The sequence below is a fragment of the Anguilla rostrata genome, chromosome 1 (genome assembly GCF_018555375.3).
Source record: "Anguilla rostrata isolate EN2019 chromosome 1, ASM1855537v3, whole genome shotgun sequence".
Lineage (NCBI taxonomy): Eukaryota > Metazoa > Chordata > Actinopteri > Anguilliformes > Anguillidae > Anguilla > Anguilla rostrata.
The window spans coordinates 19,061,250-19,325,797 of NC_057933.1; the positions used below are offsets into that span (position 1 = coordinate 19,061,250).

The following is a 264,548-nucleotide window of genomic DNA, read 5'->3' on the forward strand; positions in this document are numbered from 1 at the left end:
TGGCCATGACGAAAACCAGCATACACAGTGGGTCCCCCTCACTTAGCTAGCCTCTTTTTTACCGACTGAAATGTTAACATGACATGGATTTAAAATTAGCTGGCTATCTTTGCTAACAATGTTTCCATGCTTATCAGCTAGGTAGCTAGCTGGCAATGGTTTCCATCATCTCAAATCAATTACATGTTTTCAAGACTGTGTGGGCAACCACAAGCTACAACAGAGAATTTCAAAGCTTATTTTGCATGTGTACCTAATTTTGACCATGCTTTAACTCCACAGAAAGATCACACACTCTACATTCAGATCTCTATGGTGACCTCCGTCAGCTGTAGTGCAGGAACTGTAATAAAGGCTAGAGCATTCAGACTGAAGCCTCAGCCCTACGAGAGATAACATGGTCCACAGAGAGGACCTCTGAGAGTCAGGTTTTATTTAGATTTGTGGGTATTCTGTGTCAGGACAGAGCATTGTGATGTATTGTGGAAGAGAACAGCTTCTGCAGAAGCAATTACACAAATGAGAGGGAACATGACATAGTGTGATACAGTAGGTGGGTGGGTGGGGCAGAAACCCCACTGATTCTCCACTGATGGGTTCCTCTGAGGTGGTCACCCAGCGTGGCTTCACAGTACAGGTCACTGTACAAAAACATGGTTGAAGCTTCCAACAGCAGTAGCTCATAAGCCAGCATAAATCCTATAGGAGCTTCACAGGCCTAAAAGCGGCTCAGAATTGAGGAAAGTTCATTATTCCTCCCATGCTGAAATAACATACGAAGAGGAAACTATGTATGACACAAAACAAATATCAGAACACAATTAAACACAGTACAGTAGCACAGGCAAGGAACACTGCAATAAAATGACTGGGAAAGTGATTCCCTCCTGCAAGTGCGTCATTATTAATTCAAGACAAAATACTGATGTTTGTCTTCCCGCACACGCTGTGGTGAGGATTTGCAGTAAGCGCATGACACACTGCCATTCACTTTCATGGCTGCCAGACCAGTCAATCGCAGAAATATTATACATTTACAAACAAAACAAAAACAGTCGAGAAGATCCCAACAGACAACTGGTGGTTCGCTGACAATAAACTCATTTGCTGTTTCCCAGTGTCCCAGTAAACCTAAACAGACGTGACTGATGAGGTTTACCCAATCGCTGGCACTACTGTCTGCTTTTATGCAATTAAAGAGGAATGCCTGGCAAACGCTCTTCTCTGTCAACACACGCGTGACATGTTATTGGAATGAATAAACAACACACACATTTCATTTGGTTTACATGAGGTGTGCTTGCTCTCTGTTAAAACATTAAGAAAAGCAAATTTGCAGAAAGCATAACATATAATTTCAGCTTCAACATAACAGCTTCATGTCACATGCAGCTACAGCACAGCTGACCCCAATAACAATAAATGTTTTTCTCCAGTTCTCTGCGCTAAAGGAATATATCATGTTTTTCACTTTCCAACCAGCAAGGGCATGGCTACAAAGCCACTTTCTTGGGAAGGGAAATTTATCTAAGAAGAGTTAACACGGCTTTTCCTCTGCAGACAGAATTAGTGCGAGTCTGTAAGAAGTGCAGTCCGTAAGGAGTTGTACTAAAAAATTGGCAGCTACTGCTAACCCATCTTTGCTCCAAACCCCATAATAACCATAACCATGGCCTCCCTTATCATTTCCCAACCTGGTTCCCACATACCAGTTGAAATTACAGCCTGAAGTCCGACTGGCAGCTGAACTCTGACCCCGGCCAAACCTAATTACACTCTTGACCCTGTTTCCAGCTGGGTGATAAATAAAGCTAGAAATACAAGTACGGGCACTCTTCATGTTATTTCAGTCAGAATGAAGTACAGAGACCATGAGATTAATATACAAACTTCAGACAGCAGATCAATCAACTTTATCACAAAATATAACAAACAGTCCACTGGCATTGGCACAATACTTCAGAATGGGCTGTATATAAATTACATGCATGTGTAATACATATTTCATATAGTTTTAAGTATCTGGTAATTTGTATTTTACGAGCTTGGAAAAATCTTAATGGAATTTTTATCACAATACTTCAGAAAGAGATATTTCTGTATTTTCACCTAATAGCCTTGATCATTACACAGGAGAACTACAAAAGGTACAATTTAGCTTTCCTTACCTTGGCAATGAGTCAGGTTCATCCTCTTGTAACCTTTAGGGCACTCGACTTGGCCATTTGCAATCACTGCATAGGCTGTAAAAGAAAATTAGAGAGCTTGAGAACTGATTAGAGGAGGGGAAACATTACATACAAAGCATGTCTGGTTCAACAACCAGTGCATATATGAAGCACACAAACCATTTATTTAACAATAATATAAGTTACAGATGTGAGCTGCTTAACTGGACAGAGGAAAAAAGATGGACCCACAACTGGGCCCTGCGGGACACCAGAGTGGAGAAGGTAGATATGTAAACTGAACTCCAACAATAATTTTTATATGACAGCATTACCATCAAACAAAAGTGAAAACAACCTACATAACTTACTACTATATAGCTAACAACATATTGATCTCACAATAATAACCACAGGCTTTGAACATGAGGCATGCTTGGACACAGGGGTCCTGCTTCACTTGTCGGATAGCAAATGGTCCCATTATCTGCAAGTAAAGCATAACCAATACACATCTCTAGGCACTACTAGTGCTTCCCTCCGGCTTTTCCCCATTGTAACACGAACTCCACAAGGGCAAAATACAGCAAAGCGATTCTGCATTTTCACATATCTTTCAGCAGGACACTTTGGTGCTCAAAAGACTGTGGCCGCAAAGAATTCTGTTTGCCCACAAATGCCCCTGCAGATCACAACAGCTGCTGACAGAGCCCCGAAAGCATGATGTCATTACTCTTCCAGAGCACTGTCCGTCGAACAAAGTTTCTTGATTAATTTTGCGGGGCGGGCGTGCCGTGGAGAGTTGGGTATCGGGTGGACAGGACAGGCCCTTGACTTAGAGATTGACTGCTGCAAGATGGAGTGGGGGTAATTAAGAGTCCACTGCTGAAGAGGAACAGGGCGAGTAGTCATATATTTTACAAGTTTTTAAGAGCGAAACCAGACTCGCAGAGAGAAGGAGCACAGAATAACGAGTGCATGGAGAAGAGATTCAGGTAACAGTCATCCCTTGTAATTTAGAAGTTTTGGACAAGGAATGGGAAATGCATATATTATATATGATATACAGACTTTTTTCCAAAAAAAGAAACCTTAATCTTTTTCCAAACAGTATGAACATAAGAATGCGATAATCCTATGATGTGACTCTGAACTTCTTTAGATGCTCTGCCCAAATGTTATTTCTCTATCTTTATCTTTAGTACTCCAACTTCCTGAAAGTGAAAGCTGGACAAGGGGAGATTTACACATAAAAAAGCATTATGAGTTCACAAACTGATACTATCTGCCTTTCAACTGTGATGGCACTGTGGCAATATCTACGCCTGGCACCCCTGACAACAGCTCCTCTGTTATTTCCCATCATGCAATTCTCTGTGGAAGTTGATACAGGGTGAGGATCCAAATCTCCAGCTGCAGCTCCATCAGACGGTGTGCTGTTGGTCCAGTGCGGTTTGGACTGGGGAATGAAAGAAAGAGGCCTTCGATCATGTCAGCGACTGTCTGGCAGGCAGACGGAAAGTAAACAGGGCCTGAGGAGAACCACTTCCCATCAATCTAGACACCAGCGTAAGCACAAACAGGGTGCCTGTCATGTGCATCACATCTGTGCTCACTTCAATGATTGGATGAAGAATTCCTTCTTCCCCTAATATTTGTTTGGCAAAGTCCAACTTTGTAAGTTTGTTCTTCCTTTATTCACACAGGCAAAAGGCTGATAATGTGAAAAATATACTGTACTAGGAAAGTGGAACCAGACAGAGCTACCAATTTTCTTTCTCATAGTGCTTTGTCCATTTAAAAGAAAGTTTTTCTTGCACTTATATTGGCACAAATTGTCAGTATTGAGGCACTTCTCAAGGTCAATCTTTTGACAAGGACTCCCTGTTTAAAGCAAGAAAAACATTTAAATAATACTAGGATTCACAAAGAGACTACTATCATTGTAGTCAGTATCAATATTTTCATTCTTTTGTTACTATCACATTATGCATGACTGGGAGGAGATAAAACATGAGCGTAGTCTAGCAAAGTCTAGGACATGGCATGAGGTGCAGGACGAGGTAGGCCTATCCTCTGTCTGGTGACCTGAAATTTCATGGGGCAGAACTGGGTCGGGGGGGCGAGGTGCCCCCGGGGCTAGGGATAATCGTGTCAAACACACGCTGACTCCAGCGGGCCCACTCCCCTCTTCCCATCCCAATCGGACCGTGGTAATCCCCCGGAGCTCCCTTGGGTAATGAACTGTTTCGCTGGGCATTGGGCGGGGTCTCCCATAGAGACAGGATCAGGGAGAATCTGAGCTGAGTGACAGCTGGCCGCACATACCAGAGGACCCGGGGGCGTCCTGCGGTTCTCAACAATGCTTATTAGTCCTCTAAGTTAAACTGGGAGGAGCAGAACTCACCACTGGTTGAAGACTTAATTTTACCAGCCAAGCAGAAATCTACTCTGCCTGCCTACTCTATTCTACCTGTCTAATTGCAAAGTAACCCGACTCAATGTCTAAAGTCTTAGTGAAAAAAGGCAGTGTAGGGAAAAAGGTATAATCTGAACCCTAACAGAATGAGTTCAGGAGCTAATGGAACATTGCCCAAAAAGTGTCAGTGTATAGGAAGATTACCATCTACAGGGAAATCTTTGGGGTTCCTGATACAAAATGCTTTACCATGTTTAAGAACTGAAGCACTGCTAGCATGTCAAGAAAGCAAGAAGGGAAAGATTCTTGTTTTCAAAAGAGAGAATACCAAGGTGGGTTTCTCCCAGATTGACAAATGAGTATGTGACTGGTTCATGCCCACTAACAAGAACACATCCTGTTATGAAGCACACGCCTACTGGCTGAAAATTTCACTTTCAACCAATCGTCTGCGAAGACTATAAGACACTGACTAACAATGTACTCAACTGTAAATGCGACCTCCTTGATAGAGGAGTGGTGTCATAGTGGTCACCACGTTCAAGAAAAACAGGAGCATGTTAACCACATAACAGGCCAGCATGCTGGGACTGGGCATGTGACATCAGCATCATGGGAGAAGCACAAGCTCTCCTGTGAATATAGGAATTCTTTGAATGAACAGCTTGTTTCTGAATGCTTGTGATCAACCATGCAATTGACCCTAGTGTAAACACAGAAAACATGCATGGAATGTTCAACTGATGCTCCTGGCTTGACGCCAGCCAGTTACAATATATACATAATACTATCACACCTAGCTTTTATTTTCTTTGGTGAAACCATATCCAATTTAGCACTGGGCTTTAGTTTGAAAGTGCCAGTGATGAGAGAGAGACAAAAAGAGAGAGAGAGGGAGAGAGAAAGGGAGAGAGAGCACCTGCACAGTTAAAAGGGTTCTGTGTGATGGGAATATGGAGCTTTAATTGATAATTTAGTGTCCTCACAGTCCAGACCACCATCTTGGGGGAGGCCCACCATGATACCTCCCTTCATCCGAGGAGCCTGCTCAAGAAATCAGAGCTTGAACATGGGAACAGCAGTTGACTGCTGTAGATTTTGAGAGGGCGAGAGGCTGTGGGCCAGCCTGGGAAGACAGGGAACCTGCCCTCCTTTCCGCTCTATCGAGAGCAGTGGGAGCTGACAGAGCTCACACCCTTTGACCCATGGTGGCAACCACCCGTTTCCTTTTTCCAGAGCAGGTCAGGGGACAAACCGGCGCCACAAAGTAAAACCATGTGAGAGCATAGCCGGATTGCTGACACAGTTTCTGAAGCTCTGCAGCAAGCACGATTAGATAAAAGCTGCTAAACTGGCAGAGGTCTGGTTCTTATAGTTCAGCTGCTGTTTTGACACCCTCAAGTCAGGTTTGAACCAGTTCATTTTCTTGAGCAGGTATCAAGACTGCCATCAATGATTCTGAATCTGATGCTATCACTCTGCTGGACATTAGGTGAGACAAGGTGTTCATTTGTAGGTCACAGGATCACAAATTCAGGTTAAGGCGTTTTACAAAGCAGCGAATAATGCTGTGATAAACATTTCCTGACATTCATGCATCAACATGATTATTTCAAAGCTTCCAACTGAATCAATGGCATTTCAAGCTGTTTCACTATGTGCATTGGTGACCCTTAGAGAGGCAATAATGAAAACGTTCCGACATCCCGACTGCAATGAAGTCACTGATCTCCATTATGTTCTGGCTCATTGACTCCATATTTGAAATTACCTCACCATTAACGCATTTCTTCCAAAATTCCACATAATTAATTGTTCTTATTGCAAGAGGACTTCACAATTTCAACATTTTTTCTAACCCTCTCAGTTGTTTGTGTCAGAGTGGGTGTAATCTTACATCACTGCTAAGATACCCTGCTTGGAATACAACTAGAATTAACTATCCGCTTCCTTTGTGACACACTGGTAGGGAGCACCTATGGAAGGACGAATACGTCTGAACCAGGAATGTTTCTCATAGCTGGAAAAACCCTCTGAGCTCCAAATGGAACCACGGCTATACTGAGATGCCTAAACAAACTGCTCGGACCCACACTGGCTTTCCTACAGACCCGTGAGGTCAACGGGTCTTTATGTTCTTGCTGCCAAGGAAATCACTGTAAGGGGATAAGAGATGGTATCAGAGATTAAATAAATTCTGTTTTATGATGTGCCTTTGCAGGCTTTGATATCAGCTATTAGCAAGTGCTCAGTGCTCGATATCGGCTAATAAAAAAGGTCATAAGCTGGAGGAAGCGAAGATGAAATAGCGGTTAGGGAGCTCTATTTCTGGACACGGTTGGGAGGAATGATCTCATGTGAGAAGATGACGAATTCGGCTCCCTCCACCCTGTTCAAACTTTATTGATCCAAATGCTCATTAAAAACATCCTGGTGCTACTTCAGAGAGGCCGAGTGGAAGGAGGAGGTCTTGGAGGCTGAGATCATGGTGACCTTGCTGGGCCTGGGGGGGAAGTGGCTCCTGTGGGGGGGGGAGGCTGATTTATTTCAGCTCCTGGGACCTCTGATTCCTCTCCCTGGGAAAGGACCCAGCACAGACAGAGTCAATGGGAGAGAATATATGCAGTGAGACTGAGTGATGGATCCAAATGGTATGGAAGGCAGTGTAATGCTCCCTATATCCCAGAGGTCAAACCCTTTTTAGCCTATTAGCCAATGGTCCACCCAACAAGATTCTGACACACAACTGGGGTGTCAACTGGAGTATCAGACATGGTACATCGGCAGATACGCCATTTAAAATGCATCAAAAAGCACACCCAACTATGGATGAGAACATGGCATGCTTTGTGCCTACAGCCAAAAGGCGCGACACATCTGGGCCACCGCTGTAAGTGAAACCACATCATCACCAGCATAACAGTGCTGTCCATGCCAATCAACGTGCTCATTGCTCTGAGAGTAAGCCAGCCCTCATTCCTGGCTACAGCTGCACATGCTTGTAGAACATTCCAGCAGCTTTGAAGCTGTGTTGCAGTGAGGTGGCCACACAGTACAGTTCACTTGCAGACAAGGAGGCACATCTTGCCTGGTGTTCTGGTTTGCATCATGTGGGTGGGGACTCATTCAACGCCTCATTCGCAGAGCTCACACAGAACGGGAGTGGCTCAGCCGAGGAGCGAGCCTTGAACCTCGCGCTCTGCCGTAAGCTTCTTCACAGAAGGCTAGATAGCTCGGCAGTAAAGGCTGCTCGAGTCAGCGCCGACGCAATGGGTCGGCTCCCAAGACAAGCAAAAGCAGCACAGCGAGGGGACATGAATTACTTTGCAAGGAGCCTCTCTGGAGAAAGCGTTCTTCCACATCCCTCTTCTCTGTGCCAAAGAGGTTTCTTGTTAGGTTTCAAAATTATTTCTTTTACAGGGGATTCATTTTTGGCCCTGTTTTTTCAATAATCTGATACTGAAGCACACAACCTTTACCCTTTATCTAAGTGTTGTGGACTAGCTTCAGAGACAAAGTTTGTTTTCATAGAAAGATAATATCCAAGTTATTATTCAGACTCCTCAGTCTGGGCAACTGACATGAGAACAGGGAGAGTTTAAAGCTATTACCTGAAGAGACATTCTTTTAGTTTTTTTTTTTTTCTTAAATTCCTATCGTTCATAAGGTATTAGTATTACTGAAAAGGAAGTGTCACAATATAAGGAATCTCAGAAACTTAAAGGCTATCTAGGGTGATCAAAAAATACTTTTTTTCATTTTCCATATCTACATCTTCCTGGAGTTGAGATGGCCTCTTCAGTGTGATCAAGGCTATGACCATACACACATGTAATTATCTAAATAACACCCCGTGACCAATCACTTCTTAGCACTAGCCTTCCTGAGGCCGTATATTTTACCTGTCAACATATAACCTACAGTATGTTGGATTCTGTGGGGGGGGGAGGGGGGGAGAGAACTTCTTTCTTCTATGCTGTTTCCATTGCTGTTTCTGCAGCCTGTCCAGCGCACACCCTGTGCAAAGCAATCTGCCCAAAATAATATGATGGGCCTGTACTGGGTTCAGAAAGAACAGAACTCTTTCATTGGGTTCTAAAGCACAATCAGGGGAGTGTTTGGTGCATCTAGTCCAGAGGTCTCACAAGGAAAAAACAGGAGAAACGGGATGAATTATACCACATGGAAGTAATCGTGAAGATGACGAAAAACAGACAGAACTCCAAGAGGCTTAAGCTGAGGGTCTGTCTTAGTGCTTTAAGGGAAATTATCATTGTGATCCTATTAATTCTGATTAGCAAGCCAAGCTGATAGGACTGGTCTTCTCTCTCAGTCTCTGTCTCTCTGTCTCTCTCACTCTGATTCATTATGTATTAGAACACATACTTCAAAGATACAGTTTATAGCTTGATTGCCAGGAGAGGTCATTTGTATGAATAAAATGAAGGATGCAGTTCTTGTATTCTGCCAGCTGCACAAGAGCCTGTACATTTTTCAAGCAAAAGAAATAAACAGGAGTATTTTTCACACCCAAAAACAGACAAACATTCAGGGGCTGGGCACATCACATCAGCGTCATGGGGGAAACGCAAGCTGTTCTGCACAGGGGGAAAGTCCTGGGGTCAGAAAGTAAAAGTCCCACCATGTGTTTCTTCCATCCATGAACTCAGCCAGCTGATTTCACTAATCAGTTATACCTCCTGGCTTAAGTTCCAAAAACCTGGTGATTGGGACAAAATCCTGGGGAGGACTTCTACTTTCTGAACCAGGATTTTCCACCTCTGATGATCTGTGAGTGTGGGAATACTGCTACGCAATCTTTAATTGAACAGTTTGTTTCTGAATTTGTGTGATCAACCCCTCAACTGGCCTGAGTGCAAACACAAAGAGCATGTATGAAATGACAAAATGGTTCCTTTCAGTTTATGCGTCTGGCACGGTGCCTACCAGTTACAACATGTACTTAGCATTATCACTGCAAAGTTCACTTTGGGGACATTTTACTTTGGTGAAACCATATTCAGTTTCACAGCACGCTTTCAGCCTTAAAAAGGTCTCAATGCAATTTATAGCTTCCCACCACGATAAAAAATTGACTTTAAAAAGCACAAATCGCTTTACCCTACAGTTCAGGAATCACCATTGGTAGTTAAACCAAATGTGTCCAGGGTGTGATATAAGTCACCTTTAAAAACACAAGGCAGCCACACAGAAAGCCTTTTAGCATTCCCAGGGACCCTCCTTACAGTATTCGATTCGGCATGCTCCACAGGTTGGTTTGTTGAATGCACCTGTGCTTTTTCACCTTGAAGAGTGCGCAATGCAAAAAATAAATAAAAGTACTGTTGCACTGAAGCACTTTTCTTTGCACAATTGGGAGCTAAATGTGTGGGATATTTCATCCATTTAAAATTCTGAAAACATGGAAACAGATTTATGAACGATTGCGGGGATGTTTGGAAGAAGAATTTGGCACGATGTTAGAAACAGAGGGCCATCACTGCTCTATAACCCAGTGGGAAACTGCTGTCTGCTTCAGATTAGAGCCCCATTAGATGCTTAGCTAAGAATGAAATGTGGCAGCCCCCTTTGACAACCAATTGACATCTACCACAGCCCGATCGTGAGGGCGAACTCATTTCCTAATTGGATTAACAGTCCTTGGACAAATGCTGAGCTGGGACCCTCCTTTCCAAATGCCAGCACGAGCTTATGTAAGAAGAAACATTCAGACAGGCAGAGAGCAGGTCATGCAGGGCAAATGTCTGCAGTGGACTTTTCTTCCCAGTGAAATCCTGACAGCAGTGGAGCGGTTCATGCAGACAACCATTGCCCTCCATCAACACAGCATAACCAGCCAGGGCTTCAACCATAGTTCCTTGTTTGTTTTCAGGACAAACACATGTGTTCAGGAGGGAACGATTGCTCATGTCTCTTCTCCGCTAAATTACAAAGCGGCAACGAGTCCCCTTCAGACGGAAACAAACATTCCTGCCGAGCTGCGTTATGCGTGAGCGACGCCTCTTTGGTGACGTTTAGGTTTTTGTTACTCACAAACACGACTTTTATGATGGGAGGATGTCTCTGTGGTTACAACACAGCTCCACACACAAAACAGTAATAATTGCTACTGAGAACAAGCAGCACAGACTATGGGAAGCAAATGAAGAAAATACATTTCCCCGAAGTCTCTTATTAGCAAGAGAAATAGCTCACTAACCGTCATTAGCGAAAGTAACATAAATCTGGTTTGTGAACTACAAGAAAAAAAGCTGTCTTGTTGCCTCAAATTAACACATCATAACATTTATCTGTTTTCTTCTTTATAGTTTGTACTTATACAAAAAGAACCCGCCGCTCTCTGAAACCTGAACTCTCATCCCCAGATGAGCTGTAACTGGTTTATTATGTTTATTTAATACAAACCGCCATAACAGGATGTGGCATCAGGAACATGTGGGGGCCCCAAAGAAGAATCAGTATCAACATTAAGTGTTAAGTTTAGTGTTAGGGTTACAATAAGTGTGACTCCGCTTTTCAAAACAAAGTGGAATTTTAATTACATGCATTGCCGGCTACTAAACCACACTTCAAATAGTTCAAACAATCATTGTAGATCTCAGGCTAAATATGGATAACTTTGGTATGACAGCATGTTGCTATAACAGACAGCTGCGATACATAAGAAAGTCACCATATGGAATGGATTATGCAAACTATTCTCCATCATTTATCCACAATTAGTTTGCATTCAGAACGTTTTAGGGCTCTGTACCACAAGCATGCAAGTGCACGTAGCTGGTAGCTGAATTGGTTGAAAGGTAAGACTGCTCGGGGGACTGTGCACAGACGCGCAGTGGCCACAGGGGGAGCTGGCACGCACCTGGTTTGGGGGGGCATTCTGTGCACTTGTTCAGACCCCAGGAGGCTCCCACGCTGCCACAGCAGTCGTCCTGTTTGGTCAGGCCGGGAAGTGGCTTACCGCACTGCAATGCAAACACACAGAGAGGCTGTATAAACACACGGGCTGGGATACATTACCCAGCATGCACCGGTGCCTTCCACAGCCCCAGACTGCAATTACGCCACATTAGCATAGTGTACGCTGTGCCTGGCACAGTGCCCATGAATATCTTTCCACACTACAATCCTATTTCAGAAACATTCAGACTTTCACATGCAGGGATGTAAAAGTAAAGGGGTTCCTCATCACGGGACACGTATAAAGTAATTCAACACTGTTAGATATGAAAACCATCTATCCTGTCACATTAGATCAACCCTGCATGCTGGAAACCATGTTGTGTCCTGCCCATCTGCGAGGAAGAAGTGAAACCATCTGTTTAAGACGGGCAAAAGCAACTACTAGCATGAACACTTCCTCTGCTTAAATAGTTGGCTTGGCTAATTTTGAGGAAATTAATATCAAACCGACAGAACTACATGCCAGTTGAGATATACGGAAATTTTAGAGAAAAACTAAAAACAAATTTCTATCAGAAGTTACTGAGACAGTAGCTTGCTCTTCTAACTGGCAGCTCAATAGGTATATCTGACTGTACTGCATTGATTAAATCACATCTATTACTGACACACATAATCAGTCATGTCTGACAAAGATGTGTGACCTTTCAGTGGTGATATATGGCTGATTAAGTCCTCAAAAGTTTGGTTGACAAATGGGAAGAACAGAACAATCGCTTCCCCTCCTCATCAAGCAGATAATCCTGGAAAGCCTGGTAAGAGAACTGGAACATGCCCCAGTAAATGTGGTCTGCATTGCCCCTTGTATCAGAACTGGAACCTGCTGAGATAGGCTAACCATCCACTGGCTAATCTGTGAGAGGGACAGAATGAGGCCCTGACAGTGAGCAGTGCTGAAGAACAGCTGCTCTTACTGGAAGTGATCAGGTTTGAGGAGCAGCAGCCCTCCCTGCAGTAAGCAGTACTGAGGAGCTGCTGCCCTTTCTGCATTCTGACATTAACCCTGTGAGGTTGTTTTCAGTGCCCTCTGCCCTCGATTTAACCCCACCACATCACATCTTTGTCTTGGAACATGCGATGACCGAAAGCTTCACCTCGTGTAACTTCTCACAGGAGATAAATCAAGATGGAGTCACGCTCCTACTGACGGACAGCTGCTCGCAGGCGGAAAAGTAAGATAGCGTGTGGCTGGAGGAGGGGCACCTTCCAGGATTTCTGAGGCAGTTAATCTTAATTAACGTCAACTCCTGCATTCCATGTATTCTAAAGGATGTTAGCCGCGCGGCTAAACGTACCTGTCCGTCAATGGTCTCCTGGAAGCACCTGCCCACGTAGCCATTCTGCCGGCTGTGTGGCCTGGTGTGGCCGTTGCCGTTGCCGTTGCCGTTGTCGATGCCCTTCCCGCTCCCGTTCCCGTTCCCGTTCCCGTTCCCTGGCTGGGAGCGCTGCTGCACAGAGTGCACCCCATCTGCGCTGGTGTCCCGCCCGGCAGGGGGCATCTGGCCAGGCTTGACCCGGGCCACCTGGTGGATCTGCACCTCTGCCTCGGGCGGATGCTGGATGTGCACATTCACCAGGGATGGGTGCATGGAGGCTGTCCAAAAAACACAGCGCCAGCTTAGACTCCAGCGATTCCACTGCCAGCAGGTGGGAAAGAAGAGGGATTCCACGGAAACACATAATGGTACAGTATGCGGTAACATACGTTTCTGTTCCTCGCCTGATAACCCTTGGATGACCTATGTATTATAAGAAGGTTTCATTTGCAGAACTAAATAAAAGCATTATGTGAGTATCAATCTGGACAGGGCCAATAAATATAGCGCACTATTACTGGTAATAATTTCAGCAGTATGGCAAGATGGGGCTGAAATCGTCTGAGAATTAACGCTCACCATTAAAAATGCCTCTACGAACGTTCAACACTGCTCCATGCAATATCTTATATTTTCACCATATTAATCAATTCCAATCTCCCCTTTGATACAGTCCATAGACAAAGGCATTCTTGTGCTGTGCAGTAACTACGGACACATGTTATCCTTAACGTAGCCTTATTAAAATGCAATGGGCTGAAAATGGCAGGAATGTAATGGGAGGGATGCTACATGGGAGGAGAGCTCTGCTTCCATTTACTCCAGGACAAAGGGAGTCCAGGAGAGGAAGAACAGAGGCAAAAACGAATATTGTTCGTAAACTTGTTGTTTCTTATTATAGCTTGTATTTCTGGATCTGATTACAGTGTATTTTATGTCCCTCCTGGCATTCTGTTGATAAGAGGGAGCCGTCTGTGAACAATAAAAGAAATTCAAAACACACACGAAGTTTAATACATCTATAATTAAATTTGACATCAGCTGCTGGTCAACAAAGTTTGTGTGGATCTGAATGGCTGGCACACAAAATATATCTGGATGGAAATGCGTATCTGCCTAAATTTTTCACCAGATTCTGATTAAAGATAGCTTGGCACTGTATTAATATGGGAAAGTCACAGGTTTCAAACTCGGTGACAGCAGCCATTGTGTGTGCAAATCATGACATTCTTTGACTAACAATGAAAGAAAACACATGGAAAAATGAAAAGCCCATTTCCAAACAAAGTCTGGGCTCTTTCCAAACATCTGATCAAAAGACTACAGGCACAAGGAGGCAGCATGGCCGTGTATCACCATCAGCCTCCCCCCCCCAGCCCCACTCATTACATTGATTAAATAAAACACAATTACATGAACACAAACAAACTTGTTCTTCCAGCAGAAAAACAACTGCGAGGCATTTGGGGAAAGTGACCCTGGAGCAGGGGACCTGCAGAAGGCGGGCAGCGCCGTGTTTGCCGTGCAGAAACGGGCAGGGGGTCCTTACCTTGCTGGTTGGAGAGGGGCAGGGTGTACATGGAGTGCGAGTTGTGTCCGGGCTGGGCGACCTCTTTCTGGGCGGGCTGGGGCTTCTGAGGAGGGGGGGCGGGGAGGTGACAGAACTTCCCCGTGGAGTTTGACGGGCACCAGCACTGGTCCCTCCCGATGCAGCGTCCGCCGTTCATGCAGGGAAGCTGACAGAAGACTGGGGGGGGAGGGGGGGGAGGGAGGGAAGTCAGGCTCTGGTCATTAGCAGCAGTGACTGGGTGAGAGTTCGGCCTTTCATTGATTTCTTCAAATTCAGTGGGTGGAGCGGGCAGGGGCCACACAGCTAATGAGAAGCAGCAAAAAAAGTCAAAGAGCAGGAAGTCATGAAGTTTAATGTCTAGGGCCTGGTTTCTGCAGGCTGCTGCCACTGTCCTCCTGGACCCACATCCTCACACTTCAGCTTTAATACCAGCTCTGCCTTTCATACTGCTTTATGATGTATGAACTTTGCCCTGTGGGCAGGGCCTCCAATATTATCCCCTTATTGCAAATGTATCCACCTCTCTTTACTGGGGCCCTGTCCTTGCCCCCCAACTTCCAACTGCTAAATCAGTGGAAACGCTGTCAGAAATATTGCCCAACTGACGATTCAAATGTATGGTTGCTTTCTTGAATACTGGAGAAGAAATACTGTATAATGCTTTTACAAACATGTGGTAGACATCGTTTCAAGTAGTGGGAGACCACTGTTCTGCTGTCTTTTCTAACTCTGAAGATTTATTTCTGCAGAAATACTTAAATCTTTGTGTAGGAGTTACTGCAGAAAAACCCTTCTAAAGAAAAAAGGACAAGTGTGATAGAAGTTAGCAGGTGGGACCTTAACACGCATAAATACAGCCTTCTAAATTCACTTATCTTTTCTCAGAAGTGCCAGTGCCCTAAATATTTGGGACCGACCTCACATAACCTGCTTCCAGTTCAGCTTCAAAGCCTGGCAAATGAAAGGAACAGAGCCCGGACAATAAAAGGTAGCCTTTTATGGGCACAATAAAAAAAACGGATCCGTTCTGGTCAAGCTACAGCACAGGTTTCATCAAAAGGAATTCTCTATGCTGGCGTCCTCGAGTTTCTACCCTAGCCTTGAAGGGGGTAGCGCTCTCCCGTCAAACAGCGGAAGCGAGAAAGGAAAGCTCAGGCAAGATATAGCGCCGACACACACTGGCCGCTACGGCGGTGCGAGTCTCGCATTGTTTGAGCGAGCATGAATTGTGGGGCGGGGGGGGCTGAGAGCGAGCTCGGCTGGCATGTGAGGAATGAGGCCTCTGTCAGACAGCATTAACCAGCAGCGTTCCCAGGTCCGCCGCGCGGCTCTCTCTCTCCCTCTCTGTCTCTCTCTCTCTCTATCTCTCTTCTCTGTCGCCTCTCTCTGTCTCTCTCTCCTCTCTCTATCTCTCTCTGTCGTCTGTCGCCTCTCTATCCTCTCTCTCTGCCTACCCCTCTCTCTCTCTCTCCCTCTCTCTCTCTATCTCTCTCTCCTCTCTCTCTTTCTTCTCTCTGTCTCTGTCGCTCTCTCTCCCTCTCTGTCTCTCTCTCTCTCTCTCTCTCTGTCTCTATCTCCCTTTCTCTCTCTGTCTCTCGCTCTCTCTCTCTCCCTCACTCTCTATCTCTCTCTCTCTCTCACTCTCTCCCTCTCTCTCCGCCCGCCTCCGGAGCTAGCGCCCGAGCTCACAGGAAGCGGCGCGGTGATTACACGCAGCGATTACACGCAGCGATTACACACGCCGGCTGAATTATCCGCTACGCGGGTCCATTAATTCCCCCTAAATCTGAGCCGCGGCCCTGCGCCGGCCCTGCGCTGGCCCGCCTCGCGCTCTCTCAGCATCAGTATGCGGCGGCGGCGGCGGGGCTATTCTTAGGCAGCCCGTGTGAAGTGCCGGATCGGGAAGCGGTCCAAGCAGCCTGATGGATAGCGTGTGCAGTGGTACTGAGGGCTTTTAAAACAAGATGCCATTGTACTTTAAAACGGAGCTGGAGAGCTCTGATGTGGAACTTGTGGATACATGCCATGCTTTATGTTTGGAGTAACCACACACTGTGACTCGAGGTAACTAGAATTAGAATATTTCTCTCAGTAAAGCAAACAGAAGTTATTGCATTGAAAGACAGTTGAGGATAACAATACACATGGCTTGGCTGTATAGCTACTTCATCCAAGTCTTTTCACAAATATCTAAAAAAACAATAACAAAAATGCATTAAACGCATTTTTACAAACACTACAAAGTCACAGGGTTATATATTAAATTAACCCTTTAAGGTGTAAAATCACAAATATGTGATTAGAATGTTCTTAACTGAGAATTCTAATGCTGACGTAACAATCACAGCTGGTAACCGAAAGCAATGGAGTTCTAGAAAACTTTTGAAAAAAAAACATCTGCTCTTCAAAGGGTTAAGCAAAACCTTTGCCAAATAATTGAAGCGTTTTTTTGCATCCTGTGTGTGTGTTCAAGAAGCGTATTAAGGGGTGGATAAATCCAAAAAATCTGTTTAGCCATAACTCATGCAAGCGCTCCCAGTATTGCTAAACACGTCCAATGGAGACGAACGATGTGTGTGGCGGGGGTACCCCTGCCTCTACAATCATTTCCAGTGAGAACCAAGCACAAGCCCCAACACGGGGGCTCAGACGCACACTGGAAACAATGTGCCCTCCGCCATTGTTAGCTCTTTCGCCCAGGGACCACTTGTGTGGTTTACGGCAAAGCCCTGCAGATTAATCCGCGCTTTACTGTAATCCCCATTAATCTCCGTCCGCACTGCAGCCCGCTCTCCTGGCCGCTGCGGCGCATTAAAGGGTTAATCGGGGCCGCTCGGGAGAGGTGCGAACCGCGAGGAGACGGGGCAGGGTGCGGGGCGGGCGCGGTTCGCACGCCCCCCCCCCCCGAGCAGCTGCCTCGGGAAGAAAGGCCCGGCTCCTAATCCCTCCTGTCTATTTAACAGATATTCACACCGCCTTCGCCTGCGTTGAGGCTGAGCACTTTGTCATCCCTTTCCCTCCGGCGTTTACAGTCGGCAGGTGGGCCCCCGAGGGAGGGCGCCTTATCGCCTCTCCCGCTCTTCCCTCGTTAGACCCCGCTAATCGCCAGCAGAGATAGCGGAAAGCGCGGCGAGCCAGAATCAACACGCGCCCCGATATCCCCGAGCCGGCGGGGGTGGGGGGGGGGGGTTTAATCCGGGGTGGGTGGCTGAGAGAAAGCGCCCCATGCGCTGAGGAGGAAGAGGAGCGTGGGACGACGGCGGAGGAGGAGGAAGAGGACGAGGAGGAGGAGGGAGGAAGGAGGGCGGGTCGGCGGCACTCACAGAGGCGGAAGCCCTGGGGCTTGGGCTGCTGGTTCTGGTTCTGGTTCTCGCTGTAGACAGTGGTGGTGTCGCCCTTCTCGCAGCTGTTGAAGCAGCGGCCGCCGCTGCAGGTCCGCCGGCAGACCATGGGGGTGAAGACGATCTTGATGCGGTCCAGGCTGGAGGTGCCGTTGGCCCCTGCGAGAGAGGGGGAGGAGGAGAGCAGCGCGGCGGTGAGGAGGAGGACAGGGGAGAGAGCGGCGCGGAGCTGCATCGTCGCAGGCGGGCGGCTCCCTGACTGAGGGGAGAGGCTGGCCGTCGCGCGGCGGCTTCTGGAGGGAGCGCGCGCGGGGTGGACGTGTCACGGGTCTGAGAAGCAGCTGCGGAGAGGATCCAGATGACAGCCGGGCTGCCCTCCAAGGCCCTTATCGTTGGGGCGAGGTGTACGAGAGAGGGAAAGCTGCGTAATGTTTGGGAACTAATTCAACTCGCGTTGCCCTGGAAGGGAAAAGAAAAAAGACTTGGACGTGGGACAGAATTTATTAAAGGCTCTGAGGATCTGAGGGCGGTGAGGAAGGTAATTAAGAGTGTGCATTGCTAGACGGCTCCGCCGTGGCGTTTGAACAGCGCAGAACAGAGGTGCCAGCAACGGCTGCCTGTGGCTGGCTCTCCCCCAGGGCTGTGAGTGCGAGGGAACAGATGTAGGGAACAGATGCAGGCCTTTGCCCTGTCTTTGGACACTGATGCAAGCCTCTGCACTGTGTGCACACTGACATAAGCCTCTGCACTGTGTGCACACTGATATAAGCCTCTGCACTGTGTGCACACTGATATAAGCCTCTACACTGTGTGCACACTGATATAAGCCTCTACACTGTGTGCACACTGATATAAGCCTCTGCACTGTGTGCACACTGATATAAGCCTCTACACTGTGTGCACACTGATATAAGCCTCTACACTGTGTGCACACTGATATAAGCCTCTACACTGTGTGCACACTGATATAAGCCTCTACACTGTGTGCACACTGATATAAGCCTCTACACTGTGTGCACACTGATATAAGCCTCTACACTGTGTGCACACTGATATAAGCCTCTACACTGTGTGCACACTGATATAAGCCTCTACACTGTGTGCACACTGATATACTGTAAGCCTCTGCACTGTGTGCACACTGATATAAGCCTCTACACTGTGTGCACACTGATATACTGTAAGCCCCCACCCTAATTTGGAGTATCCCCAATTTCCACCATAATTTGGAATATCCAGTTGGCTGTTTGTAGCCGTGTCCAGGCACAATGTCCACTGCCGATTCTGGAGAGTGAAGACACCTGCGGTTCTCCCCCGAAACGCGCGGTGTCACCAGCCTGCTTCTTTTCACACTGCAGCCCGCAGCCAAGATGTATTAAGATGCATTTCTACGCTGCACTTACATCTGTTTTTATTATATCTGTTTTATATCCATTTCTATTTTTATTTTTATAGTTTTGTTTGTCACTGTCTTGAATGATATTTGTTTGTGCATTTCTGATGCCTTCTGCATGGAAAAATGTGAGCTCAGAGGAAGACATTTCATACGTGGCAGTTGCCACTGGGATAATCTGCCACCTTTTTACTATTATTATTATTATTACTATTATTACTACTATTATTATCTGGGCTCTGTTTCACACAGCTGGATTACTGAGTTAGCTGGATAACTGCACTGAGTAAACCTTTCCAAATCAGGAACATGGGCTATAATAAATAGAGCTGCTCCAGGTTGTAGCCAGAGCAGTTATCCAGCTAACTCAGTAATCCTCCTACCCCTCTGAGCAGATGTTCTTGTCCAATTGCCATTTTATCCCTTTAAATAGATGGATATTTACTGAAGTTTCCCAGGTTCAGGACCATGCAAAGTTCTATAGCAGCAGTGCCCCTTCCGGAATTCTAAATTAAAAGCTTCCTCAGTAAAGTTCCATAACCACTATGCCACACTGCTGCCCTTGTAATTGAAAACCCCACAGTAGACCGAGGCCCTGGGCTGGAGCCAAATCTTACTTTTTATCTAATGTTCCATTCATCTGCGGACTCTGTGTGTGTGTGTGTGTGTGGGCATGTGTGTGTCTGTGTGTCTGTGTGGGCCTGTGTGTGTCTGTGTGTGTGTGTGGGCCTGTGTGTGTCTGTGTGTGTGTGGGCCTGTGTGTGTGTGTGCGGGCCTGTGTGTGTGTGTGTGTGCGTGCGTGTGTGTGCGTGCGTGTGTGTGTGTGCGTGCGTCCATGTGTGCATGTGTGTGAGTGTGGGTCTGGGTGCGTGTGTGTGTCTGTGTGTGTGGCAGGCTGTGCTGGATATGTGAACCCAGTTAAGCCCCAGGGTGAGTGATTTGGGAAATGTTTGGGGAAAGAGGTCGGATCAAAGGAGGGAATAGAAGATCTTTCAGTCCTTCTGTCCTGTAAAAGCCTTTTCAGCATCTCCAAAGGTCCATTCATACTGCAGATGAATACAGACCCAAATTCCCTCTCTACTCTAAATGTAGTTCAATTTACACACAGTATGCTAAAGAAAATGGTAGAAACAGGCAGTGAAAATGTTATATCACGGATGTGTATCATGCATTTCTCACATCATGATTTACAAGCTGTAGTAACAGCACAGTGAACAACTACACATGTGATGAATTGCCAAGCTAGCCAAAAAGAGTGTATTCACTTGGGACAAGAAAAAAGGTGAAAGAATCGCTGGCCAACTTGAATAACCTAGTTCATGAGCAAGCTTGCAAGCAGTTTAAGTAAGACATCCACATCTGTTAGACTCCCTAAGAGTAATGATAGAATTAAGTTACAAAAAAGGTCAACATACTTCTATCTAGCAACACATTCAGCAGAAGATTGCAAGTAGCGCTCTGACTTTTTCACTGTATCAAGAAGCTCTGCAATGTGTCCATCGCCAGTGGGAAAAAAACAAGCTTGCAGACATAGGCGTCCATATTTTCCTGTTTTTAACAAGAGTCTCACCTGAAGACAGCTCTTGTTACTATCTTATACTGTAACATGTGTGCATATGAGCACCACACACTACTGCTTATGTTATCATTTCTTACATTGAAATTAATTGATTGCTTTTTACTTTTACACTATCATTGTTTATTACAACTGTTATCAAGCCAACAGAGGCGTGTATGGAAAAACCCAGGTTTAAAAGTGGCAGAAATGACATCTCTCTTGTATTTTTGTCTGGGTGTGAGTATTTTATATTTGTGGTGCATAGGCCTGCATATTGGTTATTACCATACCTATGGGGGCCACAGCATTGTTGAGGTTGTCACCCCCCTGGCGGTCGACGGTGAGTCTCTGGTCGCTATGATGTCTGTTGCCGTTCCCATTGGGCAGAGCATTGGAGGTGATAGGCCAGTTGGATGATGGGTAGCGCTTGACGGTCCGGGACATCCCTGTTTGCTGGGGGGAGGAGTCCGCCGATCCTCGTCTCACCTGAGACCTGTCAATCACGTAAACAGTCTCTCACACAAATGGCCACTTCTCGATCACTTCTGTTTGGCACTGCACAGTGTACAACACGTTTCAATGCAGCCACCTTTGTCCAAAAGTGCTGAGGTGCCTATACTAAAAGTGACACTGCATGAACAAAACCTATTTTTGCCTTAGGTCACACTGTTAGCTAACTGAATGAGCAGATTGAATCATTTTATCATTTTGGCATATTTTGTTATAACTGAATCGGTGATAGTGAATCACCAACATCAAAGAATCATGCCTCTCATGAATTAGAAATCACTCTGCTTGCTGTTAACATGATATCAGCCATCACTGATTAAGGTAAAATAAAGTGTCTAACAATTACAGTACTTAGCGCTAGCACATTGCAGTTGGGTCATCCTCTCTATTACAGGTTCATGCTGACAGAACATGGAATATCACAGAGCTCTGGGGTTGAGCATAGAGGATTAGTTGACTTGAGTCAACAAACTTCCTGCGAGTTGGACGGAACAACGTGGCCCTAATTGTTCCCATCCTGTGTTTGTCTGAAGAAACCTGTAATCTGAGATCAGAGGACAGTTCTGTTTGAAAGGCAACCTCAGGGACAGAGCTCTGTCTGAGACATACAGTATGCTGCAAACAGTGAAAAATCTCCAAGGTTAAATCCCCACACCCCATCCCATCACTGCGTTTTTTTGTCATAGATTTGTACACCATTGCCACATGATCTAATGGTTCCCTCTGATTATTGCCAGAATAGTGAGAGTGTCCGATGCTCTAAAGTGACTGTGGCAGCTACAAAGGAGAAGCGGAGGTAATTGCCTTTATTCGGTAATTATCCCGAACCTGTTCTTAATGGTTTTGCGTGGTCAACAAGCATGCCAATTTAAATAAAGATCACCCATTAGCGGCAGATTCCTTTGTGCTTCATCGCATCTAATGCTTCGTCTTCGTGCGCTGCGCATCAAATCACTTTAGTCATAACCAAGACCAAAAAAACAACTGATTTTCGGTAAGGCCGATTGACCTCTGACCTCTCTGTTATAACTGAAATTATTCAAAGTGAAATTCGCGACGGCAACGCGGCATTGAGCGCGATCGAGCGTAAAGGAATCGGCGGCCGATACGGGTGTGATCCTCACTGGTATTGGCAAGCGTGCTAACGATGAAAAACAAGCTTAAGGCCATTATCGGTTCAAAGGCAGGCTCCTGGCCGCCGCGCGCGCGGCTCGCCAGTCGCCCCCGCTGCGCGGGCATGAGGCCTGGGAGGAGGGCGCAGACCGCCGCCGCTAATGACCCCGGTGTGCAGGTGTAACTCCCCCCCGCACCCCCCCCGAGGGCAACCGGCTGTGTGTGCGTGTGTGTATTACAAACGCCAGGCCCAGACAGCTGCATCTCGTTGGCTCCCACAGCCACAGGTCTACGTGTAGCGCCACATGAAAAAAAAGCCCCCAGACCGTATAAACGCCTGAACTCAAAATGCATGTTTTCAGCCTCACGTGATATTAGAGATGACTGCGGAGCAACAGGGGGAGTCACTAACGCTCACGGAGCCCAACACGCACGGCATGTCTGCTGGTTGTCAAGCAGACATATTATTAAATTTCCTCAGCGCACCGTGCATGTGGATGGCTTGATGAGTCATACCCCAGAGTGGAGCCGCATTACATAACTGTCCCGAAGTTCTACTCCAAAACCGAACAGCATTATTATTATTCTTAGTATTATTATTATTATTATTATTATTATGAAAAGCAGGTTCTACATCAAGTGTGGGGTATTCACAGAAGCACCCCAGACAGGATACTTTTCTAAAGGCTGTAACAGCAGTGTCCTGGCCAGCATTCAATCTTAAAACCCTTCGCTGCCCACCACTCAGGACCGCCTGCCTTCCGCGAGGAACTGTTGCTGAAACCCGCTGTTCACCTCCGGACAGCGGCCGCTTCTGGATGTCCCTGGACCAGCCCGGAGCGCCGGTGTCAGTCCGCATTACACACAAACTGACATGAGCGTGTTTTTCCATTCCGGTCCCTGCGATACCAAGTCCTCTCTCTTCCTGGGCCAGACCAGATGTTTTATTTACTATCGAAAAATACTTCCTGACGGCATGAGGTCATCGGTCCTGTCTCTATATTTGGATGTGTGTGGGGGAGGGGGGTGGGACGGAGGGGGAGGGTGGTGGGAGACGGAGGGGGGGTCATTGTGTTCGTTTGATGTCATCCTTACTACGAGGCTCGACAAATGAAGTCGGGGAGGAATCCCCAGCCATTGTGTCATACTCCGGGTGAATGAGAAGCAATCTAGGACCACTCTGCCTGCGGCTGCGGGAAGCCTGCTTTGGGAATCAGAAAATGTACTCTCAGCATCAAATTATAGCCGGGCACTCGAATTAAATCTGAGTCTGTGATCACAACAGAGAGGAATATTAAGACCATGAGAGCCAATGGGAACAAAATTTTAGAAATGCGAAATGATTGAATTACGGAAAACAGATTTATTACATTTTCTATTGCTCTTTTGTGCTTTCTTTCTTAGCCTCTCGCTCTTTCTCTCTCCCTTTCCCTCTATCTCACACACACACATACAGACACAGACACACACACACACACACACACACACAGACACAGACACACACACACACACACACATACATATACTAAACTCAACACAAGCGTGCGGTATGGGAACTTTCATTGCCCAACAAAGGCCCAGCAATTACTCCTGAGGTATCTGGGTCAGGACGGTCGTGTTTAGAGAGCGCTGTATACAATTGCCTTTAAAGAGCATTGAGCAGGGCTGCATTAACTGCATTAGCAAACTCCCCAGACATCATTAGCCCACTGGCATCTGAGGACATTAACAAGGAGAGCCACGTGAGACCCAATTCACGTTCACCCCGAAACCAACCGAAACATTTAATTACTACAGGAAGAATGTACACTGAAACGCAGTTGGATGCCTCGGTATCATTCAAATGCATTAAGCCACACTTGTTCACACAAGTGGAGAAAAATGCCCTCCATTTTCCAACTGAACGGGTTAAAGTACTGCACAGAATTTCAGAATTTTAAGTTTTTCCCTTCTTTTATTGAAGCTATCACTCTTCAGGCCTTCTTTTATCGTGTCCTTCAGGAATACAAGTGGCTTTTCACAAAGCTAGCCACACGACTCATGACAACCTTATGACATAAGTGACTTTAGCGTTACTGTAACATTGCAGTTGCACACTCGTATGGTGGGAGGAGTGGCTTCTGAACCTCACGCTTTGCAAAGGCAAAGAATTTCTACACAGTGAGCAAGCAAGCAAAGCGCACCCCTATGTCAGACAGATACACCTTCCTTTCAACTTTTTGAAAAGATAAAGCTTAATTAACAGATAGCTGGGAATGGCAGTGCGGCCGCTGGTCCCTGCGTGCCTTTGTCCTATCAGCAGGCAGGTATTAATTGCGGGAGGCAGCCTCTGAGACACGGGCGGACGCACGACTTGGGCTCGGTCATGGGAAACGGGGCTCTCTCTCCACGGCTGACCTCCCTGGGACTCCGGCCCTCTCGGGGTCCTGCGCTTCCTGCACCGGTCGACCCCCGAGGGAGAGAAACCGGGGCCCCGGGCCCCTCCGGCCCCTCAGTCTCGGGCCCAGCGCAGCGGCCGACAGTGAGGGACCGTCTCAAAAGAGAAGGTGAGTTTGTAAGGAGGGGGGTGGGGTTGGGGGGGGGGGCTGCTTGCTTCATTTCCTCATACATCTGGCGAACCATTCTGACATTTTTAGCATGTCAAGAAAAATCAAATTAGCAACCGATACAAGGATCCGCATGAATTAAATAGAGGCTCGGGTTGTGCCTTTTCCAACGCATTACTCAGAGGAGCCATTTTGGCTGCCGATCGTGATAATAATTTCCTCTAAACAAGGCGCATCTAGGCATTGCGTCATGCGACTAACGTTTCCTGTAAGACAGGGAATGCATCCATCATACTGAGCATGCTCAGTGCAGCTGCTCTGTGCCTTTTGACACAGGTTAAAGAGACCAGATCCTGGAAAGAGGATTTTTTCAGAAATCACTGTCTGCTTCAGCCTGGTCAGACCATTTACAGGGCTGGATTGTGGACCGCTCTTTTTGTACTGTCATGGTCAATACTGGAAGGGTCTACCAATGTTATACCAAACTAATATGACCTCACGCAAAACCCCCCAATCATCACGCAACCTTGGAAATTTCACTTCTATAGTTAGCAAACACAAGCAGTCAGGGGTGGATTTAGTGTACTGGGCTGTGTGCCACCTGTACACTATTCCTGGTAACGATTCAAAAGTTTACAAGTCAGTTAACAATAATAAGCACAAAAGCCAATTAGGCTCACCATTTGACAGAAATATGAAGTGTTTTCTGTGCCACAAAGGAAGGGGGTTGGATTGAGGGCGAAGCCCAGCGAAATTGGTTGTGACAGTGTTAGACAAATTAAACACAAGCTGAATACCAGGAGCATGGCTCACTAACTGCGACTGGTGCAATCCCTTGCCACTGTTGTTACAACCTTAGGAAAAGGGGGATTAGCGGAAATTCAATGGGCAAAAACAAACAAAAAATATCTCTGATTTCATGGCTGTTTGCTGACACTAAATCCTGTAAAATGTGTTGCTAATAGAGCTTAATGACATAATCCGGCCGAACAAAACGGCAAGCATTCCTTTTGTTGTGTTGGTGGGGGGACCGAAAGCTTCCTTTGTAGCATTCTGCTAGCGGGCTTTGTTAGGCTGCCAGGAACTGCGAAGTACTGGAGTGTTCTCAAAACAGATCGCTTCCTATCGGTACATTTTTCAAGTTGCTATTGCTTTTTCTGCCGGTGCCCGTCGGAAACCAGAGTCTGCAGGCCCCACCGGCGAGATTAATTTGATGGCCGCGGGGGATTAATCCCCCCCCCGCCCCGGCCCTCCCTGCAGCACGGCGCCCTCTCCCCCTCTCCCCTGCCACTGCTTGTGACCCGCGTTCATTTACACTAGACTCGGCATGTAGGACCTGCGGCCATTTTCCATTCTGAGGCTGAAAAAAAAAAAACAGTGATTTCCAATTGCCTGCGATCGACCCTCCTTCTCGCTGTTTGGTGACACTTCTGGGGCAGGGATCTTTAAGCGATGGGGGGAGAACCACACTGTTTGCCTGGAACGTACCTCCTGCCTTCCTGCCAATGGCTCAGTACAAAACAAGCAATCTGAGCAGTCAAGCAGCATAACCCCCCCATGCCGACTCCACGGAGGAAATAAATGCACAGTTGGGTAAATACATGCTAAATAATATCCACATGGAAAACACAAAAGAGGTATTTCATGTGTTTTTTTCACAGCTCGAGGGCTGTAATACGCTCCAGATTCTTGGAGCAACAAGATACTAATGGACGAACACGAGAGATTAAATCCTAAAGAGTCTGAATACTTTCAGTGCCAGTGAACATGCCCTAAAATTGTAATATATGCCAAAAAGCACCGAAAACTCCCACTGGTAAAACTGCCTTAATTATGTTGAGGGAACAAATGGATGTTTTTAACATTCCTTTTAAAGCTATTTTTGTACTCTAACTTGTAATAGTGAAATAAACTTTCTGAGACATTACCAATATCCTTGTTAGTAAAAAAGCCATAGAAACACTTATGATATATTTAATTTATATATCATGAGGTGAGCTCAGTAAACAGTGAAGCTCTGAACACTGTTCTTTAAAGAGTCAGAGGCCACCGCCTCTGCGCTGTGAGTGATGGGTGACGGGAAACCCTTTTACCTCGGTACGGGTCATTTTTCTTTTTTGAATTGTTTAAAAAGGCGGAGCTCAGGATCGACCTTAATGGCTCCGGCTTTGGCTGGCTGGGCCTAATGCAGAAGCAGGCTGATCAGAGGCCTTCGCCCGCATGGTGGAACTTGCAATTTGGCCACGTCTGTCTCAACAATCCCATCTAACATCAGGCAGGACTCTCCAGTGCTTTCAGAGCGCTGGCATGGGTGCCCCAGTCTGCCTCTCACCAGCCCGGGCCTGGAGGGCTAGAATGACAGTTACACACACGTGCGCATGTGCAGACACACACACACACACACACACACACACACACACACACACATACACACACACACACACACACACACACACACACACACACATACACACACACACACACACACATGCAATCACACACACACATGCACACACAGACACATGCACACACACACACGCACACATACACACACGCACACACAGACACACACACATGCAAGCACACACACACACGCACACACAGACACACACACGCACATGCAAGCACACATACACACACGTACACACACACACACACAAAACAATCACAATCAGTTTGAATGTTTCTTTGTGTGAGCCTTATTTTAAGTCATGTAGAAAATATGGCAGAAAGGGCAAAGTCGTGTGTTACCAAGGTGTCCTTTATGATGTTGAGTAGAGAAATGTTCTTGAATTTACTAAAACTGTTAAAGAAACCCTTTACCAGAAGTTTTTTTCCTCAAGAACTTATCTTCTTTTTAAAAGTCAAAAACAATTAGCTGCAGTTCCGTGTGTCTCATAGGAAAACAAGTGTTAATCATTTAGAGCCTGAAAAAAACTGAACAAAATGTACAAACATTTCTCATCATCATCAAATAAAACTATTAGAAGAGCATTACTTCATTTCCAAGCATGCAGATCATCAGGATGATTTGGAAAAACAACAGAAAGTCTGGAAAAGGGAATGATTATTCAGTTCCACATCCTGCTGTCTGAAGATAATATTCACTAACATTTCTCAATTCCCAAAAGTACTTATAAAGTATTCTCAATTGTTCAAAATCGCCAATGTTGCATTGTCTTCTGTCATCCAAATTCTCAACTGAATTACAGTTTTATGGAGGAATGTCTTGCTCATCGATGGAATGTTCAGTTTAAAAAAAAAACAAAGGGGAGAATAAGGGGAACTGCTGTGCACTGAAATATCTTTCAACAAGAATTTACAAAGTGAGCTATGAATTAAAAAAAGTATGATTTTAAACATAAAACGTTCTACATACAAAAACAATTTATATTGTAAACAATGAGCCATAAAGGACTGACAGCCCATTACTGTCAAAAAAAGGGATTCTCATGGGTTGAAAACAAGGAAATGTCACACGTTTCTTTTATTCTTCTACTATGTCTCTGCATTATTTCCAAAGTAGCCATAATTAGGGTAATTTCGGCCTTGGAAAGTGCTGGATGCTATTCACAAGCGTCTGGCCAACAATCTTCCTAATGACAGCAGGCTGGTAAAGAAACACTTAGTTTGCACTGGAATTAGACTAAATCAATGCAGAAGCCTGCTGTCATTACAGGGAAAGTTTACAGGACTGCATCCTAAAGGATTCGCCAGTTAAGTGAGCTAGACTGTAGCCGGTAGTGTTCCTGTGTGCCACTGAAGCGTAGACCCCTCAGACACGACCAGGCCTCATTTTGAGACACTTGCACGCTCCGTGAGTTCAGTCCCTGTAATAGGGCTCACGAGGGTTCAGTCAAACACATTAGCAAACAAACATGAGCTTGACTGTATCAAAAGATTAGCTTCTAACGCACCGTTGTGTAATGAATTAGAGGAGCATTCCAAAAGTGACTGTAAATAACTTCCCCCAGAAAACAGAACCTTTGACACCAATCTACAAAGGAAGACATTCCTTGCAGAATGCAGTCATTAAGAACTAACTTAACTGTCCGATTACTCCTGACCCGGAAACCAATAGCACCATTCTTCAAAGACAAAACATGCTAGCTGGGAAAGCTGTGATTTAAATGAACGTGCCAAAAATAGACTTGCTTGCTCCTTTTGTTGAGGCGGCTACATCCTAAAGAGAAGCACATTAAGGGGGCCAGGATAACAGTGTTATATACACACATCTGGCAAATGTCATATTTCCATAGTTATAGTGGATATTTGAATTCAAACAACAATTTTAGGAGTCAGACTCAATGGCAAAATAAACGAGCAATCCTTTTTAAGTCTTCATCCAGCATGCCCCACATGCTAAACAAGTTTGTTTCCTCAGGCGAAAAGAATTTGCTTGCTCGGGCTAAAAGACCTGGAATACCAAACATGGGCTCCAAGAAGCAGGGAAAAATCAAAAATGTATCTTCAGCAAACCGTCTTTGTACCTGTTGTACTGGGCAGCATAGAGAACCGAGTCTCTTCAGCTTCCCAGCAAGAGCTTAGCAGCCAGAAATGTTGGTTTTTCCAGTATGAAAGAATCACCTATTGCTGACCAAAATAACACCATGGTTACCATTTTAGTGGCCTACCACAATTGGAGCGATATGTACCATTTCCTTAAATTGTTACCTTTGGATGGAGTCTCTGACAAACCCGTATGGTGGGCGAGGGTTTTTGAGGTCAGTCCACGTTCTTTTCAATCAGCCTTCAGCTCTTGACATTGAACATGTCTCTATAAATATATACTTCCAGACACTGCTATATTCGAGCATGTGGCAGTTAACTGCTGTTGTTGCTGGTAGCACGTGGCAACACGGCTAAACCATTGAACCACACTGATGTGTGCTCATCGAAAAACCTAAAATAACATAAATCCCTCCCATATCAAAGCCTGACCACAAAATTGCAGGCCACAGGGATGGTTAATTTCTTGTGGGTGATCTTTTAAGTGTGCTGTTGCAGATCTGCTGCTTTGCGGTGTAATCGCCTACAAAATAACATGTGAGCCTTAACAGAGAGAGTTGTTGTTCTCACAAATGAGCTCTACAGGCTAGCCATCACACTTAAACGATGGCACGAAACATTAGGTGTTTCTTGAATAACAAATAAATGGATTGTAGTGCTTGGTTTCATCAACATATGCCATCCCTTTAGTAAACTGAATGTAAAGAGACAACATCCTCATTACCAGTTTACAACGTAGTAATCTTTCACCACATGCATGTGGATCAAATCAAGCTCTGTGTGACTGCAAACCAGGAGCCTGTTGTCTAGCACGCTCTCATTATTACCTTCTCTAGAACTGTTTTTTCTTTTAATTAGAGTAGTAAAGACTGGTTGAGGAAATGAACCGTTTTATTAACATTTTTTTTCTACTGAGCTGCACAACTTTGAAAAGCCCAAAAAAACCACAGAAGAGTTATATATTGCTCAAGGTACTGAATCAGTACAGTGCCTTAACTTTGAAATTGCTCTCAATTGAATTTGAGCTTAATCTATAGTTGCATATACAATACAAACAATTCTCATTATTGTAAAATTAAACAACTAAAACGTTTCTGTTGTATTCCCCAAAATTTTCAACTTGCAATTATGTCACCTTTAATGTCACACAATCTCAAAATTGTCACTAAACTGACATTGGGCAGTAGTCACCCTCTGTTTAATTGACATATCAGAAGATTCTGTTCATAGAACAATTCCTATTTTGTAGTCCAATACCTCAGAAGTCACAGTGTTGTCATCAAGACAGTGCAATAATCATTTAGGACTTCTGTGACACGCATTAGTGAATCAATTCTTTAAAGGCAAAACCTGAAAAATAGATTACGTATGAGTCGGCAACATACACAGAACACCCCGATGGTGCCATCAGTGTGATTTCACGGTAGAAATACAGCAGGTTTATGAGAAGCAGTATGTTTTAGTCAGGAGATGGTTTAATGACTTCTATACTGTGCCTTTGTGAAGAGCCAAACAGCAGTGAGCAATTACAGCAGGCGCGCGATTGGCCTATTGTGCTTTGATAGCATCTCTCACCGTTATAGCCGTAGCTTGGCCAATTGTGGCTCTTGGCAGATTCTTTACCCCACATGAAAAAGCGGGTGCGGCGCTGAGTGAGGGAGCAACGGAGGTCGCATTTCTGTGGCCAACTTAAATCAAGCTCCCGCTGCATGGTGCCCCAGGAACCTCACAAATCTTACGCACGGCCCGGGTACCGTAAATTAGAACGGCGTTAGCTTAATTCATTAAGCAGTTTGCGGTCAAAGCCGACTGCTGCTCAGTATGTTGTTAGCAGACAGCTATCTACCACAGGGGTTAGGATTAATTCTTATGAAAGATGAACTGCGCTCTAAAGCACCGTTTATCTTTGTACAGTTCTGTAAGGGCAGTTCTGTAAGTGCATGGAAGTTCAGCTATGTAAAAAAAGCAAAACAGGCAAATTTCATCACTTTCATCAATCTGATCTAAAGTTTTAATATAAAATTGAAAGTTCTTGTTTTTTTTAAATACGGTAAGCTCATTTGAGCAAGTATGGCAAAATCATTAGGCTGTGTTTCTACAGCACAACGGTGTAAACACAAAGACCTTCAGTTAAATCCTGTTCTGGAATAGAAATATGATCACTCAATGAAGATCATGTATCCCATGGTTTGGTGTTTTAATAAGATTTAAGGTGATCCAATAAAATTCTATAAAAATATGAACCCCCCACCTCATGTCCATTGTTTCATTCAAACTGGCAGTTCGGAGGAGCTGGGAGATAAACACGTCTGTCAGAGAGGGAGGCGTCACACGAGGACAGGCCTGACATAAGACTCGAAGGACTTGTTCGGTTTCAAGCGGCCCGAGCCATCCTCCGTTTTTCCAGCCCATCTATTTCCACCTCAGGGCTGTGAGGCTGTGAAACACGGTCTGAGGACGGGAGTGGGCTCCTCTGTCCCAGCGCTGTGGTTTCTGTGGTCTAGGGAGCAAGCCCAATAAGGCTTGCAGACATGTGGTAATGAAAAGCCTTTCAACCTGCTCCAGCATATTGCAGTCTCCTGTCTATTATTCCAGTCTTCTATTCATTTACCAAATTACAGTCAGACAGCCGTGCAGAAAACAGCATCCAGCAAGCTCTAATAACAAACTTTTGTTTCGTTTTTTTTTTTTTTTTCATTTTCAGAACTGCACAAGTTCTCCAGTGTCAATCCTAGCAGGTGCAAAAATAATAACTGACTGTACTGGAGGCGTTTGACACTGATTTAAGGAAGCCATTTGAAAAAAGTAAACAGAGCATTATCATTTTAAGCGCCGTGAATAAAGATTATGCGAAAATAGCTTTGGACGTCTGGAATTAAAGGCACGGCCTGTTTATTTATTTTCATTTTCCGGCAAGAGGGCTGCTCCGCGTCAGGAATGCGCCAAGTCATCCGTTAAACCAAACACCATCAATAACTGCTCAAGAGCTCGGAGTGACACCTCTTGACGTGCAGAGGTGGAAACGGACGAGTGCGGTCCCTGGCCCACAGCACTCTGACCTGTGGCTGTGTAAATGATCCACTACGCCGCCATATTAGTCATTCATATTTTCGTCACCGGTTCTCAGGAGTGTGGCCTGATTGATGATGCCTTTGGGCCTGGGTGCTTAGGAGCATAGCCGGCGTGTCGTTCCTGGCCTGACGGCCGCGTCCGCCAGGGCCTGTTTGGGCCGTGACCCGCGGCGTGGCGCTAGCGTGGCGAATGGGTCTGACCAGGCCTGGGAACGCCGGGCCGAGGAGCACGCCGCACCTCTGCGGATCGGGAGCTCTCTGAGGTATTCCGACCACCACGGCGCTCGCGGTTTCGACAGGTCACTCTTCCTGCCTCCCAGCTGTGGCCCACGCCACCACACGCATGCCACACGATCTGATGCTGAACATCTGCACCACGCGAGCGGACACATTTAAAAACAACGCTGGATTTCAGGTGAGAGAAACTGGAAGGACAGGGAAACCTTGCGTAGCCCGTCCTATTCGATCCGTCTGTGTTTCGGGAAAAGCAGACGGACACACTGGCAGCCTCCCCGCCCCAGCCCCCTGCTTCGCATTACGGGTTCAGCTCAGGCCACGGCGGAGCTGAGTCTGCAGTCTCGGTGACGTGGGCTGAAAGACGCGGCGCGCTGAAGAGGACGTCTCTCAGCTCGTGTCCCGGAAAGCGCACGCCCTCACGCATCGCCAGCGAAAGGGCTCATCTGGGACCGGGGAGGAGGCCAAAGGTCAAGTTTGCAGCATCAACACAGAGGGCAGGCAGGCGCTCGCTCCTTCACGCCGGAGCTAACCGACCGTCGCTTCATTTCATTCGCTCGGCCGGAATTCGACTGAAACGCACGGCCTCTCTAAATGTTCCTGACCAGGTTGACTTGAAAAGGGGAAGGAGGGTTACTACTGTACAGCGAAACAAGTATACCATATGGAGAGCCGGCCGTATATCACGGGTACAGATTTATCCCCCTCGATTCCCCAGCGAGCGGCTTCCTCTCTGGGCTGCAGCGCTCGGAGGCACCGCGGCCGGCTCTCCTGGCTTTTTCCTGCCTGCGGAGGAAAGTAGAATACCGGGTGCCGGGATGGCTTTCCCAGGCAAACGAGTTCGGCTGGAAACCGCAGAAGACGGTAGGCAGGCCGGCTTGGACTCCACCCGAGGAAGCGTGAAGCGCACATTACCGTATGAGAGGGCGTCTGTGGGGTGCACTGTTTAGTCTGGTCCCGTGGATACTTATCAGACGTATAATTCCTGTATTCATGTATTCCTACTGATGAAAAGCCAAATGTGTGACACGTGACTCCTGATTAACCAAGCATTTGTGAGACAAGCAGCCAGAGACAGACAGTAGGATACAGTCAAACACAGCACGGAGAGCATCGAGCACTATTTTATGACCGTTTGTATTTGGCACATTGCAGAACATGACTCTGTCTATTAAATAACTGATAAAATAGATAAAAAGATTTTTAAAAATAGACCAATGTACCGAAACTCATGGATATACAGCCACATACATACACAAACACACACACACACACACACTTCACGTCACACACTTCCTCTAAAGCTCCAGGGTGAACCAATTAGTTTTAAGAACAAACATAGGCTCCCCACTGATGTGCAGCAAGTTAATAAACTTTCCCCTTTTGCTCTCTCTGTGGCCGGCAGCCACCTCACCCACCCACTGTTTCCCCAATAGCATCCCGGGGCAGAAGTGCTCACTGGCCGCAGAAAGCTTTGTTGACAGTGCTTCGGGGAGAGGAGCAGCGTCGGTTATTGTAAAAAAGGAATGACTAATCTACAGTTAATGCATTGAGAACTCCCTCAGAGACCACAATTTTCTCTGAAAAATGGCTGCGGGGTCCAGTGTCTCCTCCGAAAACAACCCTGTGTAAGCACGCCTCGTTACTCCTTCACGACTACTGTGCATTAGTCACAGGACGGCAAGTGTGGGCCGTTCTGAGCACTTAACATATTGGGAAATAGCCTAATAACGCTAATGCTAGCAAACGGCAGGTAATAATAAAACCTAAATCGCCAACACGCTTACACTTTCAGATGCCTGCTTTCTGTGGGCTTTACTCGTCTTTTCACAATTCATTAAAGTCAAAGTCAAAGTGTTTTTATTTGTCAAGTGCACAGTATAACACAGGTCATTCTGAGCAAAGAAATTCTTGTGCAATTGTGAAATTCTTGTGAAATTCATTAGCAAATCCAGCTTACAGTAGCTCACTCCCTTCTTACACCACAGTGACAGTGGTTGTTTGAATATTAGCCTGAAGACAAGATCTTTGAGTCGCGGTTTCTCCTCTAAAGCCTCGCCGCTATCTCAGTGGGAATGGCCCCCGGGAGTGAACATGTGACCCTTCTAAGTGAAACATGTCTTTATGGGCCCCTTCCTCCTCCTTATTTTTCCTCTGACCTCAGTGCCTCTGGTCCCGCCGCCCACCTCCCTCCCTCCTCCTCGCAGAGGTTCAGAAGAAAACCGCGGGCCATTTTATCATCTCCTGCAGCAGTAGACGAAAAGTCATTAAGTCGGTAAGCTGCTGTTATGAAAACATGCCCGGCGCAGCGCGTGGCGCGGTAGCTTCCTAATGAGTCATGCCCTCAAAGCACAGCCGCTTCACCTGAAAACAACCCTCAGGTGCACGAACAAACCCCTCACTGACTGCGGCAAAAAGCAAGATATGAGTAATACCAAGGTGTTTCTCATAGAGAGGATGTATACTGTTGTACAGCCACACTTTGGGTGAAAAGCGAAAGAGTGAAACTTTAATTTAAGTTCCCCTCCCCTTCTCAGTTTTGGCTGATGATGCCAGAGTAATCCCATCAACAAGCGTCAGGTCCATCTAGATAGAACATTCTAGAATTGGTACCAGCAATACAGGTACATCAGACCCAAGGATGAAACAGCTTTGGAAGATTTGGACAGATGTGCCCATCTCCAGCAGGATTTGTCACTCTCTTTCTTTTCTAAATCATGCAACTCTGACACTCACTTTAAAACTTGGTTCTACACTCTTTTGGTCCTGATTTGTGGCCTTGTGATGTTCATGCTCATTGGCTGGAGCTATGCTGGGGGACAAAGCCCCACAACGTTTCCTAAAACACAGCTTCCTCCCTTCACCTTGAGTTACGCAACCGCTGGACGCAGAGAGCAGGATGACAGTGCTCGATGTGAGCGGATCCTGGCCCGCGTCGCATCCTTTTTCCTGTGGAGCGATGATGTCAGAGGGGGAGCGAGGGGATGGCGGAGGGCACGGTCGGGACAGCAGCCCGAGGCTCCCGACGGGTTGCGTCCACCGCAGCTGCGACCGGGGGCGTTCACGGCCGGCCTTGACCCCCGTAACGGCGGGTGACGGCCGCCGGGCCGGCCGCGGACCGCGGGAACCCGAGGCCGGCCGGGAAGTGGGTTTCAACGCCAGAACTGCGCGAAGTCCCGGAGGAAAGCCCCCCCCCCCCCAGACCCCACCTCCCCTCCTCCCTCCCTGAACTACACAGCAATGCCTGCTTCCCACTTCCAGGGCTCTGGGGGAATGCGGGATTTATGTGCCTATGTTCAGGATGCGCTAGGTTCAAAGTTTACGAGCGCCGGGGCAGACACCCGTGCTCCTATGGCCTGACACGCAGCACAGGCCCTGGGAGTTCGCTGGAGGTCCGTATGGGGAAAGGAAAGGTAGGTGGGGACATGGCTGGGGTTAAGGGCAAAGAACAGTGGTTCTCATGCCTCAGACCGCTCTCACGGGAAGACTTTCATATGGTTAGATAATCCCCACGCATTTAAAAAACGTCCAACTGTCACTCGTAAACATGTTAGGTTCATTCACCAAGTTTGCGCACAGGGAATTGAACTTCCTCTCCCCGTCAGAAAGAGTCAGAGAATTGCAGGTCCTGTACACAAGGGGCCCGGGTAATGCGAGCCACAATAAGCGCATTTTTTAGAAAACGTCTGATGCAACAGCACTTGGTTCAGTTTTTCGCTTTTGTGGTTAAGCCATTTTCGGCTCTGCTTTTTGTAAAGCTGTTGTTAAACTGTTAATGGCTGCGCTGCATCGGAAATGCTGCCGCAGTGAGTTAGCTCCGACCTGCAATGCCAAGTCGCGTCTGATGGAGCGATTAAACAGACATTACCAGGGGCCTAGCATATATATCGTCTCATGACTGAATGGACTGCAGGCATAATGATGCAGGCGTTGAAAAGCTTCAGTGTTTGCTGAAAGCACGCTATGTCTGATGTTGTCGTTATGTGCAATATCCCCGCGGTTGTCTGGTAGCGACGGCTTCTCTCTGTGTGGCAGGCCACAGCTCACCCTGGCTGCCCACTTCTCACCACCATATGCCCTCAGACTGGCATCCAATATGCCTATGGGCTTACAGCACTTCCTGGAGGCCAACATGGAGGCTTCTTACACTGGGGAAATCATTTAAACTGAAAAAAAACTCCAATTAAATCTGAACATAGAAAAATTGTAACACAGACCTCAGGCTCATTGCTGGTTGCATATTGCCAAAGTGTCAGAAGGACATAACGTGATTACCAGCACTGTGACAAGCAATTTTCCATCCCAGTTTCACAGAGTAAGCGAGTGGCACCAGTCTAAATAAAATATTCAGAAGACCTTGAATGAAACGCGCGAGTGCTGAAAAGCAGCTCACGACAAGGCAATACATTTTCATCGTCGGCTCTACAGACAATAAAGGAGAGAGAGTTCATTACAGCGCCAGGCCAACTGGCAAGCCGAGAGAGCAGACGGCCTGGACAGACCAGAGTCTAGAGTTACCAGCTCGTGGGCCAGGTGACCCTTTATCCCCCTGACCGCTCCACCGCCAGCCCACACACCTCCTGGAGCCTTTACAGATGCCCCGCGTGCATTTCAGAACATTTTACGAGCGGGAGGGGGGAGAAAAGTGACAGACAGAGACATACCTCACACTTTTCAAATTAAGCAGAGCAGAACAGGACGACTAGAAGGTTGGAGAGGGTTGAGTCTGGGCCTGCTGTCTGGGCTGTCTGAGTGGCCTGCATCGTTTCCTCACGGAGGGGGGGGTAAAACCAGCAGGACAGTCTAATCTGCACCACGGCTGCTCTCCTCACTTGTTAATTTGGGCTTGGCACAGGCCGGGGATTTCTCACTGACCTCGCGCTGCTCCCGAAATTTTGGCAACGGGGCAGCCGGTCTGATATCCGAGACGAAGGCCTTGGGCGTGCTGTTCGCTGGGCCGTTTCCCCGAAAGCCCCCGCCACTGCCGCCCCCTCCTGCCCGCCATCGAACTGACTCACTTCGGGGAGCAATGGCTCCACAAATGCCCACAGCATCAACCCAGACACAATGTCAATATGTATGTCAGTCCCTGGGTATGTTTGATGAGCACCACTGCAGTGCAGAATGCCATGGCAAACATTTTTGAAACATTCATCCACCTGTCCGTAGTATTACAAGGCCTGTCTCATCACTGAAACATCCTCTACACACAAGCAGTCACCGCTTCTTTACCCTCTCCATAGGGCACCAGACCGAGCTGAACAGTCCAGGAACCCTTCCAGGAACCAGGAAGCCCCTCCAACAGCCAACATTTTTCATGCATTTCAGCTATTGGCAATTTCAGCTATTAGCTATTTTCAGCTAATGATCTGAATGAACAAAAAAAGGTGTGTTTACATTTGGTGCATAAATTTAAGGCCAATCCACTTTAGCCATTCATTTCCTGCCATTTCATGCCATTTTCAGTCACTGGAAAACACCGTTTCCTTGATTGCACATTACATTTTAGAGCATGGTGCAATACCATTTAAATAGCAAACATAAAATTAAACACAACATAAATTCAAATCAAGTCCTTCTACGAAACACCACTGTAGTCTGTAACCAAAAATTAAGCACAAAATAAACTCAAATCAAATCTGACACATCAACTCAAGCCAGACTAGTCAGACGCATCAAACTCAAGAGGGCTTTCTCAAAAGCATGACAGATTAATACTCAAGGCAAAAATTTGGAAACTATTCTAGGACTGTTGAAGGCCAGAGGAAATGGCTCATCCTCAGATTAGCAACACCTGTTTTTCTGTGTTAGTCAGTCTTACTAGTAGCCAAAAGCTAGGATCAATCATCACTATAATACGTCTGACTCACTTTATGTGTCTGCTTCTCTAGCTGTTAAACGAGGAGCTGGGTTTCCTAGCTGTCCTTGACTTGTGAGTCAGAGTCCTGAAATCTTCAGTGTCGATATGAAAAGCATGTGCATAGCAACAGTGCACTTTTGACACTGGGATTGTATTGCTCTAGGCATTTTGACAAAAATGCCTAGAGCAATAAAAAAAAAAAGATTTATGACTATCGAAATGATTCACAAAAAAAATTGCAGTAAATACTGGCAGTACATATAAAGGTTTTCCCTAATTACTGACTAAAATCAGGGATAGGACAGCTATTTGTCAGTGTTTACAGCATCACATGACACCCGGACAGCGTCAGAAAACATGTGACATACTTATCAAAATTGCCGCAAGATATTACCCAGAAGACACATTGGCTGAAACTCTAGTGACCTAAGCAGTCAAATAAATGACCAAGCTTTATAAATCACTGGTCTCAAACCAAACCAAACCCACTGAAGACAGTTTGACAGGATAAAGTACCTCAGTACATAACCAAAATCTCCCTAAACTTTTGAGGACGTTTCAACATCCACAATTAAAATGTTGGATCAAGATGTAATAAAAAAAACCTTCAAAGCAGCTACAGGGGTTGCCAAGTCTTACATGGTTCTTTGAGAAAATGGGAAAAAATTAAAAATTCTTGTGGTATGCTTCCATGTCCAAGGTGTTTCTTACTGAAACTTGATTCCTGTCGAAGCTGAGTAGTTTACACCATTCCAGTAAAAGGCCTTTGGACAGGAAGGCCAAGTAATGTGGGAAGTCCCAACCACCCACTTCTCATAGGGGCGAAGTGCAGAGGCAGTCATTTCAGTGGTGCTGAACAAGTCACTTTAAAAACCAACACTGAAAAGCCAAAGGAATTAAGTTATAATGGAAATCATGTTTTTCTTTTTCCACTGCATTTCTTGTCAGGCGAATTACACAGGGATAGGTTTTCACCCATTTTACAGTTTCACTTCATAGCTCCTTAATGAAATAGCTTGAGGTGAGGGTAGTGCTTTTAATTGCATGAGACAGTGTTCCTACTTACAGTCAGGCAAAGGGCCAGTGTGCTCCACCACAGTATGCATGACTGGCCCTGCAGGCACATGTGTTGTGCATCCTGTTATCGGCTCAAATTGAACGCAAACAACGTTAAAACCGAACATCGTTAACTAAGAATGTAGGCCCAATGCCGGCTTTCATCCCAGACAGATACACACACTAAGGTCCTCACTGTTGCATAGTGTTGTTGACTCTCAGGTGCAGACCTTTAGAGAAGCTTCATCAGTGCTGTGTGATGGTCAGAAAAAGAAAAAAAAAACCGGGGGAGGTGGGGGGGTGGGGCGGATGAGGCTGCAGTGGCCACATTCTGGTCACCAAAGGAGAGTGCTGACCGGGTTGTTGCCATGGGTTACCGCTCCGCCCTAGGCGCGCCCATGTGATCGCGTCCTTCCTGCCAGTACGCACTGCAGCTCTGAGGGGCGAGGTCCAGGCTGACAGCAAACAGGCCAGCGCTTGGAGGATGTTCACAGGAAAGGCCTGCACATTCTCTCAGGCATACTGTCGCTCACATGCACACGTGTATGTGTATACACACACTCATACATATATATGAGTCTGGTCTGATCCATGAAAATACTGCTGATTTGCAGTAGCAGGAATAAGTTGATAGGCCACCATGCTCCAAGCAGAGACAACGGTGGACACCATATGGAATGCTGTACGGCATAACCCACAAGCTAGCTGTCATACTTCTTCATAACCTGTGAGAACCCATGCCCTATATTAGCCATGCTCTGAAGGCAGCCAATCTGACCTCAGATGACCCTGACTGGGCTGCCCTCATAGCAGCGACAGGATGTGACAGGATAGAACCCTAAGACCTACACCCCGGTTTACATGCTTTATCAGCAGCCCCTATTGTCAGCTTGCCTTTAGAACAGACTCCATCAAGAAACTGCCATAGTTGGAGACTACTGGAGCATGAGCCATTTCTTCACCTGTTTTACCCCATCATGGATTGGAATCATGCAATAAATTCAAAAAAAAAAGTTAAAAGGTTAAAAACCTTTGTTTTCAGTCATCCAGCTGCAGTATTAGTTACGTCCGGATTCATTACAGTTCAAAGGGTTCTTCAGAACCAGGAGCCAAGTTCTTGTTGTTATAAATCATGGGATCTTTTTGAAACCCCCCCTCCTGCCCTTTTTTTCTGGTCTATCACAGATAAGCAGAGTTGGTACACATTTCATTAAAAGGCCGTGACCTGAAATCCGGTGTTTAGTATCTGCTGTGTGCATTCTTCCCTCCCCTTAAAGTGGAAGCTATTTTCTGAGGTCAAATTATGTTTAATACAATTGAGGGGCAATTTTCTTCACACTGTGTTGGGAAAAAACAGACCATTCCATTGACATAAAAGGGAGGAGGAGGAGGGAAAGAAAGAAAAAAAACCCCACTGAAGAAAAGCCTGAATTGAAAATGCTATTAATTAAGAGGGGAAAATGGCCGGGGCTGCGAGCGACGGGGGAGGAATGTTAATGACTTACGCGGTGGCAAGGGGCCGTCTCGTGACTGGGGCCTGCGGTCTGGGAGTCTGAGTCCTGGTGCTGCCGCCGCCGGGCCTCCTGCGCTGCTGCTGGGCGCCGCCGCTGCCGCCGCCGCCGGGCCGGACGGGCATGAGGGCCCGGGAGGCGCCCGTGCGGATGTACACCTGCTCCGGGGCCACCTCCTCGCAGTGGGCGCCCTGGAACCCGGAACGGCACACGCAGGTGTGGGGTCGGCTGCAGGAGCCCCGGTTCTGGCAGGGGGGCTGGCAGTCCGCTGGAGGGGGGGGGAGGGAGACAGGGGAGAGGGGGAACATAGCTGCCGTTACCTGCTGAGTCACACCAGGTCATGCGCCGCGAGCTGGGGGGGCCAGGGTACGCTAAGCCAAACCACTGCAGGCTGCGGCACAAAAGCTTCTCTCCGAATTACTGACCTTCTCAAAACTAAGCCAAACCGGTTAAGTCCAGACAATGATTAGTTTAATTGGGTGATTAAGTACTCAGGTGGAACTGGTGGCACTCCAAGATCAGGACTGTGCTGCAGTTCCACCACAGTTTCCTTAACAATAATCAAGCCCCTGGGCCTTTAAGGTTATCCCATTAATTTTCTTCCTTAATAAATAAAAATAGACAACTGTGTGTTTTGACAGGTACATTTTAATCCCATTCTTTTTTGTTGAGAGGATGACAAGCCAACAATGTCTGCATGGGTTTCTGTCCAAAATTATTTCTCTATGTACACTGCAGAAAGGTATTAAGACATCTCAGTAATTTAGACTGACACCAACAAATATAACCCCAGATTCCACTAATGCGATGGCCGCGGGAAATTCCATATTTGTACAGCAGGGTGAATTATCATTTCATGCTTCATGTAAGTAATGGGTTTTGAAGTTATTTAATATTTACAAAAATAACAAAATCTACAGGGGGTTTACTTTGCTTGCCAAGTCTAAAAAGAGTGAAGTAAGAACCAAATTTATCAATTTACAGAATACTGCATATATGGCAAATGGTGAGGTAATTCTGTGGTGACGGACGGTTCCGCCTCCCACCAGGCTCTGTGGCATGTGGTATAAAACAAACAACCGCTCCCTTCTGTGCCACTGCTGTAGGTTCCGAACGGCACTCTGGGAATTTACGATATTGTCCTCAAACGCTATAACAGGTGGAAGCTCCCTGGTGGCAAGGCCTCCGTCAACAGCGTGCGGAATGCTATTGACACAGATGCTGTATGGAGTGACAGGTAGCGGCAACGGCTAATCCTTCTCGCTTTGGCTCTGCGTGGTGGAGGAGGGGGACCGGCTGAACACAGAACTCTGCAGCGTGTTCTGCAACCTCGACTGTCAGGCTCACAGTCGACAAGACTATGAGATTTAACACTCTGATGTGCAGTAAGTCCTCAAATGGAATCATTCAATCATGTCTTCTTCTGGCGACTCCTGACCTCATGTAGGTGAGGCTCCAATTGGATTTGCTGCTGACTGAAGCCTATAACATAAAGCTAGCAAAAACGCACGAGAGCCAGATATAGTGCAGGAAAATAGTCGCACAAAATAAAAACAGTATGTCTTTACACAGGCTGTAGAGATAGAGGTTGCAATCTCCTGCTTTCTGGCATGAGGTTCATCCTGAGAATCATCAACAGAACATAGATGAACCAATTCAGCGCAAGCTTTTCAATGTTTAAAGAAACCATTAACAAATAATAATTCACTACTGACATGGCGCAAAAGAATTAGAAGTATTTGCTTAAAACGTTTAAACCATTACCGCATAAGTTCTATTGCTGGTTCTATCTGCTTATAATAAAGCACTCTAAATTTAGAGGGTCAGTGATACATCAATTCGTTTTGTAAGGTAACAATAATAACATTCAGAGAGCAAATTGGGTGTTCCAACAGAAGCATTTGAATGCATTCCTCTTGTTCATCATTTGTTGCTGACATTTTCTTGAGAATTTCATTTTAAGTAAGCCACCCCTCTTCTGATGAAGTGAGCAAGCTGAGGTAATGCGGAGTGGAGTCATATAACTTGGTATGTGATTCAAGTGTTCCACCACAGGATAAAATAAGATTTGTTTGGGCTCTGTTTGGCGAGGAGTTATATATATATCATCCGGCTAACTAGACTTAGGCCTATAGCTGGAATACTGCCATTGCTTGAGCCAGGGTCTGTTTAGCCTCATATATTACAAGGGTTTAGGGCAGAACTTCATCAACCAAACAGCCCAGAGATTACACAATAAAAACCGGAGAAGGGTTTCAGTAGAGACCCGAAAAGCCTTCTGTCCACAACACCCTAAAACCGCCAGTCCCGTGACTCTAATTCCCTTCGTCCCTGCTGACCAGTAAGCCTTACATCTATCCTGTCTCTGTCTGCACGTCTTTCATTTCTCCCCTACTGTAGGGCACTCACCATACCAGACACCAGCACCTTGCGGCCAGACCGAAAACACACATCGGCTCCTTTGATTGAGGCGGGAGGCTGACACCAGTTGACAAGGCTGGTTGCAGCAGTGTCGCTGCCTCCTGACCGGGCCTCAGCTGCCCATCACTCTGTCGCAGTAATTGCTTTCGTGTCGATTTTTGCCTTGCACTTCATTAAAACTAATTGCTTCACATTCCATTCATTTGACAAAAATGTGGTTTAATTATTACATTGGAGAATAATAAAAAAAGAAGAACTTGTTGGGGAAAAAAATGGGAAACGGGGAACATTCCTAGAATTATTGGTGTTGGATTTAATTATGAATGTGACGATTGGATGCCCAGTCCAGCCAGCAAAAAAATTCCAGCCCAGACTGTTGCAGAGGTACTCAGAAGAAGGGCCCTTGCCAGACCTGAAACCAGGCGTCTTAATATACCGTCTCACTCAGGAGCAGCCAAAGTGTATGAAGGACCTAATGAAAATCTGCAGTTTTCCTCTCCTTGCTCTCCTTCCCTCGCGGATGTTATTCGAGGACACCACCTTGCCTTACGCTGCAATGTGGGAGGGAGAGAAGGAGCACTCGGCGTTAGGATAACAGCCCCGAACAAATCAGCGACAGCTGAGGCTCCACATCGCTCTCCATGGCCGTCAGGCCTTTTTAACGAGAACCTCGATATCAGCCGTCTACCTGCAGCCAAACTATCAGCCACGCTTTTAGAGGACCACACTGCGGGGTCTTACGAAAACACGGGGAATTTGAAAATATTTAGAAATCTGAAAAGCGCTCTAGCCCCCCCACCCAGCATATCCCTTCTGAAATAACAAAATGTTGCCTGCTGGCTATAAAATAACTGTTAAAATTTATAGAACTCTGTACGGCCAGCTGGTTTATAAATCTACGAGACAACTATGAAGCGAAATGGTGGAGAAATTGAAACCATACAGGGGTTCAATTGCCAAAAAAACCACTGAAAAAGTCAAAATAGTCCATTATGCAAGCAGTCTAAAAAAGCTATTTCCCCTGGGTAGATTTCGTTTTAGCAGCACAACTGTACTTACAGAAATACATGCATCCAAATGTGCAACTCCCATGACAGTTATTCAGAATTTTCTGACCTCAGCCTTAGTCCACACACAATCTTAATCGAGTAAAGGTGAGTATATTGAAAAAGAGCTTGTAACACTGCAAGCTGTTACAAGAAACTGACACTATACATGAACGTTAATGCAGCGCAGAATCTGTAGTTCATTCAACCCTCTACTGGGACAGCATTTTTATTACTGTATGTTTCACACTATAAATATGATATATTTACACACAGTGTATCCACTACGAAAGGACACGTAAAAAAGATGGGACATATGTTAAATGCATGCAGATGATAATCAAGCCCAATCAGTCTGTCACAGAAGACGTGTCCAGTATCATTCTTGCCAAAAGAAAAATGCACTCCTCTCAAGAAGAAGACAGATATCTGGGTCTCCAGGGCGACTTCCTGTACCTTCACGTTTACTTCCTGTACCATCAGTGAATTTGAGCCCGGGTACCATAGCTGAACGAGTCTTTCGTGAGCCCTTGTGAAAAACAGGTAGTGTTTCTCATAGAGTGCCGTCATGTTCCCAGAAGTACTAAAGAGTTTGGCTGTTACCGGGGGCCTCAGCCGTGAGAGCAGAGGAAAGGGGCTCCATCGAAGCTCCCTCGTGGGCCCCAACAGAGCCAAAATGTCTTTATGAGGAGGCCCTGAGATTTTACTGTCACCTTCACCCTCGCGCTTGGCTTCCACCGGGCTTGTGGGCCCTCGGCGCTCACATCCCATCACGCTGGGCGAGCTCGCGAGTAAACATGGAGCCTAAATGCATTTCCTGCCCCCGGCCGAAACGCTGCGCAGGACTATCAGTCAGGATGTCAGCGCACCGCGACCACCCAAGCTACGCTGCAGCCGGCCCGCCTTTAAAGAGCAGCATATAAACATCGTCCCACGCGGAGGAGAGGCATTGCACGTTAATGGTAAAGTCGTGTTGGAAGTATCAATTGGGGAAAATCCATACATATCTAATTATTTTCTTACAAATATACATCTTAAGCAGTGTGGCTTCGTAACATAATTAATAATGGATAAGCTATAAATTGGTTATTATGAACTTGTTCATTACACAATTTCCCAGAAATTGGTTTTGTCTTGGGGCCAAGTTAACCTTGATACAATAGTTACAGAAATACTTGGAAAACAATGTTTTAATCATTTTTGCTATCACCCCTTTCATACCGAATACAGAATAAGGGCCCCAAATAAAATTAAAATATAAACCCCATAGAATTCATATTAAAATAATTATAGCCCTTATAAGGAGGAAAGGGTTTGTAAATAGTGCCACCACAGTCGCGTATAGGCCCATTAAACTGTGTGAAAGTGTGCATGAGACTGACCACAGACCTCTATGCCCTCTGCCACTGGCCTGTAATTTTCACTGTGGTGTCCCGAGGCTGCTCCTAGTCACTGGAGTTCTCCTCTACACCCCTTTCACTTCACAGTAATCCAACCCATCAAATTTTTACAATCCACTTATTCAGTTAAAGCCTGAATATTTGACATTACTCAAGTGCACATAAAAATTCCTCCATTTCCTTTCAAAGGTCACTGATACTGACACCGCTTCACTTTATCTTTGGTCTTTTCAAAACAGTATAAATAATGAAATGCCTTCTTGGGAAATGATATCATCTTGGAGTGCCCTCCTGCAGTTTGATAAGGTCACGCTCTATTCTTACATTTGCATGTGAGGGGCCTAGCTCCATTCTCAGCCTCTTCTTGTGAGCTGTAACAAAGCCCTGGCACAGGCTCTGCAGCTCTGGTCGGGTGTCAAAGAGCAGCGCGAAGTCATTTCTGAATTAAAATAGCACAGGCAGCCAGAATGAGTAATCAAGCAAAAGCCACACTAAAAGGTTTAGCGGGAACTTGTGCTGTGACAGACAAAAAAAATGATAAAAACTTACTAAAACAGCCAAAGTTTCATGTCCAAACCTCTGATCTTTAGTTGAAACTATCAAGGCATGCTTAATACTGGAAAGAAGTCATAACACACGGCCTGTGCTTCTTTCGCTAGCCAAGGTCCGTGATACAGACAGTGCCTGGCGTGATTCCTTTTAATTTAGTTTAAAACACATTACTATGCAATATGACTGAAATGGATAGGAAGTGACAGCTGATTCTTTGGCACGTTGCTGATGTTTCTGAGCTACTGAACACATCTCGTAAGATAGATATGGAGGTCAGTGTTCCTGACATCAAACATTCCTCTTCATTGGGAAGAGCTGTAGTCCTGTCAAAAATAATTATGAGGTTAAGTGTTCCACTCTATCAGCAGGCTGGACTTCATTAGAGAACAGGCACCAGCTAACTGAAGTGATAAAAACACACAAAATATCTTGTAATCTTTCTATTTATTATTATCACATATAACCCGAATTAGTAATAAATCCTCACTCAAAGAAAGAAATCGGATATCAGATGAATTCTGTCTGATATGTAATGGTACATATTTTTTGTTTGATGAGAAATCATAGAATAAAATCAATTTGTAGAATCAGTTAAGCTCCAAATTAATGTGTGGATTGTGGACAAGAAATATTCATTTGACTTTTAAGAAATAAACAACAACTGTTCAGGTCACTGTCGAGTCCTTGTTAAGGGAAGCATTTGTTGAAATCTATAATTTGCCATAAATTATGATTAGGATGTGGCATTTTCAGGGCCAGGCTTCTATAGGCTGGGACTCAGTATTAATATTTAAACATACTGATATAGTGTCCTCATGAAGCCACCTGACGCGCAACCAAATACATTTTGAAAATGATTGAATGATTGTATCATCTCAAATTTTTATTTGTTATGAAAAAATAACAACAGAATCAGACATGCCAACTGGCCCTAAAAATAATTCAATACATTAATTCATTCAATTTGTCAAGAATCACCAACATAACTGTAGAACATTGAAAGCTGTTGTTTATTTAATTAGTAAGAGTAATCTCTATAAATTGATGAGTCAATTCTGTCTTCGGGTGGAAATAGATGTAGTGATAAAAGCACAGGTTAGAAAACCCAGTCACTGAAAACATAGAGCTCTATTCAAGATATACATAGGAAAGTTATTCCTTATGCCAAGGAGGAAATCTAATGTTGGAGTTTGGAACTGGCAGCATCCATGGACTATCAGCAAACTCTGCACATTTCTGAAAGTCAGACACAACAGTATAGTCTGAGCTCCGTTTTTTCCCTGAGTAAAGGTCTCAGCACCCTTAACCACACTAAGAATTTAAAATTGTTATAGATCAGCGCCTAGCAACTCACAGATCCCACGTAAATCATTCAGCTATGTGACCACAGTAGCTCCACCACAGATTTTGACTGGTGTGCCTCTATAACCATTCAGTATGAAAGCCACCAGTAATGAAAGTATAAATCCACTTTCATTTTTCTGACCTTAATAATTATTACCAAGAAAATACTCTCAGGGTGGTCCAGTACTTGGGAAGAGGTAAGACCGAGGAATTTCCTTTTTTTGATGGGTCTGGCTGGAATAGCGTTTCACTGAATTGCAGTGTCGAATTCTTATGTTTCTGTTACAGCTTGGTTTTTCCCAGCTTGTACAGTAGTTTGGGCTTTAACCTGCGGCTGACCCATGACACTGTGTACCTTGGGATTAGCCACGCTCTCTCGGAACGGTGTGGCGTCCACAGTCCTCTTCACTAAGCCCATAATGAGCGGAGCTCTGAAACATTTTTTAAGTGAGAAAGCATTATGGCATAGGTTTGTGCGGGGTGGACAATTTGAGACTGTGTATTCACCAAAAATCATCACAATACCTCTACCAGAGAATATTTAAATGGTTTCCATATGACTGTGAGGCAAGCAAGTGAATGAGAGAGAATGACAGAGAGAGAGAGAGAGAGAGAGATGCATGATATGAAACCCACTTTGTATTCAAGTTCAAAATGAAGCAATGTGAAAGAGTGCTGTTTGCTGGGCCTATGTGACAAAATTAATATCTGAGAGCCATGTTCTCCCTGCATGACCCATCACAATGCTTACAAAAAGGCACAGGCTGTCAAAATGTGCACTGCCATGACGGAAACAGCAATGCTGGGGTCAGATGTATTGGTTCTGATGGCTATGACGATTAAACTATTTAAAATACAGACTTGTCAAAAAGATAGTACACATACAGCTGCACATAATATTAATGCACATGAGTACACAAAACGTTCCTTAGGAGGATTATTACCTCCTGCCTATGCTGAAGAGCAGGAACAAAGCTATACACCTACCAATCATCAACATGCAAAACATTTCTCCAAACATGGGTTTTGTTTGCGAGTACTCCACAGGAAGAGACTAGCTGTTACATCTTCATCAACTGCAGGCCACTGCACACTCGGACCCAGTGTGGTAACTCATTTCAGCTGCAATTTGAAAAACATGCAGTGGAGTCGGCCCGAACAGGGAGAAAATCCAACATGCAGACAGACAACAGCTGGTAAAGGGAAGGCGGCCCCCACCTCTCATCCCCAGTTTGTGAAGCAAATTGAAAGCGTCCAGCCTCGAGCCTGGATAATGACGGCCTCTTGCCACGGTGCGTATTGATTACAGGATCCGTCTAATGGCCTATAAAGCTCTCCGGCCTGTCAGGGAGAGTTATGCCCCTGAACTGTGCACTGCATAACCCCCTGGCTCCTCCGCCCTGGGCCTGTAAATCGGCGCAAGGCTACACGTCTGCCTGTGTACCAATTACTTCACTTCGCACTCAACCGCATCGCCAGATGAGGCCAAGGCATTTACGGACTGCTCATGTGGGGGGAAAAATATGTTTTTTAAGCACAGGTTACCTACCTGTACACAGACTGCATGTATCTGCATAAAGTAGCCTACTAACTATGCTCCCTTGAACAACATAAATAAGACATTGCTATGCAGCCCTGGTTTAATTAAAACTATTAAAAAACTTCCACACAAGACTCCTTATAGTCACAGGATGATTTGTAACAGGATGATACTGTTTGGTAAGAGGTTATGTGATTAGTGACTATTTGTTGAAGCAAGATATTTCACACTAAAATGTAGCCTATTATATGGAAATGCACAATCCCTTAATAAAATTTACAAGCGACTACAGTAAACAATCATCCATATCATTCATAAATATGTCCTGTCAATAACCACTGACATAAAATACCACAGCAGGCTACATGTCATTCATTCAGGGTTTTAAATCAGCGCAAATAATTAGCCTACCTCTGAATGTTTATGTCCTGATACTTACAAAGGCATAATGTATGTCTACCTGAATAGTTGCAAAAACCAAAGAGTAGCCCAGCACTTGTATCCATTTTGTATACACTTGAAAAAGGTTATATACATCTCAGAGAACACTGAGGCAGAACGACAGAAATATGCTTCAAATAAGTGCACGGTCTGCTCAAAGCAGCTACTTTGGCCAAGACAATAGAGAAACAATTTCATCCGTCATGGCGTGCAGTATCAAATGGTCTGCTTTCAACAGTGGAATAATCTTAAATTGGTTTAATGCCCAGATTACGATAGTACAGTAAATACAGCAATTACGTATTTCAGTGAGAACAAATAAAAAATAAAGCAGAATTTAATAGAGCACAGATGCCATTAATTACGCCATGATGTGCAGATTAAGTACAGCAAATATGCCGTTGTTTTCTGAAAGAATTCATTATCAAAGAAAGTTTGGTTGAAGTCAAGCCGGCGGGGAATAACTCAGAGATTAGATTGTGGTGCTGTTTTAGTGGGGAACCAGGCCCTGTTGTCTAAAACTCAGAAAAGGATACAGCTTTTGTGGGACTAATCCACTTTTCTCCATGTCTCTTGTTGGGTTTTTACACACATTACTGAGCTCAATGGTACAAGTTGCATTCTCTGGACTGGACTCAAAGCACAGTTGTAGCCAAATCACTAAATTGCTGCTAACTGTGCTGTTCAAGGCTTCATTGTCCTCTATATGAAAAGGCCATTGGCACTGCGATTAGCCATGAATACTGATTAAGAGATCATCTGTTTGTGGCCAGAAACGACCAGAGTTGCAGGTGTACCACGTACTGCCACAGCAAACAAAATAGACGTCTGACTTTCTCATTGCAAATGTAACAGCCCTGCCTTACAGGCAAAAACAGGATGCATCATTTCAGCACCCAAAGTCTCAGGGTGCTGTTAAAAATGACAGGAGCAGTAGGATCATGGAAGGGAAATTGGGAGATGACTAAGGCATCAGCGCCGTTATATAAAAAGACCCATTCAAAAATACACACACAAAAAACTGTATTCAAGTAGCAATGTCATGTTCTGCTAAATACAATGAAGGCAGTGTACGAGCAGAAGAGTTATCACTTTAACATCAGCGACCCTGCAGAGTTTGTGCTTTCTGGCCATTTTACAGTCTCCCAACCCAACCGCTTGGACGTATGGTCTGCATGACGTTACTGTACTTCAAAATGAAGGATTGTGACTCCGAATTCTGGCCGGAAGAAACAAAACTTAGACGATTACTAATGGTGTCTCCAAACGTCTCCAAACTGGAAGGTTTTAATCTGTCTCCAATAGCAGTGTGGATATGATCAAATTAAGGAAGAATTCTGTGCGAGAGCGTGACTTTCACTAGAAACGAGATGGCAGGCTTTCTCCAAGAGGAGTCATTTTAGGTTGGATGGGGCCCTGTGTGGCTCAGCAGGCGAAAGAAAGCTGGAATGCAATCAAAAAGGAACTCTTTTCCACCGCACGTCAATCTCCAGCTCTTAAAGTGGCCGGAAACAACTTTATTCTCTTTCTTGAAAGATGCACCTTTCTAATGATGAAGGGCCGCTCTGTAAATCAAGCACAATCCATTCCTTGGGGTTCACTTCCCGCACTTTCAGCCATTCCATTTGCATTCACATGATAAAATAAAACTCTGCACAGCAAAGTTTAACACTTAAAGTATATCTCGCTTGCTTCAGTAAAATTAGGCATAATTATGGCTGAAAATCAGCCATAATTAAAGACTAGTGAATAGTTTTTTCGGAGCCTGGCTTGCCTGCTGTATTCACAGGCTGAAGCAGGACAAAAAGCACAGCATGGACACATTAGCACCTCTCCCTCCATGGTGAGACATGGTAAGTACAGTTCTCCTTCCACGCTGCAAACTATGCTATTAAGCCAATTACCAACAGAGAGGGGCCAAGAGGACAAGCCTTCCCCCACACTAATAACAGTGATTGATTATGACTCTGTAAGTATTTAAGAGGCTAACATTCATTGTGCAGAAGGCTGAGGTACATCACATGGCTGCAACCAGCTGGTTTGTAAGGGGATAGTGAAAAGACCTTCACCATCTCAGTACCTTAAAAGAATGGGGGCAAATGCCATTTCCCTCAAAAAGCTTCTCTATAGCATACACAGACCCATGACCCTTGTTACACAAGTCCAAGATCTAGGTCATGATACTGACTGCCATCAAGAAGCGCAAAGTTGTTCAGAACAAGCTTGCTGGTAAAATGCTCATTAATTTTGCTGTTAATCAATAAGCTAAGTGTCAAGAATTTTAGTTAAGATCAATTACTAAATTCCTTAATCAGGGTAAAAGACAGAGTTTCCAGCAGCAATGCTGCACACTGTCAGAACAAATGTGTAAAAATTGTACCTCTAGGGGTACAAAGGCTTGTCACTGGGGCAGTACCCTCAAAGGTATGCCAAATGTACCCTTTTAGATTAATATTCTAAAGTTAATGAGGGAACATTAACAGGAATTATACTTAGAGAACAAAACCAGATGCCTACCATACTCCTTTTTCAGACAGTGCACACACCGAGAGAGTCAGCTGAGGTAGCTGTTCTGAGTTAATGTGATCGTGTTACAACAGGAAATGTGTATAAAGTCCAATCTGATCCTAAGAAACCCTAAAATACCTTAATGCACCTGCCATTTATGGGTATTGTAAATGCAAGTGGACATTTTGTCTGGTAATCTGAACTGATAGAATTGACTCACTATGTATGAATCACATCCACAACTGCAAGTCCACCTCAGATCAACGAAGCAGACTTCCTTTTTATTCAATTAGGCTGCATAAGTCGGTCTGTTGTGAGACAGAAACAAGACCCTGGGCCGATTTATGATCCAACCCTGAGGAGGAGTGTTGGTAATTTAACAGCCTGAGACATCCAGATATCTGCAATAACTATTAAACAAGGTGAGTTGCATTCCAGTCACCTGCATTTAGTGGCTGTTTCCAGGTACCCATGGTTTCAGAGAGCAAAACTCATGAGTTATTTCCTTCCCTCCGCATTACAAGTAATCAAACATTCTGCCTCTTCCCTGTGGCTTTGTGTAGGATGCTAATTAAATAACAGAGTTGAAGAGGCAAGATGATGACATTTGTTGCCAGGGTTATAGGAGTATCACCTCTGTGGACACAAAAATAAAAGATCTTAGATGACTCCTTGAGCTTCTGGAAATGATTATCGTTTAAGTTCATGTGCAACTGTCACAGTCTGGCCTGCCGGGTGGAGCAATTGACCACAAAGGCTGAAATTCATAGCCCAGGGCTTCATGGGAGACCTACAGGACAGCCCGAGTTTAAGCTAAACCACACTCTAATGTGGCTAATAGTTTCACTGAGCCTTTTCCACTCTGGAAATTCCCAGCTCCCAGTTCCATCTATTTGCCAATCCTGCTGGAGAAGACCGCAGTCTCAACAATTGCAATTCCCTTAACATAGGACAAGAACTGAGCAGACCCGGTTCATATTAGGAGTAACTACCTACAGTACCGCTGTAACTGTGGGACTCCCTCTGTCCATGCGTCAGAAAGTCCTTAGGAGACCTGGCCGCTCACAGGGTAGCTTCCTGCAGCTCCTGCTGAAATGTGCCTGGTCCACGGGGAGTTGTCTCTTTTTTCAGGCACTGAGCCAAAGTCACCGAATACACCGCGAGTGGTACATACATGCAGACATGACTCTGTCCTCCCGTCTACTTCTCCGGCTGCCAAAGCACTTGGGCTCTCATCGCGATGCGTTTTCCACTTTTACTTGCGTGGCCCCTGCTCTCGGTGCAAATGGCAGCTTTCTTGTAGAACAGATGTGAGGATCTGGCATCTGTTCTCGTAAGAGCAGAGGAGATACAAAAACCAGATGCGCTCTTTAGGCCTCAAGGGCTTCAGCCTCACTTGTAAATAAATACAAAAATAAATAGAGAGGACCTCTACAGCTGGGGGCCTTGTCACACCTGGCTCCATTTTATAGCGCTTGCCAACATGGTCCTGAAACGTCCCAGTAACTTTATTTCTTAGGGGACCGTCATCAAAAACAATGATTCGATCACATCTCTGTTACATTCATTGCTCAGAATTCCCAAAATGAGACAAGAGCTATTTTCTGCCATCAAGTAGGCGTATTTCAACTTCAAGCAACATGACCACATTAAGTGAAATGCAGGTGCTGGTATCAACAAGAAAAGTCTTCTAACTGTAAATTGTGCTACCCTTTAGGCAGCTCTGTGTTTTACTCTAAGTGTATCAATATTTGAGAAAGTCAGCACTATTCATGAATTCCAGTTTGACCTGCAGCCAAACCACCTGTACGCCATCCAGAGGAACACATCTTCACACTGCTTGCATTGCCCTTAACCCCTGACAGAATGGTTTATACTTGAGATGAAGTGTAAAGCCAGACTCATACATTCCTTTTGAGAAAAGGAGACAAAAGCTACAGCTTTATTTTGACCAATGCTTTCTCCTCTTATAGATATAAACAGGTGATAATGTGGTAACAGGTACTAATATATGATGTAGATAGGGCAGGAGAAGGGCACACACAATCTGGATGGCAACCAGCTGCTAATTCTCACGCTGAGACCAGCTGTGGTTCGATTCAGCGCTATGAGCAAGAGAAAAAGTGTATATTATGAATTCCAATGAAGTTAGTCAAGAATTCCCTAAACCAACATGGGTACTTAACATACAACTCACGGAATAGCACGGATGCATACACATCTAAAGTATGACAAACAAAGAAAGGGCAGTTTACATATTGTTGTTCCTTCCCAAATGTGTTTTCATTTCAAAGGTTGGAAATTCCTGGCTTTCACTCAAGAGTTACAGCCTAGTAGTTAATTTCCACTACAGTATGATCAAAGAAGCAATGCTGAGAGGTAAACAAATTCAAAATTATTTTTGTTTGTTGGTTCCCGATTCCTGTGTTCTCTGTGGACTTCCCTCTGGGATTATACATTCTGCATGTTAAAAAATTAAAAGTGAATATCACAAAATATACAAGTCCAACTCATAATCAACTTCCTTAGGGGAAAACATACATCGTGCCAGGAAGTGCAGAAGCTGCTGTCTGTACAAACAACCTTCTTGTGTAGTCTTCTCATCTGGCATCAACTCACACAAGATGAAGGAGGACTGGGGGCATTTCTCCTCAGAATTGCACAACATGGAAGCTACACTTTCTACCCCTCTTTCCAAAAATGCTTTCAATCATTAACCATAGGCTTTCTAGTTTTAACGACCAGTTTTCTATTTTTAAACATCCATCTTTTTTAATAATGTTTCCGAGGTCTTCTGGCCAGACATCAAACCAGCCCCTATCTGTAAAAACCTGCAGAGGCAGCAGCTCAGGCTACATTGTGATTTACACTTAGCACCGGGATGACAGTTTTAATAACAGACAACGTTCCAGAGCTCCATTTCCTTTATATTTCCTTACTGAAGCAGCACTCGTGTTGGCTAATGTCATTTGTTTTCTACCCTACTGGATGGTCCTTCCTCTGTTTTTCCCCTTTGTGAACCAGTTTTTTTTTCATGCAGCCGTCCCTCTGCGACAGGACCCAAGCTGCTCCCTTGAACTCGGCACAAAACCCAACCGTCGGAGGAGCAGAGGAACTGCCATCTCTCCGGAGGTCTTCCGCATGAGCGCTCCCAGAGCAGGCGGTGGCGCTTGTGTTGGCGTTCGGCCGGGTCACAGTGCGAGAGTCACTCTGCTGACTGTACCATCGCACCCGGGTTCAGGCCAAGCACTTAAGAGAGACCAGATGGCGCAGGGATGGAAGGGGGACTCGCCAACCCGTTGTGTTTAAAGTTTCGAAGAGGTGCTTTATTTTCTTTTCTGCTCAAAATATTTGCTCATTTCATTTAAGTGACGTCTGTTGCACTCTTTACTTTAATTTGTGGCACAGTTTGAACACCATTCACTAGGACTTGAGAAGTGAGGTTGAGGTGCTTCTTCTTCGTAGTGGTTAGGGCAAAAAGCCAAAGTCATTGCATTGGTTACTACTGTTATCTGAATCATTATGTTAACTTTATTATTATTATTATTATTATTATTATTATTATTATTATCAACTAATGGAGCAAGCTGAATTCTCATACAGTATGACTGTGTGCAAAGCCAGAGAGCCGCTTGGGGCCAAGTTACACGGCACAGAGAACATGCTCTCTGAGCATTATACGACATGCTGTATATAGGATTTATTATTTTAGGAGACATGGTAAATATTCCTAAAATTAACTTTATTCAGCCCAACTGCACCATTTAAAGCAGCCCGGTATTTTCAAGATGAAGTACATTTCCATTTCCGCAGGCTGTTCCGATGACATGTCCCCACAAGCGACATGTTTCAGTGCAGATATGCGTGTGGTTTTCGTGTTTGGTGCCTGTAAAATTTAAAGATAACCGTTCTAAAATGGCTATTTTCGGGTACCCTGCTATTCCAGTTTACAACAAATGACGGTGGTCAAAAATAAAAAGAAACCTCCATCTCAATAAAACTTGAATGGCTATAAAGCCGATGTGAAAAAGAACAATTTATCCATTTGCCTCAATTGCTGTAGCAGAGAGGCTAGTGAGTAGTTCAGTTACATCCTCTCACAGGCTGCTCCGTTCAAATGTCTGCATCAGCTAGCGTTTATGTTTAATTGCTTTTGCTTTTGACACTGTTTAATACCAGATGTACAGTACAAAAAGAAAAAGTAATTGTTTGCCAAATATGAAGTGTTACGGGAAAAAATATGGTAACACTTGCAAGGCCGTAAAATTCGGCTCAAATTACACAACTTAAAATATACAAGTGGGTAATTATTCACCAATATCCACCACTTCAATTTTAATTACATGTTAACTGACGCATCGCACAGTTTTGTGGTCACACAAAAATAAAGAGTGGTTACACCCTTAATTACGGCTTTTGACAGTTTTTATACCTTTTTCTTGCAAATGTGTTTTTTTTTTTTTTTTTTTTTAGTTTTTTTTTAAAGAAAGGTCTATCTGGAGACAGGAATTGTAAATTATCAGAAGCTACAAATGCCGTGATGCTCTTCTGTAATACTCTATTTAAACTGTATCTGTCCCTATTAAATAAACATTAAATTAATAAAATGCACCAAATGCTCAAGAAACTAAATGATCCATACTGAAATTCTGACCACCTACTTTGTACTATCTAAAGCAACACGTGTAACTCAACAACTACAGGAGGAATGCAGAATCAGGTGGACATTACAAAACAGCCTTGCTTAATATAATTTGGTGGGCCCTCGAAACAGTGGGTTTTATGAAACCTGATCGTGAATCAACACAGACCTCCGATTGTAAATGTAACTTTCTCTGTTTATTATGGCTGTGCACACACTTCATCCAAAAATTGAAAAAGTGCCTCCCGCCACCAGAATATTTTCTTCTGCCATTTCATTAAATGTGACCCGGTTCACTCGCCTCCCTTTTTTTAAATGAGAGCACCGCTGCTGAATGAATGAGAAAGTGTTCGGTATCACGATTCTTAGAATATGCCATTATGACATGGCCTGACCCATGACAACTGATACAACACCACGAACACCTCCAGTTTTGTGGCTGCCTTACACATGCTTAGTGTTTATTTTTTATAATATTTTGTGTCAGTTAAGTGTCTTACACACTCTTAGTGTTTATTTTTGATAATATTTTGGGTTAGGTACGGGTCTTACACATGCTTAGTGTTTATTTTTGATAATATTTTGGGTTAGGTAAGAGTCTTACACACTCTTAGTGTTTATTTTTGATAATATTTTGGGCTAGTTAATTTAAAGGAAGCATGTTAAGGCAAACAACTGCCTCCTTTCCAGGCTGAGATATAACATGCAGCAACCATAAGGAACCGTATCAGGCTTGTCTAGCATTTCCTCAGAGATTCCAGAGAGGAGCTGATATTTCTCACAGAGGAAGTCACACAAACTGCAGAAGGTGAGGGATTCTTGTTCCCAGTATTGCGCTTAAATAAATGCGCTTTTCTTTCAGCATTTCTTTCTGTATCTCACCCACATTAAATAAGTTCACTTTGAGCCTTGTGCATGGTGTTTTAGCATTTATCAATTGCTCTCCTAGTGACAAACCCTTTTAATAATGGTTTTTATGCAATGTCTAAAAGAGAATGGGAGGAATGGCCCCCTTGAGAGCTCATTAAATCCTTATGGCTGCACTGAGCAAGAGACCAGCATTTTCTGCCACCACTGTTTACATTATATGGTTTCCTCTCAACAGTTTCAACACTGGTACCAGTGTACTGAAAACTAATGCATGGGTGGTTATCTATTTTCACAAATCGTAATTCTTAAATGGGGAGGGGTGTTATAAAAACAAGAGAAGAGTACTTCACAACGTAAATCAACAGCACGTCCATGACAGCAGTTTATTGCAGGTCAGTCTGGAATATTTGTGAACTGGGTTTAATTTTCTTTTGAAAAACTGAACTTCTGGATTTCTTAAAAAGGTCATCTTGTCCAAACATTGACGTTTCATTGCATAATAAAAGACAGCAGAGAGGAGTCATACAGTGTGCTTGATGTGAGGGATTTTCTCCCTGCTCCTTAGCCAACATTTCCTCACTGTGAGCGTCAATCTTGAGAAGCTGTACTGATGACACTATATACACTGGACATCTCAGTATCACACAAATGAAGACCAATGGTGTAAAGCAGTCTACACTCATATTAATCACAGTGTTTAACTCTATTTTTGCAATGGAGAGGGCAACATTTTCCTTTCCACTTTACTTAGCCTCTTCACTTAGCCTTAGACAGAGCAGTGAACATAACCCCATAGAGATGTGCTGGTCAAAGGAATCTCGAATGAGTGTCTGGTGCTGAAATGATAACAGATAGCCAGATAGCTAAGCGTTGTCACGGTTTCGCCATGTCAACAGCTCTGTATTCTCCCCATGTTCACTGCTGTTTTGGTTCATTACATTCAGCAGCTGTGCGCCATCCAGAAATATGAGCCTATAATGATTGTGCACCTACCTAAAGAAAGATTCTTTTCTGATTATATTGCAAATTAGTTTAGGTTTAGCATTTCGTACATTCATAAAGGTTTTAATAGTACCCAGAAAGTAAGACAGCATGCTGCATTCTAAAACTCCCTTTGGAAGAACTGGATTATCTTGTAACACAGAACTCTGGAAAATGAAATGTCAAAAAATGTAAATGGTCATAGCTGCTTTTATGTACTAGCTGGATTCCTTATGCTCACTGTAACCTCAAAAGCTCTAATCAATTTTCATCTTTTTCAGAAGTCTCCAGACTATAGAAATGATGTCATCCATATTTTTATGAGGTCTGAATATTTTTCAAAAAGTCATCAACTGTAGCTTAATCACTTTGGTCTGCAAGCATAAAAGTGAGTTTTTTTAAAAGGTCACAGGCTTAAGCAGCATGGAGTAATGTTTTCAGGAAATTTAAACTGTGGAAGTTTAAAAAAACAACATTTTTTCCTTATCCACTCAACTAATGGCAAACTTTGATTAGGACTGCAACGAAAACCCTGTTTCTGTTTACTGTCAAGCCCGTGAGAAGATAAAGAAACATTTTCTTCTACAATTGCAAGAACTGCTCTGATGAGCCATCTTGTCAACATAGTAGTAATAAATATTTTGGTATGAAAATGCTTCCATATTCTTTAAAGGAATTTGAGCACGCCCCTAGATTATGAAGAGCCCATTCTAATTGCAGACATGTTTACGGGATGTGTGACAGTATTTGAAGCGCTGTGTAATGCCAATAAAATGAATGGGTTTTGGCCTGGGAAAAATCCAAAGTGAAGTCAACAACAGACAGCGCACCCTCAGCCAAAGGCCGGCCCGAAACAGTACTACAAATCACCCGCAACCGCTAGTCAAAGAAGACCTGAAAGTGGGTTGTGTACTTACGCTTGATGCATCGATTTGTCCCCGGGGCCACAGCCCATCCAGAACAGCATTGCTGTCCTCCACATACGTTGGGCCTACGGAACATAAAATCAATGGCAACATTTAAGATACGTAAACAGAGAAATCTACGTGCATTTCTGCACTAACAGCTGGACAAAGAGCGCTTTTGGTTCAAAATTGAATCTGTAAAGATTAAAGTCTTAAAGAGAACCAATAGCTCCAGTTGTTTTAAACGGGGACAGCTTACGAAGAGAAAACCCTGGAGAAATATACATACTTACATTTGATTCAATTACACTTTTGAGCAAAGCATGTAACTCTATCTGTGACTGCAGTGCCGCACACTTGTCTCTGCGGCACATGGAGTCTGTGTGAAAACAAACGACGGGGTTATCTGAACCTTCGAGGGACAAAAGAGAAACACGGAGAAGAAAAGCGCCCCGCGCCCTTGCGTACAGTAAATCTCAAGTCAAATGAAGGATGACAAGCTTCAAACTGTAATAACCAGATTCTTCACACAGCTTGATCAGCCAGCACTGTGCCGGTGCGTTTCATAGGGATACATTACAAAAATACAAAACAGACAAAAGTACTGAGGCGCAGGGCTTCCTCAAATCCCCGAGAGAAACGCGCTTAACCCCGCGTTCCATTAAAACTTCTTGTGACACTAAGTAAATGTACATTTTTTGCTGACGGCACGCAGAAACACCATTGGGTAATCAAATCCCCTAAATCAGCTGCCAGAGCCACAGAAGTTCATTGGCTCAATCGCTGGGACAAAGAGCTACACTAGTCCCTTATAATCCAGAACGAGTAAAAGAGAAGGGCTTGATGGGTTGCTTGGCGGCAGATCGAGTTGAAAACGCTGGGTTTTAGTTTGAGACATGCCCTGGGGCTGATATTGGATCTTGGCTGTGCAAGCACAGCTCATGACAGCCCCATGGGTCAGCATATTATTTAGCCATTAACTGGGTGGGTGGGGAGGTTGGGAGGGGGGGATAAGTCAGCTGGACTGTCCTGTCTCTTTGCGACCCCTTTGACGAATCGTGGGCCTACAGTTTGCCTGCGCCAGCTATGCATAAAATGTGCTACAGCCACAGCTATGGCCGACATGCTGATTGCACAGTTCAGTGGTGGACCGAGGAGTGAAGAGATGTGGCAGCTGGCAGAACACACTACAGGACAGAGCGCATGCTGGTCTCCGCTTTCCCATACTGGGGAAGCCATGGGGCTTACAAACAGGATCGGGCTCACCAAAGTGTAAGGGGGAAGAGGGAACGTCTGAGATTAAAATACCTTTGAAAGGAGAGGGGCTCGAATAAAGGCGTCTTTCATGGGAATCACGGCTCTTGATGGCATTAGGCCGTGGAGGACTTGTGAAGCAGCGCATGCCAGACTGGGACATTCTGGTCCCTCCTGTTTCAGCCTCACATTACATTTAGTAGCAATTAAAGGGATTACATTACTGCAAAACATTGCAATTAAATGGTCGTTATCCGACCTCACTGTTCGCGGACACGTTTGCAGGTCGGTGGGTGCATGTCACGAAATGATTCCCCCAAAGAAAATCATTTCAGGGATAAAGCAGGCAGGCTTGTTATGGCTTATTTCTAGGCCAAGGAAGTGGTGCACATGCTCAGACATTCAGACCTCTCATTATAATCAAAGAAATTGCACCCCACTATCTCCCCACATGAAAGCCTGGCTCCCTCCTGCTCAGGTTGTCTTCGTTCGCTCAGTCTGCCTCTCGATTCCTTTCACTGAAAGGAGAGCAATTAAATACATCTTGCACATGTGTTTTTGCGCGAAACAGGATGCTTTCTCCTCTACTTGCAATCAAGTTGCGCTCGCTGTTTTCCCCCCAGATGCGCTCAAATCAATCAGCTTTATTTGTTCCATACTTAATTACCGAAATGTGCTGCCAATAAAGGACGGATTTTTCAACGGACGATCAGTTCTCCAAGAATAACCGCAAAGCTGTCGCTGAGGGCCTTGTCTATCAGACGCAGACAACTGAGAAAACAGCAAAGACTGCTGCTGGTGAAGTAGACTGAACATGAACAGCCCTCACCTCAGGATCTGAATAAATATAATCCGTTTTCAAGGGTCATTTTATACAAGAAGACAACTGAAATTCCACCGGTATTGTACTGTAATTTCAATGTTTCCACTTTCAGGAGAACAATGTCTGAATGCTTATAGTATATAGAAGGTGTCCAGGTGGTTGAGACATGCACTACTCTGCCTCTGCAAAACTGGTGCAAATCTGTTGAGGGCACAGAACACTTGTGTCATCCAAAGGCGTGTGCATTTCAGACCGGTACAGTCCATGCAGGCATTAAAAAGCAGGGCTTTATTACTGGAAAGCGTGAGTGAGCAGGCACCATGCTGTATACAGTACATGACACATTCCTCTCCCTGAGGGCCTGAAGCAAAAGCAATGAATGAGTCACTTTAAGGTAATGATGAATCAGAAAGAGGCAAAACATATGACTTAGCCCTGCACAATTTCCCAGCAGGCAAATTACTCAACTGTTTTTAAAGTCATTGGGCTTCATTCACAAAACTTTTCTGTAATTATTCTTACTTTTGTTCATAAAAATGTTCCTATGAAAACTCTAAATGAGATTCATGACACATGTGCAGACCTTTGTTTTTGTGCATATCCCAGGTGTATGGGATGATGAATGCTGACTGTTTGTAAATTTTATGCTAAATCGTGTTCATGTGATTAGCATAAGGAAACAGCCATGAACAAACAGAGATAAGAAAAAAAAATGATGAATCCCAAATGGTTCGTAGAAACATTGTTACACACAGTTTACGATCAAATATGATCGTACGCATGTTTCGTGAATGAGGCCCATTGAGTGGATATTCACTCATATAGGCTGGATGTCTCCACAGCAGCATGCTGGAATCATTCATTTGCACTGAATACTGATTTCCCTTGCACAATAGCTATAATAAGTGTAAGAGTGAGTAATAGCAAACCTTGAAAATATATTTAGTCATAATAGCAGTGTGCCAACACCTCTAGCAGCATGTGCTTTGGGAGACATATGTCATCTTGCACTAGCTGACAGAGAATGTGGCAGTGATGTGATAGACCAACAGTTATGACTGGGCATTCCAATTGGGAGAGAAAATAACTGGATAAAAAACTGGTTGCTGTGCAGTATGTCTAATACATTTGTTATGATCAGAATATAGGGTACACCTTATGGGAAATACTGTTGGTACAATGGAATAGCCAGTGCCTCATATGCATATTTCGTATTATGGGTTGCAGGGTACAGTTGTGTGAAATACCCCAGAAGGAATGAGACTACAACAGAACAGTCTCTGCTTTACATATCACTGCTCCTATGTGGTACAAAAAAAAAAAAAAAAAACCCTGAACACAGGCTGTAAATTTCACCCATGCACAAAGTAGTCCAATTGCAATGGCCAGTATGTGTTTGATACAATATCCCACAATATCTAATCCTATTTCTTATAATAATGTTAGTCTCACAAGGCTTTTAGCTCATTATGAAATAAGCCCTAATTGCAGAATATGGAAATGGTGCTCTCTCCATATCCCAATATAAACCTTTAAGAACAATTTATTATGTTAAACATTATTTCTTCCAGTATTTAGTCATTAAACAGAACAGATATGCCAGCTAAATGATGCTTAATTTAACAAATAAAAAAACACTCAAGCACGCACACACACACACACACACACACACAAACTGTACATGGAAACATCTCACAGCTATGTTTGGAGTGAAAATAAAAACAAAACTCTGGCGATTTTCAGCATAAGGAGAATGTGGTCGGGGGAACAGGTGGTTCTGATCACTAAAGAGGTTTACAAATGCCTGCCAAGGCTTTGTACAACCACTGCATGCCTAGTGGCAGACAGCATCCCAAGAGAAAAATAAGTGACACAAGGAAACGGAGAAACACAGGGAGGGACAGTATCTGGGCTTTTCAATTCTCAAGGATTTCTTGTTATCCTCAAACGTAAATGCCCAGTCATATATAAACGTACACACATGCACGCATTACGATTAATGCCAAGTCCTTTCGAGAAGGTTTTCCTTCAACCAGATACATTCAATTATAAGGGCATAGCATTATGCCACACAGCTGTTGCTAGTATCCAGAAAGGCCACTTCAGCATTGTTAGACCTTTGGGCAACTGAGAGCAGGAATGGAGGAGCCCATTCAGTGAAATAAAATGATGTGGAAGCGTACATTTGTATTTCTGTCCAGTGTTCCGCTGGAGAACAAAATGAGATCTCTCTCAGCTTTTTACATTATGCCAGGACCCTTGTTTAACTATAAAGAAGACATAAGACAAAGTAAAAAGTAAAAGGGCCTACACGTGGAAGGTATACACCTTGGATGCTCAAATCTGGCTCTCGAATCTAAATCAAGCCCCTGGTTTTCTTTTCTCCCAGATAATTAACTGAACAATAATTGTGCTACTGATTGGAAAGACTTCATTCCTGGCTGCCAGGTAATGGAAGGGTGGACAATCAGTTCTTGGCCTTTCTTGGCTGTAATTTTAAGTATGTAACAGGGGCATACACCATTCGTAAATACATTTGTAACTTATACATCTGTAAAGCACAAGGGGCAGTAAACAAACTGCAAGCCTCTGGGTGTATTAGAACTTTCATAATGTTCCTCTTAAACATGTATTTGTACTTTTGTTCATTTTTTAGGCATACCACAACAGCCGTGACAGTTACACCGATGTTATCATTTTACATTCCTTACTGCGGTCCAAACGATGTTCAGTGTGTACAGGAAAGGTCTGCGCTTAAAACTGAGAAAAGACAGTAGACAGAACAATAACCATGCGATGGCAAATTAATTTCCTTAGAATCACAAATGCAGATTATTCCAAAGGCGCAGGATATCTGATGATAGAAACTAGTGGAACATGTTAATCTGCCAATTCAATAAAGAATCCATTCAATCTAGATTGAATGTGCAGATGAAAAGTAATGCACAATATTCTGTTCAGTTAAAGGGCTGGGGGGTAACTAGCTAGCAACCTCATATGAGCTCTGAGATCTGAAGCTATGCCGCGAAACGTAGAGACCAACTACAAACAATGCATTGTACTTTAGACCAATCACAGAGGCGCATGCATGGTAGGCTACACATGTTGGCCAAATCCAGTAAACACTGTCAGAATGATAAAGGTACTCGCGCGTCACATCTGTTACTGCCTTAATAGAGCATCTGCGCAAGGCAGAATCCACTTGCTCGTGGTGGGAACTATTTCCGATACATTTTGAGAGAAGAACAAGACGTGTGATTAACAGTGATATTGTAAAATTCATTAGGGTTGTATCTTACCCAACAAGACGTCTAAGACTTGTAGTCCTGGGTTTATTTCCGCTACCAGTAGGGTTCTGCCTGGTAGTTATCCGGTGTCTTTGCTGAGATGGGTTGCTAGCTGTTCGTTGATTTGGGGTTATGCGTGTGCTGTCCGAAGGAACGGTAGAGTCCCACTCCTTGTACGATGCATCCGTTTTCTGTGGTGTAACTGGGCTACCAGTTTCAACCACAGTCGCGTGTCTACTTTCTTGCTGTGACAATGCGCTCTTCAGCTGTTCAGTCCCCCTGCCTGAACGTGAGTTATTGTTATGAGTCCTGTACGAACTTTCAGTCGGTTGTCTGGCCGAGGAATCGTCTCCAATTCCCCCAGTACTGTGACCCTGATTTCTGGCTCGCGCACGTTCCTGATCCCACACATCTCGAGCGCCTGCACCCTCGTGCCTGCCACCTGCAAAGTCCTTTTGACTGTCACACATTTGTGCTAGTACAATAGTTAATACTAATGAAACAAAAATCCCAAAACGATCCATTTTCAAATCCAAAACAACAAACAGAAGCAATTATCCAATATTATTCTGATATTACGGCTGTTTCTTAATTACACTTAACAAGGTTCGCTTCTGAAGTCATCCGCAATCACAACCTAAGCGGGATTTTCTTTCATTCGAATGAAGAAATCTGTTAACAAAAATAAATGCGCAAGCAAGCGTGTAGATTTCATTGATTTATCCTTTTCATAATGCACAGGTAAAGTTTCAATGCGCAACTGCAAAACAAAAAATCTAGGCAAGAAATTGCTCTCCAAGTTAAAATGCGAACGATAAAATTTGAGAAAATCGTTTCACAATTCGCTCTGTTATCACAAGGAGATTGTTGTGTAGCCTATCTCATGGATTGCGTTCAATGTTTATCCGCCCGTTGCATCTCATGTTTTTCTCCAAAGTGAAAACTGCAGGCAGAGATGCGATTCCAAGTCTGAAACTGCACTACGGCTCAAACTGAAAGTTCTCTGGTTTGAATCGTGCTCCCACAGATCTGACCACCTCCTTGGATCTGAAGTCACCGGGAAATTTTTGAGGCTTTGCATGGGTTTTATTTTTGGAAACTCCCACTTTTGTCTTTTTGATCCCTGCATGCTTATAAGACGTTCAGCCCCCCTGAAGTCTAACCTACTCTATCCATCACTCAATGCTTAACATGAAATGTAGAATCATGTTTTTCTGTAACGCGCTATATCTAACGTGTTACGTAATTGAGCGAAATTGCAGTCAAATTCTACGTCAGGAAGCACAAAGTAGACTAAATGAAAGTATCTACCCTTGATGTCGTTAAACCCCAGTGTGTTCCGAAATAAAAAATAGAAGTTTTGTGTTGGCAGAATGCAACACGAACTACACTTGTTTCGCGACTTTTCTTGGTTTGAGCTTGACAGAGAGAGCAAGTAGCCTACGTGCATCGATATGAACCACAAACCAGTAGTTAGCCAGCGTATTGCAAAACGTAAAAAAATGTGTTGTTATATTATTTACAGTATCAGTAAAACAGAGCCTTGTGCGTATTTCACTATTACTGTAACGTGGAGATGATATCAAATCACCTCTGCGTGAGCCAGAGTGCTCTCTCTCTCGCTCTCTCTCTCTCTCTCTCTCACTCAATGAATCGACTATTTATTTCTTAATTCCACAATACAGAAGATCAATTCCCTTAGCCATGAACTCCATATTTATTATTTTAAAGTAAACAAATAGTTTTACAAGATGATATATGAAAGACATCTGGTTTATACTGGAGCTGATTTATAAATGTCTGACCTGATTTTGCCCCCCCCCCCAAAAAAAAAAAATCCCGCACATGGTAACCATATAACATGTAGGAATTTGAGATGCAATTGCGTTGCCCCCGGCATTGTTTTTAAATATGAGTTTTGAACGAGACGGAAATCCTATGTGCAGTGAAGATTTAGCTTACATGCTAAAAATTTTGCATGTCCACGTTATTTGTAAGAAACGCTGATTCAACTTAATTGTAGCAAAGGCAACCTTTAGTAGTAGTTCATTTCATATTCTACAACTTTAAATGATCTCATAGCACTTTGCAGAGCAGGAGAATTGTGTGCTGCAACCATCAGTGTATAGCATCTTGCTGTTTCATCCATGTCTGTTTGTGAAAACAGCCAATATAAGCCACATACTCTAAAGCACCTACAGTAAGTGTGGATTTTCATTTTTGCAACTCCTAGAGCGCAGTGTCCCCATCACGTCAATGGACCATTGGTGTTCTACCAGGCTCAGACGGACCACCCCCCCCCCCAATGGCCACCGGCACCAGTTATGACAGAGCCCGCCCCCTTTCCAAGAGGTTTCTCATCCAAACGCTAGAAGAAGTCCAGCCCCTGCTAAGTTTCAGCCTTCTGGAAACTAAAATCAACTGTATGTGGTAGGGTTGTTAGTAACCTGGTATTGGCAATGAAATCTTGGTGGGTTACTTTGACAGAAACAGAGAGAATGCTAGCCACTTCCACAGAAGTGAGTGTCTAAATAAATAAGGATTCAGTAAGCCAAAAAAAAAATGTGTTTGCCGTTGAAGACAAACTACAATGTTTAACATTTTCTGCTTTATGTTTATTAACTACATGTTATACATGAGATGGGCTGTCAGTTAAGTTTATCAGGAACCAAAACTACAATAAAAGCAACATTATTGGTCCATTCTTGTCTTTTTTAATCATCTGCCTTGATTTTCCCACACACAAGAATGCTTTGCAGTAAAAAAAATTCAGATAGCATGGTCTTATATCCAAACTTCAACTGTATTGTTCCAATCTGCTTTGCCAATAGATTTTGGAAAGTGCAAAAGGGGAATTAACTGTGGTTTCAACATCCGTTTTAAGAGGTATTGTGGGTCTGAAGTAAAGTTTACATGAACAGAACACACATGCCAGTGTGGTGGAGATGCAGTTTTCAGTTTGAAAATTCTACTAATGTTGAAGACACTCACAAATACACAAGAAAATTGAGATAAATGAAAAAATGAAGCTCAAAATTGCTCTATATTTTACTGTTGGTCTTTTTCCATAAACATTCATTTTGTTGAGCATACTATCCAAAACCATTGAGGAAAATTTGTTTGTTCTGAATATGCTTCGCTTTTCTTTAAAATGTAAATAGAGTTTACATTGTGAAGAAAATAACAATGAAACAATTTCTGATATGGCTGGCTGTGCCTTGCACCCATGTAAAAACAACTATCATTGTCAACCTTCTCTTTTACATCACAGCTTAATTAGCTTTGGTCATTTCATCTTGACTGAGAAATTGTCCAGGCCCTTGAGTATCTTTGCTCAGCCCTTTTCACATGTGACTACAAAAGCAGTTTAAAAAGGGGGTGTGTTTACGCAGCACTTAAATGTGTTTGTAATGAAGCCCTCTGTAATGAAGTGTAAATGAATTATAGTCATTGGTGGAGGCATTGCAAGGGGTGGTGGAAGATCATTGTCCATTCAATGGCCCCTCCTTTCTCTCCTTTGTGCAAAGCGTCCTCCTCACATGTCCGTACTAAGTCAACATCACAGATGGCACTAGTCTTTTCAGTTCAGCCTCTCTAATGACTGAATTTGGCTGTAAGGCCTGAAAGGAAGGCTAGCTGAATTTTCATACTTTTATGAAATTAAAAATGTGAAAGAAAAAGTAACTGGTTCTGCAAGTAGATGGTTACAGGTTTGATTTTGAAGTAGGGCACTATATGGCGGTATGTTATCCGGTGAGCACTTCACCCAGGTTACTTCTGCAACTGTCCAACCATACAAATAGATAATACGTAAAAATATAAACTTCATGTGTGCATATATATATATATATATATATATATATGTGTGTGTGTGTGTGTGTGTGTGTGTGTGTCCGTAGAACAATGGTTCAAATAAAATGTTTAATCTCTCCAAAGAAAACTAATAGACAGTCATTAGTAACACCCTTACATTTTATTTACCCACTACCCATAATTATTTTTGTTCACTGTGGCCCTTTGCTGGGATGTATGGCATTCCCCACCTCAGTGTTTCTTGGACAGATGTAATTATGTCTCCACTATCAATGTAGCCTACTTATGTAATCTGTTTAAAAACTGTAAAAATGATAGCAGAAAGCTTTTTGAATATGTAGTCATGTTGCCTTCAGGAAATCCCATCTGATATTGAGTTGTAGCTATAGGCTATGCTATCATGACTTGTCAGGAGCCACATATGTTGGTGCATCTTTATAGTAGTGAATGACATTTACATCTCAAATATTTCATTAAACCTCCAAAAAAAAAAACTTTTTTATGAAGTTCATATGCTTTACAAAGTGAGAAGCAATTTTGGATGGATGCAATATATTTATGTCGAGTGTTTTGAATCAAAATTGAAATGTTACATAACTCCAATCCATCTTCCACAGTCTACCCTTGCTACATCATCAGTTTTCATCCATTGCTCTGAAACAACAGCTTTTCTCTTCTCTTTTAAGGTTTTGAACTACCAAGTAGGATCTGGCAACCTCACTGGAAAACAACGCTGATTCATTTATACAGTATATCCATGAAGTCCTAAAATGTCAAAAATGTCACAGCACAATGGAAGCCAACTCATCAGTCTTCTCTACCATCCAGAAATCACAAACCAGAGGTTTGCAGACATTATACCAATACCATTGGAATAGTTGAGTCTTCTGTTATAACTTTCAACCACCAGCCGAGTAGACCCTTGGACTTTTTTTTGGGAAAATGTATACAAAAGTAGTGTATACTGCAATAAAAAGCACTGACTTCTTAATTACATGATCCTCATTTGAGGATGATCAACCGAGGCAGAGTGAATCAGGCAATCTTCGGACTGTAAGGTAGACCCACTGCCCTCCCTCTTTGATTTTCGACCCAAAGGCAACTGGTTGAAGAAGAGAGGGAACCTGTAACATGCTCGTTCATTTTATAGGGCTCTTCCTCTCGCCCATGAGAAATCAAATTAGGAGGGAAGTTTTGTTATCTTGTGAGTCAATAAGCTCCATTAGTGCTCATTCCGATTCCCTAGAGTGCTGACCTCACCATTGGGAGGTCGCTGGCTGCCATTGTCTGAATGGGCCCAGACATGGGCCTTGGGTGAGAGAAACAGTGTCCCTTCCCATCTCAGACCAGATGGTCTGGCAGAGACAAGGGAGGTCGGGGCCAAAATCATAGCCGTCCTCTCCCTTGTGTTGTAGCCAGATCAATCACTATGCTATTGAAAAGAAAACCTTTAAAGCTCACATGCCTTTTTGTTGTAAAGGTTATCCCATTTGTGCGATGCCCTGCTACTGGTGTTGCAGATCTGTAAGGTCTGGCATTATTTTGGATGCATGGATTCTCATGGCTGCTTGTTACAACCCATCTGTTGTGTGGGTTTAGCTGTGGGTCTTAGGAGTAGCAGGTGACATAAAAGCACTGCTTAATCTAGCTCAGTTTGACACAATTTGCAGCATCTGGAGTGACTCAATACCAGAAGGATTTGTCTGCCTTTTACAGATTCCTCAGGAAAACAGTCCAAACCATGGAGCCAGTCCTCACAATTGCATTTTCAAATAGAAACTAAATTAAGGCCATTTCAAAGGCCAACAGCAGAATCACAATACAGAGCAAACAACATTCCTTAAAATTAGTTGTTTTTTTTGCTCCGGGAAAACAGAGTAGTTGCCATCTAGACCCATGTGACTTGTTTTGATTTTAAATTCTGTTGAATTATAAATGTGAAACATCTTTGCTCTTCTGGAGCACATTTAAATGACTTATGCAATTCTCTGAGAGTACACCCAGGAATTTGTCTCTTATCCATGTTTTCCCTTTCAAAATTTCCATACTTGTTTGACATGTTGGTGCACTGTTAGAATTGAAGAATTCATTGTCTTAGTCCAAGTAATACAGAGTCTTTATTTTTCTTTCCTTGGAAGCAGTACCATCAGAGCTTTCAGTTGATTGTTGATGAGAAATGATTGAACTGTTGTGGTGGGTTAAAATGCTTTGCAAATGCCATCAGCTCATCAATCCTTTTATCGCCAAAGACTTGCCAAACAACCACCCATTTCCAGGACAGTTTTCTGCAATAAATATTCAATATGTGTTGTAATTATGTGTGTGTGTGTGTGAGTGAATGAGTGAGAGAGAGGGGAGAGTGAGAGAAAGAGTGGGAGAAAAAGAGTCAGTGTGTGTGTGTGTGTCCTCGAAGCTTCCTGAATCCCCCCAACTCTGAAACTACCAAAAATCCTGTGGCCCCAAAATGGGACCCTGTTGTGGCTGCATGTCACCAGTGAGTTGCATTGTGTAGCTGACGGAGCTCCCATATTCTCCAGCTTGACACCTTTTAATCAATTTCATCCAGGGGACAAAAGCCAAAGGAATTGTCCCTTCAGTTGAAAATTTCCCAGGAGAAGCGCATTTGCGTTTATTTGGTCTGGAGTACAATGACTGAATGGCTGCTCGCTATTAGAGTGCTGCCATCGGGTGAGAGTTCAAGTGTACCCATTAGAAACCCAAACAGTATCATTACACTCACAATGTAGGGCCCTCATTGTATCAAAGTATCAACAGTACATTCTAAGCCATGGCTCCAGAATTTTAAGCGTTCTTTTTGAATCGGCCTCTGTGAGGACTCGGGTGGAAGGGACAGATGAAGAATGTAAATCTCTTACCTTTTGCCTTTTTCCAACAATGTCTTCAGCTCCCTTTTCCAAGGCCTATAGCAAACATAATACTGATATTGTTCATTTTGGGGCAGTAGTCAAGCTCTCTGAACAAGGGCGGGTGGGGTTCGGGAGGTAACGAAACAAATTAATTAAGAGGAAATGTGATTTTTGGCAGAACAGCGCTTTATAGCAGACCCATTTCAAATTGTACTCTGTTGCTATTTTTTCACTAAACAAGACAGAATAGTTTTACATGGAAATCAGGGAGTCTGTAATTTCAGTCAGGCTCCAAGTCTCCATGAAGCAAAAATAACATTGTATTGGATGGAATAATATTAACTGGTAGTCGTGTACCATACTTCACAATAGATCATGGGTGTACATAATGCAGACTTTCACAGAAGAAACAAGAAGAATCAAGTTGTTCTGAAAGGCACCGTGGCCAGACAGTGCCGGGTGTTCCTTTGTGGAGAGTTCCTGGCATCACTCTGAAGGAGGTGCTGCAAACTCAAGGGAAGTAGGTCAGGGCGGTGATTATTTAACAGCTTGTCTGGGGGACGGACACCTCTGCGTGGCTTTTAATCACCCTGGCGTTTCTGCCCGTGTTTTTGTGTGGGGTCTGGGGGTCCAGCAGGAGGGCCCACATGCAGCACGGGGGTGATGGGATTACAGCGGACATATCCGACGCTGTAGGCCCCTCTCCCAGCCAACCGCAGGCACACTTCTCGGATTTCAAGAGAATGATTACAAGCAATTACAGCAGTAATTGCACACAAAAATGGATAATAGTGGTGATGAATAGGGATGAAGTTGTCACTGACTTTCCTCTTCACAGAGGGAGATGATTCGTGGAGGTGGGAGCACATCCTGTGAAGTGGTGATGGACAGATATGGTGGTGGAGATGAGGCCACTCTTACCCAAATAGCTCAAACAGGAGTGGCAAAACATTTTTTCTTGCACAGACCATAATGATCAAGCAGAACCGCTTCAGAGACATTGTGCTAGAAAATACTCTATTTCTGTGAATAGCGTTTTCTCCCCAATTTGAATTGCCTAATCATATTTTCTTCAGTGTTCATTGTCACAGTCTCAGCTATTGATTTGGGAGAGTGAAGACAAGCATCTGTTCTCCTTGGATGCACAATACGTCCACCATTGCTTCTTGTACAGACATGAGCTTGAAGAAGACACTTCATGTGGAGCTTAACAGGCGGATTTGCAGGTGGTTGATGATGTCAAGCTGCCGTCCCACGTAACTGAATCCCACCCATGCCTGCAGAGTTGTGAGTCATCGCTGGCATGGTATACAGTCAAAGTCAGACCATGGGTCTGCACCTGAACAGTGAATTAACAATGTGAGCCCTCAAGCAGCCCTAGCTAAAATCATCAACCAGTTCACCTATGGCACCAGTGGCATCCCCTGTCTGTATTCTGCTCCCAACAAAAATGAGATTGGTGGTCCCAGGCAGTGTATCTAATGGTAGCATCACACCACTCACTGCTGTATCTCCATAACTGCTGTGGCTGTGAATCAGAAACCGTGGGATAAATTGGTTTCCTTGTATGTTGTACATTTGGGCACATAACATAACATAATATTACATAACATAACATAACACAACATAACACAATATTACATAACATAACATAATGATGAGAACAGGCCATTCAATCCAACAATTCTCACCATTTTCCTTACTAAATTGCACCTCATGCACAGCTCCTTATAAACTGCACTATGCTATAAAGATGACTGGGAAACAATAGATTAGGAGACCAGTGGAGACATAAGAGGTGACAAAACCAGCAGAGGCCTGTGTTGGCCTGCAATGGCACTTCTATCTCCCACTAAGTGGACCTGGACTAACACGTGAATTCAGAAGAGGGTAACACTAATTTGCTTTACATCCAAATGAGGTACTAGAAATTATTTTAATACTATATGTGCTGTGTTTCTTTGTCTGATAATGCAATTCTTTTGCAAACTAAACATTGTTAATTCATTCCAGTCTGAGTGAAGTGTAATGCGAACAAGTGTAGTAGCCTGAATTCTGTGAGATTGCAACATACATAACAAACAATAAACTGTAGAAAAATATATTTAACAATGATGACTCATATGGGAATAAAAACTTAAATAGGGAAAAATGATCTTTCGTTAGTGCGTGCTCAAGCGCGTGTTCAGGCGTTAGTGATTGCTGAGCCGCGATTCACTTCTCAGATCGCAGGAGACAAGGCGGAAAAATAATACATATGAAATGAGTAACACTTCCCATAACGCTTAAAATTCACTGAACCTTCCTTTGGCTGAGGCAATAGAATTGGCAGGTCTGTTCAAGTGTGTCAAATAGTGCTGGAAAGAGCATGTGCATTGTCCTCAGCTTACTGTGAGATAATTGTGCCTCTCCTTTGTGAGAGATTGGAAAGTTCTCAGAGGTTATTTCAAAGGAATTAAAGCACTTAGTAAAAATTTAATATTAGAAAATGATAATTATGAGAAGCAGATCTGACAGCTTTCTGGTTGAGCCTTTGCCTTTGCTTAAGTTTGCATCCTGTAAAGGGGCACATGACCTGCTAGAGCTGTGCTCATGTAAAAACATTGGACATTACCATCTGTTTGGTGAATGGCAAAAGTATGATTCCCAGTGCAATATATGTGATATGAATGACTCCTTGGCAGCATTATAAGGAACTAGAGGCCAGCCGTAGTGAATGACATCAGCCATGAAGTCAGCATCTTCTCAGCTGAAACAAAGACTCATTTCATCTGGCTCCATTTTTTTCTTTAATATTTTATGAGTTAGTGTTGTTAGACATGCAACACAGACTTAGGTACAAAAGCAAAGTGAGCAAAATTTTGGAATGAACCAAAAGCTTTTCTGCTCGAGTTCAAGGGGTGTATGTGCATTTAAGGGTCCAGCTGGGAGGGTTTCTTGTCTGAAGAATGAGCTCTTTTGTCTGACGGTGGAGGTCACTTGACAGGAATCCTGCTGCTCAGTTTGTGTGTCTTCTGCGCCAGTAATAAACCCATCTATGGTAGAGTGAGGCCGGGGGCAGGAAGACCCCTGTGGAGTCTACTCCTCTAAAAGCTCCCCTTTTCCCTCAGTTGCACTGGGCTCTTATTATCACTTGGGATGCCCTCTGAAAGAGTGCAAGGTGAGAGTAAGGGGTGTGAGCGTTAGGGGAATTGAGAGTAAATGAGAGTGTGTGTAGGGGAATTGAGATTACGGGAGAGTGTGTGTAGGGGAATTGAGATTACGGGTGAGTGTGTGTAGGGGAATTGAGAGCAAGGGAGAGTGTGTGTAGGGAAATTGAGAGCAAGGGTGAGTGTGTGTAGGGAAATTGAGAGCAAGGGTGAGTGTGTGTAGGGAAATTGAGAGCAAGGGAGAGTGTGTGTAGGGAAATTGAGAGCAAGGGAGAGTGTGTGTAGGGAAATTGAGAGTAAGAAAGTGAGTGAAGGGAAATTGAGGGAAATTGAAAGGGAGGGTGAGTGTATGTTGGAATTAGCATGGGTGAAGATGAAGGCTGGGGGAAAGTTTGCGTAAATGTAAGAATGAGTGTAAGGCTTAGTCACTGCCAGTGATGGTAAGTGTGAAAATGAGTAAGAGTAAGGATTAGTCACAATAGCTGCTATCAATTAGAGGGAAGAGAGGGTGTGATAGAGGCAGAGGGTGTAGTGAGTTCAGTCAAGTGGACCCAAACAACCCTGTGCACTGGACCACCTTTGGCTGCAAGTAAACATTTTCTCCCTCCAGACCACTCACTCAGACACCCAATATGAGCCCTATTTACCAAACATAATGGCATAATTTGGTGTGTACCACAGCAGCTGTCTCTCATTAGCATAAATCCTGTTGGTATGTTTTAATTTCCCTTGTTACCCTCGTCTGCCCTCCTTCCTCCTATATTTAGATTTGTTTGCTCACTTATGCTTAGGAACGGTTGGAATTACACTACCTGGACCAGTGGCAACTGGACTGGCAAAACAACATTGCAATGCAGACAAAATAAGAGTTATGGTCTTGTTTATCTCAACAAAGTGTTCTTCAGATGAATCACTCAAGTGTGTCTACAAGAACATGAGGGGGCTTCGGTAACATCTCCAACAGGACCATCATTGCTGTCATCGTCAGGCAGAAAGAAAACAACTGGCTTCCTGCAAAAAAGCACAACCTAATTCTCCCATTACCCTTGATGATGTAGCTGCCATATATTTTTGAAAAACAGTTTGATTTAGAAGCATGCTGTTTGGATGATGCTTAGCATGATGTCATGGGCCTTTGTGATAAATGCCATTGGATCCCAGTCACAGTGTGGATATTGCTACTGGCCAATTAGGTCAAGTAAGATCCTGACATAACTTTCTTGCAAGCATACTGTACAATTTCCAAAAATGAGAGGCCAACCATTCCTTAGCCTGATTTACTCCCAAACTCACAAAAACACAAAATACATCAGTAATGAGGTAAACACATTCAAGAACAGTGAAATTTGGGCAACTGGTAAATTTCAAAGTGTTTTTCTTTTCTGTAGTAAAATGTATTGTTTATACTCCTCGGTTCCTTCTGAGGACTGATTGCTCCTTGTGGTCTGATTGGCTGTGTGCTGTGGTCAGGGCTGAGGTTTTTTGGGGAGGTAATTCGAGAGTGTGATGGATGGACCTTATGAGGGGTCTGGGGAATGTCTACCCCTTGAGTGCTGTGCTCGGATACCAGGTGGCAGAGCACCCAGGGGATTCATTCTTCTGCCTTTCCCTGGGACCTGGTCAACAGTCCGAATCTGCTCCGCCTTCGAGCCTCTGCACTCACTTACACATGTCATTTTGCACTCTGGAGTGGCGGCTTCTTAGGGGGGTGAAAACACACAGCAAATCATTGCCATGTAGCACTTTGGCTTTTGTTTGGTGGTGACTCCACCAGCGGAGCATGGAAAATCAAGGTCAAGCATTTTCCACATTAAGAGTTTTTATTGCCCAGGGGGGTAGAAATGGATATCTGCCGTGTAAAACAATCAAAGCCCTCTCTTTAGTGCAGACACAGTGCATGGCGCACTCTGTACACCTCGATTGCTGCTAATAGGAACTGATGGAATTTCTTTTTTAACACATTGTATAAACACTTTTCTTTATTTTTCTGGGATGAATGACATGCTGGAGAAAATTGGAGGGAATGGCTGAAAATAGTTCATAGAGGGTTCAAAATGTGTCTAAAATGGTCCATATGATTTTGCTAACGGCAAGGTCATTGTTTTAGTACTACTACTGATCCTACTATGTGTCAAGTGAAGATAGGCGTATCATATTTCAAAAAGACCCCTGGATTAGATATGAAATGAACACTGCACTGCCTTTTCCTGCAACCAGTCAATGGAAAAACACACAGAAAACACTTTCGTTTCCTTGGCTTTATTGTGGTTGCCATGATGCAAAAGCGTTTTTGCTTTTCATTTACTTTAAACTATACAAATTCCAGCATTATTGTATAAAACAGATTTGGAATTCGAACCAGACTCAGGGTGCCAAGCATTTAGCTACCATCATACAGGTGGTATTATGCAAGGATACCGAGCAGTGCATCTTAGTATTACCCTGTTTCTAAAAATATTATCATACAAATGACACAGGTGAAAATATGCATAATGCTGTTCAAATATAACTTCATGTGATGTTAAACAGCCAGTCAGAAATAGGTAGTGTGGCTGGATAAAAGTTGCATGTTCACTTTCCATGGGAGGGACAACAATTGTACCCTTAAGAAAGGAAACACAAACATCAATGAACATCCTGAAGTAGTGTGTGATAGTAAGCCATGAACAGCACCCGCACTAAAGCCAATGGCTAAGCAAATAATATGAATAATTGTAACTGAACTGGATTTACTTGCAGAGAAATACATAATCCTACCTTAATTATGTTATAAACCTGTGGTCACATGGGTTCATAGCACTTGGAATTAGTAGTGTATCAACCTCTTATTGATAAACATGTGTTTTCAGTGGAAAAAGCTCTGGAAAAGATTTTGTCTTTCAGGAAAATCCCAGTACGAGCACTTGAGCAGTGGACTTGGCAGCACGGTCAGTGTTTTATATACAGAGCATTATTTTGATATACAGGGGCTAGTTGCACACAAGATTTGGCCCCCACACTGCTTGTTGAGCACGCCGACGGAGATTATTCTCCATTTTTAAGAAGGCATTTAAGACTTCATGCTGCGAAAACATTCTCCACAAATCTGAATCATATTTGTGGTACATTGTCAAGTTAAATTAGTCTTCAGGAGGCACGCAAACCCCTGACTTACATGTGGGTGGAAAAAAAATAATGGAAAGGATGCCTAAAACAAACAAACTGCTGTAGTGATGAAAAAACACAAATTACAGTTTATAGCGCAGTTACGGGATCATGTGCTGACTGCAGTCAAGTCTTCACTGACAGTAATTGTGATCTACTGATGCTGAAACATGTCTCTTGCAATCCGTCACCATCTGGAATCTCCCTCTCCTTCCTATTCTCATAGCTTTCTGTAAGAGAAAGTGTGGGTAAAGCTTGCAAGCAACTACGGGAGGCAGAGCAGGCAGCCTGAATGACTTTGGTGACACTAGGGGTGCCCTGAATGACCCTTGTGGGGGATGCAGATGTGACAAAGAAGCAGGAGAGACACCGTGACCATGTGCTTCTTCTCAGCTCAAAGAGATCCTGTATATGAGTCCAGGAATGCTCAACATCACAGCTTATAACTTACAACCTCAGGGTTCCAAAACATTCAGTGAGATCTCTATGCCTTTACATTTCCTGGGAAACAGGCATAACTGCAGGCTATGCCACTGAGCAAACATCAGATATTCAGGGAGGCTTAAATTACAATGAGCACATAGGGAAAGAATGAAAGAACAATATTGGCTGTTGGATGCGACATCCTTATTAGCATCCATTACTGGGGCTGGTACCTCCCTTCCCGCCCCCCAAAGGGCGTACTGTCACCCACAGAAAGAAGAGCGAGGGGCTCACCAAGCAGCCTGCACCAGTCACTCGTGCCAAGGGCTTGAGCCCTGCCCATCAGGATGAAGGGTAGTCAGTACAGCTGAAGAACAACTTGGCAAGGGCTAATAACCTGCTAACAACAGACTACAGAGATCTTTCGAGAGACCATTCAGCTTTGCCTCAGTACTGCAACATCATTGCCTTACAGTACTTCTAAAATAAAATTATGCAGTACAAAGGGTGCTTAATATAGAGCTCTATAATGACATCAAGATTCTGGCAGATGGAATGTGTTTGTTGAGGCGAGGAGAAATGCATACATGTTGGTGCTTGGTGACAGTGGTTTTTTTTCAAGTGTGTCTTAACATATGTGGACAATGAATGGTGTAGCTTTGCTCATTCTGCAGAAACAGTAGTCTACTGAGAAAAGATACCGGTTGAGAAAAGGTCAGCTCACAAAGGTAATGAGATGCCCTTCACTGGAGAGCGACTGTTTGACATACAAAGGGAAGCAAGAAAGGTCCCTCTCTAGACATTACTTTATTGACCTTTAACTAAGTCTTTTCAACTGATTAAAATGGTGGAAGATCAGAAGATCGAGTGCTTCCTGTCACAGCTAAAAAGCTGAAAACGGGAAGCAAACCCATGCAACATTCACAAAACTGTCTTCACTTGTTAGAAATATGCCCGTTACAAAAAGGCTGAGATTGCTGAAAAATATCCTGGCAGCTGAATACATTTTTTTATTTTATTAGTTTGTAATTTTTGGTCTGTTCTCAATTTTTAGCAAGCTGATTAATGATACAACCGCACACAGAGACTCAAGCTGCAGAAATGGAGGCAGGCATGAAAAGTAGTATGATAAGTAGGTGAATTGTTTCAGAAGAAAGATTCACATGATAAATACAGAAACCAAAGACTTGCTATCTGCATACTCGTGAACATAATGTCACATTCTGACTTTTAATATGCTTTTCAGGGGTAGTTATAGTATGAGTCTCCTTCCCAAAGAAAGAAGAACTTGAACAGGCATGTACCCAGTGAACTGTAAATGAGAAATCATGAGTTGGTTTGATTACACAACATTGAATGTGTGCGAAGACTCCTTGACTGATTAACCATGAGGGGCAGACTCCAGGAGGTTTTCGTGTGATTTAACCTTCCCATTAAGTCAATTTGACCCAAATAGATTCTTATTAAGCTTGATAAATTTGTGATTTTTCAGACCATTAAACATTTCCATGCCAGCATAGGCTAGATGTATGGAGGGCCTGTGGCTTTGGTTTCCGTCTGACAGATGGACAGACCCAGTTACCTAGATTTGTAAAAGTGGGGCAAGAGAAAGGGAGAGCAACAGGCATAAAACAACATGGAATGAAAAAGCAAATAAGAGGCCGCTGCTCGCACAAGCCGTCACTTGTTATCGCATTCCAAGGGGCTCGGCGCTGGTGCGATTCGAGCGCTTGAGCCTCATTGAGAATCTTTTCCCTCCCGGACACCTCCGTGGCATCCAGAGGTGATCAGCAGGACCCTGGCCATGCTGCGATGATGGAGATGACTGCCAATAAAGAGTGGTGGTGTTGGGGTATAAGCGCATCAGGTTGATCAGGGCCATGTGATCACTAGGGTGAGCAGAGGCAGGGAAGCAGGGGTCATGTGACAGGGAGGGCGGGGAGGGGGCGGTTGTGCATCTGGACCATAGACTGTAGAAAAAATATTGACAAAGAGCCTGTGACATCACCCACTGATTTCCATGGACTTGTGAAAAACCTTTGAAACCATGGAAGTGTAGTTATTGTAATAGCATGTTGTACAAATTAGAGCCAGAGACTGAGCAGTAGGTTAAAGGGGGTACCCATATATGGTCATGAAGGTCAGGCCCGGTCCAGGCACAGCATGATGTGACAATCCAGAGCCATTTACTACATTGAAATGGGAGGCTGAAAAACCTATGGAGCCAACCACGCTGGTGCTAGAGAGCAACATCTCACAACAAGACCAGGAAGTGAGCTTCAAAAACAAAGCCTGGTCTTGTCCATTTTGTCTGGACCAGAGATGGGCAGGAAGGCCTTGCTCAGGGTGAGGAGAAGCACCTTCATTGCCTCAAACAACCGAGCGGAAAAAAGGCTCACATTTATCACTGCACTACAATGGTCTCCCTTCGAACTTCCTTTTATTTAGCGTCAGCTGGCCCCAGGCACCACAGCAGAAACACCATCAAATTAAGTCCAAACCACCAAGAAAACGAGCTGCCACAATGCATAACTTCCACTATGGCCAGAGCCGGGTATGTCTTGTCTGTTGTTGGTATTTTGGTCATATTTTGTCCTGGGACTTGGTAGACACAGTGCTGCAGTATGTCAATTGCAATGTTGCTACTACAATACTGATGGCGACAGTGGACTTGCTGGCACCGATTTTATTGAACAATGTGTGATTTTCACTGGCCCCAGCTAAGCTTTAAACACATTTTCCCGGGTATTTCTCATCACTGCCCTGCCAGTAAATCACAGTCCCCTGGGTGGGAGCAGGAGTGTTGTGTAATCCACTCCACACACAGCAGACATTGTCCACGGGCTGAAGTCACACAGGAACTCAGTCGTCTGCCAGGACAGATGCGGAGGCGCGCTCACACGCACTCCATCACACACCTCGGAAACCCCTAATCTCACACGCTTGATCTTCGCCTCCAGTCTGTGAGCAAGACCCCACATACTCCCTCCTGGGCCCACAGATTCATGATGTAACCATAGCAACCTATACTGCATTTCACCACAAGGTGGCTCTCAGCGCTCGGTTAAAAAAAAGAAAAAAATCTACATATTCATGTGAAAAAAACACTTCAGGGGTGAACTGTATCAGCCAAAGATGACTGAAAATAAAGATTTGCTTAATTAATCCTAACTAAACAAAAGAACACTGCACTTTTGTGTGATGTAGCAGTGACTACTTTGTAGCAGTGATCAAACGGTCACCAGCTTAATTTAAGTTCACTGACCACCACAGTCAGCCTTTACTTTACTGCTTGTACCAGTGAAAAATGGTAGAGGACCAGGGCATGAGGAGTCACATGTTCACCAAATACATAGATGAAGAGCACAGATGGAGAGCAACACTTTCAGATTTACACGTAGGGCCTGTGACCACACTGCAGGCTTCAAGGGTGGACATTCTTCAAGCGATGGTGGGAGCCAAGTTTTAACAAGCCTGCAGAAAGACATACTGATAAACAGCTCATCTCTCCAGGAGGGACTTCTTCGCACATGGTGATCCGCGAAGCTTCTCCAGAGGCTGAGGTATCTCAAAATGGCTCCTGGCTTTCCCAGGTCACCAGCAGCAGAGCGACTGACTGCCAGGGAGAACGCAGAGCAGCACGTGGCTCCTTCCCACCACCCGATTGGTTTATCAGATGATTGATGGGAAAGCTAGTGTCAGGCAAATGGCAAAGCGTTCAGATTATTGGGAGGTGGGGCGGGGAGGGGGCGAGCGGTGGGGTTCTAGTCAGCCAATACAGACAGCTAGGATCCTAATCCCTGCAGCCGCTCACACATTTACACCAGATGTGCACTGTAGCCTTCGCCCCAAGGAATAGTTTAAATAGTTTTGGTTTTTTCATTTAGCTTCAACTTGAAATACACATGCCGTAAAATACCCCATCCATTCAAAGTAAATGGGGTAAACGCAAAGCGCATTTAAGAGAATGGAAAGTGACGCTGTTGTGTTTTAAGGTTGGACAATCAAGGTTTGAATGCTCTTTTATTCTCAAAGGAGAGAAATGGGCGAACCCTCCTTGAGCTGAACAAAACCTTTTGGTGACCTCAATATAACCTTGTATAAGCCCTCTGTACCCTGTAGCAATACATTACCAAGCTACCACATAAGAGTGGTAAAGGTTTCTCCTGTGCTTAAAATGAACACAGTGTAATTTCATTGCATGAAACTTTCGATATCAGTAGCCTCCATTCTCTTTTTATTGTGTTACACTTTCCTGGCTTTGTCTTGTGAAAGACGACTGTTTCCAGCGCTCAGTCTTTTATGTAGGCACAGCAGTAGCTGTTGAAGTTCAGTCCATAGATCTGCTCTATTGACACAGGGGGGAAAGGTAAATTAAAAAGAGCAAAATACTTGCTTGACAGCCTGGAAGAGAAATGGCTGTTGAAGGATGCACCGAAAATCAGAAACAGCAAATGAGCAAAAGAATATTTCTGTCAACATTTTGCACTTAACTGTACCGGCTACAACGAGGCAGAAGCCATAAATGGAATTACAGGTGTTCAACAGGGCTTTTCAAATAGCCAAGTCGAAAACTCAGAAACAACCTTGTCTCCGTTGAAAATGATATAATTTCCCTCTAGGTCCGTGGATGACGCAGAGCTTCCTGGTGTCCAGTGCAGCACGAGGCCAAAGAAGGCCAAAGCAAGGGGTGAATGAGTGCTCTCGAAAAAGTCAAGCACCCTTGAAAACCTTTGCATTCCTCACTCAGAAAGGTCATACATCTGAGTTAGGAGCACGGCCCTCTCAGTGGAATGTTCCGCCCCTACGCGGCACAAAGGTCTTGGAACGCCCAAGCGCGTTGGAGCGGGAACTATAATTTGGACCGAAAATTTATGTGGGCCTATCTGTGCGAGCCCTGCTAGCAAGTGGGCACTTCTAGAGACAACACCGTTGGGCTGTAAATTATTTCACAGGCTGTTGCACATCTTGAGGAAGCCGATGAAAACCCTTTCTGTTTTCTCAGAGAAGAACAGTCACACTCCACTGAAGTGCCAGCCCCTGCCACTAAAGCGTTGACTGTTAAAATGCAGATGTACCCAGGCTCGTTCCATTCAGCAAGGAGGGAACACGCAGCAATAACATCCTGAATGAATTCAGCATGCATTAATGAGGACATGCACTGAATACATTTAGGGTAAGGAATGTAGAAGGTTGCATATTAAATTCCCTTTGTATTGTATATCAAGAGGAACACATTTTGAAACCGATGCAATAGCAGCTGCAGCTGGGAACCAGCAAAGGGAGATGAAGACAAGAGGGTCAGAAATGTGGATGGTGAGGGATAGGACACGTTGCGCAGTACTGTAGATGACTCAAGTGTCCGATGGTCAGTATGGTCTGGGAGGCTCAACCATGCAGATATGCAGTTGTCTAACACTGGGACAGTATCATGACCTGGTCAAGGAAAAGAGTAGTGTGGGTAGTGAGAAATCTGCAAGTACTTCTGCATTTAAAAAATAGTTACTCAGGATTGAGTCCTCGGAAAAGACAAAATGGTCAATGAGAGATTTGTGGTGGTCTGATGGCAAGAATGCTATTGTATTATCCATAGAGATTATGAAGTCCTTAATTGCTGAGTGTTCATCATTGATGTACTTTAATATAAAATGTAACTTATTATGTAACACTAGGTCCCCCAAAAAGGCCGTGTATAGCTGAAAATAGAATCTCAATGAAAAAGTTTTCCTGGTGAAAGGACATGCTTATGTAATGTTTATTTTCAGTCTGTAATCTTATTGCAAAGAGAGGTCTCTGATGAGATCAGGAGAGATCAAAGATTTGTTAATGAGATGGAAAATGTCCTGTCTGTGAAGCACAGACCACCTATTTGTTACATTTCAAGTTTTGCTCCAGACTCCACTAACCAATTGACCCATCCTGGCATACAAAAGTTGGAAAGTTGACTGCACCAACACTAACAACAGTATAAAGCCTGGAGCTCTGGAGCTCTGGCTAACGTTATGACGTTAGTTGCTATCTTGTCACTTGCAGGGAAAAAGCAATAATCATGGCTGGGAAAGGCGTAGGTGGTGTGTACTGGAGAGAGCGAGAGGAGGGGGAGAACTGTTTTTGGTGGGGGTGGGGCCTGGGGTTGGCAGGGGCACTTAAATGAATCAACACAACAATCTGGCCCTCTAAAGGGTGCCACTGGGAGACTTTAAGAGGAAAAAAGAGGGCAGGTGAGGTCAATGGAGGGCTGCGAGCGATGAGGGCAAGGGCTATGTATGTGTTTGCAAGAGTGTGCGTGGGGGGGTGGGGCGGGGTGGGGGGTTGGGGGGTGGGGGAGGTTGTCTAAACAGAATGTGGCACATGAGCCATATTTCAGTTCCAGGAGGCTTCAGACGGGTGGTGTGCCAACTACGACGTGCAATTTGGGGAATGGGGAGATGAAACGGGATGGGGCCTCCTCGTGACAGCAGGAGTGCGTGCGCTAATTTAAACTGGCTGCCTGTTCCGGGTCTGTCCCTGCATCTGCGCATCAATCACCGCAGGGCTTTGAATCGCGGCCACCGCCGCCTCTCCCCCTCAAACAGATGTTAGCACTTCCACTGGAGGGGGCCAGTCCAGCAGCACCCTTCAAATCAAGGGCTTACTGCCACTGGTCCTGTGCCGGCACGACCTGGAGAGCGTCCACCACAGGCTCTTAATTGCCTTTTTCTCAATTACAGACCGTTCCACACTGAGGAAACAGAGCCTTGTCTACCTCCTTTCCCTGATCATCTCTACTAGCCTTAATAAAGGGATTATTATTTCATTGCATGGAATCATGCAGCATGTACAGCATGTACAAGGCAACATGTCTTCTTCTTTTTTTGAAACCAGATTGATTTCATTGTGTTTTCTTCATTCTACTTTAAAGTGTTATTGTGAATGTAATCGTATCATACGTATGGTAAACGTGGTAGTAGCACTGAGAGGTGAATTGCTGTGGATCAGTAATGAATCACTTCAGGATTAAAAGCCCTCTCCAAATGTCTTTGATCTTTGATGTCTTATACAAAAACATCTCCTCAATAAAAATTAATTAGTGCCTTTCAAATCCATTCAGATTCCAGAGGGCAATGTTCTTGATTAGACATGTTAAAATACATAACGTCACTGCTATTTCCCGAGCCTGACACAGTCAAAAATTCTCTTTTGGTAAAGTAAGAGATGAAATCTTCCCAAGAGACTCTTAAAAGTTATCAAGAATGTCAGATATTTCATCTATCCTCACAGCTTTCAGAAAAAAGACTGAGTTGTCATACCGAATCAATTATTGTGGCAGTTTTCTGAGGATCACAAGGATGTGAGGGTTGCAGAGTAGTCAATAAAGAGTTCTGTAAGAAGCTTGTAGGTTCAGTTCCTTGATGGAACACTTCCATTGTGTCCTTGAACAGGATTCCCTTAGGCAGCAGTGTAGTATTAAGCAATACTGCACGAGACACAATGCAATATCATGTGTACAGTCATGGCTACAGGGGTGTTGTTAGGCACGACGTGAAGCAGTGCCAGCAACCCACTGTAGCCATGAATGTGTTCACAATACAGCACAGCCTCGAGTGCCACATTGCTTTTTAAAAATAGTTATAACAATTGATTTAATTAATATTATATATTTTGTAATACTACTTGTAAGAAACGGTTTGTGCACAGTGTGACACTCCTGTGTGATAACTGTTGATCAGATTAATCACTGTGGATGCCGCTCAGCATCGCATCAGGATCAAACACCATGTAAATAATGGTTATTGACTTGTAAATGAAGGTTGCAGTTATCCAACTAGGGCACTGCCATTGTAGCCTTGAGCAAGGTACTTACTACAAATAGCTTCAGTTGTATTCACTTGTATAATATCCAGCTGGATAAATGGATACTATGTAAAAAAAAAAAGCTAAAGTTGTGCAAGTCGCAGCAAATAAGAGTGCTAAATGCCAGCAATGTGGAGATACTTAACCCAATTGCCTCTGTAAATGTACCCATATGTAGGAAGTGATAATATGCAAAAATAAATTAATTAATTAATAATTGAAGGTTGTAATAGATAATTACCTGCTCAGAAATGTGTTGTAATCATATGCAGGGCTCCGTAGCCAATAGAATAAAGAAACCCCTCTAAGTTCTATGCACTCCGAACAAGCGCTAGGAAGGTCCAGCAGCACAGTGGTCCCCCTCAGCCACTTCCATGAACCTTTAGCTTTATTGCCTGGGCAGTGTGTGTTTTCTACATCATCCCCACAGGTGGTGACACTTTGAAACAGGAAATGGATTTAACACGGACCGGGGTGTGATGCGCCGGACCCCCATGGCAGTAAAGTCGAAGCAGAGCCCAGAGGGACTAGCTGAGTGGGGCTGTGCTCAAGCAGGGCCTGTTGCTAATCGTATACACCCAACACGCACACTTACAGAGCTCTAATGGGCCCAGCCAACTACACAAGCAGTATAATGTCCTGGAGCTCGGCTGACCGGGCATGCTGGCAGGTCAGATTCTCAAATATCTGGTGATGCAGTACTTTTGTGCCTTTTGACTACCCGGTTGGCTGATAGAAAGATATGTAATATATTAACAATTGGTTCAGCGAATAAAGAAATATTATGGTGACATGAGCATAACTGTTTCAACTTGCCATGATCCACTATAGTCCTCTTAAATATAACTATTATTAATATAAGTGTTATTTCAGAGTGAGTTTGAAATCGACTGCAAGGTTGAATCATCTGAGTCAGGTGGTGTGGGAAGTGGAGTCCCATAAGGACCAGTTTTGGTTCCTCTGGTTTTCCTAAATGACATAAATTATCTTGATATGTATGTCAGTAGCAATAAAGAGAAATTGGCAGACAATATAAAGCTCAGTGGTTTGGCATGTATAGTTTGGAATGTACTTAGGTAATCCATGAATATTTAAACAGAATCTGGAAGTCTGCAGGAACACGGTAAATGACATTGAACATAACTAAAGGACTTAGTTATAAAGAAATATAAGTTTTCGAAGATAAGTTTTATTTTATTCTAACTGGAGCTAATTTGACAAAGACTTTGGAGTATCTGTTAAAGTAAGTCAGAATCTAGGCATTACAGTATGTTGTAGCAGGAAAAAAAGGCAACAGAATAGGGGCATGTAATCGAATTAGCCACAAACTGAGTAAAAATCAAAGGAAGTTATACTGACTATACAGTTGTGATATTGGTTATGTAATGCAAAACCATATACTGAGTATTATATGCAGTTCTGGGCTTATAATAAAATAACAGAAGCTCTGGAAACTTTTCAAAGAAGTGCAATGCAATTAGTTCCTTGAATGAAATTTTATTCATAAAAGGGATCAACAAAGTGAACTATAAAACATTTTTCAATAAAGTCACCGGAACAACAAGGCATAGATGGAAATTAGTTCAATGTAAGCTCTCCACTGATATTATTTTTATTTTATTTTTGTTTGACAGTTTTTATTTCTGTTACAGAGATGTTGTATTAGACATAAATATTCCATTTAAGGATGCTGTCACAAAGGTCAGGATTTAGGCCAGGCAGAATTTTTATGGCTCAGCAAGGGATAACATTGCCTTGATCAAACAGTAGCTAGAGTTTTAAAAGTACCAGTCCCGCTGGGCAGAACAAAAGCATGGTCTCCTGTCTTGTGATAGGTGGACCTATGCTTGCTGACAGAGGTGTGTATGGGGGGGGGGGGGGGTTGCAGGCAGGGCAGGGCTTCACAAAGCCAGACAGGAATGTGGTTGCTCCGTCAGCACTTTCCAGCAGGTGCTTTCCCTGGTCCCCTCACAACCCCCACCCCAGTGCCACCTCCCCTTTCTCAGTACCACACATACACCCCCCTCCCCCCCCCATTTCCTCCAAGCAGGCTGAGCCCCTGCGTACAGGAGCTGAATGTCAGCCAACGCACATGGACGTCGGTGTCTGCCAAGCCAAATGCCAGGCTGAGCTGCTTCCTTATTTGGCTCATTTCTATGTCCTGTCTCTGACACTGCTTCAAATCCTTGACAAATTCATCCTCTCCCAGCGTTTTTCCCCCTGCCAGGACTTCAGGCAAGGAGGCGCTGCCGACTCTAGGTAACCTAAAGCCCCTCAACAGAGGGTGCCACTCCTGGCCACATGTGGAGGCCAGATGTTGAGGTTTTTGTTGATGCTGCTGTTTTCCTGGCTGTTGCGGTTGCTTTTTCACCCAACTCGAAGGGAACAGCAACGCACAACCAAGCGGTCTCATCCTCAAAGATGGCTTGTCGAGGAGGAGTTGCTCTGTGCTCAGCCTGCGCTCTCTCCCACCACTTCAGCTCTTTCCCACCACTAACATATTGACCTCAGTGTACTCTGTGTGGGGAAACTGTCAGCACCAGCCCCGTGGTAGGCCCCTGGGGTCTCCTCCCAATTCCTCTCCCTGAGTGTATTTCATCTGCAGGCTACAGCATATGTGGCCATCTGTGGCTCGATATCTCCAAAGGGAAGATACCCACAAAAAAACATAGCAGCAGTGGCAACAATGACAGCACAGGAGAAATCAGTACAAAATCTCTCCAATTTATGACTAAAAAGTTCCCAGTGGCTACCTTTAAACCAACACCGCCTTCAATCTGTAAGACTCCATATCTTAAAACTAGGAGAATTACTAGAGTAAATCTTTGCACGTCCCTAAAACTTGTTTACAGGGATGTACTGTACATGGCAAAAAAAAAAAGATGTTACAGTGTCTATTGCCTCTAAATGAACTGTAGAGAGAACATCAGGGAGAACAGTAGCAAAAACCTGGAGAACTAGGATTTCTTCCAAAAAGATGCTTGATTAGATCCACCCACTCGAGAGAAAGACATTTGCTGAAGAGGATCCGTGCTGGGAGGAGCCGGAGCTCTCTAGTCCAAACTGCAGCAGCTGCGGTTGGAAAAGAGAAGGCTGCCAGATCTAGTCCTGGCACTTTTTTGGGCTGCATCAGGGGCCCCGGTGAAGGTTCGTAGGGCTTCAAGAATCACATTCCTCCCACCTTTTTAAAGGCTGCTTTAAGCCTTGACATGGGCCCCACAAATCATTTGGTCTAAAAGCCGAGTTGAGCACTCTCCTTTGCACAATTTCGATTTGAAGAGAACGACCTTGACCTGGTCCTTCAGTCGTTCGGTCTCTCGGGCGTCTGATGAGACGGCGGCATCCTCTCTTACTCTTGCTTTGGAAAAAAAAAGGTCCCAAACAAGGCCTGAAGTTTGTTTTTCAAACGTTCCTTTGTGGAGCAAAGGACAGTTTGACACAGGTGTTTACGATGAGGTGAAAACGTAGCAGCATTCCGTGTTGTTTGTTTTACATCCTTTTATACAAATCCAGCTCTCAAAGACCTACACTGACACCGCTTTACAAGGCATTGGCCTTGATGTAAGGAAACTTTGCTGTGTGGAGTTTTGGGGGGCGGGGAGTGGGGGTTAGCACACAGAACAATCCAAGCCTAAGTCATGGAAATCCAGGCAACTTGTTGGAAATATGAGGACCGTAAATGTTTTCCGACACAGGAAGAAAATAATACTCTCGCATATCCCAGCAGGACGGTTAACCCCATGCATCAGCGAGGGCCACTCCAACACCATATATAACACAGACAGCTACGGACTAGGGAACACTTCATCTCCCTCTCAATATTTTTCCAAGGACGTTTTTATTTCAGATGAAAGAAGATTAAAGATTCAATACATGCTTGACCTCAGCGTACACTGTGTAAGCCCTGGGTTGTATAATAATTGTAATTTGCGTAACGGAGACTCAAATTGCACAATGCACTTCGGGTGTTTTGTTTTTCGAAAGGACGACCTTTCTGTAGCTTAGCATGCACACCATGGTTGTTTGATTGGCATTTGTGACACCTTGGCCACTTTCATTCCTGTATTTACTGTACCCATGTAAGCAACAAGACATTGATGTCACACTGTTTTTGGTCTTTCTCCATAGATATTGATAATAGATATTGATCATCTTTCCTATAAAGCTCAAAGTAATTGCTCATACCTGCAGCTTCCATCTCTCATTCTGGTGATATTGTGTCATTTTCTCCACAGATCAGCACGACAAACAAACTACTTAGTCACGTCTGACAGTTCTAGATCAGTCCAACTCTTTGTTATGCTGACATCTGTGATATCACTTTCCTTAATGTGCTGGCAACTCAGCTTTCCATGTTCCTGTCACATGATAATAGGTGCTGACATCTCACTTGCACATCTTCCCTCCCTTTCCAGGTGAGTAGAGATTGGAAATGTCCTGGACTAGGTTTGGAACATGGCAGCAGTTGGACATCAATGCCAGTCCATCCCAGCGAGATCATTAGCAACCCACAAACAAATTAATTTTCAACAGGCCTACTAGGTCTCCCTGTTATCCTCCCTTGCCCAGCAACACAGTTGCCCCCCAGATATGCTGCCTCTTCCATACTGTACCCTCAATACACTCCAACTGAACTGCACTGTCTCTCTGACAGGGGGCACTGCACACACTGGTGAAAACATGGTCTTTGTGCCAGGGCCAAAGGTAACAAAACCTAAATATGGTGCTAAATGGGCGTGAAGTGAGTCCATCCATCACACTGTCAGGGCAGCAGTTTGGAAAAAATGAGGGCTGCGGTTACGTTCAGACAGAACACTCTCTGTCTCATCTGAGAACCCGTCAAGCTTGACGTTTGCCAGGGTTTGGACTGCGGCCCGGTGAACAGGGCACACGTAAGACAAAATCAGGCCCCCTACCCGCTCCCTGCAGCAAATCCGGTTCCAGAAGAGCAGCGGTCCTGGCTTCACCAATCAACTTTTGATTAATACCTTGAATGAGCAGATTTCCCATCCAATCAGTTTCTCTAATTAAGTAATCAAGGCCTGAGGTAGAATGAAAAGCAGAGACCCCAGGGCTCTGTGGGGAACGAGGTTTGGCTAACCCACCTCCCCAGGTATCGCTCACACACGCGCACTTTATCTTCCTGTCTTAAAAACGGCAGGGCATACCGCGTTAGCCGAGTCACGGCTAACGAATTAGCGCTGTCCAGCAACTGGGAAAAACGGACTGAGAACAGCGTAGCTCTTAGTACCGCGAAACTGAAGTTTATTTACGGAGCAGGACCTCTGCCCCTGCCCTCTCCAGGGTTTCTTAGCCGTGCCTGCACCACAACATAATCCCGACGACTGCCAGATGCGAGAGAAAGGTTTTCTCAATTGCGCAGTGCGACTTGGAACCTCTTCATTCCAACGGGCTTTGTTTTTGCGGTCTCTTATTTATGCAAGCGCTGGCGGCAAGGATGACCTAGCAGGAACAGAATGCACGCGTGCCGGCCGGTGTGCGCGGAGGGAGAAACCTCGTCATGCATCACGCATCCATTCTGGCAACCCCGGTGAGGTAACGCGATGGAGAGAAACGTGTAGCGTGGGCGATTCCAGTCCCCCGCCCTCCATTCAGCACACCTCCAGGTAACCCAGCCACTTCCCCAGAGACCGTACTGCATGCTGCTTTCACTCTTCACTGGCAACCAAGATGCCGTTTTTGCCTGAGGTGGAAAAATCCAAAAAGCATTCCCCCTAATAGCAGTCTACTGTTAACCAGAAACAGCTAGTAACAACATCCTGTTTGTGCAGCAGCAGTCGCTGGCTCTGGAAGGAATTTCTAAAAGATGAATAAGCACGCATTTTATTGTCCCTCTCTGTGCAGCTCTGATAGAAGGCCATGAAAAAAACACTTACTAAGGTCAGTCAGGCTGGCATTTCGCATCTCACAAACAGCCCATTAATGCTTTTTTTACTACCACAGTAAATACTGGTAAAGAAGCTGGCTGAGGATATAGTTGCACTGATAAAAGTTTAATGCTCTAATCTCTTCTCCATACTAATGCTAATGGGTGCCATGCACAAAATGGCAGTATATTGCTTGGCAAGACTGAATTCTTAGTTTGGTTGCCAAAAAATTATCTGCAATGTAAAATCATTGTATGAACCATTGATATAGCAACATAAATTTACAGACATTCATGTGATTAGCCAGTTGTTTCAAATGCTCTGGTAATATCATTTTGTTTCTGAACATCTTATTTGAACTTATATGACTAATATTGCCCCTGTGTCTGGAAACCATGGAAAATTTTGTAATAGAAGTGGACTGTGTATAATTTATCTGTGGAATAATCTGTGTGTGTAGGTGCAGCTATGTGCAGGTAAATGTATGTGTGTGAGTATATAGGCATTGGTATGTGTAGGAGTACATGTGTGAGTTTGTGGGTATGTGGATGTGTGTATACCTGGGGGCTTAGCTTTCAGAGCTCTGGACTAGCCTATGGAGGAATCCCCCCCGCTCTTCTGACATCCTTGCTTCCGGCTCACCGTAGGACTGCGGGGTCCGATTTCTCTTACCTGATCCCTCTGACACAAAACGGAAAGGTACCTCCTCCCAGACTCATTACCCGGGCATCTTAATGGCTGTAGGGGACTGAGGAAAACCCAAATGCACAAATTTATGAAGAAGTACAGCTTGGTTTCAGTTCCATCGTACACTGTTAGTATTGTGGCTGTGGATTTATGACCTTCGTTCGTCTCACAGCCCAGTCCCTCATAATCTCAGGTATCATTTCAGTAGCGTCAGTGCATCATGGCTCAGGTTGTCTGGCAAAGCACATAAAACATTAAAATGTGTCAACTATTGGGAACTTATACAAGTGCATCATAAGGGCTTTACATAGTGATATCATACTGAATAGAATTCCAGTAAGGTGTTACAAAATCTGTGCATTTCATTACAGCCACTTAACAGATGCTCTTACCCAGCGCAACTTAAAAAAGTAGTGAAGATCTGTGTATTAGATACAGATCCTGAGTACATTCGTTTAGTTCTAACACATGAGCAGTGTATACAGTAAAAGTGTGTTAGGCTGTAGGCGTTGCTGAGTTAAAACACAGGTCAAAGAGCATCCACAGTTGTCTCAGGGCAGGGCACTGCTCAGCCAGTGATCACTTTGGCATGCGTCCTCATGCGGCCTTGTCTGTTTTCAACAGCGGAAAGGATGGGATTACTTTGTTATATAAAACATTTCCTCACCGAGAAAAGACGAGCGCTATTTCCCAACCCTCAGTCAGAATAAATCAAAGGGAACTAAATAAAAGTTAAAAAATGAAGACACAAACAAGCATAGGAATTATGTCAACTTTTGCCAAAAGAGGTCTGCAGTGGTTGTCAACAAACGTTAGATCCATCAGGAAACTAAAGTTAAATCGATACCCGTAACAATTGCTATTCTGGGATCCCATTTTTGTCCTTTTTTGCTTTATTGGAATGCTCTGTCTGGAATGAGGAGCAAATATTTGGATTCCTACTTCCTCCTCTGTTGGGACAGTGTGTACTGGGCGCACTGACACCATCCGCACGCAGCTCATGCCCACTCCTGAAGCAGCATGACCTGGCCATAAACAATAACAACAGACACTGCCTTGATTACTCTCTTTGGAATTTTTAGAATGCCATGATAAATCGTGACTGACCAATCACTGCTGCGTATTGTCCTGTACTCACAGGAAGTACATGTGTGTAGATTGATAGGTGTACACAATTATAACATTTTTTTCTGGTGTAGACGCATGGGAAGCTTTCATAGTTTACAAGCTGCAACAACCCTGAGAGTGGTGGTGAAGCAGCAACCCAAAGAAATAATGTACAGAAGTGATGCTGACTGGTAGAAATCCTCCTGTCCCCTAAACCAATGCACTCTGAGCATAATTTTGGGTATGAGGACACTAACATTGCACAGGGAGAGTGCCTGAGAGAAGCATCTATCTGTGCTGACAGACAATAGGAACACAGTGGCACAGGAAGCAGTATTGACCAGAAGGCCCTACAGAAAGGGTCTGTGGTGGTTCCTCTAGTTCCTGGTCTCTGGCCTGGTCTTTGCCTGTCAAACGTCTCTGTAAGGAATAGGAGAGAAGGACAATTATGCAAATATGGGGGCCCCTGCCAAGAATGAAGGACTGGACTCCCTTTTTCAAATGCTTCAAGATGCCTTGGCCCAGCCATGCTCTCGTTTACACAACAATGATGGGAAGCCGGCCTAAACATGTGAACGTGCTCCAGAAGGCCAAGTGGAGTACTCCCCCCAGCCCCCCTCCAAGCCCAGCTAACCCTCCTGAGCAATCGGCTGTCTACTGCAATTTAGAGCTTCCATGAAAATCCATGCATTACAGCCATGCTGATTAAAAGTCCTGTAGTTGCTTCAGCCACACTCGCAACCAGATCTTCAGAGTCAACTTCCTTCAACAACCTTCTTCACCTCATCTGTCTCTTGGTCTGGACACTGGGGGGTTGGAGAATAAAGGGCCTTGGTGAAAGAACAGTAGCCTGGTTCTCTCAGCCTGGTTTTGGGGGTTTAGATTCCTGAGAGACTGCATCATTTTATTCAAAGTATGCAAATTAAGTGAATTAATCTTATTACATTATCTGAGAGCCAGTGTAATTCAAGGTCACCAGGATAATTTCAGAATGGAGGATCCAAACACAGAGAGGAATGTATGTCAGGACGCCTGACAAATTGTCCAGCAGGTAGGGGAGCAGATGGAGACAGGCAGACAAATTGTACTTCCTGGTGTTGGCAGACCACCCCCCACCCCCCTTTCCAGTGACCCCGGGCATCAACGCTCCATTACAGCAAATCTGTGTTCATGTAAATGGACAGAATCTCTGTATTGAGTCTACAAGCAGATCCTGTTCAATTTACAGTTTTTGCCATTTTTAAAGACCTTCGCTTTGGGAATACAGGGGAGTTGGGTTATTAAGTTTCATGACATCAGATCACATATGCACGTAGCTCTGATCCTTCTTTTCATTATAAAGGCCTTTATCTCTGTAGTTGTCTGTGCGTGATATCAGGAGTAGCACAAGCTGATGTGACAAAATTGGCACGGTCTGCTAATGTAATCCACACCTCAGATCATTAACAAATACACCCCCAAAGCCAAAGACAAGCCAAAACAATGATATGATTTCATTAATAAAATTTACAGTACATATTCTGTACCACAGCCAATGTGATCCCAAGGGAGGGAGACTAACAGTCATTCCAAATGAGATTAAATAAGACAAACGTCAGATTTATGGGATCATGTCCCCGAGACTTGCACTGCTGTGCTCTGCTGGGATGAGGTGGGAGGCCTCCTCAGTCGCACCGTCTGAGCTCCAGACAGGCCTGCTGTCCATGTCACTGCTGGGTGACGGAGCCGGAATGGAATCTGCGTGGTGACAGGCGGAGCCCCTGCCGTGCTCAACTTCCAGTCCAAGAGAAACTCTCCACACGTGACCTCTGTGCAGAGGCAGAGACATATCTTTGTCTCAAACCAGGCTAAGCATGCCAGTATTCCCTAAGATACTCACCCCTTTTAAATGCACCACACACTGACCTTCAGTGGACATTCTCAACAGTGCAAATTAAAGGCATGTCAGAGAATTAGCCTGTTTAGTACTCAGATAATATACTTTCAATTTAAGCCCAACCACCTGAGATACTGGGACATTATTTTTTCTTTAAAGGATAAGGTAAAAAAGTATTTTTTAAAGATCCTGTTCTACCTTTTACCTGCTGTTTTCTTTCCTTTTCATTCACAGAGCATTTGTATGCTTTCACAATTCTGTATTACAACACAAAAAAATCAAGAAGAATATTATATCCGGAGAAGAGTATTAGAAGGAACATCCAAACTGCACTATTAAATTAGTTTCTCATGCCACTTGGAGCATTGGGGCTTCCTGGAAGCCACAGAATTGGTAGAAGGCATGCAACATCTGGTCTTGGCACTTCTTTTACACTGTCAAATTGCATTGTGGTTTGCCTCCTGTACCATGATTTTAGCTCCCTGAGCCCAGGGCCTGTGAATTCCTGTCTTTCTCTCTCTACTCCCACAATGCCTCTGTAGCAAGAGATCAGATAGCCAGGCAGAGCAGAACACTGTTGGTCGACTGCATGAAGCCATTGACCATCGGAAGCTAGACACCATCTAAAATCCAATTTGTTCAATGAAGCATATTTATTTTTAAACGCTAATGAAGCGTGTCCAGGCTTGTACAGCACTAAGTTCCGACACGCTACACAAATAAATCATGGATGCCTGTTACAGTAACTATTTATTTTTTGTTGCTTTTTCAAACCACGCTTGGTTGGAATGGATAAATTAGGCAGAGTGAATTTGCTGAAAAGGGCAAAGCACCTCATCTTTCAAAAGTGAAGAGTTGCTGGTAAAAAGGTTTTTTCTTCATGAGTTACCAACTCGGATGACTGCTTAGAGAGCGAACGAGAGAGCTTTGCGTGCATACTTACTGTCCCCTTGTGGACAAAACCAGTTATTCACTTGAAAAAAAATTTTTTTTTTTTTGGGGGGGGGGGGGTATTGGACAAACCTTAGTGATTGATTTATTGGTTGATTTAAATTTTGACTAAATGATGCATCACCTCACGAGTGACATGGAAAATAAATAAATTCCTCCTTTTATACCCTTGTTCTCATTGGTGCTGACATGCATGCACATCCCAAGTTAAAATTAGCTCGCTATGTGCCACTGTCTTTAACGGACAACAAAGTCCGTTAACTACGTTTGCAGACATACATACACGGCCGCAATACACCATGGTCATTTCCTCTCATTGTGGGAAAATATAAAAACACAACACAACACATGTGCTTGCGTGTCTGGATGAGGTATTGTGTAACACCGGTCAAAACAACTGAATTCTTACAAGGCCATATCCATCAGCCCTACTCCAAAGTTCCAGAACAGTAATAACTATTTCAACACCCTGCTCTCTGCTGAGACAGAGTGATGTGGTTTGGCCCTCATTTCAACTCGCTCACTGGTGCTGATTAGCAGGCCGGTGACAGTTTCCCTTTGTTTCGTTATCAATCTTAATACTGACAGACAAGTTCTCACTCTTGGAGAAACACGGACGCTCAGGTAAGCGAAACCGCGGCGTTAATTTTTAGATTGCGATTTAGCAGCACACTGTTGTTGGCTATTCTGCTCTGTAGATGCTGTATCCTATCACTACATCGCGAAAAAAATGCATGATAGACCTCCCATGAGAGCAGTCCAAGTGCAGACGTTGTATCACAGGCTATTAGGTTGTTGCTAGCTTCTCGGTTGAAAAACAGGTGGTTTCGCTGGGCAACCACTGGGCAGCTTTGTAAAGGGGCGATAATGAACTACATATCGATAATAATTTTTACAGTTCAGTGGGCGATACAGTACAGGCTATTGTATCGGGTGAATAATGGTCTCGTGCTTAGCGCAGCTCAGTGAAGCGGTGTCTGGTAACGCGCAAGACAGACCGTTTTCCTCTCTATACCATGTCAACGCACCTTTAACACAGCACGAGGCATCCCCGATTCAGCACCTGGAGGCAGCCCGTCGGTCCGCAGCTAGCCGCCTCTATAATTGAAGCCAGGTTGGGAACGCTGGCGGGTGGCTCCCCTCCAACCCTTTGAAGCTGTCCCAGGACGAGCCAGGCCTCCGGACAAACATCCCATTAAAATGGGAGGGAAAACCGTGGAAAGTGCAGGGCCTCGCCCGGCGGTCGTGTATTTCAGTAAATTCCACTGCGGAACAAACTCATCTAGAATCTGCTGCTTAACACACAATGTAAGACATTCATTGTAAATACAGTACCGCGATGAAGACCAGCCTCCCTGCTGTACTGAAATATCCCAGTCTTCCCAGACTACCCTGTCTTCAATCCAACAGGTTAGCTATCTTCCCAATAGCTGTACCTCTTCTATGCAGATCAAAAGGTTTAATGAGTATACTTTGTTGAAATGACTGCTTAAAACAGTCATTGCAACTTAAAACTGAAAATGTATGAGCCAGCTCATATAACAGTAACATAATGTGCAAGGATGTGTATTATTCAGAAAAAGTGAATTATTTTGTTTAAATTTTTTTTAAGCCAAAGAATGTATGCTTACAGCGCTTAGCTCAAAGCAGCATTGAACAAGGATTGGATTTATGGTAAATTAATCAGTTCACAGAAGCCTTCAAGACCATGAAACATCCCTGTTCTTTAACAGCATCTTTTAAAGACGTCTGATCTTTCAAATCCCACAGCTGACACTGATGTCATTCCATTGACCCATACACAAGAACTGGATTGCTACAGTAAATATGCACTTAGTAAAAGCATGTAAAACGGAAGCCCTGCAAGTCATCATCTTCAAAGCAAATAAATAATGTCATCATAAATAAAGACAGGCAAGACAGTTTACAACCGAGTCATCCAAAACTGGCATGCCATGAACAACTGCCCTCACCAGCTTCCACTCAAAATACAATTAGCATTGATCAAAGTATTAGAGCAGTGGTAACTAACCGTGTTCCTAGAGATCTATACTGTTGGTTTTCATTTCCTGATTGCTAATTAGCAGCTCAACAAGATCTCTAGCAAATGAAAACCCACAGGACGGTAGATCTCCCGGATCAGGGATTGTAACCACTGCTCTTGCTGTTGAATGAGTTGTGCTTTGTTAGGGTTGGAGTGAAAACCTATAGGATGGTATATCTCCTGGAATAGGGTTGGTTACTGTGTTAGAGGGAGAGTCATTCTGAAGGTGTCAATGATTCCCCTCCTTCTACCCCAAAGCAGAATGTCCAGGACAGACTAATTAGACAGCGCCCCCCCCCCCCCCCCTCAGCAGAGTGCAGCAATTACAATCTGATCCATGACTCCTGCTCACAGGCCAGACAGACTCTCTCAGCAGCTGCTCCTCGTTCACTCTAAACTGCAACCAGGGGTGGTCAAATTGAGCCAGGCTAATGGCAGGGGACCTTAGCGTGCCATTAGATCAGGGAGCAACAGGAGAGCACAGCACCACCTAGTGGAGTAATATTGCAGTGCTAGGACTCCTCTCAAGGATGGGCAGATAAATTGACGCAAGCATTTTCGGGTTTCAGCTTTTACCGTTTATTGAATTTAGCAATAAAAAAATCTGATCCTCTACATATGGATGTAGACAGCTTATTTGTAATCATTTATGATCCCCCCAAGTGATATATACACCATAACGGCCACTCAAGTCCATTGTTTACTTTCTTTTATTTGTCCCATAAAGAACAGGGGAGCTGCCTGGGTCCTCAGAACATTGTAACAGTGCAGTGAATCTGGACACTCATTGGAGATGGCCCAACGCATCTCTCTAAACATCATAAAAAAAGAAAACCACACCTCCAAACCATAAGCAACTATTTCACAGTATTTACAGGACTTACAAACACTTTCCAAACCCACCCTCCCACTGACGATGGAGCTTTCCAAATCATGAAAACAGGCTCAAGCATGGAAAGAAGGACCTTTGTATGAAAGCCATAAAATAAAATAAATTAAAAAGAAAAAAAAAAATGAAACACAATTCAGCACTTTCACCTGAGCCGTAATACCATTCTCTTTCATGGACACAAATATCTCTAACTATCTTTACTCCAGATGTCACCGTTTATTGCTCATGCAAATGAAAATAAAAAATAAAAATTCTTACACAGTATAGACTCTTCACATGTGCTTCCTGCACAATGCGTATTCCTTCCATTGGTGAAAGTTTGTTATTTGTTTTTTTTTTTTTTTTTTTTTAAACAAAGGAATGAGTGCTTTAAGTAAATGGGCATTTTCAGCATTCATAAACACTGGGACTACATTAGCCTCAATAGCCCTGAAGATAAATAAAATGTATAACTACACCCTATCTATTGTGTTTGGGAACACTGTTAACATAGGTTAATCCTTACCATGCTACACATATTCTTTACCTAGCGTACATTCAGTAGCCAGCAGCACAAATATTAACATCACCAACACTTAGCTCAGTATCTTAAATAATCCACCATATCTGAAAGCTTATGAAAAGTGCTTGCTGGCAGCACAAACCTGTGCATTGTATGTATTAAATCATAGTATCATTGGTTCCGATTGGGTGCTTTGAACGTTTCTGAAATCACTATCCCCATGAGTAGGTGTAAGAAATGTACAGTTGCCTTCAAGAGTATTATCTAGATTAAAAGAAGGGTCTTGATGCGGCGATATAAGCTTAGTGTGTAGATCAAGAGAGACATTAACGATGGACTGCAGCTAGTTCTGCAGTCGGGCCACTACAGTTGCGGTCTGGGAATGCTACAGTACGCTCTCGCTGCAGAGAATAAGAGTGAAACGGGGTTAGCGCAAACCTCCGCTGCAATGCATTTGCACATATCGTCAAGTATACACATATCTTTAATGTTTAACCGTGAATACATTTATATACATACGCGCGTTAATGTTTCTGTCTTCTTAACAGAACTCATTTACTCTACATCTGGATATTCAGCACTGTCAACAGTCTACGGGGTAAAATGGCCACCGTTCCCTTTCATCTGAGGGACACCCCAACAGAGTTACGACCGCATGCGTCGATGGTCAGAGGTAAACAAGAAGCAAAAGCTTTCTACAAGCAAAATCGGCACCCTGAAGTCTTCACCATCAAGTATAAAACAACCCCGGCTACTTCACACTCAAGTCTTGGTCACTAAAATCACTCGAAGAGTCCACTCTTAGCATCTTGTCTCGAAGGCCCTTGGTTGAAGCCAGAAGTGCTATGTATATATATACCTTTGGATATAATACACAGAGATGAAGTCACTGAAACTCTCACCACTGAGACTGTTTGGATGTACAGGTAAAGTCCAGAGACTGAGGTAAACCCACACTTGGGGGGGTGAACTACCTGTAAGCCTGGGGCCTGAAACGAGACAAAGTGCTCTATATATACAAGTATTTTAGCATTTACATTTCAAAATGCGCTTGTTTGCCAGTCAAAATGGAAAAAAAAAAAAAACTATATTACAACAATAACTTATTCCCAACCATTCAAATGTGCTTATCTCTGGGTACAGCAGGAGGCAGAGGCTAAAATAAGGCAGGTTTGAAAGAAAACAACTTGAACACAAACAAAGGCTTCCTAGTCAACCTCAGCTTGCAATGGTAACATGGCATTGCGCTGCTTATGATGGCATTCCTTCATGATGCAAGTGCGCAATCCATCCGTTAATGCTGACCCTTTGCCATTAGTTTCCTTAAACTTAAAACTGTAGGGAAAAAGGTATTTGCACTGAAAAGCAATAGCTCTACCCTGCTTCATATTTTGTCAGTCAACCCGCAACCTTAATCGTTCCAACAAGAAAATGTTCACGTGTCAAACTAGATTTGCGACGTGAATAGGAAATTTCACATTGTTTATGAAAAACTGATAAAAAAACTAAAAAGAAAAATCAAACCTAGTCTCATTTTCATTTTCCCCACTGCCTTCAGTCCCTTTTCCTTTAATATCAAATGAAAAGATGTAGACCTCAGTGTGTCACTCTTTAAATATTTACACGCTTTAATTAAATAAGAGCAATATATACACACATCCTTCCCTGATCAGTTAAGGCCAAAGTGCTATGGGAGTACAATATAGCCTGGTACACTATGGAGGCTGCTACTTGGTCTGAAACATAGCTCATAGGTTTGCTTTGTCAAGGCTATGCCAGAAGCTGAATATGGTGCATTTCAGAAATAAAAAAAAGCTCACTAGACCATCACTGCACCTTAAGGTCCCCCCCTCAAGCATAAAAACTAAGCTTCATTACATCTAGATTAAAAGTCCACTGAAAAGTACCATTTTTCACCAATTAGTTTTTTTTTCTTTTCCCAGTACAAAAAAAAAAAATCACATATACACAGTGCCTGCATACACCTGGAATGCCAGTGTATTCAAAGACTTCCTGTACTTCTTCCCCTTGGTGTGGAGGATTCTGGGATGTCCTGGGTGAGCGGGCGGCGGGAACTCAAGTGCGGCCTGCGATGAGACCCCTTTGTGGCCGGTGTTCCCGTGCCGCTGGCCGTGCGACGCCTCCCTCCCCCCCAGGGCCCCTCCCTGGGGAGGGGTCACAGCATGCCGAAGCCCTCGCTCCCCTCGCTGATGGCCAGCTTCAGCATCTTGTGCAGCTCTTCATACGAGTCGTAGGTGGGGAGGCACAGCTGGTTGAAACTGGGAGGGGACACAAAATGTGGGCACATTAGGTGTGTGCGACATTGTCAGTTGTGTGCGGTGAGTGCGACGCTCACCATGCACGTGCGGTGGACGGTGTTCTGTGTGAGGTAGGTGTTACATCAGCAGACGTTTCCGGTGCGAGGCGCGCACGTGCGTGTGGCATCGGCAGTGTCACTCACCACGTGTGTGCGGTGGGCAGGGTGCTGTGGGTGGGCGCGGCGATGATCTGGAAGGAGGGGCAGAGCGTGTTGAATCCCCCTGGGGGCAGCTGGGAGGAGCCGGTGGTGAACTGCAGCAGGCGAGCCAGCTCCTCCTGGGTAAAGCTGGACACTACGGCCCAGAACCACTTCATCACCTGAGGAGAGAGAACCCCCTCACCCACCTCAGTCACCTCCAGCCCACAAAAACCATCCTGTATTTACTGCACCCCCTCAAGCTATACTGGACCCCTAAAAGCAGCTGCAACCAACCTTCTCTCTGAAGTGCCAAGAGCCCCCAACAATCACTGCGTGGGCTTTGAAATCCTGCACATTGATATCCCCTGTGCCACACATCAGAAGCTGCAGGAACAAAGACATTATCACCAATCAATGACTGACAGGAACACACAATTATCGCATTGTCACATATAGTCATTCATAATTTGAACAATAATCAAAGAAAAATATTCACCGTACCTCCAGTTCATTCTCATCAAATATGGCCAGGAGGTTCTCTGGAACAAGTTCATTTAACCCTAAAATAGAATTAATGCTTAGCATTCTAGAAGTGAGGTAGGTAGTGAGGTAGCAGCCTAACATTCAATCAGCTTATTGCCCAGATGAAATGTACTTTGCTGTTAAATTCAACACAGGCAAAGACAGTGTGATGTTTAAATAAATAAGTACATAAATTCATTTTAAATATGTCTTCTGTAATACATGCTTAAATTATCCATTTAAAGGGCAGTGTATATTACAGTTTAATTGACTGTGGACCGATAACCTGTCATTCACGTCTTACCCTTAAGAAAATGCTCCACCTCCTCTCGCACCTGATTAGCCAGTCTGTACTGAGCAAGAAGGTTGAGATAATGCATCTTATTCTCATTGGTCACTGAAATCTGTGCCCCTCCAGAGATCAGCTCCACTACCTGTGAGAGACAGAGAGACGACCTCAGTATGCAAAAGCCAAGATAATGCATGCATGATCTTACATGCAAGCACGTAAACAAACACACACACACACACACACACACACACAAAGTGATCAGAAATATTGAAATTGATTACTGTCCAGTTGCTAAATTAACACATCCTGGAAATCACAGGGTTTAAGGCGTATGCACATAGAAGAAGTCTCTTCAAAACATTGCGTCACCTTCTCCAGCTGCCCAGACTTGCTGTACTTCTCCTCAGCGAACACCAGGTCCATTTCACTGACATCATTGTTTAGGATGAAGCAGACTTTCGTTTTGTAGAACTCCTGATCATCCGTCTCAAAGTACTACCACGGAAATAAAAATGAATCAAACGGCCGGACGTTAAAATAAACACAACATTTCATCCCGGTTAAAGAACACGGGTGACCTGATCATTTGGAGCAAAGCGAAGTGCTTCACGCCTTACATAAACAATGACCACCACCACGGCCTGGCTTCTGGCCCCAGAGAAAGTGCAGGTCCAATTACTTGGCCTTTCAGAAACGTACGTAACATTTAGAATTCCAAAGAGGTTGAAGCAATGGAGTAAATAGTGAAGACGTGAGAGGTTCTGGATGGTTCTTCCCCACAGGCAGGGGAGGGACGGGTCCGCAGTCTGGCTCACCTTGTAGTTCATCCTGAGGCCGATTATCTGAGCCAGGAAGGAGCGCGTGAACCGGGCCCGGACCAGCTGCTTGTAGGCCCCGCCCAGCGCCGACTCGTAGAGGCACTTCCCCACAACCCTGCCCGCAAACTCGTACACCTTCAGCCTCAGGTGAGCCGGTCGCTCTGCATTCGGGTGCACCTGTGTCACGGAGAAGACCGATTAAGTCAATGTTTACAGAACCTGAAAAGGGGGAGTGTTAACACTCATGCTGTGTGTACCGACTGTGGCTGCGAACCAGCATTCTGGGAATTACTGAAAAATACAGGGCACACGCTGGACGGCCGCTTGTAAACAATACGGTTTGAAGTTTCCGAACACTGCGGTTTCTTCTCCTGGGAACCCACCAAAAGCAGAGGGTAAAATGAACACAAAATATTCCGCTGAACTTTTCAACCGAAAACACAATTGAATAAATGTGACAGCTGTAAACCAGATAATCGCTTGTTAGAGCTATGTATGTCAAAATAAATCACAACTGAAACACATTAAACAAAAAAATACAAATACTACGGATAAAAATACGAATAAAGTTTATTTATACAGTGCATTCATACAATGTGCTCAAAGTACTTTCCAAGGAAAATGACTCAGAGCAGCAGGCAATTAAAATGGCAGAATGAAAAACAGTTTTTAACTGTCTGTGGGGAATTATTACCGTCTATGTACGTTAAGCTAAAGAAGTGTTCTCCAATACCTAATGCAGCCAGCAGTAGTAAAAACAGTCTTGTGCTGCCTGGCCTGTTTCATTATAAGGGAACTCATTCAATTACAGCTTTCAGTGCCAGTGATAAAGGGACAGTTTTTGACATCATTTCAGTTTTAGTGTATGCCTTCGATTAGCCCTGGCAGTTCTTGCGTCTATCATTATATATTTTAGAATTTTAGATATTTACAGAATTTTCTGGGTCAATTGAAAACATACACTGAAACTGAGGTAATGTCAAAAGCTTCATAAAGTGAACTATCCCTTTAAAAAATTTCTCTCTTGAGTATGTTCAAAACAGTTTATTTATTTACTTGGTACTACATAGTGGTGGCTTTTTAACCGAACTGGTGCACTCATTTGCTCAGCACATGAAAGGCCTCTGGATAGGTATATAACAGGATAAAATGTAGCGTGCGCAGTATCCACTTATACAGCTTGATGTTCACTGTGAAGCAATGTAGTTTAAGTACCTTAAGGGCACAATAGCAATGCCCCACCTGGAATTCAAACTTCTCATTTATAGTATAGTGACCAAACAATTATGTCACAAGTCTGCCATTCTTGTGGTTACTGAGGAAAGCACTGAGAAGATACTGTATTTACCAAGCCCTGGTTGTTGTCACTGAAGCGAGTGAAGAGCTGGTTGGACGTGTCAAACAAGGACTTGCAGGTGAGCTCAAACCACTCCCTGCGTGGTCCACCCCAGTCCAGAGCTGTACGAAGACAAGCAGCGCAGAGAGAACTAAACGTATGGCACAAAACACTGTCAATCAACCGACCAAATCATTACTGAAAAGTAGATGGCTAACTCCTTAATCCCACTTCCTGAAATTCCCTCCCAAGACCTTGTCGTTGACCACCTCAGAGGAAACGCAGACTCATTCACAGAGAGCATTGTGTAAATGTGGTCACATGACCCTCACACGCACGTACAGCCCCACCATCTGCTCACCCTCCTCATCCTGGAACACCACCTCAAAGTTCTTGCTCCAGTCCGACACAGAGAAGTTTCTGGTGGCCTTCAGAGACTGTAGAGAAGAAGCAACCAATTCACTTGAAGACACAGGACACCTGTGAGACTTCTGGGTGGTTGTCAAGGAACTGAGATTAATGTTTCGACAGTCAGGGTGCTTTGTGCCCCAAACTGAATGTCTTAGGCTGCATTCAGTTTCTCAGGTTTGTTGGATGGGAATGACATTCAGTGGCTGTGTCCTGCTGATATCAGTGGGGAATGACGATCGGGGGGGGGGGCGGGGCACTCACTGAGTCCAGGATGGTGTGACGGGTGATCTTCAGGCAGGTCTTGGTGCGGGGGCGCTTGGAGTGCATATGCCTGAGCTCTCGCTGGAAGAAGCTCACTTTGTCCTGAAAGGTTTCTGAACCTCCTGCGTGCAATCACACACAGACACACAATCACACACACACACACGCAATCAGCAGCACTGAGGCGTGTACAGAGGCTTTCTGTAGTGCAGTCCGAAGTATTTGTTGTTTTGGCTCTGTACTCCAGCACATTGGATTTGAAACAAAACCATGAATATAAACACAGCACTGTTTTCCTTCTCTTCAGATCCAATATTGTTTCAGAGGGAAGCAGTACTTTTGTGTTGCTGTGCAGGCTCACCAATGTTTTTGTGCAGGAAGCGGATGAAAGTGGCGGCCATGATGTTCCGGTCTTTGCAGCTCAGCTCCACCGGTGGCTGTATCCCATCATCCACCACTAACGTCAAGTATTTGTGAATGGGGTCTGGGCCATAGTATGTGAACTGTTGCAAAAAAAAAAAAAAAACAACAACACAATGACACCCTACATAGCACTGATTGTACACATATGAGCACTGGCTAACAGTCATAATAGATGTATTTTGGAGAAATATATTTTTGTATTGTTATATGCCATTATCTTAGCACTGGTTTTCAGCGTATTGCATATTTATGACAATTCTACCTGAACCGTAGTGTATCAGTTTTACTGTTGTTCTTGTTTCTGCTGCGATGGATATTTTATATATTTGGCCAGGCCGTGTGTAAGTTTATCTGGACATGACAAAAAACATAAGTAAATGCGTAAAATGTTACGCAATACCTTTGTCCCTGGGCAGACTCTGAAGGTGAAAAGGCGCCACGGAATTATTTTCAGGTAAAACTCCTTCACTGAGAGTTGCTAAAAAATAATAAATAAATGGGGGTATAAGTTACAAAAGAAATAACAATATAAATTACATAGTCTCTCTGCCTTCAACAAAATGGAGACTGTAATGGAGACAAATCCTCAGCACGTATACCCTCCCACAGGGAGGCCTCTCTGAAGGGCTTCAGTCTCCTGTGGTTAACAGTAGGTTCACACTGGTAAATAAAACAATCAATACCAGCCCTATATCCATATATAGAAAACTGCTACCATCTGATTGAGCTCACTATTGTGGGTTACCCAGGAGGCCCTGATGTCTACCAAGATGCCATGTGCAAACACACAGACCGATCTCATAAAACTCAACACTCTGCAAAATGAAAGAGCACACCGGTGAAAGTCAGTTTTCAGAGCCAAAATGGCATCTTCACACTGCCTCCCTGCAGGTGCAATCACTGCAGTAAACAGCAGATGTACTTTAAGCTGCAGTTTTTGTCTACCACATTTAAAAAATAAACACACTGTCAGCTTAATGTTCTCTTCTTGTGCCATTCAAAGAAATGCAGTAGGAAGGAAGAATGACGTAGCTAAATCATATTTCAAGTTGTGCACATTTGTAAAATTCTACTTAACTCTGCACTTTGAGAAAAGCTGACGATACAAGGACCTGTTCCATTTCCACCAGTGAAACAAACTTGAGCATGTATATACTTGAGTACGTATAATCTTTAGCAGATGAAAGGAAACTGCACTGAAAATTTATCACAATTAGCAAGTTCTCTAGTTCTTCTTGTATTATGTGCAAGTTAAGGGCAGATTGGCACTGCTTTGCTGCTTTTGTCATCTGTGATAGCTGTGACCTTTCTGTACCCCTGGCATGTTCCCTGCCTACCCACACCTCAGGATTAGCAATTACATTTGTAAGTGAAAGGTTTAGGGAAAGTCACTCATGGTTCCAGGATAAGGATGGTGTGTATTTATTAAATTGTGCTAGACATGGCATGTTATGTATAGAACAGTGGAACACATTGGAGTCTGCCCCACAGGGACCCACCTTTGGCGATATGTAACAGTAGACCTTTTTTGGCTTCTTGACCTTCTCTGGCTGGCCCTCCACAGGCGAGTCGCGCTCCTCCTCCTCGTCTGCTGTGGAGGGCCGCCTCTGGGGGGCCAGCAGAGAGGATGCCGGGAGCTGCCAGGAGGAGGTGCTGTAGTTCCCCGTGCTGTAGAGGTACGCTTCGAAGTAGATGCTGATGCCTGGGGTGGACACGTTCTTTTCCACGCAGTTCTTCTCGTTCTCTGGAGGGTCGGGAGACAAAGAAGGGCGTTCGTTCAGAAACTCGACGCCCGCGTGCTTTTAGGGGAGGGGGCGTCTCTACCGCCCAACCCACTGATGTCTGAGACTGAGTACACATTCGCAACAGCAACACTGAATCCGTACGCACTGTTACACACACAGGGCTCAATCCCATAACGGCCAATGAAGGGCCTCAGTTTAACAGCAGGATTTACAGTCTACATGGACATCTATTTGAAGGCAATATTTTTTGTTGTGTGTGGATTGGGACTCCTGAAGCCACTCACCGCTGAGCACGATGATGTCGAACTCGCCGTTGCTGAGGGGCTGGTTCTGGTAGGAGATGCAGGCGCGGAAGCAGCCCTTCTTCCTGAGGGTGAGGCGCAACAGCACCTGGCACTGCTGCTTGTTGGAGGACACCGCCTTGCTGTAGTACTCCTCCGCGCTCTCATCGTCCTGCGTGCCCAGCTGGGCGCACACACACACACACACACACACACACACACAGACACGCGTGTGCACACACACATGTATGCGCACACACATATAAAAACACACAAGCACAGAAACACACAGACAAAAAGACACACACACACACAGTGAGCTCTTCCCCCTCGCTGGCAGCGCTCACAACAGTAATAGCAATAAACCTCCAAAGGAGACCAAACATTTATTCTTTTTTCACCTCCACCACAGGGAGGTAGGGTCTGTCTCTGAACAACACAACTGAAACGATTGTGAATGTTGTTAGGACGAAGCTGCTGCGATCACTGGCTTTAGGATGAGAAAGAAAGAATTCTGTTTTGGGGCTTCAAAGCTTGGCTTATCCAACAAACTTGTGTGTTATGTAATGCCTGGGCGGGGGGTTCCAATTTAAATGGCCCTTTAGCTAGGCCCCTGGGAGAGTGGTAGTGTGGGAAAGGTATTCATTCTACAGCGTGTAGAGCTTCAGCCCCGTTAAAGAATAAGTCAATAAATAACTCGCCTTGTTATTTTTCATTTATTAAGAACTGGAATTTGACATTAACTCCACGCTCCTGAAAATAAGGAATTATAAAATGATCCCACAATATGGTTTGTTTGAATGTAGAGTAACTCCATACCAAGGCTGATTTATAAATGCTTTGTACAATAAACAGACCAAGCTTATTTTTCAAACCCATGGAGGTGATGAAAAAACACATCTGGCAAAATGTTCTCCGGAGATGCAAGCTTGATGTTTAGCAATAGCTAAATTACGAGGCTCCAGGCTCCTATTGAAGTCTGCTCAATAGGAGTAATAAAAAGCCATCTCTTCTCTATTCAGCATTCTGCTGTCCATCTGAACAGACTCTAACAGGGTAACTATTACGGGTGGGGGCGCTTACTTGAGTAAACAAGTGCTTGCCAGCATATTTTTCAACATTTAGAAAAAAAAAAAAAAGTTAAGCATCTTTCAGAGATGACCGCCATAGTAACGGGTCAAAGGCGTGTATAGTCTATGCGTTGCGCAAATAAGTTTGTAATCGTTTCCAGAAAATTGTAAAATGTCCCACGCCTAGTGGCATGCACACTAGAGTTGACCTCATTGGTGAGTGAGGTGGAGTTACTGCTGGGGTTGATTCTTACCGGGTGGACGTTCACGCTATAGTTGACCTCATTGGTGAGTGAGGTGGAGTTACTGCTGGGGTTGATTCTTACCGGGTGGACGTACACGCTATAGTTGACCTCATTGGTGAGTGAGGTGGAGTTACTGCTGGGGTTGATTCTTACCGGGTGGACATTCACGCTATAGTTGACCTCATTGGTGAGTGAGGTGGAGTTACTGCTGGGGTTGATTCTTACCGGGTGGACGTGCACGCTATAGTTGACCTCATTGGTGAGTGAGGTGGAGTTACTGCTGGGGTTGATTCTTACCGGGTGGACGTGCACGCTATAGTTGACCTCGTCGGTGAGTGAGGTGGAGTTACTGCTGGGGTTGATTCTTACCGGGTGGACGTTCACGCTATAGTTGACCTCGTCGGTGAGTGAGGTGGAGTTACTGCTGGGGTTGATTCTTACCGGGTGGACGTTCACGCTATAGTTGACCTCGTCGGTGAGTGAGGTGGAGTTACTGGTGGGGTTGCCGTACTCATCGCGAGGTTCAATCTGCAGGGTGTGCTGTTGCCCGTAGGTCAGCACCAGGGTGGAGAAGTGGTAGGCGATTTTTGTCTTTGACGGAACAACCGTTCCTGAAAAGGACAGGGGTAAAGACAAAGCTTGTATTGTAACTTGTGAACTTCTTGAAGATTTAGAAAGGTAACATTTAACAAGGTCGCTCATGGGCCATGTGCTACTACTTTAACCACATTAGATTCTGCCTTCAGAACACTTCTTTAATTGTCCTTTTCATTCAAGTCTTTGCCAAGTTCCTGGAAACTTAAATACAGCACAAATACATGAAAGCCATGCTGATGGTGCAAGATGTCCCAGGGTCTTCTGGTTTGAGTAAAGGCAAGACCTGATCAATGCCTCACACAAGCAGACACAAAGCACAAAACCATTTAATTCTCTTCTTTACACTGCAGAACCATTTGACCTTTCCCAGAGAATGTGACATTAGCTCTAAAACTAGTTGAGAAAAGGGGACTAGTCTTCAGCACCATCAGAGTAATGAATTTAGCTGTAAGAAAAGGGAAAACTCCCCCTAGAGATAGACACAATTTATATCACCCTACTGTGGACTGTTGATCCCTTCAAACCAAACCACATGACCTAACTGCCTTTATTCCTGCAAAGGACATGCAAGGGCAAATAACATCCAATAAACTCAGCAGGAAATAAGAGTGAGTGAAGCAGGGGCTGCATGCACATTAAAGCAGAACATGGCAGTCTTACAACAGCAGAATAAAAACAGACAGAAAGGCTCTCTCGTGCAAGGGTAACAAGCACATAAAATTGTCAAGACACAAGCAGCAGTGTTGAGAGCAGAGCTCTCAATAGGGGGCTGATATAGCAGCAGTGGTAATTATTTATCACATAAAATGTGGCAAACAGTCGCGTGACATTCTCGCTGAGAGAACAGACTGGATGGAAAACGCGCGGCGGTAAGTACCTGGCTGGAATATCTTGTAGTAGGGGCTGTAGGCCACGTTGAGGCCGCCCAGCTTGACGGCGACCTCGTAGCGGCCAGCCTTGCGGACGGTGAAGGCCACTTTGACCACGTTGGACTCGGGCTCCTGCAGGACCTCCTGGGTGACGGGGATGTCCAGGGCCAGCTCGATGTGCGTGATGTTGACCCGTAGCCCCACCGGCCGGTGCGCGGGGAACGGCTGACCATTTTTATAGAAGAGCTGGCAGGACAGGCACAACTACGTTAACACTTCTTCCTTCTAACCAAAGTTCACTTAGTTTCCTGTGACTCATATGCTGTGGGCATGTTGATATTTCTGATCAAGTCCAAAGTCTTTCACAACAGCACACTGCAAATTAGCTTCAAGCTCTGCCTACATGTTGCAATCCTGCCTTTTACATCATGACCCCCCTCCCCAAGAGACAAGCCTGGTGCATTTTCAGTAAAGGGCCATTATGAAAAGGGCAGAGACGTTGGAGGGCCGTACTTGAACCCTGAAGCTCATGGTCTGGCCCACTTCCTGTGGGTCCTTCCAGTCCCAGGACACCTTGCAGGAGCGCGGGTCCAGGTAGTTGCCCCGCACATAGTCGTAGATGCTGCGGTCACCCCGCCGCCCGCGGTCCTCATTCTGAAGGAAGCTAACCACTCGAGCAGCGAGCTCGCACAGGAACTTGATGGTAAAGACGAACGCTATGATGGAAACAGTAATTCCACCTAAGGAGCAGAGAGGAGCCATCAGACTACATTCATTAGCAACCGACGACAAAAAATATACCAAGGAAAACAAACACCGTGCTGAGAAACAAGTCTCTTTATAGTTTAAAGCCAACAGGGTTGTTATGCTATTCATTAACAGTGCTGCAATGACTGCAACTTCTCTGAAGCGAACATAGCAGACGCTAGGCGGAGTAGCCAATGGGTTGCGTGTGTGTCGGTAGTGCAAACAAATGGTTTTCACGCGATTTACTGCCCTGTGTCCAAGGTGGACAGGACAGCCTTTCGGTGCTGACTCACTCGGCGGCGCAACCGACTCACCAATCACGTAAAACATGAGGTCCCTTATCAGGAAGCACAGCGCCACAGTACAGCCGAATATCAGAGCTCCCGCTGCCAGGCAAACAGAGAACTGTGAGACGGCCCCGTCTCCTTTCGATCAAACACCACAAGCTTTTGAGTGACGAAAGAAGCCAAAGTACACATTCAAGGAAAGGACGACAGATAATTCTGAACAGTTCACTTCCTCCACACCCAGACCGTACTGTGCGTCTATTTCTGCTTCGATCACATTTAGCCTCCGCAAGGGTGTACAAATGTGTATGCTAGCCACACCCCCACTGGGCTTCCTAACACGCATTTAGCACACTTTCAACGAAGGCTGTATGCTACTGTGAAACAATGGCATGGTTGGTGTGTACACACACTAGTTAAACAAGACCACAGTATCATTACTTTTTTCAATGAGAGTTACACAACTGCAAGCAAATATCCCAGATGTTGTCTTAGTGAAACAAATTATACTGACAGACATAAGCACACTCAGGAATGCAATCGATTCCCACACTGATCAATGCATTAAAGAAAATATATTAATGGAACACTTAGCTCACAACATAAGGACAGAAATCAAGTAGCAGGATAACATACATTATTCAGATGGATGCATTTGTTGGACACACATTCTTGACACAATAAAAGGCTAGAAGGAAGTTTCAATTGGCAATTCATTACTTCCCTTTAATGTTATAAATATATCAGTGGTTTCCAAATAATTCTTCTCAGCACACTTACACAGAATTAGACAGAAAGCTCTGTTGCTCCAAGTTAGCTAGTCATTAGCTAGTCAACATGACTAGTGTGCATTTTGCACGTGGCTCTTTGCAAGCCAGAACACATGCCACCAGTTTGACCAACCACACATATCTTTCTATTAGAACTCACCAATTGACCACTTCTCATTCAGGCGCCTCTCCGCCAGGCTGTGCACCAGCTGGATTTCGTATTCCTGGTCACGGCTCCCCCTAGAGGCCTGGAGGACCTTTATGCCAGTGGACAGTTTGATGTAATCCTCGTAATAGTACCCCCAGGCAGCCAGAGAGAGCTGCAGCTGACTATCAAATTGGGCTAAATCATCAAGGTTTGTACAGCCCAGGGTCTTCAGTCTTCAATCAACAACCAAAATAAAGACAAAACAAACAGTCAAAAAGCAGACAAACACTTTCACAAATGAGAAAATACTGCAACAACCGCCCGTGGTAGACTCAATAAATCTAAAGGTAAACAAACACAAGAGCAGAATGGCCTCTTCTTGGCCCCGTGGTTACAGTTTGCTTCTTGTCAACACAGGCACACAGTCTGTCAAACCAGAGGCCTTTCACAGCGTGGATGTCCAGCGCATTGGGGCTGAATTTACCAAGGTTTCCCTGCCAGAACGCAATCACGCCACACTTTACAGCTCCCGGGGCAGGAGGTTAATATCGCCCGCAATTAAAATTAGTGGAGCTGCTAGGAAATCATAATCCCTTCATACAAGCGAGGTGACTCAGCTCTCATAGAAGCCAAACACTGACACGAAGGACATATTAAAGTCATTCAAGGAAGGCGTCTCACTGTGCTGACGTCGGGGGGCTGCATTTTTGTTCCAGTGGAAATTTGCCTGAGTGTTCTTGCGCCGCAGTTTAAAAAAGGCCGAGATGGTGTCCTTACAACGCCGTCTGAACTTGATGCTTCGGTTTAACATCTTGCATAATCATTAATGTGTTAATCTATATACCTGGCACAGAAACAGAGCCCTTCCTCCGTACAGCACAGAATAAATTACATCATACTCTACGTTTTGCTGTTTCTTGTGTGACCTTGGCACTGAAGATATTCTGTTACCGTTTGGGCAGCCATTGCTGCGCAACATAACTCATTGGCTAAGGAAGTCAGCTGCTGTAAGAGCTTTTGAAAGCTGCAGTAGACTATTGTGGTGTCACAGGGAAATCTGCTGAGTGCATGCGCAGCAGCTCTCAAAGAACAATCTCTGCAGCAACGATCCTTTACAGGACTGCAGCCGTCAGAGCTCAAAGTCACCCAGCTCATTCAGCCATGTACGGGGAGGTGCTGCCCTCTGGTGGAAAACATAAAATACTGCAATATCACACTACTAGAAGTTTAGAATACTAGAAACCATCAAACTGAATACAAACTATTATGAATTGAACCTTCCTCTTTAAAAATACATATTGATATTATTACTCAGACAGACATGTAATGAGATAGCGCTCTCCTGCAGGGGCAGTTCCTGCTGGATTTGACCTTGGCGCGGAGGGCACGAGGGGCTTACGTGTGGTAGTAGTGCTCCAAGCTCTGCGAGCAGAGCCACTCTTGGAAGGCGAAGTCTCGCAGCAGCTGGATGTGGGCCTCGGCGACGTCCCGCCAGCGCCTGCGCTCCTTCACCACCTCCTTCAGCCGGGTCAGAACACTGAGGCTCAGCTCCTCCAGGGTCTGCACATCTGGAGACGCACAGCAGTTCAGTCAGACTGGGGCTACCGCAATAACACCCACCGCACCGCAGTAACGCTCGTCACCTAACATCCTACAGCAACATCCACATACCTGTACAGTAACACTTGTCACCTGAGGTATTACAGTATATCATTCATCATAAACCATTACCAACCACACAACAGTAGCATTCGTTGCCTACCTCAATACAGTAACATTTTTCACCTATTATACTGCTGAAACACTTACTGTACTACAGTAATATTCATCACCTACTAAACTACAGTAACAATTATCATACAGCAGCAACATTTATTATCTGCCATGCTACAGTAAAAATTAGCACTAAATACACCAATAGTAAGACTTACAGCCTACCATACTATGGCAAACCTCTGACTGCCAGTCATACTGCAATGTTCTGGCTATATCTACCCTACATGTTACATTAACAGTCTCACCACCCAACATACTGCAGTTACACCACTCTCAAGCCCCCATTCTACATTTTAGCCTGCATGCTGAAATCACAACACAGCTGAAAAACATGTAGGCTACAGCAGGGTAAGGTCTTTGAGCAATGATACAAGCTCAAGCCCTTTATAAGCTACAAGAAAATGTGAAGCCAGTGAAGAATCGATCAAAAATGATGACCACAAAAAAACAATTGCCACAGCAAAAATCAAGCAAACCAACAAAAAAGACCTTGAAAAAGTTTTGAAATAAAAAAAGATGACGGAGGCTCAAAAATACATGCTGAGCAGCAGCAGATGAGGTATTTATAGAGCAGGGGCAAGAGTATGTTGGTCTAGTCAATCTGTCTGTAAGCACCAAAAGTAAAACTACAAAGACATGGTAAGCAAAGAAACAGCTGAAGACATTGCAGGTCCCGCACTTAGGATATATGCTTTACAACAGTTTAGGGCAAAATCAGGTGCTTATATAGAGTCTGAGGGCAGTACATAGGGTAGTATGATTTCCCAACTTTTAATCTGTAATGTGAAAGTCTTGACTCACTCAATTCTGCAGTACTCAATTCTGTCACATTCACTTTCTTACAATTTTCAAGATATTTATATTCTTATTTATATTTACTAGGATTAACATTTACTGACAACCACAGTGCAATGCACTTATCACCTGTGATACACCAACCATAATAATACACCGAGACCCTCACCAACTAGGCTGGGGACAGTACAGTAGAGCAGGACACAGCTTTTCCAAGAAAACTTAAATCCCACAGGTCTTACAAGTCACTCATTGTCAAACCCTTAGCTGCTAAACACATGGCTAGTTCTTCCACACAACAAAAGCTAATCAGCCAAAATGCCCCATGTGACATGCATGGACCAAACAGAGGTGAGCACATTGTTAACAGGTTAAGCACAGCAACTCAATTCCTGGTCATCACCAGCTGATCCACTTAGGTAATAAGGGGTTTAAACAAAACAAACACCAAAGGACACAGTGCATCTCCACTGAAATCTGTCTTATGACTGGGGATCCTTAAGTCATTATTGACATTCTGTGTACGTTATCATTCTGTGTACACACCATCTACTGGACGACCGCATGTTACAATTATTATGTGGCTGTTCAGTGTTTTTACAGTCAGTGTTTCCATACCAACAGTTATATCAAAAATACTCAGACTAAAATGTTCTAGCCATTTTAATTTTCTAGATTTTCCCAGATTTGTTGTTCTTCATTGGCAGAACCTGCTTTGTCACAATAGCGTAACAATAAGACTGAAATGGCCATCGCAATCTGCGCTGCACAGGGCCTAAGGTCACATGCACACCGTTTTCACACAGCTTCCTGGATGATTAGGGGGTGTCAGAAAGGACCCTCCGGACTCACCTTCAAATAAGTGCTTGTATTCGGAAAGGCTGTGCCCTTGCAGCCATTCCTCTATCTGACTCTCCTTCCCTTTCTTCCAGCGCACTTCCCAGAAGAGGATCCACGCGACCGAGCAGAAGGCGAAGGTCAGCAAGAAGCGTCGGTCCATCAGACCATCTTCAGCCTGGGCTTGGACTTCTCTCCGTTCGCAGACAGGTGCTTCATGCGGCCTGGCCCCCGGGCCCCACTGCGTACGCTGCTGTGGAGTGGTGAGTGGCTCGCTTCCTTCCCAAATCAAAGACACGTCACTACTCCCAAAGTGCTTCAAGGTACCTACAAGCAAACTGTAACAGATCCCATTGGTGATTTGCACACATTTTAAAAGTCTAATTGGTATTTGGATACTGTGCAACAGGCTGCAAATCAATTTAAGTGCTATGCTCTTGCAGGAGTAAAGATGTCACTCGAAGTGCAGCCTTGCACTATGGCCAAGGAGGGCATTAATATTTATGAGCTGTACACTGGAAGAGTGTTGGGTGATGAGATGGATATGCAATCTAGAAGAATTAAATATACATCACTCTGACTCCCCATAAACGGGGCTTAAGAGGGTTCACTGAAAATGATACATCCATTTGAAATAAGTTTTTTTTTTCCTCTTTCCATCTATTTCCAGGCACTCGAACATCAATATGCACTGCACGCGACTAATGGTGTTAATCAGACGCTAAAATGAGCGGCTCTTTAATTAGACAACAGCAAGGGTACTTGTCCATTACGTTTAGCGATTCTTTGACAGTAAAGCAGTGATAGCGCGAATTGACTCCAAAATTGTGAATGGAATACTCTTGTTTAGCTACGTAGCAACTGCAACCCGTTTCTACGATACTGATTTGTATTTTTAAAACCGATTTGTATTTTAAACTGCAAACATTTTAAATCACAATCATTGTGATACCTGTCACAACTAACTGCAGTAATTTGCATATGACCCCTTCCAAAAACACAGCCAGTTCGGATATCGTAATTGACGGACTCATAAATTGACACGGGAGGCTTGTTTAGGCTAAAATTCATTCAATTACGCCTCTGCCATGCCAGGCCAAGTTAGCCTCTTTTTATTTTTGCACCAACACAAAACTGGATAACCATACAGCTACTTTAGCTAGTGGTTTGGTTAAATATTTAACGGAATTAGCCAAGTATAAATTGTTAGCAATCGGGAGGAACAACACGCAGCCTTCTCCCACATGTCAATGTTATACAAACAGCGCCACGATATTATGAAATGTATACAGGCTTCTTTTAGTTATGTTATGTATAGATAGCAATTTCCTTCCTTGCAAACCAACACTGGTCGCAGGTTTAAGTCACTTTCATCTTGGCTACTATAATGCACTACAGAACTATTTCTATAGCAAGCCAGCTGAACAAATGAATGACTAATCATAGCAATCTTCAACTAATTATCGACATGACGTCGAGAGTGTAGCTGCCGTTGCTGCAAGATAGCTAGCTATCGTTAGCTAAGTTCGCCTGCTTTCGATAGCTACTTGGAGACAGAATGAGCTAGCTACTAACCTTAGATAAATATCGCCGGGAACCAACAACACTTCAACGACAGTTACCGTCTAAAAAGAAAATGTTTATGGCACTTCTTTTGGCGTAGTAAATTCATCTAACGAATGAGCTAACGGCTGATAATGCATTTTTACACAAAGCTAACAGCATTATGATGTCTTTACTACCAGCCATATAGACTAGCTAGCTTGCTGTCAGTTTTCAGTTTCGCTGGTTAGCTAGCTAGCACTAGGTAGCAAGCTGGTTGTAACGTCTAGGTAAAATGAAATAATACTTTATAATTACCTGACAACAGTAGATATGAATGTACGATTAATGTTACAGAGTTGTATATTTGATTGCAGTCCCTGATTAACCTCCAATGTTAGTCATTCGTGCAAACAGCAAATAAAAATTATTCATGAATTCTATCGTAACATCCTGCTCTTACCTTGAGAGTATTTGGTATTTACCTTTTGACGACCGGAAGACATACGCTTACGTAAAACGGCCACGCCAACTGTGGCAGGGCTCGTAGTGTCGACCATTGATGACGTTTAGACAATAAGTCAAGCGTCTAAGCTCCGCACGAGGGTAGGACTGGCTCAACAACAAAATGGTAACCAGCTATATGGATTAGATAACAAAATAACTTAAACGTAATGCTAATAGGGAGTTTGTGTATAAAATGTTGTTTCTTCATTATAAACGGACAAACGTCAAGTTATGTCTTTGTATAGCGGCATGTCTAACCAGCTACCTAGCTACTAGCTTACTAATGCTATAATTGCAGCTAACGTTAATTGTTTTGTATGATCAGCTTAATAAAATCGAAAAATGTTTGTTTCCTGTCTCAAAGGGCAAGCCAAAGGCAAAAAAGAAGTATGCTGCGATGAAAAAGATGATTAGCTTGAAAGACCAGAGAATGTAAGTTCATTTTTGTGTAAGTTTTATCCTGGGCGTTTGGAATTCTTGTGGCTTTGGCAAATAGAATTGCACTTCAATGGTGACAATATGGAATCCTATCTGAATAGGAATGGTCACTGATAAATCATCAGTAATGTGTTTAAAGAACTCAACTGTGTGTCCCTTTTTTTGCATTCCTAAACCAGGGTTGTTGAGGGCATTGCCTATTGATTTGGCCCTGCTGCAATGTTTCAGCTTCATTTTTGCACATAAAACTTAGCTAATGTTTTCTGGGGAATTTGTAAAAAAAAAAAAAAAAGTCATGGCTGGGTAGAAAGGCTAGTAGGCTACTTTATCTGGAGAAACAGAGGTCAACATTTGCTAGGTGACCCAGCTACCTTTTCCATTACCATTCAGAGTAGTCCCTGCATGCCTGTCAAGCTATGCTATTTGACTGAATAAAAGCTAATGTTTCCCATATTTTGTAAAGACACATTATTTAATCATGGAATATAGGGACTCTAGCTTGACTTTTTCTGTAGCTACAAAAGTAAGCAATGCCAAAGGAAAATTAATCAGTATAAATTATTTGTTGTGCATGCAGTGTACTCTATCTAACCAAGTTAATGACCAGTATTAACTAAGCTGAAGTTGGTGTGTTTCCTAGTTTACAGGTGTGCTTGTTGAAATCAATCCAATTTTTGATGTATGTATATTTTCAGGTTTAAAAATTTTGTAGTATGGAGGATGAAGGATTTGAACAAGATGTGCCATTGCAATATATCATAATAATGAAAAAAATCTTAATTCAATGCATGTATTTTGCTTGTTTTCAAGAAAACAACAAGATCGCGCCAAAGCAAAAGAGAGAAAAAAAAGAGACCCATCAGCGATAAAGGAAAAGGAAGTGTGAGTACATAGTATTTGGGGTTTACACATGGGTACATTTCTGCAGTGCTTCAGTTGTGGCACATTGCAGTGCCAGTGTGGTGTCAGGTTTGATTGCCTGGTGGAGCACTGCCATTGTATCATTGAGTCAGGTAAATATCTGAAATATTTTCATTCCAGATAACACCATATACTCTGAAAATATTTATAATTTCTGACTTCATTGTTATATTAAGTACTTGAAAATAAATGGCCTGATTCACATTGACTTAACTATGATTTTAGAAAGATAGTCTGTGATTTCTTAATATTGTTAAATACTTATTTGAATTTGTAATGCTGCTTTGTATTTTTATGGCCTGAATCCGCAATGACAGGAAAGGTAATTTGTGCTGCTGAATTTAAAAAAAATACTTTCTCTCCATTTCTAGGACAAAGTACCCATCATGTCTCTTCTTCCAATACAACACACAGCTGGGTCCCCCCTACCACATCCTCGTCGACACAAATTTCATAAACTTCTCAATCAAGGCCAAACTGGACATAGTGCAGTCTATGATGGACTGTCTGTATGCGAAATGTAAGTAATCCAAAGAGACTCACTAAAATATCATCTAATATACAGTGCTTAAATGTAATGTCTAACTTTCGCTTTTCCTCTTGGTCTGTTAAGGTATCCCCTGTATCACAGACTGTGTAATGGCTGAGATAGAAAAACTGGGGATGAAATTTCGAGTCGCTTTAAGGTACTGAAAGAATACAAATTTGTAAACATACAAATTGGAGATTACGTGCTTACGTTTGTGTTGATATTCAGCAATATTCATTTCCGTTCCTTGAGAACTTCAGTGCTGTTTTCAGGCTGTAGGTTAGGGCTGCCCAATTCTGTTCCTGGGAATCTGCCGTCCTGTATGTTTTCACTCCAACCCTAAGAAAGCACACCGCGTTCGACAGCTTGAGATCTCGTTGAGCTGCTAATTAGTACAATCAGTTGTGCCTGATAAGGTTTTAATGAAAACCTTCAGGACGATGGAGCCCCTGGAACAGGGTTAGGCAGTCCTGCTGTAGGTCAATACCAGTCAGTGTCCACTGAGGCGCTAATATGCATTGTTACCATATCTCTGAAATGTAGGTGATATTTAAAAAACTAAAATACAATGATTCTGATTTTGGCCATATTATGTTAAATGGGCAAGTATAGGTCTAAATTGATTACCATACACTCGCTACTTCAGTCACCATAAATTGCGACTGCCTGTCACTTTCTGCAGGATAGCCAAGGATCCTCGATTTGAGCGCCTGCCTTGCACACACAAGGGAACATATGCTGATGACTGTTTAGTCCAAAGGGTCACACAGGTAAAATTGTGCTTGTTTCATTTGATGGTTGTGCAGTCATTATTAAATGTATGGTTTTTTTGTGATCGTGATCTATTGTTATTGAGGAAAGGGTTGTGTAGTATAACAGGATAGGAGCGGGTCTTGTAACCTCAAGGTCACAGGTTCAATTCCCAGATAGGACACTGCCGTTGTACCCTCGAGGTACTGCATTGCTTCTGTACATATCCAGCTGTATAAATAGATACAATGTAAATGCTATATAAAAAGTTGTGTAAGTTGCTCTGGATAAGAATGTCTGCTAAATGCCTGTAATGTAATGGGTTGCCTTATACATGATCATTTTCAAAATGCTGATCGTAACAGTTTACAAAAATAGCCGCATCTAAAGGGTATGGCCGTGTTTTTTGTCAAATGTTCAATTCATTGGGAAAATGCACAGAGGGAAACGTATACGAGACATTACTGGAAATTCTGTATTAGTCATCAGACACTGCCTGATGCCAGAAAGTACCCGTGGGACCCATCAGTCTGGCATCATTTTGCCAGAAAGCACTGCATTATGCTGGGCACATTCTTAGTACTTTGTCTTTGACAGCACAAGTGCTACATTGTGGCCACGGTGGACAGAGATCTGAAGAGAAGGATCCGGAAAATTCCAGGGGTGCCAATCATGTACATCTCCAACCACAGGTCAGAATTTACTGGGAAAGGAGGATGCTGGTGCTTTTTGCGAGTGATCACTGGCATGTAGTGTTTTTTTTTCCTTCCAAAAACCTCCTTGAGAGTACATCATTACATTTGTATAATTACATTTTTTCCACTAGCACATAGCACGCTAGCTAGGACAAGAGGCCAGATGTCATATAGATAATGAGAGTAATGTGTTCATTTGCTAAGTACTTTATTTTTATCCATTCAGGTTACCCCAAAGCACAGTTTAGGGAGCTTGGGACTAAACAGTTACCTATATAGCCAGCCAGGCAGATGCCTTTTGCAACAAAAATATTGCCATCTGTTAAAATACACTTCCATACAATGAATAAGACTATTTGAATACATGGAGGTGCTCCAGATATATTTTCTGATGTATTATTTACCAAATTACTGAATTCTGAAAATGTCATCAGAACAGTCTTCCATTGACACACAAACGAATCAGGATTAGTTATTCAATTCTTAGGCATATGGTCCCCATATATGGAAAACCGTAAAAGGTTAGCTCAAAGAAGCTAACTGTGAGAGCCAGACTGGTTAACGGTCTTAGTAAAGTATGGCTCAGTCACTTGAACACACTATGCTTCAATGCATGCTTATAGCAATCAAACCTGACTGACTGACATTGGTGGAACAGCAGGCACACATAAACACTTGCCCTGCGCACTAAGTAGCTGAAACCTCTTAACCCCTCGTACCCATCCCATTTTCTGTGACAGGTACTACCACAGACTTGTGAGATCATTCAAGGATTTCCCCATCCCTGTTACTACTAAGATGCTCAATACTTAACTAATAACAAATGTATTACTGATTTAGCTTAGTGGCTAAAAAGGAAGAGACTGGCATAATCAACAGCTTAGTCACATTCTAGGTTAGTTGGTAGATTGCTGCATTTTATCCATTATGTAAATTTTTATATCACTAAGTAATTTTAAAAAAAATGTAAATCTGCTACAAAATTTAATTTAAGAATGGTTTAATTTTAACAAGAAAATACGAAATGCAAGTAATTTACTGCAATGTTCAACCATGCTGAAATTATATATAATGATATGATATAATTTTGTTAAAGCAAGCTAATGTTGAAATATGTTGACTGAATATGTATGAAAATATAGCTGCAGAATATTACAGTTTGGATGGGTTCCGAGTGTATATTTTATTGGTGTTCACCTTTTTTGTTACCATGTGAAGTAGTTTTTTAATTTTAATTTATTTTGTCATTCACAGGTATAATATTGAAAGAATGCCAGATGACTACGGTGCTCCAAGATTCTAAATGTATTTGAATGGAATTAATGGATGTGGAATTAATGGAAAGATTGCCTTTTTGCTCATTCCTGTGAAAGAACAGTGGATATTTAAAATTCAGCTTCTATCTTTTTGGACCACGGAAGAGGGGACAGGGACAACCCTGTTAGCTTTTCATGCTTTCAGCCTTAGTAGGTAATCAAGATGAGCCAGCAGTTTTTTGTTTTGGCTGTGTTTAGGGGGAAAAAAATAAAATTAAAATCACTCTTTTTCCCTGATATTAATGCAATGCAATAAATTGTGATTGATTGAATAAGACACGTTTTTGATTCTTATGTATTTGCTTTTATTCCAATCCTAAAGTTACATTTTGTTTAAGGTGATGTGAAATGTTTTCATTCAGTTAAAATCCAATTAATTTTTTTACACTTAAAGATAACGGCAAATTAAAATATTTTTCTTAATTTTCATCTCAAATTTGATACGTGTATTCCATTAAATCGTGCTTGTTTCTCAAGAGGGAACTAGTTCAGCTACGTACTGAATCAGTGATATAAAAGCCGCACACGCTGTTGGGAACTGAAAACGTAATTAGTAATGATAAATTATAATTTTAAATTTTGATAATTGCAAAGCATTTGCATCTAACAGCGACTCATTCAAAGTGAAAGCAGAGGGAAAAGTAACTGGGTGTTACGTCCAGACAGATACGGTAATCCTTTTGCATTGAGCATGCGCGTCAAACAAGGGATCTGGGAGTGTCTGAGCAGTGCACAATGTAACAGGCATGCGATCGGCGTCTACAAGGTTTCGTGGGACCGGGAAATATATTGAATTGACGGCTGAAAACCGTTATGAAGGATAGAAGAGAGCGGAATTTTGATCCTGGTCAGGCCAAGAGCCAAGGAATTGTGGCCATTTTCGTTATCTTCAGCAGCATTTTGGATGTAGTCTTGGTTGACCTCTGGTTTCAACGCAAGTGATCTATGGCTAATAGTTTTTGTCTTTTGCCGATTTCCGTTTTTGCAATATACTGCGGTGTAAGATGCATGAGTAGCAGTTTTGATTCCTTTATTAATTTGTTTACAGTGCATGCTTAAAACGTAACTGTTCGCTCACCAGTTCGCTGGCTACGGTTCAAGTACAGTTTTTATACTTATCTACAGTATCGCCACATTGTCTTAATTTCACAAAGAGAGAATTTATAATGGACACATACTAGTTAAGAATATTATGATTGTTTATGAACAAAACTTGTATTTATTTAATAACAAACCGCTGCCAGTTTTTCCCTTTCAGACAGCATTATGGCTTGTTATTTTTGAAGTTGTCTTTGTATTGCCTTACTAATTAGTGGCTTTAAATTATTTTGAAGACAACCTGAAGTTGAGGTATACAGAGGAACTGCATTTATGACGGGGTAGTGGTTGATTACCAAGTCGGCAAACGGCAAACCTTATAATATCAAATGAACATCTGACATATCGCTGTTTTAAATATATATATGGAATGTATTGCTGAAAATATTCTCAGGTAATTGGAATAGCATTTTTCATATGGTTTTATCAAAACTTTATATTGCCACTTTTGTGCTTGAGTCAATGTGTTGGGATGTTTGATTATTGTTTTTGATTTTTTTTCTAACTGTTGTCAGTGTCATGAGTTGGTCAGTGTATCCTCACCTGTTGCTGGAGTAAGTGAGGGTTGTGACAGATTTAAAAACAGGAAGAGGTAGGGAGCGTGGACGAGTCCTCACAATGTCAGGGGACAGGACTGCGGGTGCTGGCGGGGTGCTGCGGAGGACAACGGGGTGTGAGGGGGTGGAGCAGAGGGAGGAGGAGCAGGAGGATGAGGGGGATGAAGATATGCGGGATGGTGGGGTGCCCTTCTTTGTGAACCGGGGTGGCCTGCCAGTGAACGAGGACACGTGGGAGCGGATGTGGCGGCATGTGGCCCGAATCCACCCTGATGGCGAGGCTGTAGGGCAGAGGATCAGGGGAGTTAGCGATCTGCCTAAGGTAAGGGCAGCTTGCCCCTTTCATTTATGTGAAACAGCACCAACCATCAGTCAGCAAATATTTGTGTGTCTTGCAGTAATATAATTTGGTGTGAATAGCTATACACCAGTGCAAGTCATGTTAAGTATTTCAACTATGGGCATTCCGTATACACTAGAGAGTGGCATGAAGATGAAAATAACTCCAAGGTGGTAGCTACATCCAACTAAGACATTGGATCTGGCTGTTCATTAAGACTATACATAATTGGACTGTGAAACATTTGGGGAGGAAGGGTTTCAGTCAGCAGGATTTTCCTTATCTAAGGGTGCAATAGCATCTCCTCTGAACAAGTGACCACTTGCAATGTGTGTACACAGAATGTGGTGTACTCTGGCACAGCTGGTGAAAAGTGCTGGTTGACCACAAATCTTGGAGGATGATGCAGTGATGGATTTGCATGCATTGTGATTTATGAATTGTGTATATATTGAAAAAGTTACTCTTTTAAAAGGGGGGGAAACCATTATATATAAACATTTTGCTTGGAATGTACAGTATAGCCTTGCAACATAGCTGACACTGCAGAATCGGTGTAATGGAGTCGGTTATGGACCCTCATCAGTTTCACACCAGTCATTACCGTGAACCATAAAACACCAGAAACCCTGGAATAGCAGCTATAGTACCTAGCGGTAGGCACAGGCTGCAAAATGCTGTTTTGCTGTTAAAAAATTACTGATTTCTGTGCTGCAAAAAATGTATTGATCTGATGTTTTTTTCTGTTCTTGATGTTAATTCTTACTTACATAGATTTTTGGGATCATGAGGTTTCAAACTCAGGCTTTAACAGTAAATACCATTTTCTGAGATATGATACCATTCTTTTAAATTGTCATGTAAAATACAACACCAATTGTAAAATCAGAGAAAGTATTTAAAGTTGTCCAGATGAAGCAATGAAGTCACTGATGGACAGGCTAATCATACCTAATCTGTGGATTTACAAAAGCTTGAATGGACAGCAAGCGGGGGAAAAAACCCCTGTGTCCTTTGTGGAGATTCCAGTGTTCCCTTAATTGATGCCTTGTGCAGCTTGTGAGGGAGAATTTAAAATTCCAAACGTTGGTAACGCAGCTTAAGACAGTTGGAACAAGGGGACATTCTCCAGCTGTGGTGAATATGGGGATTGTGCGATGTGAGGAAACTGCATGGGTCTTGTTCTGTTCCGCAGATTCCGATACCAAGTGTGCCTACGTACCAGCCAGCCACCACCGTCCCACACCGCCTGGAAGCCATACAGAGATACATCAGGGATTTGCAGTATCCTTTTCCTCTTGCCTCTTCTTGGCCTACTCATGGCACGGTGAACCCACAGAGTGGCCTAGGGGTAGAGGCTGATGCTATTAAAAATGACAAGGCAACAGAGCAAGGTTTTGCCATCCAAGTGCTATCATTGAGGATGACCATACGGCTGGATATTCTGTTTTGATGCCCAGTAGAAGGCTTTATTGGGTCTTTAGAGTCACCATGGTCATGATGCACCCTTTCACCATGAGAAGCTGCAGCTGAGGGCTGATGCTCATATAAGAGGCAAAGAACCTGCAAAAGTAGCACACTTGAAATACGGTGTTGAGCCAGGGTGTATCCTCTTACAAACTTGAATATTTATTTTCTGTTTCATACATTATTCATGATGCAGATATAGGTAAGAATTTATGTCATGTAAATTAGGCTGCCAAGATACAGAACAGATGATGATGGCAACGCCTGAAATATACAGCAGTGAAGAGACATCAAAATAAGACAGGGTTACTGTATGTGAATATATTTAAAGCACTGTGCATAAACTTGGCCAAGAGCTGTGGCAATATGGCGAAATGTGAGTGAACCTGGTAACCTCACCATTAAATGCTATTGTCTGCTAATTGGATAATTTTTTAAAGCATAATTGTATTAAGTAAGAATCTTGAGACCTCAAGCTCATGAAATCCATCAATAATTCAGACATGATATAAATATTGTAAAACACCATAAAGACCCCTTCTCCATGCTCTAACCCAGTTTAGAGTGTCCAGCTTCTGCTCTTTCCTTCTTGTGTGTCATTTGTCTGTCATTTGGTTGGCTCTCCGTCTGTTGTTGGCGCTTAACGTGTGCTACAGGTACAATCACACTGGAACACAGTTTTTCGAAATCAAGAAGAGCAGGCCTCTTACTGCGTAGGTACAGTGGCGCTGGTGCCATGCCGTGTTCCAGTGTCCTTTGTCTTGATTTTCCCTTTGACATTCTAAGATGAAAGCTCCTGTTTCTGAGCACAGCCCTTGTATTAAATGTCAGTACCCTGCCAGCCCCTCACCAGGCCTCTGTATCGAATGACAGCAGCCCATAGATGTTCCCTGTTTGATGAAACAGCATTTCCTGTGGCTGTACTGTAGCCAGCTGGGCAGGATGTGGGAGAGGAGTCACAGGAAGTGACCGGGAGTGATGTTTCCTGACTAAATGGATACTGTTGTTACGATTAAGTCCACAGAAGGAATTGGAGATTAACCTCTGCAAAGGGCTGGTTAATATTAGTCCCAGGGGATGGCAAGTTGTTATTAAAGCAAAGCAAGTAGTCGGAGTCAAACCAAGCATGCATTTCATGCCGTCAAAATAAGTGTATTGCTAATCTGATTCAGCTCATTCTCTGAAACGGCTTGGTAAACAGCTGTTCATTGAATAGAGACCACAGTATGTCGATGTCTAATTTTAGTGTCTCATCTTTCATGTGATTCAGCACAATAATAATATTTCTTAAGTCATTAACTTTGTTAAAGGGGAAATGCAGTGAAAATATTTTTGTTTATGATTTTTAAAAAAATACATCTAAAGTACAAGATGAATTTGACTATCGTCTTGAACGTTGCCCAAACCTGGATGAACTAAATTCTGATCTAAACGTCAAGCCAAATTAAATACAGCAATATTATATTAAGTATACTACAGTCAATGGAGTATTCCCTTTATGATTAAGACGCATAATATAGAACCAGATGTTGAACTAGCACTATCCATAATAAGTACCAGCTTCAGAGGACAGGCTTCCCAGCACCTACATGGTTGATTATTCATGGAAAATGACTTGAGACAGCACATCACTTTCTGCTCAAGCAAGAAATCCAACAGCATTGTCAATTAAGCCACCTTTTGGTCATGTCATGGGCAATAAAGTATGCCTGGTAATAATATATGCAGTGTCATACTGGTCAGATAAGAATTTATGTTGTTATTTAGCATTGCTTATTTGGATAGGCAATGTGATTAGCTGTCATTTTGACATCTTTGAACATAAAAGGTTTATGCTGCAATTTTTTTGTGAACAAATGGCGTGATTTCCATCCTTGATGTGAAGTCAATCGAGCTCATGCTTCATGACAATAAGATTTTAAAGTATTTTTAATGGAAAACTGGCCATAAGTTCAGAGTAATCCATTCCTCGTGACAGCAATAGTTTTCCAAGGTATTGTGTTTCTATTTTTGTTTTGTTCAGAATGCTGTTCCCTTTTTTTCAACAATAAGACAATAAACCGAGTCTGCAATAAATCACAGTGGTCACACTTAAATAGATCAATATTGATATAACATTCAGCTGTTTTTGACATATTTGTAACTTTTGCTTTGCAACTTAGTGAGGGACTAGTAGAAAGTTAAGCATGAGTTTATCGTCTTGTTTTTCAGGCTTACAGTTGATGACAAAAAGATTTTTTTGTGTTTTTTGGAATGATTTTTTAATCCAGGAATTGTCTCTAATGAGCTCAGGATGATTGAATATAATTCCTCTGGGAAATTGGAGTCATCCTGGGGTGACTTGTGCAGATTCTGAATGACCTAATCTTTTCCTGCGTAGGTTGATGGACATCGCTAAGGAAATGATCCGTGAGTCTCTACCAATCAAATGTCTGGAGGCAGTGATCCTGGGAATGTATCCTTCACATATGGTCTGTCGCTCTTATTACAAATACACATAACATGAGACACAGTATGGTGATCATACGACACTATATTTGGAGCGTGTAGTAATCATCTTTGTGTGCTGTGTCTGTGTCTAACTGTTAACTATGGCAAAAGTTGTTATTCAAAAGTTGTTATTCATATACCATTAAAGTGCCCAAAGTAGTCTTGATGATAAAACTATTAAGGGTTAAAATCTGAGAAACAACCATACATTTCAAAGAATTATGGTATGTTGTGTAATTTTGGCACAGGAAGCTAACAGCCTTCCCTAGGATAACTTATGGGGGGAACAGAAACCCTTCAGAGGAACAGTTGTTATGTCGGATTCAGGCGGGTGCCTGTCTTCAGAGTATAATCTGCAAGACACATTTTGTTGAACTGTGCCCAGACTATGCATGAGATCCAGAAATGGTACAAAAAGTAGTTTTTCTCAAATGGTCTGCTCTGCATTACATTACAGACAAGGATTAAGTTATTACACAGACATGTTAGGTAACGTGTCTGTTGATACTAATGCTGCATATCCTGGAAAATGTGTTTTTGTTGTCCTAAAAATCCCTCCCTAGATTTGGTCAGAACAGATGGGCATCGCACAGGGAGAACGTACTGTGCTGTACAAACCTATTTTAGTTTATTCCACCATGTTACAGTATAACAGAATAGAACAGATTAGATTAATTGTAATAGATGGGAACCAACTCTCATATGTGAGTTCTGAGTGGGCATGAGGTTCCTTGACTTTCCCCAGTTACCTCACCAACAGCATGCCAGGTGTGGAGCGCTTTCCGCTCAGCTTTAAGACGCAGTTCTCAGGGAATCACTTCCGGCACATAGTGTTAGGGGTGCACAGCGGGGGTCGCTTCGGAGCTCTGGGCATCAGCCGGAGGGAGGACCTCATGTTCAAGCCGCTGGAGTTCCGCACGCTGGCCGACCTCGTACAGGAGTTCGAGGGCGCCTACCGCGGCTACTGGCACACCTTGCGCAAGGTGAAGATTGGCCAGTACGTGTCTCATGACCCCCACAGCGTGGAGCAGATCGTTTGGAAGCACTCTATCCTTGACGTGGACAAGCTCTCCAAGGAGGAGCTTCGTCGGGAGCTTGAGAGGCACACTCGCGACATGCGGCTCAAGGTAAGGCTTACTGGTGGAATGGTTGCTTGTGTAATAGGGGAAGAATCTCAGGTTGTTAAAGAGAGTTTGAAGAGAGGTAAAGAGAGGTTTTTTGTCAGAGATACAGGTATAGGGGTTAGTCTCTGGAGTCTGGGTGTTTGTTGGGGTATTTAACCCTTTAATGTGTAAGACTGCAAATATGGATTTGAATGTTCTTATTTGAACATTCTAATGCTGATGTAACGATCACTACTGGTAACTGAGTTCTAGAACCTGGACAGAATTTTGAAAAATAAAACACTACAAAAAAATTTACTCTTCTCAAAGGGCTAAGGGAGACTGAGAGATGGGGTGGACCATAGTGGACATCTTCTCTCATGTAGCTATAAGTTGCTTTTCAGAATCCCTCCTGATTTCAGTCTAGGAATGTGGAAGGTAGCACAAGGTTTTGACTCAGTCTAAGCATGGAAATATTTCATATCTACTTCCTCCATTATTGTTATTCACAGAAAAGGGATGTTGACTGCACCCATTAACCTGCTGTCAAATTGGCAATTTTGGTCTCTGATCAGTATGCATTATGTCTATTCCAGTCACCACCATCCCATAGATTACAACAGTCCCAGTCCACTACTTCCAATACAGAAATTAGTGTGGCATTGTATATTGGAACATCTGGACTCCACTGTGATTCAGGCCATTTCACGAGGTTCATGACAGAAATTAGTCACGGAGTTAGTCACATCCTGGGCAGATGTGATGCCCTGTTTATAAAAGGAATTGTTTACGACTGCTTTTAAACACTAACAAATGCCATAATGCCAGCCGTGCCAGTGGTGGGATTCTGCTGTTGGATTTGTCCTTTTAAAATGATGACCGTTACAAGGTTATTATTCAGAACAATAATGAGAAGGGCAGCAATGAAGTGCATAACGACGATGGATAGCACCACATTACAAAGAGCCAACATGCGTCTTGCGTGAGCAGGCAGTATCAATCAGTGGCTGGTATTTTACAGAGAGCTTCCCTCTCATTGATTAGACACAGCCAATTACATTAAAGACAGGGAACATTTGGCCATCAGGTATTGACTGTGCTACCTTCAGCATATTTCAGTCTCCTGTAGCACATGTCTGACCCATGAACCTCTCTTTAAGTAATTGAAATGCAGTCATCGCTGCTGTGTTTGGTGCAAGGGTCCTGCGGTCCTGCGGCATTTTCAGCACAGCTATAGTGCACTGCAGTCAGCTCATTGTCAGAGGCAGCATAGGTGTATCTGTAGCCTTTACAATTACCAAATCAAATCAATTATATTTGTACAGCACTTTTTACAGAAAAAGATGCTTTACAGAGTAGCAAACCACCTTATGTACTTTTGTATGTCGCTTGGATAAAAGCGTCTGCAAAATAAATGTAATGTAACTTTTGGTGGACCTCCTCACTCACAAATTTTGATGGTCTCACATCTCCTGTTCCTTGATGGAAATTGGTCCTCAGTTTTGGTTGGCCCTTAGCTATCTGCATCCATCAACGGTATCAACGTAATGTTATTCTCCTTTGAATGACCCATGAGGGTTTTTGGGATTTCTTAGCCATTTTTCTTGATGTGTGTCCTGAATAGCAGTTGTGTGGCTGTATAAAGGCTGGAAATAGTAGGAAAACCCCTCACTGACCAATATCGAAACCAAAACTTTAGCCCTGTTTGTAAATATGTGTGTCTGACTTGACGGTGTGGCTATGTTGCAGATTGGGAAGGGCGCACCTCCCTCCCCTACCAAAGACAGGAAGAAAGACTTTGGGTCCCCCCATCGCGTCCCGGCCAGCCCTTTGCGCAGGAACAGCCGCAGCGAGAGACGGTACTGCTGCCCCGCCACTCGTCCAAAAGCTCTGGGTCCTTTTAACACACCTCAGATCACTGTGTTCCCCAGAACAAATGTAGCATCTTCACTTAAAGTTCAAGTGTCTGACCATCTGTGTCTCTGGGGCCCAAAGCCACACGGTAGAAGACAGCTCGAAAGTGGCCTGTCACATGGTTGTCTTGAGTATACCTTGCTTGTAAATCTGCTGCTAGATGACTGTACTGTACAGCATATTAATAACGTCTTAAACGATAGCTTCAGTGTGGAAGCCTTATCGACAATAGGCACTTATTTTGAATAGGGCTTATTGCTAAAAATGTTGGTCAGTTTCTGAGCTTCATACAGCAAGTACATCATAGACAGAGAACCACATATCTGTGCGATGTATGCTATAAACGCAGCATAGACTGTCGTGATAAACCTTATTTGTGTTTGTTTGCAGACCTTCAGGGGACAAGAAGGTGCTGGAGCCAAAACCCCCGGGGGACATGAATGGGTACCAGATCAGGGTGTGAGGAAGGTCATCCAGGGCACCAGGAGGAGCTGTGTTAAATTAAGACCAGTGGACAACTGCAGCAGGCTCTGTGTGGAGAGCAAACCATAAGGTGGTTTTGGTCATAACTCTTGGTGGTGATGGAAACCTTTGTCTCAAAAAAAGATGAAGACAAGCCTGTTTCTTAATTGATTCATTATAACGAAGAACATGCTATAAATGACAATGTGGGGCCTTGTTAATTAGGAGTGGCAAACACCAGTGCAATTTGTAAATCAACGGAACTAAACAGGGACAGTAATGAGAACATGGACACAGGGTTTTTTTTTCGTCACTCGTGTCCAATTAACAAATCAGCGACTCCACAATGATGGAATTTGAACGTAATTTCATTGATAGATGTGTGTAAATACAAATAACCCATAGCCTGTTGGACAGTAATCAAGCTTTTGTAGTAGATAGTTTGCAAACCAAGCATCTGGTGCCTTTCATGTAAGATTTAATAGGTAATGTATAATTCATAAACCCCAGAACCAGGACCGTGAGACATGCACTCTGCGAGGTAAGCAGAGGGAAAACCCTGGCTAAGTGCTCTAGCAGGTGAGACGTGGCAGCAGTAGCACACATGCAAACACACTCACAGTTGCCCTGTATAATTTGTTAGGCGGGCTAAAAGCCACTGTCAAGTTGTGCTTTTGCCACAGAATCCCAAAATAAAATAAATGCAACTGCCAAGTCCAATATACATAGACTAAATCTTTAAAGTCTCCAACTTCCACCGTCCTCTCCCTCCATGAACTTTATAGATGTGATAATTAGATAAACATGCATTCAGACTTGCAGCTTATCTTAGTATGTGTGACTGTTCAATCTAGTGTGCCATCTTACTGCTGTTGGCTAACTACCTGTGACTGACTGCGGAGGACACATCCATTTGAATTTTACAGTTGGCCAAACCATGAAACTAAGAGCACCTATTGATGCTCAGAAAGAAAAATGTTGTTTGTAACGTGGTCCCTGGAGTAAAATGGTATCTTGTTACCTTGAAAAAAACAAACTTTCCCAACCATGTTTACACCAAGATCGCTCATACCTACTGAAAGAGGGAGCAGCTAATTTTAGTATCGTCAGTTGTTTCAGGTATACAGTTACCCGAGTTGTAGCTAGGTAAGAGAAGGGGGATACACAGTAGAATGTCTAGCAAAATTACTTTTGGTGTCATAGGAAAGGACTGTGGTTAGAACAACAGTACATTGTTATCTTTATGGGTGACTTCAGGAAGTGATTATACACTTATAAGTGTTTGCTAGGGTTATTTGAAGTCTTAATGAGGTCTAGGTGCAAAAAAGTGGTCTGTTTACAGTATTCATGTCAGTATTTTTTATATACACTGTACAGGGGCATTGCTGCCATTTTACACGTATCACTGTTGTAATCACTCATAGAGTACTTCCACAGTTTTAATGGAGAAATAGTCTAACCATGCTGGTGAGGAACTCAGTGCTCGGAAGGCTTTGTGTGTACTGGTTTTTGCTCCAACTTGTGTTTGTAATAATATATATAATTTCACTCATTCACCTTTCTTACATTTCTCCTTGATAACTGCTGATAACTTGTACTACATAATTCACTAGACACATTTGATAGTGTTGGATGCACTGGCAAAAACACAATGAATGAATTAAATAATTTTAGTTGATTTAGATTGATGGTAGACCTAACACAATACCAGGCCTAGCAATAGAGGAAGGAGGATATTCATCCTAAACCTACGATGTGCGTGCAATAAGGTGTATCTGGAGAAAGCATTAATTCAGAAAATTTCCCCTTTCAGCAACTTCTTAACCTCTGGAGGAAAAAATTAACAGGAATTTTGCTGTCAAAGGGAAGATGTTCTTGGCTCCATAGCTAAGTGAAGGCATTTTTGCTGCCTGTTCACCTTTTAAATGCATCTGCCATCAGTGACAGGAATCTCTCTGAGGTCAAATACTTACAATTCTACTTTACCATGTGCTTTTTAAATTCAGTGCCAGCAATTCTACTTTCATTTAAGTGACCCCTCTCTGTAATGGGGAACAAAACCAGAGCTCAAAATCGATGGATATGATTTTACGGCATAATGAAGATGGTGGAGGTGTGCGATTAGCCAGCCCCCACACTGTCAGATTTGAAACTGAGTTGCACCTCAGTCCATAGATTAGCATGCGTCTACTCACTAGTGTGTAGAGGCCTTCACTGTAACCAGAGATAACAAAGATAATGCAGGCACCAGCAGGATTCCAGCAGAAAAAAAAGAATGGTGCACACTACAGATGGGCACATTTTTTGGTAATAAACTCATTCAAATCACATCCTTAGCCAAGCAAAGGAAATAAAAGACCAGCCATGCTTTGATGGAGCTTGGCCTCCATTTTAATACATACTCTCCGGCAATTAGCAACGGTTCAGGGCTGTGCCTTCACTAATTATAAAACATACCCTTACTGAAGCTGATCCACTGTGACAAACAGCTCTGTGTTTGGAGTTGGAGAAATGGCTCTTGGAAATCGCAAGACATTGTTACTGTTTTTTCTCATGAACTTTTCTTACTTTGTTTCTGTTCTTTGGGGTAAGGGAATTGTTGAATGGAACTTCTGAATGGTTAGATTTATCTCTCCAGAAAAACATAAAATCAGCACTATGAATTTGTGACACTTGAATCCAAATAAAAAAGGTTTTGGTGTATGGACTCTAGGCCTAAATTATTTACGCGTCATTAACAGTTTAGGTTTTAATGGGTTTCATGTATAATTCAAGTCTTATAATCACTAGTGGGAGAATCTAAACAATTTTTTTTCATGTACAAGTGCAGTTTCATTTTAATCCACATAGTTCTGAATGATTGTGTAGTATTCTGCTATTTCAAAAGGCAAGAGATCATAATTTTTTGGCAAATTTTAAAAGATTCAAGCAAATTGTAATCTTATATTGTAAATCGTAATATATTGCACAGATGTTGAAACAAAAACAAACCTGTAAAATACATTATGTGGCTCTTTCCAAATTTGGCAATAAATTATTCATGTAATACATTTTGGTTCCTGCTTAATACACACGCAGAATAGAATGGTAAAAACACAATGGTACTCCAAGCCTAGTGCTTTTGCATACTGTATTAGTGACAACCATTTGCAGCATCTTATATATTAGCCTGCAGGGTAGGGTTGGAAATGGCAGTGTCGTCTGGAATCAACCTCTCAACCGATGATTTTGTCCCTACTCTGCATTGCTACTGCAGTCAATGCAGATTTGCAGGTGTTTTCAATAGTTCAGGTTCAGTTGGTACTTTTGGCTGAGGCTAAGTCATAAACCTTGGGATTACTGCATTATCAATGAGTAAAAATGGGGCCTTTGTCAGATGGGTAGTTTGTCTGACAGAACAGCAATCCGCTAATGCGAGCCCTGACTAATGAGATCCAACCCGGCTGACACATTCCATTAGAGTGAAATTAGAGTGTGCCGCCTCGGCTGTTGCTCCATGTTACTGCCAGGAAATGGGAGAATGCATGGAGAAGGAGATTAGCAATGTGCTTGTGTTGTGGGGGGGGGGGGCATTCTGCTGCTCTGGACTCTGGGGAGGTGTGGTGCATGTTTGAGTGACAGGCTGCCACCCATGTGCAGTGGAGGGTGGGGGTGGGTGCTACGGTTAGGGGAGAGAGGGAGTTTTGAGTGGCAGATTTCAACTCTCTACAGGCTGTCTGCAGAAACAAAACATGACCAGGTTAAAACCTAGTATATGGCTGGACCCCACACACGGCCGACCACTGGTGTAACTTCATCACTCAGTCAGTCACTCACAGCCATTCGCGTTTGTAGGGCTGGCCCCGCTGTTGAGGTCCTGCCAAAAATTCAGATGAAGCAACTTTCCTCCTCCCCTTGTCGCCATCAGGAAAAAAAGTCTCTTCAATACACATAACCCCTCCCCCTTTTCTGAGGGAACTAATAAGATGCATGGAACGTTAACCTACTTTGCACGCATTCTGACCCACTTCTCCACAATCCATTTGGTGTGTCTGGGGGATTTGTGCTCTGCACGAGAGGAGGCACTTGGCTGTTACAGTCACAGCAGGGAGCTGCAGCCTGCTGGGAATGTTTTACACGTCTGCAAACTTAACTTCATTTTGCAAACCTACCGACGTACCGCAGTTGCTTCCACAAACCTACACTGACAGGAACATCCATCACAGCTAGACCCATTAAAGCACAAACGGCAACCAAGTAAATAATCTGTACATTTTACAGATCCATAAATCAAGCTGTTCCTTCTAATCGGAAGCTGAAGATTAGTGAGTGGAGCAGTGGCAGAGGAATTAGGCTTGTCATCCAAAGACTGTACAGTATATTCAAAATAAATATGGAGTAGGTGAAATTCTGTTTCCTTCCAATAAGATATCCACCCCTGAATTGCATCTTTAAGTATCCATCGCTCTAATGGTGATGCTGAGTGTATCCTGGGCAAGTACGTAATGTAATGCATGTGTCTTAAGCTGCAGGACCTCAAATGAAGCCAATAAAACAGAAAAGTGGGGGGAAAAATCTTAAAAATAGATTAGTGAAAACTAATCCGTCAAGGCAAGCACCTAAACACTCTTCTACACACTGATTACTAAGAGAGCCACCACAGCTCCATCCCCCTTGAGAAACCCCTCTGCCCCTCATGCTTGGCTGCAGTCTGAATGAATAATTCAGTCACATGGTGCATGTTTGCCATGAGTCTGTATGCTTCAGTGTAGTCCAGGACAATGAGCTCCAAGGATACGAGAGCTCATTTTCACACACTCAGTTTACTCATCTTCTGGTTCTAAAACTACAGACTCTACCTACATTACAGAAATGTCTTTCTTAAGCTCGACAACATGCTAAAGATCAAAATATTATTAAAAAAAAAAAAAAAAAACTAAGTCCAGTACTCAAACTTTCTTTTATTTTCAAACAAGTGTGTTGCTATTGAACCCCCCCCCCCCAAAGAAAAAATGGCACACTGAGCTTTCACAAGCAAGCTAACATGCTTTCAGCATAGATACTCTAGAATAAAAATATTCCTTATATTCAAGTTTTATACAAAATATTTATTTTGTACACTTTCTACCACTTGAAAAAATGAGTTTGAGTAATCAAAACTCAACATGAGGGAGAAGAGATCTCAATAAAAAAAAAGAAACACCACGAGGTGGATGTTGGCATTTCATATTTCAGTTATGCTGTTAACATAAGATTTCTCCCATTCAAACAACTATCCAAAGAAAAGCAACTTTGGGGCACGATAGCAATGTACTTCAAGTAAGAAATAATTCGAAGTTTGTTTGAAATTTCAAGATCCTTCCTGGCAGTTTGCCTTAACATCTAAGACATGAATGCAGGTAAGGAAAAGTGTAAATATTACAGGGCAAGTCAGCCTTGGCTCAGTTTCTGTCACATACATACAGAAAATCTTAAAAAGTAAACTCTGCCTCTGGTAAAACCAAGCAGGCTCATTCAGAAAAAAAGAACTGCCAGGTAAGTCTAACACATCTTGCATAATTGTAAATGCTCTTTTCCATATGTAAGCACCAAATGTTCACTTTTAAACACTTGAGGCCTAAAATTTAACCATCTGAACTGGAACTGGACATAAAAACTTGAATGGGAACAGTGTTAACTCATCTTCCTCCAAATGGCCACAGACCCAGGTGGCCATCACACATGGTCAGGGTCCAGCTGAAACTTAGCCAAGAGACACAGATGGTCTGATGAGAAGATCTCATTGGGCAGTCCGTTCATTGGCCAGAGATCTTCCTGTGACAGGAGTGCAAGACGGCCAAGCAACTTGAGGCCCCCATGCTGCAGGTGACCAGTTCCTACAAATAATACCAACTATTACATTACATTATAGGCATTTAGCAGACGCTCTTATCCAGAGCGACGTACAACAAGTGCATAGGTTTCATGATGTAGAGGCGCAAAAGAAACACTAGAGTGAAGTAAGGATCGTAGTGCCAGAAGTGACCACATCGATCAGGACTCCAACCCTGTAGAGTAAGCTTGTTCAGCAAGCAAGAATCCTACCAAGTACAAACTAGCACTGGAATCACACCTAATCATACAAAAACAATCCTGCCAGATACACTAACATAATCAAATTATCCTAGCTAGGTACAGTGAACTGAACTATAGGCTAGGGAGGTGCAGCCTGAAGAGATGAGTCTTCAGTCTGCATTTGAAAGTGGTGAGATTCTCTGCTGTTCTGACTGTCACGGGGAGGTCATTCCACCAGCGAGGGGCCAGGACAGACTATGATCAACAAATTTCTTTTCAACAGCGTCGTTTCTCATTAAAAACAGGAAAGACATTTTCCTGTAATAATGAATCATTCAAAGGGGCATCGCATTTCAAGAATGCTCCTACAAGCAAGGTATTTAATGCACTGTTCAGCTACAGGTTTTCTCATGGGGAAATGCAGGTCTATGTGCTCTGCGTGAGAATCTTCCAGTTACCCACCTCCAGGCCTGGTGGAGTAGAAGATGTAGTCCACCGTTGTCCCAAAGTCTGCATGCAGGGTGGTGACTTCCAGCCTGTTTGTGTCACTGTTAAAGTGGCTGTAGGCTGACCTCAGGTTCAAGCCATGGCGAATAGTGTTTCTAAACCTGAGGAGAGAGATGTGCCTGGTCACACCTTATCGGACCAGTGCTGTTGTATGTACTGTAGAACACCAAATTGGCTACCGGGGTGTTGTATCTGGTGTTTTAAATGAATGCACTTGGAGCCATATTGGAAAATCTCTAGCCTAGGTCCAAAAACTGACCTTCTGATGTGTGGCTGTTCCTCCGGTTTGTCTAGGGGACACAGAGAGGACATAAAAACATTACGAAAGTAAATCTAAAGGGCTTACAAAACATGACCGACCCACTTCCAGTGCCTTACCTGGAGTGACATCCGTCACACCTGGAATCAGCTCCAGGTGCTCAGGGCGAATCAGAGCAGCCTCACAGAAACGCAGTCCAAGGAGGAACTTGTGATCATAAAGGATTTTCCCTAAACAAAAAGCATGGAAGCAGGATGTCAGACCAAGTGTAACCACTCATGCATGCGCTCGCATTCTCTAAGAGCCAGGAAAACGGGACTGATCTTTATCGTGTTTAAAATGACATTCAATGTTGTCTCTTGATGCACTCAAAAATATGAATTACACACTTATATAAAATTCTCAGATAGAAACATATTTTCTAGACATCTGCTATAATAACATTTTGAAAACCAGTTCAACAAGAAATTAAAATAATTGCTTATAACTGCTTGTAATTTTTGGATTCTTTTTTGTTTTGTCTTTTTACATTTTTCTCAATATGCCACCAGGATGCTCTTCAGTGATCCCTCAACTGTTGACAAGGGTCATTTCATTTTACAATGTCCAGTACCATTTGCCATATCTCTTGTTTGTTTAAAAGATCAAAATCTACAAAAAACATCTGATGATTTTTCCTTGTCTTTTTCAGCTGTAAGCATTTATTGTCTTAAAGCAGGGGTACCTGATGAGTCAATCTGTTTCAGGATTTCATACCAACTCTGTTCTTAATTATTAGTCTAATCAGTGATTTGATCTCAGAATTAACTAGTGTGTAAGAGATTTAAGAGAAAACATTGTTGTCAAATCATATTACCCAAACCAGTGTAAAGAACTTAATTATTACACACTGGCAGCTTACTTCAACACACAATACAGTGCAGTCCACCTACCTGACTCCTGTCTGTCAATTCTATGGTCGGACACATACTGGCAGGTGTCCGTGATCCCAAGGGTGCTTGGCCACAAGGGGGCGAACAACCTCCGAGGATGCATTTTATAGCACAAGTCCTCCTGACCCGATATCTAGCGTAGAGAACAAAATAATTTTAAAATGCAATTGTGAGGTCCATTAGCGAAATAAATAATTCTAATAGATTCAATTTGATTGGATTTATTTGTCCATTTCTGTGGAAATTTCTCTTTGGCCCCACCAGGAGGACATAAATTCAAAAGAGAAGTTACAATGCATAATTCACTGTCCGCTATTTATATCCAGATGATTAATGCTGAATACTGCCAATTTGTTGCTATTGATGGAGTTGTCATTTTTTATTTTAACGTATCAGATTGGTTGACCTGCTCAAATTAATACACATTAATTAGTATATATGATCATTTTATAGTTTTACATAGATTTGCCACCAATTGCAGAAGCAGCAGAATCCTTGCATAAGCCACAATATCACATAAGGGGTTATATTTCTACCTGTTGTGTGTAACACCATATATCATAAAATTATGATACCACATCCCCAAAAGCAATAAAAGGACATATTACACAGATTCCAAGACATCAGACTCACCATCCAGGCTGGCATCCCGTGGTAGTACAGCTGACTGGTCGTGATGAAGTTGTAGAGGGGCATGTTGGGAACGGAGTTAAAATCTCCACAGAGAACGACCGGGCAGCCGGCCCCCTTAAGCGGCAGGCTCTTCACAATCAGGTCGATCTCCGCCAAAAGAATGGCGAGCTGGGCCAGCTTCACATCGCCCCTTCTGGGGTTGAACAGGAGGTGCGTGTTGGCCACACAGAGGGGCGAACCCAGCATAGTGACCTCTGAACCCTGGAGACTGATGGGCTGAAGAAGCAGCACCAAGCCCACGTTGTCCCTGTCCAACATCTCCATCTGGGGCCTGCAGTACTCCACTACCCTGAGCGACAGCTGGGAGAATCGCGCTCGCCGGAAACAGATGGCACACCCGTCCGTCTTGGTGCCAGTGCGCCTCTTGTAAACACAGACGTAACCTGCATCAAGAGTTTCAGATGATTATGTTGTATTTTCCTACTCCTGCTACAGCTTTGGTTTGCTTTAGAATGTCTGACCTGATTTTTTCTCCAAAACCAGGCAGAATTGTCCATACAATACAAAGCAGCTCTACAGAACATTATTAGAGTGAATTGTGCCAGTATTAGCTACTAGTTTGGATTCTTTTAACATTCCTGTAGCGATGGCAGAGAAATGCGAACTCATTTTTGTATACGCTCTGCAAAATTAAGGTTTACCTTAATTTTATTACTAAGTAAGAAGAAAAACATGAATAGAATATGCAAACATACAGGAACTTATTTAATGTATGAACTTTTTCACTGTTTTGAATTACTCAGTAATTCGGAGTGTAGCACAGTGGGTAAGGAACTGGGCTTGTAACCAAAAGGTCGCAGGTTCGATTCCCGGGTAAGGACACTGCTGTTGTACCCTTGAGCAAGGTACTTAACCGGAATTTCTTCAGTATATATCCAGCTGTATAAATGGATACAATGTAAAATGCAAACGTTGTGTAAGTCGCTCTGGATAAAAGCGTCTGCTAAATGCCTGTAATGTAACGTAACTCAAAGCAGTCACTTCCTTCTTCCACAGGTCTAGCTGAAATATCCATTGGCTTGATTGGGTATATTAATTACTGCATACTTTTGCCAACTGGATGAGCTGGCACTGTGAGAATGCTGAGTATGCTTTGACCACACAGCCCCACTGATGGTTCATGCTTACCCAGGTCAGAGAGGGCAGGGTGGAGCTGCTCATTGTAGTGGTTCTCCTGGACTTCCTGAAGGCACAGAATCTAAAATAGAGATGACGGGTTCAGTAAGAGAAAGACGTATCAAAGCCTAGGCCTGATGAGTGTGTAAATTCAATTCAAAGTGCACTGAACTCCACAGATACTAATGGACTCAAATACGTATGAGTACACTATCACAGTGGGTACTGGTGAGGGCAGTAAGGTTCCACTCACATCAGGATCCCATTTCACAAACTCTCTCAGGATGTTCTGGAAGCGGAATTCCCAGGCCAGCACCTCTGGGGCGCAGTGTTGGTATAGCTCTCGGTTGGCCTCCAGCAGGTCCTGAGCAAGAATGTTGTAGGACATGACCGTGAATTTGAACGGCTCCTGGGGACCCAATCCAGCTCCCTGGTCAGGTTCCGACTCAGTGTGGGGCTCAGACAGGTTCTCCCACACCCTCCACACCACTGCAGAGCAAGCAGGAGTCTTTTGACCCATGAAGCACACTGACATGACTGTTTAAGAGACCTAAACAATTACAGTGCTGTGGGCACTCTGAGGAACTGAAGACCGCTATCTCACAATGACAAGCTGCAACGCATGAAAATCCGCTCACCTTCAAAGGTTGTCATCTCTTGCTGAGGGTAGTAGCTCATGCCAGAAAACTGCCAAGATGGGCAGTGGACCACCTCACCCAGCCCAGAGCCTGTGGGGAAATGCCAGCCAGTGTACAGGGGCTGGGCAAAGTTTTCCCAGGGCTGCACATTGGTCTCAGAAAGGAGGGCACCCAGGTCCAGCACTGAGCTGGATATCCCCTGCTGCTGCTCACCGAGGTCAGCCTCAGCAGACCCTGCCCCTTGGTCCGACCCTCCTGATCCTGCAGGAGCGCCCTGCTTCGGTCCTGGCTCTGATGGCCCTCCCTTTTGCTGCAGGTCCTCCTCAGACACCTGGGCCTGCACCATCCTGAACTCCTCTGACTGTTTTGCCCCTCCCTCTTCCTCTTCCTCTTCTGTCCGCTCCCTTTTCCTGTTCCCTTCAGCCACAGGACTCCCCACCTCCTGCATTTCCTTCCCTTTCGTCTCTCTCAGGATCTCCTCATCACTACCGCATTTCTGTTCACCCATGACGGTTTCTTCCTTCTTCTGCCCATCCCCCACCTCCTCACTCTGTGACTCCTGAGTTGTGGTCACTCTCTCCCGGTCTTCCTCTTGGATGTCTCGCCCCTTCTCCTCTTCCTCCGCCTGCTCCTGAGGAACACCACCCACACTGTGCCACTGCTCCAGGCTGGTTGTCTGCTCCTCACTGTGCACCTGCAGTGCTGCACCTCCACCGTCCCACACCTCTGAGCCATTCATCAAGACGGAAGGGCTTTCCTTCACTAGACCATGCTTTGCTCTTTTAGCTGTCCATTGCGGATAGAAAGCACAAGCAACACTGGGATATTGGATCAGACAGTCAATGTATCCAACTACTCACTACTAACGGTTCCAAAAATGCATTTCTCTGCATTACTTTAGAACTGAGCTGAATTAACTAAATTCATGCACTTCATTGCAATTAATTACAACAGAAATGATTCCAGATTTACAAAGTCTGTGTACACAAATGAACCTCATGACATTCGATTTAAATCAAATTTAATTATAATATTCGACAAGTCTGTGTTGACAGCAAATGGCGAGGTTTCAAACAAAAATTAAAAACTGAATAAATTGAGCTTTCTTTTCTATTTAATTATTATCGTTACCAGGGCGCATGCAAATGTACATTTGAGACAGGTGGGAAGTGACGACATCTTCTTAACATACAGTTCTCTCGCTAACTCTGTTAGCTGCGCTATTGGTAAACACAGGCTTGCAACTGCTGCTGTGTGCTAGCCCACGTGCACATGATTGTTTGTCTTTAACAGACGCAGTCCTTACCTCCAGTGAGCACATAACATTCAGGGAGGAACTCTCATGAGCCATGCACATAATACTATGCAGTTTGCACCTGTCATGAAATATATTATCGCTCCCTTCACTTTTGGAATTCTCGCGTACGCCAGAGTGACTGTGTAGGTAGAAGTTACGCCACGGCCTGGGCTCAAAAAATGAACAGCAATATAAAAACTGAAACGCACACTTAATTTTTTAACTATTCCGCACATATTTACCTGAAACGCTGTGTACAAACCGTGTTAACGGGAAAAGTACGTAATAGAGGAGACTTCCAATCATCCTCTCATTGACGTAGCCTACTCTTGCGCTTCCTGTATGGTGAAAACTTTATTCATAGTACTGCTTGAATGCCACAACACTGCACAAGCTCCTGTCGGAGACTTGCCACATGCTCACAGCCGCTCACAAGACTACTTTATTTACTACTTTCGGCTGCCTAACGAGGAACGAAATACAAATTTGTGTACGCTAGCCCATGCCAACAAACGTGCTTTTGCGATGCGTGTGTTTGATTAATAACTTTTTCCATTTTAAAGCAGACTTCGAAAGGATTATGTCATGCTCTACATCATGCACTGTTAAAATGCATCACAGTCATATAAACACATTTTTATTTGGTGACATGTATATTTGAGTTTCTCATCTATGCAAAGCCTACACATACTTTGAAGACTGTAAGTCGTTCTGGATAAGAGTATCTGCAAAATGAATGCAATGTAGTGTAACACGTGTGACTAAACATTTGACATTCATGTACATTACATTACATTACATTACAGGCATTTAGCAGACGCTCTTATCCAGAGCGACGTACAACAAGTGCATGACATGTAATGTCATAATCATTCTTGTTTCAGCCTTGTTTTCTTGCAACAGCACTCTGTTGAGTTTTCAGCTGTCTACACCCTTAGGATGACAAATAAAACTACATAGAAACATATATACATGCACTCCGTGGAATAAATATTTAATTGTTACCCCAATACTCTTCCAGGGTCACATGACCAGAAGGCCAGGTAGAGTTTCTTGCAAGATAGAGTTACTGACAGACTCTATGCTGAAACACACTGACTGTCCAAGGTACAATGTTTGATGGCAGAAGGTAGGTTATGTGTGAGCAACAAAATAAAATGTTACTGCGACCAGACTGGATATTTCATTTCATGATATAAATCTGTATCCATAGCATGGACCTGGTAAACACTGATGAGGGGGAAGCGATGGCCCAGTGCAGCCTATCCCTGGAGTCCCACAGACTGGAAGAGCGAAATGAGTCATCCCTTTCAGAGGAATCCAGCAGCTGGGATGAGTGGGACACAGACCTGGAGGCCGAAGGTAAAACTCTCCACTTTAGACTGCGGGAAGGGGAGATTACAATGAGACATTTTAAACAAACCATTTTATTTTGATAGTTTAGCGGCGATTTAGTTAATGCAGCACTGAAATTTTTATTTATCTATTTTTATTCATTTTTCTGCATTTGCAGTGTGGGGTGTAAAAAAAAAAATAGTTATTCATAAGGTACCGGGGATTTTTCTTCAGATATTTTTGTAGAACTTCTGGAATGTCGGCCTTCCCTTCCATGAATGGGGTTTTAGGCAATATAATGAACAGTTATCAGAGGAAAACAAGAAAACACAAAACTTGAAGTATTGCAAAAATAAATTAAACAGTAATTGGAAATATAATATAGTACTACAATCTCAGACAAAATGTTGTCTAACAAAAATTCATGTATTGTATGTATTATATTCCAGCATTTATTTGATTCTGCGTAATGTATGACATTGCAGACCTGAATGAAAAGATATTTGGTATTTTTATAACCTTAGAGTCACTACAGAATATAATACATTTCAAGGACATCATAATTTCTCGCTTTTTGATAAGCAAATATCCAAGCTTAAATAATTATTCTGGTGTTTCATATTCATTTAGATTCCACAGTACAAAACCTGAGTAAAGTTAGTTCTTCTTCATAAGGTACAAAGGTGGTTGTTTTCAGGGAATGACTGCACATGTGCATCTCCGTCTTCCCAGAGACAGAGAAGAATAACACGGAAATGTCCACTGCTGATATATATTTACGAGCCTGTCGGATGGTGGGTGTGGTCCCTGTCTCTTATTTCCTGCGGAATCTGGGCAGCACCACCCTTAATCTTAACCACCATGGCCTGGGACCTCTGGGGTGCAAGGCACTGGCCATTGCCTTAGTAGTGAGTACCCTATTTGACCTCCTGGTCTGTACCTAGATTAAGTTTACTGTTAGAGATTATTTTCCAGCATACTAACACATGTTCAGACTGACATGCAGATCGCAACCCTGGAGCTGGAGGATAATTATGTGTTGGCCGAAGGGGCGCGACATCTTGTGGAAATGCTGAAATCAAATATCACCATTCAGAATCTGGTAGGTTTGAATGAACAAAGATGAACAACAGGTATACATAGACAGGAGCAGTGGTTCCCATACTTTACAAGCCCATTGCCTACTTTATCTTAAAATAAATATTGTGCGGCTGTTTTGAACTGTAGACTAACATATGTTCAGGTATGAAACTGAAATGTTGTAAAAAAAGTATCAAAACAATTTTGCGCACTCTGCAGCTCCCACAGTGCAAATAGATAATCCATTGTTTATTTTGACCCCTGTGAAATAATTATAGAAGGTGTATGAAACAGCCATCTTGTGACCCACCTCAATCCCACTCATGACCCAACAGTGGGTTGTAACCCTCAGTTTGATAACCAGCACCTGAGGGGAATCATCTTAAATTGACTGAGCAGGTTCTCAGACCATCTCTTAGCAGGTTCTAATGATAGGATTGCGTACGATGAGGCATCTACATGTTGCCACAGGAGGGCAGTAGATAGCTGATTCACGTACTATGCAGTGAACCAACATTTTTAGCCTGCAATCCCTTGACAATGTTTTATTCCCTATTTGTCATAGAATCTCTCCAACAATCACCTCCAGAGTGAAGGAGCTGAACACATCACTAAGATGCTTTTAGAAAACATTTCCATCAAATCAATTAAGCTCTCAGGTAGAGTATATTACTGTGTTATAAAATAAATTTAAATAAAAACAGGTGACAGTGAAATCCATTAGGCACTTTTTTTACATCCAGGTAACAAGTTCAGAGAGGATGATGGAAAAAACTTTTCTGATGCCTTGTCGGTAAGTTGCAGCAAACACTTTAATGCACCTGTATGCTTGTGTTCACAGTTAAACTGAAGTATTTGGACAATGACACAACTTTTGTTGTGGGGAGGTATGTATAGAAACAGCTGTAATTCCCACAGGGATCATCTTGTATGGATGTAAATACCCTCAAATTAAGGCTGACAGTTGGTACTTCAATCTTATATGCATTGTTTTGTTTCAAATCCAATCTATCACAGTTCATAGCCAAAATGCCAAAAATTGTAACTGCACTGTATGTACTGTATCTATTATACATGTATGGTGCTGTACCTGTTATAATTTTCCCCTCAATTAGAATAACTACAGGGTAAAAGAGCTGGACCTGAGTCACAATGAATTCCGCGAAAGAGGCGGAGAGCATTTGGGTCACATGTTAGGTATGAATACAATGCAGATTTATCACAATTCTACAGCAGTCACTGAAGTGAAGGCCATTGTCCTATCTTCATATGTAAGGGGGAAAGCTATGGTGTCTGTGTCTGAAACATTTCATTTTGCTTAATTGTGGAATCGCCATGCACTGGGTTGTGTGTTTCTTTCCCAAAGCAAACAATGAAGGGCTGGAAGTGCTGAACCTGAGCTGGAATCACCTGCGTATGAAAGGGGCTGTGGCTCTGTGTGCTGGGCTTAAAGTGAGGATCAACCCTACACACAACAGGAGATTACTGACAAAACTGGCTGTTGTGTGCTGCTGTCTGTGAACCATGAATCAGACTGTATGATCTCTTCATCTCACACATATTTACATGTAGATTTGACACAGACATATCCACATGATCATAATGAAAAACATATATAATTTATAATTTCCCTCATTCTCCTCATATCTATTTGTTGAACTGACTGACTGTGTGACTGTGGAATATTGCATTGGAACTTTGGTGCTTCACACTTGTTGCTGTGCTTGAGAAATGCAACATCCCCCCCCATCCCCCATTTCACCACAAACTCTCCAGGTGAATATGACTCTGAAACACCTGGACCTGTCCTGGAACGGTTTCGGCAATGAGGGGGCCCTGGCACTGGGGGAGGCCCTCAAGTTTAACAACACCCTGGTGCACCTGGACCTCAGCTACAACCGCATTACCAATGAGGGGACGGGCATGCTGTGCAAGGGCCTGGAGGCCAATGACACGCTCAGAGTGCTGCAGGTGGGTGGGTCCACAGGCAGCTTCAGTTGTGAAGCAGTAGCATTGTAGTGTCTATTGTAATGACAGAAGCAAATTTTTAACCAAAGTGGTGAAGTAATAGATATTCTTCTGCAGACAAGGGGTTCTGGTAGGCTGTCTAGGCACAATGGACATCTTTTCAATGTAGGATAAAATTAGAAATTTTCTGTGACTCTTTATTTTTCTGATAGTGTCAGGGAATTACCAACCATTTGTGTTTTATCTCTGTAGCTGGCCTACAATTCACTGACAGTAGAGGGTGCTCTAGCTCTAATCACTGTTGTGAGAAACACCCCCAAATCAGCCCTGGAAGAGATCAACATCTCTGTGAGTGCTATCCCCATCTTCCAAGCCTTCAGTGGGTTCCTCCACAAGCTCAATCAGTCCTAAACCCTTCTTAAACTAGACCTCATGATCCACTGTATATTATAAAACATTGGATTTCACAAAAATAGAGACCTCAAATACTGAAGTGACATATGACTTAAACATACAGTAACATTTTGTAAACAGGAAATCCTCTGTTAGCTTTTGTTGAGGTCTGTGTTTCATTTTGTAGAATGTGCTTGTGAATGAAAACTTCGTACAGTTGTTGGAAGTCACTTGCCAGGAACACCCCAGTCTAGAAGTGCATTATGGGGGTGTCGGTGGATTCATCGCCAAGAAGCCCCCCAAACGTCCCGACCCCATGAAAGTCATCCAGGTACAGTGAAATGAAATATCATGAATGCATGACAGAAAAGTATACTTGCTTCTATTCAGTGCAGGAGTTTATTGGTTAATCTCTTACCAACCCTCGCCCTGCCCCCTTGCAGGATTACCTCGATGTACACAAGCTGCGCCTCTGGGACTTCTTCCGGAACATCGATAAAGATGGGACCATGCGTGTGCCTGTCTCTGACTTCAGGAGGGCAGTGCAGGTCAGAGGCGATGATGCATCCAGCCCCCTGTCTCTGAGGACCGTCCCTGACGTTTGACAGCTCTATTGCACTAATTAATTTCCAGTGCCTTGCAGTATTCAGGAACATTCATTCAAGCGAAAGCAGATATCACTGTGCCTATGAATTTGTTTCGCCCTAATTCACCCCAGCACTCGTCTGCCCGATAAATGTATTTACTGACAAATCACCCATGTTGACTCATGTGAAAGTTGTGCAGGACAGATAAATCTCATCAGTATGTCTCTGCTGTCGTTGTTATGCCTTCAACAGTTGTAACAATTCCAGCCACTATTAGTGAGAATGGGAAGTGAAAATGGCTTTTTTGTTAAAATAAAGCCCATGCAAAAACAGACATAATGGCTCAAACTCACTTATAAAAGGACTATGTTTCAAAATCAACCAATGGAATGATTGCTTAACTATCAGGAGTGATTCCCCAACATGCTCATCTCTGCAAATCTGCAGATCTCAGTGCCGTACATACTATGCTGTAAAACCACGAGAATAATGTATTTAAAGGAACAGTTCACTTTCTGTTTTCATAAATCATTTAAGTTTTAGAGTATGTTTTCAATCGGTACAGGCAGTTTTTGTGTGTGATTAAAAATATATTTTCTACGCATGCATAAGTTTCTGATAAAGTTTAGGCTTTGCAATGGCTGGTATAGGGACATTGAAGGAACGTCAAGTAAAGTGCCTCCAGTCACATTGTGAAATTAAAAGGCTACACCCTAATTCTATTTATGTTCCTTCCGTTCTTGTGTAACTATTGCAGCAATCCAGTATTCCTCTGGATCGCTACCAGATTGAGGAGCTGATTCACAGACTTGATAGAGAGCGGACTGGCATGGTTGACTACAGGTGGGATTTTCTCAGGCTTGCATGCCATAAGTACACATGAGAGCCAACTGCAGTATGGAAAGCAAATGCTAATAAAATAGTAGATAAGTCTCAAGGAGTTCATCTCTTTGTTTTCCTTATATTTACTCATTTTATTGAGCCTATTGTGCTCAATTCTGACCCTCCATGCTAGTTGATTGACCTGGGGGCAGCTCAGGTTAACTCAGAAATAATGTTTTTGAAGGAGACCTCAGGAAAAGAGAAGGACAGTCAGCCTACTAGCATGCTTCATCCCGTAGTCCACTGAAGTTAATGTTAGTGCTTTATTCCTGCAGTCATTTCATGAACCTCCCCATACCTAGAACAAGAACTATGAGAAAAACCATATTTAAATACGCAGAAGTTATATACAGAGATGTGTTTTGTATTGCAACACTTTGTAATGAACTGAAGTTTCTTGCAGTCAGTTTCACCACAATTGTTTTCTGATATTTTGAATGAAGAAAATTGAAAAATTCCTAAAAGTTTGATTGTAAAATTGTTTGGAGCTCATTTGCTCTCCTCCCATGGTGCCTTGCTGTACAGAGGCCTGGCCGACACCAGGAAGCAGATGATGCGTGACCACCGCCGGCAGCTACGGAAGGTGGAGTCACGGCAGAAGAAGGAGAAGCAGAAGAGCGATCGCATCCTGAAGACCTTCCAGAGTGCGGTGGAAGCAAGTATGTCGCACGGTTCCTTAGTCATGTCACCAGGGGGGACCAAAGAGGACTCGAGTGGACCGCAGTTTTCGGCCACACCCCTCAGCTCCTGGCACCACGTGGTCATGTCCAACAGCAGCCATTACTCCGTGACAAACTTGAGTAGTGAACACGTCCACTTGCCTCTGATTGGGGGAGCCCCAAACTCCCGCTCTCTCAGCTCCCCCGCAGTACGCTCCTACTCTCAGCCCAACCTGCTGACAGACACCACACACTCCCCCTCTGCCAAGCCTACCTCTGCCCTGGGAGTGCACTCCAGCTCGAACCCTGATGTCGACCAATTGAAGCTGAGCCCCACAGCCAACCACTTGACCAGATCTAGACCAGCTCTCACGACCAAGCAAAAAAAATCCAAAGTCAAAACCACAAAGACAAAGAGAAAGAAGGCAAAGAAACATTTGGATAAGACACCAAATTGAGCATGAGAAAGTCTGACTGGCAAAATGCTGAATTTCATGTATATCATGATATAGCCTGGAGGATGAACACTTCCTACATTGTGCATTGTACCAGCACATTTCACTTTAAATTTGATGACATTTTGTCTATTTTTGTGATGTGAATACTGTCATTCAGAGGCTTGTCTGAAAACTTCATGTAATTACAATAAATATTTATTGACATATTCATATAATTGGAGCCTGAGATTTTCCTGGAAAATATGTATGTTTTAATGTTAATTTAATATGAAAATAAACCCCAGTATAGTAGGGCATAGCTATATACCAATGCACACTTTGCACATCCAACCAAACATTGTGGCTGTTTTTCTTCTTTGCTGTTTAAATGTGACATTTTCTGTTGTAATAGACAGGAACAATATGTACTAGAAAAATAAGTGTATGTATTCGCTTTGTATGATGACTGGATTTTGTGAGAAGGGTTTCCAATTTCCCTTGGATCAGTGATATACAATTCAGTTCCTGGAGGATGCTGCCTGTAAAATATTTGATTGGAATGACTTCATTGGTTCAACTATATTCAACTACTCCAGAATTGTGAACTCAAGCAGACTCAATAATATCAAACTGGTTAAGCTTTTATACATTAAGGTTTTAAACCTTTTTGGTTGTAGCTGTAATGCTTGTGTATGTTCATAGCAGGTGTGACCAAATGAGGAAATAATACAGTTTCAGATCTTTAGAAACCAGGCAATATTACATGGAGTATATTTTTACAACAGAGCACATTCAAATGCAATAAAAATAAACTCAATGGCCACAGATGAATCCGTCTCAGCCAGTTTGCAGATCAGTAAAATATCATTGCTGAAGATAGCTGTTGTTTAAAAGTTGTTGATTGGGATTGCACATGACAGGCTGGCACATAGAGAGGTGACAAAGACCATGGGAAGGAGACAGATGCCTATGATTCACAAGATAAGACAGGGTTTAAAAGGCTGAGCCTGAGGAAAGAGTTATATCCATACAGCCTGAGCCAAGATGGTTTCTACCCTGCTCTTCTTTGTTCTCCTGGGACTCACCTCAGCCTTGGGGGTAAGACCACTGCAGATTCAGCTCACACTACTTTCGCTTATCACCATCACCCTATAGCAGGTACACAGTCACAGGTTGCCGACCCTCGCCCCTTTGATTCAAAACTCAATGGGAACATGTCATTACTGGTCAGTTGACCGAATGTCAGACGGACAAGTTAAGCCACACGCAATGCAAGAGTATAGATTGGTGTGCTTGTGGCTTGACTCAGCCTCTAGGTCTCCAGAGCGAGAAGAACGGGACGGTGGAAGATGTTGAGCAGTGTGCCTGCGATGCCTTCCTGCCTAACACCACCTTTCCAATGGGACAACTGGTCGTGGTAGAGGAGTCCACTGTCGAGATAAGACGCAAGCTCGAGCTGGAGATAAGCCAGGTGCGCACTAGCTATCCATCCTCTTTACGTATTCTGTACACTGTATTCTTCCCTCTTGTCTTTATAAAGTATGGTGTTCTCCATAAACACAAAGATCATTGTTCATGAATTCTGGGATTCTGTCTTGTCAATAGATTATAACATACGAAAGCAAGCTGGCAATCTATGTGGAGAAGATCGTCAACCTGACAGTGCAAATTGAGCTGATGGAGAAAGACTCCTACAATGAGCTGCACATACAGGAGCTGAAGATTGAGATAGCACAGGTGAAGGTTCTTATCACAGAGCTGCAAGGATCCATCCAAGTCTCAGCCTCATCACTGAAGATCATAAGCCAAGAGGTAAGCGAAATATTCAACAGAGCTCAAGACTCTTTACAATAAAGAAATTCTCTCAATGCATTACCCAGGATGGTTGTTTATTTGCAGGTTTTTTTTTTTTTTTCAGTATAGAGACTTTATTTCACCTTAGTCATGAATAAATGTTATTGCTGAAAGCTACCAATATTACTGATGATTAACTCCTGGAAATCTATGTCAACATTGACAACTCTCTAGTCCTTTCTGCATGCAGTCAATATAATAATAACAAAGTATAATTGACATACTGTAGTCACAAACACCCCATTTGCAATCAAATGTCTTTAATTTATTTATTTTGCTTTATTTAAACAGGGAGTATGCAGGGAGGGTAACCGATGGAAATGAGATCACAGTACAGAGAGCTGGGGGGCATTTGTACCGTATATGGACACAGCCTCCCATGTTGAAAGTCTTCATGGAAGAAAAAACATGCTGTCGTGCTTTTCCCCTTCAGATCTCCTCCACGATTGTCATCTTAAATCAGCTCGAAAGCTTTGACACAAACCGCGTACTGGTGACCCGCCGTGAGCACGTCAAACTCCAGCTAAAACTAGAAGAATGCGAGAGGAGATACAACGAGATCTTCAATCCCAACATCGGTAACTCCCTGAAGGGGTTAAATGCCTTTGAGTAGACCCGTGCCTTTCTATTTCCAGACTATCTGATCTTTCTTCTTCCTTTTGCAGGATCCTGCAAACATGGAGGTATCTCCAGAATCAGCAAACCCATCATCAGCCAGCTGAATGCCCATTTGAGCACCTCCTACCAATATGGGGGCTGGGGGAAGGATTCTAAGCCACTCCCAGGCCTTGAGTCTATGTATTGGTTTTCAGGACAGGCAGACACCATAATGACCCACATTAACCTATACACTGACTACCAGAGACTAATCTTAAGAAGTACATTTAAATCGCATGCATATGTAAGTCGTCCTGATAATGGGTTTCGTGGGTATGGCAATAATTACATTGTGTATGGAAACAACTTTTATTACCAGTGCTATGGTTCAGCCAGCATGTGCAGACTGAACCTCACCACCATGACCTTTGAGTCCAGAGTGCTTCCTCAGGCCAGCCTGCGATTCTCATACAGCAGTTCTCCCAATCAGAACTTTGACTTTGCAGCTGATGAGAATGGACTGTGGGTGACATACAGCACAGAGCAGGCCAAAGGCATCATGCTCGTTGCCAAAATAAATGTAACCACCTTTGAGGTGGAACAGGTGTGGGAGACCAGTTTGTTCAGACCCTCGGTGGCCAATGCTTTCATGGTGTGTGGGGTTCTGCATGCTACTCGTTCAGTAGACATTAACACAGAAGAGATCTTCTACACCTTTGACACCAACACGGGCAAGGAGAGCTTCATCAGCATTCCCTTTGAGAAGTTCCAGGAGACATACCACTACCTGGACTACAACCCCACTGATCAGAAGCTATATATGTACAACAGTGGCTATTATGTGTCCTACCATGTGTGGTTTAATCATACAGCTGTTAATGCACCACAACTCCTGATCTGAAAATCAATTATTCAGATTGGTTGTAAACCTGTATACCTGTAGAAAGGTTAAATATTTTATCCAGTTTCATCCAATGATGATCTTCTTTGAAATTATACCAGTGAAATGTCTTATAATCTATCTTCTTCCTAAATCTCTTGAGCCTGTTTAGACAAGACAGTTTGTGTGCACCATCATCATAAGTACTGTTCTTGTAATAACTGGCTTTTTCTTGACAAAAATAAATTCTTCAGTGAGCAACATTTATGTTCTGGAATTGTTTTCTCCCCTAAGATTAAGTAAACACCTCAGGAATATTTATGTGAGAAATTTTACCAGGAACTCACAACAGACCAGCCAAACATTTCATGTGAGCATCAGATAATTGTAAAAATTATAGAAACCAGACCCATTTAAGAAAAGTAAGTAATAATAGAATAATTGGGTTGGGTGTGTCAATAGGAACATTTTGCACTGCGCAAGTTTGGTGTTGAACAATGTGTTTGAGTTTAAATTTATCCAAACCAAGTTTTAACTCAAATGCTGGTGCATCGTGCGATTTTGGTGGCATTCTGAACATGCTCATATCAATGAACACATATCATGAACACATAACACAGATACAAGAAATTTAGTTTATTTCTGTTTGGCTATTTGAAATCCCAGCTGTGCTCAGTTATGCAAGCCAGGCATTGCTCCTGTAAAGACTTAATCAATGTAAGCTACTTGAATATAGACACAAGGAAAAGTGGGAGGCAAGTTCTTTGCCTCTTTGTTAAATGCATGTAAGTTTACTGTGTTTTTTGTTGTTGTTGTTGTTGTAAATATATGTTTTAACAGTCACTGCAGTCAAATGGAATACATAATGAGAGGCCATATGAGGTGGCATTACAGGGAGCACAATCATAAGGGGTCAACTCCACTTTAAATTGACAGCAAAAAAAAACAACCCAAAAAGAAACAATAAAGCTATAGTTAATTCAAGTGTAACTATCCTTTCCTCTCCATGCCTGCCAAGTTGAAAAAGCAGCAGCAGCAGGAGAGTGGAGAGTCCAACTGGACGGGGTGTTGGCCAGCTGCCTCCTGCTCCTGCCCAGTCTGGGACTACTTACCCTATGGGAACCATTTATTATAGTTATTAGCACTGGCATATGAATGAGAAATATACTATTTGATGGGGAAATAAATACGAAAATGAAAACTATTCAGTCTCACCTTTGATTTGATATCACATTATTGGTTCGTACAGAGGCTTGTAATGGCGCCTCTCATAATGCGCTTGCTCTCTGGCCATGGCACAATTAGCAGTTGGCTGTGGTGCTAACACAGTGTTTTTAAGGAAAAGAAAGGGGGCAATCTGATTGGCAATAATGAAACCAGACCCCCACCACATCCACAGTCAATTTATTTTAATCAAACCAGCCTCTTTTACAACTGTGTCAGGGTTACGCTAAAACCTGGAGTCACCAAATTACCTAAATTGAGATATACACGCAGTAAGTCGTACATGGTACATGATCCGAGCCTGTTAGGCTCGGATCATGTACCTTGTCACAAAGCCTTATGATTTTATATAGTCAAATCAAAAATAATCCTATACCCTAATAAGCTGGAACAGGACTTGCACCAAAATAAAAATGACTTTAAAAAGTGGCTGAAAGAACAGCCAATGTGTTGATTTATATGACTTTAAAACATGCACATGCATGATGCTTTTGACCTAGTTTACAAAACCACAAAACATTCTGCCTGAAATACATGCATGCAATTGTAGCAACAAGTGGCAGTAGTTCTGAATGAACAGAAGTATTTTTCTTGGGTAATCTCAAGGATAACTTAACAGAATATCACTGCAAAAATAAAAGGCAATCATCAATTTTACAGATCCTTTCGAGAACAAATTCTGTCAGTTTTTTACAGAAAAAGACCACATGGGTGTTGGGAAGGTATTGTGATCAAAATCTTCCATGCAATTATTCATAAGTGGGCTAAAACACAAGTGCGTGCTTTAAAATACAGACCTTGGGTTACCCTAAATGCAAACACCAGAGATCTGAGTAGATTGAGGTCCAGTTTGAAAGTGGGCCACTTTCCCCGTCTTGTGTATGCCTTCATACCTGAGGGACCTAAAGTTCCGAAACACTCTGTAGCCATTTGTACAGATAGAGCACATAACATTGGCAACATTACCTTTTCTGACATTAGTCACTAGTTCCCGATGTTTTATGTCGCATAAAATCTAAGGTTAATACATTACATTACATTACATTTATTTAACAGACGCTTTTATTCAAAACGACGTACAGAAGTGCATATTATGGTCATTGGACAACTACAAAACACAGGTTCAAATAAAACAACAGTCAGGTGTGCGGCAGGTGTTCTCTTAATCCATCAGTTGGATTTGGGTAATTTAGGGTCTGGTGAGCACAGGCCTGAGAACAATGAGCCGCCCTCGCCTAGGTTATCTGCATGCTCCTTGTGTGCAAATAAAATAAAATAGATGCCAATGAGGAAAGCCAATCAATATTTTTATGGTTACAAACCCTGGGAAAATCTTAACCACGCCATGTGTAAAATACACCACCTGATCAAATATTCATTTCATACATAAACATGGAATTACATTTATGTGTGCTGAACAGTTGTAATAACCCCTCGATTATTTGTGTGTCCATGCCATTAATGCGATACAGAATTCTCCAGATATAGTTGGTCATAAAAACAACATAGAATATCATGATCTTAAAGCAAACAAAGACGCTATTAAACGAATAGCAATAAACATGAGAAAGTGTAAGCTGTGACAAATGTGGTCAGCCAGGAGACCTTTAAAAGTTCATGCAGTGCGTCAGCTGAAGAGACTTGGAAAAATAAGACTGAAGGAAAATGGTTCCTGTTCTGCTACTGCTCTCGCTCCTTGGGTCCACATCTGCTTGGACGGTAAGGGTCACTTTATAAACATACAATCTGCACAGGGGTTTCTCTACATAAACTTGCTTAATTCTGCTAACGTGATACTACAGCTGTGCAAATCAGAAAAATGCATATATCTCCACAGCCCATGGAAGGCTGGGGTTCTGGCAATGTGACTGCGTCCCTAGATGAGACTGGGAAGTGCATCTGCAAAGTTTTTCTGCCTGACATTGCCTTCCCAGCCGACCGGCTAGGGCTCATGCTAGAGATTTCAAAAGAACTGAGGCTGGATATGGAGATCGAAATAAATAAGGTATGGCTGCAAACCAAAACCAATGTGCGATTTCCTCGGGTTTCTATAAAAGATGTAAAGACTACAGCTTCACAAGAAGTTTTGTTACATCAGACACAATGAACAGAAGATAAACATAGACACAAAAAACAGACTAAAACAAAATCATGTCATTATTTCAAAGAACTTAATCATGAGACAATGTTTATTAAGACAGGCTTTTACTAGAATTTACTTTATCACTGATTGGCCATACGACAGTAAACGCCATCCTCCAGGATAAATTAGTTCCGGGATACGTTGTGTCATGAGTGCACATTTTATATATTTGCAATAATTTGATGTCTACAATGAACACACATTGAAGACAGCCTTGCGAATATAAAAGATGCTCCATTCCTTTGATTTTGTAAATACCTTATTTATCTCTCATAGATAATATTTATGATGTTGAACTTATAGACCAGCTGAAACATTTATGTCCCATGGTTCTTAATGGTGAACATTGAAGCTGTGCTTGGGTGGGACATGCTGAATCAGACTGCCACACTGAACAGAGACAACTACGCAGGCTGAAACAGAAGGACAGTAAATTCTTCCATCAGGTTTAATAGGCAATGGAAGAAATACAAACACTGCACTCTAAAGGCTGTGCATTGCACTAATAATATTACCTCTGAATTCTATACCCCCTGCAGCTGGTCAGCCACAAAAGCAAGCTGGTGGTGTGTTTGGAGAAACTGGAGAACCTGACTTTGCGTGTGGACCTTCTAGAGAGTGGTACTGACAAGTACATTAAGCTGGAGTTTGAGATGCTCAGGGTTGAACTTAAAGCTTTTGAAGCACTTGTCTCACAGCTGAACACATCTCTCAACTCCTCCTCACCCTTGTTTGAAAGCCTGTACACTGAGGTAAGCACACTGTGGGAATCGGTGTGACTGACTATCCTGGTGGCTCTGGCTGTAGTGAACAGCATATTGTGACAGATCACTGGCTGGATGTGAATCATCTTGGATTCGGATGGCAGTTCAAATAAAATTAATTTTTAAAAAATGTACCTTTGGTAATAATAAATAAATAATATGTATAATTACATATTATCTGTATGCAGTACACATCAAAGTTGAGGTACTTTAAGGTACACATCAAAGTATGAATTACACTGCTTTAAATTATTTTCTGTCTGTAGACTAGCCACACAATAGTCAGTCCCTTAACATTACTTTGCAGAGTGTTGTCCTTCTTCTACCTCAAGACCTTTTGTCATATTAACATCAAAACCTTTAAAGGTCCTCCCCGCACCACTATATGGACACACTATGTGCTGTAGCCTGAAAAGCTCCCATTGATCTGAATCAATGAGAATCATCATGTCAAATTTTTGAGTGCATTCAGTCATCTGAAAACATCTAAGTGTTCCTCTAGATCAGTGGTGTCAAACTCGTTGCCATGGAGGGCCGTGTGTATGCAGGTTTTCATTCCAGCCTCAGATCTTGATTATATATTATTAAATATTGCTGAATTGGATGCAGGTTTGTCCACAATGTGACCCACGTCTATGTGACCGCATTGCCTAAATAAATTTCTTATATTCTGTGCTTCAATGCAGTTAACCATATGGCTGAATGAGTATTGACTCATTAAGGCAGCATAATGGTTGGAATGAAACTCATACACGGCTCCTGGCAATGAGTTTGAACACTGTCTAGATGGATCATCCTGATCATGTCATTGATGGGCTATGGAATTTGTCAAACACAATATTATTTGAACCTGTTTGTTTTGGACAAAATAACACAAATTTATATTTTAAATGCAAGCTGTAATTTAGAGCCTTGTTTCTCAGCTCCATCAATAAATAAAATGCCATTGTACTAGTCGACCATACTGGTACTCAAAATGCTTTGTCTTAAAAAAGACATATCTTTTGCTGTCAAATTTTAAAGAGTATCTGTTTATATTGTAAATGATTGAATAAGTAACTAACCTTGTCAAAATAGTATGTTTAAGTACATAGATAAAGTAGATAGATTGAGTAGATAGAGTAAATGACTAATATAATCAACATGTAAGGTCGTTGGTAAGTGCTTCATCTTTGCAGTGTTCCTGTAGCATGAGCAAATATCTGGAAACAGCCAGCGATACAAGGATTCAGCCTTTAATCTGTTTATTCCTTGGAAAAGTACGGACAGGCTATTATTCTAACTTTTAATACAGCACTGCTTATCTATCACTTTTAAAACTCTCCCGAAGGCTAGCTATCTTCCATCCAACAAAAAAACCAGAACACTACTGCTGCATCTCTGCCCCTTTTTCTTTTCTTTCTCCCGCTCACACACATTTGCACCACCCTCTCTCTAAACTTACAGCCTTCCCAGTCCTCACAGTATTTAAATGGGTACAGCAGTTCAGTCTCACGTGTCACAAACACATACTAAAAGTGACCAGAGTGATATTTTTAAGTCAAGCTTTTGTTTGCTTCAATATTCCATCATAACGGAAATGCAGTATACTGTGCATATATTGATTACTGAGTTTATTTATGTCCTGGCTGACTGCCTGCTGTGAATTTGCCTCCATAGATCCTGAATATGACCCTCATCGTGGATCAGCTGGAGGGCTATGACAGGCGCAACCTGGAGGTGATCCGCGTACAGTTCGCCAGACTGCAGAAGAAGCTGGAGGACTGCCAAAGGCTGGACGAGAATGCTGTTAGTCCAGAGATTGGTAATTTATTGCATTGCATGAATATTCTCCTTATCCAGCGCAATTTAAAATGGAAAAGGTGGTTTCATGTTATTTACTGAGATTTGTTGTGTGGGATATAATTGAGATCATTAATCCCATTTCAGGGTCCTGCAAACATGGAGGAATCCAAAACATCAGCAAACCCATCATCAGCCAGCTGAATGCCCATTTGAGCACCTCCTACCAATATGGGGGCTGGGGGAAGGATTCTAAGCCACTCCCAGGCCTTGAGTCTATGTATTGGTTTTCAGGACAGGCAGACACCATAATGACCCACATTAACCTATACACTGACTACCAGAGACTAATCTTAAGAAGTACATTTAAATCGCATGCATATGTAAGTCGTCCTGATAATGGGTTTCGTGGGTATGGCAATAATTACATTGTGTATGGAAACAACTTTTATTACCAGTGCTATGGTTCAGCCAGCATGTGCAGACTGAACCTCACCACCATGACCTTTGAGTCCAGAGTGCTTCCTCAGGCCAGCCTGCGATTCCCATACAGCAGCTCTTCCAATCAGAACTTTGACTTTGCAGCTGATGAGAATGGACTGTGGGTGACATACAGCACAGAGCAGGCCAAGGGCATCATGCTCGTTGCCAAAATAGATGTAGCCACCTTCGGGGTGGAACAGGTGTGGGAGACCAGTTTGTTCAGACCCTCGGTGGCCAATGCTTTCATGGTGTGTGGGGTTCTGTATGCTCTTCGTTCAGTGGACATTAACACAGAGGAGATCTTCTACACCTTTAACACCAACACAGGCAAGGAGAGCTTCATCAACATTCCCTTTGAGAAGTTCCAGGAGAGATACTACTACCTGGACTACAACCCCACTGATCAGAAGCTATATATGTACAACAGTGGCTATTACGTGTCTTACCAGGTGAAATATAACAAGGAAAAATAGGGCTGGATACTCACACCTGAGTGTTTTCGTAGTACTAAAACAAAAAAGTCATTGTAATTTTCAAGAAAAGCTTTACACTGTAGGTTGATGTGGTTACCTGTAGCCAAATGTCAATGAAAGATCAGTGCTATATCTGTCGTAATCATTTTTCTGCCCCTGGCACGCTAAATAAAACTATAAGCAAGCATTACCACGCGTGGCTGTGTTAATTCAAACCCTTCCTGTTGGGATGCACTTGCTGAATTCTATTGTGCTATTGTGTGGTGTCAGGTTTCTGCCCCATAGTCTGAGATTCAATGCAAACGGACTTACACCTTTTCTGTATTTTAGACAGGGGTTTGAGAGAAACTGGGGAGGTGGGAGGAGGGGGTGGTGTCCCCTCTCTGGGGTATCAGATCCTCCCCAGATGCTACAATGCAAACAGACACAGCCGCTCTCTTTGTCCTGAAGTCAGGGGCTGACTCCAGCTGGTACTGAGGAAACAAGCATTGGCTTATTGGAAGCTCTCACACTTAACCACTCTGACATCATCTTCACAAATCACCATCTTACCCATTAATAATTCTTTTACCATGATGTCATGCTCTCATCTTGTGCAGGCTATTCAAAAATGTTGTCAGACACTTTGAAATACAGGTGCTACAATGTGTTGTAAAACAGTGTTATATACTCTACAGTAAAGAGCTGTCACAGGAATGTCAAATACACAATGAGAAATAAGATTTATTCTATAAACAGAATATTTTAATATTTATGCTAGTTGTGAAACTGATGAAATATCAGAATTGCAACAAGCTATAATCTAATAGTGTTTTAAATGTACAAATTGCAGTTAATGTACATGAATTTTGGGAAATAACATTTTGTTTTTTAAATGATCTCCAGAAAAAAACGTGCTTTCAAAAAGATAACCCTATTTAAAGCTTTGAAATGCAAAATATTTACAATATGTAGAAGGAAACAGTACAGCGCTGTCTCTTTAAGCAGCGTAGACGTCTGAATGGGAGGGGGAAATGGAAGGGATGTGGCTGATGGTGATGGGAGAGAGGTGGGGGCGGGGTGACATCATCTGTATCCAATAAAAAGCCGTGCTAAGCCTCTTCCTATTTCTAAGATTATCTGTGCTGGAGCAGGCTGCAAAGACACAGACTGATGCTGGATCTGTGCATCTGGGGCATGCAGAACTCAGATAAGGTACGGCAGACGCTTCCATTTCATTTCTACCATCACCCATCTGCCTCCATTTCAGTGGGGGCAGTGCAGCCGGGGGCTGAAAAGCAGCGTGATTGGACAAATCTCTGAAGCTGCAGATGTGCCTGTTTAGCATCGGCTGATATTGCAGTGCAGATGCTTTTCTGTTCGCTTGTTCTGTGGATATGGGGGTGTGTTCCTGAGTGTCAAACATCTAAATGTTAATAAATTCCAAGCTGGTGGGATTCACTTATGCAGGCATTTTCACTGCTTTTCCATCATAACCGGCTTTTTCCTCCCGCTCTGAGCTTATACATGTGATTGGTTCAGTTGATGCACTGACTTATATGAGGATTCTGTGCTAGGTACTGCAGTGCAGCAGTGATCTTCTTACTCAGTTCCTGGAAGCATGCTGCTGGTGGTGTGTATTACACCAGGGCGTTTTATGATATTGAAGAGGTTGTTTCGCCTCTGCATGGCTGATGTGTCTGTTTTGCTGTTTTTGCACTCTTTACTTAACTGGTATGATTATCTAATTTATAAGACTAGTGAGAAAAATGCAACATTAATAAAACAAATCCAGCCTAGTCGGGTGTTGTTCTTGTCTGCCACGTGCCAAAAGCTTGCACACCTTAGGCGTATGTCCTGCAATGTGATTCTATGAAGGTGTTGGAGAAGATATTTATGCACATGAGATCAGTTTTGAAACCAGGAAATGAAGCCTGTGGCATGGTGTGCAGGCATGGCCAAGACATATTTACTCCTGGAATGATAAAATGACATAGTTACAGAAGTAATCTCATTTGTTTTTACTTAACCCCTTAGGTGTAAGATCACAAGTATGAGTTTAGAATGTCACCTGAATATCTGAATATAACTGAATGTCCTAATGCTGATGTAACAATCACTACTGGAAATCGAAAGAATTGGGCATTTTTTTAAAAGCATCCAAAAAAGCCGATTCTTCAAAGGACAATTTTATTCCTTATTGACTATGTTGTAGTGATTTTAGTAGTAAAAATCCAGTGCTAAGTAACTGGCATATTTGATTCCATTGTATTTTCAACACCAAACCGCCCTTCTATGTTACAGACTAGTCTTTGATTTACAGTATCAATAATATATGACTGACAACTGACAGCCCCAATACGTGGCTGAATGAGACTCAGTTATCCAGATCACTTCCTGGCCATGCGCACAGACGTGTGTTAAGTCTGTCGTAACTCAGGCCAAAGAGAATTCTGTCGCCATCGCTGCAACAATCAGCCCACATGCAATATCCCGGTCTGCGTGTCTGGAAACTCTCCAAACCTATCAGCGTGAGGGGGAGATAGTGGAACCTGCAGTGCGGAGTGAGTCATCTCCACCAGCCCCCGTCTCGCCGCAGCCTCCGTTTTTGGTTTGTTCATTAACGGCGCGGAGAGGTTAGCTCTCATTGGCTCGGCTTTCCGTCTCCAGCTCCGTGCAGTTTCAGCGTTGAACGTGCGTGCTTCTCTCTCCCATTCACAGGGCGCCTGTCGTCACTCCCCCCACGCGTACGGACTGTCGCCATCGGTTTGACGACGAACGCGCGTAATCAGTGACAGCGCATGCGGTGGAGATGAATCTCGTTGCCAGCAGAATCGGGGAACAGAGGTAAAAAAGGCAGGATTTATTTTGTTCTAAAGAGCTTGGAAACGAGTATCGGCGTTTCAGTGGCTTGCAGAGTGTCTGAGTGCTTTTTTTTTCTAATCTATGTTGCATTCATGGTACAACAAATTAAAGGGTTTGTATTTAATAGCATCCTAGTGTTGGTAACCTTCCTCATGTTGGAAAAAGAATAGAATATAAATTGATTCCTTCATGCTTACTGGCTCTGCACTAAAAAAATAAAATAAAAACATTATTCAAGGTGTATTTGTGAACAGTTAATTTCATGTGCCTGCAGGATGAAGATTTCTCGCGGGAGCAAGCTTTGAGAGTGGGCATGCTGGTGAAGCAGCAGAAGCTGGCAGTGCCATGAGTGCCCTGGACATGCAGCTCGGCCTGGGGGAACCGCAGTGCACAGACCCCTGCCGCCCGGGTCCTTTCAGGCTCTGGGCCCGTCCAGGCAACTGCCCGGCAGGACCAGGCCAGTCATGGCCAAAAGAGATTACCTGGTAGATGCAGCCAAGCAGATCCGCATGGCACTGGACCGGGAAGTGAGTGAGGACTACGAGGCAGCGTTCAACTACTACAAGAATGGGGTGGATCTGCTCCTGAATGGGGTACAAGGTATTGGCTATGGTTGGTCATTTCAGTTTAGGGAAGGAGTACAACAGAGACAGCCAAACCAGACCAGAGGCATCTTTTTGGATTCTTTGGAGGGTATGCTGACTTAAGCATTTTTATTTTTGACAGAAAAAAACGTGTCTGCTCTGTAGAAACACACCATATTCAAATCCCTTTCTCCCTGGCCTATAAACATGGAAGAAAAGACAATATGCTTTTTTTAAAGGCCTGCACAAGTCTGTGCTGGCAGCCCCAGGGAAGAGGAATCCTCTATATTCAGGCTGAGTATATCCTAAATAAATCTGAGGTCCAGAAATTCCATTACTTTGGAAATGAGTATAAACATGGCCTGTGAAATTACAATTCAGTTATTCTTGCACAGTATATGTGACAAACTACAGCATAAAATAGCTTTCATTTTTCTAAAAAAAGGAAGCAACTGTTTCATGGCAATTGCAAAAGAAATAAGTTATGGTAGCAATGTTAGTAAACTCCGCTCCTAACTTCTCAACTGTGATTTGTGGCTTTTACTACTATTCAGCAGCACACTGTGTTTTGATTGACTCTGTTTATGACTCCTCCACACATACCGTATACACACACACACACACACACACACACACACAAATTCTTTATGCATATCTGAATGTCCTACTTGAGAGTCATGCATAGCAAATGGCCTGGAGGTATGACTGACTATGGGCATTTTTACCATTGTGTGCAACACTGTGCTCTCTCGCTTGCAGTAGATCCAAACAAGGAACGACGAGAAGCAGTGAAGCGGAAGACCACCCAATATCTGAAGAGAGCAGAGGAGATCTTCAACTCTCACCTGCAGGGCACTCTGGGAAGTGGAACTTCTCTATCAGAGGTATCCCATTTTTCTGCTTTTAAAAAATTTGTCTGGGTGGTTTTCGGGCATGTGTTTGGTTTCCAAATAAGAACATGTAATAGATTTCCCCAGAGGACAGGACACTCATCAGTTAGACAATGCTATATTGGAGTAAGTGGAGAGTCAAAGTTAAATACATTTAGCATGAATTTCAGGTGAAGCTGATGAGTTTGAAACTATGCATTTGTTCCCTTGTGCCAAACCAAGTTTTAAACAATCTGAATGCCATGCAGTGTCTCTTAAGTGCATGGTCAAGGTCCAGCATAAGCTGCCGCATAGCCTTTGAACACAATGAGCTGTGTCACTCTGTGACTCGTGTGTATGGGCTACTGTATGTCATTCTGACTAATGTTAGCAATGAGTCATGTGAGTCTGTGATCTATGCAATGAATATTGTGTCACACCAGTTTTATTTATTTATTTTGCAAAGAGGGCTGATTCAAACTAATAGGCATAGTGTGGATCTAGATGATAATATGTTTAAAATGCATCTGCATTTTACTTGTGAACACAAAAAACTGGGTCCTTCTGTCAGTCTGACAAAATTAATTTTATCTGTCTGCGACTTGCATGTATGAGCTATATCACCCTGTGACTCCTGTAATGAGCATTTGAGTCTGTGATTTGTCTATACATAGATTCATTTATTTTTTTGCCCTTTGACTGGCTAATTGACCACCAATCAGAGTGCTTGTTTGCTGATGGGTCTTTAAACCCCGTTGCTACATGGTAATGTACATCCATACCTTTGAGCAGTTAGTCTGTGAGGAGACATTACAATCGGATCATTAAGTCTCTTCTTGCATCATCTCCTTCTGGCAAGGTCTGTGCCAGGCCTCCTCCACTTAAACTGGTCTGTACCGCCCATAGCTCTCCAGAGTACAGCCACTGCCGCACAGCCATCCCAGCCCCCACTGCTGTCAGGCACGCTGACGGAGAACGAGTCATATCTTACCAACGGGAAGGATTTGATTATTTCTAGGCTACTAGATCACCCTGGGCTAGTTCATAGTGCAGTTAGGTAATCTGCAGATGTTCTCTACATTTTATCTTCTTGTTTTATCTAAGATTGTTTTAACTAACACATTGTTTTATAAATCTGTGTATTCTCTCTCTCTCTCTCTCTCTCTCTCTCTCTCTCTCTCTCTTTCACTCTCTCTCTGTCTCTTTCTGACCTTGATTTGATCACCAGGGTTACAGCAGCCTGAGATTTCGGCCAATTAGAAACCTCAGCTCACCAGTGGAGGATCTCAAGATGTGTAAAGTCATTGGGGTCATTGATAAGGTAAACAAGTGAATGCTGTCATTGTGTTGTATTCGTGTGGCTGTGTAGAGTGTACTGTACTAACAATTTTGATCTCTAAGAATGTTTTAAAAGCTACTCTCATACCATTGTATTGTATGTTATGGTGCTTAGTCCTCACTTGTGCTTTTATAGCATATGGAATAAGTTATATGCCATCTGTCCTGCTGTCCTGCCAAACTGGTTTAAGAGAAAATAGGATCTCAACAGTCAGAGTATGAAACAGAACCAAAACTCCCTTTTGTCTTTCACTTCCTATAAAAGACACAAGGTCTCTTTTCCCTCACTCTCCACTGTATAGTATCCGTTTGCATTTTGATAAACATAAAAATTTGCAGATCCTCTTTTTAAATCTTTATCAGCAATCAATGATATTACTGTTCCTTCTGTTGTGTGTGAACCCCCCGCCCCCCCCAACAGCCTAATTGCATGACATGTGCTTGTCACCTGAGTTCCAATCCATCCTGTGACATTTGCTAATCATCCAGAATCAAATGGTGTTTGTCATAGTACAAGGGTAACCATTTTTTAAATGCTGTGATAGTGAATGATTGACATCAGGTTAGTAATCATCAACCTTCATTGCACCTTTATTTCTTTACCATACACCTCTTTTCTTCCTTGATTTGCTGTAGGTTCTCACAGTCCAAAACCTGATTACCAAGGAGACATTTGTTGTCAAAGTAAGTATTCGCCCTGCAGCTATTTACCTCCACTATCCACTGGCATCTGAGAGAGAGATGGCTTGCTTTTATTGAGTGGACATGGGCAGACAGCGAGGTACTGCAGCCCTCCAGCCGAAAAAAGCACAATGTAGATGTTACTGCGGTGCAGTGCCACCTGGAGCCTTGCCAAAAACTGAGTGGGGATCTTGTCGATGGAAAAGCACTTAGGTTGCGCCCAGTCCCCCGGAATCTTTCGCGATTGATCCGGCTAAAAGCTTTCAGTTCTGACCTTCTCCTGGCAGATGCGCTTTCTGTCTGGTAACCAGAGGGATACATTATAGCACATGTGAGCAAGCATAGACCAAGCCTTATTCCTGACATGATACAAGAAACTATAGTGGGAACGGAAAATTAAGGTTTGCTTCTGTTTTAGCAGCAAAATTTATATTAATTCATGTTTGCAGGCATTGTGATCAAAATGAGGTAAAAGCACTTGGAGGACAGCCACAAATCAAAAAATGTGAATGTAAAAATGATGTACCCACAAAATTCTCAAGAACTGTAGCGTGTACTAGGTCTACAATATTGACGATGTACTCATTTAGGGGGAGCATTATGCCTTTAGGGAAGGTTTTTTGGTACTTAGAAGTTAGTGTTGTGGTGCTGCGCTCTACAGAGCTTGCCCAAGTCGAGCTGGGAGAGCCGGGACCAGCCCACCATCATTCCCCAGGGAGTGCCCTTCATGGTGAAGCTCCTGAGGTACTATGTGAGTGAGGATACAGTGTACCTGCATCTGGAGCACGTTCAAGGTGAGACACAGCTGGGTGTACCGCACTTACCCTCCCTGCTGCGCAGCCTGTGGGATTGTGCTTGGTAGCCATTTTGAGCAACGAAACAGAAAAGATGCTCCTGTGTAAAAACGTGACCTTTTGCATCACAAATGATACTAAATCTAACCTAATAACCTTGTCTAACTTGATATTAATTCAAAAATGTGATATTTTAACTGGTATAATGATGCAACACATTTTGTGACCATTTTGAGGCTGTAACTATGTAGCCTAACTATGCATGTCTGGTAGTAGAAATTGTTTAATAGCATGCAATGACAGCACATACATATTCTTACAAGCACCATCACCTTACTATGCTAAAACCGGATACCTGCTGAAGTATCTGTTTTGTTTGTTTGTTTGTTTTTTCAGGAGGACGGCTCTTCTCCAAACTACACAAGTCTAGAAATGACAAGGTGAAAGAGCACCCTGAATGCTGCAGCCCCAACCACAGGAAGATCCGTCTGAAGACCAGCTACACCGCTCCCACCATCAGTCTGGACTACCAGCAGAGCCACCGGGGCAGCAGGGCCGCGGTACCGCCGCCGGAGGACGGAGAGGGGCGGCAGGACCACGCGGAGAGCCCAGACACCGACTCCCCGGCATCCTGGGACGAGGCTCAGCGTCGCCTGGAGAGCTGCCGGACGCACGCGTACTGTGAGGAGACGGGCTGCCTGTACAGCGCCAGGGCCGGACCCCAGCACCTCGGATCGGAGCCAGCCGAGGACCTCGGACAGCTGGGCTCAGACAACCCACCCTCCGCGGATGCACCACTCAGCACTAACACTCTTTCTGAAACTCAGGAAAACCCACATCATCAACCTCAATGCTGCTACACTAGAGACGGCCATAGGACTCCAAACCATGCGAGGGCTGCCTCGGCACAGGAAGTCAAGGAAGCCGAGTCCAACTTGGATTCTGACGTTGAGCGGAAGTGGAACAATGCTGCTCCACCTCGGGACTGTGGGGGTTTCAACACTGAGTTATCCACTAATCCATGCTCTGGCATAGTGGGAGTCAACAGAGTACCTCAAATGACTCAGTCCTTAGCAGCCAACGCAGGTGTGGAGAAGGACTTGAGTCAAGTCATTAGCTTACATTCGGGGAAGAGCTGCACTGCTCCCGCAACACTGCACTTACCTTTCAGCAACCAAATCCGGGATATTGGTGTGGAGGCAGAAAACGCCACTGAGGGAATTGACTGCAGCATGAATGAAAACATGGACAGTACAACAGGCCTGGTTCTCACCATGCACAAAATCCGAAAGGGAGGGGGGTTGGCGGGAAGGGAAACCGATGAGAAGACAAAGGGCAATTTAGACGCCATGGTGACAGCCGAAAGGTCACCGTCTGTAACAGCTCTCACGCTCTGCGCTAGTCATGCAGAGAGTGTGACGGGGACACCTTCAGGGAACTCTCAGTCACTCGCCGTCCCTCTTTGTCGCCCCATGGAACTCCAGCAGGGGACCCCTGCAGGCATGTCCCCGGATGCCACGGGGGCAGGGGTCCTCAAGGCACATGCTACCAGGAACAGAAGGTCTGAGGAGGAGGTGTGGGAGGTGCTGAGCCCCTCGGGCAAGCAGAAAGGGGTGCCTCGGCAGGATCCGCACACAGCCGCCACGGTGCCCGCTTCCCTCCAGTGTGAGTCCATCGAGGTGAACGGCTGGTGCCTCCTGCCTCGGTTTCCATCCAGGAAGCCCACAGACAGGGCCAGGCTGGGCTGCTGGGGGCTCCCCGAAGGACAGGTGCGACTGTGGGGCGCCCAGATACTGCTGAGCCTGGAGAGCCTGCACCAGCAGGGCATTTTGTGTCGGGACCTCAACCCTAAGAACATCCTGCTAGACAGCAACGGTCAGTTACTTACAACATCCATCACCGTGATTCTCTTTTTCTCTGTGATTTACCGCTCCATTGCAATGTCTGCTGTTTTTGAATCAAAGTTCAGATAGTCCTGAGACCTGAACATTTGATTCTTGCCTAGTAGCCATCCTTACTGTCTGACTAAAACATTTGTTTCAATGCTTTAAACAGGAAAGGCCTGTCTGACATATTTTGGTCAGTGGACTGAAGTGCAGAATGAGATCAGTACCAAAGCCATGGAGCAAATGTACTGTGCCCCAGGTGAAGTCATCTTTCGCACATTAGAAGACTTATTCCTACAAGAACAGCTCCCTCTGGTGGCTGAATGTATTGTACATTTGATATTGGAGAGCCATCACAACTTGAGATGTCCTGTTCTGATACTAACACATAAAACATCTATTCCAAAATCAGTTCTTTCACTTATGATGTGATTGAAGTGACACCATCAGGTGTTAAATCTGATATATGTGTGTTACAAAAAGTGTTATCACATTTTTTTTGTTCAGATATAGTGAAAACAACATCTAATACATTATAAATGCGAAATTAGTTTTGTTTCAGACTAGTGCCGATGAAAACAAAATCTTACCATTGTCATTCACAAAATATTTTTGGTCCATGGAATGTACTAGCAAAGCTCTAAATATGAACTCTAAATATGCTGTCATTTAGCAAGGAAGTGCCCTTACATTTTATGCTAGTTAGATAACAGATATATAACCCAATTTGTTTTGTCCATAAGCAGAAGTGGGAGGTGTGTCAGAACTCACTGAAGCTTGTGATTGGTGGAGTCTGGGAGCACTGCTGTATGAACTCCTGACTGGAATGGTAAACAAACATTCTGAATTCCTTTGACTACAATTATATAATGCATGTCTTTGCTTCCCCTTTTTTACTGTCAAAAAGCTAACCACATCATGTTTTTTGTTTGCACTATGCATTGTTAGGTAGGTTTTATTTTGTCTTTTCACACAAAATGAAGTATGTTTTGTGAGATTTGACCTGGAACAAAAACTTGTTCATTGAAAGTGCCTTGCTTATTTTTCTTCTTCTACATCTGTCCTGAAAAAGAATAAATAAATAAAAAATCAATTTCAGAGCAGAAGACCACAAGACCACAAACCTCCAAGTGTTGTTTTTAATGTTTAAAGAACCATGAAGTGAAATGCACAATGATTGCATATGCTTTTTCCTTACATTTTTTAAAATGTATTTCTTCTGGGGAATATTGGCTTGGGCAGGACTTCAAATTAACGCTTCAGACCAGTGGTTCTCAGCTCGGGCCAGAAAGGGCCGGTGTGGGTGCAGGCTTTTGTTCCAACCAAGCAGTTACACACCTGATTCTACTAATCAAGGTCCTTAGTAAAGACTCCAAAGGTTGATTAGTAGAATCAGGTGTGTAACTGCTTGGTTGGAACAAAAGCCTGCACCCACACCGGCCCTTTCTGGCCCGAGTTGAGAACCACTGCTTTAGACATTCCAAATGCACCTTAGGAAAACCCAGAGTCACATATCAGGTATATGTGCCAGATTGTATCCACAGTTCTCGAAATGACTCACCAAAAAAATCAGCATAATGCAGTTGATTAAAGTAAAAAAACTCATTGAAATTAGAACAAAAAAAGAGCCACCTTGACCATACTACTGTTGTTATAAAGGAGAGAAATTTGTATGGGAATAATAAAATAATATATCCTTACTTCCCTTTTTCTCTAGCCCCTCTGGCAGTGCCATCCTGCAGGAGTCCTCCCTCACACCCAACTCCTCATTCCAGATGACCTCAGCACTGCATCAGCCTCCCTACTCACTGAGGTGAGTCTGGCACCCTCTGCTGGTCTGAATGCAGTCATAAAGTCTGCTCCTTTCACATGGAAACCCACAAAGGGCCCCTCCAGCAAAGCTCTTGAGTTTGAAATACAGGATCTAACTGTCATACGTTTTTGATTGTTTAGAGTGTTTATCAAGTGGGTTAAATCTTAAGAGGGAGAAGAGGATTCCCTTTTAACTTGCTGGATCTAATATGATAGCATTTCCTGTGTGTACTTCATCTGTAAAAAGAACAGAGCATAGAGAGGATTGTATTTAGAGATTGTCATTTTATGACTTCAGGCTCATCTGAACTCAACACCAATCTTTTTTCATTATTTAAATGTGGAGCACAGGAGGGTTACAAAAACAATGTCACATCATTAGATACACTTTACTATTTTAATGCAAAACTACAGTATGCTCGCTAACTGCCATTTCAGGGCTGAGTGCTACCCAAGCCCTGGTTGCATCATTGTTTTCACTCAGGGCTCCGCCCATAATTTCTGCATACATTTGTGGTGATAAAGACCACCCACACAACACGATGGCGTCTGACACACTTCTTATGTGTCCCACAGCTTCTGCAGTTTGATGCTGGCTACCGCTTGGGTTCCGGGGGAGGTGGTGTGATCGACATTAAGTGTCACCCCTTCTTTAGTCCTGTCCCTTGGCATGCGCTCAACAACTAGCCAGGCAACGAAAGGACCTTCCAACAAATGGCCTGGTTTCAGAAGTGCAGCTGCTCCAAGCCTTGCTGCATCAGCACCATTCCCAAGGGGCCAAAGAACCAGGAGAACCAATCCACTCGGTACAGTACATCGTGCTGCTTGTGGTTCCCAACATTGCCCGCCCCCAACGAAGTGACGAGAGACTGAATGACTGAAAAGACTGACTTGGGACAGAGACAAAATTAAGGAACAATTCCTTTTAAGTAGATCTGTTTTCAGATCAGGAATTTCCAATCAGAAGGCCCCAATATTCAGATTTAACACAATGTGAAGTGTACAGTTTAGATTCTGTGTCACACTGGGGGCCAATGCCTAAAACGATTATAAATTAAGGCAGAATTACTATTTGGAATGGATTTGCACCTTAGAATGAGAAAAATGTGGCCGTATAAGTCATGGGGACTAAACCTATACATTTGCATTTAATTATTTTACTCTTTAGAGATAATTAGACATTATAACATGGACATTACACTGTAACTCCCATTTCAATATGCAAACCCAGTTCCCCTGACACACATCAATATGGAATTTTTCTGCCTTAAATACACTTTGTTTAAATCACCATGCCTACACTGTGTGGTCGTTTGACGCCGATATCTACGTGAGCTCAATCAGAGACTGACTAAATAAGGAAGAACTTAGAGAAGACCACTTCAGCCCAGGTGGAAACAGTGACTTGAGGTTTCTGGGGAAAAACAAGCACGCGAGAATGAAAACCATCTGGTTTATATTTGACTCTCCTCCTTCCTGGTGCCACAGGTTGTACTTCCTCTGATTCAGTTTGAAGCATATCACTCTTCCACCATGCGGTCGTCCTCCCTGTCTCACCTCCGTCACCAAAGCCCATTTGAGTGATGTAGACTCTGACCTAAAAAGGTCTTCCTAGCACTGTGTGAGAAGTTAATTTTACCTGAGCGCTCCTGTGAGCTCACCACAAATGTGTTCTGAGATGTTTGCAGTATTTTATCACGCCAGGTCTATTTTACCATAAACGAACACCACTGCAGATTCATCTGTGCAATAAATCCTCGTAGTGATTTTTGTAGACATTTTTCATGGGAACTACAATGTTTATCAAGGCAGTACATTTTATGCAGGACCTCATTTCCTGCATCTGGGCCTTGAACATATAAGGATTTAGCATAAGAAAGGCAATTTGAAAGTGTTGATGCCTCCTCCTTTTCTCTGCATGCTGTAAGGAAAGCTTTTCCTGTGTACAAGAGTTACATATTTTTTTCTCCTTTTAAACTCTGTTTAAAACCTGTTAAGATGTACATTGCCAGATGGACTTTGTCACAATTTATGACATTGTTTAAAAAAAAATAAAACATTTAAAAAAAACTTGTGAGCTTTAAAGAAGTTGCCTCTTCAATTTAACGTGTGAAAGTATCTGGATTAATTTTGAACACAGTCATGATGGTCTACGATCAAAATAAAATGATCTTTACATGTATTTTTATGTGGAAACATGACCTTTCTGTAAGCTGAGGTACTTAAGATACAGTATAATGAGTAAGACACTAACTGAAGAGCTTTGAGACCGGGGCTAGGAAAGCAGAATCAGTATATAATTTCTCAATATGGAATAACGTGGAACCTATTTTCTAACTATTCAGGCTGCCGACTGTACAGTGTGCATGACAGAGTAAAGAATTCTGGGGTGTAGTACAATGCATATCAGCTTATCTTCCTACTGAAAGAGCTCTTACGTGAATGTTCATGTCATCTGATTTTTTTTCTGATGCTCTATAGCCTCACCTTGCTTATCAGACAATTCACACAGGCCAGAATTGGGAAATGAAATCATGCTTATTTTAAACTCAAAGGGTGGAAGTCATTGACGTCATACATGAATCATGGTGTAGATCCACTAGTTTCTTAAGTAAATCATAAAGGGCTGACACGTTCACTTCTGCTTCTCAGTTTACAAAATGCAGGAAGATGGGTGAAGACCCAGTCTCACAATTTTGTGTAAAATTTCACACTGGCAGGCACCCAACTGACCAAAGGCTCAGGTCACTTTCACACAATGAGACAGACTGGGTTTTTGCTGGGTGACACTACAGCTAAGTAGGTCTCACTCAGTCCTATTGTTGGCTGTAGTAGAAAAGAGAAAAATGTTCAACATTTAATTGGTTAAAGCCCTACTGTAATTGTTATGCCCCAAAACATCAGGCACCATAAACAATAAGTAGTTAGCTAAAGCTAACATAATCTTGGTAAACATTACTGGAACAGAGCGAAAGTGTGTTTAACCCTGTTGGATTTTGCCCACCCTTCCCCACCAATTATTTGGTATATGGGAATTTTTGTTAGTCATCCCTCTTTGTTAATTCCAAAGACCCATAAACAGAGAAGCACAACAGTGCCATTTTGGAAATCTCAAACTATATTAAGAAACTGGCTATAGAGGGCTCCTTGCTTGTCAAGGGACAATGCGATAATCCTTAAATGCATGGACGTGCATTGAAAAATAACAACTGATAAAGACCGATCAGAATTTCAACCTGTTGTATTTTACACCTGGGACATGCTATGCATGCAATGAGCCTGAAATAAACGACGCTATGGAGTTGCCGACAGGGTCAGGCCTTGGTTACAATTTAGCCTAAGGATGCTATTCATTTAGTCGTTTATTCGAGTTAGCCTCCACAATTAAAATCTGACCACAAACCGTTAAATGACATGTTGAAAGTACGAATAATTCCCATCATGTTCATAATATAGCCCATTTACACTAAACAGTGAGATTTAAACCGTGTTTTGATTTTGAAACCATTTGCTTGCTGTAGGCTACACGACGACCCCCGTTGTAGGCAACTATAGGCCCAGGTAGGCAGCACAAACCGAATGCTTCTGTTTCTCCTTAATCCACTTAGCCTGGCACTACTAATTTTGTCATTCGAGTGGAAGGAACATCACCTGCTATCAGTAAGCTACAAAAGTAGTCGGCAAGGATGCCCTTTACAAAAAAAAGGCAACACCCTTTCGTCTTTAAAACGAAACCGCGTTTTACGTCAATAGAGGTGATGAGACATTGGACCACAAAGGTTAATCTCCAAAACTCTGGATTTCAGATCGAAATCAGTTTTATGGAGAGACAGACAGCGACGGAATAATTTAGGGAAATGGTATCTGTGAAGTGGCAAACGAAAACAAATGGCTATCTTTCAAAAACTGTCCATTTCTATTATTTTACCTTTCATCTGCCTGATTACAAAGACTAAAAGGCAAATGACTGATTTCATATTCGCGTCTTGTGCCAGATTTTTAAGAAAATGCTTTCAAAAAACAAAAAACACGGATATCTGTGCACCTTGAAGCACGTACAGTGCATTAAAATACTCTCCATATCCCGCTAATGGAATCTTGAGTGGCTTTAAAGGTAAATAAATAAATAATTCCCTTGTATTATTGTTCCGTCTATTTATCCGTATTGGAGTCTCGTCCATTCTCATGGAAATCTAATGTTCTGAGTTTTTGTGTGCGTAATGAATTCCGTGTTTCCCCGAGAATAACATTATTTCGCTGTTTGCGTAGGCGCTGTCAGTGAAACAAAGATGCTTATTAGGAGCCATTGTGCTCCGCAATTATTAAAGTAAACGAAGTAGTAAAGGGTTCCCACTGCAGCTGCGTACACTTAACCTTGCATTATGGAAAGGTGAATGTATACCGTAGCAGCTCGAAGACTGGCGGAGTGAGTTAATTTAATTATTTTGAATCTTCACAAGAGCGACGTACGTCTCCGTTGGGTTTGAAGATACGCCTTCGGGACAACGTTTTGTACAGCTGTTGTTCTAAACATGTGCCGTTATCTTTGCGAATATGAACGAAGAATCAGTAATCCAAGACCACGCACCGAACGCTATACTCCGGCGGCTTTATTCTTAACTACGGTTATTTGCAACACTTCCTTGGCATAAGTGTCTTGTATACAGTTAGGCGGTTTAATCGAAAGGGAAATACTAATTACTTTCCAATACACACTTGCGAATATCTACATTAAAAAAAAAAAAAAAAAAACATCTTTACACCTGTCGTGTGAAGGTGATTAATGCAGTAGCTGCAGATGAACATCCCTCACACTTCCGCCCCTCTATATTTGATCAGTGAGCAAAAGGTTTAAGTTTAACTAAATAACCACATCCTCTCTAGACTTAAGATGGCTAGGCCATGGCTCTATGAAATATGGTGGGGTCGGTTTTGGTTTGGGCTGACTGTCATGAGAAATGTCACAAAGTAAATAAATTCATACCCTTCAGTCACACGCCTGGTCTCTGTACTTCATTTCCATAATCGCGCAACCAACTTTTTCACTCTATCAACAAGCTAAAATCAGTAGGTTGAATATTATATTACATCACAATTAATTATGGTGTGAATTCTGCCTTTTTAAACACTTGCATAAAGCAGTGAAAGTCTCCATTTATGTAGGAATGAACCGAAACATTTAATATTAAGTATAAAAACCTAAGAAAATAATGAAATAGTTTTGGATATGCATAAATACATACGTAACAAAATAGAATTCTCTTGCTTTTTAATGTTTTTAAAATCTTTTCTTAAATAGTTACATGTTTTTTGTACAGCACAGGCAGAATCTGTTCTCAGGGTGATCAATGAAGCAGATTTCTAACTTGTGTGAAAGATACTGTTGACGTTGCATCTTAAATACTAATTCCAACAATTAATGTTGTACCAAAGTATATAAAAAAAAGGCTGTGTAGCTTGACAATCTTATAAGTAGTGTGTGGGAATAACTTTCCTCATATGAACTGTTTGAACAGCGGATCATTTCCCCCAAACGAAATGATCTGAAAGTGTCTTCACACCAAGTAGGAACCTGGTCCACCGAAACCCTTGTCTGTTTCATACTGCACATTTGCAAGAAACTCTTTACCATTCAAACCCATGCAGAACTCCAAACCACCATTCTCACTTGTAAGTGAACCATGAAAACACTCACTTCTCTCCCTTTGTTTAACCAATATAATATATCAACTGCAGTAAGGAACATGGGGGGGGGGCAGGTATAACCATTGCTTTTTTTGTAAGGGGAGCAGTTTTTTTTTTTTTTTTAAATGGCCTCCATGCTACAGATCACATGTCCAGGAGCAGCACTCGTGGGTCCTCCACGGCAGCCTTGATCTTGCGCAGGAAGGTCACCGCCTCTCTGCCGTCGATCAGGCGGTGGTCGTACGTCAGGGCCACGTACATCATCGGCCGGATCTCCACCTGCGGGGTTCAGAAGCGACACGGGGGTCAACGTGCGGCTCCGTCGCGGGACCGCCACGCAGCGAAACCCCGCCGAAGCGCCCGCGCGCCCACCTTGCCGCCGATGGCCACCGGCCTGTCGAAGATCCCGTGCATGCCCAAGATGGCGGACTGAGGTGGGTTGATGATGGGCGTCCCGAACATGGACCCGAACACCCCGCCGTTGCTGATGGTGAAGGTCCCGCCGTCCATGTCCTCCACTGCCAGCTCATTTTTACGAGCCTGGATGTCACAATACATTACATTACAGGCATTTAGCGGATGGTCCTATCCAGAGCATTTACATTGTATCCAATTACAGTAAACAGCTGGATATATACTGAAGCAATGCAGGATAAGTACCTACACCAGGATATCGAACCTGTGACCTTTAGGTTACAAGGCTAACACCTTACCCATTATACTACACTGTCGAACAAAAAAAGACTTGGATGCACAAGAACAGCAATCACTATGTGCCAGGCAAATAAAGAACTTTTATTCAATAAGAGAGGAAGAGGAACCAATCAACATGGCACAGGAAGTGTGGCTTCCCAAGTTTGTTCTGTTGACTTTAAAGAACTACCAAGTTAAAATAACTTCCATTACATATCTGATTACATATCTGTATGAAATGCATATCCACAGACTTCGAACAGAGCCCAGAAGAAAGTGGTACCTTTTCTCCAAGCTCGTTGATGGTTTTCTCAATGTCAGCAAAGTTCATGTTCTCCACACCTCTGATCACCGGCACCACAAGTCCCTGGGAAAGTAAGACCCCTGGTTAGCTCAGCCTGCAGTATCTCTGTACTACAGCACCACAGGTGGGCTCCACTGTCAGGCCTGGCCATGGGCAGTGAACATCAACAAAAGTTTGGCTCTCAAATCCTGTTCGTCAATAACAAAACGACGAGGTTTGAGGCTTTGGTTACATTTTACGTTTTTCCTCAAAGCTATTGAAGAAACCTTTACCTTTGGCGTCGCCACGGCCACGCTAATGTCAACGTAATCCCTGTATACAATCTCTTTGGTTGTGTCATCAATGACTGCAAAGAAAAAGAAAAAAGATGATCTGCAACCAGGAAAACAGGACTTCCCCATTTCCCACACAAAGCAGCCAAATTGAGAAACAAAAGAGCTGGCAACAAATATTTACTTATGGGACGAATACTAAATACTGACAAGATTTGATTCTCTCACTGCATTTAATTGTCCAGAGGTTCTTATAATGGTAAATAATGTATACCAGAAAAAAATGTGCAAAACAAGCTGCAGGCGACAGACGACAGAGTCTTTTAGATACAGGGAGGCCAACCATGAATATAAAACAGCCTTGCCTGCTTTTTACTGTGGCTTGCTGAAACAGGTAAACAAAAAAAAAGAAAAAGAAAAAAAAAGGTGGGGTTCTGTGGCTTATGTAGAGGAAAGATACTAACAAGAAATCTTGATTCGTGACTGCAAGCCCAGATACAGCGCCTGGCCACAAACACTTGGTTAATGGCAAGACCGATTTGACGTTTGACGTTCTTCTTAAAAACCAATGAAACTTGGGTAATGGTAAAAATAACCCCTCACCAGCGTTCACAGAGGGCTGCTCAGTCAGAGCGTGGGCTGCGGCTTTGACAAAAGCAGACATGAAGCCCAGTTTGATGCCGTGCTTCTTCACGAAAGCGTCCTTGTGCAGCTTTCTCATTTCCTGGATGTTGCTGATAAGAGAAATTTGGGACACAATTAGAAAACCACCTGGGGTGATAAATTTGCAGGGAGGGGTTCTCACCTTAAATTACACTTTCATAACGCAACATTCTTTAGCTGACCCAGTGAAACGAGATGAACGATTATTATGTGGTTTCGTCGCCGCAACGGAAGATTTTCGGTAAAAGCAAAGACGGCCCATTAAACCCAAGTTATTGACCGCTGGCCGTTCCTGTGGAACCGGCGTTCATTCTTCCTTCGCGCGATAAAAACCGGCCCCCTTCCATTCCCTTTTTTTTTTAATTGTTTGTTTTCCTGCCTCTAACCTCGTTTAAACTCTAGGGTTACTCCGCTAACAGCATTACGGCCTCCCAAGACGCACGCTCTCCGAGAAAGGAGAGAAGAAGCGATAAAAATCTTCACTCTCGAAAACCCTCCAAATCTTATTGCCCCGTCATAAAAGCCTATTCCGTTTCAGGCTGCTTTTCCGCTCAGCGAGCCGGTCTCAGCGGACGCCGCAGACGCTCCAGCCCCCTAACCCGTCTCCTTCCCTAGTCTCCAGATTGCCGCGGTCCTTCGGAGTCTTCCTCCACCCCGTCGATGGGAATTTGATTACGACACGTAGCGGACCCCAAATAAAGGTAAGCCGACACCACTGTTTTCCCTCAAAAGAAATGCTCAAAGTGTCATCTTCTGCCTGGGAAAAAAACATTAACAGTAGCATTTCCCCCATAAATTAATAAAGCTTGTTTTACCAGGCTTATCTTTTGTTTTACCTACATTAGGACCAAATATTTACATTCCCCTGTTTAAGAAGGTCTAATGTTTCACAAAGCTCTTGGAATGAAATCCATAAACACTTGTGTAAATGCTGTATTGATTCTATTAATACCAAAGCTGAAATGTGCTTTTCAAGCCAATACAAAATTTTTTGCCATGAATGATGTGATGAAAAATTCGAAATGAGGAATAAATCATTACACGCATACACGTGCGCACACAAGCACAAGTGTGCAAAATTTGACAGTGACAACTGTATTTGACAAGGTGTCCCACCTCATGTCAACCTCATTGAAAGTGGTTAGCATGGCGCAGGTACTCTGCGCCTCCTTCAGCCTCTGAGCGATTCTCAGTCTCATACGGTTCATCTTCACCTGCCATGTTAAACAGGACAAACCAAATCAGTCAAACCCCCCACTCCTCAAAGGTAACCTGCCCTACAGAAGAAGCTGTTGTTGCTTTCAACACTGCTACTGCTTCTGCAGGTGTTGTGTGTGAGCAGGTGTGAAATCCACAGACTGCACAGAATGCAACCTGCTTTCAGAAATTCCGCCAACACATACAACTGAATTAAACACTCTTCCACAGCAAGCTGAGCAGAAATAACAGGAAGTTTAAAAATTAACCCCAGGAAGTGCAGCCACGACCCTTTAAAACCAAGAAAGTATTTGGTAAATTTGAGGCCCTGCTCCAGTTACTGATCAGTTTCTAAAACATAACAGCAGTACAGAAGAAAAAAAACTTGAACATTCACCACAGAGAGAGAGAGAGAGAGAGAGAGAGAGAGAGAGAAAAAACAAACTTCCCGCACATGAAGTTACTGATGCAGCGGACACTAATAATAAAAGCAGAACTTCTCAATACTGATTCATAGCTGCAGCCCTGAAGTGTCAGCACGTAAACAGGTGAAGAGTGCTGTGGAAGGGGCACATGCTCTGCGGTGCCCCTGTGGTGTGCGTGAGGGAGGCGCTTGGTCGGCCCTTACCCTGTGCTCTGACCTGGCCCCTTTTGCTGCCGCATCAGTGTGGGCAGCCGGGGCAGCTGGGGCTGTGGTGGGCTTGACTGCAGAGACTGTGAACCGACACAGACGGCAGCGTTAGCGTGCGGAAGCGTTAGCGCGCGTCCGTCGCTATGCGGCGCGTTCACTAGCAATGCTAAACGTTCGCTCCGTCGCTATGCGGCGCGTTCACTAGCAATGCTAAACGTTCGCTCCCTGCAGGCGAGCGCTAAGGGCGGGACGGACTGACCGGGTTTGGCGTCCGCGGCTTGTCCCGGGACGGGTGGCACAGGGGGCAAGCTGGTGGGGATGGGACCCGCGGCAGCGGGCGGGGGCGGAGGTGGCGGGGGGGCTGCTGCCTCTGCAGGGGCCTCCGCTTTGGGAGCTTCAGGGGGCGGAGCATCAGCAGCTTTGGCAGCACCAGCTGAGGAGCGGAAATTCAGCGAAGTGTTAGGCAATCGGTAATACAGCGATAGCAGCACAAATTACAGCCTTCCGTTTTTAGAACTTTAAAGGACTACTCAGTAATTTCAGTTGCTAATAAAACTGGCTTACAATGAGCAAAAAGACAAAGATATGGTACTAGAGTATAGAATTATTCTCCTAATAAAATATTATTAGCATAAATGCTAATAATAAAAACAATGACAAAGATCCTCCTGATAAGCACCTCAAAGGGAACACTCACCTCCTTTCCGGAGTTTGAAGAGGGGGGTTCCCCCCTCCACCTTCCCTCCGTCCGGTACCAGGAGGGCCTCGATCACGCCGGCGGCAGGCGAGGGCACTTGTACAGAGGTCTGCGGGGGCGGGTCACACCAATGTAACAACACAGTAATGCGACACCATAGGGTATGTAACCACTTAGAACCGCACACAGCAGCCAAAATGGACACACGCACTACGAGCTTTCATGTAGGACGCGAGGGGTGCTATACCTTATCGGTCTCAATTTCGCATACCACCTCATCCTCAGCGACCGTGTCCCCAACAGCTACAAGAAAAGAGGGTCATGCACTGATCAGCTGCTAGAACGGTCGTATTCGTTCTCTGCTGAGGGGTGAGCACGGTTCAGAACAACTGCAAAAAGCACAAAGGCAAAGGCAAGAGGGCGGGAGGTGGGAAAGACCAAAACCGAAGGCGTACCTTTCTCCCACCTCACGTCCCCCTCTGTGACGGACTCGGCGAACGCTGGCGTGTTCACTGTGACAACTTCATCCCCTATTGAGAGAAAGAAGGGAGCGAGACGCAATATGGATGTTCAGAAAGAACGACGATGCCCTTCCATCAGTGCACAGAAAAAATAAAAATAAATTCAGAGGAAGCGAAAGCACTGATTACATACTGCAGACTGAAGAGGTCCTGAAGTATCTGATTTGGAAGACACTGGACCTGGCGTTGCAGTTTCTGAAAGTCACAGTAAAAATCGTCTCTTCAGCAATGCTTGTGCACACACTAGGTTATGTATAGTTATACTATTTTAGTAATATTTAATCTCCAGAATACGTTTCTAATCAGAGGAGCTGGAGAGAAGCACCACCGATACCATACAGCCTACATGTGCCACATGCAACTGAATGGCATAGTTGAAATTAGTGAGGTGCAAGCTATTGACTAATTGACCTCGCTTGTGGACCATGTTCTCCTTCACAACAGCTCCAATCCTTCTTGGAATGCTGTCAAAATTCGAAACAGTGCATAGTGGATAATTTTTCGAGAAAAGTTTCAAGATGAAGAAGCTGGAAATCTACTTCACACTCTGTGCTCCAACACTTCCCATAAAAAATCTGATGATGTTTGATGATTGTGGAGGCAATGGAAGCCATCTGACTGTTCATGAAACCTTCACTGAATGTATCAGTGTGTGGGGTGGCCATTATCACCTTGGAATATGGGGATATCACGAGGGAACAGTGTTTGCAACGCACCTGGTCTTGTAAAATGGCTTCATGTTCTGGGCCGTTATATGCAGAGCAATCATCCTAACAATGACTCCCAAGAGGCAGCTGCCCGTACCATTACAGATCCAGTATGTCTAACAGCTGGGAACTGACACTTAAAGGCTTCCTTTGGCTTTCTCCAAACATAAAACCGTTCAGATATTGGAGAAAGATTAAAAAGACTCATCAGACCATATTACTTTTTCCATTGCTCAGGGGTCCAGGTTTTGTGCTCCTGACACCAATCAATCAATCAATCAACGTTTAATTATTTCTTGGAAGACATTAAGGGAACAATCCCCCATTTAGAATGGTGCAGAGATTAAAGAATACATTAAAACAAAACCAAAAAATATAAACACAATTTTAAAATAAAATAGTAAAAATAATAATAAAATAATATTAATAATATGAATAAGAAATATTTATGAAATACATTAAATACAATTCACAAAAGGGTCATTATTAAAAAAACAATTACACTCAAATACAAAAAGGTAAAAATGAGATACAGTCAAGTTTCAATTCCTTATGCAATAAATTCAAGCCAACGCAACTTTGAGGAAGCCAAAAAACCAGACAGTCTTGGGGACGTGTGTAATAGTATCTCTCAAGACTAAAAGTGACGTGAGGTAAGAGGGACATTTGTGAAGGAGGGCCTTATAAAACAACAGATACTTACAGAGAAAGCCACCCACCCTTTTTTTTATACAGGACACAGTGATGGGTGCCACAATTGCCACCAGTAATAAATCTGCTGAATGGTATAAAGCATCTAGGGGTCATAGAGGAGTAAAAGCTGCACGTCTATAAATTACTTCCCCATAATCAAGGACTGAAGGAAAAGTGGACTTACTTCTGATAAACACGTGGAAGTAAGTTCTGTTCCTATATAAGAAGCCATGTTTCAGCCACAGCAATTTTTTTTAACCAGATTACTGATGCGGAACTTCATTTATCCAAATAGCCAATTATTTATAACGGCGGACTCTTTCAATAGGAGGAGTACCATTTAGAGTGGATATCTGGAGATCACTATGATCAACTTTTTGGTTTTGGTAAACAGCATAAAATTAGTTTTAATACTATTTAAAACAAGTTTAAGATCTTTAAGTGCTGTTTGCAAAGCAACAAAAGCATGCAGTGGATATTCAACAGCCAAAGGGATAGAGTGAGAGAAGTAATACAGAACTCTATCATTTGCATAAAGATGAAAATTACAGCCATTCAAAAATTGAACATCATTGATGTAAATGAATGAGGAACAGGACTGGTGAACAGGACTGGACCCAGTATTGATCCTTGAGGAACACCTTTTGACAAATGTAAAAAATCACACTGTACATCACCAACTTTAACACACCAAAATCTGTCCAAAAGGTAATTATGGAACCAAATGCAGGCAGCAGAGTCTAAAACAATCTGTGTAATAACAGGCGATGGTCTACTGTGTCAAAGACCTTAGAAAGTCAACAAAAAGTGCAGCACAATGAAGCTTCCTATCTAAGGAAGACGCAATATAATTTAAGACTGAGGATGTGGCAGTGATGTTGCTATGCTTCCCCCTGAACCCAGACTGATAGAAGCTAAGCATAGAGTGGCTCCACATGAAATGATTTAACCTGGACATTAACAAGAGACCCCAGAAATTCAGCCAGGTAGGGCAATTTGGAAATTTGGCAACAGTCCAGCTCTCTTCAGTCTTGTACACCTAACAGGCTATGGGACAGTTGTCCCAAATACCCAGGCAAACACCTTTTGCAATGATTTTCTCAGGTTTACCAGATAAAATTATGTCTATAGAAGTAGATTTTGATTTCTTTTTTATTTTATTTTTTAGATCTGGTAAAGTTAGTTCCATGATAAACTTGGTTAAATTAAGATCACCACAGAATTCCTTAAAATCATCTGAAGCATTTGTGAACCAGTCTATATTAAGATCACCCAAAATGATCTCTTCAAATTCAAAATAAGGAGACATTAGGTTATAAATTAGTGTATTAGCCTTAGACAAACCATTTCTAAATGGTAGCCCTGCCATAAATACCAGCTTTATGAACCTCAGAACGCAATTTATTAACCCAAGGCCTGATACTTACTTTGAAATGTTAGGGCAATGGTTAGGGAAATTACATTATTTTGGCTGTCAAATCCACAAGAAAGATTTATGAGAGACAGACTTATATAATTTGTCACTAAAACACAGAGAACCAAATTCCTTATAATTGTATGTCATATGCCACTTCGTGGAATTAATTAAACCCCAAAAAGACCTGGACAACATTATTTTATGCACAAATACATGAGTAACAACTCCAGTAGTATTAAATTTTTTTTTTTTTTTTTGTGTGTGTTCAGAATTCATTAGGGAATAGAACGCTGACAGTACCCAGTGTAACTTTGTGGAACTAGCCCTCAAAAATTGTCCTGTTACTTCAAAGCAAATAACACACTGGAGGATATGTTCTAAGTAACATAACTCAAATGCTCACTTTCTGCAATTCAGGAACATGATCTTGCCTCCACCAGTTAGGTATGCTTTCCTTAAGACTAATGAATGAAATAACCAGATGTCAGACTCATATAGACTACAGGACATTAAGTGGCCATCAATTCCATACTCCATACTGTTTTTCTTTTTTCAGACCACATGACAAGTGTGTGTTCACAAATGTCTTTCAAAAATGTAATAATAATAATGCAAAATAAATCAATAAATCAATAATACAAGAACAAACAAAATTATACAAGACAAGTAGATTTAGGCAAATATTGAGAAAAAGATGCCACTTACGGATGGCTGTTCTTGTAAGCAACATGAACGCAGGCAGAAAGACCTTCAAAGGAGTGAAAAAAACATTAAGAGTCCAGCAACAATGGCTCATTACTGAAGCAGAGCTATCTGAAGAGCGTACTGCACCGCGTACTGTATTCAAGTGGCTCATTGTGACATGTAGCCTCCTTAACCTCTCAAAGGCCCTTTATGTCCTCAGTGTGCTTCAGAAATATTATCATCTTCTGGACAATGATTCACCATGATGATTTAGGGAGATATTTACCAAGAACAGGAGGCTCTAAAATGTCACCACAAACCTGAATCCACTAGCGCAGTCAAAAGTATTAAACACGTAAATTGACTTAAACTCACCTGATACGGCCCTTCGCCCCAACACGTTGTTACCCTGTTAAAATGAAGTGACATATTAATTTTCGAAAACAATTTTTGAATATCTGAAGAACACATTTTAGTTAACGCGCTCATATATCCATAAATGCCCATCCATTCTCACTACTGATGGTATGACATAATTCACAACTTACAATTGCATAATTCCATAACCTTTGTTCCCAAAAACTACTCAATCACATTTAAATGCTTACAGGCATAATGTGTACTCAGAAATTCAAAAAGGAAACTAAAAGATTTAAAATCTACACAAAGCTGCAACTACATTACTCATGACGTGGAAATAATTCACTCCACTGGCACAGATCAAGAAGAACAATGTCTTTAAGGACATTAATCCAAGTGACGCAAGAATGTGCAAGAGGCATCAAGGCAGTGTTTCAATGCAACTCTGTACTTGTCTTATTTTAACCAAAGAGTGGCAATTACTTTACCAATTTAAGATTATTGAGGTAGTACCAATGGGATAATTGTTTGAGAAGGGGCCTGACAAAGAGGCTAATGCGGCCTCTAGCTGAGGACTGAAGTACCATCCAAGAAAAAGTGATGGCCCCAACGATAACATATGGTTTGTACTGGTATTGGCAGATAATTGCACAAAAAGAAAAGACAGAACATACATGCACCACAGATGTTCAGCTGATGATGCAAGTTAATTGTAAGGCTTATAAAATGTAAAGCTCATAAAGTAACCTTATCACAATTGCTTGAATCGTTTAAATCAGTCAAAATCACAAAATCACAAGAAAAGCTACACAGAGACTAACTCAAGACTTATGCTTCCTGTTTAATAAAAGGTAAGATGATGAAACATTTTGTTATACAAATATTTTCCTTCATAACCTGATATCTATGCTTCTTGAATCAGTGTGAAATGTGGTTTCAGTTTATATTTGTTTCATAATTTAAAACACACTGAGGCACTGGTATTGGGTCAATACAGCTAGACAAAGATCAGTTATTGAAATCAGTCCCTGAATTTCTGTATTGTGCATAACCACTACAGATCAATCACAAGAATGCACTAGACAAGAATCTACAGAGCCATTCTCAGACTATTTTTAAATCAGTGCAGCTGTCATGTTAACTTACACCTCACTACCTTTCAGAGAATCTGTATTTGAGCATTTCTTCATCCTCACTTTCAAAATGCTATGCGTGTTTGTATATTTTCAAGTTCTTTAAAGTCCCAAGTACAAAATAATGAGGTGGTAAAACTTGACTTGTAGCTTTTCAGTTAATCATTAAAAGTTACAGACCTGAACCTAAGCAAGAAAAACTTAAATATTTATCACAAGGCCTTACATCATCATCATGTAACAGTTTCATTTTCTAAATATATAGATGTAGATATAGCTGCAGATATATAGAATAGATGTACTACCCATGCGGCTCCAAGGAACCTATGTGACTGGGATTAGGGTACACAATGACAGGGTGACTTTGTCCAAGGGGTGACACACGCATGCAGTAGTGCGTATTCCAGACTACAAACTTTAAGGCCAGGAGAAATTTACTGTATTGTGAATGTGGTGGAGTGCAATTTATCAGAATGCGTCAAAATGAACAACTGTACATAGGAAATGCCGTCAATGTACGCACTTGAATGCAGTAATGAAGACAATGTGCTTAGACTTCGACTTGTGGGTTTTTACCTTAAGGGCACAATGTATTAGGACGTGCAATGGAAAGTTTACAGCGGCGCTGTTCTCTTGATCAAAGTGCTTAGTTCTAACCACTGAAAAAAACAAACAAATAACCTACCACAAGATGTGCGGCACTATGAATAGAGTATATCATGAGAATGCGTGGTATCTACAAAAGAAAATCGTGAATTCGTATTTTCAATGAATATACGTTAGCTTCCCTTTGTATACTATGAAGTTTATTCAATCTTGATTTGACCAATAACTGCAGATGTGCCAAATGTCAAAAGAAACCAACACGTTTAAGCGATTGTTACCTTATACAATACTGTTACTTTATACAATATAGACCTTCAATAAGACCTGCACTTGTCAATGGTGTGTAAAATACCTTCCATTATTGAACAATGAAAACAGTACGGCTTGGTCACTTCATATTGTCATTATTCATGGGTATACAGGCCTTAACAGGTGGCGCATAATACGCGTCCCTGCTAAATTTTTTACAAATTCAAAACTTCGCTACATTCTTTGTTTTTTTTCATGTAGTTGGCGACTTGGAATTCTGTTCTTGCAAGGTAGGGGAGAGTAACGATAAAACATGTAATAACACTAAAACAGCTAAATATATGTGGATACGACAAACGACTCTGTAGCCCGTATGAGCATTTCTAACAACGAGGACTAATACATGTACATTTACAAACGACAGTTTGCAGACGGTGAAATGACCTTACTATAGTTGGCTAACGTAGCTAGCTACTTAGCCGCAATCTTTACTTGGCTAGCTAGCTAGCACGATTTGGCCGACTCCGTAACTTTAGACTAGCCTACAATTTCCACCAAGCATGCAAGCAGCTAAAGCGCACAGAGCTAATCTACACAGAGCTACACCAAGGCGATCGCTAAACATGAATTTTAATTCTCGGCTCTTAGCTACCAGCTATCAATGTTTTATGGGAAACTAGCTAGGTAGCTGGCTAAAGTTAACGTTAACCGCAATTCTGCTAGATGAGAACAGGGTGGGTGTCACTCTGTCCTTGGCATCAAAACGTCTTGAGTTGTGGTGAGGCCTACTGGCGGCCTAGTAACAGTTGGCTAGCTAGATAGCAATCCCCTGTAATACCGGTACTTATTACAAAAGTGCATTTTAATAGTCATGTCGAATACCTGGGTGAGAGCAGAGAGCGAGCGCCCAAGAGTCCGGGTGAAACACCGGGAGTGGGACAGCATAGCGGCTAAGGTGACGGCTCCTGCAGAAGCGCCAGTTAACCAGAGACCGACACCTCAACTGTGACTCGGACAGAACCGGAAGCGGAATATAGGCCGAACCAAATGGACAGGGGATTCGAGGGACATACCAAATAATTTCACAGTTTTTTTTTTTTTTTTTGAATCCGGAGAGATAACTTAGTGAAACTAAGTTTTTACAGTGCCATCACTCGGATATAAAATATCCAAAAGAACGGTTTGTAATAATAATAATAATAATAATAATAATAAAAACGCGTCCATAACTGATGTTAAAACTCGTTTAATTGGGTGCATTATACTCAAACGGTCATGCCCTCTAATTATTATTTTGTTAATTATCATTTTAATGAATTCTACTCATATTATTACAGCATAATGTTAGGGAACAGGTCAGGTTGAAGGTTCTATTGCTAACTGGGCAACTATCGTTGAAATTTTCTGTAAAATAACCTGAATTGCTTCAGTAGCCAAATGTCCTACTGTATAAAGGGCATGCCTGACACATATCTGATGTAAACTGATTTCAGCCAACATATTAGCCTGTGAATAAATAAGACAAGACCCTACACCACCAAGTTGTTTTCGTGCCCACAATAAATTATGTTCACTAATGTGAGTGACAGCCAGCCTTAGATTACGTTTTTATCATAACTGAGCCCTGATTTGTTTTCACTGGCCACGCCTTCATTTCCCCGAGTGGCTCCCGAGAATCTGCGCATCTACCACGTTCATGGGAAACCTTTAATCTCGCTCAGACAGCAGACAGCATCAATTCCTTCCCATCAAAGCCACAGGTAAGATACATTCTGAAAGCACTCTTCTCAAATTATCAGCGCAGTAGGCTATATGATGTAGTCAAAGGATAAGTGCGCTCAAACTTCGTATTCATGCTGAATTGTAGCCAGCTGTATTTTATTTTTATGAGATAAGCGGCATAAATGACTTTGTAGCCAGATGGCATATGGAGGTGAGAATGTTGGTTGAAGTTTGAGAAAAGTATGTGAATACATGCTAGTACACCGTAAAGAGGAACAGGATGTCACCTCGCGAAGTCTTGATTGTTGAGAGTCAAGAATGTAGTTTTTTTTCTCTGAAGTGCCTTTTGTGTTCAGTATATCGTGTTGATAACAAACATATCACCTGATTGAGAAATTTGAGGTGGTTTTGAATGCCACCCCAAATGTTTTATAAAGCCGTGACAAATTCGGTGTGACAAATTATTTTCAACTTGAACAAGGGATTGTTTGTCCTATCGCATATTTTTATTTGTCGGTAGTGTGTGTGTGTGTATATATATATATATATATATATATATATATATATATATATATATATATATATATATTGTGTGTGTGTGTGTGTGTGTGTGTGAGAGTGTTGCGTGTGTGTGTGTGTGTGTTTAAGTTTGTTAACATATTTGCCAAATTATTTGTCTGAAACGACTGTAAACTGTAATGAAAGTTTTATCGTTTTCAGTATTAAACATTTGATTGTAAATCCGTAGTAGGCTATGTTGTAAATGTTCATATTTTGAACACGAGAGCGTTAACTTTTTCTAACATAGGTGTATTACTTTTTTAAGGCTTCCCATTTAAAAAATGAGCTGTACAATCGTAGTATAGACTGAAGATAAATTATACACTTGTAATGACAGTCAGCCAATCGTGTTAGCTTATCTGTTTGTCAAAACGGAACTGCCACCGGGAAACCTTAAAGTAGTAGCCCACGTATGTATCCTACCAGATTAATTTACTGAAACAGGTTTCTTCACATAATAAATGTCATTCTTTACGCGCACAGTTTGTTTTATTTTTAGGAAGTTATTTATCAACGATATGGTTCTTTTGTTTCCTCTTTCTAACACAATGCGTATGCCCGGAGGGTGGGAATGGTTCTGGAGAGCATACATTTCGATGGGTTTCTGCTGTACATTTACTGATAAAGATGTTTTAAAACTACAAGGAATCTACATGAGTATGAAGAAACAAATATAGGCAAATGAACTAGAGATATACTATCATTGCATGCTTACTAGGCTAACTGTATGTTGTCCTAAGCAGTGGTATAATGGCATATTTTGCGCTTTAGCGCTTATACCGACATATAGTATAATGAAAATAAAATAAAATTAATTGAATTAAGAACTTTTATGTGAGAATTCAACATTGGTGATTAAGAATCTCTGTGAAGAATGTCACATCAAAAGACAAAAACATTTTTCCCTGTCAATATGTGGAAATAATGCAACAAATCAAAATATTCCCTGTAAAAGATTGTGAAATCCCTTGCAGTCCATACAAGAGATTCTTTTCATAAGTGTACCGCATCAAACTTTCCATCTATAATTAAACACGAATTATGGATTGAAGGTACTCCATGTAGTGTTAAAATGTAGTAGAAGTACAATATATACTGTAAATTATAGATTAAAACATAGGATTTCTGATGTATTCTGTTCTGTGTGAAAAAGAACAGGAGCAAGAGGTGTGGAATATTTAAAAACTATACATTCTGTGTATTATTGTGGAATCTATGGTCACATAGTTTCTATGACTAGGTGCATGTGAATGATAAGTTCAGTTTGACTCACACAGAACAGTATTTTGCTGGCAGAACCTGGTATCCTCAAATTATTCATTTAGACACGGAGGAGCAGAACTTGTTTAGTTATTTAGTTCTTCTAGGTGCTTATATCCGAAGGTATTGCAAGTTGAATTTATATATTGTGTTGTTCTCATCCACATGCCATCTTGCACTCAGTTATGGAACACAGTTTATGACAAATGTCTTATGGCTTCACTTTTTGGCATTAATATAATATTACCAGAGGAAGAATGTATTTAATTGTATATCACTAATTGACTGGAGTCAAGGGTAATTTTTTTCTTAAATGCAATATCAGTTGTGAGTAAATCTTAATAAAAAAATAAACCAAGAATGAAAAAACAATAGTTACTGAGTAATCTCTGCGTACATTTTGCAGTCATAAGCATCATTAAAAGTATATGTGAATTGTATTCTTATTTAATCATTTTTATGAATATGCAAAGTCTATATTTCGCATTTGACTATTCTGATTGTCTGACTCATACTGTAGTCAAAAACAACTAACGTGAAGAATGAAAAATAATATCATGTACAATTTGTACTCAGAGTAACTTTATATTCTCGATATTTTTAAGGAAGGCTTATGTATCAGCACAGTTTGTAGATATGATTTTTTTTATATATACTTTTTTATTGGCTTCATCTTTAACCTAGATAGTAATAAAAAAAGATGACAAGATAATCTTATGTATTTTCTTAAAAGCGAATACATTGATCTTCTGTGTGGTCTTTGGAAGACCTTCATCTGTCTTTGGTATTGTAATTAAAGAAGCCTTTTTATGGGGTTTATAAATCTTTTTATCATGCATATTAACCGTCCTTTAAAATACTAGATGAAAGCAGAATTTTAGCATTTCTCAGTTCTTGGTTTTCTGTTTTATGAAATTGTGTTTTCGCATAAAGTATGATGGGTCTTTTAACATCCCTTAAAATTAATATTTAATGATGGAATTTGATTCTCATTGAAGATGTCTTTGTAAAATCAAAGATGAAAACTAAGCTCTACAAGCTACCTTCTGTCATCACCTATCAGGCTGGGTCTTTATCGAGCAAAAAAAAAAAGCGATATGTATAATACAACTGCAGTAGGATTGATGGGTCACTGAATGCTTGATGTACCGGGGAACTGAAAGCAACAAGTAAGGGTGTTAGTTTTAATCAAGGAATTGATTTTTGTATCAGAGAGTTTATTCAGTAGGCTTCAGACTACCTAAACACAATAGTATAAAATGGTGCATTTATGTATTGACCCTCTACATTGAAATCATATTGCAGATTTATAAGAACATAAGAAAAGTGATAAAAACAGGCCATTCAGCCCAACTTGGATTACGCCTGTCACATAATCAATATGGTTCATATTTCTAAGGATATGCCAGAATGTTTCATTTTTTCTAATTTCATAAATGTTCATGGACGTTTACACTTAATATATATTTATTTTGCAGATAACTGAGAATCAAGGCAGTTCCTGGCTCCAAACGTCTAAGTGACCATTAATCGATTGTGTTGAGAGCATGAATCTCAGCCTCTCAGACCAGAGCATGCACACGTCCAGCGAGGGCTACCTGGAGGAGGAAAAAGGTGAGCTGCTGCACCCTTGTTTCCGAAGAAACGTGTACGATGATTCCCTGACTACCTACTCAAATGGATCCATCATCTCCCAGCTGCTGAGGAAAACTATTCAGAGTAAAAGGGTCCTAGAGGACAATCTTTTCTACCTGCCGGCCACTGCTGTGTCCAGCTCCACCATGGCCGACTCCAGCCAGGAGGACCAGAGCAGCAACTCCTCCAAAGAGAGCATGGCAGAGCTGGCGTCTCCTGGCAGCCACCCCTCCGTCACGACCAGCCCTCAGGCCGACAGGCCCCTGAACGAGCACCTTCAGGCCAAACGTGCCCGGGTGGAGAACATCATCAGAGGCATGGCGGGATCTCCTAACGCGCGGATTCCGGGGGAAGGGGAGCGTAGCGAGGCCGACGGCAGGGATGCGAGAGAGGCCTACAGGGAGAACAAAAGGAAGCAGAGGCTGCCTCAGCATCAGGAGCACAGTCTGGGCGGAGGCCTTGGCGTCAGCCGAGGGGGGAGCGGCAGTAAGGAAGAGGAGTGTCAGAGGCTCAAGGAGCAGCTGCAGACCATGCAGAGGCTCCTCAGGCAGCTCCAGGAGAAGTTCTTCCAGGTTTACAATCTGAGCGATTCTGAGCAGGAGGACCGGGAGGAGGTGGGTCCAGCTGGGTCTATAGAACGTGAAGACCTCACGCATATCAAAGAACCCTTCGAAGGGTCTGACTCTGAGTTTCACAGGGACCAGGACGGTGATTTTGAAAAGAGGAGGGACAGCATTAAAGCCAGCCGAAGAGATGCAGTAAAGACACACAGCAGCCATTTTGCATTTCTAAAGGAGGGCAAGAATCTACCAGAGTCGCTCAAGTATGAGCTCTCCAAAGCTGTGAGTGAGAGTGTGGACTTGGTTTTTAAACAGTTCTCCTCAGCTTTTACTCCCCAGCTGCAAATGGGGCAAATTCCAGCCCATGTTAATATAGGACCCGAGAAGAAGACCCAAATAGCATGTGTGCAAGAGCAGCCACACACTGAAGATTCCATGAAGACAAGGTCCCTGGAATATTATGAGAGTGCTGAGGTGCAAATACCTGAGGACCAGACAGAGGCACTTTCACTGGTGGTTCGTAAGCCACCTCTGAGCCACCCAAGTTCCATGAATCAAGCAGTGAAAAGACCCTACCCGGTTCACCAGGCTCCCTTTCAGTTCAGCTACAGCACCCCCATTCATGAGAACCAGATTCTGGAGCACCTCCTCAAGTATGGCCCCCACGGCAATTTCGGAAGCCTCCCGTGTCTGCCCCCACCTGTGGACAGGTCCTCCCCAGATTCGGTAGACTTGCCGTGGGACACCATTTCTGCCAGGCCCAAGGTGAGCTCCACTCAGATGGCCCACCATGCCCGATCAACAGCCTTGGGACAGGTGTCGATGGATAGCCTTTGCCTCCCTCATGTTAAGATGGAATGCGGGGATCTGCAGAGCCTGGCGGAGAGAAACCCTTATATGTCGCTCAATATATCCTTTCATGTGACAGAGGCACTTGCTTGTGAGGAGATGTAAATATTTGCTTAGCCGAACGTAACACCTTGAGGGTATCAGAGGTTAGGCTGATATTAACTTGAGAGCATTGACTGTCTATTACATGGCAAGATTTTTTTTTTTTTTTTTTTTTTTTTAAACAAAAGTCAGCTCTCCCAATAAAATAACACCACCCTTTTCATCTATGTAAGTCACTGAATTGCCATATCCATCTATCCAGAGCTTGTATGTAGCACAATGCACATAAGATTGCAAGTAATTCACAAAAACATTTGTCAGTGTCCTTACAGAGTTTTGCTCAGTGTTTTGGAGTGCCTCATAATAATCCTCCTTCTGTCCACAAGATTATTATTATTGCCATCTACTGCCTTTGAAAACAACGGAGAACCAACAAAGAAACGGCAATTTTCCTTTCTTCCCTCCCCATTCTAACAATGGCTCGGTGAGGCTCGACATAGCATTAGGACTTTCAGTAGCACAGACTTCAAGGAGAATTTTTCCTTTGATCTTGGTAACCCCAAAAAATTACAGCATCTTCTTTAATCTGAGCAGAGTAATAACTTTAAGTCTAGAAAAAGACAAATAAAAAGGAATACAGGGCTTTGATAAGAATTGTCAGGAACAAAAGCCAATTTTCAAAGGCAGAAAAAGCAGCAGTTTCTGTTCAGGAAATTCTGAGTGTATGTGTTTTCTACACTTGAAAAATGTACTCAGAATATATTTGTCTTTAGAGTGATTGGAGTGCACCTTGAAGGTCGCATTTGGTTGTTTGTGGGGGAAAAACATTTTATTTACTGTGGCTTTAACACTTGAGCTTCCAGCTTGATGTAATTGTGAAATGCTAACAATGCAAATAATTAAATACTACAGTTGTATCAACTAAAATATTAATAGTGAAGACAGTGTAATTTTTCTTTCAAAATGAAATTTTAAAATAAGATGTTTTCATATTACAATTTTGTTTTCTAAGGAGACATGTATAACATTAATACATATATAAAAATTAAAATTATTTTTGCTGTCATTAAGCATACTTTAAAATGTGAACATTGTTTCACCTTAGATTTAAATGCAAATCTAGACTTGCAGCCATTTTAACTAAATGGTGAAAAACTATAACTAAAAAGTACTGCTGAGAAATATCAATGGAGATTCAATCTTTCATCCTCAGTGTTGGTTTCTATGAAATAATTTAGCTTCTACATATACTGTATTTACAGTGGTCCACAGGAATTTTTCATTAAGTCACAATATTTTATTTTCACATTCCATAGAAAATACAATATTGCCATTTTAAAATCAACTGATATCAGTAGATGAGTCATTTGATAAAAAATCAGTTTGCCAATGAAAATATCATAGCCCCATTCATTGTTTAATGTATTGTGAGAATAGCTGAAGCTATACTGTATCTACAGCCATTATTCAGTAGGTGTGCTGTGTCAATTGTTTAAATTCAAAATCTTGCAGTGCTTTCCCAGATTACTAATTTTGCTCATTCTTGGTTCATTATACAATTGTCTATTGATTACACATAGAGAAGTCAGTATGTTTTTGATAGCCACTGAGAAAACATTTTGGAAAATCCAAAAAAATGTTCCTTAAAGGTCATTTTACTAACCCTTAAAAAAAAACTGCAACTGCTAGTTGTGATGTAAAATGTCTTCAGTTTTCTTGGTGTTGGGGTGAGAAGAGGTTTACTGTTCCCGTAATGTAAATCTCATAAATCTCCACACATTTCCTGATAAGGATATGCCTAGAATTGCATGAGCATGATTTATGAAGAAAGCGTTATTGAATAATCCACAATTATGTTAATCATTTACATCATACAGGGAAAATAAGATTCACCTTAAAGGATTTGTGTCTGTGTGTGTGCATGTTGGCTGGTGTGTGTGTATGTGTGTGTGTGTGTGTGTGCATGTGGGCGTAAGTAATGCATGCATATGTGTGTGTGTATGTGTGTTGGGCGTTGTTCATGGATATGAAGTTTCAGGTGAATCTCGACTAAAAAGTTGAAATGGCTCAGTTATCATAGAAATCTTTGATAAATATAAGTCAAGAAGCACAAATGGCTTTTCTGTTCCATCCCTTTCTTCTTGTACATAGTACTTTGCTCTTATCAAGGAACTCACTTGTCTAATATATCCCCTAAATAAAACAATAGATAAGAACAGATAAATGGTTCACTTTTATTATTGTTATTATTATTATTATTGTTATTATTGTTATTATTATTATTATTATTATTATTATTATTATAGCCATCTGGACTACAAAATAATCAAATCACAAAACTGAGATATTCCATTTCTTATTGCCGTCCAAACGATGTTTTAATCCCCACCAGGCATTTCCCTGAAAGCAGCATTTGAAAGCCTCTAATTAAAATCCCTAATCTAATATACAAAGCTATTTTGTCTCCATGCACATAATATTGTGTCTTTATTGACTCCTTTGGCAGCACACTGTTGTACTGTAATGTAATGAATTAGGAACTGAAGACTGCTGTGAGGAAAGAGAAAAAAGTGGGTGATTCAGACTTGTGAAGGAAGTCTGGGAAATACTTTAATATAGTCAAACTCTGGCGTACTTTTGTTTCACATTGTCTTGAGTCCTTAACTTCTGCACATTCAGGAAGGTCTGACACCCAACCATCTGAAGAAAGCGAAGTTGATGTTCTTCTACACCCGCTACCCAAGCTCCAATGTGCTGAAGACCTTCTTTCCTGATGTCAAGGTAAGCAAAGTAAGGGGATTGTATTTCTTTTCAAATTTACAGGCCTTTCACAGTCTTATCCAGAGCGACTTACAAAAGTGAATAACATCAGTATTACTATAGTTGAAAAATACAAAAGTACAAAAAACAAAAACACACCAAGAAGGCATAGAACCAATAAGAATGGACAGAAATGTGTTGCTAGGGTTGATGGAAAGGAGTTCTACACATGCATCAGGCCGATGAGAACTACACTGCTATTCAGTTCAACTAGCAACCGTGGGCGTTGGAACACATTTACTTCCATTCTATGTGAACACTTTGGTTTGGCAATGGGAGGAATCCAGTCTATCAACAGCAGTGTTTTGTCCTTACGTCTGAATAAGAAAAGTACACAAGTGTTGTTTTTTCCTTTATTTTGTATTTCTATGTTATCTATAAGAAGCAGCTCTTGTTTAGTTTTGTCACTCAAAGTCAAGGACAAAGTGCCATGCCCGGCTAGTTAGATTGAATACCCCTGCAGAAAATTCCAGCTAAGACCAGCTGGGATTCTAAGATGGTTTAAAATAGTTTAAGGTGTGTTTTCGACACTTCTAGCTGGTCATAGTTGGTCTGTGGCTGGACAAAGCTGGTCATAGTGGGTTAAGCTGGTGGAGTAAGGTGGTGATCGAATAGACTAGCTGTATGTATAGGCTGGTCAGGTGGTGAACAGCTGGTCAATCAACTAAAAGTGTCAAAAGAAGCTGAAACCAGTTTGCCCAGCATTGGCTGTTTAAGCTGGAGTTTTCAGCAGGGACGCCAGTTAAAGTTGGTGAGTCCGATGCGGTCTATGCCAGCCGTCTGGACAAGGTCACAAGCTCCGGGTTAAACAGCAGCGTCCTGCCCAGCTGGTCCCCCTTTCTCTCAGGCCCTTCCTGGTGGAGCCTCATTGAGTCACCATGCAGTGCTGACCCCTGGGGTCAAGAGAGGCTGTGTCTCCTTTTAGCCCATGACCCTCCTGTGGGAAGTCACACTGAACAAAAGGGGTCTAATCCCAGTGTCCAAACCAATCGTATCAGCCCGAGCCACTGAGAGGGAAGCTTCCTTCTGCCCTTATGATGCAGACTGAGAGCAGAGAAACATCTTTGATGGCAGCGTGGATAAAGACCTGGCCTCAGCCCCTGGGCGTTTTCTCTTTGGTGTTTCTGGGTGAAGAGATTAAATAACAAGACTAATGACAAGACTGAGTTTGGGAACACACTGCTTTGGCAGATGGTTTTTAATTTCAACAAGGTGGTGGGAAAAAGACTGATGCAATTCCAAATTGACTAAACACATCAAACGATACGACATGCATGCACTAGATTACTGTTGGCGTTTTTCAAAGAAAAAATACATAATGATTTAGGCATACAGTGAAGATGTACACTTTGAAATCATATTTATATTTTATATGTGTAAATGAGGGGAATTCCTGCTATTGTTACAGGAATGGTTGAAAAAAACTTTACTTGATATGAAACAAACGGCACAATATAAATCAATATGTCTGCCAATCATGCGCAGGATTTCTCTGAACTAAATTTCCTATTCATTTGTATTCAGCGATTTTGAGCACTTACTGGACGCTCCAAAATTTCTTCCAGTTCAACCGCTGCATCACCTCCCAGCTGATCAAGTGGTTCAGCAACTTCCGTGAGTTCTACTACATCCAGATGGAGAAGTTTGCCCGTCAGGCCATCGTGGATGGAGTGAACAACGTGAAAGACATGTCAATCACCAGGGACTCCGAGCTGTTCCGCGCCCTCAACATGCACTACAACAAAGCCAATGACTTCCAGGTAGGCGACGGCGCCCAGTGTCAACCTTGCATCCATTCAATAGTATTTATTATACTTCTAGGCTCTCTTTTTTGCTGACGTTCACTTTTTTTGCATTTCGGCTCATGATTGAAATAGTTAGATATGTTTTTTAAACTGTGCAACAACTTAGTTCAACTCACAACGTAGTACTTTTTAGTTGTGAGATTGGGTTCAATTAAAACTACAACTACTACTGCTATTTGATCAAAAACAATTTAAAAAGTCATACCCTCCCACAATGATCTGGCTTCACTGCAATAAATTAACACTTGACTCCGTTGGAGCAATCAACATGTTAAAAGAAAGTGAATTTGTTATAATATAATGACTAATTGATTCTTATTGAAGAACTGTAAGACAATTTTGTGACTGAATCCAGATGTTAGGGATTTCAGAGGAGCTGCAAGGACCAAGGTTATTTTTTCCAAGAATGCACTTCATATGCCTATATATTGATCAAGACCACTTCAGTTTCCAAGTACAGTAAAGGATTCAGCAAATAATTCATAGTTGCTTTTAGCCGAAAGGTCCCATTGCAGTAGACATTATTGCCCTTATTATTTTGAGCATGTACAGTGTGAACAGTAAAGCATCTGTACATGCATGAAATAATGCAATTCGTTTTTATTGGCTGGGTAAAATGAGTGGATTATAGATATAGATGTATATAGATGTAATAGATGTCCCACTGTGAAACACGTAGAGGACCTCTGCTTTCGCTGGCCCAAGCCCCACTCCACACACTCCTCGTCTGCGCGGCGACGTCCCTTCCGTGCGGCTGAGCAGCAGTCCGGCCCGGACCCTGCGGTCACGTATGGGAGTGTCCTCGCACTGACCCTCACGGCGCGCTGCACCTGCGTCTGAGCCGCCTTTAAACCCATTATCTAAACTTTAGCGCCGCGCTTTATCCAACTGTGGGAAGAGGAAGCCGTAGAATCCCGCTAAAACAACTCGGGATTAGGGAGCCCGGCACGCCTGAGTGGGGCTTGGATTGCTACTGACGCGGAACGCTGAGAAAGACGCGGCGAATTCCGAGGGAGACGGCCGTTCGGTGGGAAAGAGCTGAGACAGTTTTCTTTACCTTGGGACCAAGACATTCCTTTCCCAGGCCCGCTTTGTGTTGGGAGCTGGAGGGAAAGAAAATAACTTATCCCAACAGCAGTCCTGTTAACTATTCTGCATGAAATAACGGCACCGGATAGATTCTTCACCGGGGGTGTTCCCTTCCCCGTCCGGTCGCTGGTGCTGAGAACCCAGAGGTGGAATTCCTCTGAAGGTACAGATGGTTTGACAGAGGGCAACAAGGCTCCAGAACCAAAGCGGCACTCTGTCATGGTCCGATAATGTGTCTGACATTTTATTTGTTTTATATGTGTTGAGAACAAAAAAGATAGGCGCTCTCCGCTTTGAAGTGAGGGCATGAAAGATAACACTTATTGGTCAGGGAACAATCAATGTTGATTTGGAGTGCTGCACGGATTTATGGAGTTTGCTATCCATTGGTGCACCAGTGTGTTGACAACACTGTAGTTAAACTCTAGTTAAAGCCCACTGGTTAAAGGGCAACTTAAACCAAATATCTAATTTAATGGTTTGTATATATTTTGTCAATTGTCCATTCTCACAAAATCATGTTGTTTAGGAAAGCAAGTTATGGAAAGACATACAAAAACACCAAGTTGGGGTCATAATGGCTTGTCCACGCAGTTGTCCTGGAAGTATTAAGACCTTTACATCACAATGATAATATAAATACTTTGTTCAAACTTAGGACAGGGGACGCAGGACAAAGAAGGGGCTATGTAATGTCTGTTTTAGATTGAAGAATTCTTATATGTACTATTGCTATTTTAGAACAATGAGGGCAAAAGAAAACATGTAAAATATAAACAGCATATGAGTAAAACTTTCATTTAGAAGAAATCTAAATATTGCTGACTATTAGACCAAATGACCGCATGTGCTGTGTGTTCATTTTGTATTTAACAGCGAGTAGGTTACCAGTGAATCAGCACATTCAGTTTTGGTCCCTGTACCCACAGGTTCCAGAGAGATTTCTTGAGGTTGCTGAAATCACACTCCACGAGTTTTTCAACGCCATTTCCTTGGCCAAAGACACAGACCCTTCGTGGAAGAAAGCGATCTACAAGGTCATCTGTAAACTGGACAGCGATGTCCCCGATGAATTCAAATCATCCAACTGTGTGTAGGAAGTGCACAACATTGTGTATGTTTACTATGATCTGGTTAAAAAAAAATGATGCGTCTTGCTGTGGATGTGCAGTGCACTCTTGCTGATCCCGAGAACTCGTGAATTACTCTGTGTCTTGAAGGAGAGCCCTCATCACTTCTGTTTTAATTGGATGTTGTATATTTATGTATCAGATACATCAGTAGTTGTATTGCTGGAGGAGTGGTTTAGCACATGTGAAGCTCTATAACTGGACAAATTATAATATTATTGACTGGTTGGTTTGCCACATTCAGTATAGGTATGTGAGTATACCTTTGTCCTCTGATGAGAAGGTGTGTGACTCCTGGAGGAGTGTTTCACCAGTGAATGAAAGAAAAAATAAGGATTTGTGTCTCCTCAGACTAGGATTGTTCTATTTATTGAACAACTGATTTGGTTGGTAATAAGAATTGAACTGTAACGAATCTGTCATGAATCTGTTGCTATAAGCCACAGTTGATGCACAAGTGGCTTTGTTCTACAGTAGATCATCGGGAAATAACAAGCCATGACAGAATGAATGACCTGCACACTTAATCTCAAATTCACTTAATAATGCCCTTATGTTCTTATGGTCATACTCCTGACTAGTCTAACATTTCCATCACCCACTGCCACAAGGATATTTTTGGCTGGCCAGCCCTACAAAGGCGAATGTCTGTGACTGAGTGATGAAGTTACACCATTGGTCGGCCAAGTTATGAAGTTACACCACTGGTCGGCCGGAGAGGTCCAGCCATATACTAGGTTTTGACCTGGTCTTGTTCACCAACCAACATCATCATTGTTCTTCAGAATTTTATGAGATTCTGCTCAGTAGCTTTTTGCACATCATAACCACTCTCTCTATTGTGATCCTAAGTATCTGATAAATGAACAATTATGATTTTAGAGTTTGAGTATGGTTCTCCCTTCATGGATTTCAACAATTAGAAGATGATGGATGACTCTTACCTTGTATAAACTGTGCTGTAGATAGATGAGAACTATTGACAAGGTTTGAGTGACATCTTTGTTCTTTAAATATTTTTAGTTATTGCTCAAAGGTAAGTGGCTCCTGCGGGAAATGATAAGCAAATGCAGCATTGCTGAGACGTGTTCTTTATGAATATATATTTAAAGATGGTTTTTATCTATGAAAGAACAGTTTTTGGAAGTTTTTATTTTTTTGAAGAAAATGTCTGGATTTTGGAGTAGTGATATGTATAGTGCAAGTAGTTTGAAGAATATTTGTGCCCATTTGCCAGAAGCCTTTAGATGTCAGTAGTGGAAAGTCCATGTAGAGGCCAATGCAGTTTTCTCCTCGTGTGAAAATTCAGTTTTGGGGCAAATTATTGGCCCACTAAATGGAACTTATGAAAAGGTGTTCATGTGGACGTTATACTTGGAAACTCCACCACAGCATTTTGTCAGTGCTGTGGTCGAGTGGTAACATTATTTCCAATCAGGGATAAACATTCTACACACCTCTTCTATACTTTTTTTGTTTCTATAGTCAGTGCAATTTATTCTCTTAAGTTTACATTTTTGTAGTGGTTTCTTAGGTAGGTAAACTGCGACAATAAAGCTATGATTCGTTATTTTAAAAAATTGACTGTCTTGTTTTTTTATTCAGAAAACAAGAAATATGTGATCTATTGAATCTTAAGAAGTCAATACCAAGCCTTTTAATATTTTCTTGTATTATTTTCCAATATGTTCATTTTATGTGAATTCGAAGTAAAAGGTTAGACTGCATGGAGCAAAGCCTCCAACACTCTATGAGTTAATACAGTTGAGGTGGCCAACAGCAGGACCGGTTCATCCATATGATGCAATTATGTGGCATCACCTTTTACAACAGTCTCACACAAGTCACACCATTTTCTGCTGCACAATATATTATGCATGTCATTGTGTCTAGAATCCTTCTAATACCATTCATTTAGATTGATGTGTGGGATAGCGGAATATACTGTATAATAATGGTGCAATGTTAAAATGTGTGTGTGTGTGTGTGCGTGTGTGTGTGAGAGAGTGAGTGAGTGAGTGAGTGTTAGTGTGTGTGTGTGTTGGGCCAGGTGGTCCTGGAGGTCATGTCATCCATTCTTTGAAATATAATGGAAACATCCAGAAGTTCTATTTTTTCCACGTTTTTGTGATGGTGAATGTATTTTCAAGACAGTGCAACTAATGGAAAATACTAAAATTATTTAAGACATGCAATATATATATTTAAAATACGTTGCTGTTAAATCTAGTGCACAGTAATGCATATTTGGAATATACTGAAATATATTTAATGTGTATGGACTTCTTGAAATATAGTCCACATAATTGCAATACAATATATTACAGTATATTCAGTTTCTGTAAGGAATTGCTATACACTATCAATAATGGCCATTTGATGTTCACATTTTGTTTGCAAAAGGAAATCTAGCTTTTATTTAATATTTTATTTACTGATTTGTTTTCTGATGAACAGAAATAACTTCTAGTAATTACTGTATTAACCATAATGACTGGTATGATTTTACAAAATTTGGGTTGCAATATCCTAATCAGACTGGGAAGTTCAGATGGTATTTTCTCTATGAAACATTATAGTTACAGTAGCACACTGATGTTAGCTTGCAGGTCGCAATTTACGGTACGCAACTAATATGAAACAAAACCAGAGTTGGTTGTGGCTGTGTGTTGCTTTTCAGTATTTTTGATCGAACTTGTTTACAAACCTGTGTCAGGCGAGGACAGCAAACAGCTGCTGCCCAAACATGCACTTTGTATAAGGTCATATTCCTATCAGACCACAGGCTCTACATACTCTACTGTTTGAATGCAGCAGCTGCAGGTGTACAAAAGGCAAAGTAAATGGGAGTCTCTGGAATCGGTGGAAGCCGCCCACAGAACCAGTTAAACTTGTGGATCAATCAATAGAAGAAGCCAGGTTTAGAATTTGATGAAGACACTGGAGGAAATAGCAGCTGCTATATGACCTATCGACCTTTAAATAATGACAGGTAATTTGGACAGCGGTTTATATCATGCCTATGCATTTACTTATTAATGACTGAAATTTATTTATTTATTAATTTATTTATTAGTTTATTTATTTATTAGTTTATTTATTTATTTTTGCTCCTTAGCTTTGGTTAAATTTCTGAGCCTAAGATTGTTTTGATTTCAAATGTACCACATCATTTTCAACCCTCCGTAACACTATGATACTGAGTGTGGGAAAAGCCCTTCGCAAATAAAATAATATGTGTTTCACATTATTATTATTATTATTATTATTATTAGTGCTATTAAGAGTAGTAGTAGTATTATTTATTTATTTATTTAAATAGCTCTTATGACTATGAATTATTAAGGTGTTTTTCCAGATTGCATAGTACATAAATGGAGTAGAAAGATAATGAGTAAACAGAAAATACAACTATTAGGAACTATAATACAATAATACATTATAGTAAAAATATAGAAGTTTAAAAATGCATTTTGGTTGTTTGCATGCAACAAAATACAGATACCTGCCATTTTTCATGACAGAGGTTTAACATTTTGCTTGTAAATACAAACTACAAAATCACTTCAGCACGGCATAACTTAGGTTACTCTTAGAAAGATGTAGTGTTTCAGCAAAATAGGTTGTCATCCTTTCCTGGGACACTAAGGTGCCACTAATCCAGGACATAAAGCTAGCTGTGTGAATTCTTACAAACTGTGCAGCGCACATTGTTAACTAGAGCTAATTCAAGTAAAATTTCTAAGGCCTGCATTCATCGCGCGGCCACCGCAGGCCCAAACAAATGCCACGTCTTAAAAACTGACACAATGCATTCTGACCTAATGAGTAATGCCAAATGTGACCTCATAACAGAGTTTGCCACCCAAGCAAAATTCCACCAATCCGTGGACGCTTCCTTCCAGGCACCGGCTCAACGCGCATTAATCACTCCACAAACTGTGCAACGACAACAACTGCGGCGGAGTGCTCTCTATGGCCACTTCCTGGGGACAATGCGGGCCGGAGTGCACCAGGCTGCCTCGGAATAGTTTACGCAGGACCGCGCTAAATAGACAACCGATCAGAAATAAGAGCGCGTGCTTCTGCTGATTTGTGCGCAAAAGCAATCCACGTTGTCTCTTTAGTTCGAGAGTAGAGTAAGGCATATTATTTTACCCAGATACCAGTGCAAATGCAGAACAAACTGAAGTGAACATTAAAAATGTAATTTAAAAAAAACTGAGTACAGTATTATTTTTTTTAGTAGTTACTTTGATTATATATGGTCATTACAAAATATAATACATACTTAATTGAAAGTCCATGTGACATTTCACATTCTGTTAAAGAGTAAACAATTTGGTTTAAGTTTTTATTGTATTGTAAAGTTTTAAGGAGCTCTCACAGTTGGAGAGTACACAGTAAAATGAAATTAAATAAATAAATAAATAAATAAAATAGAAACAGGAGCAGGCACTTGAGTTAAATGTCTATACTCGAATAAAAAAAACAATAATTAAATGATTAATAATCTATTTGGTTATAATTACAGGCCTACTACAGAAAAGTCGAAACTGATTAAATAGTGAAACCACTATTATTTATAAGAAAATGTTTTACCAAATGCAATTCAGGGGTAAATTCAATTTTAAATGCATACAGATTTTTCTGACTAAGGTAGTAGAGGAATATTTATTTAGTATTCTGAATTACTGCTAATGTCTGCTACAATTATTATTATTATTATTATTATTATTATTATTATTATTATTAGGGGTCCAAGCAGTGAAGCTGGTGGAACCCTATTGTATCTGTTAGGATTATTATTATTATTATTATTATTATTATTATTATTCTCCGCTAAATGTGTCTGAGGCTCAGCAACCATAAGTTGTAGACCAACCAAATTTGGTAGGTGATATCCTATGGCCCCCCACTACTCAGGCACTACAAATCACCTATATCGGCAAGATGAAAGGCCATAACTCCCACACCATAAGTCAGATCAACACAAAACTTAATCGACTGATGCATCTGTATGTGCTCTACAACTATTGGGACCACCTATGTTTGCCTGCCATTTGGACTTTTTTATTAGTTGCGGTGCAGAAGAGCTGTAGCTCCAAATCTGAAGTGTTATGACATCTAGTAAACTCCTTTACGGCAAGCGACTAGAAGACATCCATGGCGACGCAACTAAGTAGTTTTTTTATCAGTGAGGGGTGGGTCTGAACTTCATAATGGACAATATTATCTATCTGGGCATTCATAAAAATATTCTTTCACCACACAAAAATCGTATTCCGTCATAGCAACAAGATAAACCCGACAATAGCCCTAAATATGCCAATATAGCAGTGAAAACGCTGCTCACTGAGTAACGAAATAAACTAGACAACTTTTAAAAAATGATACCATGTCATTCTACAGTCAATATCTGGGACAATATATTGAATAAATATACAACATTACCATTGGTTTTAAGCGTGGAGATGTCCCTTTTGAGACTGAGTGGTCATATATTTCCGTTTGTGAAATATACGCGCATTTGTGATGCCTGGGTAGGCTACCTTCAAAAAATAGCTGTGCGTAATACCACACCTGTTGTTTACGGCATTGTCACCCTATTTAGTACAATTTGGCTTGATTGACAATTCATTTATTCAGTAGGTGAGAGTATAAGCTTTCTAACGATGTATAACATGTCTGATTTTGCTTTTGGAATAACGTTTTATAGGTCAGCATAACCAAAAATTTTCTTATCTGCCAATGTCTAAATAAATAATACGGCTACTCTGAACCGAGGTCGCGAGTTGATATTTCGTCTTTTGTTTCGTTTTTTTTAAATGTGTATTTATGTGTTATTATTCTATCTGTCTCTGAGGCGCTCTGAAATGTGCATTCTCTGCTAAGCTGAGCAATGTATTGGAATATGTGTCTGACGCCTTTTATAGTTGCGGCGCGGAAGCGCTGCAGCTCTACATACACGCCGGACTATCTAAATGCTGTTTTATACTTTTGCGTAGTCTGCATAGTTTCCGTTGTGTGCGGCACTCGCGAAGGGCCAGATCATTTCTACATGTGCGGCATATTGCACAGGTTGCCCAGGCCATGTAATTAGATTTTGTTACTGACCGTATAAAAGACAACACCTTCATTCGCATTTCCAAATCTACTAAATACTGCACCAATGACCACAAAAATGCTCAGCTAGATGTAACTTGTTGCAACGAAGACATTCACCTGACAAAAGCGCTTTTAGTCGCATATTTCACGTTGCCTATCGGTTTTGTGAATCAACTGTCAGAGTTGTATGCCAGTGACCTCATGTCAGCAGTCAACCAATCATCTTCTTTACGGCGTATACGGGCACTGGTTACTAACTACACGCTTTTAATTTCTTGAGGAGGTATGCGTCTTCAATGCGGCCGTGCTCTGCAACCGCACATGCCGCACATTGCGCACAACCCCTACACAGACCCATTTTTACGTGTACTATGCAGAAGTATAAAACAGCCTTTAGTGTTACGACATAGTAAAGGCCTTTACCCCTAGCGGCTAGGAGACATCCATGGCAATGCAGTAGATATGTTGGGTGAAGGTATATGATCATGAGGACAAAACCATTTAAAAATCGCTCCATATTGGGCACAATTGTGCCAATGCTTGAACCCCTCCCAATGCCGCTTGCGGCTTTAATTATTATTATTATTATTAGTAGTAGTAGTAGTAGTAGTTCAATTTAACTTACAGTATATTACACCTAAGGTCAACTTGACTGCAATATTTCTATGATTTTTTGTTTTCCATTTAATTTCAAACAAAACAAAGACTATGATCTTTAAAACCGAGTTAGAAAGTGGTATGCTGCGGCTTCAGAGAGTTGTGAATGACAGTATAAATGTGTGGTTTATATTCATTCATTCAGCCTTTAGATGGAATGCATACCCATAACCAGCTCATCATTGAATGTTTAAATATAATTGAATGCAATATTTAATCCAGAATCCTGATGTTGCTAAACAATCAAATAAAACAAGACCACAATCTAATCCCGAAATCCCTATGAAAATGTACCTCTTTGTTCTCCCTCAGAAATCTTGCATCGTAGAATTCTGTTTTTTTTGGCCAGAGCAACCTAGCAGGCAGCCTCTGGGGCATTCTCAGGCCTGGGCATTGAGATGCCCATTGTGAACGACACACTAACATGTGTATCGGCCCCTGACAGGAATGAACCTCAGGTTTACCTAACCATTTTTTTCCCAGACTATCTTGGCCTATTCACATATATTAAGCCCCTTTAAATACTACTTCAATATAGTTTGGGCAAACACAAGGGATAAAAAAAAATCTTGTGAATAGAAAAAGACTGAGTATTCAGAAATATCTCAGCCTATAGCTTGGTCGTGTCATAGCTAGTAATTTTAATCAACTAGCTATCTTCTTTTCAGCTATAAACTAGGGTGATTTAAAAATGTTGTATTTTCTTGATAAGCATGATCCAGTGTACTATCCCCCACTCAGACCCAAGTCCTGTGACCAGCAGATGACTTGCAGTACTGGACCTGGAGTATGTGAAGGGGCATGTGGGACCGAGTCCTGAAAAGCCAGAAGTGTATTTAAGGGTCATTTAAAAATCAATAGGAAATTTCAGCCAGTTGAAGGAAGCCAAGATAAGAGTAATATGTTCAGCTTTGAATTACTGGGCAGCACTATTGTGAATGCATTCATAATTTCTGAATGGACGGTCTCAGGGAGACTGAGGAAAGGAAAGCCATGTCTAAATAAGATAAACTGGGCATACATGGAGTCACAGGCCACACAAGGCTCTTGTATTCTCAAGATTTTCAACGATTTATCTTGCATTTTTTGCATTGGCTAAATACTCATTGTTATTTGCCTAAATTCACAGAATACTGAATTCCACCACCAGAAAGAATGGTGAAAGAAAGGGTGAACTTTTAAAACCAAATAGGACTCAAATTTGTCTCTCTTGATGATGAAATAAAAGTGAAATGAAAATTTTAAAACATAGCATGTTTTTGTCTCAATGCTATTTTACGAATTGGAAGAAGAGATGTAAGACATATCCTGCATGATATCCAACTGCAGCTGAGAATTCAGCTCATCCAGGTGGACATGTGAACACACTGTATGAGACCAGTAAATGTCTACAAATCCAGGTCTGTAAATGAATGTACGAATTGAATTTGACAAAAAAGAAGTCTTATGAAAACATGCCACCTGTATGATGAAATATTCTTGATTACACAAAAGCACATTATGAACATTGTAATTCCCTGGGGAAAGGGAATTCAAATAAGCAGGACATTTAAGGAAATCATGTTAAATTTTAATTGGAAACCCTGCAAAGTATCTTGACAAAGTTACACCTGAAATAATAAAAATTAAAGAAATACATTAACTTGATTAGCTTAATAAGAGATGAGGGAAACACTGCCAAAGCAGTTATTTCAGAGATATTTTTCAATTAAAACTAACTGCTAAGTGAAAATTTATTTATTTAAAAAAGACATTTAATTAATATGTGATATCCCAAATGACACCAAGCATTTTTTAATGCAAGGCGGTAGATAGGGTAACGTAAAAAATAACAAGACTACAACAGAGAAATTAATAATTACATAGATTCATTTTACAATTTGCAATAATAAGAAAGTTGCAATTATCTACATGCTATTTCTTTAAGAGAATGGTAGGGCCAAATAATGAGGTCTTTATAATGCTTCTGCTTTGAAAAAAAATGAAGTGGCCAGTAAAGTTAATTGCAGTTCCCTCCTGCATGCACACTCAGAGAAGCATTTCATCACTAAACCCATTAAGCCCATTGTTTCCGTTTTAATCATTCATGTCAAGTGCGATTTAACAGAGATCGTTGCAGTATCTTCCATCTGTCTTGTGATGAACAGGTGAGAAAGGCACTCAGCCAACCAGGGACTGCCCAGTAAAAGCAGAGACCTGACCTTTGACTCCTGACCTCTCAGCCAGTGACTCTGCCTCCAGTGGACGTTCAGATTGTGAAAGTGGTCAGAAATGGCAGCCAAAGCCTATTTGCATTCAATGTTGTCCACTTCCTTAGTGAGTTGTGTAGAGGGGAGAAAATGTGCTAGCAATTGCATATAAGGGTTTTGGTTAAGGTAAGATGGTTCACAGTTGCACAGTAGTCTGTGATTGCTTTAAATTACACTGTTTGTGTAAAATCCAGAAGGTTCAGCCTTTCTTACGGATGTATCATCTGCAGGACTGTGCTATCGTTGAAGCCAAAGGCCTCTTTTAACAAGCAGGTGATGCTAGCCATATCCACACTCAGGAAGGGGTTGGTTGAGTTGATTCCACATTTAACAGTGTAAGCCATTAAACAGTCAACACAACTTTAAAATATACATGTAAAACGTGTTTCTGCATTAACATACCAGTCTGTAAATAAGGACTTAGAAAATGCCAAAAGCTGAATGCTGCTAGCCTTTAAAGACACTTCATTACACTTCCAACAGCATGTAGTCTGAATATAATGTGATGAAACAGTGCCACCTAGTAGAGACACATTAGCGCAGAAAAAATGGCCAAATTAGCATATGATTGTTTAAAATCAGAAGCAGCACCTGAGAAATTACTTTCACAAACAAAGGGCTATTTTGCAGAATGAATTTACTGAAATTATTGTTTCTGTTAATTCCTTAATAACTGTAATTTATAAACAGCAACACAGACCAATTGTAAAAAGAGCAATCTAGAAATGAAAATAAAATCAACATATTTGGACTTGTGTATAAACTGGTTTGGTAAAATACAGAATAACTGAACATACTGTATAATCTGAAAAACTGTACATAATACCACAACACCCAAACAGAATTTGCTGATCCATTCTGTAAAACAGAGAATTACAACATGCAAATCTGAATCCCTTAAATGGCCAGTCCTTTATGTATTATGTTTGGTCTGTTCAGATTTAAGTTTACTCCAAAACATAATTGCAAATGACTTGAGATGTGATTGTGATTTCATAAAATTAATATCACACAAAGTATTACGGTCATAGATGCATAAATATTTATTTGAAAGTGCGAGAACCTCAAGCTCATTGGGAAAAGCTGGTTTATTTTAAAATAACTTAAAAAGATCAAAGTTGTTAATAAACTGCATTTGTATTTTCAAAAGGTCTGTAGTTTCCAAGTAACCCTGTGTAAGTACCTCTGCAAAATAAATGGAATAGAATCTTGATCATTATGATCCTCATAATTGTTCCATCATTCAAATTATTATGATTATTTCATATAATACAAAAATAACAATAATCTGTTCTAGCACAAAACTTAATTTACATTTAATTGCTAGTTCTGGCCCACAGATGACATTGAAGCAGATAATTAGAAGCTCTGCCACTGAAAAACTGATACTCCCTATCTTAATTTTGCCCACAAGAGGGAGCCAGTTGCACATGTAAAAAATGTACTCAACTGAAAGGCTTCTGAAAATTATTCTATTTATTTGAAGAGCTGATTTTCTGTATACCAGAAAATAATTTGTAGGCTAATTTTTCTATACACAAGAAATAAAGATTTATCATGTCTGCAGTTGAGTCCCTCTCTGGGTATTCTCTGAGTGGCTACTGAAGTTGATGTGTCCTATATTTCCTTATTTCAAAAATGCAAATCACAGTTCAATATGTTGAGAGGTTTCTGAGTGAACCACCATATTGCACAGATTTTAAGTCTTGAATATATAATGTTAATTATGTCCACTGCCACTGTATGCAGAGTGATTGTCTTTGCTTTGGTACACTTTATTGATTAACATCATACAACAAAAACAAACTATTTCTCTTAACAGTATTATTAAAGAAACATCCATTATCTATCCCCTCTTATTCCTGGTCCAGGTTGTGGGAGGTGCTGGAGCCTATCCCAGCATGTACTGGGCGAGAGGCAGGAATACACCCTGAACACCCTGAACAGTTTGCCAGTCCATCGCAGGTTACACACACCAGATGTCCATCTGCATCACATTTACAGCAGTCTGATTAAAGCTTTGGTTCACCTCATATGAAGATAGAGAATTATATGAAGTGATGTTGGGCATTGCTGGAATCTTATAATTGCACAAAAGCAGTAGGGGGACAAACAGAGGGATATGGGGACCAAGATGACCCCAAACCCAGAGCATGTAGCATTTCAGCGTGTATGACGTTTGGGCGGTCAGTCCTGGGGGAACATGGCTGGCACATACATGACACCCCAGAGGTTGAATTGTTCGGTTTTTCTTTGAATGTGGGAATTAATTATCTTCCACACAAAGGATACATATTAATTTTCTAGATATTCATCAAAGAAAATGCCATAAATTAATAATCTCCGCTAATTAATTTCCTACTTTTCCAGAGCTGGGATGTTAGGGATGATTAATGTAATTCTGTTTGCCCACCTAACGTTTATTGCCGTCGTGCCGACTGTGCCTTCAGGCATTTTTTTTATCTGGATAAGATTTCGAGAGATCAGCACTGGATTTTCTCCTGCATGTACTGGTTTAGCAAATATACCCTCATGTTTGTATGAAATTACCGTACCCAAGTACTGTGGTAGCATTGCGTGTAATCGGTGAGATGAAGTTACAGTACGAGCAGACTCCACTCACGTGGGGGGGTTAGGCACCCTTTTGTTTTGGCTTTGAAGATCTCCGCTCTCCTGAGACGCTCCTTGCTCGTGGACAGAAAGGGGTGAAGGGAGCAAAGGAAGTGAAACTTAAGGCTCCAGGAGGCTGACTTTAGGCTGCCCTTCAGACAGGCGCTCCTTGGCGTAGTTTTGTGTGATCACCGGTAAATCTTTATTAATTTTAATTGGAGCCCCCATTTAAAAGAGCCATTAAAGCGGATTAATCGAGCCCATCCCGTATAATGTCTTCTGTTAATTAGTTTGTCAGCACTGTTTTAATATCGCCTAATGACTTCATATTTCAGGGATGACATTAAAGAGATGCTAAAAGAAAAGAAATGGCCTTATCAGAATGCGGTTCTTCAACGTGAGACGTCCTTCCGGCGTGAGGCAAGGTCAGAGAGGCCTGGCCGCTGGGGACAGGTAGGACCCGCCCGGGAAAGGGGGGTGAAGAGGGTGCTGATCGCCCACACACTGCCCCGAGCTCCAAAACCTCTTTCAACCAGCCAGCCAAACCTCAGATGAAATCGGGTTACATTGTTACAGCTTTTCTTTCCGTCTGTGCTCAGAACTGCTGGGAAACCCTCACTACAACAACCACAGGACTACAGGCTGGCAGTAAACAAAAACAAACACACTGTAACAATACAAAAGCATAATGTCACTCTGTATCATAAAATAGACCACAGCAACAAAAGGAAATGCATTGTAACTGTACAAAAGTGTAAGGTCAGTCTGAATCATAAAATACAACAGCAAAAGAAAATGTACCGTAACTGCATAAAGTGTAATGATATTGTGAATCATAGAACAGATTAAAACAACAAAAGAAAACATACTGTAACTGTACAACAATATAATGTCAATCTGAATCATAGAATAGATCACAACAAAAGCTTAATGTTAATCTAAATCATAGGAAAGATCAGAGTGAGCAAAAAGTATCACACTACAAAAGTGCAATGTCAACCTGAATCAGAAAAAGATCAGTGAAAAAGCTCAATGCCAGTTTAAAACAGGCATCTTCAATGCCTTTGGACAAGTTGTGATTTTAACAGCAAGATTATTAGAACTGAACCAGGTGAGAAATTGGGAATTCATGAGAACACACCACATACAATGAAGGAATACTGGTATAAAATCTGATGGTACACATTTAAAGAACACAAAAATTCATTAAATTTATGCATAAATGCTTTCACAGAGGAGAAGAAAGATGTCAAAAATTGAATCATTACATTATTGTTATGGTTGATATTTTAATAATACATACTATAATGTTATTATTATAATATCCTAATTATGCTATCATATTTGTGTATGATTACATAATCACGTGTGCACTTCAGAATATTATAGCATAGCGCCGTATATGTACAGCTGAAACTGATACTGGCCAGCGTGGAGTAGCTGGAACACAAGCTGTGCGTGGGAGCTGTGCAGGAGAGCAGCTCTTTGACCTGCCTGTGGCCTGTCCGTTTCCAAAGCCACTTAGGAGACGAGACGCTGCGGGGGGACAGGAGAGCGGAGCCCATTTGCATCTCGTCACTGACAAAACTCAGCGAGCAGCCTTCTGCTCCGCCTGCAGACCGGAGACACTGGGCTGCTGTGATGAGCTCCGTCAGGAGACCAGAAGGGGTAAGGTTCACTGGAGCAGAGGAGGGCTTATTTAAACCGGAACAGTGACACCATCCCTGAGTCAGCCGGCGTGTGGGTCTGAACCACGACTGGCTTCTCCAGACTTCCCTTTAGCCAACACTGAGAAAATATGATTTCTCTCACGGCTACCTCCTCTCCTCTGTGACACTGTGCTGCATACATGTATGTGTGTGTGTGTGTGTGTGTGTGTGTGCATGAGTGTATGTGTGTGTGGGGAGGGGTTACCGTCTGCTACCCTGTCCTAGTTACTGGCTTCTCCCACAAGTCGTGGGCCCAGGGCATGCTGGGTAATTGAGGGGACATCTAGAGGGTAAACCTGGCTGCCCTCAGGATGGTAGAGGAGGAGGAATCACTGGCCCTCTGTTTGTTCATCTGAGGAGTCTCCATATGTCTGCATCGCTTACCCCAAATCATCTCCCCCCACAGCCCAGAGCAACCGCCACTGCTTAATGCCTTTATAATTATTCCAATTGACATTATTATTGAAGGGAAAGAGTGAGGGAGAGAGGGACAGCGAGAGAGAGAGAGAGAGAGAGAGAGAGTACTTCTCAGAGTGACAAGCATGCCCAAGCAAAGCAAAACCTGGCAGTGTTTGAAATCAAAACAACAACAACAAGCTAGCAATGCACCTCGACCCAGCATAGCCAAAAACCACCATAACCTGTGCAGGTCCACTCGGAAATGACACGCCTGATGACTGAAAGGCGTCGCCGTGGCGTGATGGATTTACAAAGCGCTCGTTGCCGGGTGGAGGAAGGGCACTGCAGATAGATCTGAGTGAAACTGTTTTCATTGTGCCGTTTATCGAGGCGGCTGGACATTTAAAAGCCTCCTTTCAGCTACTTGGCAATCTAGACGAGCTCTCTCTATGCGCAATAATCACTCACACCTCCGAGGAGCCCCGTAGCCACGCTGCATTCTGAGTCACCGAGTCTCTCTAACCCAAGGTATCCACACATTTAACAGAGAGAAACTGGTAAAACAGTTGATTAAAAAACAACACTACAAAAAGCCCATTCGGTCTATTGAAGCTCTGGCTCGGTTCCCTGCTAATTTGTGCGTGCTCGCCGCACCTCCACTCTCCTCCGCAGATTCATAAATCTCATTCCCATTATCCCGCTAATTAGCCGGGATTACAGGAGCATGTAATGCCCCTTCTTCCCAATAGATTGATTGGAGGACGCTCTCTTTGTTTTGAAATCACTTCCTGATTGATGTACAGAGCCCTAGTTTGCAATTGTAATGGCCCAGATGTTAACAATCAAATCCCTTTCCGCTCCAGGAAGTAACAGTCTGTCATGGAAGAGGAGCCGGCGGAGCGTGTAACGACACATCATGTGGGGGGGGGGAGGTGGTGAGGGGGGGTGGTGGTTAGGGGGTGGGGGCGAGGTGGGGGTGTTGAGAGTGGTGTGTCGACTCGCGGGTGGGTGAGAAGGGGCACATGGCCAAGCTCATTGTGAGCACAGGGGCAGTTTGAGAGGTGCAGGAAACAAAAAAACACCAGATAATATAACATAATTCTCATATTCTCCCAACACTGTGGCTGTGTTAGCTGGAGACAGGCCCAATTCACCTGCCTGCTCTGTTCCTAAAGCTGATGGTATCAGGAGGAAGGCCTTCTAGCTAGTTTTCCAGATTCCGTTTTTCTTCAAACACTCATGTTAGCTGGTGGCTGAGGGATAATAGATAGTTTGCATAGCAGGAGCAATTAATTAGCTGTGACTAGGGTGGGCTGACCTCAAGTCTTTGGTGTCTTCTTTCAGGATTAAGGAATTAGAAAGATGCCTTTTGGGTATTTTTACCTTACTTAATCTCATGGAAACAGGCACAGCTCAAAATCAATGTTACCAGCAGTAACCACTAGAGGGCACAATTACCCTTCTGTACCCGTTCCTTTTTTAAAGTTTTTTTCATCCGCTCCACCAATAAATCACTTTCCCAGATAGTTAATGGATGTAGAAGCAGATCGTGAGTGAGCTATCTGCAGGGCGATAATTTAAGGGAAGATCCTCAAACTGATTGTGGTGAAAGGTTATTTATTTCAGCAATAATGGCAGACACAATAGGAAATCTGCAGGAGATTACCGGCAGGTTGTAGGGGAGCAGGGATCTTAAACTGGGGAGCGTGTAAATTGGGTTCACTTTGGCAATGAAAATATGGACTGCTGAGTTGATTTCTGCTTTACGCATCACAGAGCCTGCACTTTCTTGGGGAGGGTGTGTGTGTGTGTGTGTGTGTGTGTGTGCGTGTGGGAGGGGGATTATTCCTGAAAAGTGCCACCCTTCCCCCTTATTCCCAGCCTTTCTTAGGGGTACGCTAGGGGTCCCTGTCTTCTCGCTCTTTGTCTCCACTAATTAAAACGTATGAGGGTAATCAAGTTGTTTTAGTGCCATTGTGCGGCATTATGAGAATCTTTCATCTGGGCTTGTGTGCGGAGGGCTGTTGTCCAGGGCTGTATTGATCGTCTGTGCCGAGGACCCACAGGCACAACGTCCGGCCTGGCACAGATGTTCCAGCTCTCCTCTCATGCAGAAAAAAGCTCGACTCATCTGAGCGGGAAGAGGCAAAAAAAAAAAAAGAAAAAAAGCCAGGGACGAATTCGGTTTGCGCGCGAACGTACGGCCACACGATTCCTTTTGGAACAAGACCGTTCTGTGCCAGTTCACATTGGTCCCATCGCCGGCGGGCGGTTGAATACAGTAACGAAGGAACGAGAGGTTTTCCGGGTGTATTTTTATAACCGGACCTGGCTTCTCACCACTTCAGCGCTCCCCTGACAGATATGAATTTGTGCCAATAGCATCCACAATGTACATCTGCTATTATGCACTGTAAATCGTCCCCAGTAGCCAAAACAATACACTGCAGGGGAAGCTCAGTGCGTGAGCCATTGTACAGGCAAATGCTGAGTGTGCACTGGTTTGGGTAGAGTGCTCACTGCACGGCACCTAAGTGAGTTTGGGGTAAACTTGCTGTTTTCGGGGGGGGGGCTGCTGGATCTGTGCCCCTCTAGGAGAATTACAGCACCTCTGCCCAACAGGAGGCACACGCTTCTCCCAAAAAGGACCTGAGGGCAGGCCTTCCCCTACCCCAGACCTCAGAGGTTCTCCTCCTCCCACCAGACAAAAGGCAGCAGCGCGGTCCGAGAGGAAGCGCGCGGGACGCCCCGCTCCCTCCGCCCGGGACGAGGGGAAGGGTGATTATCCTCATGCGGCAGCTGGGTCCCTCCCAGGTTAGCACACCCCAGGGCGTACCTGCTGCTCGGCCAGTGTGACGCCGCGCCGTGACAAATGGCGACACGCTTTCGCTTTCCTGCTTGGTTAAACCCGGTGTGCTGCTCGGACGCTGAAACAGAAGGGGACCTTCAAAATCCCGCCCGGCCTGGTAAGCGATGGAGAGCCATGGCGGCCGCGGCTACTGTTTCATGGTAAATGTGTTGCTACAACATTTCAGCAGTATTGTGAATGGAGAAGCGCTCAGTGTTACATTTACAGCTGACATGGGAAGCTCACCTTTCATAAACCACCACTTATTTGTAACGTAAGTGGAGCAATTGAGTTTGCAGTAAACCCACAACTTCGTTTTTACCAAGCACTGAAATCTATCCAAAGGGGTCCAATCTACCCCTTTGTCTACTACCGCAACCCACCCGTTAAAATTTACCCACTACCCCAACCCACCCACTCCAATTTTCCCACTAACCCAATCCACCCATTCAAATTTACCCACTACCCCAACCCACCCACTCCAATTTTCCCACTAACCCAATCCACCCATTAAAATTTACCCACTACTCCAATCCACTGATTAAAATTTACCCACTACCCCATCCCACCCATTAAAGTTTACCCACTACCCCAACCCACCCACTCCAATTTGCCCACTAACCCAATGCACCCACTACAATTAATCCAGTACCCCAACCCACTTACTACAATTTTCCCACCACCCCAACCAACTCGCTCCAGTTTACCCATGACAATTTAGCCACTACCCCAACTCACTCAGTACAATTTTCTGCCCACAACTCCAATTTAACAGTTTTAAACATTTACATTTACCCATTATTCCAACCAATCTATTTCAGTGCACATCCATCTTACCCGCTACTTCCCATTTTTCAGATCTACCCACCAGCAGAGAGAGAGAGAGAGAGAAAGAGAGAGAGGGAAAGAGAGAGAGAGTGAGTGAGAGAGAATAGAGAGAGAGGGAAAGTGAACTGTCATAGCAAATCACATTGTCAATATTAGCCTAACTCATGGCAAGACTATCTACCTCCTGACACTTATCAGGATGGGTTAGTTACACAGTGACAGGCTCCTCTGAGCACTCAGAGCCCACTCTCTGCCCGGCTCCATAATACAGTTGTCTCCCCTGCCTTTCCGGCACGTCGCTAACCCCCGGAAGCCTTTCCGCAACGTTGTGGGAACGTTGTGAAAATGTTATGCGTGAGCCAGTCGGGTCCTTCCCAGTTGGAACATGGCGCTGGGAATAGGAGAGAGGAGCGAGGCGGAATGGTGATACCCAGTCTGCCCTTCCAGTGTTCTGGGAAACGGCGCATCTGGGAATGGCGAACGGATAAGTAGGTTGCCTGATAGCCCTTCTCTCCAGCTCATTAGATACTTCCAATTCCACTGCAGGAGAATAGAACTGTCTCTTGTTGCTGCCTTTTCATCAAATATGATTAATTTAGTCTCAGGATGAAGAGACAAAATACCCCTCTTCCTGAAATATGATTAATTCAGCATTGGCCTGGAATGAAGATGCAGGTTCTCTGGAATTGGAGCAGAATCACAGCAGATGAAGTGAAGGTAGTTTTGCTCATGTAATTAATGGATACAGGCCCCGTGGGACAGCAGTATATCTTTATATTAACAGTCTATTACATTATTATACGTGGAAACCTTTCTCAGTGCGTTGAGAGCTGAAAGAAAAACCAATGATTTTCTTTTAATAAGATGCAAAACAGTAGCCCGCGTTCAGCTCTTCATTCTTCACTGTGAAAAGGGGAGCCGCGTTTGATTGAAGGGCCAAGCATTTTCGGGTTATTGCGAAAATGAAAGAAAACAAAACAGGTCTAATAAAAGGGCTCGGGCTCCCATTGAAGTTTCGGCTCCCTTTATTAAAAGTACAACATGATTGATAACCTGTCACTTATTAAAATAATCTGAACCAATCCCCACCAAAGAAGCCTGCTCTGCCTCCCGCCCCCATTTTTTATATTCCTATCACCCCTAACACATCCACTTGCCATTGAAAACCTGTAATTGAATGAGTTTTTGTCATTATTTTGATTAATCATATTAATTTGTACTAATTAAGAGATGGCTTGAAGTGATGACAATTAGATTAATGAAATTAGTTAGAACTTTTTTTTTTCTTTCTCCTCCCCCCCCCACCTTATAACGAAAAAAGAAATCATACTAAGACTGTTATGAAACAGTTGGCAATCTGGATTTTGGGACTAATTGAATGTCTGATTTTATTAATGATGAAATTTATAAAAGTCCTTGGGGGGAAAATTACCGCAAATTCAGCAGCTAAGAGTGGAAAATTAATTAAAATTCTTCAAGATATTCAACAAATTAAAGGCGCAGACCTTCCACAACCGCGGACCAGTAGAGGTGCCTGAGAATTTCCTCTAGCATATTGTAAGGAAAAATATGGGCTTTTAAGTGGTGACAAGAAGGGCCCGGGAAGAGCATGGAGATTGATGGCGGTATCTCAAAGCGTCACTGTAATTGAGACTGGCTGAATGCCACACCAATCAGCAAAAGGCTGGCCAATTCTGCCCATTGTTCCTGCTCATCCTTTAGTGACCACCGCTCTCCACGGAGCGAGCAGGACAGGCCTGTTACATCGTTTGTATCTGCCCCCCGCTGCTTTCTGGGATTTGAGCGCACCAAAGAGTGTATCAGCAGGCGTTTCGCACGAGGTAGACCGCAAGCCGAAACAAGGGATATAGGTGTGCCGCCGTTTCTCGAGCAGCGGTCGGAAAGGGCCCTCCCTAACCAAATGGTGGCGCGGCGCTCCGCGGTGCCGGCAGAGGCCTGGTGATTGATTGGCGTCTGGAGCGGGTCCTCGCACCGCGGGCACCGCGAGGCCCTGACACCGGTGTTCCGCAGGCACGCGCGCTCTCCTCCTCTCCGCATACTCACCAGACTGCCTCCCCTCTCTGCTGGCCGGGCGGTAATTAGCAGCTGTTGAGTTGTCAGAAGAGGCCCCGGCTGTGACACGCACAAATATGTTTGTCTTCAAAGAGGAGGCCCCGCGCTGCCCAGAGGCTTCCGGGAGCCGCGCTCGCGTCCTCTCTCTCCGAAATGATAGACGTTCCGTTGGCTGTGAAACGCACCTTTGCCAAGCGTCTAAGAGCCCCCCTGCGCCCCTCCACCCACCCCCCCCCCGCTCCACCCCCCGAGCAGCTCAGTAACTTTGGCGTAAACTTGTGCTCGCCTGAATCGAGAGAGAGAGAGCCTTATGAAAATGAAGTCCTGCCGAGACTGGCCTTTGCTGTGTGTGTTTGTCATGCCTGTTTAGCCGAAGTTGAAATGTAAATACAGACCGAGAGAGATCGCCGCGGCGATATGCTGCTTTAAATTCTAATAAACAGGTAGCTGTCCGCTTGTAATAAATGATACCCATAAGAAGGGATGATTGCTCGAACTGATAAAGATGAAAAGTAATTGTTTGTGCTACCACAAAATTAATCAGATCAAAACAGGTGCAATCATTTAAAAGAGACAGAGGCCTGTAAAATAAAAAAATAAAATAAACTGTGATAAAGTATTGGCTATTTGGCATGGAGTCTGGAGGTTAGCATTAAAATAATATGGAAGGCTAGTATTCAAGAGAGAAGAGAGATAGTATTATTGCATATATAACAGAGGAAAGAATGCTTATATTTACAAGAATTTGGGGACATACCAGAGTGTTTCCGACATGTCATGAATAATGCATGAAAGTTAAGCGCCTGTAAACATTGAGAAAACTGATACACACAAAATATTTTTGTAGCTCAACATTTCATCCTTTACTTGCTTCATGCTTTTAATAAGGACAAACAAAAAGACACCCTCAAAATTCTGAAAAGATCTTTATAAAAACTAGATTTTTGCTTTTTGATAGAGCCTGGCTTGCAATAATTTATTTTACCTTGGGTGATAATTAATATAATGATTTATCAAAGGTGCAAACAATAGTGCTTGTTCCTTTCAAACTGTAACAGTCATAACTAGATCCAAGCTCCTCTATAGGTGGGGAGGCTTGCCTTTAAGCCCATTTGTCTCCTTTCTGAAACAGAGCGATCTTTCCAAATGTGATGGAGCACCTGGACAGGATAGATGCTCAGTAAACACATTTATTTTCACAGCTTTAGATGCAGTCAAATGCACTGCAAAGCAGAGCCAAATTCCACAGCTCTCCCACCACTTCATTAATAGCCAATCTAAATATACCCGCACCTCAACAGGGCGAACTGGCCGAGGTTTCCCCCCAACCTGTTTACCAACGCGTTTGGGAGAAACCCGATAGCGCGTGAGCACACAGCGCAGCGACACGCCCTGGCGGTCGGCCTGTGTCGGCACGGGCTGTTCACATAGCGGCCCCTTTTAATCATCTCCTGGTTCCGACCGCAAACCCGGCTGGATTTGGGCAGGGGCAGATCGCACCTATGTCATTTCCACTGATGCAACGTTCCAGGCTGCACGAACCTGTGGGCAATACTGGAGTGGAGGGGTCCATTTCAGTGAGAGGGCCAGTCTCCCCCCAAAATGGAGATTGAGTCCACCAGGTATGATCCACAGGGAAAGGAGGGCTGAAAGGACAGCTCATGGCTTTCAGCTCCACTGGCAGTAAACAGGAGATGAGGAGTATCCAATATTACGGATGCACTCAACGCCTTCAACCTTTCGATACCCACCTCGGCATGCTCTATTTACACCTTAACACTCTGTGTCCCATGAGTATAAACGCATTTGTGACTCAACACACCTTTTTTCTTTCGACAGGGCGAAAATCGTGCTGCCTGGAACACCAGGTTTGGTTTCAACCGAAAATGAATACGTGTCGCTGGATTAACATCCACAAACCTTACAGATATTTCAAGTAGATTAATGAGAAGATACCTTCAGAAATACACTAAGAAAACCAATTAACTTAAAATATATATCATATAATTCTACACATTGCTTGTATTGGATGAGATTCTCTCTGTTTCAAACAAAAAATGTGGTGGCAGGACCCTAGTAACTAATCTTGCATTTTTACATAACGCATAATCATTGGTTTGATGAATGCACAAAATCTGCATTTAGTTTTAAATTTTAAATGATAGATTTTCTTTGGCAGTCCCATTGGTAGAGCATACAACTGCCAAGGAAACCATCATGAGTTACAAATCTTCTGGTGGTATTTATTTGTTATTCTGCTGAGATAATTTTAACATTCGGTGACTATATATGGTGACTTAGATTCTATGCACAAATCTATTTCTGTTCCTCCTGAAAATATGACAACCCTAATGAAGTTCATGAGGACGGAACGAACACCCTACAAATCTGTATGGTCAGGAGATCAGCAGTCGCTCTGGTGCTGCACAGCGCCGTGTTAATATGCTAAACTCAAAAATACAATTTGAAATTATTAATAAGTCTGCAATTTAGCAGCTATCCCAGTGGACACTGCCATGAGCCGGAATACCAGGGAGCCTATAGAGAGCATTGTGCACTTTGGTAGTTGTCTCATCTGGTTAAACAGACAGGATTGCACTTGATAGGGAAAAACCCACCAGCCAAAGGCTCCACTTCTCTGAAACTCCAATGCAGATGAAATTCCCTGCTCTCTTTATTCTTGTCAGACGGGTTGTAATGGAGTTAATTGTACAATAAAAGCTATTCTCTAAATCATTTCCTTTCTGTCCATACAAGATTGATCACGGAACCAATCCTTTCTACTGCTGTAATTTTCATATTTAATGAGCGTGACTCCAAAACTATTACACTAATTAGTCAAATCTCACATATCGTTAATGGTGCTCGCAGTAATTAATATTGTATTTAATTAAAAAATGACCCATTTCGGTGCCTTGCAAGTAGGCTTTGCTGGCTGGTTGGCCCAGAATGGGGAGAGGCGTTCGGGAGGGGTGTTGGTTGTTGGAGCGGGCTGGTCGGCGGTGGGAAGACGGAGGGGGCGGGAGGGGGCCGCAGGTATTGCACGCCGTCTCTTTCGGTTTCGCCCGCGCAGGTTTTCCGGTCTCTCCCGACATATGGCGGCGCGATTTCCGAGCGCTCGAGCCCCCCGGCGCTGGGGGCGGCAGGCCCTGGGTGATTTATGAGGCCCCCCGTTCCGCGGCGCATACACTGGAAAATTTCCAGTTTACACAAGAATTGCCTGAAAAATGAGATCTGTGACTACATTCTTTTCATTAGCGGGTTAGGGTGGCGTGGAGCCTGGGAGATTTTTCAGCTCCTAATGACTCGCAGCCCCGCAGCCTCAGCAGCTGTTAACAGCTTTTCTGATTATCATCGATATTTGTGTCGCAAACATTGCCGCTTCTTATTTAATTTCTGCAACAATTAAAGAGGAAAACAAAGTTGGTAAACTTATGCCGGTTGAGCAAGGGGCATGTGCGTACACGCAAGCTTATGGAAACAACAACACACACACGCACACACACGCGCACACACACACACACACACACACAAATGCTCGGCCACCTACGCTGCCAATTATAACGGCTTATCAGACAAAGAGCAGATTTCAGTATGTTCATGCCAGCGGCTTGGCTATCAAATAGCTGGCTCCAGAGTGTGATGTCAGAGGGCAAGCTACCAAAATCCAGGGTCAGGGAACTTGGAAGCTGGCAGGGTCTAAATTAAGCAATTTTTTTTAGTTCCGCGAGGACAAAAGAATCCGGTTCTCTTTAGCCGCGCCATTAAGAATTCAGGATTCTCACAACGTGGTTAACCACCGCTCTCATGGCCAAAGCATCATTTGCACGCAAGCGCAGAGAAAAAGAGATGTAATTTCCTAAAGCGGTTTCACACTTGATGAAGTGATTTCATTTAGCTTATGCACCTTAAGAAGAGTCCAGTCCAAATTAATTTATGAACGCAGTGATAAATAACACCGCACAAACAGTATACAATGCGCAATCAAGCTGCGTTTGCATACGATTTGAATATCCACACTTGCATTTGCATGATATTTACACACGCAAACATATGTACATTATTCACCCTCCGCCTCCCCACCCCGCCCCACCCCCACCCTGTCAAAAACAAGCCTTTTGTCCCGAGGTTGCCGCATAGTTCTTTTATCTAAATAAGATTTAGCCTTCATTTGAACTCTGACTCCATCAATGGGGAGGGAACCCGGAGAAATAGTTGCGGGGATGGGAGACGTGGGGCACCTCATTTAATCTTTATTTATGTCTCCCCCCTCGTCCCCCAGCGCCAGGGCTGGCCGCACGTGCAGGCAAGGCGGCGCACTCAACAATGTAATTGGGGTGATGAAAAATTATCGTGATTGGGGGCATCATCTCCTCCCTCACCCCCACCCCCCATCCCATCCCCCTTCCCCTCCCCACCCCCCTCCCCCGACACACACGCGCACACACACGCACGCCACCACCACCACCACCACCACCACCAGTAATAACATCTCCGGGCCCATCTGTCACCATCTAACGTGACAAAGTTTTTATCACATGTATTAAGGTGGCCAGATTAAAAAGTAAATACCGCAATCACCAGGCCCCCCGTGCGGGCGGGCTGTGGTGCATTTCACGGTGGCCTGAGCACCTCATCAGTGTTCCACCGCCTGTGCCGCTGGCAGGGAAACAAACAGGCCCCGGGGGAGCAGGAAGGGGGTCCGCAGGGCAGGGGGGTAGGGGTTAAGGAGATGTTAAAGGATACCATTAATGTTATATGTCTTCTTCCCCCGGAGGAAGGCAAGTGCGGCAGCAGCAGTGTGTCCAATCCACCCGCCCACCCCCCACAGCAAACCACTGATATCGCTCCTTTGTTTTTCTTTTTTTCGCTCTTCCCGCTATTTCTGTTTTTCTCCTTCTCGGGGTGGCGGCGGAGCAGCATTCAGATAGCACAACTGGAGGGGAACGGCATGAGCGTCGCTCTCCCTCCCTCCCTCCCGAGCGGGGGGGGGGGGGAGTCGGGAGGTTTACCGACGCGTTTCCGTGGCGACTGCGCGCTAACCGCACGCTTGTGATCTCATGCGTAGGGAATCGACCAGGGATCGACACGCCGTAAAAATATTTGATATTTTTTCTTTTACCTCTCAGCTGCCATGCTTCTCTACAGCTTATTTTTTTTGTCACCTTCAACATTATTATTAAAGCATCGAGCCAAACTGTGTTATCCTTAAAAATAAACAATTTCACACCCACGGATTAGTAGCAAACAGTTATATGGAATAGAGAGGGCCTGTTATGTAAGCTGTGTTTGAGGCTCAATAAAATAAAAAAAATCTTTCACAATCATTTGAATTTAAAATTTAATTTTAGCATTTTATCTATAATCACATAATGTAGTAGCTGCTCCTACCTCTACTACTAATAAACATTATTATTCTTCTTATTGTTATTGTTGTTATTATTATTACTATTAATATTCTTATTGTTGTTGTTGTAGTTGTTATTTTATTATCTTCAGTAGCAGTAGCAGTAGTAGTATATGAACGTGTACTCTGGTACGGTACGCGTTGCATGTTATTGGTGAAGATGGCGCACACGCTCCAGGCGTGCGTATCCTGGTAACACACAGCCCGTATCCCGGCGCAGTCCTCCGAGCGGCGCGCGCAGGGCCGTGGAGAGCGATCAGCGGACGGGCCATCTGGGGAGGGGAGCGCGCGCTAAGCACCGCCGGCGCCCGGCAGCGCTGACAGGCCCCGGCCGCCATCCGCGCGGCCCTCCGGCGGGACGCGCCGACACGTGTAGCTGTCTCCCCGCCTGTCATTAGGGGCCGCTAATGGAAAAAGGTACACGGATCACAACTCTCAATTAACTCCGCGGGACGCTGGGCGTGACAGACAGTCGGCTGCGAGGGGGCCGCGCCGGGGGCCCCGCCGCGATGACAGCGCGCACGCGGGCGGCTCCGCGTCCGTCGGCGGGCAGATGCGCCGTGACTGCCTGTCACTGGCCGCTCCGCCCCCCACCACCACCCCCGCAGAGCGCTGCAGACGAGTGCCCAAGGCTGGGGCGGAGGAAATCAAACGGATTCAGTGTCGTCCGGTCGGGGATCAATACGGACGCGCGCGGGGGGGCCGGCGCTGTGAATAACAATACGGGGACGGCCGCCACGATTCCGATCGATTTTAGCGTACAGTACATCTCAGAACACGCCATCAGCGGCAAGAACACGAATATGAAAGCCAGGACATCACAGCAGTTCCTGAATCGGTCCGCTAATAATTGACTGATCTAAAAACCACTATTTTTTCACATTTTTTTTCAGGCCCGGACCTTCTTCTTTTGTTTCCGTCTTTCGATGTTTTTTCGTCCGTAATCTAAAAGGTTCTTCTGATGGACGCTTCCCTTGTCTTTGCTAAAAAAAAAAGAGAGAGAGAAAAGTTGCTGAAAGCTGGAAATTAGGTGCAGAAGAGAAGAGCAAGGTCCAGGACGGAGCTGTTGCTGAATTAAACTGTTTTGACATGAAAGCTGGTCTACGGGGAATATGTTGACGCTGGACACCCTGAGCTGGATGCCAGCCAGTAGGACATCGCTTGTTCGCCCAAGGGTCACTGTAGGAAAATGATCCTGACCGCCAGCTTTGTCCCTTGTCATTGTTCTTGGGGATGCTTTCTGTCAGGCTGGAGAGATACAACCAAGAATTCACAAGCAGTTTGGCTTTCTCAAATTAACAAAATACTACCATATTAACAGCTATCTACCTGGAGCCAAAGTTGGAATATAAGCTTCAAGGAATAGTCAACTTATTTGCCTCTCTGTTTTAAATGCCAGTCCAATAATACCCACTTCCTGCTTTTTCTGGTTCAGCATGATTCAGTACAGAAGAATACACTGTAACAGGCCAGCAGAGAGGCCATTAGTGTCTAGTTTTCACTCTGAAGTGACTCTACTCTTGGCAATCCACATTGAGGATAATGTGCATGCATAAAATTACATTGACCCAGAAAGCAACATTTAAATAAGTCTTTTTTTTAAACAGAGGAGTTATTTCACTCATTTCTGCTACAGTGTGGATGTCTAATTAAACATTACCAGTGTGTTACACACAAATGTGATCAAGGTAAATAATTTTTCCTATGTTGCTATACATAGCATATTGATGTGACACAAATTTTTCCAGTACAATTCTCTACCTCCCAAACAAGTCCTACCCACCATTGATAACACAACAGTTATTTGAAAAAAAATGTAGTGTAACCTTGGACAACAAGCTGTTATTCACTGAGAACATGGTGTCATTTTAATGGACACTGTACACTGCACCTTGACATCATCCAAATCCGCCTAGTTCACATCCCTAACCCAATCTAGTCCTTGCCTTCATCATGTCATTCCTACATCACTGTAACCTTTTACATGATGGTCTGCCTGCATGCTTTCCAGGTCCCTCTAGCACATCACAACTCTACTGCTTGATTTCTAAAACCAACTGAAATATTCACATATCCCTCCATCAACTCGATGTTCTTACCCCCAGTGGCAGAACAAGCTACCTGGAATCATCAAAAAAGCAAAAATCATGCAGAGTAAGAAATGCCTTTTCAAAGTGTATCCTGTCTGCATCAGCCAAGCCCCTCCTTTCGCCTCACACAAACTTGGATTTATTGAACGTCAGCTAGTTTTGGTGCACTTTGTAATTGCTGCAATTGCATTTATACTTTTGGCTTGTTGTAGTTCACCCTCCGCCTGCGCACTTCTGTAGGATCATTTTTGTAGAATTCTTTTATGGAGTTACACTGTTTTGAGATTACAAAGTATTTCTGTTTCAATATTGCGGTTCATCAAGCCTTATTAGGTATATTAATCTTGGACCAGATCAGAGGATCTTTTCCAAATGGACAAATATAATGTGCTAGATTCACAGTCCGACGTAACAAGTATTTGTCGTGTTGCAACTTTACCATGTTCCAACTTCACATAACAAACATTTTTGTAAGGTTTCCTTCAGGTTCCTTTGAAAGAATATTGGTAAACTTGTAGACACATGTGAAATTATGTTTTATAGTTCCTCATTGTCTGAAAGCCTTCAAATAAAGATGAATATGACCAGCATTAGTGATCTTTGAGTGGAAAAGGCTGGAACTGTCCCCTGAATGAGACTATGCTACAGGGTAGGAGGAGGGGCGGGGCTTTAACTTCTCCCTATGATCGGAAGGTCAACACAGAGGGTAGGGAACAGAGAATGGGGCTTAGTTTGGACAAGGTCTTTGTACATCTCTTTGGTCAACCTGATCTTATGAGGCCCACTTGCATGTGACACATTTATGGAGGTTCTGTGCAACCTCCTCAGTTGCAGGTCCACTCGAATGCCCACGGGTGGTGCTAAAAATCAGCAATGTTAAAACCTGCTATCAGCAACTCGGTTATTTAGATATAATATTAGTGAAGGATTGCCCTTGCTTAAAATATTTATTAAACCACATGTTTAGTACCCATAACGTTCAGCCTTCTGGAAGATGTTAAATTTGACACACAGCATCTGCAGGGGGATCATATTAAGTCATGATATTCAGATTTATATCTTTGTTCTATTTTTTATTATTATTTTTTTTTTAAAGAATAGACATCACCTATTTGGAGATATCGGTCTAAATGTGTCACACAGACTTGATTAGCATATTAGGGATTCACTTTCAATATCTGTTATACAATTACTTTGGTCCAATCATTTTTGGAACTATGATACACATTACATATCATCCTCATTGATATGTCACATGCTTTATGTACGACTATAACTGGTGTCAATGGGTATTATGATTCACAAATGAAATCATCCTTTGAATTCTCCTACGAAGAATTCACACAGTATTCTGTAAATGCCTGGTATCCATTTGTGATACAATTGATGGTAAAGTGTTGATATAATTGATATCTGAATTTATGAGCAAAACAAGGTCAGTACAGGGGCATAATTAACCCTAGTACATCCCAATGAGGGAGGGATTCGATCTGAAGGACTGTCCTTGTCTGATTATGCACTTGCATCACCATCTGGTCAAGATGAGCACCTGACATCTTTATCTGTGCATGAACTGTCTTCCCCCAGCACAATGATCACACAGCTCAGCCAATGAACTGAGGAGTGCAATATAACAGGGGCTGGCATTAGATGAGACCAAGTGATTTTCTGCACACTCCCAAACTGATGCACAAAGTTCAGTTAGATTCATTGTTTAGACTGATTACAGGCTCTCGCTAACAATGAATTCATTATTTGTATGGAAACTGCGCAGTTTAACTTAAGATGTAAATGTGTTAAATGTGTGAATGAAAATAATGCAGTGAGACCTGAGGGCAGCACTGTTCTTGGGAGATATTTATTAAGTCAAGGGGAAACGAGGAGTCTGAAGCTTTTGGGAGACAAGCTCCTTCATCAGCATAAAGAAACATCGTATCAAACAGTGTGAATGCGCGTGAATGATGTTCAGTGCAGTTTTTACTACATAAAAAGAAAGAGAATCCAAATGCACCGTGTCATACCAGAAAGCGCCATTTTTTATGCTTTCCAATGTGTGCTTTCTAACTTCAGTTCATATCCACTTAAGTTTCTTTTATTCATTATTCATGGGCAACTTCTAGTTTCAAGACAGCGCTGGACAGTTCGGCAAAGGGGTTTTGAATGAATAATTTTTCAGTGTTGTGAACAGAAAAGGAATCTGTCAACTTTTCTATCCTATTTTTACTTAGACTATTGAATTTGTGTATTTTTCCATAAATGTGACTCATTGTACCTGGTTATCATAATACGCTTGGGACAAAAATGTTGGCATATTGAGGTGACCCCTCCAGCATATCAGCATATTTTAGTGTGCCTTTACAGCCTCTAAGATATCAAAAACCCTGTTAAAAAAGTTTTTTTTTTTAAATAAAATAAAAAAAGATTTTATTGGTAAGAAAACTTTGTCGGATGCAAAGATTTGATTGGATTAAAGGAAATGACTTCATATTCACGGCAAAGCTATGTTTCTGAAGCGATGGGATACAATGCACCTGGGAAGTGTTGCTTTTTACAATTTTTGTGATTTAATGCCTATGTCTAGTGCCAGTATTATCAAGTGCCAAAGTTTGAATTATTTCAGCAGTAAACTGCGATATCACAATAGATGCATTCTACCGTTTCAACAAAATGGATAGTTATACGTACATGATAAAATCTTACCACATTCAACAGGGCATGGCTTTGAATTGAATGGTGGTCATTTGGCTTACATTTTACGGGATATAAAACCACCAGATTTGGATCCAGACCTTGCCCGTGCCGACTGTAGACAGCAGCTCCAAAGGATGATGCGCATTTGGAAATGGCGAGGCCCAGGGTAAGTGAGGGTTCAGTTTGGGGTCCGTGTTTAATCAGTTTAATCAGTCTTCAGTGGCCCCCGCAGTCTTCCTCCAGTTCCACGCCACTCAGACTACAAGTTTATCTGTAGCCTGTGGTGTGGAAAGAAGCAGGCTGGTGACACCACGTGTATCAAAAGTGAAACACGGGTCAAAAGTGGAACTTTTTTGACGGCACGGGTCCCGTCACGTCCAGCGTAAAGCAAATCAGCGTACCAACAGTCAGACATGGTGGCGATACTGTGATGGTGTGACGATCCTTTGCTGCCTCAGGACCTGGATGATTTGCCATTATTGAAGGAACAATGAATTCTGCTCAGTACTGGTAAATAATTAAAAGGAGAATGTCCAGTCACATGTCCATGAGCTGAAACTGAAGTGTAATTGGGTTATGCAGCAAAACGATGATGCAAAACACAAAAGCAAGTCCACATCTGAATGGCTAAAAAGAGCTGCTTAGTCAAAGTCCTGACTTGAACCCAATAGAGATGCTGTGGCAGTTGGCAGTGTCAGTTGATGCTCAAAAGCCTGCCAATTTGTTTTAATTAAAGCGGGTCTCAAAGAATAGAACTGATCAACAGAAACCCTCCTAGTGCTAATAGCGACTGGGTTCTACATGACACGCAGTTGACGTATCACGGATGCCATCGATTGTCATTGTTACCATTGGAGACGGGGTGCGGCAGCGAGGGGTGTGCTGACAGCGTGCTGATGGCCGTGCCACACTACAGGCAGGGAAAGCCCCACGGCGTGGAAAAGGCCAGGGCCAAACACTCAAGTCAATGCGCCAGAAGAGAGGCTGTGGGGAAAGGTCAAGTGTGCACATTACCACAGTCAGAGAGGAAGAGATCTGCTTCATAGGGCAGAAGAAATCAATTCAGAAACTTTAAAAGAAACCTTTGTTTAAGGGGAAGAGAGGGTGACTGCTGTATTATCTAATGACCTATCACGCTGCTGCTTCCTTCAGGATGTCCTGTACAGAACCAACTTTGCACACACTGACACTCTCACCAGGTGGGTGTAGGGGGTGCTTACTTTCAAAGCAATCTCCTCAGGCCCAGTAAAACCTACTGAAAAGCAAATTTAAAAATGAAAATCATTAAATAAAAGCCTAAGAATAAAAGTACTTCATTACCTTCAGTAAGCAGCTGTATGTCAAATCCTGGGCTGACATTAGTGTCAATCATTGATGACACCTAGAGCTGCCCCTCCCCCCTATCAGGACCACGCTCCAGTTACAGGAAGGACCTGATGCTACAGTGATGGCAGTGACTACGGGATCCTTTAACAGGCTGATGATGGCTCTCATTTGCCAAGGCGTGGACTGAGAGAGAGGCCAGGGCGGAGAATGACGGACGCACAATGAATCTTCCGCCGAGCCTCCATTTATCACTGATTGAGAAACCGTGGCAACTGAATCTGCCATCATTAGCTCGCAACGCGGCTCTCCGTGAAGATAAATGCAAATCCTGTTGATGGTCGGCAGTCCACAAGGTGGAGATACAGAGGAGGAAATGATGATTCATGGAATTCCATGCGCAAATGGGCAACACTGGGACGACTGGCGGTCGGTACGTATTTGACTGGCGGTACGTAGCGCGTCACCTGACGTCCTCATCGTTTAGCGATGCATGGCTATCGACGTGTCAGACAAGGTCAGGAGCTGCTGCCCCCACAGCGCTCCTGCATGGCAATTAAACAGGAAGCAGTGGGTGGGAGAAGACTGATTTTAGTAACAGGTCAAAGGGCCAATCAGCTCTGATTGCTAAATTTCCCCCCGGAGTGCATGTGAAAGGGTAAGGATGGAGTTCATTCGGGGCGTTCCGAGGATTGCAGAGGTATAAAAAAAGGTTACCATGGCTGATGAACAGATCATGCCGTTTTTGTGCCCCCTCCCCCTTTTGTTTTGCAACACGGCATTCCCGATTTAATTAACACTTCAATTAACATTAATTGCATAAACATTCGGTTAATAACAGGAGAAACCTAGCGTTAGCGGCCAAACGTTTGAAGGAGTTTTTCTCATTATAGTGTCAACAGCAATCTTGTAACACGAATGATAATTAGACATCATTAGCATACATAAACAGGGTTAATTAAGAAGCAGGAGCCCAAACAATTTAGAGAGACCAGTAGAAGTGGAGTGAAAGTTCAAGTTCACATTGACAACCAGGCAAACCACCTAAATGGCATGAATTCTATTATAGTAGTAATACCCCATACATGTTTCAATGTAATTTAATATAAATATATGTATATAATTCACATCTAGCTTGCGCCACTGCCTAGGGTATAGTCTTCATAAATTACACACTTTATGATTTTCTTCATTAATATCATGGAAATAGAACAACATGCTCGAAGCCAGGAAAATACTGATTATTTTAATAAAGATTGTTGGAATGTGGAATTGGTGCTAAATTAATTTTGAGAAGTTATAACGGCGGTTGCAAAACCCATTCTCCCAAGAATAACCACTTCACTCGGGTTCTGTTTGAAAGCCCCATGCAGAGCCGACGAAGACAAAGGCAGTCCCTGTAACGAGACGTCTGGCTCGCGCCGAACTTTGATACTCTTTAGAATAATTGCATATCAGCACTCGGCATCACCACAGCGCGAACCAAACAAGCTCTTATGCATCGCAAAAACCCCACCGTTTGCATAAGCCCATTTATTATGAGTGATAGTGCTGCCTTCCTTGACATTTCGTAAACTGGAAGCACCTAATCTTGTTCGGGTTTGATGCTTATTAAAATACCGGCATACTGAGGAAGCCATGCCAAAGGCAGCACTTCCAGCGCTCTGATAGGCATTCTGTTTTTCCGCGAGAAATAAATACATTTGTCTTGTGGCTCAACGCGCCCGCGTCCGAGGTGAGCGGGGTTCCGCGGCTGCTGGGCTAGATCACATGATTTATGAGCGCCGCTGCCTTCACGCTAAGGTGTCGGCGAATCGGAAATAGTTAATAAGCATCGGACAGCGAACACTCCGAAAGTCGAACTCGGCTTGAATATGGGTTTGTAGGCGACACTGTTAATATCGCATGCGCATGTGCTCGCGGTGATTGTGCGTGTAAGAATGAGAATGAGGACAAAGACAGGTGGGGGGGTGGGGAGGTAAAGACAGGTGCTGGGGAGGGGCGGGGGTGGGGGTGGGGGCTGGGGTGCAGGCTAAATAATTGAATTCTACAATGCCTGGCAGATATCTGAATGTGACTTTGCGAGCTTCAATCCTTTATCCCTTCCCAGCCCGAGTATTGACAGCTAAAAACAACAGCCATTATCTGTTAATTACATTAACATTTTATCAGCGGCGGAGTGTGGGGGTGTATGTCCCATCGCTGGCAGATAGCTGTCAGTCAGCGGCCAAGGGCCGGCGAGCCGGGCGGGGGGCCAACCCCACGGGGGACGCGGTCCCCGGACGCCCGCTCCTGACAGCTGGTCGCCCCGCCGGCCCTCCTTCCCTGCCCTGGAGGGGAGAGCGGAGGCCCGGGCGAGGGGGCCTGACAGGGGAGCGCGAGGCCTTTTTCGGCTGTCCCGCTCGATGGCCGGCGCCGGTGACAAACGACGTCGCCGGCGCGGCGCACGCCTGAAGGGCAAACGGCGGCGCGATTCGGGGAGTCCCGGCCCGGGCGGAGGGACCGGGAACGCGAGCGCGGTACGAGGGGCTTCACCCCGGTCACGTGGCCGCCACCCGGCGCGCTGTGAGGGAAATACCTAATTAAGTGGATGGAAATGAGCAATCCACCTTTTCCCACCCCGCACTGCTGACGAGGGATTTCTCCCGACCCTGCCAATGTCAAATGTTTACGGAGGCCGAGGAGGGGGGGGGGCGCAGCCGGGCCAGTTTAAATATTGAAGGTGATTGCGTGGAGGGGGGCGGGGGGGGGCTGTGATAATTGAGCTGAGTGGACCTGAGGAATCACATGACCTCCAGGGGATCCCACACATGCTCCCGCACGGAGAGGGCAGCATCAAAGGAGGAACGTATTAATAGAATTTCAGTCAAAAGGGTGGGGTGGCGGGACACGGGCTCGTAAAGTTTGGGGGAACATTCTTCGGGACGGAAGCGCAACTGGAAGCGGGTGACAGGGGGGCAAACTCGGGGGCGAGGATCAAGGAGGCGGGGTCATTGCGGTTGGGGGCGGGGCAGCGCGGGGCTCGGGTCGAGGCTCGTTTCAGGAGGCGACAGCTCTCTGGCCGGGGAGGGGTGGGGGGGCTCTGTTGGCCCTGCAGGTCCCTCCTCATTACACCGCTCATATGTTTTATTTATGCCGTTTGTAGCGGGTCCAGCCCTAGCAGCGATCGCCCGGCCCTGCCAGAGGCTGTGCCAGGAAAGGGAGGATAACAGCTGATGCCAGAGCCCCGCGGTCCTCGGCCATTGAGGGAGTCCAAAAGATCAGAGACGGGGGGGGGACCGCCAGCGGACCCCGGGGCCGCCCCTCAATCACATCACCCCGAGCTGCTGCGCGTAACCGGCTGCCTCCCCCCCGGCCCCCCCCCATCCACCCTCCCCAGTTGCACCGCTGTTTATTGATCAGGATCTGCCCTATAACTTAATAGTACACCTGCTTATTTCCCCCATGGAGTCTGCTTCCTGTCACTCCGGCAATGGGGGATCAATGGGAACCCTCCCCGGCAGGAGAAGGTCCTGGCAGGGGTCGACGGCTGACTGACAGGGGGCCTGGTTCCAGTTGGCAGCAGGACAGCCGACGGTCAATGAGGAAAGCGTGTTGCCTTTGATACTGTGGGTCTGTGCGGCAGAGGGCTGCCGGTGGTGAATACGGCAATGAGACATAAAGGGGGTTTCTGTGTGAATGATGAGGACAAAACGAGCGGAGAGATTCGGGCTCCCCTAACCAGCCCAAAATAACAGCCTATTATCATTAAAGCACTCATCGAGCCACCCTTCCCCGAGCCAGGGAATTTAACACAAACACAGCCATTTGCACAGCCCACCACTATTATGTAATTTGTTTCCTAGGGAAGCGTTTATGTTTATGAGATGACCAGGCGCAGACAGACACACCCCAGAAGTGACTCACTGATGGCAGCACAAAAGCAGGCAGAATAAAGACAGCCAAGCAACACCCACAATACCACGCCTTCTGTTTGGGGCGGGCGGGCTGTGTGGACCAGTAACAGGCAAGGAAGGGTTAATGGCTGGCCAGTGCAGAGAGTTACTTAAACACATTGCCTCAATTCACAAAAAAATGCTAAGGGCCACTGGTGACAAAGAAAGAGTAAGAAAGAAAGAGATATCAAGTGTAGTAATCAAAATGAAAAATGGGGCTCCGGCTACTTTAAACAAGAGCTAATTTATCACCAGAAAGTACGGATAAGTAGCCGAGTTGTTGCCGTTCAGTAAGTACCCGTTCCGCACCAAATTATTCCACCCCTGCTTGCGTGCGACCATAAATCATACACTTCCACACATCTTTTCCTATTAGCGGCTGTGCTAGGCATGGGTGCGTGTTCAGCTACCAAACACAGACTAATAGGCTACAACTTTTTAATTTTAAGAAAGCCGCCCTCCCCCTTCTTTCTCTGCATCCCAAACACACAATTCACGCATCCACACAGTAGCAGAAAACCATCAAGCCAACCAGTTTGGGTCATTTATGCATTTGTTACTGCTGAACAGTGTTCACCCGCCTCTCTCTCTCTATCTCCCTCCATGTCTATCTCACCGTTGCTGCTTGCCTGGGAAGCTGGTTCTGGCACAGAGATTTCACCAGAGTGGAGACAGATCAAATTTCTGGCCACAGGAGACTTGGGGTCATTACTGTACAAGTTATTAGAAGAGGGTGGTCTCAATTTAGCCATCTCTGTATTGCAAACACAGATTAATAAAATGCTTCTATGGCAGACTAATTTCCAGAGACTAATGTCAAGAGCGCTGATAAGCAACTGCATTTCTATCTTGAATTGTCACTGGATGAATACTTCCATTAAAGGTGCAAATTAATGTCAACAACAATTTGAAAAGCATCAATATGTATTCTTGCGAACTATGCAATTATATGTAACCTGATTTTTTTAAATATTCAGAGTTCCACCTCATGTCCTAGATTGCTCATGCTAAATGTTGCCAGGCAACACATTGTGGTCTGGTTTCACAGACACAGGTTAGTCCTGGACTAAACTGAGTTTTGTGTGAAGATTCTAGGCTTAATTTGTTTCTGACCCTATGAGCTACTATTTTCTCAGGGATTCATTTTTACTTCTTATTTGGGGCTACATTAAGGATTTGGTCCCATCAGCTTCTAAACATAGAGCAATCCCTTACAGCTCTCATAAGATGCAAAGAGTGAAAGTTTGGGGAAAGAGAGATAAATGCATGTAACAATCCTATATATGTAAAAAAAATATTTATTTTTCTTACATTACTGGATGTTGTAACAGAGTGGTTTGCATTCGTTTTTCTCTAATATCTTGATATCAAACATGCAGGATGCTTAGTCTGAAAGCGGTGAAGCATACATTAGAGGTCACAAGTGGAGACACACCCAAATGAAGAAAATTTAGCAGCTCTACATTTACACCACAGGTCTTGATGCCCAGTTCAGATTTTTTTCCTATATCCAATTTTTTTGACCGCCTGTTTACATCTACTTTTTAAAGAGACCCATATCCGATACCTGCGCTCACACGGTTTACACTTGAAACAACCCGCATGCACACACAAGGGTTTGGTTACCGATACGACAGTAAACAGCCACGCTGCCACGGCCATATCACCATCTACAGCGGACACAAAATGAGAGAGAAATAATAATTCGAGCAGTAGCTTTTTGAAGCATCTTAGGTCCGCAACATCCTGTATTTTGGCCACTGTTCTTAGCCTCATCTCTTTTCTTACCTTGTTCAACAGTTGAGGAATGAGCTTCTCCACTCAGCCATTTTCCACAGAATCACTAGCCATTTTCCACAAGACTGAAAATACATATTTTCAAACTATGCTTCAATTAAATGTTTACAAAAACCTAACTTGTCTCCCCCTTTGTTGTGGCTTGGTGGTGAGCATCTCTGTGATGGTTCTGATTTGATTTCTACTTTACTGACCTCCCTAGCGGTGGTGCTCTAGCCTAAAAGCACAATAATTGTGCAGCGCAGCAGGTGGACAGCAGAGTGGAAATAAGTAGCGGCTGGCTGGATGCTTTTCGAAAGATTTTCTTGAAAGTGTGCACCCTCTGAATAAGGACGTAGCAGTAAGGGATTGGGCCTAAAATTATGAGCAGCCATTCTAAAATGAAGAGAAATGCTGGAAGGAAAGAAGGAAAAAACGCAATTAAGATAGGCATTGACACAAATTCAGCATGACAAAGGCAAAGGGACATCTGAGGCGAGACGTCCTCAGCACCAAAGGAGGGGTACAAAGTCCAGTCCAGCCTGATCTTCCAGCCTGATAGGGGTTCCCACTGATGTTCACACCCTTTTGCCAGTGGTATGCTAAGCTATCCTATGCCCCTCCTCTCCCTCACCTTCAGAAAGGGAAAAAAAACCAACAACAACAGGAAAACAATGGTGACAAAAATAACAACATCAAAGGAGTGGCACCTGAGCTGCTCCTGGAAGCCCCCGGAAAGACACAGCGCACAAGTCAGACGAGGACCTAACAGTGATGGATGGCATCTTTGACTTCCAATAGAAGTGGCATGATGGCCCGGCATCTCTCCGAAGTGCCGCGCTCGCATCGCCACCAAATCCCGTTATGTCCCGGTTTCATTGCGCTGACAGCATGAGGGATGCCTGGTTTTGTTCTCTCCACTGTTGTCATCCATCATCAGTGGGACCCGAGTGCAATACCGGCCCAACCCCCCCACTCCAACCCCCCGCCCACCCTGGTCTGCCGAGACGCTGCACACCTGCCAGGCCCTGCCTACTTATTTACAAACGTGTTGTGAAATTAGTCCCCCTCGCTTTTAAAAATGCTTTTTAAAAACTATGTAACAAGCTCAGTTGAAATTGTACAAGCTGCTCTGCAGTTATATGAAATGTATTTTCTTGCTTAAAATGACAAACCCATCAATGTCTCGATACCAGCCACTAGCTGGCAGGTTGTTCGAAATGTCTGCTGGTATCTAAAATATCCTTCATCACAAAAAAAATCAACCATTCAAAAACATGCACTAAAACTGAAACAATATCAAAAAACCTCAGAAAGTTAACTTTCCCTTTAAGGGACCTGCATGGCTTTGTGTGCAGTTGGTGTAATGGAAGCTCAGTCACTGGTTCTTTATCATGTGTCACTGGGGATCACTGTCCATGAGACACATGAGTGGACATGCAGGGAAGTTTCCTAAAACAGTACAACTGTTGTTGACAATAGTTTAAGTTGCGCTCTTCTAAAGATGCTTGCACAAATATAGCAAGTGGCCATAAATCATACGGCATGCCGCATTGGTCAAACAGCAAAAGTCTCTGCTTAAAGGCCAGTCATTTTCATATATTTCCTGCTCAACAAGAGAAGGTGTGAATGTTTACAGAAAACTCAGGTTAATATTCCCCCAGTCAATGGGGAGCACACAATGGTTCGGGACCATGAGTGAATTCCGGTTCCGAAAGTATTCTGGTTGAAATTCTTCAGATTAATCATGAAATCATGGCCATTGTGCCATTTTTTTCCACAAACATCTTATTTTTCTATCTTACCATTTCTATTTAATCGTATGCAAAGAATACCAGATCAAACTAAGTCACTGAAGTTGATATTCATTTACCAGGATTCTAGATTAAATGAAGGCATGTCACAATCCGATGGCTAAACTTGAGCACGCTGAACATTCAGAAGTTGAATACTTCCTGCCTAACACTTTCAACTTGAAACTAACTAGCTAATATATCCAGGAATTCAATTAAATCAGGAGTCTCACATGATCACGTACCAGGCATTCCATGAACGCAGGATTAATAGATTAATTTTCGTCAAAAGTGGTCAAAGCTGTAATATCTAATTAGAAAGTAAACAAAAAAGGGAGACCTGTATCCAATCATGACCAGTCAAGCAAAGAAAGGGTCTGCTGTGATGGGGGAAACCTCAACTCCCAGCATATATCACATAATAAAAAAACTAATTAACAAGATTTAATTAGTGGAACATGACAGAATTAGAGAGTTGTTATGTAGTGCCTTTCATGCTTCTGTAATGAAAGAGAAAAAGAGAGACCCAGTCAATCCCTCTATTGCTCCAAATCCCTCTCAACCCAAGAAGTAAAACACCCAGTATGGTATGAACTTAATTGTTAAAAATGGATAACTGCCCCCTGTGATGCGAGTTAAAAGGTATGTCAAACATCAAATGCTATTGTGTGTCAGCTGACGACACAGCTGCTCAAAAGCTTAATTCAAGGGTAGCAGGAGAATACAGGCACAATGGCGTTACTCTTCAGATGTCCTTGTCTTTTGTTCTTTCCATGAGGCAAAGGGCCCTAATGAGAAAGAGAGCAGGACGCTAGTCAGGGATGTCACTGATCACTGCTCCAAAACTAATGCTTAATTGCCACTGTCTTTCGGTTTATCTTCATTACTGAATATATCCAGGATCATGTATCTACACATTGGAATGTCAGCTCGAAATAGGACTTTTCCTGTGTTATAACATAGCAACAGGACAGTGCACAGTGTTACTGTATTAGTGAATGGATACACAGGCTTGCTGTCACCTTAGACTCCCCAGAAATTCAATTTGAGTTTCATTCACTTAAACTGTACTGGTGTTTTAAAAAAGGGTGCACAGTATGAATAGTTACAGTTACTGTATACCAAAATAATGAATATGGCTTTTGAATAAACATACGTGGAAGGGTGTCAACAATCTGTGGTAAAATTAAAACGACTTACAGTTTTTGGCCTGCCACAAATCTCTGACGATTGGCCAAGGAAGAAAGTGTGCACATCTGTAGGACATGGAAGCACCCTTAAGTACAGAAGAGACCATAGAGCTTGGTACACTGCATGAATTTTATGGGGTGTGTTCGAACACACTTGAGTGGTATTGCTGCTCTGCTCTGGTCCCCAATGAATACAACCTCAGCTTTCCTTGAGAGCACAAAACAGTATACGTGTGGACTGGCGTGGTCACACACATTGCATTGACATTTTGTTAATAGTCCACTCAAAGTACCAGCAGTTTGAAATATGGCAATTTATAAGATCCCAAAAAATGACATGCCAGTAGGAAGTAGGGTGGATTACTACCATGACCCCTAACCCCAGTTCTTCCTCATCATGACTTTGAAAGGACATGGAGCAACAAGCCTGGATGGCAGAACGGGGCCCCCTGCTGTTCCTCCATCTGCTACCGAGTGGCAGGATTTGGGTCTCCCCTGTTAGCTCAACAAACATGGCTGGTCACCTTTGAGTGAGCAACTATTTTATCGCTTTGCTGCTTTCTTACATCTCAAATGCAGGGGTTGCGTTTTGTACTGTGCTGCAAGATGAGTGTGCTGCACCTGATGTCATGATAAATAAAATGATGCACTTGGAGCCATTATAAAGAACTCTACCAACTGCAGGTTCTTTCCCAGTATTGGTCTGGGTGCTTCTAAGAGAAACTGTCATATAAATTAAATTCTCTTCAGTTAATATTAAATCAATAATAGTTTACCGGAGTCAAATGCGGATATTATGCATCCTATTTCAGTTCAAATTAATCGGGGTTTATTTTATAATGATCGTTTATTGTACATTGATCACTTTACGCACAATTCCAAAGTGATAATATCATCAATACTCTCAAGTGCAGAGGTTTCTTTTGGCCTCTGCACTTGCTTTTGCCATCACTCTGATACAAGTCAATCTTGGTCTCTGACCACAGGCCTCTGCAGGCTCTGTTAGGTGCTTCCTGTTTTTGTGGCTGACTAGTGTTCTTGCATTTTGCAGTGTAGCCTCTGTTCTGTTTCATGTCTGTTCCCTGAAGAGTGTTTCTGATCTGTTGGGCAGGCGTTTGGGGTTTTTTCTTCATTATGGTGACAATTCTTTGGTCATCAAATGTACAAGTCTTCCTTGACCTACCAGGCCCTTTGCGATTACTGAGCTCACCGGTGGTCTCTTTCTTCTTAAATGATGTTCCAAACAGTTGAGTTTGGTAAGCCTAAGGTTTGCTGTGCTCTATGTCTCTGATTGTTTTTTCTTATTTCTCAGCATTATGGCTTCCTTGACTTTCATTGGCACAATCTGGCCCTCACGTTGACACCAACTACTCCAAAGGCAATCAAAAGCCTAAAATCAAGACTAGATACAAGAAAATCTCTTATACTTGCACCAAGGAAGCAACTGAACACGCCTGACTAATCAGATACACCAGTGAAGGCATTTGTCCCAAACATTATGGTGCCCTTAAATGGGAGGACTGTATATAAAACATGCTGTAATTTCTATATTGTGATGCCAAATGTATAAGAATACCCTTTAATAAAATCTGAGAATGTGAATTTTAACCATGTGAATTATTTGATCACAAATCTAAAATTGTGGAGTACAGATCTAAATCAATAAAAAAATGTATTTGTCCCAAACATTACAGAGCTCACTGCAATGTTTAGGATGGCAATTTCTATGGTAATACAGTATTTAGAAATAATTCTTAGAAGTTAAGATTTGGAATATACAATTCTGGAATATGAGAGCAACTGAAGATTGACCCAATTGGGATTCTCTCCACACTGAAAAGCTAATGAGCTACATTTACAAAATCAGCAGGCAGATGCCACCCACAGCACTGTCATATTTAAAGAAACTGAACATTATGGGTGGCCATCTTCTCACAATGATCTCCCTGCCCAACCCTGAACAGGACTCCAAAGGTCTCATCAAAAGAAATTAATAACAGACTACATTTCATTTATAAAAACGCTGCACAGAACACTTTGGCATATGGGATGGAGAGGGAGAGGGAGGGAGGGAGGGAGGGAGAGAGAGAGAGAGAGAGAGAGACAGAGAGAGCAAGAGAGAACCTGCCGGGGCCTAATTTTCCTCCAAGAAAATGGATAGCGCGTCCATGTCGTAGCTTAGTTTAAAATGCAAAATGTGGACATTATCTGGCGCGGCGATTCAGCAGCATCCATCACGCTATGCTAATGCGGCCCGCTGGTTAAGATATTCTAATGTAAGCCACCCTGGAGATGTAGAGGAATTAACACAAACAGAGCAGGGCGGTGGGAACATGGAGGGGTCAGGAGATAGGAGGGGACAGGGGAGCAGTGCTGAGACAGCCGTTGCCACACACACCAACCTGCACGCGCGCCACACCGATGGGACACACAAATGAGATCCCCAAACTGATAGGAACTTGGACCCCGTGTCCCGTGACTCACCTCAGCTTTACATGCCAATCCGACGGTCCCAGGAAGGTATTCATGAGATTGATTGGACGGCTCAGAACAGACCATCTTAATTATTCAAATGGATACATATGGAGCCCACTGCTTTGGATGAAATGCAGTGCTGAAATACAAACTAAATAAAGTGTGGGTATGAAACGGTGCTAGTCTGTTGAAACACTTAAAAACACCAAAACAACCCCATAACATCAAAGGTCCACCACCACATTTCACCAAAAGTATATCCTTTAACATTTTCGGCCATGTACACCATCGGTGGGTTAGATATAGGACATTTGAAAGGGACGTTATACCTACAGTGAAATATGGTGATGGATCTTTGATGTAATGGGGCTGTCTTGCATCTAATGTGCTTGGGGCTCTTGTTAAGGCCAGTGGAATTATGATCTTCAGCAAGTGCCCAGACATTTTTGCCAAAAACCTGGTTCCCCCTGCCAGGAAGATCAAACTTGGCTGAAAATGTATCTTTCATCTAGACTCTGATCCAAAGCTTATCTCAAAATTGACCAAAAAATGATGAACTGTCCACAAAATTACAGTTGTATAATGGCCATCTCCAGGCTCGTACCTGTGTACCACAACTGCAGACCAAAGTATCTAAAGGGTATTGAAAGGTTTTGTATGAAGCAATGATCAATGATCACCAACCAATATATTCACCAATCTCATAATTCACTAAAAAGAATTACTCAGTAGTGTTATTCTTGCAAAGGAAAGGAGCACAACGTACTGGAAACATTGGTAGCAATAATCTTGGTGCCTGTCTTTTTGGGGAATACAATTAGTACTATAATTATAATGAAAGAACAGAGTTTTTACATATTTTGAGCATAAAACATAGCTCATAACCTGTGGTGTTTATTGTACATAGGCATTTTTTCCTCATCATTAGGGGTGCCAAATAATTTTGGAGCTGTGTGTAAATTCACTGAAATATTTTAAAGCTACCTGAGAATCCAAAAAATTCTTTGGGGAAACCATTATACAGAGAAAAAGATTACTTGTATGAAGGGTCTATAAAATACTCCGAAAAATGATTACATACAGTATGTACCTCTTCCACAGTACATTCTTCTGGCTTGTTTTCTTTTAACAAATCACCCACCAGAGAAACAAACTGAAGGGTACTGCTTATTCTTTTCATTTATATTACATTTGTTTACATTAATGGTTCAGATATCATTTAAATATAAAGACAGAACAATGCTCAACATGCTACCAGTTTGTAGATAAAATAAAAGCTGTACAATATTTAATTCCTATGCAAACCAAGCTGTATATATCTTCAGTGAATATAAAATCTCCAGATTCCCCCACTGAGACCCTATTCCTCACACCAAATGTGATTGTAGATCTCGTCATTTAATTTGGGGAAAAATGAATCAGACTGAAATGTAAAATATCAGCTAAAACCTGTTGACAGCACCCCCCCAATGGGATTTCCACAATTAGTTATAGAGTAAATATTGCCCTCTAAGCAAGCAAGCAATATCCATGGAACATCCTCCACAATGCACCTTTGCAAGTTGCTACAGTATGAACAATACATTCTCCTACTGCAGACAAACATGTTTGTACCAATTTATAATTCAGACAACACGCTCTAGTGGGCTCCTGGACTGCCAAAACTAAAATAAAATGTGTTTTCTTACCTAGAGAACATGCACAAGGCAAACAGAAATATATGTAATTTGCATCTATAAAAGGTTAACTAGCTTTCTCGCAACACTAGCTATCATCTTTAAGCAGCCAATGCATATGCATATGGTGCAGGTAGTCCATAAAACATTACGATTCATGAATACTTCCTGTACTGCAAACAATTACAATGCCCAAATTTCCCCTACTCACATTTACTACTCTATTCCTTTTACTGTCCTTGAGGAAACAGTGTCTGAATGCATTACCTATTACAAATGCACATTCATGCAAAACCATAATGAAGCTGCTAAGAAATATGTTGCAATATAATCCACTCATGGAATGTGATCGGGATACAGGAAGACTGGGATCAAACAAAATGCTAAAATGTTGGATTGGATTTGGATGCCAATAATCATCCTTTATTTTACCAGGAAAACACTATTGATTAAAATCTCTTTTGCAAAGGGGATCTAACATAAAACAAAAATGACAATACAGTTTATCCAGTCCCTGTATGTTATAATATTTTTTCTGTTGTTCTTCTACATATTCTACTTCTAATAATTGTTTCTGGTCTTTTTTTCTAAAAAATAAAAATAAAAAAGTTCAACATGGAAACAGATAATAACATCATGCTCTACAATAAAAAAAAATCGTACTGTTACTGAGATATGTCAGCAGTACGGTACTAATATCTTGCTTAATTCAATTCAGTCATTAGCACCATTGGTTTTTATAGCCAAATTATACACAAAACGTGGCAAACCTTTGTGTTGATCGGTAACCCTGGATTGGACAGTTAGCTTTAGGGTTTCTGGGTTCTTTCTGAATAACACGTTTAGTAAGTGGCAAGTGAATGATTTTGCATTGTGCAGTACATTTATATAATGAAACTGAATCATTGTATAGCAAGCTCATTACTCCACTGTATCTTGTCCACGTGAGTATAAAAATTCTTAGTGACAAAATCACACTATAATCCCTACTAAAAAATGCTGCACATATTTTTTATCCTTTGACACATGACACAAATATTTGAAGGACCACACTCTGTTCAACAGCACGTACATGAATATATACACACACTTACAGTGCAAACAGCATTCAGGGTATAATCCCAGAAGGGTTTGTATTATTGGCAATAACACTGCATCAAGCAGCATCAGCTCCTACAGTCCCAGCCACGCAGTGCACACTGAACCTCTCCTCCGCCATCTGCTAGAAAAAGAGCGCTCTTCCAGAGCAGCCGCTGTGCAGCGTTCTCAGCACTCGGGCCTTTAGGTGGAATTCGGCAGGGGGGGGTACCTCTTGTTTGGGGTGCGGCGATTGCGGGGCTTACTGCCCAGCGTTGCTTGGAAACCTCCTCCCCAGCCGGCGCACTTCCCCCCGGCAGCTCGGCTGCGGACCTCGAACGCCGGCGCTGCAAGGGAAGGCATTATTATCATTATATTAATGTGACATTAATTGCTTTTACTTTTTCACTCCATTAAGTGTGCACTATCTCTTTGGGAGCCTGGCCAGATGGTTTATCGCTCCTGTGCTGTTGGTAGCGCCATTAATGGGCTAAGACACAGAGCTATAAAATAATTGCGCCGCGGTGTTGAAAATGTTCATTGCTCTAATTGAAAAGTAATTGCGGAGGTATAGAGCAACTGTCATACCATAAAAGCCCTGTCATTGGAAAGGAGGAGGGATGTCTTGTACAGGTGCATTGTTGTTCGGTTGCAAATGAAGAGCCCCCTACACACTCTCGCGATGACGTTTAGGACAAGCCATTACCATGCAGCTGTGGCTTATGAAGCTTTTAATGAAAGTGCTAAAAGACAGTATCCTGCCTTGCGGTTATGATACATGTGATTTTCCATATTAACAGGGAGCCAGATTTAACAGTGGAAGCCTTCAGAACAAGTCAGCTCTAACGGGGTACTGTGCTAAAAACAGACTGAATACTGGCGACTGCAAATATAATTTTATCTTTTACAGTTCTTGCCTATCACAGTCAGAATGCAGTGTGTGGGATTAATGTAAAGCAGAAAATACCTGTAGGAAAGAACTCATGTGAAACATGTAGGTAACATCAGGCTCTTTCAAACAACATCAGGTGTTTCTAGCTGCCCCTTTGCCCAAAGTCCCTTCTCAGTTCAGTAAGTTTACAACTTGCAGTACCCAACTTCGGGCACCAGAGGGAATTCACCCTGGTAGATTTTCATCCTGGCAAGGTTGTTTTGAGTAGGTAGCGAGGGAGGGCTATGTTTTCATCAAATGAAAGTGTATCTTTTTGAGTTATTTATTTGTCACATTTTTTTGTGTGTGTAAATACTGCTATAGAATTGTGATAGATATATAATATATGTAAATACAAAGTTCATAGCTAAAAGTTACATTTTTTATGTTATCATGAATATGTGTCAAATCTATCTGGTTTTTAGCCTGTTTTGTCCATATGAAGTGTAATGAAATGATGTAGGTCAATGTAGTCACTCTCTCTTTCAACAATTTGAAATGTTTATGGAAATAGTACATGACATCACACAAGGCAGAATGTGTTGCATTACAGGAACCCTTGTTACAACCATGAAAATAAATAAATAAATAAATAAATAATATGTGTTTTCTACTTATTCAAACATTAAAAAGAGTCTTTGGATGGTTATTGGCATTCATGACCCTACAAGTCCAGCACCCCAGCCAGCTGTGCACCCTAACTGGCTGAAAACTGTAGATTCTGTTCACATAGCTTTTTGTAAAAAAATTTGATTCTGTTCACATAGCTATTGAGAAACTAGATTCTGTTCACATACTGTTTATTTGGTTAAGCCATAGATTCTGTTCACATAGCTGTGGGGAAAGAGTTAATTCTGTTCACATAGCTTTGGGTAAACCATATACAGTCTGTTCACATACAGTAGCTCTGGAGAAACTAGATTCTGTTCACATACTGCAGCTTTGTGTAAACCATAGATTCTGTTCACACAGCTTAGGGGGAAAGTATAGATTCTGTTCACATACTGTAGCTTTGGGAAAACCATAGATTCCGTTCACATAGCTTTGGGGAAACTGTGGATTCCGTTCGCATAGCTGTGGGGTCCATCTGCCATTAGAATCCTGCACAAGTGCCATTAGGAAGAGCTCACGGCCGCATCCTTCAGACTCAGCCGGGCCCTTCGGTCATCACGGCGTGTGTATTCTGCAGATGTGCAGTATCAGTGACCTCGCACACAGAGCAGGGTTTGTTTCCAGCTGCGTATCGATGTTTTATTGTGTTTGTGATGCCGGCTGAGGGCGGGTGACGGACAGGAGGGGGCCGTCAGTCCGTTAAGCCGTCATTACTAAAACAAAGGCAGCCTCTCGCTTATCAACCCCCATTGACTCCCCTTCCTGCCTTTGTCGTTGAGCCAATCCACATTATCGACACCGAATTGAATGCGCGCGGGAGAGAGCTGGACGGTGAACTTGTCCAACATGGATCGGGGTCAGGTCCGAAGAAGGGGGGAGGTGGCGGAGGGAGCGGGAGGGAGGGGGAGGGGGGGTTTGGGAGACCCCCACGTACTGGGCCATATATCCGATAGTGCTGCGTGCTCCTTTCCCTCGTGCGGCCCGTAGCCGGATCGATGGCGCCGCACGGAGACACGGGCCGAAAAGGGAGCGATTGATTGGAGCGGTTATGATGCCATGTTTATTGATGGCCTTTGATTTGTGGGGCATGCCTTTCGATCTCCCCGGGCTGCATGTATGTGGGAAGTGTGTGTGTGTGAGGAGCAGGACTGAGGATGCAGGTGTGCAGAGCGTCTGCGTGTGTGTACAGGTGTGCGCTCATTCGTGTGTGTGTGTGTGTGTGTGTGTGTGTGTGCGTGTGCGTGTAGGTCAGTCTAGGAGTCGTGGCCTACTCCAACCATTGTCACTGCCTTTACCCCACGTCCTCTTATCAAGGTCAATATCAGCAACAATTATTCTCAAAAGTTGGGGAATTTTAAGCATGGTTGCCCCCTCTACAAAGGTCCCCTCGGGGGATCAGGAAGGCTGTGACAGTGTAGCAGTGTAAAGTGAGGAGTGGACCCACATTCTCTTTAGGTCTCCATTAGCCGCTCTCATTAGTATCATTCACAAACGCTTTGAGGAACCCGGCATATCAACTTGTCTCAGGCAAAACTCCCTCCAGAGAATTGCTTTGTATTCCAAGAACTGCCTTTGAAAACCAGGCCAACCAAATGACATTAAAAAACCGCTGCAAAAATAAACTGCTGCACACTGCTGCAACAACACTGCCTTTAACTGGCAGCAGCAGAGCGGCCTGAAATGGAGGGAGAGTGCTGAAGATGTTAAACAGTTCAGGTGAGCAAAAGCTGCTATCTAAACGTCACTTTCACTTTTCAACTAAATGTGGCCAGGTTTTCATCTGCACCCCTAGACAGTGCTTCACCAACATAATAGTATAGTAATCACCAGAAAACTGTTCACTGGAGTCAAGCTCAAAACACCAAAATAATTACATGAAATAAAATGTAAAAATTTCTTCTATAGTGTGTGCAACCTGTTCAGTACAGTGCATGCACACACCAGTATGGTGAGGATTTACAAATGGTGAATGTGCATGCAGTCCTCCCTGATAATGAGTGAAAGTGAGCACGCCAGTGAAAGTGTGTCTCCGTTCCTTTTGGTCACTCTCACTTTTCACTCCGGCTGGCAGGATCACAGTGTCCTCATCAGCATGCCCGTGGCAGCGCTGCGGTCACTGTTACAGCCCCATGAATAAAGTATCCGGCCGTGAAGATCTTTAAGGTCAAAGTTGAGCCTCCACCGCTTTTGCCTGCCGATGGACACTGCCAGGCCAGAGATCGCTGGTGCCAGAAAACAAGATTGGTGCCGATTAGTGTAGAAGAGGCTCTGGCAGGTCACTGGGCCAATAATTGACCCGTGTGCCTGACAGTGTAAACTCAAAACTATTTTCTATATTTAAAAAAAACTCTGTTATATCCATCCATCAATCCATTATGTATATCCGCTTATTCCTGGTCAGAGGGATGTTGGAGCTTATCCCAGCGTGCATTGGGCGAGAGGCAGGAATACACCCTGGACAGATCGCCAATCTATTGCAGGGCATCAATTACATTTACAGTGAATATTATAGTTAATCTCCAACCTTATAATTATTTCATTTATGATTTAAATTCTGTCTGATCCAAAATGATCACATATGAGCACAAAAATAGGGTGTTGCAATCATCTGTGAAAAATCTAACTGGCACACAAATACATAAAATTAGTGCAAGACAGAATGTCCCTGACTATATTTAATCCTTACAGATACCACTGATTATTATCCTGAGTGTTGTATGAATAAACATTATGTGAATGATTAAAGACAGGACACTAGGGTGTTAGCGTGTGGGTCTGGAGCTGGACAGTTGGTCTCCAGTGGGGGCTCATGGTCATGCTCTCCACAGTTCGGTCTCAGCCCCACACAGCTGTTCCATCCACGTTCCTCTTCTCACGAGGGACCCCGGCAGCTGTCGGGGGCCAAACAATTTGTCGGGGCCAATTTGGCGGGTTCCCGGCCGGGCCGTCCCAGGGGACGCCGCATCCTCTTCTCCCCGTCCACACCCGGGCCGCAGAGCGAGCCAAGTCCGGGGGACGAAATATAAATCTGTTCATAAACTCCGGCCCGAAGCGGCAGCTCCCCTGACTGTAAATCACTCCCTCGCCCTCTCTCTCTCCGCGCCGCCGGAGTGTCATCCTCCGAGCATTTCCCGCAAAAAAGAAAGGAAAACAAGACCGGGGAGGGAGGCGGGGAGAGAGTGGATGAAAACATGGAGAGGTGAGACGATGACGAGCGGCGAGCTAAGAGCGTCCGCTCCCTGGCGAGCGGCGGGGCTCGGAGTCACCGTGACAGCGAACGCCGCTCGGAAACAAAACAATGAAGAAAGGGGGGGGCGGGGGGAATGTTGCTGAAATACTTTCTTTGATTTTTTCGCTCGTCCTCTTTCCCAGCAGACAGGAGCACCTGCCCCACATTTCTACAGGGCCGACCCACAGCCTACACAACCAGCACAATGGGTTACAGTGGAGAGGTGAGGTCATGGATTCTTTGCCGATGATGTAGGCTCTGGTACCTTCTGTCATTTGTAACTGACAACAGCTGTCCCCTTTCCTTTCACTCTCTTAATGTAAGCCTTGGTGGACTTTAATTGGGGGATTAAAAGGAAATTTGCAAAGTTAAGGCACAGTCTTAGTTTGATAAATGAGCCAAAGTGCTGTGGGACCGTTCTGTGTGCTTAACTCCTGGAGAGCCGGGCTGGCGGTAAAGCAGAGGCAGAATGGCGTAGCGCAACAGCACCTGGGTCACGCGGCAACACTCGCAAACTCACTTAAGGCACGGACGATCTGAGCCATTTCCAAAATTAGCACAAAATGGCTCCATTTCATGCAGTTTCAATTTTACCACCAAAAAAAAAAAAAAAACTGCTGAGCACATTAGTGAAAGATGACACTCGAGCATGAGTGCCTGGGTAAGCATTATGTGAAAATCATTAAGGTGTCAAAATCCACACCGCCGTACGTTCTAGCATGTCAAGGATACGAATATCGTAAGGACACCGATTTTGTGGTTCCCAATTTGGAGCGTCACACTTCCTCACGCTCCGCCCGCCTCGTTGTTCCAGCAGTCAGCAGGGCAGGGCGGCCATTACCGCGAGCGTGCCAATGGCTGACCGCGAGAGAAAAAACAAAAAGGGCGCGGCAAAGTGCTTCCTGCGCCACTTTTAAGGAGCCGCAAAGAGGGAAGTGAGTGATTTGCATAGAAAAGTTCATAAGCTTGGGACATAAGGATCCGATCATAAAGAGAGCAATAAAATTTGACTATGACGGAATATTAAAGAGGCTGTAAATTTAACACGGGCTGGAGGAATGACCCCTGCGGTGTGACACGCCAACCACGGGCCCAGACTGCTAATCTTGTCATGCGAGGATGTGCACTCACTGTACACAGAGCATAAACCATTCTTTCTGGCCCCCTGACAGATATGGCTGTCTTTCGCACTTCTGTCACAGAGGATAGTTAAGATTTAAGCTAATGACACAGCGACTTTCACATTGATGCGATTTTCTCCCGACATTGAATTTTTTAAACATGTGCTTTCTTCCGGGGGCCGGCTGTCAGGCTCTGGCAATGAAAGAGTTGAATGTCTCGCGCGCTCGCGCTTCCTGATGGCAAGAAGAAATTGTTCGTAACACCGGCTCCCCACACTTGTCTCAACTCATTTATTTCAACCAAGGTCTACAGATATAAATAAAAGGAAATGTTACTGGAGCATTTTAACTTGGAACCAGCCTTGAGACCAGTAATGTAACCACATATCATCAAAAGTGCTGAATCTCCTTTTGTCACGAGGCATGACATGCAATCCCCCAAAATATATTCATGTTACAACAGATTCAAACAAATAAATAATAATAAAAGGCCTGCCTCAACCCCATTTGTTCACCCTTTGCAGTGATTGTTTGAGCACCAATAAAGAATAAGCTTCAGAAAGAACATGAAAAATTTTCAATGCAGAAAATCAGAAAATAGAACACCATTTCATTATTTCACAATTTATTTTTTGCTTGTCCAAATTCAATGCAAAATCGTGACTCTCATTTGGCTCTAACTGGCTGCTTAAGAAATGAATGTCCACTTGTCAAGTCTGTGGGTAATCTTAATTGCAGTTCAACAGGTGGTCTATAGATGGAGCTCTTCTCATTAGAATACATTAAAGCCATTTTCAGCTGGTTCCGTCCTTCAGGAAGGCCGCCGCTCGTGAGGCAAGGAGGGGAAAGGCATCTTTACCTGTCCTTGAGTCACAGAAAGCATGGATCGAGCGCGTTCATAATGCAAGAGACCTGAAATTTACTGCCTGATTAAATTTATATTGTGAATGTATTGATAGGCGTCTTCTTTTTCTTCTTCTACTTAACGGACTGTGCCGCTGTAACTAAAAGGGAAATCGCGAAGCGTGCCACTCCGCGGTCCAGACCGCCTTAATTTAGTTATCCTCGGAAATGTAATTACAATAATGCACAGTGAAGATTGAGCAATATCACTCGCCACTCATTGGCAGTCACCTGTCTCGTGCCTTGAGTCCCAAGGGGGGGGTGGAGCTGACACACTCAAAGGAAACAACAACAGCAAGCAGTAAAGAATTTCATTGGAGAAGGTTTAATCATGATTCAGGACCCAGTAAAGTTTTTAAAGGCAGTAAATAAAAAGTGCACGAGTCGTGGCAGCAGACGGGAGGCCGGACTGCACGCAAATGTGCAGCCAGAGACCGTTTCAAAGCCAGGAGCTTAGAAAAGCACGAGCGGCGTTTGTTTCCCCGCTCGTTTGATCGGTTGCTTTTTCACCAGGAGCTGTGTAGAAGAAGGAGAAGGAACAGCCCAAACACAACAAATGAATAAATAAGGGTATAGGCTGTGTTCAAATAAAGGCCAACGGTGAGAAACCACTTCACACGGAAGTAAATGGCTTTCTCATTCATTTCTGTGCCGAGTGGAGACAGGTTCTGGGCACCTGTAAACAATAGACTGCGCCTTCTTAAAATAGAGAAGCGGAAGCATTTTGTTCTGAGGCTAAAGCTGTCGCTCGCTCCATATGAAAACCCACTGGGTTTCCCCCCCCCCTTGTTTACAGCCCCGCCCTGCTCCGGCTCAAAGTTACCGAGGATGTGTTCATCCATCAAGTCCTTATTTCTCCTCGGGAGGCCCGCCGCTCTCCCATGCTTTTATTTAAAAAAACGGGGAAACATTTGTCCTGCAATCCACTGTGCATCATTATCAATTAACTGGGGAATAACTCTCCCTCTCTGCCCTGACAATACCGTGTCTCGTCTCCGTGACTGTCGCAAACAGCAGAGGGCGGGTATTATCTTGTCATCATAATCCAGGTGTAAATATGAGAACTCAGATTTGGGTTGCGGACAGGCTGTACCTGAGGGGGGCTGAGAGACAAGCACATCTACCCTTCCTGACGTTGCTATTGGAATGTCTAAAATAATCCATGTTCTGTCCGTTCTCATTAGCTGCGCAATGACACAGTTAATTCCACTGAAAAGAGCCCCAAAAAGCCTGCCGATACACAGGCTCCAACTCCACAAAGACATTAGGAAAGCTCCAGCGCTTTACGGAGGTAATCAATGCAGAGAATTGACAGGTATGCTTTCGGAATATAATCCGAGATATAGACTGTTAAATAAAACCCACACAATAGTATTTCTGTGGAGAATGTTTGCTTTCAGAATTCAAAAGGGCACATTGAAAACACTACATTTTTCAGCAGTGACATATTACTGTTGTTATCAAGTCCATTATTAAAATGTGAGAAAATACATATTTCAGATAAAAATGTTTTCTGATAAAATAAGGAAAGTTTATATAAATACATGAATACCTTGCACAGTACTTGGGGTTAGGGGTGAGCCTGGCATATACTAATGGCTGAAGAAATGCTTATTTTCTTATAATTTTTTTAATGTAAGGAGTATACAGGCTTCGATTAGTATTTCTCCTTTTTCATACAGACGTATGAAGGACTGGGAAAACTGTCTGTGGTGAGAGAAAAAAAATTCTTCCAAGGACAGCAGAGCAGTTAGAAAGCCAGCAGTCAGACAGCAATGGGCAGATGAAAAGAAATGTAAAATATGGAGCTGTGGGTTTCACGCGCGTGTCAACAACAGAGTGCCAATGCAGGGGTTTTTTTTCGAGCCAGCTGCCCCGCCTGTTGGCGAATACCATTAATTGATTGGGGAAGAATCTTTATCTTTACTCAATCTGCAGTCTGACCGAAGGGCTGTGCTGAGCGTGGGTGACGGGGGCAAGTGTGTGTGTGTGTGTGTGTGTCTGTGCGTGTGTGTGTGCTTGTGCGTGCTTGCGCTCCTCTGTGTTTGTGTGCAGCCGTGTGTCTGTGTTTGTGCATAAGTGCGTGCGTGCGTGCGCGTGTGTGTGTGTGTGTGTGTGTGTGTGGATAGGGGAACGTGGGCTGATAAAGCATCTGACAGGGTCTGAAAGGGCCCTAAATGGAATTATTTCCATAGGGCCTCCCCACAAAGCCAGCGAGTGTGCATGTGTATTAAACTCCCAATGTTCTGGAGCAAGGTCAAACGGGACGGAGCAGAGACGAGCGGGATGACAGGGGTGCTGTTAAGCCCCAGGCCTTGCCCGTGCAGACGGAGACCATATTGAAATTAGCAAATGGACTGCACAGTGTCACTTACCGCCCCGTTCACAGGCAACCCCGTTTGTCCTGTATGGGGTGAACGGCGGCGGAGTATTGCCATTTCGGAGGTGGGGGGGGGGGGGGGGGTAATGCCTACCCCCTATCCTAAAATGAAATGGAGCGGCTCTTATTTATTTACTGCATGTTTTGCACTCATCCCATAGCACAGTAAATTACCTGTGTGGTCAAGGTTCCTTTCTCTGGAGAAGAGATAGGAAAAAAAGGAACATGAAGCATGTGATCTATACAATATTTAATTCAGGAATCATGTATGATCTGTCAATTTCCATATATCACAGTTTATGAGTCATATATTAAATACAAAATCACATTTATGAATATAAATGTATGAATTACGATGGGTCTTATGTATTATACTGAGTGCAATACGTCTATGGGCCCCAGACAAAGTGCCATGACTGTATTTATGAGATTTTTATTTCTTTCAAAATTCAAGGGGATAAAAAATAAATTATCTGCCATCTGCATTATCTGCAGCTTCTGCTTACATATCAGTTCTGCCTATACATTAAATGCACTCTTCATCATCTTTAAATGCGTTTGTAAATTATGAACTTCAAAATAAAATGCAAAAAAATGTTGGAAATAAATATTTCCCCTGTTCATTTATGTCAGAAAGGCCTGCCTTCCTGCTTCTGACACCCCGTTCACTCAATAGAAAGTGCGCTCCCTCATTCTCTCCGTTAACATTAAAAACGTGTTTTCTCTTCGCGCTGCCTACTTTAGGCACCAACACAAAGGGAAACCAATGGATTCCCGTATTGACTAAAAAGGGCACAAATGGCTTTGTTGAAATGGGGCTGACAGAGCGTGTGCTGGAAGAAACTCGTGAGTGCGAGAGCAGAGGTTTGTATGTGCAGGAACAGAGTGAATTCCGCAGCGGGAGATTCCCCTCGGGAGAGGCCGAGGTCTCCCGCGAGTCCCACAAACAAGCGGGAGCTCCTCCATTATGGCAAACAAGTGCATTTCTTTTAAGGCCAGTGGAGATTTCTAACCTTTGGCTGACATGCAGAAAAGGTCATGTCCATCCTGAGCTTCCCCCCACGTGAGTCTTCTTTGACCATTTCCTCTGGCTCCCGGCAAGCCTGAACTTTGCCTGCGAGTCCCTCCGAAACCGAAACCCAGGACCATAGACTGTAAAAAAAAAAAAAAAAAAAAACTGCTCCTATCTGCACAGTCACCACTAGTCCGCCACAAGACGGACGCAGAGGAAATACGTTTGACCCACAGGGCAACCCGCTTCGTTTCCTTTCTCACTGCATTAGGTTTCTACGATGCCCCCCACTTCAGAATACATGGCAGTTCAGTTATGATAAAATTGACAATTTAATATCAAACAGTTTCACATAGCCTCCGCCGAAGAATGAGGGGAGCTGGAGCAGACAGAGCTTTTGTGTCTCATTTAATGAGCAGAGCGAGACAAGACGTTCAGGTTAGTCTTTTTTTGAAGTTACTCGCGTACAGATTCTTTTTATGTAGGCTATGCTATGATTTGAAGCGCCGTCTATTCCGTTTACAATAGCTGGGCTGAAGCACGTCTGGTGATTTTTTCCCCCTCAGTCTCTAATCCGTGTTATACCAACGAAAATAGCCTACTTGTTATTAAAGTGATGTGCAGAAAACATATAGCCTATGATACCATCATCGCAGAACAAACTGTCGGAAGATTTGAAATCCAAAATTTGAAATACAGTAAGCTACAGTACGCAAACTACTTGAAAATAAAAAAATGAAAATATATTATACATTTTTGTTTTGTAAATTATTTATTTATTAACAAATCAAAACCAGAAGGTAGATCTGAAATCTAGAATATTACTGAACCGAAAGGCACGTGCCATCTATTTTCTGTAGCCTGTTAATCCCACGGCAATAGGCAGGGCTACAAGAGGGTAACAAAATATTCAGACTTTTCAGTGTATTTTTATAATATACTATAATCTGCAAAATAACCGAGGCAAGTCCAATTCCGATTAAAAAGTTTTTTTTTTTTAAATAGCCACTGAAATATAATGCATTTCAAGTAAATCTATTCTGATTAACCCACGCTTCCACAGGGATTGATGACTGAAATACAAACAGGCATATATGATATAATACCTGAAACAAACAGATGACCAGGTTTGTCAATAATTGACAAGGACTTCCATTATGACTTCAGCACACAATAATTTTTCACATATAATTCCAGGATCTCTGGATTGATGGCGGAGAAGAATGGACATCCCAACAAATCATAACAATTCAACTATTAGTCAAATATCTTACTGATTTCATTTCAAGAAGAAAAACAGAAACACAGTTTTTTTTAAATTAGGCATAAAGGTGTGACTATGGATCATAATGCAAATGTGTTATCACCAATCTGTCCAGTCTATTTTGTTAATCTAATGTAATAATAATTTGCAATAAATATAAATCATATAATCCCATATGACCATTATTTGTGTTTCCAATTAGCAATATTGGTCAATGTATAGCTGCACAAAACTACACAGATGTACGTGCTCACACACACACACAAGTGCACACACATACACACAAGGTGGGAGCGTGAAAGATTACGTGCAGAGCTCTTGTAAATAGGGATATAACCTCCCTGAACCGTGGACCTTAGAAATTCATTCCACTTGATAGGCGTATTCATGCTTATCAGAATTCCTTATCTCCTCCTCATTCTTTACAAACCGATGGGAAAATTGGAAAATCTCATAAGAATGTCTGAACACAGTATCTTTAAATGGCGGATGCAATAAAACAGAGGGAGAAAAACTCCCACCACAGAGCATCGTTTTGCTCCTGCAATATTAGATACACTCTCTAGATAGTCTGAAATATTCCGCTCTCCCACACAGCAGCGTATCTGAGGGCAACACAGGTGCAGTCAGCTATATAAATCTCAAACGAAGGAACAAAACATCAAGTGGCATTTTTCTTTCTCTGTTTTCCTAATCTCTGCTAAAGGAGTGCATTGCACAGAGATTCATTCATAACAGGTGTAAAGCCACTTCTACCCAATTTTCACCTCTACTTTTCTGTTCTCCGCGAGTTCACGTTTAAAATGTAATGTTTTTCTACAAAAGAAAAACCTCACCCGCCCAATCCCCATTTCTTTTTCCATTCTGGGGCTTCTGGTCAGAAGATATTTTTTTTGATCACTTCATCCTACGGCGTTGACCCACCCACAGGATGAGGTCGTTCACACAGGTCCCTTCAATTGGTGTGAATGACCCTCTGCAAGTCCTCTGTCCTGGGATGACATCAGTGCACATGCAGTAGTCTATCATCATTTCATCTCTGGAATAAAGGCTGCAGAGAGGTCACTGCATTGTGCTGGCTGGACCTGTGTGTCTCCAGGCAGCATGCGTTCCGTGTGTGGCATGGCTTTTACCAGCCAAACAGCATCGCTGTGTGGTGCGCTCGTATCTATGAGGCTATTATTCTTCCCTATGGAAATGAAGAGCTCTGTGGAACATGAACACTTACAAGCAGATGGACCGTCGTGGCATTTCGAGTAAGAGAAACTATGGCTCTGAAGTACAGAACACAAATACCAAATGAAAATGCAGTAACCCAAAATGTGGCCCTGAAGTGAAAATGCAACATGTGAAAGTATCTGGCAGCCAAAAAGATCACATAATTAAGACACCTGTTTGTATTTTTACAGTATGTTGCATCTGTACCTCAGAACTGCTGTTTTTTGTAATGTTAGTGTGTTGCATTGCACAGACAGAAATTTTTTGTTGTTGTTGTTGTTGTTTTTTTGTATGTTCACGCGTTGCAGTTTAGGGCCACACGCTTTTGTTTTTGTGTTTTATTTTTGTTTTTGTGTTTTGCATTTCGGGGCTTCATGTGTTTTCTTTTAAAAAGTCTCGTCTGCATCTCATGGCTGCGTGTCTTTGTTTTGGATTTTACTTTTGTATTTGTGCCATCGTAAGAAACTAACCAAAGAAATAGTTATTTCACAATAATCCTCAGTGGCAAATGAACTGTGTAGAAAATGGGAAATTTGTCAAGCTTAAGTGATTTTGCTTTTAATTATACCTATAATAACTGTATCAACTTTTTTGCGGCCTTGACAGCGGAAACTGATAACACATTTCAAGACAAAGTCCACACTAATACTCCCTGCAGGGTTTCCTTACTGTGTAATTCTTACAACTTAACTGCCTTATCAGCTTTAAAATGAAGAGCTGCAATTGACTCATCTCTGCTTCGTTCATTGTTTTATTCCCTGATGATATTCTTTTCCTCCAGCTAAGTCTTGAGCAAAGGCAGGGCCTAGAGTGGTCAGGACTCCTAAGTGCCAGGCACACTGGGTCAGCCAGGAGGCTGTACTACACCGGAGAGTCCAACCCAATGTATATTAAAATTAAGGGGAAAAGGGGGCCACCAAACTGATCAATGTGCTTCCAGCAGTGGAAGATAGTCATGGCCCAGGTGAAATCTAAGAAAAGCTGAGGTCTAGTCTGTATGGCTGCCTATTAGCGACACTATTGATCAGTCACTGCGTGCCCAGTGGGGGTCAGAGGTTACAATGGAACAAGATTGTTTGTATTTCCAGACCAGAGGAAACCAAAGGACCAGAATTAATCTCAACAATGCTTGCAAAGAAATAGCCAAAGTTTCTCACCTGAAGACCTCTACAAAGACACCCTGATAGAGTCAGTTAAATATTTGGTGATAAAATGTTCCATACCTTTTCCAGGGTTGAGAACAAGGTGTGTGGATTTTTTACCCAACCAAGGTCATAATCAAATCAGTGGTACTGAAGCACACTGAAAACTAGCAGGCACTGCGGCCCTCCAGGACTGGATTCTGACACCTCTCACCTGGATGAAGTTCTGAAGGTAGTGAAGCTCTTCTTGCTATTCTGGTTGTAATCTTACAAACCGATTGTGAAATACTAAAATCAGTTCTCAATTGATTACAACAGGAGGGTTGTGGGGAGATTTCTGGGTTTTGGTGAGAATCCAGGTGCCATTGTTTCATACAAGCAGCAGCATATCTAGTGATATGGTGGGAAGACCATTGAGGCAAGTTGGAATAATCAACCCTGGAAAAGGTAGGGAACATTTTATCACCACATATTTAACTGACCTCTTGTAGAGGTTTTCAGGTAGCAAGCATTGGCTAGTTCATTGCAAGCATTGTTGAGATAAATTCTGGTCATTTGGTTTCCTCTATCCATCCATTATCTATACCCGCTTATCCCGAGCAGGGTTGCGGTGGGTGCTGGAGCCTATCCCAGCGTGCATTGGGCGAGAGACAGGAATACACCCTGGACAGACGGCCAATCTATTGCAGGGCACACACACCATTAACTCACACACTCGTATGTTCAATTTAGAGTCTCCAATCAGCCTACCTGCATGTCTTTGGGCTGTGGGAGGAAACCAGAGTACCCGGAGGAAACCCACATGGACATGGGGAGAACATGCAAACTCCACACAGATAGGCCCCAAGCCGAGAATCGAACCCACAACCTTCTTCCTGTGAGGCGACAGTGCTACCCACTGCACCACCGTGCCGCCCAATTTGGTTTCCTGTGGCCTGGAAATACAAACAATCTTATGCATATAAAATGTATGTGTATGTATGCAGTGTATGTGAATATACAGTTCAATGCAAACGTATTGGGACAGTTGTCAAATTGGTTATTTTTTCTCAGTACTAATCAAATTTGTATTTTCAAATCAAACAATGACAATGAGGCAAAAATCATGACTACAGTTATTTCATGTGCCTCTTTTAAACAGGCATTGAACTGTATGACAACGCGGTCATTCAATGAGTCAAATCTACTTTTTCCAAATCAGCATAAATATTGGGACAATTGCCCATCAGCTGTTTCAAATTTCACAGGTTTACCGTATTACTGTTATTCATATTCCATTTATAAATGGAAAGCTGTGGCATGGATTCTATCCTTTGAAAGCATTTGAAGAGTCTACTTTATAAGCTAAAAGATATAACACAAGAAAACTGCATGTGAGTGCCAGAGAACTGGGTATGAGAACCAAGAAAGCTATCGTGAGGAAGAAAGAAAAGAAAAAACCAATTAAAGATATTCCAGAATGATTGAGTACATCAAAGTCAACAGTATGGAATGTCCTAAAGAAGAAACAAACTGTTGGAGGACTTAGAAATCACCAGTGATCAGGCGCACAATATCAGAAAGAGCTGACAGGATGATTATAAGAGCTGTGAAAAACAATCCTAAATAGTCGGCTTGAGTAATAATTGATCTTCATATCCACTGGGGTTGAAAGTATCGCAGGACACAGAAGAGAGAGTTACAAAGCAAATTACAAAGGCAACACTTTCAGGTGTAAACCGCTCATCAGTATCAAGGACAGAAAGGCAAGAAATTTGCAATACATATATAAAATACAAAAATGAGCCTGATGAGTTTTGGAAACAAGTCTAATGGACAGATGAAACAAAGATAAACATTTACCTGAGTGATGGAAATGTGGAAGTGTGGAGAAAGAGAGGGACTGCTGGACTCTCGGCATACTACTTTATCTGTCAAGAATGGTGGAGGCAGTGTGATGACTTTTATTGATGATGTAGCCGGTGATGGCAGCAACAGAATGACAGCTGAAGTGTACAGGAACATATTGTCCACCAATATTCAGAGGAATGCCATCAAAGTCAGTGGACTGACGTTTATCATGCAGCAAGACAATGACCCAAAACCTACAGCAAACATAACTAAGGAGCATTTCAGGGAGAAACGGTGGAAACATTTGACATGGCCCAGCCAGTCACCAGATTGAAACCCCAGTGAACATGCTTGCCACTTCCTCAAAAGGACACCGAAGTCCAAATCCCCAGAAACTGAAAGAGGCAATGGTAAAAGCTTGGCAGAAGACCTCAAAGGATCACATCATGAACCTAGTGATGTCCATGAGGAGCAGACTCAATGAAGTCACACAATGTATCGGGTGTGCAATGAAATATTGATCTTGCAAGTAATTCAATTTGTCAAAACTTACTTTGTCCTCTTACTTATGTTGACTTGAAATAGGGGGACTTGAATGGCACTGTTGCAATTTAGTTCACAGTCTGTCTGAAAAAAACGCATGCAAAAATGCAGACACTGTAAATTTTTTTAGCTTCATGGTCATTGTTTGATTTGAAAATATTTATTTTATTAGTATAGAGGGAAATAAACTGTCCCTATACTGTATGCATGTTTTCTCTGCTTTTAGCATACAAGATTTATGTGAATTTGTTTGACTTTTTTCTCCTCTTTGACAAAAGCCCATCTGACATGTTATTGCTGGGTTTTGTTCTTGATCTCAAATGTGAACAATTTAATTCAGTCAGATCATGACCAGATGACACTACTCATTGTAGAACAAAAAAGTAGCATTTTTATTATTAAACATATCTACAAGTTTTCTGTGTTAGACCAGATTGAAATGCACTGCATGTGACACATACAGGTATAACTGCA

General features: G+C 43.0%; 11 protein-coding genes and 1 long non-coding RNA gene across 26 annotated transcripts in view; 7 read left to right on the top strand and 5 right to left on the bottom strand.

The window, feature by feature from the left end:
- LOC135250888 (latent-transforming growth factor beta-binding protein 2-like) overlaps window positions 1-66,244 on the bottom strand; it is a 108,768-nt gene extending 42,524 nt beyond the window's left edge. Inside the window, exons 1-9 of the mRNA XM_064327679.1 lie at window positions 65,186-66,244; window positions 59,822-59,895; window positions 41,154-41,427; window positions 21,040-21,242; window positions 17,781-17,957; window positions 14,437-14,634; window positions 12,867-13,165; window positions 11,471-11,573; window positions 2,169-2,243 (exon numbers count right to left, since the gene is read on the bottom strand). Coding sequence (XP_064183749.1) covers window positions 2,169-2,243; window positions 11,471-11,573; window positions 12,867-13,165; window positions 14,437-14,634; window positions 17,781-17,957; window positions 21,040-21,242; window positions 41,154-41,427; window positions 59,822-59,895; window positions 65,186-65,697 — 1,915 coding nt within the window. The 5' untranslated portion in view covers window positions 65,698-66,244. The remainder of the gene's footprint in view (window positions 1-2,168; window positions 2,244-11,470; window positions 11,574-12,866; window positions 13,166-14,436; window positions 14,635-17,780; window positions 17,958-21,039; window positions 21,243-41,153; window positions 41,428-59,821; window positions 59,896-65,185) is intronic.
- A 33,405-nt stretch (window positions 66,245-99,649) lies between these two features.
- arel1 (apoptosis resistant E3 ubiquitin protein ligase 1) lies at window positions 99,650-117,200 on the bottom strand. 6 transcript variants are annotated; one of them, XM_064327726.1, is made up of 21 exons: window positions 117,053-117,200; window positions 115,029-115,197; window positions 113,642-113,862; window positions 112,739-112,810; window positions 112,191-112,417; window positions 111,686-111,923; window positions 110,653-110,822; window positions 108,900-109,068; window positions 108,370-108,614; window positions 107,271-107,348; window positions 106,809-106,950; window positions 106,448-106,569; window positions 106,137-106,212; window positions 105,788-105,897; window positions 104,437-104,616; window positions 103,991-104,116; window positions 103,634-103,763; window positions 103,309-103,367; window positions 103,102-103,191; window positions 102,811-102,986; window positions 99,650-102,628 (listed from the first exon to the last, which is right to left on the bottom strand). In XM_064327726.1, exons 1-21 carry the CDS (start codon window positions 117,198-117,200, stop codon window positions 102,526-102,528), a joined length of 3,051 nt encoding a protein of 1,016 aa, XP_064183796.1. In that variant the 3' UTR covers window positions 99,650-102,525. The 6 variants fall into 6 exon arrangements, with proteins under 6 accessions (XP_064183796.1, XP_064183788.1, XP_064183781.1 ...); XM_064327718.1 differs by having other exon boundaries at window positions 108,900-109,080; XM_064327711.1 differs by having other exon boundaries at window positions 110,581-110,822.
- Window positions 117,168-124,012, top strand: fcf1 (FCF1 rRNA-processing protein). 2 transcript variants are annotated; one of them, XM_064327834.1, is made up of 8 exons: window positions 117,168-117,300; window positions 119,451-119,518; window positions 120,335-120,406; window positions 120,817-120,965; window positions 121,059-121,131; window positions 121,657-121,744; window positions 122,322-122,416; window positions 123,674-124,012. In XM_064327834.1, exons 2-8 carry the CDS (start codon window positions 119,484-119,486, stop codon window positions 123,720-123,722), a joined length of 561 nt encoding a protein of 186 aa, XP_064183904.1. In that variant the 5' UTR covers window positions 117,168-117,300; window positions 119,451-119,483; the 3' UTR covers window positions 123,723-124,012. The 2 variants fall into 2 exon arrangements, with proteins under 2 accessions (XP_064183904.1, XP_064183894.1); XM_064327824.1 differs by lacking the exon at window positions 117,168-117,300 and adding an exon at window positions 119,056-119,210.
- Window positions 124,013-124,420: 408 nt separating this feature from the next.
- vash1 (vasohibin 1) lies at window positions 124,421-135,867 on the top strand. 2 transcript variants are annotated; one of them, XM_064327810.1, is made up of 8 exons: window positions 124,421-125,227; window positions 125,349-125,712; window positions 126,926-127,014; window positions 127,854-127,910; window positions 129,578-129,652; window positions 130,433-130,814; window positions 132,540-132,649; window positions 133,095-135,867. In XM_064327810.1, exons 2-8 carry the CDS (start codon window positions 125,452-125,454, stop codon window positions 133,165-133,167), a joined length of 1,047 nt encoding a protein of 348 aa, XP_064183880.1. In that variant the 5' UTR covers window positions 124,421-125,227; window positions 125,349-125,451; the 3' UTR covers window positions 133,168-135,867. The 2 variants fall into 2 exon arrangements, with proteins under 2 accessions (XP_064183880.1, XP_064183873.1); XM_064327803.1 differs by having other exon boundaries at window positions 124,421-125,712.
- Window positions 126,982-145,013, bottom strand: angel1 (angel homolog 1 (Drosophila)). Of its 3 annotated transcripts, none has more exons than XM_064327769.1 (10): window positions 144,884-145,013; window positions 143,345-144,130; window positions 142,960-143,195; window positions 142,719-142,788; window positions 141,531-141,973; window positions 140,898-141,030; window positions 140,085-140,195; window positions 139,966-139,996; window positions 139,662-139,807; window positions 126,982-127,075 (listed from the first exon to the last, which is right to left on the bottom strand). In XM_064327769.1, exons 1-10 carry the CDS (start codon window positions 144,945-144,947, stop codon window positions 127,044-127,046), a joined length of 2,052 nt encoding a protein of 683 aa, XP_064183839.1. In that variant the 5' UTR covers window positions 144,948-145,013; the 3' UTR covers window positions 126,982-127,043. The 3 variants fall into 3 exon arrangements, with proteins under 3 accessions (XP_064183839.1, XP_064183821.1, XP_064183830.1); XM_064327751.1 differs by lacking the exon at window positions 126,982-127,075 and adding an exon at window positions 138,087-139,021; XM_064327760.1 differs by lacking the exons at window positions 126,982-127,075; window positions 144,884-145,013 and adding exons at window positions 138,087-139,021; window positions 144,651-144,791.
- On the top strand, window positions 144,651-152,234 carry LOC135250933 (leucine-rich repeat-containing protein 74A). Of its 2 annotated transcripts, none has more exons than XM_064327792.1 (15): window positions 144,651-144,784; window positions 145,663-145,770; window positions 145,855-146,003; window positions 146,709-146,884; window positions 146,971-147,078; window positions 147,622-147,715; window positions 147,800-147,849; window positions 148,172-148,253; window positions 148,423-148,508; window positions 148,833-149,027; window positions 149,277-149,372; window positions 149,605-149,748; window positions 149,861-149,965; window positions 150,762-150,847; window positions 151,412-152,234. In XM_064327792.1, the coding sequence occupies exons 2-15, from the start codon at window positions 145,754-145,756 to the stop codon at window positions 152,001-152,003; spliced, it is 1,980 nt and encodes a 659-aa protein (XP_064183862.1). In that variant the 5' UTR covers window positions 144,651-144,784; window positions 145,663-145,753; the 3' UTR covers window positions 152,004-152,234. The 2 variants fall into 2 exon arrangements, with proteins under 2 accessions (XP_064183862.1, XP_064183852.1); XM_064327782.1 differs by lacking the exon at window positions 144,651-144,784 and adding an exon at window positions 145,025-145,131.
- Window positions 152,235-152,792: 558 nt separating this feature from the next.
- olfm4.1 (olfactomedin 4, tandem duplicate 1) lies at window positions 152,793-155,569 on the top strand. Its single transcript, XM_064312447.1, has 5 exons — window positions 152,793-153,080; window positions 153,292-153,453; window positions 153,588-153,794; window positions 154,270-154,414; window positions 154,502-155,569. The coding sequence occupies exons 1-5, from the start codon at window positions 153,027-153,029 to the stop codon at window positions 155,332-155,334; spliced, it is 1,401 nt and encodes a 466-aa protein (XP_064168517.1). The 5' UTR covers window positions 152,793-153,026; the 3' UTR covers window positions 155,335-155,569.
- Window positions 155,570-158,170: 2,601 nt separating this feature from the next.
- olfm4.2 (olfactomedin 4, tandem duplicate 2) lies at window positions 158,171-162,372 on the top strand. Its single transcript, XM_064327904.1, has 5 exons — window positions 158,171-158,256; window positions 158,375-158,542; window positions 159,220-159,432; window positions 161,104-161,248; window positions 161,374-162,372. Exons 1-5 carry the CDS (start codon window positions 158,203-158,205, stop codon window positions 162,180-162,182), a joined length of 1,389 nt encoding a protein of 462 aa, XP_064183974.1. The 5' UTR covers window positions 158,171-158,202; the 3' UTR covers window positions 162,183-162,372.
- Window positions 162,373-163,267: 895 nt separating this feature from the next.
- On the top strand, window positions 163,268-174,869 carry rps6kl1 (ribosomal protein S6 kinase-like 1). Of its 4 annotated transcripts, none has more exons than XM_064327847.1 (12): window positions 163,268-163,376; window positions 164,883-165,008; window positions 165,301-165,626; window positions 166,370-166,494; window positions 167,708-167,800; window positions 168,454-168,501; window positions 169,160-169,292; window positions 169,689-171,167; window positions 171,348-171,437; window positions 171,925-172,007; window positions 172,896-172,991; window positions 173,567-174,869. In XM_064327847.1, the coding sequence occupies exons 3-12, from the start codon at window positions 165,491-165,493 to the stop codon at window positions 173,675-173,677; spliced, it is 2,394 nt and encodes a 797-aa protein (XP_064183917.1). In that variant the 5' UTR covers window positions 163,268-163,376; window positions 164,883-165,008; window positions 165,301-165,490; the 3' UTR covers window positions 173,678-174,869. The 4 variants fall into 4 exon arrangements, with proteins under 4 accessions (XP_064183917.1, XP_064183935.1, XP_064183926.1 ...); XM_064327865.1 differs by having other exon boundaries at window positions 166,373-166,494; XM_064327856.1 differs by lacking the exon at window positions 163,268-163,376 and adding an exon at window positions 163,415-164,725.
- A 3,373-nt stretch (window positions 174,870-178,242) lies between these two features.
- On the bottom strand, window positions 178,243-190,542 carry dlst (dihydrolipoamide S-succinyltransferase). Of its 2 annotated transcripts, XM_064327891.1 has the most exons (16): window positions 190,385-190,507; window positions 187,530-187,563; window positions 187,176-187,218; window positions 186,874-186,931; window positions 183,787-183,848; window positions 183,588-183,662; window positions 183,380-183,435; window positions 183,133-183,241; window positions 182,695-182,868; window positions 182,433-182,518; window positions 181,724-181,821; window positions 180,548-180,678; window positions 179,945-180,018; window positions 179,652-179,735; window positions 179,048-179,215; window positions 178,243-178,954 (listed from the first exon to the last, which is right to left on the bottom strand). In XM_064327891.1, the coding sequence occupies exons 3-16, from the start codon at window positions 187,198-187,200 to the stop codon at window positions 178,820-178,822; spliced, it is 1,335 nt and encodes a 444-aa protein (XP_064183961.1). In that variant the 5' UTR covers window positions 187,201-187,218; window positions 187,530-187,563; window positions 190,385-190,507; the 3' UTR covers window positions 178,243-178,819. The 2 variants fall into 2 exon arrangements, with proteins under 2 accessions (XP_064183961.1, XP_064183952.1); XM_064327882.1 differs by lacking the exon at window positions 186,874-186,931 and having other exon boundaries at window positions 190,385-190,542.
- Window positions 190,543-190,753: 211 nt separating this feature from the next.
- Window positions 190,754-203,576, top strand: prox2 (prospero homeobox 2). The gene is made up of 5 exons (XM_064327916.1): window positions 190,754-191,262; window positions 194,524-196,149; window positions 198,805-198,912; window positions 200,517-200,711; window positions 202,775-203,576. The coding sequence occupies exons 2-5, from the start codon at window positions 194,593-194,595 to the stop codon at window positions 202,940-202,942; spliced, it is 2,028 nt and encodes a 675-aa protein (XP_064183986.1). The 5' UTR covers window positions 190,754-191,262; window positions 194,524-194,592; the 3' UTR covers window positions 202,943-203,576.
- Window positions 203,577-241,883: 38,307 nt separating this feature from the next.
- LOC135251006 (uncharacterized) lies at window positions 241,884-258,204 on the bottom strand. Its single transcript, XR_010329058.1, has 4 exons — window positions 258,079-258,204; window positions 248,122-248,236; window positions 242,672-242,727; window positions 241,884-242,259 (listed from the first exon to the last, which is right to left on the bottom strand). It is a non-coding gene; the product is annotated as an uncharacterized LOC135251006 (long non-coding RNA).
- Between the last annotated feature and the right edge of the window lie 6,344 nt (window positions 258,205-264,548).

Bases quoted from the DNA above. Each gene is read 5' to 3' on its own strand.
- arel1 (XM_064327737.1), bottom strand. From the start codon at position 117,200: ATGGACCGACGCTTCTTGCTGACCTTCGCCTTCTGCTCGGTCGCGTGG. The intron at 109,081-110,436 runs GTAAGAATCAAC...GTGTGCGCCCAG, and splicing joins ATAGCGTGCACGTCCACCCG to CTGGGCACGCAGGACGATGA. The intron at 106,213-106,447 runs GTGAGTGCCCCG...TCTTCTCTACAG, and splicing joins GTCACACCATCCTGGACTCA to TCTCTGAAGGCCACCAGAAA.
- fcf1 (XM_064327824.1), top strand. The intron at 120,407-120,816 runs GTGAGTACATAG...CTCCATTTCTAG, and splicing joins GCGATAAAGGAAAAGGAAGT to GACAAAGTACCCATCATGTC. The intron at 121,132-121,656 runs GTACTGAAAGAA...CACTTTCTGCAG, and splicing joins AAATTTCGAGTCGCTTTAAG to GATAGCCAAGGATCCTCGAT.
- vash1 (XM_064327803.1), top strand. From the start codon at position 125,452: ATGTCAGGGGACAGGACTGCGGGTGCTGGCGGGGTGCTGCGGAGGACA. The intron at 125,713-126,925 runs GTAAGGGCAGCT...TCTGTTCCGCAG, and splicing joins GAGTTAGCGATCTGCCTAAG to ATTCCGATACCAAGTGTGCC. The intron at 127,911-129,577 runs GTAGGTACAGTG...TTTCCTGCGTAG, and splicing joins AAGAGCAGGCCTCTTACTGC to GTTGATGGACATCGCTAAGG.
- angel1 (XM_064327751.1), bottom strand. From the start codon at position 144,947: ATGATTGGAAGTCTCCTCTATTACGTACTTTTCCCGTTAACACGGTTT. The intron at 144,131-144,883 runs GTAAATATGTGC...CGCAATGGACAG, and splicing joins GTTTGTACACAGCGTTTCAG to CTAAAAGAGCAAAGCATGGT. The intron at 139,997-140,084 runs GTAAGGCACTGG...TGTGTCCCCTAG, and splicing joins TGTGACGGATGTCACTCCAG to ACAAACCGGAGGAACAGCCA.
- LOC135250933 (XM_064327792.1), top strand. The intron at 146,004-146,708 runs GTAAAACTCTCC...CCGTCTTCCCAG, and splicing joins CACAGACCTGGAGGCCGAAG to AGACAGAGAAGAATAACACG. The intron at 150,848-151,411 runs GTGGGATTTTCT...CTTGCTGTACAG, and splicing joins ACTGGCATGGTTGACTACAG to AGGCCTGGCCGACACCAGGA.
- olfm4.1 (XM_064312447.1), top strand. From the start codon at position 153,027: ATGGTTTCTACCCTGCTCTTCTTTGTTCTCCTGGGACTCACCTCAGCC. The intron at 153,454-153,587 runs GTGCGCACTAGC...TCTTGTCAATAG, and splicing joins TCGAGCTGGAGATAAGCCAG to ATTATAACATACGAAAGCAA. The intron at 153,795-154,269 runs GTAAGCGAAATA...TTTCCCCTTCAG, and splicing joins TGAAGATCATAAGCCAAGAG to ATCTCCTCCACGATTGTCAT.
- olfm4.2 (XM_064327904.1), top strand. From the start codon at position 158,203: ATGGTTCCTGTTCTGCTACTGCTCTCGCTCCTTGGGTCCACATCTGCT. The intron at 158,257-158,374 runs GTAAGGGTCACT...ATATCTCCACAG, and splicing joins GGTCCACATCTGCTTGGACG to CCCATGGAAGGCTGGGGTTC. The intron at 159,433-161,103 runs GTAAGCACACTG...TTGCCTCCATAG, and splicing joins TTGAAAGCCTGTACACTGAG to ATCCTGAATATGACCCTCAT.
- rps6kl1 (XM_064327847.1), top strand. From the start codon at position 165,491: ATGGCCAAAAGAGATTACCTGGTAGATGCAGCCAAGCAGATCCGCATG. The intron at 167,801-168,453 runs GTAAACAAGTGA...GATTTGCTGTAG, and splicing joins TCATTGGGGTCATTGATAAG to GTTCTCACAGTCCAAAACCT. The intron at 172,008-172,895 runs GTAAACAAACAT...CTTTTTCTCTAG, and splicing joins ATGAACTCCTGACTGGAATG to CCCCTCTGGCAGTGCCATCC.
- dlst (XM_064327882.1), bottom strand. From the start codon at position 190,447: ATGCTGTCCCACTCCCGGTGTTTCACCCGGACTCTTGGGCGCTCGCTC. The intron at 187,564-190,384 runs GTATTCGACATG...TCATTTTAACAG, and splicing joins CGCTCTCTGCTCTCACCCAG to GGTAACAACGTGTTGGGGCG. The intron at 179,736-179,944 runs GTAAAGGTTTCT...TTACTTTCCCAG, and splicing joins TGGCCGTGGCGACGCCAAAG to GGACTTGTGGTGCCGGTGAT.
- prox2 (XM_064327916.1), top strand. From the start codon at position 194,593: ATGAATCTCAGCCTCTCAGACCAGAGCATGCACACGTCCAGCGAGGGC. The intron at 196,150-198,804 runs ATATCCTTTCAT...TAACTTCTGCAC, and splicing joins ACCCTTATATGTCGCTCAAT to ATTCAGGAAGGTCTGACACC. The intron at 200,712-202,774 runs GTAGGCGACGGC...CTGTACCCACAG, and splicing joins ACAAAGCCAATGACTTCCAG to GTTCCAGAGAGATTTCTTGA.